The sequence below is a fragment of the Dysidea avara genome, chromosome 4, assembly GCF_963678975.1.
Source record: "Dysidea avara chromosome 4, odDysAvar1.4, whole genome shotgun sequence".
NCBI lineage: Eukaryota > Metazoa > Porifera > Demospongiae > Dictyoceratida > Dysideidae > Dysidea > Dysidea avara.
In genome coordinates this window covers 41,826,009-42,114,366 of record NC_089275.1, presented here as the reverse complement: position 1 = coordinate 42,114,366, position 288,358 = coordinate 41,826,009, and the positions used below count along the sequence as shown (strand labels likewise).

Sequence of the window (288,358 nt, the reverse complement as noted above, 5' to 3'; positions counted from 1 at the left end):
GCACTGTATGGCATGGTGTACTGCTCCTTTAATTATTATTACATGAACTATTTGTTTTATAACTAAAATTACAAATCAAATGGAATTAATTAAAACTACAACAATAGGTAAGTATCAGATACCACAATTTCCTGTTTGTGCTTTACAAAGTGGATCCTCGTGCACCGATATGGAATGCAGTACAGGTGCACTGATATAGAAATACCGTATGTTGGCTACAAAATCACTGATTTTGATGCTGATATTCTTAGAAGTGGGTTGCATCTGAATGTAAAAGGTTTTAAGTATAGATACTACAATAAAATTTAACACTAAAGAGGTGGTTGCCAAAATTAATGTTTTTTTGCAAACAAAAGGATAAAAAGACTTGTGAAGATGTTTTATTAGAGTAAATGAATACCGTAAGTTCTCTGAAAATTCGGAATATTTTTAAATCAAAATTTTTCGTCTCGCCGAATTTCGGCCTATAATTAGATGGTAATCACCACTAATTTTAGTTGATCGACCACTCATCATAGTATAATTTATATCGTCGATATTAAGACTAGGCAACTCTGACGTTCTCGTCACTATCAGCATCCATCGCAAAAATAGGAAACGTGCCGAATTTTTTATTAGAGGAAATTATTTCACTGTTGAATACGGGTGCTGAATAAATAGAGGGGCCGAATTTTTAGAGAACTTACGGTAGATAAGTTAATCTTCAGTTATACAAATACATTCACTTATCTGAACACTTTTGTTGGACTCTAGGAACAATGATGTTCTGATAACTGAGGATTAAAGGAGCACCTATATAAGTATCAATATTGGTAATATCATAAATCGGTAAAAAGTTGGCTTTTTACATAGCAGATATTTCTTTTAGTACTATAATTGCTCAGTTTTACTTATGATTGATCTTGTAGCTCTGTGGGTAAAACATGAGATAGGAGAATGGCGGATCCAGGATGGGGCATTTGGGAAATGCCCCCCCCCCCCCCCCCCCCCCCCCATCTCTTTGTGGAGGAGTCAGCTACTTCTTTTCAATAGTAAATCTTGTTAGGTCAAAATCAATAACTCATGAAAAATATGCATATTATTATTACCATTTATTGCAAACTCACTTGAAACCAAAGTCAAAGCAGTTGTCAAACTGTCACCCAGTACCTTCATGCATACTAAGCGCCTCTAAAAATAATTAGTGTTGCTGGTGTTTGAGAAATTCATAGCCTTTTAAACAGCTTTTAAGACTTCACACCTATCTACAAAGGCTATACAATGGCAAAAGTGAATAGTGAGACACTACTTAAAGGTGATTATTTACTGCAAGAAAATCTGCTCTCCCCAACCACCTACAACTTAGCCTGTTTGTGCCCCTCCCCTTTCCAGCTCCTGAATCCGCCCCTATAGGAAATGGTAATTGTTTCATAGTGGCCAAGGATTCACTTCCAAAATTAAGCTGATTTTTTTCTTTGCTCAAACCATTTTGTTGCACCTTGCATTTATGTAATAATTATTATGCAATGCACATTGACAAAATACTCTTAATTAAACTGTCGATTTAGTTATTCAGATAAACAAGGTGTTCAGATAACTGAGGTTCAGATAGTGAGGATCCACTGTATGCATCTTGATTCTTGCTCTGCAGCAAATTTGTTTCAAAAATTTGAAAATCCTTGTCATACGTATATGTACATTTGTATAATATAATACTGAAATGTGACAACAAAAACACTGAAACTTTACAGCAAAACTCTATTTTAGGACTCACTTTTTTCTGGTCAGACATATCCTCAGAGGGTTCTGTGTGTTTGTAGGATGACATATTTCCTCTCATTAGCACTGGCTGTTCTTCAGTCCGTCTCTTGTAGAACAACATGTAGGCAGCAGACGTCTGCAAGCATATCATAACTAATAAGTTTGATTAAATGAACAGATTATGTTTAGTAGAAACCAAAAAAATTTGTGATAAATCACAGCAAAATTCCAAAGCTCTTCTCTAAATGAAGTCTATAGGAACACTGACTTGGACACTAAATTGATTGTCAGGTTCTCATGGGCAGCTGCTCTTATGTATATCTAGAGTCTTAAATATTCCCATATTTATTGTACAATCTACATCCATATATAGCTGTTAATCCATATACTGTAACTACAAATGAGTTGACATGCTACTTTTAAGAGCCAGACACCCAGTTAGGCTTGCACCAATTATGCTAACATAATTTCAAACATAATAGGCTAGCAAAAGCATCAAGCATTATGCTAGCATTAGGACAATTTTCAAAATATTTAATTATATGTGTGATGCTCACGCCAAAATACAGCAAAACATGAACACACTACACATTATTACTGCATTTCATATCAAGAAAATGTGCAATGTTACTATTTGCATTGTTTCTTGGATAACTATTCACACTTCACAGAAATAAGATTGAAATACACTAATACAGCAGTCACTTACTCTAATACAGCAGTCAGGAAAAGCTGTTATACTCTAATAAAGTAGCCAACTCTAGAACATAATCTTGATTTTGAAAACATAATTTTGAGTATAATAGGCTGGATTTTTGAGCACTGCTAAAAAGCATAATAAGCTACTTTCAAAGCATAATTGGCTTAAGTCTACACCCAGTTAATACATCTTAAAAACAGGCAACTATGCACAAAACACAACACAGACCACACCACTATCTATTTCAGCAAATTTATTTTTATCTTCGTATGTAGCAGATTTACTTATTAAATGTTGTAACTCACCAATTATTTTGTAGTTCATCAACTATGCTGCTGGAGGAATTGTAACTTGATGCACAGAAGTATCTTCTCAACTGTTTGGTTTATTTATCATGTTTGCTTATGTAAATTCTCTAGACAAAGCCCTTGGTTGCTCTTTGTATTTGTTCAGCTGCAAACAAATCACCCAGTAGAAAGTTCAGCTATGAACAGATCACCCTGTTGAGAGTTCAGTTAGAAACAAGTCATCCTGTAGAGAGATCAACTAGAAGTATCACCTTGTAGAGAGTTCAGCTACAAACAAATCACCTGTAGAGAGTTCAGTTACAAACAAATCACCCTGTAGAGAGATCAGCTAGAAGAAGTCATCTTGTAGAGAGTTCAGCTATAAAGAAACCACCATGTAGAGAGTTCAGCTGCAAACAAATCACCTGTAGAGAGTTCAGCTAGAAACATGTCACCCTGTAGAGAGATCAGCTAGAAACAAGTCACCCTGTAGAGAGTTCAGCTAGAAGAAGTCACATTGTAGAGAGTTCAGCTACAAAGAAACTACCATGTAGAGAGGTCAGCTGTAAACAAATCACCCTGTTGAGAACTCAGCTACAAACAAATATGCCCTGTAAAAAGATCAGCTGAATAAGTTACCTTGTAGAGAGGTCAGCTACAAAGAAACCACCATGTAGAGAGTTCAGCTGCAAACAAATCACCCAGTAGAAAGTTCAGCTATGAACAGATCACCCTGTAGAAAGTTCAGTTAGAAACAAGTCATCCTGTAGAGAGATCAGCTATAAGTATCACCTTGTAGAGAGTTCAGCTACAAACAAATCACCTGTAGAGAGTTCAGCTGCAAACAAATCACCCTGTAGAGAACTCAGCTACAAACAAATCGCCCTGTAGAAAGATCAGCTAGAAGAAGTTACCTTGTAGGGAGTTCAGCTACGAACAGATCACCCTGTAGAGAGTTCAGCTACAAAGAAACCACCATGTAGAGAGTTCAGCTGCAAAAATATCAATCACTCTGTAGAGAGTTCAGCTAGAAGAAGTCACCTTGTAGAGAGTTCAGCTGCAAATAAATCACCCTGTAGAGAATTCAGCTACAAACAAATCACCCTGTAGAAAGATCAGCTAGAAGAAGTTACCTTGTAGAGAGTTCAGCTACAAAGAAACCACCATGTAGAGAGTTCAGCTGCGAACAAATCACTTGTAGAGAGTTCAGCTAGAAACAAGTCACCCTGTAGAGAGATCATCTAGAAACAAGTCACCCTGTAGAGAGTTCAGCTAGAAGAAGTCACATTGTAGAGAGTTCAGCTACAAAGAAACTGCCATGTAGAGAGTTCAGCTGCAAACAAACACCCTGTAGAGAACTCAGCTACAAACAAATCGCCCTGTAGAAAGATCAGCTAGAAGAAGTTACCTTGTAGGGAGTTCAGCTGCAAACAAATCACCCTGTAGAGAATTCAGCTACAAACAAATCGCCCTGTAGAGAGATCAGCTAGAAGAAGTCACCTTGTAGAGAGTTCAGCTATAAAGAATGTAGAGAGTTCAGCTGCAAACAAATCACCTGTAGAGAGTTCAGCTAGAAACAAGTGACCCTGTAGAGAGATCAGCTAGAAACAAGTCACCCTGTAGAGAGTTCAGCTAGAAGAAGTCACATTGTAGAGAGTTCAGCTACAAAGCAACCACCATGTAGAGTTCAGCTGCAAACAAATCACCCTGTAGAGAATTCAGCTACAAACAAATCGCCCTGTAGAGAGACCAGCTAGAAACAAGTCACCCTGTAGACAGATCAGCTAGAAGAAGTTACCTTGTAGAGAGTTCAGCTGTAAACAAATCACCCTGTAGAGAATTCAACTACAAACAGATAACCCTGCAGAGAGTTCAGCTAGAGTCAAGTCACCCTGTAGAGAGAATCCTGTAAAGAGTTCATCTACTTACAAGCAAATCACCCTGTAGAGAATTCAGCTACATTTCAAGTCACCCAGTAGAGAGAACAGCTGCAAATTATCCTGTGGGGATTAATTGACATGTAATAAATATATGCATTATATATATAATTTGTACATTTACTGATAAAATCAGAATGAGTTAAAGTGTTTCTAAAATCTGCTTCATCTTTTTCTTTTTCCTGTGGTAAAGAAAAAAATATAGGTTAAAAAGCCCCAAAGCTGGCCATAGGCCGGCTTTGGGGTATACAAATACAAAAAGAAGTGAAATCTAATCAAAAACAGCCAAGCTGTAAAAAAAAGTGTGCGGCCCTTGAAAAGGCTTTGGTGAAAAAAGATGTGAAATCCAAGGTGGCGGCCAAGAAATGGCTGTGATGGTAGGTTAATGGTAAAAATTTTAATAACGACAATTCAGGTGAATTTGGTGCCGCTTGGTCAATTGGCACAAAATTCACCTGAATTGTCGTTATTAAAATTTTTACCATTAACCTACCATCACAGCCATTTCTTGGCCGCCACCTTGGATTTCACACCTTTTTTCACCAAAGCCTTTTCAAGGGCCGCACACCTTTTTTTTACAGCTTGGCTGTTTTTGATTAGATACATAGTAACAGCAATAATTATGTGCAGAAATTGAGCAGGGTGGCTTTAAATACTGAAAATATAACGAGATATCATCAAATACATTACAAACATAAAAAAAAGCAGTTACCTAAAAGCTATAATGATTAAGTTGTCCTTCATGATAATTAAAACACACATTGTAACAAATCATAGTTTAACAAGTACTTCACTCATGGTGGGCCTGTCATCTTTATTCTCCCTTGTACATGACACGATCATTGACACATAGTGACGTTGTGGCTCTGGCCACACTGCAGCTGCTGAAGGCAACACCTCATTTCTGACTTGCAAGGAAGGAGATTGGCCTGAGCACATCTCATACACAAGAACACCAAAACTGTACACATCCATCTTCTCACTGTGGCTATGAGGGCTAAGCACTTCTGGTGCAGCATAGGTAGGGTTTCCCGGAGCTCTGGATTGGTCACTGGTGTGCCACAGGAAATTAGCCGATCCAAAATCTGACAGCTTTGCAATCCATTTAGATCCAACGGGTCCCTTTAGTAAAACATTGCTGGAAGATATGTCACGGTGAATTATTGGCTCAGGAGAAAGGCAGTGAAGGTAGTTTATAGCACTAGCAATATCCTGTAGCAGCAAAACAAACTGATGGTCTTTAAGCTCACATTGTCGAATTACATCATGCAAATTTGTCTGCATTAGTTCAGTCAATATTATCGGATCACCTTCAAGAGTGGCACAAAGAAATTTCAACAAGTTGGGATGATGACACTTGGCAGAAATTTGCATTTCTCGTACAAAATGTCTAATGTTGTATTCCGAAATGATCTGGTGATGAAGACACTTTGCAGCTACCTGCTCACCTCTGAAGGTAGCTTGTACTACTCTACCCCAACCACCATTACCAAGAATGTTCTGAGATAATGTAATTTCATGCCTTGCAACAAGCCATTGTGGTTTAACTGCATTAAACACTGTCTGCATGGTGGTCATCTGATTTGTAAGTCGCTCCATCCTTCGTTGCACATCTCTTTCAATTTGTTGTCTCATCTGTTGAAGTGCATTGTTGCAAAATGTCTGCATTTGAGTTGCTTGTGTTTGAAGTTGACCCTGTAGCTGAGCTACTTGTGTATGCTGCTGTGCCTCTTGAGTTTGTAGTTGGGTTTCTTGAGCTTGTAGCTGAGTTTCCTGAGCTTGTAGCTGAGCTTGTAGTTGGGTTTGCTGAGTCTGTATCTGGGTTTCTTGAGCTTGTAATCTTTCTGTCAGTGTAGCAATTTCCCCAGCAGACCCTGTCTCCCTTTGCTGAAAACTTTCTCTTAATGTTGCAATTTCATCTTCCTTGGTTTGTAATCTCTCCCTCAATTCTCTGTCTTTGATCTGTACACTTTCTCTTAACACTCCAATTTCTTGGTTGATAGCAGTTAATTCATCTTCTTTTACCTGAAGACTTTTCTTCAGTTCCACAATCTCTTGATTTGCAACTGTTAGTGCTTGATTCATTGCCCTCAACTGCTGATTCTTTGCTTCTGATTCTTCTTTACATTGCTGTGTCAATTCTGTTAGATTTTGTGAGATGATTGCAGTCTGACTTTCACTTTCTGATAACTTGTTTGACAAGGTAGCAATTTCTCTCTCCTTTTGATGAAATCTGTTTTGCAATGTCACAAGATCTTGAGATGAATTGTTCTCATTTTTCTGTATCTTTTCATCAAGATGAAAAATCTTTTCAAACTCAGTTTGGCACCTGCTCTCTATTTCAAATTTGATTGCTTGTTGCATTTCTGCTTTCAAAGTGGTAAATTCTTCACTGCTTGCAACCATCGTGACCTTTTTTGCTCCTGGTTTTACTTCTGAGCCAGAAGTTGGTAGCTTTGTAGAATCATTGACAGAAACTGGATCCAACAAATCACTGCTGGACTTTTGTAGTTTTATAGCTTCTGTATTTAGCTGATTTGTTTTAGTTTGCTGCTTGCAACTTGGTTGTTGATGTGCATTTGAACTTGGTTGTACAATGGCATCAAGAGCTGCAGTTTTAAACTGATTTTGGCACCTGTCTTCTATGTCAACATGATCTGTTTTCATTAGAACTGCGTTTTCTCTCTGGGTGTCTTCCTGGACTACTGAAACCTGAGACACTTCAGATACAGCAGCTTTTAACTTTGGATTGAAAGATGAGTGTGGTAGTTTTGATGAATAACTGGATGATAACTGATCTAACATTTCATCATCTGGTGGTTTTGATTTTGTTGCCTCAGTAACAGGTTTTGGTAATAGCAGGGGTTCTAATTTATTATCATCTTTGGGAGCTTTTGACTTTACAGCTGCTGTAGGTTTTCCTTCATGTTTTAATGTTGATTTGGAGTCTTTGCTATAATAAAACAAATGTCATAAGTAGTTTGTAATGTAAAATGTTGTCACACATTACACATATGCAAGGCTACATGTAAGCATGCGCACATATGGTATATCCATTATATTAACTACAACTTCTTTCAATTGAATTCGTCACCTTTGCCATCTGCTTTGTCTAGTTTGCAGTAGAGTCCATCGCTTTCGCGGTAGAATTTGTCCCATTTGCAATTGAATTAGTCGGTTTTGCAGTTGAATTCATCACTTTTGCATTAGAATTCATCTGTAACAAGATTGGCAGCTGCGGTAAACACGAAAACAAGATGTAACAGCTGTTTCATGATTTTGTTGAAGTACATGTACAACGGTTGTAAACAACTCATTATAAGGCAATAATTCTTCTGCTATAGCTTCTTAAACAACATTCGCAGTTGTGCTTTTCGTATCACAACTGTCAATGGGTGTGGTCACTCACAGACAAGCTAATTAACTCGAATGGCTTTGTATATAACCAGCTCCAGTTACCCTGCAGTGTCACAAGTGGTATTCTCCATGGCAAAAATGATCCACCTTGCGATGAGCGGCTGGTTTATTGCAGTCAATGTAATTATGACAAATTCTTGTGAAAACACAACAAATTCTAATGCAAAACCAATGAATTCAATTGCAAACAGGATGAATTCTACTGCAAAAGTGACGTCAATTGCAAAAACCTCCTCAGTTCTGATGTATGAAGAATATAGGATTTGTAGGTAACAATACATATAGAGCATGAACTACTATTTACAATGGGTCAAAAAATTTTGGAATAATGATAGGGCTAAAACGAATATACCGAATATTCGAATCCGTATTTGATTCGAATTCGTTCGAAGCAATTATTGTAATTCGAAACATCGAAATTACAGTAAAGATGGTGGACACTAGTAATGAGGAATCTTTGTCAGTCTCTACAAAACAACAGACACTGGACTAGAGATGTACCGACAATTGGATTGGTGATCGCGAGGGTAATCAGATTGGTTGCCGATATGCCTTCCATATTCAGTAATAAAGGGCATAAACGCTCTATGAATCGAGTGGTTTGCATGGCCAGCTATGAAAAGCTTTTTGCTCACTACAAACAAACAGAAAGCTTCTCTATACTATTTTATAAAATGCTAAGTTACGAGAAGCCATACAAATGCGCATGTGAGTACTGCTATTAGTGTTAAAATATTCTTACCCTGAACAGTAGCTGTTAGCTACACTTTAAGAATAAAAAACTGCACTACAGGAATACTAAAGTGATCACCTGTGTATAACAGCCATCTTGGTAACTAATCAAAACACGGAGTAATCCGGACAAGGGAGCATGTGTTTGTGGTGCCTAAATGTCTGGGTTGTGTAATAGAGGCCACACCACCATAGGTAATTGTGCAATACAGCAAAGTTACATCACTTCTCTTTTCTCAATGCCACAAATCATTCGAATATACATCATACAGTAGCTACACCTGTAGTGCTATTTGATTTACACTTTACAGAATATACAATAATTTAATCGGTATACAGTATCAGCTTTTAGGTACAAATTAATTGGATATTAATACAACTGAAAAATCCTTATCGGTACACCTCTAGTAGCTACCGGCATCATCAGACACTTTTACTTATTTCAAAAGCTGCCTACTGAGGTTTTAAGATGCCAAATTTTAATGATGTTTTACAATTGAATACAAATAATAAGAAATAACACATATACACTGTATTTCAGTATTACACTATATATAGAATATTCTATTATTCGTTCTTGACTAAAAATATTCGTTCTCTTTCATTTAGAATATTCGTTTTAGCCCTAAATAATGATACGTTTGAATACACATGTACTACAATATCATGACAGGGCTGTAACCAAGGACAGTTCTATACTTTGTCGTGGTAGATGATCACAGTACTGGGGGTCTGTGCCCCATGACGCTGACAACACCTCCATATTTCATTATGCCTGAGTGGCCACATTTTGAATGCACACACTAATGTCTCCAATGAGTTACTCTGTGTATTTGTGTGCATATGTGTGTGTGCGTGCGTGCGTGCGTGCGTGCGTGTGTGTGTGTGACTCTCAAACGTAATCACTTGAAATCTGACATACTTGAATAATAGTATAATTTAATTCACACTTATAAGAGGAGTGCTGGGATATTTATGTTAAAATAATTATCACAGTTATCCTTTCACAACGCTTGGCAGCATTGCAATAGCTGTATAGTCCTCTGCTCAAGAAAAAGCTGTTATAACTTTTTGTTATGCTAAGTACAGTGACATGCATTTACCATATTTACTTGATTTTTGCACCAGGGGTACTATTTTTTTTGCCTAAAGTAAGGATAAACCCTTCAAATAGTGCCGCACTGTGGTATTATTCGAGGCTGAGCTACTAATATTTTAAACCTGCCACTGCTATAGCTATTCTACATATAAAACAATCACAACACATTGTTACTTACAGTACTTCTTCTATACAATACCTTCCTTTCAGTCAAGTCCTTGTAGCACAACCATGTCACGCCTTGTGCTACGTGGTCAATTTACAAACTAATATCCAGAATTTTGATTATGTGACAGCAGTTTAAGCTTTACCAGGACAATGCCTTCCTTAAATCAAGATGAAGATTAATACTAAAGGTATGAGAGCACTAGTAAAGAGTAATTACAAAAGTATAGGGTGGTACTATTCGAGGGTGTGGTACAATTAAATTTATATTCAGAAACAATGATAAAGACTTTCAAATAGTATTGCACTGCAGTAATATTTGAGGGTGCGGCACAAATCAAGTAAATACGGTACGTTGGGCATTATACTTTAGGTCATGTGTGACTTCCGGTTATAGATTTGGATATTGTTGCTAAACTGATGTACAATGTTGTGGTTGATATCTTAGATTTGGTAGCTAGTGTTTCGAAAGTTTTGTAGACATATACTGCATATGCCAATAGTAACTACACTGGTCAGTGGAAGTGGACTCTGTAAACAAGATACAATAAGTGTCAGATAAACACTTTATAAACCATGGAGTTGAATGGGATAGCTGACAGAGTTTTCAGTGGAGACCATGCATATAGTATAATACAGTTGATTGTTCTATTAGAGCACTATCCGTGACTTTGGTATTGTTAAATATTTCTTCAGGTCTTTTGAAAACCACTAGTTGCTACACTTAAAGGGTAAAGAATAGTACTACATAATAAAGTAATATTCTGCATGTGTGATTTTGATAATTCAGCACTGTGCAAAGAAACCATGATGAGCTTTGTGGGAGTATACATTAAAAGTTTTATCGTTGTCTTATTGTCTGAACTGTGTAATAGAGGCCTATAGCTACTACTCAACTACTGTATAGTGGAAAATGTTGGCAGAGTAAGACTTTGGCAAATGATCAGTGAATTGAATTGGCGAATAAAATATTGCTGAATCTTATTACAATAGGAGATTTGCGTGAGAAAACATTGGAAAATCCAAACATGTATTTGCAGAAATTGTTGTCTAATCATTGCAAACTGGACAGTAAATCTTTGGAAATTATTCTGTAAACTGGTGTGCACTTTAAATAAGACATATTGCATGTCACAGCATAGCATCTCGTGTGGTGTTCAGGTTTACATTTGAGTCAATGATCCATGACTTTCATGAATATCAACTAATCTGCAGCTGGGGCAACTGCTGTTGGAGAAGAACTTAACTGCTGTTGCGAGCTGGGAAAAAGCCACGTCCCATATACTGTAGCTGTTAAGAAAGTGATTGGCGGACAAGAAGGGTTGTTGGACATGTGCCACACAGAATATGTGTGCCGATTTACTTCAAGGTGTTCTTGAAATACCAGCGAATTGACATTAACTGCAACCAGCAAAGAAGAAGACATGAAGGCTAAGATATTAATAGAATGTACTGTATGTATCGATGAAACACGAGATGTGACAGCCTCAGAGCTCTTAGAGGGAGTAAGTCAAGCACAAGGAATATGTTATGCCTCGCCTGCAATCAGCAAGTCTGTGTCAACTAGTGAAACTAAAGAAGTCATATATTTAACAGATCATGAGCTGGATGTTGAGTTGCACTGGTGAAAATGGCTAAGGTTATCACCCTGAAGAGGATCATAATGGGAGAACAGTTGACTGATGCAGGAATAAATTTCCACAGTCACTGCTAATGAACCAAACTTCGTAAGCTGAATGGTCTTGCCTATACATTATATCAGGAGAAGTATGAACTTAGTGAAGCTTTAGTGGACAATCACCCTTATTGTCATGCCTGAAACTATCAGAATTTTTGAAATTAGCATGGTGCTGTTACGCTTTTCAAATATTTCTAAAAATTTTCTTACAATTCACAGTATCTATGGTTTATATTCTACCCTTACACGGGTAGGAATTAACTTATAATGTTGTTTTTTGGAACTAAATGTTTAATGTGTTATAAGGTTGATTTTCCAAAATTCGGTCACATATTCCTTTAAACTCACACTGTACCGGTAGTACTGTTTAAGTGGGATCCCTGCAAAAATGATGCGCACCACCTAAAATGCTGCCTTTAAAAATCATCCTAGAGACATCTTACACCACGAAAATCACCTTTACGGAATAATATTTAGTCCATCTAACATGAAATACAGCATTAAAAACAAGAAAACACTTACCGGTGACCGGATATAGAATTTTTTTTACAATTTCCAAAACTTGAAATTTTGTCTCACTCACTCACTCACTCACTCACTGATCACAGTCGCAAGCCTAGAACCCAAACGAAGCAGCACACGGTCCCCATTATACGCCACAACAACAAACTCACAGGTGGGATGTGCCTTTTGGGGTTCTGACGAGTGTACACCCTGTGCACCTTGTCTTTCCTTTTATCTTCAATCAGGTTGGTTGTCTACTTCTTCAAGCATCAAAACCATACTGAGGTGTTAATTTTCCGTATCAACGCTTTTCTGTAGACATCACAAAATTATTTCAGAAAGCGCTTATGCTGCTGAAAAAGTGGGGCGCTTATAATTTCAAATGTTGCACATGAAACCTAATATTAAGGCCGCTGAGTTGTCACTTCGACTTTTGCCAATGCTCGGACTACAACTTAATAGACGGACTGATATTCAACGGCTTGTTCCTCTGAACACACTGACTCAGTCACTCAGTGCCATGGCCAGACAGTGAGATCAACAAGTGACTGGATAGTAGTCGAGTGGAAATTGTATTACTTCATCCTGTTAGTCAAGACTAAGCTCCAGACAACTGAAAGGGCCTGTTCGTTCGAACAACTTCCAGCCCGGGTGAATAGAACGTGGACCATTGTACTGAGACAGGTCATAGATCTGAGCGCCACTGCGGCCACTATGATCAAAGGTAAGCTATGCACACTACTACGGGCCTATGTGTTTCCAATTTTGGCACAGTACGTACTTTAATAAGCTGTACAGGAACTTAATAGCTAGCTCACAAGTTACACTGTAACTAGCTGTGCTACAACAAAAAACTAAACAAACTAGTATTTTAAAAAAATTGTCAATTTAAAAATGAAGTAGGGATCTAGCTATGCAATAAAAAGTAGTGAAACAAGAGATGAATGATGTTATTACAGCATAACTCAATGGGAAAGTTACTACTTTGGCACATTAGCTATAATGCCAAAGTAGGGGACTTTCCCACTGAACTATGCTGCAATACCATCATTCATCTTCTGTTTCACTACTTTTATTGCATAGATTCCTACTTCATTTTAAATTAACAATTTTTAAAAAAAATACTAGCTTGTATGACCATGGCAATTGTGCCCAGGCAGTTTCTTTCAAGGTATTTGGTGTCTTCATGAAGAATCTGCAGTTACATTAATGCTTTGCAATATAAATAAGATCAAGAAATGGAGTGCAAAAATTGTATGATAATTAATCTTGTAATGAATCCCAACTAATTATGGTGTGCACAACAGAATGGAATTGTCCATTTTTCAGTTGATTAGCTTCATACATAACAAAAGAATCGTGTGTCTGGAGATACTACTATGTAGCACAACACAATTTGCAAATATGTCTTAAAATGCAGTTTTCTCTTGGTACTTACTAGCGGACTTATTCTCCTTTCAACAAAACACTAGAAGGTTATTTGAGTTGAAGGAAGCATCCCAAGGTGATTTTTTAGTGTGCGTTCTATAAAGATCTTATTTGCAAAAAATATGAGTGATTCCTATTATGAACCCGCTATCATGGTTAATGACAAAACCAGTAAAGAGGTGCCAAGATGGTACCTTCTATATAATAATACATTGGTACAATACATTTCTTTTTATCTAAATATTTTTTATGACCAATTTGTTCATTAATAATCCTTTAATCCACAGTAACATACATATACCATGAGTGGAAGGAAAACAAGTTTCAAATCACAAATTGGATTTCAAAATTTTAAATCACGTACAGATTGCAAAGCCTCATTACATAATTGCCAGATTAAAATCTTTCCATATTAATATTAATATTTTAACCAAACAAGATCAAGCAAGAAGCAAGGTGCTGTATTGAGCAAGCTCATCAAGTATGATGATGTTGAGAAGATTGTCAAAACAGAAGTACAAGCAAGTGGAGTTTTATCAAATCTGATACCAATTAAAATACGTAGCTAGTGAGAGTGTGTAGCAAAATGGCTGGCTATAAATACCTTACCTTGTTACCACTTGGGACTCCACATGCATTTTGTCAAATTAAACATTAAACTCTAGCTAAATGCAATTTGTTAAGCAAATGTCTGGTCACCAAAATTTCTGGTTATACAGTATCTAATCCAAAACAGCCAAGCTGTAAAAAAGTGTGCGGCCCTCAGAAAGGCTATGGTGAAAAAAGATGTGAAATCCAAGGTGGCGGCCAAGAAATGGCTGTGATGGTAGGTTAATGGTAAAAATTTTAATAATGACAAGTCTTGGCACAAAAATTCACCTGAATTGTCATTATTAAAATTTTTACCATTAACCTACCATCACAGCCATTTCTTGGCCGCCACCTTGGATTTCACATCTTTTTTCACCATAGCCTATCTGAGGGCCGCACACTTTTTTTACAGCTTGGCTGTTTTGGATTAGATTTCATTTCTTTTTGTATTTGTATACCCCAAAGCCGGCCTATGGCCAGCTTTGGGACTTTTTTAACCTATGCTTTTTTTTCTTTACTACAGGAAGAAGAAAAGATGAAGTAGATGTACTTTAAGTATTTTATCAGTAAATGTACAAATTATATATATAATATATACATAATTTGATTACAGAAATCTCCATGGTGGTTTCTTTGTAACTGAACACTCTACAGGGTGAATTGTTTGTAGCTGAACGATCTACAAGGTAACTTCTTCTAGCTGATCTCTCTACAGGGTGATGTGTTTGTAGCTGAATTCTGTCCAGGTGATTTGTTTGCAGCTGAGCTCTTTACAGAATGGTTTCTTTGTAGCTGAACTTTCTAAAAGGTAACTTCTTCTAACTGATCTTTCTACAGGGCAATTTGTTTCTTGCAGAATTTTCTACAGGGTGATTTCTTTGCAGCTTAACTCTCTACATGGTGGTTTCTTTGTAGCTGAACTCTCTACAAGGTAATTTCTTCTAGCTGATCTCTCTACAGGGAGATTTGTTTGTAGCTGAACTATCTACAAGGTAATTTCTTCTAGCTGATCTCTTTACAGGGTGATTTGTTTGTAGCTGAATTCTGTACAGGTGATTTGTTTGCAGCTGAGCTCTTTACAGAATGGTTTCTTTGTAGCTGAACTCTCTACAAGGTAATTTCTTCTAGCTGATCTCTCTACAGGGAGATTTGTTTGTAGCTGAACTATCTACAAGGTAATATCTTCTAGCTGATCTCTCTACAGGGTGATTTGTTTGTAGCTGAATTCTGTACAGGTGATTTGTTTGCAGCTGAGCTCTTTACAGAATGGTTTCTTTGTAGCTGAACTCTCTACAAGGTAATTTCTTCTAGCTGATCTCTCTACAGGGAGATTTGTTTGTAGCTGAACTATCTACAAGGTAATATCTTCTAGCTGATCTCTCTACAGGGTGATTTGTTTGTAGCTGAATTCTGTACAGGTGATTTGTTTGCAGCTGAGCTCTTTACAGAATGGTTTCTTTGTAGCTGAACTTTCTAAAAGGTAACTTCTTCTAACTGATCTTTCTACAGGGCAATTTGTTTCTTGCAGAATTTTCTATAGGGTGATTTCTTTGCAGCTGAACTCTCTACATGGTGGTTTCTTTGTAGCTGAACTCTCTACAAGGTGATTTCTTTTAGCTGATCTCTCTACAGGGAGATTTGTTTGTAGCTGAACTATCTACAAGGTAATATCTTCTAGCTGATCTCTCTACAGGGTGATTTGTTTGTAGCTGAATTCTGTACAGGTGATTTGTTTGCAGCTGAGCTCTTTACAGAATGGTTTCTTTGTAGCTGAACTCTCTACAAGGTAATTTCTTCCAGCTGATCTCTCTACAGGGAGATTTGTTTGTAGCTGAACTATCTACAAGATAACTTCTTCTAGCTGATCTCTCTACAGGGTGATTTGTTTGTAGCTGAACTATCTACAAGGTAATTTCTTCTAGCTGATCTCTCTACAGGGATCTCTCTACAAGGTAATTTCTTCTAGCTGAACTCTCTACAAGGTAACTTCTTCTAGCTGATCTCTCTACAGGGTGATTTGTTCGTAGCTGAATTCTGTACAGGTGATTTGTTTGCAGCTGAGCTCTTTACAGAATGGTTTCTTTGTAGCTGAACTCTCTACAAGGTAACTTTTCTAGCTGATGTCTCTACAAGGTCACTAGTTTGTAGTTGAACTCTTTACATGGTGGTTTCTTTGTAACTGAACTTTCTACAAGGTGACTTCTTCTAGCTGATCTTTCTACAGGGTGATTTGTTTGTAGCTGAACTCTCTACAAGGTAACTTCTTTTAGCTGATCTCTCTACAGGGAGATTTGTTTGTAGCTGAACTCTCTACAGGTGATTTGTTTGAAGCTGAACTCTCTAAATGATGGTTTCTTTGTAGCTGAACTCTCTACAAGTTAACTTCTTCTAGCTGATCTCTCTACAGGGTAATTTGTTTGTAGCTGAACTATCTACAAGATAACTTCTTCTAGCTGATCTCTCTACATGGTGATTTGTTTGTAGCTGAATTCTGTATAGGTGATTTGTTTGCAGCTGAGCTCTTTAAATAATGGTTTCTTTGTAGCTGAACTCTCTACAAGGTAACTTCTTCTAGCTGATGTCTTTACAGGGTCACTAGTTTGTAGCTGAATTCTCTACATGGTGGTTTCTTTGTAACTGAACTCTCTACAAGGTAACTTTTTCTAGTTGATCTTTCTACAGGGTGATTTGTTTGTAGCTGAATTCTGTACAGGTGATTTGTTTGCAGCTGAGCTCTTTAAAGAATGTTTCTTTGTAGCTGAACTCTCTACAAGGTAACTTCTTCTAGCTGATGTCTCTACAAGGTCACTAGTTTGTAGCTGAGCTCTCTACATGGTGGTTTCTTTGTAACTGAACTCTCTACAAGGTGACCTCTTCTAGCTGATCTTTCTATAGGGTGATTTGTTTGAAGCTGAACTCTCTACAAGGTAACTTCTTCTAGCTGATCTCTCTACAGGGAGATTTGTTTGTAGCTGAACTCTCTACATGATGGTTTCTTTGTAGCTGAACTCTCTACAAGGTAACTTCTTCTAGCTATCTCTCTACAGGGAGATTTGTTTGTAGCTGAACTCTCTACATGATGGTTTCTTTGTAGCTGAACTCTCTGCAAGGTAACTTCTTCTATTGATCTCTCCACAGGGCGATTTCTTTGTAGCTGAACTCTACAAGGTGATTTCTTCTAGCTGAACTATCTCTTTCCATAGTTGCATGAACTCCCTACAAGGTAACTTTTTCTAGCTGATCTCTCTACAGGGTGACTTGTGTGTAGCTGATCTCTATACAGGTTTCTTGTTTCTAGCTGATCTCTTGAATTTTCTTCAGGGTGACTGCTCTATTAGGATGACTGCTCTATTAGAGTATCTCGATCTCACACTTGCTGCACCAAGTTGGATTTCGTGTTATAACTCCGTGGCTTTAAGTCTGATTTTTCTACACCATTGATGAGCCTTTCTAAGATGATTACTCCATCTGTACAACGATTTTCAAAGCATTACCCCAAGCGGTTTATCTGGTAGGCGTGGCAAGCAGTCGTTTTTTTTATTAGCTAATTTCGATTGCATAATTGTTACACACTGTTGGTTTTTTCGTTGTATTTCCCTGTTTTTTTAGCTCGATTTCTTTCAAACCACAAAAGGTTTGAGGTTCAATAGTTAACCTATTCACCCACCGATTTTCAGCTTCTTCCCATACGTGGTTTACCCTGTAGGCGTGACAACATATTGGTGTTATTTTTCGTGAATAATCGCTCATAACTCATTGCCTGTTTATCGTATTCCAGCCAAAGTTGGTACCGAGATGCACCTTTATATCCCCCTTCTGTGTGCCAAATTTCAAGGCAATTGGATGTGGCGTTCGCGTTTTATAACAGTTTTTGTAAGTGTGCGACAAGAAAAAGAAAAATAAGAAGAAAAAAAACGAAGAAACTGAGCCAATTTTTGAAGTCGCATATCTCGGGAACGCGTGAAGCGATTTCGCTCAAATTTGGAATGTCGAGTGCTGCAGTTGGAGGGCATGTCCACAGCAAAAATCGTCTTGTTTCATCAATGGAACACAGAGCTACGGAGGTGCGAAAATTGCGTTTTCTTTCTTCCTGTCAATATACTCACAGGTGTTATGCGCCGGCTTCTTGGGCCGCACGACACACTACTGTGTGTCTTGATATTATGTGTACTTAACAGATAATAATCAAGACACACGTTAGTGTGTCGTGCGGCCCAAGAAGCCAGCGCGCCACACCATGAGTATATTAACAGGAAGAAAGAAAACGCGATTTTCACACCTTTGTAGCTCCGTGATTCCTTATCTGATTGACACCAAAGTTGCTATAGAAGTGCCGGCTAGGTAGGGGAGTCCACATTCCAAATTTGAAGAAAATCGCTCCAGTCATTTCTGAGATACGAGCGGCCAAAATTTGGGTTGTTTTACTTTGTTCTTTTTCTTCTACTTCTTCTTTCTGCACACTTTGCAAAATCCGCCATAAAACACGAATTCGTACTCCAATCGGGCTGCAATTTTGCACACGTAAACAGCTCATTAAGGCGAATCTCAGTACCAAGTTTGGTAGGAATCTGATGAACATTCACGGAGTTATGACCACTTATTTGTGTAAAATAAGGTAGAAGGTCTGTCATGCCCACAGGGTAAACCACTTGAAGGAATGAGCTGAAAATTGCTACACCCTGTATGTAGATGGAGTAACTATCGTAGGAGTACCTTTTTGTGGTTTGAAAGGAATCCAGTTAAAGGCCACCGAGATATGACACAAAACCCAACCTGTGTCACAATTACGCGATCGATTTTTATGAATAAAAAAATTATTAGTTTTCACGCCTACCAGGCAAACTGCTTAGAGCAATGAGCTGAAAATCGGTGTGTAGCTGGAATAATTATCATAGAAAGTCCTTGCAGTAGTACAGAAGAATCGGAGTACAAACCACGGAGTTATGATTCCAAAGCCAACTACACGAGATCGAGATACTCTAATAGAACAGTCACCCTAATAGAGCATTCAGTTCGTTTATAACTTACTCCATTATAGAATTATATTACATTGCAAGTTATTCTGTAGGGAGTTCAGCTACAAAAAGTTAATCTTATAGACAATTCAGCTATAAGTAAGTCACCCTGTAGAGAGTTCAGCTACAAATATGTTGTTGTAGAGATTCAGAACATTATAAGTCGCACTGAAGAGAATTCAGCTATAAACAAGTCACCCTGTAGAGAGTTCAGCTACAACCAAGTTCACTCTGTAGAGAATTCAGTTACAAACAAGTCACTGTGTAGAGGGTTCAGCTACAAAAAAGCTACCCAGTAGAGAATTCATCTAGATCAGCTATAAACAAGTTACTTTATACAATGTTCAGCTACAAGTAAGTCACTCTGTAGAGAGTGCAGCTACAAACAAGTCACTCTATAGTACAAACAAGTCACCACGTAGCTGGAAATTTCAGCAACCAATCAAAAAAACCACTCTGTAAAGAGTTCAGCTATAGAAACATTTTATAACTCCTTAGACCCTTTTGGTGGTGAATTTGGTGGATTTTGGAGATGTCTAAGTTACTTAGACCCTTTTCATGTTTACTTAGACCCTTTCATGTTTACTTAGACCCTTTTCATGTTTATTACGCGCACCCGGACTGGTAGCGTTGGCAACGCATCGCCACCTGAAAATTAATTTTAAACCCGTGTAATGGCTTGTTTCTACTAATGAACGCTACATTTCTCTGTCACAAGCAGCTGTCAACAATGTTAAGGTACAACAACTACATAAAGGGTCTAAATAACTTAGACTTCAGACCACAGGGGTCTAAGTAATTTAGTAACCCTCAGGCCCTGTAGTAGCGCCTTCGCTTCGCTCAGGCGCCACGACACAGGGCCATCGGGTTACTAAATTACTTAGACCCCTGTGGTCTGAAGTCTAACTATTACATAGAGAAAGTTATAACTCTATAGAGAGATCAGCTAGAAACAAGTCATCCAGTAGAGAGATCAACTACAAGACATCACCTTATAGACAGGTCAGTTACAAAGAAACTACCATGTAGAGAGTTCAGCTGCAAACAAATCACCCTGTAGAGAGTTCAGCTATGAACAGATCACCCTGTAAAGAGTTCAGCTAGAAAAAGTCATCCTGTAGAGAGATCAGCTAGAAGGATCACCTTGTAGAGAGTTCAACTACAAACAAATCACTCTGCAGATAGTTCAGCTACGAACAGATCACCCTGTATAGAGATCAGCTAGAAGAAATCACCTTGTAGAGAGTTCAGCTACAAAGAAACCACCATGTAGAGAGTTCAGCTGCAAATAAATCATCTGTAGAGAGTTCAGCCAGAAACAAGTTCACCCTGTAGAGAGATCAGCTAGAAACAAGTCACCTCGTAGAGAGATCAGCTACAAAGAAACCATCCTGTAGAGAGTTTAATTACAAACAGATAACCCTACAGAGAGTTCAGCTAGAAACAAGTCACCCTGTAGAGAGTTCAGCTACAATCAAGTTACACTATAGAGAGATCAGCTAGAAACAAATCATCTTGTAGAGAGTTCAGTTGCAAACAAATCACTCTGTAGAGAGTTCAGCCACTCTGTAGAGAGTTCAGCTAGAACAAGTCACCTTGTAGAGAGTTCAGCTACAAAGAAACCACCATGTAGAGTTCAGCTGCAAACAAATCACCCTGTAGAGAGTTCAGCTAGAAACAAATCACCCTGAAAAGAGTTCAGCTACAAACAATGAGAGTTTCAGCTACAGTTCAGTTATGTAAGAAGTCACCTTATTAACTACAGTATGTGATAATCATCATTCAATGTTAAATATACAAATATTTCATCAGACAAAAGCTATACACACAATTACTTCCTTTGTTCCACAATTCCTGCAGTAAAGAAAAAAGGGAGCATCAAAGCCATATGGCCAGCTTTGTGGCTTGCAATACAAAAAGAAGTGATATTTAAACCAAAACAGCCAAGCTGTAAAAATAGTGTGGCCCCCCAAAAAGGCCAAGGTAAAAAAGATGTGAAATCCAAGGTGGCGGCCAAGAAATGGCTGTGATGGTAGGTCAATGGCAAAAATTTTAATTATGACAATTAAGGTGAATTTGGTGCCAGATCCTAGTGGAGGAGGCAACGCAAATCCACCTGAATTGTCGTAATTAAAAATTTTGCCATTAACCTACCATCACAGCCATTTCTTGGCCGTCACCTTGGATTTCACATCTTTTTTTTATCTTGGCCTTTTTGGGGGTTCACACTCTTTTTTTACAGCTTGGATGTTTTGGTTTAGATATGCTGTACAATGATGGTTTGTCAGTTGTACCAATATTTATCTGTACTTTAAAGAGCTAAGTGATGTTACTTTGACTATAAAGCATATCTGTACTTGGTTAACTACAGTACTAACAGTACTAGTTTATCTGTTAGAGTACAGTACCTATGGACATACATGTAGAAAATTAGGAATTTTACAGGGGTCACTATTATAACAATTAAGAGTGCATAAACAATATAATCAACTCCTAAAGTGTCTTCAGCGCAACCCGAGATGCTTTCAATAAGCCTATAAGTTGCTATAAAAATAAATTATAACTGGATTTTCTACTGAATGACACATTATAATCTGGACTGCACATGTATGTGTCTCACAAAGTACTTGTCATCTCACTTCACCAAGTTTGTTTAAAATACTTTCTAACTGCCATCCTTTTCTGTCTATACCACATTGAATGCAATGTGTAAAGTAAATCTCACTGGAAGTATTTGCATGGTGAATTACAGGTCAACACACTAGACACATGCCTTTATATATATAAGAAAAGTTCTACAATCCTTCAAATAAAACGACCAAGCTGCCAAACTGCTTTTCCTCTCCTCTTCTTCATCAGTAAGATGAAACCATACTATTCAAAGGAAAGGTGTTGATTATTACACGCTGATCGCTTACGGTTTTTGTACAGGAATGACTCCAGTTTCCAATCCCATGTAGGGAATAAATAATCTATGGTAACACATACTGGTTGTACCGGTTTGAGCAGGATAATTGTGCAATAATAAAATCAATAGTTGTTGTGCTTTGAAATGTGCCAGGCCTCTTCAAGGTAATAAGAAGTATGACAAGTCAGTGCCCTATTGTATTGTATGGTAGAACCAGCGGGTGATGTACTCACCTCTACCGGGATTTCTACCGAAGACAGGCAGAAGTACGCTTCTGTTGTGGGGAAATTTGCGACTACTTCAAAGTGTGTCCTAATGTTATACTGGAAAGAGCTAGATTCAACTGACGAAATCAGCTCCGGGTGAGTCTGCTGAACAATACATTACAACCCTATACAACCTAGTTGCAACATGTGAATATGGAGAACTCACAGATCAATTACTGTGCGACAGGCTAGTTGTGGGTATAAGGGACACTGCAATGTCTAAGTGCCTTCAAATGGATGCTGAATTGGACCTCGAAAGGCCAAGAAGATGATTCGTCAGAGAGAGGCGGTAAAAGACCACCATCAGCTACTACAGGATGGTAGGCGGAGTCACGTGGACGAAGTGAGAAAGAAACTAGTAAGTGGTAAGAAGACTGGCACCCACAACCCAGCCCAAGGTGGAGGCAAGACTCAACCTGATCGAAAACCCTGCAAATGGTGTGGCAAGCACCATAACTCTACTGATAAGTGTCCAGCATGCAATGCTACATGTTACAAGTGTCAACGCAAGGGCCACTTCAGCTCACAATGCTTGACGAAGTCTGCTCCAGCTGATGAACTGACTATTGAGACTGTTAATGTTGACCAGTTCCTAGGAGTAGTGAGCAGTAACACAGATTCAGCATGGCTTATTATAGTACAGTTAGAGGACAAGGGAGTCACATTTAAGCTGGACACAGGGGCTGAGGTTACGCCAATCCCTGAAGAAGTTTACAACTCCCTTAAAAGGATCACTTTACACCCACCTTCCAAGTCACTCTTTGGACCAACCCACAGTTTCAAGGCAAACTGCAAGTTGGAGACAGAACTTCAGCAGAAACAGTTTTTGTGATTCACGGTCTTAGAAATAATTTGCTGGGCCTACTAGCTATTAAGTCCCTTCAGTTTGTGTGCCGAGTTGACACAGTGTGTAGTGAGCAGGAGGTCCAACAGAGGTTTCCTAAAGTTTTCAGTGGGTTAGGCTACTGAGAGAACCCTATGTAATTAAGCTGAAAGTTGATGCTAAGCCATATGCCTTGCTTACTGCAAGGAACATCCCAATACCAATACATTATAAAGTACATGATGAGCTGGAGAGAATGGAAGTCATTGGGGGTAATTGCCAAGGTCATAGCACCAGCCCAGTGGTACGCAGGTATGGTAGTTGTACCAAAGAGTACAAGGGCAGTCAGAATATGTGTTGATCTCATACCTCTTAATGAGAATGTATTAAGAGAGCCCCACCCTGCTCCAACAGTAGATGAGACATTAGCTCAATTGTTGGGTGCTACCATATTTAGCAAAGTTGATGCAAATATTGGTTTCTGGAAGATTGTACTGTCAGAGGAATTACAGCATTACACCACCCTCATATCTCCCATTGGTCATTTTAGGAAGTTACCATTTGGGATTACTAGTGCACCTGAGTTGTTCCAGCAAAGTCCTACAAGGTCTAGATGGTGTCTTATGTCACATGAATGATGTGCTTACCTTTGGAGCCACTCATGCAGAGCATGACCACCATCTGTCAGCAGCTCTCAGCTGACTAGAGGAAGCTGGAATCTCTCAATCCTAGTAAGTGCAAATTTGGCTGTAGTTGTGTCAGTTTCCTAGGTCATATTGTTGACAAGTCCGGGATTTAAGCAGATCCCAGTAAGACGTCTGTTATTCTCCAGATGGAGCCTCCCAATAATGTGTCTGAGTTGAGAAGGTTCCTAGGCATGGCCAACCAGCTAGAAAGTTTTCCCCATGCTTAGCTGAGATTAGTCAGCCACTAAGAGAGTTGTTGAACACAAGACGGTCATGGACCTGGGGATCGGATCAGCAAGCAGCCTTCACACAAGTTCAGAAGGAATTGTCTCAGCCAACAGTGTTAGCCCTATATAATCCCAAGGCACCCACCAAAGTGTCTGCAGATGCATCATCTTTCAGACTAGGGGTAGTCTTTCTCCAGCAGTTTGATGACCAGTGGAAGCCAATAGCCTATATGTCTCAGTCAATGACAGAGACCGAATGCTTATACGCCCAAATTGAGAAAAAAGCATTGACTGCCACCTGGGCATGTGAAAGGTTCTCAAACTACATACTAGGAAGAGAGTTTCAAATTGAGTCCGATCATAAACCCTTTATTCCATTACTAATGTCCAAGACACTTGACAACTTGCCACCGAGAGTGTTAAGGTTTCGATTACGGCTGACAAGATCTGCTATTCATGTCCCAAGCAAACTTCTCTTTACAGCTGATGTCTGTTCCAGAGTACCAGTAACAGCAATTAGTGTTGACATTGATTCTATGGCACTACAACAAGAAGTAGAAACCTCTATAGAGAGTGTTACTTCAACTTTACCAGCAACTCAAAAGAGATTGGAAGAGTACAAACAGTCACAGACCCAAGATGCTACCTGTGCCCAAGTACTTAAGTACTGCCAAACTAATTGGCCAGAGAGAGGAAAAGTGTCAGGGAATCTGGTTCCATTTGGAAAGTCAAAGTTTCACTCTCAGTGTGCAACAATTAATTATTGTACAATGAACAGTGATTGTATTGTTGTTCCCCTCTCATTACAGAATGAGACACTGCAGCAACTTCATGAGGGACATCAGGGGATACAGCGGTGCAAGCTGAGAGCAGACATCTGGTGGTGGCCAGGTATCTCTAGACAAATAAAACAGATGATTCAGAATTGTCATACTTGTGCTAAAGAGGTGAACTATCGTAAGTAGCCAACTGAGTTACTTAAATTTCCCAGGCAAGTGGAAGGTTCTGATTTATTTGAGTTAAGAGGTGTTCACTACTTACTAATTGTCGACTATTTTTCATGCTTCCCAGAAGTAGTTAAGATGTCAATCACCACATCAACTGCCATCATAGCAGCCAATATTTGCAAGACATGGCTTCTCTGAAGTACTGTGTAGTGACAATGGCCCTCAGTATGCTTCATTGGAAATGGCTGGATTCCCCTCTACAAATAGTATTCAACATGTTACCAGTAGCCCCCATCACACCCAGAGTAATGGTATGGTGGAGAGGTTTGTACATACTGTAAAACAGCTACTGAAGTGTTCTGAAGACTTGAACCTAGCTCTACTCACTTTTCGGGCAATACCTTTACCTTGGTGTAACCGTAGTCCTGCCGAACTGTTGATGGGGAGATGTATCAGAACAAGCTTGCTCCAGACTGACAAACAGCTCACTCCACAATGGCCTTACCTTGAAGAGTTTCGAAAGAGTGACCAAGCACTCAAGAAGCGACAGAAGAAAGACTTTGACCATCATCACCGTGTACATGAACTGCCAGACATTCCTGACAATACTAAAGTGTGGGTCACCTCAGGAGAGACCCCAATACAAGCACAAGTACAGTCCTCAGCTGGTGCTCCGAGATCTTATGTTATAGAGACACCAACTGGCAATGTCAGACGGAATAGAAGTCAATTGAGAAATGTACCTGATGTACCACATCTCACAAGGACTGAGTCCACAACTCCAGAACTTAGTAGAGTCATGACTCGTACATGAACCGGTACACAGATTCATCCTCCTGATCGACTGAACCTGTGAGGGGAGATGTGGTATGAACAGACTTTATGCATACATGTTATTCCAATGATGTAATGTATGTTATGTAACAATACTAGTTGTACCGGTTTGAGTGGGATAATCGTGTGATAAAATCTAATCCAAAACAGCCAAGCTGAAAAAAAGAGTGCGGCCCTCAAAAAGGCTATGGTGAAAAAGATGTGAAATCCAACGTGGCGGCCAAGAAATGGCTGTGATGGTAGGTTAATGGTAAAAATTTTAATAACGACAATTCAGGTGAATTTTGTGCCAAGACCAAGCGGCACCAAAATTCACCTGAATTGTCGTTATTAAAATTTTTACCATTAACCTACCATCACAGCCATTTCTTGGCTGCCACCTTGGATTTCACCATAGCCTTTTTGAGGGCCGCACTCTTTTTTTACAGCTTGGCTGTTTTGGATTAGATTTCACTTCATTTTGTATTTGTATACCCCCATGGGGCTTTTTAAACCTATCTTTTTTTTTCTTTACCACAGGAAGAAGAAAAGATGAAGCAGATGTTAAATACTTTAAATATTTCTGATTTTATTAGTAAATGTACAAATTATATATATAATACATATATTTATTACAGAACTCTCTACATGATTGTTTCTTTGTACAAGGTGACTTCTTCTTGCTGATCTCTCTACAGGATGATTTGAATTCTGTACAGGTGATTTGTTTGCAGCTGAACTCTCTACATGATGGTTTCTTTGTAGCTGAACTCTCTACAAGGTAACTTCTTCTAGCTGATCTCTCTACAGGGTGATTTGTTTGTAGCTGAATTCTTTACAGGGTGATTTGTTTGCAGCTGAACTCTCTACATGGTGGTTTCTTTGTAGCTGAACTCTCTACAGGGTGACTTCTTCTAGCTGAACTCTCTACAGGATGATCTTTCCATTGCTGAACTCTCTACAGGTTATTTGTTTGCAGCTGAACTCTCTACATGGTGGTTTCTTTGTAACTGAACTTTCTACAAGGTGACATCTTCTAGCTGATCTCTCTATAGGGTGATTTGTTTGTAGCTGAACTCTCCACAAGGTAATTTCTTCTAGCTGATCTCTGTACAGGGTGAATTGTTTGTAGCTGAACTCTCTACAAGGTAACTTCTTCTAGCTGATCTCTGTACAGGGTAATTTGTTTGTAGCTGAACTCTCTACTGGTGATTTGTTTGCAGCTGAACTCTCTACATGATAGTTTCTTTGTAGCTGAACTCTCTACAAGGTACCTTCTTCTAGCTGATGTCTCTACAGGGTCACTTGTTTGTAGTTAAACTATCTACATAATGGTTTCTTTGTAGCTGAACTCTCTACAAGGTAACTTCTTCTAGCTGATGTCTCTACAGGGTCACTAGTTTGTAGCTGAACTCTCTACATGGTGGTTTCTTTGTAACTGAACTCTCTACAAGGTGACTTCTTCTAACTGATCTTTCTACAGGGTGATTTGTTTGTAGCTGAACTCTCTACAGGTGATCTTTTGCAGCTAAACTCTCTACATGGTGGTTTCTTTGTAACAGAACTCTCTACAAGGTGACTTCTTCTAGCTGAACTACGCAGTTGAACTCCCTACAAGGTAACTTCTTCTAGCTGATCTCTCTACAAGGTGATTTGTTTGTAGCTGAACTCTCTACAGAGCGATTTGTTTGTAGCTGATCTCTATACAGGTTCTTGTTTCTAGCTGATCTTTTGAATTCTTTTCAGGGTGACTGCTCTATTAGGTTGACTGCTCTATTAGAGTAGCTTGATCTAGCACTTTCTACACCAAGTTGGATTTCATGTTATAACTCTGTGGCTTTAAGTCTGATTCTTCTACACCATTGAAGAGCCTTTCTCTAAGATGATTACTCCATCTGTACAGCGAATTTCAAAGCATTACCCCAAGCGGTTTTCTGGTAGGCGTAGCAAGTAGTCGTTTTTTATTAGCTAATCTCGATTGTGTAATTGTTACACAGTGTTGGTTTTTTCGTTGTAGCTTCCTGGTTTTTAGCTAGATTTCTTTCAAACCACAAACGGTTTGAGGTTCAATAGTTAACCTATTCACCCACCAATTTTCAGCTTCTTCCCATAAGAGGTTTACCCTGTAGGCGTGACAAAATATTGGTGTTATTTTTCGTGAATAATTGCTAATAACTCTTTGCCTATTTATCGTATTCCAGCCAAAGTTGGTACAGAGATGCGCCTTTATACCCCCCTACTGTGTGCCAAATTTCAAGGCAATAGAATTAGGCATTCATGTTTTATAGCAGTTTTTGTAAGTGTGTGAAAAGAGGAAGAAAAAAAAGAAGAAAAAAACAAAGAAACTAAGCCAATTTTTGAAGTCACATATCTCAGGAACGCTTGAAGCGATTTCGCTCAAATTTGGAATGTGGAGTACTGAAGTTGGAGGGTGTGTCCACAGCAAAAATCGTCTTGTTTCATCAAGGCAGCACAGAGCTACGGAGGTGCGAAAATTGTGTTTTTGTTCTTCCTGTCAATATACTCATGGGTGTTGCGTGCCGGCTTCTTGGACCGCACGACACACTACCATGTGTCTTGATCAATAATTGTTGTATAATCTGACAGCAATTGAACTGGTGTCAAAGGCAATATAAGTTCTGTCTGATAAAGGCAGAAAAATTTTTATCAATTGGACTTATTGCAACCTGCACCACTGAAGAAACCTGACACTGAATACAGCGATGACAGTGATAAGGACAAGGGTGCCAAGGTGAAGTTAAAAAATTGCCTCGTAAGAAGACACGTTGGCTGTTGCTCATTGGGGAGAAGATAGATGCACAAGTGCCGCAACATGTCAAGGAAACATGGTTTAACCATTAACACCTCAGTGGTAATCATTGCTGGCTGGTTGATGGCCCATGATGCAAATCAGCTGCCTGATAATGGTGGAAAGATTGAACTGACAAATGAGTAGGGAAAAATGTGTTAAAACAAAATGGGTTATGTGAAGTGGAAGGCTTGTAGCATAGCAAAAGTTGATGCTGAACGTTTGAAAAGTTGAAAGAAGACTTTTTATGGGAGATTAAAAATATTGTTACCATTCATGAGATTCCTGATGAGCTTATCTTGAACTTTGCTCAGACAGCTTTGAAATATGTCCCAGTTACACCTTGGACCATGGCAGAAGAAGGAACTAAAGGGTAGACATAGTTGCTACAGATGATAAGAGACAAATAGCAGTGGTGTTTTGTGGTTCAATGACAGGAGATTTTTTTACCACTTCAATTGGTTTATGAAGGAAAGACTGATCGACCAGTATGATTTCCATTAATATGACATGTCACACATTCAGACAACTATTGGTCAAACAAAATAACAATGAAGTGATACCTTGAGAAGATTTTAATTCTCTATGTGAATGAAAAGAGAAATGAATTGAAGTTATCAAGTGACCACCCAGCTTTTATTGATCTTCAACAATTTTTTCAAGGCTCAAATGACATCCTCCATTCTCCAGCTACATATTGGATAGTCAAAATTAGATGTTGTTTTGCAATTGCATGGATTAGCTACAGCCCCTGGATGTGGCAGTATAAATAAGTCTGCTAAAGACTTTTTACATTTGCAGTTTCAGGACTGGTAGCCAAGATTTTTTTTTACATTCACCCCCCAAGTCTCCGAGGTGGTTCCAATTGATAAGAGATATAAAGCCATTAAGTGTCCAGTAGATGGAATTGATATTCTCCTATTTTAAGGGTTCGTATTTTAAGGGTAGGCCCAGTATTGTTTGTAATGGGTTCAAGGAAGTTGGCATTAAAAACTGCTTTTCTGCATAGTTACGCTGTAATACATTTTAGTTATGCAGTACCAGCTTAATGGCAAGATTGCTTCTTAGAAGAAGCAACCTTGCCATTAAGCTGGAAAGAAGCTACAATAACACCAATATTTAAAAAAGGTGACAAAAAGCTCCCAAACAATTATCGCCCTATTAGTCTAACTGCCATCTTCTGCAGACTTTTAGAAGCCATCATCAGAGACAAGATAATGTCATATTTTGCATCTAATGATTTCTTTAGTAATGAACAGTTTGGATTTAGAAGCAAAAGATCCTGTGAAACTCAATTGTTGAAAATTATAGAACATTGGAGTAGAGTTATTGAAGATGGTACAAGTATTGATGTAATCTATTTAGATTTTCAAAAAGCATTTGACAAGGTGCCACATAGATGTTTAATGACTAAATTGAAAGCTTATGGGATTCAAGGTAATGTGCTTAATTGGTTAGAAATTTTTTTGTCAAACAGAAAACAGAGAGTCTCAGTTCGTGGATCTTATTCTGACTGGACTAATGTAATTAGTGGCATTCCACAAGGTAGTGTTTTAGGACCTACCCTTTTCATCATATATGTTAATGACTTGCCAGATGCTTTACTAAGTTTCTCAGGTCTGTTTGCTGATGATACCAAACTATATCGTCCTATCATTTCACCTGTTGATACTGATCTGTTGCAACAGGATTGTGCTTGAGTGGTGTGGTACTTGGTTGTCATTTCTAAACTTCCCTAAGTGTAAGCATATGGGTATTGGCCCCAAATCTACATCCAGGCAGTATTACTTTTACATAAACAATGATGCACACCCTATTAGTACTGTTCAAGAGGAGAAAGATTTGGGTGTCACATTTGATGAAAATTTACATTTCAAGACACAAATAATACACAAAGCCAACAATGTGTTAGGCACCAGTAAACGAAACTTTAGTTCCAGAGATCCTGTTGTAATACGATTACTTTACACCACACTTGTAAGACCAATTGTAGACTATGCCTCTACCATATGGAATCCTCAGCATTTGGAACATATCTGTGAGCTGGAAAATATTCAAAGAAGAGCCACAAAGTTGATATCTATCCTTCAAAACTTACCCTATTCTGACAGACTACAAAGCCTCAATTTACCTAGTTTATCTTACCGTCGAAATCGTATGGACTTAATTATGACGTATAAAATTTTGAATGGAGCAGTATTAGTAGATAAAGAATATTGTTTTTACAATGAACACCAGTTACAGTACTAGATCTAATGGATTTAAGATTTATAAGAAATTTAATAAGACTTCAATACGACGCTTTGCCTTTTCACAGAGAATAATTAATAACTGGAATTTTTTACCCTATGAAATTGCCACTTCTCCCAATGTACTAAGTTTTAAGACTAATTTAGATCATTTTTTGTATAATCAACATTTTTCATTTGTATGATTTAATTGAGATTGGTTTTATAAGACTCTGTCTTCTTTTTGACCAATTATACATAATTATATAACCAAGTACTAAGAATAATACGAAACGCGGTTAAAATTACGTAATAAATAAATAAATAAATAATTAAATAAATAAATAATTAATTAATAATTAATGTTTGAGAAAACTACGAGGCCTAGAGACATGAACTAACCGGGGATAGATTCGCCTGTGAATGAAGGCACAAACGTATAATCGTCGCTCCTGTTTGTGCTGATGACTTGACCATACGTGTAATTCTATATAACGCCCAGTACCACACCCTTGCTTAATTACTTACATATTGCGCGAAGAAGATTAGTGATGCCCGTGCAGGAGAGCCAGAAGCCACTTGTGTAAACAAGAAGATTACAGAAGCCACTTGTGTAAACAAGAAGATTACAAGTAAGTTTTTATGTTTGTAACATCTCAAGTCTCCATGCCAGCTGCCAGTGGATTCACTGATTCATGTAAATAAACAATACAAGAAAACATTAAACTGACATATGCCACGCTCTTTACAATAAGCTTACAGTTACATATAAAATACAAGTAAACAATTTTGTCTTGTGCAGCTGGCATGGCGAACTTTCTTTGTGTTGGTGTCAGGCAATTCAATACGTGCTTAATCTTTTTTGCCTTCACCTGGCGTAGCTACTAGGCTCTAGTGGCTTGGCTGTCTTCCTTTATCTGGTTCATCTGGCTTGCATACGCCTACAGCATTGTGTAGCTATCTCCTGAAAGTTGTGTATGCATAACTATGGTGTGTCACCCATCACTGTGCCATTGCTACATCACTGATGAACCTTACTTAGCTCTAGTTGATGTTGATATGCATTGCTGTATATTGGCTAATAATTTTTATCTGCATGGTGATGTTGCCTATAATGTATTGCTGCATACAATACTGCAATAATGTATAGTTCTTTCCTGTATGTTTTGTATACATATACTTTGTACACATCACTGTGCCATTTATACCACACCAATGATGTACTGGCACTTAGCTACTGGTGGCCTTTAGTTACGATGCCACTATAGTGTTATATCTGTCACTACTGTGACATATTGAGTTGATTTGGGGATAATGCATTCACCACCTAATAGCCTCACCGGGGGGCTGTCACGTTGGTGTATGTACTTGGTTATATGTGACGCGGTCCTAGTAATAATAATAATAATAATAGTAGTTGTAAATTATGTACATGTCATCCAACACAATATGAAAACAATTTCAGATTACTGTCTGTATCCTACCTATACACTAACATTATGTTTACCAATAAATTTCCATTCCTGAGTATACAACAAAAAATTAATACTTATTTAGTACAACATATGTGGCAACAGTTATACTGATGGGAAGAGAGAAAAGTGGTCTGCATTAAGGCAGCATACTAAATGAACCCTCATATCTCCTAGTTGCTTCAATTTCAATTTACTTGGATAAAGTCTATGTGCAATGGCTGTCATAAATGCGAGGGCATAAACCCAACGATCACTATCACCTTTCTGCTTTTGAGAACGCGCGACCCTTTACTCTAACCTTCTTGGAGTCACACTGAAAAAGATTAATGATAACATCATTTGTCTCTTAAGTTTATTACAGCAATAAAAGTCCTACACTTTAACCTCTCCAAGAGTACAGTCTATAGTTGACCCAACAATCCAGTGATGCCTATGTGTAAGTTGCAGCTTGTTCATACCTATAAGATGATTCTACCACTTCAAAATTTCTCCAAGCACCACTCAACTAAAGCAGCAGAAAACGAAGCAGTTAGGGCTTGCCACTTACTATATACACAGCACCACCGTACATACTAAGAAGACCGGTACTAGTTTGACCAAATCATCTGCCAGCATGAATTACAATGATATATACAGTGGAACCTCAGTTATCCAAACCCCAGGGTAGTCCATAAGTCTGAAAAGTCTATATCTCTGAAACTGTGCGTAAATATCATAAAGAACATTTGTGACATAATTTTAGAAAACCATCGATATACACACATTTATTTTTATTGGTTCTTTGTTGTCTACAGGGACAGAGGAATGGACTGGCTATGTTTCAGCTTCATGAGTTAAGCAGTGTGGGAAATACAGCAGTAGACAGCCGGACAAATGAATACAGAAGACATCGAGAAAATAATCTACAGGCACTTATATAAACCATCATAACTTACTGATACAATGGCATACGGAGTTGAATCTTCGCTCATTGTTTTTGCCATGTATTTGTGGTATAGTTTTTGCCAAAGGTATTCCTCTGTGATCTGGACGGAAGGCAAATTCATTGAAGAAAGATCACCGTAAATTCTTTTGTCTAAACAAATGTCTGTAACTCAGAAACCCACCTGTGTATGAAGGATTTTTGAACTCCCTATGAATAGGGGAACCCAATGATGTCTAGGATTTATCCACTGGAATGTCAATTCACTAACCAGCAAGGCAATAAAAACTTGTGTAAATTCTTTCTGGAGCTTGCATTTTTTACCCATTGTTTTTAAATGCATTTTATTACAAAAGTACTATTGTGCATAGATCAATGGTTTTCTAAAATTAGGTCACATTTTAAAATTTAGTAATGTCAACTATCCTAATAGTACAGTCACTACTCTAATAGAGCAGTCATTTCTGTAGTTTGGTTAACCAAGAATCCGGATAAGTGGGGTCCGGATAACTGAGGTTCCATTGTATTTATTTTATTTATGACTGGTATAGTGAAGGCACTTTTAGTAACTATCCAATACTGCCAAGGCAGCATGAAAGTATTATGAAGCTGGTTTCTTTCCATATTGTCAATAATAGACTTTGGATTCAGAATTTACCTATGGAGCACCTGCCTCCTATAGCAAGCCAACCTTCTACTGTAGATAAACTACAGTTAGCAGTGGAATGTACATATAAGGTGAATGGAATGATTGTTCCTGTTCATGTGTGAAGTAGTGTATGGTCTATTAGAATATCGTTATGAGCTTCATTTATCCAAGTAATTTCACCAAATATTTCATGTAGTGCTTAGGTAATGAAGATTCACCTGTACTTACACAAATCACACTTTTATAATTGCTATACATAGCTACTTTACCTCTTAGGTACTATCTGATACTCACAAAACTGAGTGAAATCTTAATTCAAAAATAGCTTGACCATACAATAAGCATGCATCCATGCATGGAAGTAAAAGTAACTGGTAACTAAAAATGGGTTGATATCTTAGCTGCCTTTTTGTACTACTTTGTTTCTTGTTGTTACAGCATTTAAAATCAAATGTAGTACTGTTGGTGTTAGTTCGTATACACTAGGGTGTTATTTTTGGCATAAAAATGGTATTAATAGCATACTGAACTTTATCTAATCTGTTTCTTATGTTTTAGTGCATACTGAACCTTACACACAATGTTCAACACAGGCTGCAGTTATTCAGAAGGCTTTAATGATAGCTCTGCTGGAATAATCACCCTTCCCTGTGGATTAATGTTTGTTTACACATATATGGGTGAAAGTTACCACTGACATGACTCAAAATTCAAGTCCTTTGTACATAACTGTATGGATTAGGTAACCGTATGGATTAGTGGTTGTACAATTATAGCTGCTATGGATCATTTAAGTGGACAAAGAAGATGTAAAGACCTGCTGTGGTGCTTGGCTAGTGCCCACGAAAGTATATATAAAAGTGACTGATAATTAAAATAGTTGGTATCCAAGAATAAATTTTATTAAATTTTAACATTAGTGTTCTATAGTCTACATTCCATGTTAATTTGTTATAATTCTAATTGGCTAGTAATATTGCCACCTTGGTGAACAAATCAATAACCAAGTTTATAACTTACAGTTAAGGTAAAGTACTATAGTACCCAACCTCATGCTACCCTTTAAGTAGAGTAAAAGGATGTTAGCAGGGTTTGTGGAACAGTAAAAGTGCAATGTGAAGCAATTACACATTCACCACATACAAGTGCAAGCTATCTGTTGGTGCCTGGTTAGAAAGATATCACAAGGTAACAAACCCTAGATCTTTTTCTTTGCACGTGAGTAGGCATTTTATTACATGAACAGTTTGTGCTTTATAAAGTCTGCACCATGGCCTTCAACTCATTGTAGGGGATGAATGGAAGCATGCATGTGTATTATATGTATATGTGACCGGATCTGCAAGAACCCCATATATTAGCACATTTTCGAATTCCATTTTAATTACATTTTCTTTGTCTAGTTAGCCAAAGAATGGCCAACCGAAGTTTAGCTCTAGAAGCCAAGAACTTTCAAAGTTACAAATGCTACAAAGTGGCAACAGTAGAAAAATCAATTTGCACAGTGACGATATGGAAAATAAACAACAGGCTCTTAAATAAATGTTCATAACTTTTGAATGCAGCCCTCTACCAAGATGCAATTATCACCATCGGATTCTCCATTAATAGGCAAATCCATTGCTGGGTAAGTTTTGTCTTCCAGGCCTTTTCTACAAGCTGGGCGAAGGTAAAAACGTGAGAAAAAAAACAATGACGAACCGCTCGTCCAACGTATGGAAAACTAATGCTCATATCTTCTCTCACCTTTGGAGTACTGACAAGAAACAAAGATTTTCGAAAATCTCTTGCTTTGGGGATCACAATGCTACCATAGTATCTGCTGTTATCACCTTTATCGTGAAACAAGCGTTCAAAAAATTTACAGATGTTTTTTGATTTCATAATTGTTTCACCTATTGTGCTTATTGCATCCTACTGTAAAAGTAGGCTTGCGCTAACATATGGGATTCGGTCACATATAGTAGTGTAGATACACTCATGTACTGGCATGATAAATTGACAGATGGTCAGACAGACAGCATTTGTGACTGGACCAATGAAAAGAGGTCTTATAGCCTTTTCAATTGCATGTACCCGATAACCCATAACTTGACTTGTGAATAAGGTACCCGCTATAGAAATTTGGTCACTTTACACCTCAAACACAGCACTATTGTTTGGTGTAGTTTTAAGGTGATAGGTTAAAAACATTAGGAGTTATAACATGGATATTTGGTAAGGAACCCCTTTTCACAGATCCAGTCACATTTCAGCTTATACATGTACATCAAAACATCAGTATTTTAAAAAGTCAAGTATGGATCCATGCACTAATAGGTTCTGAAGTAAGAGACATGGCTCTAAGTAATAATTTTTAAAAACAAAAACTATGTAAGTTTTATAGAGCAGGGTCATTGCCTTGTATTATGTACCATGAAGCCAACTACAGTGGAATCTTGATTATCCAAACTAACTAGGGGGGAAAGATGTTCATATTAGGGGTAAAACGAATATACCGGATATTTGAATTTATATTCAATTTGAATTCGTTTGAGACAATTTTGCAATTCGAAACATCAAAGTTGCTAGTAAGGATGGCAGACACTAGTAATGAGGAATCTTCATCAGTCTCTACAAACGATCTGTGAACCGAGTAGTTTGCATGGCAAAATGAGTACCAGCAATGAAAAACCTTTTCGCTCACTACAAACAAATAGAAAGCCTCTTTATGCAATTCCATAAAATGCTAAGTTACGAGAAGCCATACAACTGCACATGTAAGTTGCTATGGACCTTATCTGAAATGACGTCATAATTGACAAAATGGCCGTGTTTAGTGTGGGCACTTCGTACGTAATCACTAAAATAAGCTTTGTTTGCTAATTTCACGACATGGAACTATTGGATAATAAAGGAAAAAGGCTAGTTAGCGTGATGTGGTAATGCAAAATAGTCCCATCAGACAAAACCAGACTCAAGTTTGCTATCGACGCAAAACCACGTGCATTTGTCTTGTAATTAAGTATGTATGTCTCACCTTGCCCCTTGCTGCAGTATGTAAACGTTAACCTAGCGAACGCCATCTCTCCCAATACCCTCTGTACAAAAGTTCCCACACTATTGGCCGCCATTTTGTGCTTTGACGTCATTGCGGATAAGGTCCATTAATGTTAAAATATTCTTACCCAGTCGAGTACCTAGTACACTTTAAGATAAGAACTTCACCACAGGAAAACTTTAAACTGATAATCTGTGTATAACGGCCATCTAATCAAAACACCGAATAATTTGGACAAGGGAGCATGTATTAAAATATTTGTGGTGCCTAATTGTCTGGGTTGCGTAATAGAGGCCATACCACCATGGGTAACCAGATACGTATGGTTGTGCTATATATGTAATAGTTGTAATACACCCATTCGGTTTGTATCTGATTTGTAAACACTCCACCCTCGGGCCACAGGCCCGAGGGTGGAGTGTTTACAAATCAGATACAAACCGAATGGGTGTATTCTCACTGATTTGTGGTATGGGGCGTACGCAGATCAAAAGGCGACCATTTGTAACGCAGAAGGAGCATGAACGCAAGGCTAATATTGGCTACCGCTGAGCACTGTGTACAAGGAACAATTTTACTCATTAATTACTGTCTTGATGGTTAGTTAATTCATTGTTAGCTAGTTTGAGAGCACGAGGCGCCATCATCGATGCCAATCACTCCAGTCATTGTACAGCTTCCAAATCATTTAGACAGGTGTAACTGAAGTGTCTGATATTCATTGTTGAGTGGTGCAGCGCTATAATAGTCTTGGTTAGCTTAATTTATTGGCGAACGAGCATGTGGTAGATTACCGGGCTCAGCCCAGTGGTTGTACTGCTTCCCATTCATTCAGACGAGTGCAGTGTTGTGTGTTCATTCGTTCCAGAGCGATTTACCTCCTTGTCAGTCCTGGACATTATTAGCCTTGCATTGTGACTTCCTGTGTTGGTCTGGTGTTTGGTTTCGTTTGAAGTCTTTGAACTAATTAGTGGCCAGACTGTGTGGCCAAAAGGAGGTACTTAGCCATGCTACAATTATTTGTAAATCGGTTTATAACTGATTTGTAACACTGGCTGCAGCCTTTGATTTGCCCACGCACCATACTACAAATAGCAAGTTACATCACTTCTGTTATCTAAATGTTAAGAATAATACATCATGCAGTAGCTACTGTAGCTAGTTTTATTTCACAGAATATACAATAATTGGACAGGTATAATCAGTATCAACTCTTTTAGGTACAGATTAATTGGATTTCAGTACAACTGAAAAATCCTTATTGGTACACCTCAGTAGCTAGCTACATCATCAGACACTTCTACTTCATTTCAAAAGCCATGCACCTACTGAAGATGTTTGGTATACAAATAATAAGAAATAGCACATGATTATACACTGTATTTCAGTATTATACTGTACAATAGAATATTCGATTATTCGTTCTTGACTAAAAACATCTGTTCTCTTTCATTTAGAATATTCGTTTTAGCCCTAGTTCATATAATCAGATAGTACATAAAATTAAACAACCATACACTCTAATAAAGCATACAATTGTTGACAAAATGCAGTCAATTGGGTGTTCAGATATTCAAGTGTTTGGTTAATGCTGCTCCTCCGCGCCAAAGGAGGGGGTCCCAACTCTACATATCAACAGGATTGGCCTCTGGTGCTGGTCGGCACTGGAAGTAAATACGTCACGATGATGGGCAGTAGTTAGTATATCTGGCATGCAATATCCTTACCCTGTGTCATGTACTGATGAATCACTCTATAGTACTAGCTATATCCTTGTTGGCTTGGGTGATGCCAAGCCCAATGGGGGGAACCCCCCCATCACCCAAGCCTGTGCGCCCCCCGCTCTTTGTGCTACCTAGCCACGACCCACGTACCGCATGTCGACACGCACGTCGTGTACGGACTTGATTAACCAACCATGCAACTGAATTGTTGTTCGACTTTCCAGACAAAATCCGATAATGAGTATGCCTACCAAACGCCCACTCGCCAAACTCTGTATTATTGATTAACTATCCAGTTAATATCAAAGAATGAACATGTCAACGTGACTATATCTCGGACTATACTGATCCATTATTATTTCTTTTTAATAATGAACGTTATAGCACTAATGTACCTATACAACAGCTAGCTACACAGCTACAGTATACAACAAATAGCTATACACAAGACCAGTAAAGGTTACATAGCTATGCCTCCATCACGTACGGAGTAATGTCCCAGCTACCACCTGAAGTGTACTCTGTGGCGTTCTAATGTAGAGAAGGTAAGCTGAACTCTCCCATCGTCCCAAAGTTCGGATCAGTGAGTCCTGAATTCTGACCTTTGCTGCTGTTGTAGCTGCGCCAATCCGAAAACTATGGCCAGCGTATGACGAAGCATCAACTCCCCCTGTGTTCAGAGCGACTCTTACTGCAGAGACAAAATGTTCCCGAGTCAAGCCCTTTCCATCGCTAAACTTGAAGAGGGGGCCCGGTCCTGCCCCTTGCAAGGCTAGGTAGTGCAGGATTGCGCTCACAGGGCATATATCCCTTGATGTTGCTCCGAGATACACCCTTACTCCTTGACGTAAAGGATCCATTTTGGATGCCTTGATGTTTACCTCCACATAGCTTGGCTTCACCCGGCTAACAACTCGGACGCCCTCCAGAGATAAATTAACTTGTGGGTCGTAGCTAGCATCTGATGATATTACAACCTCACCGCATCATAGGAAGCCGAAAAAGCACATGCACGCTGCAGCCCACAGCATTGCCCCATTCCTATCTGTCGAAGGAGACCATGACCTCCACATCACCTTCAATAGGTCCGGTGTTATCGGTAGCCTTGTTCTGGGTGGACCCCCAGTAACCCTATTGATACCCCTAATTATATATCCCAGCTGAGGCATATCGCTCATTCGTGGATCACGAAGTCCCATACTTATCTGGGCGTGCCTCACCGCTGCCATGCAGTTCTTGATTGTGCCCCCTTTCAGTCCTTCCTTAAACAAGTATGCTGCGAAAGGTGACAACAACTGTTCATTCACAGGAAACCGAAAGCTTACATGATACAAATTACAAAATGTTATAAAATGCTTACTCCCTGACTGATAGTTCCTGGATGTAGATGGGGCCAAACCGTTTATAAACAGCTGCTGAACCGTTGTGTCCAACTCACTGATCTCCAATCGATGTGTTGGTCCAGCAAGAGTGCTGCCAGACTCCTCGGAATGACAGTTTGACAGACTCTTCCAGCATTGCGGACCTGAGATAAGAACCAACTGATGTTATTTCTGGACATTGCATCTTCCCAAGTGTTCTGGACCCCCGATGTACTGTATGCACTGCTTGCAGTGTAAATTGAAAACGTGCCCTGGCAAAAAACAGGCATCTTAGCAGGTGCATCATCGGCGCTGCCTTGCTGTAGTCCGAGTTTACTACTGCGACTGTTCCCATGTTGTCACAATGTATGATCACATTTGACTCCTCCCAATGCCTTCCCCAGACAGCCGTTGCCAGTACAATCGGGAAGAGTTCCATCCACAGAATACTCTCCTCTACTGATTCTGCACCATCTGGGGTGCAGTTAGACCACCTCCACTGTAACCACTCCTCCTGCGATGGGGCTACAGCTCCACAGCCAAACGAACCTGACACGTCTATCCAGATGTGGTGCTCACGATGGCCCTGCTCAGTAGGGGTGATGATAGCTGTGCCATTCCAGGAACTCATAAACGTCATCCACCACATGAGGTCAGCCTTGAATTCCTCATTTAACCGGATGTGATAATATGACTTTCGAAAACCCGCTAAGAGTTCTATCAGGCAGCGGGTGAAGGTTTTCCCTGGCTTCACCACCTTGCTCGCATAGGCCAGTTGACCATGTAGACTTTCCAACTCCTTCTTTTGGCAGTCTGTTCTATCCAGACAACTGGCAACTGTCTGCTGTAACTCCCACAATTTTTCTTGGGGGAGCCTGAGCTCCAATGCTGCTGAGTCAATCTCAAGACCCAAAAAGGTTAAGCATGCCATGGGTCCCTCCAGTTTCTCCCATGCCACCGGAAGACCGAGGAAATCGAACATCTGGAGTAGTATGGCAAGAGCCACGGCACAATCATCGCACCCTGGGGGGCCAATTAGAAGAAAATCATCCAGGTAGTGAATGATAAACCTCACTCCCTGCTGTCGTATGATCCATGTCACCACATCTGCCACTGCTGTGAATGTCTTGGGGGCTGATCACAGCCCGAAGGGCAAGGCTGCATCTATGAAGAGTTTGCCATGCCAGATCATTCCCAGCAAATCACGGTCCGCTGGGTGCACTGGTATAGCCCTATATGCCTGGCGTATATCCACCTTAGCCATCAGCGAGCCTCTTCCCATAGCTGCCACCCCTTGGACAGCATCCTCCACACGAACATATACTAGAGAGCACCAAGGTATGCCAACCCCGTCATTAACACTTTTGCCCTCCAGAGAAGACAAATCCACAATTAGTCTCCACTTTCCCGGGGTGCTCTTTGGTACCACCCCAAATTGACTACGGTGAACATGGGAGAACTGACCTGGATCCAGAGGACCCAGTACCCTGCCTTCCCGACACTCTGACGCGAGGTACTCCGATATCACCTTCGGGTGTTCCTCCGCTGAAGGCATATTGAGCCTTGACGGGGCCTGCAGGGGTCTGCTCTGGTCGAAGCCCAGTCTGAAGCCATTTCTAATCCCATCAACCACATAGCTTCGGAACTGCTGATCTGGGTGCCGCCTTAGGAACCTGTCCCACTCCCACCAGTGTAAAGGAGTCACAACCCTGCACAGTTCCTGTGGAAGTCTCAATGGGCTCAACGGACGACAGGAGTCCAAGGCTTGTAAATCTTCCATGTACTGGTAGCCCTCTACGGAGACAATTAGGGGCTATTGACTCTATCCCATGCCCCAGTCTCTCACCAGACAACAGCCCACCAACTGCTCACTTGCTCTAACCTAAGCACATGCATTCAATGGATTAGCTACAGCATCAAATAACCAGGCTGGCAAACAACCACACTGGTAGCACAGTCCACAGTTGGATGAGGCCTCTTACCAGCTGGTGAGAGACTCCACTAGGTAATAATTCTGATTAAGCATTTAATAAAAACACACAGCGGTTGCTACATAGGAATAGAGCTGAGTTTGACCTGAATCACAACAAAATTATGACATAGTTCAATTAGACTGGAACCAACCACCTTGGTGGTGTGACCCTTGGCTGGCGGCCCGACAGAGTACTGCTGGGTGGTTTCCACCGCAGTTGCTGCATACATGTGTATGCCGACACTGCCGGAAATGACACTCCTGCCTGTTCCAGGCTCTGCACACTTGACCAGTTGGTTGTATCGGCTGGGAGGCCTGGGGGTGGCTAGCAGTCTGCCTTGACGACAGGGACTGAACCATTGCCTCCAAAGCCCGCAGATGACTCGAGCCCTCCTGCTCTGGATCTCCAAGCCCACAGTCTTCAGTTCTGTGTGTAGCTGCCAAGCACAGTTCGCAGCGATGGGCTTGCCTATGCAGACCATTGAAACAGATGTAGTGTAGGGTTCCATTGACCCTTGACCATGCTGTCACACCAGTCGCTGCTGCCTGCCTTCGGAACACTGTATCATAATTGACCCAACTTGTGCTACCAAAGTCCTGGCTAGCTCTAACAATCATGTACATATAGGCCATCAGTTCTGGTATCAGTGAAGGATCATGTGCTGCTCTGACACTCACATAGATTGTGAATGATTGCACCCAGGTAAAGACATCCAAAACCCTCCTGGGTCGCTGCCTCTCTGCCTGACTGTTCCATCTTCCTCTTTGGCTAGCCAATACTCAGGTATCAACTCGCATATCTCAATGAATTCCCCCGTCTGATTCATGCTGCAAGCGTCTCTGGTACTGGGGGAAAACCTTCTCCAACAGAAATCCCTCCGGCATATCCCATCGGCAACTCCCTGCTGAGGTTGCCCACTTGGCTACTACTGGCAAGGCCAGTAGCTGCATTGTTGTCTGGTGTCACGGTCACAATATCTCCAGCTTCTGACCCATTCCGGGGGTTGTTGACCAGCTGCACATGCTGAAGTGTAGACGGGGGCAGTACTCCTAAACAGAGACATGCGACAGTAGGAACCGGGTAGAACTTGACATATCAGCTGTACGACAGCTGTTGCACTCGGGCTAGTACACTTCTCCCTTGGAGAAACATCAGGCCTCGGGCCAAGTTATAAGGCAGGATCACCGAGGGGCACTACTAGTTGCTTGGCTGCTGGGGTACCTGCAGTTCACCAGGTGACCCCCGGGCCTCTAGTCATAAGGTAAGTACATAACGAAGTTGTACATAACGAAATGACAGGCCCCAGCTGCATGGTTGCAGTTGTACATAATCCCCACACCCTTCACCAGGGAGGACCCAAAAGCCTTGAGCCACCCCGTAGACGGCCAAACAAACTGATAGCAACCACGAACCCGCGGGTCTTCTTCGAATGCCCTTGAATGGGGGCCACGGCATAGCGTACCAGGCGAGTGATAACTACAGTGGTTAATGACGTCCCTCCCCGCTCACTGGGGCAGGGAGGGTTGAGTCATCCCGAAAGGGAGAAGGAAGGATATCTCACCTTGGGCAAGCAGTCCTGTTACTCCACCTCCTGATGACGGATGAAGGTTCCCCCACGCTTTCTTCATCAGCTCAGTAATGGTGTCTTGTAAATCGTCAACCCGCACTACATTCACCGCTTGAACACTACGTCCTTCCTGTGCCGGGTCCTGGGTGTGATCCTCAGGCCTTTCTGTGCCTTGCTTCTCCTGATTTGAACCGTTATCTGCCATCACACAAAACGCCAGTGAAAATCCTGCCTAAAACCACGAGGTAACTGATGCGCATGCACAAAAGCAGCTCCCCGTATACTATCATACCTGACGCCAACACCAGACTGTATCTAATCATCACGTGAGATAGTATAAACCGTCGCGTATTAACCTCGGTTAATCCTTTGTATTAACTGGCACTTAATCAGTGTTCAGATAATCAAGGTTCCACTGTAATTTCAAATGCAAATTGTAACATATCTTATACATTCTGGCTGGTTGTGGTACATTTAATGACACATTTTACATGTACCATAAATGTACATGTGGGAACAGTGCTTCCCATTTCTTTTAATGAAAATTGAGGCCAATATCAATATAGTGGGAGTTTAATGTTACCCACATTATGAAAAACACGCATCTAATTTTGCATCTTACAGCAATCAGATGGAAGCAATTTGTCACCTTTGCACCCTATGAGTTGAGTAGTGTTATAGTTAGGTTTAAGTCAAAAGTGCCTTTGGCCATGGTGCGACCTTAAATTATAAAAATAATTATGCAAGTTGTTACATAACTATTAATTTTTAATATAAAATAATTATTAATTTAGTGGCATTTTATACTGTCAACTAATTTATTCCTTCAGACAAGCAGAACTCAATAATGGCTACCACTGCACTTGATTTCTTTACTGTTAGATGATACTTTAGCCCAGAACATGTCTTTTGACACACTGCAGTAAGTTGAGCACTTTATAATTATGACAATGATCCCTACTAGGTTGTAAATTCCTAATGTTTCCTTACAATTGTAGTCACTGCAATACATACGTATGTACACCACCATGCAGTGCAATTACAGTACCCAGTGCTTACCTAATAGATGATTTTGATAGTAGTGACTTCTTGTGTTTCTTATTTTGTTTCTAATAGACAAACAAAATAATGACTAAATACAATCAGACGTGGGGCAAGCACTTAGCTCATACTTGGAGCACTTCGTCAAGCACCTGCGTAAGGGCTCAAGTACAAGAATAAGCACAAATATTTTAAAACAAAATAAAGCACTTATTGCTGAAACCATAATAATTTGAGTGAAACAAAAACTCTTATTATTTTCCATAAGTATTCAATCAATCCATTAAATTCGTATTAGTTAATGTTAATATGACTATCAGCCTGTATGGATTACTAATGTAGATACGTGCATTTCCATCTGTGAGCATCGTAATGTATTCTCAAGCACTTTATCAGTAGACTTCAACACGCTTATAAAAGCTTAAGACTACTTTCAAAGTAAGTATTTATGAGTACAAGTGTTTAAGTGCTTGCCCTATGTCTGAATAAAAATTGTATTCCGTACTTTAAAACTTAATATGGAAGAGCTGTAAGGAGCAACTCTTGGCCAAGGAGCAATTCTTGGCCAAGTACCATCTTCATCCTTCTGTTCTAAGAGTAATATCTGTTGGCACAATAACAATAATAACACAACACATGGATGTATGCCTGTACATATAAACTTGTATAGTTGTACAGTATATGATGTGGATAAAAGGGAATAGATAATATTTTCAGAATGCTAATTTATGCATAATTTCCTTTGATGTCTGGAGGCTTAATGAGGTTGCTATCTAGAATAGAAACCTGTGACAGATCACTAACTAATTAGTAAGTTGTTCACTACATTAAAATGGCAAGACCAATAATGAAATATCCTCACCATTAGCTTACTTTCTGTACTAGACAAGTGTCACTGGTGTTGATGCGCTAATGTCACAGTGTGGCACTGACACTATTGAAGGGTAAATCTTGATGCTAGCAGGAGCAGTTTGCAAATTTCTTTTAAACTTTCTTTATCTGCTTCACTCAGGAAAATTTTCTAAAACACTTACGTACGATGAGCCAACAAGGTTTGTACACAATTTAGAGCCCCTCAGACAATGTGGGCTTGACTATCCACACTATGTTTCCTTGGGTCTCTAAATAGCATGGAAACCGCCTTACTATAAGGCCAGGCAAAATACATTAGTAGTTTCTCACCAGCCACTTCCTCAATTTTGATGCAAGTGGGTAGCACATTTTACCACCTTTCTGAAACAGAAAGAAACATTTTCTGTATAGCTGAATGCTGATGCACGTAATCAGTTATAGCAGTAATGAAAGTAGAGGCGGCAGGGTGGATAGTGATGCGGGCAGGTGATGACAAACTATAAATCAACTTTACCTGGTCTAACATAGTTAAAATGTGCTGTCTATACTTTGTGGTAAAGTAATCATACAGTACGATACTACTGTATAGTAGAGACCACAAAGGTTTGGATGTGTCTCATGAAAAAACATCACCTAAAAACTTTTTTCTCCAAAAAACCAGCCTTACTGATGACAATGAGGCAGTATTGGTTAGGTAAAACAAAGCCCAAACAAGCTTTCACTTTCAACAAGTTGCTATGGAACATATATATTTTTTAATTATTAAACTGAATTTTCTAGTGACTGACTGACTGACTGACTGACTGACTGACTGACTGACTGACTGACTGACTGACTGACTGACTGACTGACTGACTGACTGACTGACTGACTGACAGGCGTAACTCGATAAAGACTAAGGCTAGCTACTATACGCACTTGATTTGACACATGCCTTTTTGGCATACCACAGTATGTACAATGCATTCTTCATGGACTTACCATGCAGTGTCCTCCTTTTGAGTCCCATTCATCTTTGCTGACAGCGAAAGGTGTTGACTAGGCAGTAGCGCATGTTGGCTTCTCTTCATAATGGAAATTATCTGTATTTTTCATAGTGGCTACTTTGCTTGCAGAAATGCTTTTTGAATAGTTCTTGATTTGTAATGCTGTGTAACGGGTTGAACATACATAGCTGACAACGAAGTATAAAGTATACTTCATTTTCAGACAATAATTGGTTGCTGGGGTGCGCGGTGCCATTTCTTTCTTTTGATGTGGTATGCATGGGTTCACCAGTCATAATAATTTTATTTTACAAAAAAAGTCCACAAACAATTACACAAAAAATTAGGAGTTGTTAACTAGAGTAGGGACCATACTATACATCCATAAAAAATACTGAAACAAGCTGGATAGTGCACGATATTAAATCACAGTAAAACAATAAGAAGTGTTATATCGCTACTGTGCATTTTCATTAAGCACAGTAGGGGTATAACATTTCTGACTGTTTTATTGTGATTTAACATCATGCACTACTCCAGCTTGTTTCAGTACTTTTATCAATACGCCATGGTGCCTATTCTAGTTGAACTTCCAAATTATTTGTGTACTTGTTATTTTATGGGAGACAAGATTGTTTGAAGGACTTTAAATTATCAGTCAACATGTCTTACAGTACCTTTCTATGAGGAGTAGCTATTATTGAACTAGTTGTGGGAGCAATAGTGTTCCACCTACAGTATCATATCAATGCCAGTGACATCAGTTTTGCACCAGAAAGTAAACTAGTAGAAGCTACTCATTTTTGGTGTTGCCCAGTTTCATTTGATCAATAGTAAACAACGACACACAAGATCATGGGTTATAACAAGTCAGTAGCTCTACTACAGGCTTCTGTCTTACACAGTAACTTGATATTAAAACTAGAGATCAACGGAAACATTTTAATGAAATTATCCAACAAAAATTATAAATGTCTGTCTGGCTCAGCATCAAAATTAGTACATGGCTCCTCTAACATTTTGATCAATATACATATATGTTACCAAACCTGAACCAGAGTCAAACAGTAATGCATGGGATTTTATATTCAAAATGCATGATATTGTAATAATTCCGTACACTCTACAACCAACAGTTACACCACATTACACTATTGACCCATACACATACACACACATTACACAAAACACACATATTACACACACATGCACACGCACACACTACACACAATAACACAGATACACTAAACCTCTAGCTTCACACCCACAATTAGATGACAGAGTTTAGTTTAGGATTTTGGAGTGTGTCATCTTGCAGTACTTCAGGTGTCTTATACAATCTTGATTGTAATTACAAAAATAAGTCGTTGTTGTTCTGGCTGATTCTGCATTTTGGGTCCCAAAAAGATTGGGCATCTCAAACAGTCAAAAAACTCAATAGCTAGCCTACACTTAATATTTTAGGAGATTCACCATCATTAGATTAAATGAACCAAGCTGGGAGAAATTGCCATATCAAACTCATGACCATTCATGCAATAGAAGAGTATCAAACCATCACCAGTAGCAATCTCTTAGGTGTTATGAATACTAACAGGCATATCCCTTTTACTAATTCTAACTCATGGCTGCAATTGTAGTGCTAGATCATCAGCAAACTGTGATTCCATTACTTATATACAACATTTAGCCAAAATTTGGTTCTCTGATCTCCAACTGATTTTCTCCTAATCTGAGATCTGAGACAATAAACATCAACATCAACACAGATAAACATTACAGCACTAAGGCCACATAAACTTAATTATTAGTTTCTCATCCCTCTGAACTCAAAATAGTAGTGCAAGAGGGCGGATTTTTATTTTATTTTTTACTAACTGAATAGCTGAATTAGCTAGCTAAAATGACCCAAAATGCAATTTTCTTAGACTGCGCTAGTAAAGGTACCAACTATAAAAGGTGCTAATTGGCCTCCCTTAGCCACCAGTGGTACAAACAATCCTTAATGAGGTAAGAAAAACAGTGATGCAGGCGCGGATGAGAAACTAATAATTTAGTTTATGTGGCCTAAAATAATGAATGTATAAACAGTTAAGGGTGCATCCTTGCTGCAGGAAACTTTTATTAATTAATTAATTTATTTATTATCATTTTTTTCAAAAGACTGGGTTTTACAAAAGGTCAAGCCTGCAAACGTACTCCCCACAAACACATAGATACAGTAGCACAAGACATTACAAAAACAATGAAACTACTTGGACTACTGTACAAGGACAAAACAACAGGATTGTACAAAACAAAATAAACACCTTAATACGAATACACAACAAAAAAAATCAGAAAAGAAAATGACAGAGGGTTTAACAGAATAAGTGTGACTTCTTAATCTGCAAAATGGCGTGAGGTATGGTGTTCCACAAAAATGGGCTGTTGACAAAGAAAGAATAGTGGAAAAACTTAATAAAAGAAGCAACAGGCTGAATAGATAGAAGGTGTGATCTTGTAGAAACTTGAGACAACTGAAAAAAGGTAACAAGATCCTGTGGTGAAGACTATTATGAATATAACAAATGGAGAAATAGCTATGACGTTGTTGGATAGAAAGCCAGTTCAACTTTTATCTAAAAGATTCAGACAAATGCACTATCAAACCCTAACTTCAGTCTGCATATCTTCATGAAAGGACCTAACAATCTTCAAGGAAGTTCTTCAAGATTTTCCACTACTAGTAAGCCTTTTGTAAATCAACAAAGAGGGTAAACAGCAGTTCTTATTGTTCTTATGTTTTTTCCCAAACTACAAAAAAAATCATCCCTACCTTCCAGCGAGACACTTTCTGCAATGCACTAAAGCCTTTTGCGGTTAACTTGAGCAATAAATTTTACCAACTACGTACATCCAACCAGCTGATACCACACAGTTTACTATCCCTCCAAAGTCTAAACTAACCTGCACCATACACAGGGCAACTACACAACTACTACTCTGAAAGAATAGTAATCTTTCCATCAGTCGTACACCTCTTCAACTATGACAATGCCACCTCTAAAATTCTTGTGGTATAGATAAAAGCAGGCATCTATTGGATCACTTTCTCATTAAAATTACTCCGCTGGTTCACTAGCTAAGTAAAGTTCTGATGCCATCATTGCAACACCACAGATGGTCCATCTGTCAATTCCTACATCATCTTTCATAGGTATTCTACCTGCTGCAACCTCTTGACACACGGCATTTTCATTTTTTACAGTTTCCTCTATTTCCCTAGCCACTCTCAGAATTCAATCCTCTTTGCTCTATTTACTGTACTTACTTCTCAACCCTCCATTGTGCCAGCTTAAATGTGTACTCTGTTTCGAATTTGAACCAAATCTTCAGTTGTGTGCTACATTCTTTGTACTAATTCAGACCACTCTTGATTGCCCTTGTTTCCCATGACCAATAGACTCTTCAACAGTCCCCACAAACCAATATACCTGCCGATTATCTTCATTACATATGCACAGACCAGACCTACATGATTTATCATGTAAGACATTCTCACATAAGCATCCTTGTTAACATACAATACCAGCTTGTAAACTAGTAAAGAGCTTTTGAGCACTACTATGGTTGCACAAGTGCATGGAAACACAAGACTCAGTTCAGCACTGACTAACTAACAATCTGTCCAACAATTAGTCTCTCCCAACATCTTTACAGTAAATTAACTGATTATCACTATCACATGGGGCACCACACTACACAACACACACACGTCACACGTCACACGTCACACGTCACACGTCACACACACACACACACACACACACACACACACACACACACACACACAGTCACACACACATACACACCTTGATGAATAGAACATTAATATTATATAGTGATGTATCCATTGAGGTGAACAGTGTAAAGTCATCATAAATTTCAGAATACCACACACGACACTCCTTCTCTTCAGGAATAGAAAATGTTTTCTTCATCATCTTCATAACATCAGCTGGAACAATACATTACACAATACATTGTATGTACATACACAGCCATAAAACCTGAGCTAGCACAACAAACACTACTGATCGAACACAATGGGGAAAACACTACTTATAATCTAGCACAAACAGAACTATTAGAGGATCTCTCATTATTAATGGAACAATCATGCTAAAAAAGAGTTCATTACACAGTCCAGGTCAAATAAAATTGGACACATCCTTGGTGCTGCTTAAGATGTAGTAGAAGGTACATAGATGTGTTATTTGATAGTAAAGGGTATTGATTTATGCAGCTGTGTACTGTACACGTCTTGCAGTGTGTCAGATAGCAATGAAAGAAATGACCAATTTTGCTCTTCCATGAATCCATTTGTTTATTATATACTGCAAATCTTTGCAATGACTAAGTGCAATGCATTTGTGTGTGCTTCTATCACACAAAATTTCAAACACCTGTAATATGTGATGCGACAACCGATGCACGAGATTAAGAGCTAATATGAAGTAACTTGGTTGAATCATACCAGTTGCATCATTCACCAATCACATTGGTAAAAGGCATAGAGGATCACATTTTTCATACAGGCGTGTTGCAAAGATTTGGAAATCTTCAGTCAAGCACAAGGAAGTACGTAAGCTTACCTCAATGTTAGCAATATTTACATACTGGAACAATGAAATAAACAAAACATCATGAGTATTTTGTTAATGGTTATGCAATACTTACTGTGCTTTCAATGCTTATATGTACATACAATACAAAGCTAAGTTGCTAGTCATGCTTTGTGCTTTTATCAATTGTATTGTCCTCCAATTGTTGTATATGCCAATACATGCCGTGATAAATAAATAATGTGAACTGGGTCACCAAAATTCCAGCTTTCATGCTCAAAAAATAAAAACCATAACTGGATTGCTGCATCACCAATTTTTATCCTCTCTTTTGTCTAGTACTGACAATCTGGTTTAAACTACAAGTGGAGTATAAAGGTCGATCATCCAACACTGATAAAATGGTGGAAATAGAGTTTGTGAAGCCATTAGAGGAGGTTGGTGATGAGTAAATACACTTCTAAGTAAATGTTGTTTTTCACACTATTACTGTATATTTACTTTGGGAACACCTTTAGTAGCTGTACAGTTTGTTTTTATGGTTACTGTAATTATAGCACACTTAGTCTTGTAAGTTTTCATGTATTAGGTAATTCTTTTCTTTGTACAGCTTCAGGTGTAAAGTGTTAATATAACTATTACCTTTTGTATTGTTTTATTGTGCTTTGTACAAGTTGTTTGCTGTTTGTTAAGAGTTAGTTGCTTTGTTTAAACTGGTACCAAATCCCAACAGGTTATGGGTAAAAATTGTTAATTTAAAAATGAAGTAGGGATCTATGCAATAAAAAAGTAGTGAAACAAGAGATGGTTTTACAGCATAGCTCAGTGGGAAAGTCCCTACTTTGGCATTGAGCAAAATAATTGTTATAGCTATTGTGCCAAAGTAGGGACTTTCCCACTGAGCTATGCTGTAATACGTACCATCATTCATCTCTTGTTTCACTACTTTTCATTGCATAGATCCCTACTTCATTTAAAAAATTTAAAATACTACTTTGTTTAATTTTTTGCTGCAGCACAGCTAGTTACGATGTAACTTGTGACTGCTGTTCTATTAGAATATCATACATGACTGTTGTATTACAGTGACTGTTGTATTAGAGTACCGTAAACTCTGGTTATTAGACGCATACGGTTATTAAGCACATATGGAATACTTGTGCTAAACGCTTCCTGTTAAGCACATATAGTTGAAATCGCTCCTGGCACATGTCTATGCCTCGCCAGGCATGTGTCTAGTAAATAGGGTTGGGCGATATACCGGTATGACAGTAACAAGGCGATATTACAGTTGGCAATAACCAATACCGCCTTGTTTTTGAAAAACCGCCATTTATTGCAATATCATAGTGAGAATACAGCTGCAACTACACACTTACATGTGTTAACAACGCCATATTGTACTTGTCAATCAGTATTACAGCCTCCTTGTACTAGCAAACAAGCCTAACCCATGCACTACTACACAAAACGACTACATGCAAGGCGAGGCACGTGCACTGGATACATCACTTGTGTGATTGTGGGATAAAAATTCTGGCTTAACATTAGTAAATTATCTGCTAGCTATATACATAGATAGAACCTCCTTCAAAATTTATATGCACTCCATGCTCTATAAGTTTTTCCAAACTCCTAGCTAGCTGGTAAACAAAGTTCACCCATGCATTATACTGTGTAAACAGTTTTGAGTGTAGCTACTTGCTGTAATTCATTTCAATACCGTGATATTTGCAATAATTGTGATAATAAGCTCCACAATAACCGTGGGAGGAAATTTTCAATATCGCCCAACCCTACTAGTAAATACAACCCCCTGTATTAGCGATAACTGCACTTGACTTTTCAGGACTGTTGTTTCCTTGACTGAAGTTAGCTATTTGACTGAACACTGGTAACTAAAGTGGTGGGCATGAGTAATACTCTCCTAACAGAAACCTGTTACAATCACTTGACAGTCATTTATTAAGCGCATGTGCTGAACAAGCATAGTGTGTTTCTCAAATAATTCCTCCAAAAATTATAAGCGCATGTGTTTAATAACCGGAGATTACGGTATTTCTCAAGTCAGCCAAGAGGTATGCCATTAGCTAGACCAATATGGGGTAAGGTCATCTTGTTTACTGTTAAGTTAACAGCTAGATTGTTAAGAGGTGTGGTCTCCGTACTCCATGTACAGTACTTAGCTACACATACAATTATAGGTAAAAGAAAAAGAAAGTTTTAATGTTCAAACATATTTTATCGCTATAGTCCACCTAGATCTTTAAAAGATGGGCATGATCGCGAACCTATCACGAACAGGATCCCAATTGTGAACTTGCAGATATCTAGCCAACATATCTTATAGTAGTGCCAGGACTGAAGCACTTCTGAAATCCAGCTCTGAAATAATTCTGTGGCATCTATATATATTGCTGAAAGTAAGTGTTGATACGGAAAATTAATGCCTTGGTATGGTTTTGTTGGATGAAGAAGAAGACAAGCAGCCTGATTAAAGATAAAAGAAAAGACAAGGTGCAGAAGGTGTACACTCGTTGAAACCTCAAAGGCACATCCCACTGGTGAGTTTGTTATTGCGGCGTAAAATGTGGCCGTGCGCTGCTTTGTTTGGCCACTAGCCTTGCGACTGTGGTCTGTGAGACAAGCAGTGAGGCAGTGAGACTAAAATTCAAGTTTCAACGATTTAAAAAAATTCTATATCTGGCTACTTGTAAGTGTTTTGTTATATTTAATGCTGTTTTATATATCTAGTATTGGTACCTACCCTACGTGCAGGACCATCTCCACATTAAACATTTTAATTCCAGACCAAGCATTAAACACCAGCACTGTTCATGTAGCTATGTAGTGTGCACAGTGATGTCACATTTTTAAAGATAGGGTCCCCAATGAAAAAAATCGACTTTCTCCAAACACTTTCTTTACTACTGCAGGATACTGAGCTTGTTGTACTGATATTTGAACCACTACAAATCAGAAGCCGCGAGTCTTTTAGAATGAGAAATCGGCACATCATATTTTCACATATTTCGTGATTTTGCAGTACAAAACATGGAATTGTAAGTGCAGCTTCTTGCAAAGGACCGAGTCGAACTTTCTTATTAGCTGTATGTTATCTTAAGTTGTTGTGCTGTGCAAACATGCATAGTAATAGGTAAACGTCTAGCTGGGTGGCTTACAATGGCTTGTTTTTGTGTCTGCAAAATCATGAAAAATGTGTTTGAGTTACTCTGGCTCCTACCATGAGAGAAGCCAGATCTTCCTCACAGCATGGTCATGCAACTGGATATTCCCTCAGTCTATAATGCAAGTTTGAAAAGAATCCTAAACTGTATGCTATCTGGCTGGTGACGACGAAATATTACGGTGATATTACGAAAATGATGCAGCCCACTGCTTGTGCAACTGAAACTACTTTACTAATTATGGGTTAATTGCAACACTAACCACTTGTACTTTAAATATATCAAACCGGATGGCACAAAGCTGCAGCTGCTTTGGTGGCAGAGATCGCTGACATCCCAAATTGGCGATAAAATATTTCAGCATCACTAGCCAGATAGCATACATCCTTGGATTCCTTCCATCTTTGCAGTAAAGACTAAGTAAGCATCCAACCATGTCACCATGTGGTGAGGAAGATCTGGCTTCTCTTGTCATATATGACAGTGTGCTCAAAACAATTTTTTACGGTGCTGTTTTGAAGAAAGCAATCTTATGCAAGCAATACAGCCAGACATTTGTCAATAACTATGCATGTTTGGAGAGCATAGCAAGCCTAGATAACACCTAGCAAATAAAAAAGCTCGAACTATTTCTTTGACAGTAGCTAGAAAGCGGAGCTAGAAACTGACCAAGCTAGGCCTAGGTCAGTTTCTAGCTACTGTCAAAGAAATGGTTTGAGCTTTTTTATAGTGGGCATAAGCTAGTGGGCTAGTGTGCATAAGTTGAAGTTCTCTGCACTGACAATAGTGGTGAATACACCTCTACTAAGTTTGAAGAATTTCTAAAATCACAAGGGGTATGACACGAGCATACAATACCTAAGACACCTGAGCAAAATGGTGTTGCTGAAAGGTATAACAGAACACCTGTAGAACTGGTTTGCTCAATGTTAATTGATTCAAAGTCTCCTCACAAGTTTTGGGCTGTAGCTCTTTCCACGGCTGCTTTTTTTTAAAGAAACATAGGCCCAACTAAAGCAGTTGAAGGGATGACTCCCTATGAAGCTTGGATGAAAAAGAAACCCCAAGTAAATCACTTATGTGTTTTTGGGTGCAATGCATATTCACACATACCAAAAGATGAAAGGAAAAAGCTTGATATCAAAGCAAGAAAGTGCATTTTTCTGGGGTATGGTCAGGTGACCAAGAGTTACTGCCTTTATGACCCAATCGCATGCAAAGTGTTTCATAGCCGTGATGTCAAGTTCAATGAAGATGAATGAGAAATTGATCCTGAAACAGACAGTAACAGTGAACCTGTCTATCGTTTGGTATTGGACATTCCTAATGACTGTGAAGCACCCAGTGTAGACAAACCTGTTGAACAGCTCAGTGCTGAGCCACCTCTTAGAAGATCGGAATGAGAAAGAAGACCTCCAGATTTTTATGGAAACAGAGTGAATCTTAGCATCCAGAAGTTAGAAGTACCCACCACCATGGAATAAGCCACTACCTGTCCTGACAGGTCAGAGTGGACAGCAGCAATGGAAGCTGAGATGAAATCACTCTTTGACAATAAAGTGTGGGATCTTGTTGAGCTACCTGAGGAAAGAAAAGCTGTTGGAAGTAAATGGGTGTATATATAAGAAGAAGGGTAGTGCAAATGGTCAAGTCAAGAATTACGAAGCTAGGCTAAGGTTTTTCACAGAAATATGGTGCTGACTATGATGAAACATTTTACATCTTCTCAGAAAGTTTGACATGCAAGATTGCAAGCCAGTTAGTACACCAGTTGATATTGGTATGAAGCTTGTAAAGGCATCTGACAGTGAAGATTGTACTGATCAACAATGCTATCAATCTGCTATTGGAAGTTTGCTGTACTTATCAGTAAGCACTAGGCCAGATATCGCTTATGCTGTGATCACTTCGGCTTAGTTCTCATCAAAACCAACAAAACAACATTGGACTGTTTTGAAGTGTGTTGTGGGCTCTCAGTTTCGATTAATTTATTAATCGATAGTTTCGATTAATTTATTAATCGATTAATCATCGATTACTAAATCTGTTAATCGGTTAATCTATATGTAGTGAACACCATGAATATAGCATCAGCCACACTTAATCAATACTGTACACAGTATAGTAGTGATAGTCTGCGCACCACCCAGAATAACAATGTAGTGGTAAAAGGAGAGTTGAAGGAATGGCAGCATTTGATAGTTAGCTACAATTAGTAGTTAGCTGGCAACACTAGCAATCTTTGTCAGCACTTAGAAGCTGCAATGTGGCGTGTTTATGAGCTCAGGATCTGTCTTGGATGTGGTGAGCCAACTATAGGTATACTAGTAATATTTTGTAGCATTGAGAAAACAGAAGTGATGTAACTTTTGCTATAAAGCACAACAATATCATGGATTGCGTGACCGTTGTCAATAAGTTTGTTAGGTTAATCATATCACGTGAAAAGCAACCAATCAAAAGCCATTATAGACTGAGTTTAAAATTATAAGTTGGCTGATTCATGCATTCAGTTACTCATGCCTGTATCCTATTCAGTAGACTTGAGGTGGCAAATTGTTTGGCAATACATCATGTTGGCAAAGCCTGCTGATGAGGTAGCGCATATGCTATTCATCAGTGAAAGAACCGTCCATTGGTATGCTGAGAGATTTCTTGTAACAGGGCATGTCCATCCATTTGAAAGGCGTAATGGTTGTTATTGCAAGTTAAGTGATGATGATCAGCTATTATTACTTGAGCTGATTTCGTGCCATCCTGGGATATACCTAAGGGAGCTACAGGCAGAGTTGCAGAGAGTGCATGGAATTGTAGTGGATGTATCAACTATATGTCATACAATTAGAGAGTTGGGTTTGAGTTGTCAATGGATTACTCACATTGCATTGCAGCAATCAGAAGTGAAATGAGTTGAATATGTGGCTGAGATGTCAGTATTTGACCCTTCAACGATAGTATGGATTGATGAAACTGGGTGCAACCGGAGAAATGCACTTCGTTGCTTTGGATATGGGATTAGAGGACTACCACTGACTACCAGCTGCAGCTGAGAGGTGTGTGATATTCTGCCATTGGAATATTGTCAATGGAAGGTATTCAGGATGTGTACATTACGGAGGGAACAGTAAATGGTGATGTTTTTCTGGAGCTCATATATACACAGTTGCTGCCTATCCTTAGACCTTTTAATGGAAGAAGCGTAAATTCCATGATGGTGATGAATAATGCATCAATTCATCATGTTGATGATGTTGTTGATGCCATCTGGCAGCATAGGAGCTTTAATTGGTAAGATTTCTCCTACCATACTCACCAGACTATAACCCCACAGAATGTGTCTTCGGTGAGGTGAAACAGTACATGCAGGCCAATGATTTGCTACTGGATACATCACTCTCCATACCCACCATGCTACTGATGGCATTCCAGTCTGTATCAGTTGAGAATTGTAGAAAATACATAACATACTCAGGGTACAAGTAGCCAGTACATACTGTGACACACTAAACTAACAAAACAATTTCAAAGTTTAAAATCATCATGTGTAAAATGTTTTTGCTGGCAGAAAGCACTAGGGCTTAAGCTTTGTCAACTGCTCCAATATTGGCTTTTTCTGCTCCAAGAATTCTGACTCATTCAGAGCACCACAGTCATAGAGACCATGCAAATACTTCAGCTATTGAAGATAACTGGCCCTCAAGTTCGCAATCATTACAGGAGACACTGTAGATGACCCTGGGGTATCAGTATCACTTGTTGGCAATGGTATCTGTGGTTTTGGTGCAAAACTCTTTGCCACTTCTGCCATTGCACTGCTTAGAGCTTGCACAGAACTTGACTGTTTGTGACGACCACAAAATACAGGTATCCTAGGTGGTTCTTCTAAAGACCTATAGAATATACAATGAACCATATTCAGTGACCACCTCAATAAGACAACCTTGTGACTATATATACTAGCCCCTAACACAATATACAAGTACTTGATAACCTTACCTCATTATTGAGGCCAAGACTTACTCTATAGCCTAAATATTTCAAAGGGCAAGTTTTTCAAGGTTGAGCAGTGTTACCTTTGTTCACAGATTTGCAAACATCCCAAAAATGTATTAGACTATAATTATGGAGGTCTAAATATTTCAAGGATAAAATTTTTGTTGGTACCCACCAAAATCACAAAAATCCCCCCCTCGAAATATTTTGGCTATATGGTACAGTCTCACATAGCTATATAGGTGGTCCTATGAAGAAGGTTTAACTGCAATTGTACACATTAAATACATAGCCTTATATTATACATCACATATGTACTTGTGAGTTTCCACATCTACCATTTTGGCCCACAACCTGGAAAGAATTTTGGTGAATGTGTCACCATGCTTTTCTCGAAGAGAAGATGCAAATTTTTCTACTCGTCTATTTTTTTCATCTAATGCACTTCTCTTTTGTTTCTTTCTCTGTTTTGGTACAACATCCTCATCACCGTCAGAACCAATTTCAATTCTGGTCTGCTTGGGTCCATTACACCAAAGTGTAACGTTCTCCCTTTTACAAGCACTTTTCCAAGCTTTTTCAATGTCTGCAGGAGAGCATAAACTCAGCTTACAACAACCCCTGTAATATCCAACTGCAAAGTCCTGAGCCGAAGACACTAAGCTTTCTCCAAACTGCTGTAGGAGTTCTTTACATAGTAAAGTTGGTGTAGTAATACAATCCTTAGACACCTCTCTCGGCATATATGTTTCAAATTCTTTCTTCTTAGTTGGATTAATTACCTTGACATTGAAATTCACTTTACAACTTGTAGCGACACTACATTTGTTTACATGGCTAGTAACCAAAGGATTATTGACACCTGCAAGTTGTGTGCTGGGGGAACTAGTACTAGACAGTTGAAATGTTGGTTGTGTCACTGCTGCTGAAGTACGTGCTGACACTGAAATAGGCTGACTGTTTCTTGAGACTTGGCAAAGTTGACTACTAATGCAGGGCCGGAGGAGGGAAAATTGAGTTGGTCAGGCCATTGACTATAATGTTGAAATTGCTACTATATACATGCCAATGAGAGAAGAGCTGTTGTGCAGTGTGCGAAGCACGAGCATCCTAAGGGGGTCTGGGGGCATGCCTCCACAGGAAATTTTTGAAAATTAGACACTCAGATATGTAATTTTAGTGATATTTCACTGCTAGCTAGCTATATATATATGCTCAAGCCTATCTGTTGTTCTTCAGACTTTCTATACTATGTATAATTGTAGACCTGACATACAGGGGACACAGCATGAAACTTGCTGTATGGTTCATTTAGTTATAGCTAGCAATTAGAAGTTCAAGGGGGGTCTGGGGGTGCAACCCCCAGGAGCTGCAGAATTTTTGCAATTTAAAGGCTTGAAAATGCCTTAAAATTTAAAATTGATGCTAAATTTTAAAGTAAAACTAGCTAGCAACTTGCAACTTTCCCCCAAAATTTCACAGCAGCATGGCCCCCTTTAGCTAGGATATAATTACCATACAGTGAATTCACACAGCTACAATAAAAAGCTACACAGCTACAAAAATACAGTATACTACTATACTGGTTTGTATGAAGTGAACGGATCATCACGTAAATATACTGGTGGACCGAGACCAATCAGTATTCGAAAATGGCGTGATGTGGGTGAGACTGAGAGTTTGCTCAGTATCTCGACAGGACGAGTGGGTAGTTGGAAGAGGAGTGATTTCTACTCAACATCTCATCCAGATGGCCACCATGTAATGTATGGGTGTACAGCTTCTTGCCGCGGAATGAGTCATCTGGTTTGTCACTGCCAGCCCTTCGCCCAGTAAAAGAAGCCAAGAGAGACAAGCCAAGGAATGCTAATGATTATTTTATGAAGATTGAATTGTGATATAAGTATGCTGGTTTAGAACCAAAGAAGGCACCTGCCTTACACGTGATAAATGCCAACTGTCAGCACACGTGATACTGTACGTAGAACCCACAATCATTTCTGTACAAAACGATAAGAATGCTATGCTGTACTGTAAGGTAATTGGAGGTACTATACGTGTAGTTCTGTGCTTTAGTCAGGCTGAGAAACTAGGTAACTAGTGCCATGCATTTTCAATAACATCTGTAAAATGTACGTAGCTACATGTAGATGTGATCATCAAAAGATTGCATGAGAGTAATTTAGTTCGAACTAGTCAGCTAGTTGGTTCAACTCCAGATTATTGGTCCGGCTCAGGCCTGACCAACCGGACCGTCTCCTCCGGCCTTGTAATGTATGACTGTAGTAATGCAAACAAACCTTCTTGGGAGAGAATTGGTGTCACAACACCACTGCTATCTGGCAGTAAGTTTCCACGAATTCCATTAGCCTGCATAGGAGTACTAGTGACAGATGAATTTGTAGAGGCAGCTGGTCTTGTATCTCCACTCACGGTAGTGACACTGTTCGAATGGTGATCCTGTTGCACTAGATTAGCAATCACTCTGTTTGGCTCAGTTGACACAGCAGTCCCGCTAAAAAAAGTCCCACTCTCAGACATTTTTGCCATGCTAGATCTTGTGATATGAGCGAATTTGATTGGCTATTGCTTCTATAAGAAAATCATAATGTGACAACGGTCATGCAATCTGCGATACCTGGTTACCTGTGGTGATGTGGCTTCTATTACACAACCCAGACAAGTAGGCACCACAAATATTTTAATACATGTTCCCTTGTCCGGCAGAGGAGGCTGGACACAGCACACATGAGCGCATATATTTGTATTGAAAGTATAACCAAGCCTTCAGCAAAGTTTTAACAAGTACCATTCAAAAGTGCACCTCAAGTTTAGTATTTTAGGGCAATCTATCCCATTCAACCCCACTAGTCCAAGCCCATAAATCGCTGTTGAAATCTTAAGGGATCACGTGCGTTGCAAGTTTCGTCAGTTGTCTACGGATAAATCGATAGGTAGAGCTATAAGGACACTTTAATGCTTGTAGTCGATCCGAATAAACATTGAAGAAAGTAATATGGATGCTGAAATTGCTTCCAAGTGAACTGAAAAAAGAAGCGGACGCCACCAGCCTGGCCTCACGGAGAATTGATTAGAGAATGGGAAACCTGAGCACTAGTGTTTCAGTAAGAATTCTGTTGTACATCACAAAAAACCGGATGTGTCTGTTGCTAATACCTTCTTTATTACTTAATCTTCGTCTTGGTATTGGAAGTGTGCAATTAACGGTAATAGTTTTTAGTAGCGTTTATATCGTGTCCAACCTCCTCTGCTTGTCCGGATTACTCCGTATTTTGATTAGTTATCAAGATGGCTGCTATACAAAGATTAAGTTTATTAGGTTCCTGTGATGCAGTTCTTTATTCTTAAAGTATAATAGCTACTGTTTCCAGAAGACCTGGGTAAGAATCTTTTAACACTAGTAGCAATACTTACGCGCTGAGTGATCAATCACCGCAGCCAATACGAGTTATGCCACTGGATTGCTTTTATAGACATACCTAAATGCTTCGATGATGAGTGGGAGAATGTAACGTTGCTGTTACATTTGTTAATGTAAACGGACAAGTCCTGGAGATATCACGGAAATACTTCACCATGTGACTCACAATAGAATCGATTGTGGGTTGCGAGCAAAACCTGCCAAGACACAATGAACGTCTACCATGCCAAACTATGGTGAACTACGCGTGAGTTACTTTGCTAAACTGGTTTGTGTGTGTTCAGGCTGCTAATAGTTCGTGCAATGCGTGCTAATTACGAGTTCTAGTGTATGGTGAAGCTACACGAGTACAAAGTTCCATAAATCATTTAAAGCATAGCCTTACTCGTGGTATATGAAAAATAAAGTACTTGGCGCTTGGCCTCGATGCTAATAAAGCACTCGGCTTTGCCTCATGCTTTATTAGCATCTCGGCCGAGCGCCTCGTACTTTATTTTTCATATAGCACTCGCGGCTATGCTTTAACATATACGTACAGAGAGGCTTTTATTTGTTGTAGTGAGCAAAGAGCTTGATGACATGTGTATACTACGTGATTAGTCAATTACAAAATTAAAAAAATAAATTGATTACAAACTAAAAAGACCGATTATATTTTTCATCAAATAGTTGATATTATTGATTAATCATGAAAGTCCTAGAACTACTAGCCATGGCATTGTGCACTCAAAGAATAGCACAAGCAAGTGTATTGGTTATTCTAATGCAGACTGGGCTGGAGACCTAGATGACAGAAAATCAACATCGGGTTATGTTTTTCAAATGAGTGGGGGTACAATTACATGGAGTAGTAAGAAACAAATGTGTGTTACGTAATCAACTGCCGAAGCAGAATATGTTGCACTTGCTAGTGCAACCCAGGAAGCTGTGTGGATTAGACAGTTAAGGTGGCGGTCTAGTGGTTACTTCTGGTTTAGAGCAACGTTAGAGCATATTTTTAAATTTCTACTCTAAACACGCATCAACTTAAACACGCATCAACTTAAACACTACAGTGGCACAGACCAACTCTTAATTGGTGTGCTGATTTATATAGTGGTTGAATGCTCAGGGGTGAAGTTACAAAGCTATTCGTAGAGGTATGCAAAAATCCTTCCCGCGTCAGTTTACACGGAAGTCTTAGCATTTACAAACCAAATTCTTGGCCAAATCTATTCTTTATTCACAAAAGTAGTGCCCAATAAATATAAATCAGCAGCATATCTACCAGGAGGAATAAGAAAATCCTGAGCAAATTTAAAATTGGGCATAACTTTAAGAGGCCATATGAAAATCGTTCTTTCTTGACACCTGGCCCTGCAACCACTGTCACATAATTATAATACGCGAACATAGAGGTCTTACTCACTAGTATTCAAGAAACAACTGATGCAGCAACTTGTACTAACATTCTTGTATGTCCTACCAAACCACACATTATGCAAAGTTTTGCACGAAACACAAATCCTTTTAAACACGGAGCAATCGCTACTCTACTTACTTTACCTTATGTTTTTCTTCACTATTAATCACTGAACAATAACAAATTCAATCTTGTTACAAAGCCATGCACAATGGCCATCTTATTATTATGTAAAACTAATTTGATGATGCAAGCAAATGAGTTTTTGTGGTGAGATATGGCTTCTCATTTTAAATGCTTCTAAAACCACTACTTCCACTAGACTGCCACCTTAACATCTCAACTAGGAATTTCTTTGGAAAAACTAACTATAATTTATGAAGACAACCAATCTGCTATCTCAATGACAAAAAAAATCCACAGTTTCATGGTAGGACAAAGCATATTACCTTACAGACCTTCAGCACTTGTGCTGTAAAGCCTTAATAAACTAATAAATATTGCAATTAAATATCGTTTTATTGAGAGCAAGTGAACATTAATACCATACAACTGAATATTGTCCCACAGAAGAGATGACAGCTGACTTGTTTACTAAAGGTCTTTAGACATGTTATCGTAAACTACGTGACATGGCTGGAGTAATCCAATTACCTGAACATTGCACTTGTAAGTGAAGAGGAATGTTGAGTAAATACACTTCTAAGTAAATGTTGTTTTTTGTACACTGTGTGACATCCAATTAATGTATATTTATTTAGGGAACACCTTTAGTAGCTGTACAGTTTGTTTTTATGGTTACTGTAATTATAGCACACTTAGTCTTGTAAGTTTTCATGCATTAGGTAATTCTTTTCTTTGTACAGCTTCAGGTGTGAAGTGTTAATAAAACTGTTACTTTTGTATTGTTCTATTGTGCTTTGTACAAGTTGTTTGCTATTTGTTAAGAGTTAGTTGTTTTGTATGAACTGGTACTAAATCCCAACAGTTGGATGCGCTCTAAGTAAATATATTAGCCTTAATTGCATTGTGTTCTTTGATATTTCACATGACCCTTAGTAGTCTGTACTATGGATAACACAAGTTGTTAGTTACTTCTGATTTACTCAGAAGCTGTGATTTTAAGATGTACAGAAGTATAAAAGTAAGCATTGTGGCAGTATTGGACTAGTATGTAAGCTTTAAGACAATGTACTTTGTTTTCTAACCAATGCTTGAGTTCTGGGTGTATCACTGCTGAGATTGACGTCCTTCAGCAAAACAAATCTTGCATAATTTGTTTTAGTGGTGTTTAAATTGTATCCAACCTCCTTTGTGAAGCCATGAATTCAGAGGGTTGGCTATCTCTATCAATTACAGCGATTGAGTGCCAGCAGAGTCAATGAGGACCCAAAATGTGCACCACGATATATGTAATACTGTAACATCTTATAGGGCATACAATGTACAGTGTATTTAGTACTATATGTGGGCATCAAATATAGTATCATGATAAAAAATTATAGTATTTACTACCCTAATATGGATGTACAACATTATTATGTTTTGTGCATGCACAAGCAACTTCTGCAATGTATACAATATTTGGTCATGGTGGTCATCTATGAATGTACTAGTTACCCACAAAGTACATCCACTAACCTACAGTGCATTTTCTGCTGAATTTCATTATCTGAGTAACGTGAACATTAGGATGTAGTGCCAGTTCAAACTCCTCAAGATACACCTCAACATAATTTGGTCTAGAATGATGCTTTCTAACCACAGGACGAGGGATGGGTTTTGATGACTCCTCTATTCCACACCAGGCCACAAATTTCTTCCATACTTCTTCTGGCACCAGTAAATAGTCCTTATTTTTCCTCAGGTCATCTTTTAGAATATCACGGTCTTTATCTGCAAATTATCAACTAATTTATATTAGAAAGCACACACATGTGCACACACTTATTAAGGGCTGAGATGAATATCTGAGCATTTGTCCACCCAAGCTTCAAACCTTCCATTTAATAAAATATTAATGTCGAAAATAATGTAGTGGTCTTTGTTGATATTCCAGTCACAGAAAAAACATTAAAACAATACAAATAACAAATGCAAATGTAACTGATGTTAAACTTTATGTTTCCCGTTGAACTACTGAAAGAGTGTTTAAGGTGGCGCTGAACCATTAATGTCCAGCTGCACAAAACAAATTTGTATCAACCCACGTACTTAATGAGCTATTTTAGGGTGGCCCAAAACTTTGCTAGTGTACAACTTAATCTACGCCTTAAAAACTGTTGTGATAGCCTGTGATACTTTAGTTTAGCATACCAAGTTCCGTGAAATAACACGCCTTCATTTTTCGCCTATAAAACTCAAGTTTTAACCCAATATTTTAAATCCAATCCAAAAACAGCTTATAGCGGTAAAAAAGTGCGCATCCAAGTAAAGCAGAGTTAACTGCGACAAAAAGTAATGATATCATAATGCGGCCATGTGCGAGGTATGCAAGTTGTAAAATTATATTAGCTAATCAGATAATACAATATTATTGTTAAAGTGTTAATGAGAACTATGTGATGCTGCTAGTTTTTAAGTGTGTGAGCATCTTCATAAATGCCACACAAATTTGATCCTCAATAAAGCAATGTGTATAGATTCTCTGAAGCAATAAATAGTTTGAGTTTGGCTGCCTTTCCTTAGTTCATAGCATTGCCGTATACAAGAAAGGTGGCCAAACTCAACTATTTATTGCTTCAGAGAATCTATACACATTGCTTTATTGAGAATCAAATTTGTGTGGCATTTATGAAGATGCTCACACACTTAAAAACTAGCAGCATCACATAGTTCTCATTAACACTTAACAATAACATTGTATTAGCTGATTAGCTAATATAATTTTACAACTTGCACACCTCGCACATGGCCGCATTATGATATCATTACTTTTGTTGCAGTTAACACTGCTTTACTTGGACATGCACTTTTTTACAGCTATAAGATGTTTTTGGATCGGATTTCAATACTTTTTGTTAGAATAAGCATACACTGTTGATAACAGTAGGTGAGTTTCCATGGTTTTGACAGAAACCCCAGATTACAGTGACAGAATATTAGAATATAACTGTAATTTTAGTGGCCAGGGCATTTTTCCCCCAGCCCCAGTCTGAAAGGGGTCCCGGGAGGCCCCCCTTGAATACCTGTTTAAAAGATCGATATACTCTAATAGTAGTGATGTCCTACAAAAAACCGACACCTCTCAATTAGCACATATGACACACCCCATATAAAGCACTACTAACATGCAACTTCTACTGAAAATTTCACTGTATTCTATATTGAAGTTACAGCTATTACAATATCATTAATAATTTGGCCCATTTTACATAGAGAAAATGGCACCGAAGGGAAATTTAGCTAGTGATTTCTACATTTTAAATAAAACTAGACTGACTCAAATTGTTCGTATAAGCCACTTAAACCATTCTTAACATATCTACAGGTAAGAAGCTGGACATAGTGCTTTCAACCATGTATCAAACTTACAACAGGGAAAATTGCTGCTTCTGCAACATTAGCTTAATTCTAGGGAAATGCCTTCAGTAATCCCATTTAGGCCAATAATTTCCATTAAAATCTATTGTATCATTTCAGCATATAGCCCTATCTTATCACACAGCTGTCCAATACCAATATTTCATCCATTCAATGACTCTACAAAGCACACAAACTGGATTGTGGAGCTAGTATGCACATTGCTCAGCTCAACTACGTTACAAATATATTAAAAACAACTTAATACACTCGACTAAAGTGCGTACATGAGAAAAATATAGCGTTATATTGCATACAGACAGTAAAACAGGTTATAAACGTCTGGTATACTAACCATACCTTGCATTTGTGGCTTGTATGCTTGTCAGATTTGAAATCAGCACTATTGAAAACCTACGAAACCATGAAGGCCCCTCAAATCCAGCTGTAATGTCGCGGAAACACCATCATACTGAAACAACTAGCTAGTGCCATGACTGTAATACATTTCGTCTCTAATTATCCGAAGCCTAAATTTTAATGTACTTTTGACTTTGAAATATGATACGTAACTTCGTAATTACAAAACGAAATAAGTTGAATTAAACTTTATTTAGAAGCGCAAGCATCCAGGAACGAAATTTCACTTAGTGATAGCTTATTGAAAGTAAGTATTGGTTGTTAAAGAAGATTATACAGCCCTGTACTAGGTTGGATATAACTACTAATAGAGCAGTCAGGATCTAGATACTCTAATAGAGCAGTCACAGTATTCTTCAGAGGAGCAGTGTAGCAAGTCATAATTAAGGAGATATGATTGGTGATGGAAACCTATTGTCATTGTCAGCATGTAATGACCTTTTTTTTTTTTTTTGGTCTTCGACTTACAGTTAGGCTGAAGTTGTGATTCATTCAGAGTGGAACCCTTCCTCACCCCTGGGCCCCTCTTTAACTCTTTGCCCTGAGCCCTCTAATTTCTCTGGGCGGCCCTGTTAGTGGCATGCAACTGCAGTCAACTAACACCCATTTTAACTAGTAAACCCTTAGTAACACTTTGCCTTTCATCTAGTACTGCATTAAAATGATCAAGATACTCTAATAGAGCAGTCACAAAACAGCTGTAACACAGCAATCAATATTTAGCATAGTTACAACTTCTGCCTAGCATGAGATTGTACAGTTTAAATTACTAGCTACTTACAGACTTTACAATATAAAAATACAGCACTTGTAGAAACGTGACTGTTCTATTAGAGTACTCGATCTACTTCAAGCATTGACTAATTCAAGCGGAGAAGCCACGCCCCTGCTCATATCAATAAGAGATCTTGTGAAATGAAATGAATAGTAGAGAAATGGCAAGTATGAACAGAGCCAATAGAGGGGCACGTAATTATGTCCTGTTGTAAATAAACACCTTTAAAATTTATAATAAGCGCACCAGAATAGGCTTTCGAGGCTGTTGTCTCATTGCTTGTCTTTTCGTGTTGAAGGGATTTAGTGCCACTGAGACACAATTGGTGAGCTTAACTATGCATGTATTTGTGTTGTAAAGCTTAATTGTAAAAAGGCGATTAGCACATACTGTTATTTGTACAGTCTCTCACGATTATTAGACATTGGACCAGGGTAAAAATTTCACTGCTATATTTAGAGGTTGTAGCGTTTGTATATCTCAGTATCTTAATAAATAATCCTCCATGATCAATAATCACTAATAGTACAGTGAAAACTGGTCATTATTCAGGAGGGACAAAATTTTCTAACCTAGCTTATTAAGGAGGTGGCTGCATTTTGCGGCCTTAAAAATGGTAAGAAGTATGCTGTTCTAACTGGCTATAGAGATGGATTTAGTGTGTGACAGCCAGTGTTGGGCAAGTTACATTTTAAAAGTAACTAGTTACATATTACTTGCAACTGAACTATTTAGTTACAGTTACATATTACCCATAAAATAAAGTAACTATAATAATATTACATACTATATTACTTTGTGTCCACAGCCTTAAGCTATCACGTGTGAAACTACCACTTTATCACGTGACATGATTGCGTTGTTGGACAATGTGCACATCTAGGTTATAAGTAAGAAGCTGGTGAATAAGCTTCATTCAGTAGGCTTCATTACTTCGTTGTGGCTAGGCATTATTCAATGGATTACTAACGAGATTAGTAACTTCATTACTTGTAGTAATAATATTATGTAATATTAGATTCGTTACAGTAACTGTATTACTTAGGTAACGCGTTACATTTGTAAGTAAAGTAACTTGACCTGTTTTTATAGTGTATTTCATCATATTACTTAGTTACCACAAAAAGTAATAATATTACGTAACGCATTACTCCCAACACTGGTGACAGCGTATGGGACAGTGAGTGCTGGCAGCAAGGAGGCAGCCAATCTGTTAGAGCACCAAAGGCACTGCTTCAGACGTAGGCAGTTGGCTGTCAGCCCAAAGTGTAAAAATCTTCACTTTTGGTCCTTATAAGCTCCTGATGAAGAAAGTGATGAAGTCATTATCCATAGGATATATATTTTTCTGAGTATCCATTTCAGTTCTACTATATAGTAGCCAAGCATAAGACGAACATAACACAGCATTCCAGTGGTTTAGCGGCAACCACAACACTGCCTGAGTTAAACTGTGGTGAGATTTGAGACCCTGGAATGCCTTCAACACATGAAATACCAAATATCTAATGCCTGGCTTTTATCCACAGTGACCTGTCTTGGTGGCCACTTGTACAGAAGGGAAACAGCGGCCACACAGTCTTGCAAGCAAAACAGTTGCCATGCCCCTTAATTATCAATTTTTTAAATCTTGAGCAAAATTGTGTGTGTGTGCGAGTGCGATGTTGTGCTTCGGCAGTGCTGTGTATATGGTTGCCATATCAGATACTGCCTAGCAGTGAAACATCATGAGTATTTAAGTCACAATGCGTTACTTTATCATCCATCTAAATACAATCTCTGAATGTGTCATTTTGTGTACAGAGCAAGGAGTGACCTGAGTAAGGTTTCAGTGTATATTGTTAACCATTAATATTGTTCACTATTGTTAACCGTATAATTATGTACAGTGAAACCTCACTTAGTGGCCACCTTTTTAATAAGACCACCTTGTTATATTGGCCACCTCTAGTAGGTACAAATATAGCTTAGCAGTACTTTATGACCTCATTAATAAGGCCACCTTGTTATTCAGGCCAAATTTTTTGGTCCCAGAGCTGGCCCTATTAATGAGGTTTCATTGTACTGATGTGAATTTTTATTTTTCGCAACTTTTCTTCTTCAGGTTACTGATGGGCACTATGAAACATTGTTGACTGGTCCGTGCATAATGTGGTGACTTGAAATGCTATAGCAGTACGTAGCATGTCTTGTATGTACATGTTGTAATGTGTCCACACATCCACACATCTTAGAAATAAATATAATTGTATTCTCTATAAATACTCAGTTCCATTGTGCCACTGGGTCATAAGTGGGTTGAGTATGGATCATCCAGGACATTTGGGTCACATTTTGTCGTCTTGGATCTCATCCACTGACAGAATATACAGAATCAGATCACATGTATAAATTACGGTGGAACTTGTTTTTTGCCACCTTCACTCAATAAGCAGGTGACAGTGTATAAATTCTCAATTTGGAATTGGCTTTTCAAGAGAGGTTGTCTTTCTATACTGGTGGCCATTAAGACAGGTTGTACTGATGGAGTGTACATACTAGAGATGCAACAATATCCTCCATTTAGTGTCATTTGATAGTGATGCAATGGAGACTATGTATTGTTGCATTTAAATACTATACTATTATATTGCAACTCTAGCACATATTTATAACAGGAATGTTTGTTAACTGCTTAGACATACTGGAGCCACACCCACTCATCTGAATTCTACAAATGGAGTTACACCAACTTATTGTCATTGTACTTGCTCGTTACTCCCATTGTGTTTGGATGAATATACATGCTGTCGTGTGAGACTTGCTACCATGGCGGGCCACTGGAGAAGATTTTCATAGCAGTTATATTACAGTCATTATTGTACAATTCTTACATTATTGTTGTGAAAACTGTTTGGTATTCATGTGTCCTCTGTATGTTGTAATTACATGTTACGTGTGTAATTTTGTGTGGGGATGCTATAAAATGCATGGTGACAATAGTAAATTATCAGGTGGTTTTGCACGCTTTCTTTTAGGCTAGCTACATGTGCTAATTACTCACAGCTTGTGTCAACAACTGGTAACCGCAGTTGTGCTCTGTGTCATTCTTTAAACCGCACCCTTAGAGGACAAATTACGTGGGGGCGACTAATTTCAAATCAAACGACGGTATGCAGCACCATAGATTATAGACTATAATCTATGGCAGCACACTAGTTCTTTGTGGCTACATGCACCGATTAACTACACAGAGCGCCAGTTCATCAATACCCAGTGATTACAGTTGTGCTCTGCGTCTTTCTTTAAATTCCGAGTTAAATTCTTACAGAGAGCAAATTACGTGGGGGTGACTAAATTCAAATTTCAAACTAGCCATTCTCGAAAACATATGTTTCAATCTCAACGGAACTTTTAGAACAGTTTAAAGACACATTGCCCTACATGCCAAGCGAGTATTGCGGAAAACAACAATATGGGTTTTGTATTTGGCCTCTAGGTCAACTGAGGACGACTGTGAACTTGGTTTGGTGCTGAAATTACGACTGTAGGATAATCATGTATGGTGAAATCGATGATGTGAATCTTGAGGTGATTGAGAGAATACTGAAGCGATAGCAGGGCAATCAATGTTCGGAATGCACAAAGGAACGCAAGGCATACACCTGCGGTTGCGTCTAACCGCATGTGGAAAAAAACAACAACAAAAAAAAAACAACCAAACATCCCCTTTGATGTTGGCAATCTCGATCACGAAACAATCGGCATGGATTTGCTTCACTGCTTGTTTGGTAGTTACTAGTGACACGATGAGTTCAACTCTAAGAGTTTCAGAGGGATAGCGTAAGTGACGGGTGAGTTACAGGAAGGCTGAATTTGACAACGTTCATTCCTGTAAAATCCTCACGTGTAGTGGTCGCATCATTTATTGTCTGCGGCACGCGTTTCTGCTTTACTGGCCGTGCGACTCACTACCGTGAGTCTTGATAACTTGGCCAATTAACAACCTAGTGTTAAGCCACTTTGGTTCCAACCATTTCTTACCTTGCAGAACAATTCTGTGCTTTCCTTTTCACTGATAACAACATGGAAAGTAGTGAAAATGCACACCTGTGGGCTACAACATTGGCTAACAACTCCCATAAAACCTTTGGAATCGCGAAAATCCAAAGCGTACTATTGTAGAGTATCACTTACCCAATGCCTATACCAAATTTTGATGGTCTGTGGTGCATATTTTTGAAGTTATTTAGTGAAAAAGGAGACGGTGTGGCTAATCAGGGCACGGTTCAACAAAAGTAGCTGGGCGGTCTGACAGCTTGTTCTGTTAGTCCACTGAGACATTGTATCAACAAAAGTAGCTGGGCAGTCTGACAGCTTGTTCTGTTAGTCCACTGAGACACTTTGCTATGGTCTATGAATTTCCGCATTTGTTCACGCATTACCACAAACATGCTGTGCAATTAACTTTGTGCAGCTGCCCTTAATCGGTAAATATTTACTGTCATTCGGCTACATAACTATACATATATAAAAAGGAGCAAACAATTTTTAACACTTGCCCCAGCCTTAAGGCCATACGTACCTATGTGTTTTGAAAAATTGTTGCTCGGGTTTATTTTACAACAAAATGAGTCAGTCTGTTGGCAAAAAAACCCCAGCTAGTTTGGGACATGTTTATGATTTCTGATCACAAGCCATATATTTCAAAACTAGATCAGTAGGTCAGATTGAAAAATTGCTTAAACTGGAATATATACCAGAGTTTCCAGGAGTTTCAGGAAACCCATTTGGATTTTACAAACTACTTGGAACATTGAGGAAGTGGTACTTTAGCAGAGGTATTTATACTATAATTTTTTCAGCAATGACCATACAAAGTGTCAGACAACTTTAATTTATGGCTTTATGGTTGATCTGACATGAGGACCAGACACTCAGCCAACAAAACTATTTGCCTAAAAAAAAATTTGTTTACATCATGCCTGGTTAGCTAGTCTCCTAGCAACAGAAAATTGCTATTAGAATAACAATGTAGGTGATAACCACACTCTACACCCTGATCTGACAAATGTCAGACCAAAGAAGGAAATGAGTGGCAATCTTGCTAATTTGTTAGTAAATGGCTGATGGATGATTGTTATAATCACTCCTGCTTTAGGTTTCCAAAACAGGACACTTCTAATTAATTTTTTTTAAATCTTAGTAATGTTAAGAAATAGGGTCTCACATAGTAGCAGTGTGTGAAACAACGTCCGGACACTGGACAATTTCCAGTCAATTACACCAGGTGTCAGGCCATCATTGAATTTGTCCGGAAATAGTGTCCTTTCAAAGTTTATAGTGTTAGCATTGGGCTAGGAGGAGGCCAGACATGATGGTATTGACATGTAAGTAAGTTACGTGTTTTTGGCTTGTACTGACCACAAAGGCATGCCCAAGTTACCCTCTGAGGTTAACAGTTTACTATGTTGTACCAGCCAACTTGTATCAGTCACCTGTACTGCAGTAGTAAAATGTATTTATAACCTGATTGCAATTAGTTGTGGTATTCATGATCACCTGTACAACCAGTTTTTAAGCTAGAATGAACAAGGCATCAGTACATCTATTCATATTAGGGATAGAGCCACTATATATTCTAAGCCCCATGGCAGCTGCCAGCATAAGCAAAGTTTGACCATATAGCTACATCATTCCAAGGCAAGTAGAAGGCCTTGACTGAAGTCCTTATCAGGGGTGTAGGAAACATAGTTAACTTATGGGTGCCCAGTGGTAAAGCTGAGAAGACCAAAAAAAAAAGGTCACAACTGCTTTATTAGAGTCATTGACTGCTCTATTAGAGTGTCTCAATCTTTTCAGTAATATGTAGTACAGTGTGATGACACCCATTAGTGATACAACTGGAAATATTTATGGATTCCCAAGCACCCATGGCACCCATGCTTCCTACACCCCTGCTTATGGCTCCTTTCCTACAAAGGCCCAATTGATTCTATACAAGCCCATTCATGTGGCCAGTAGCTATCTGTACTATCAGTATCAGTGAGTGGTTGATAAGTAATCAGCTCTACAGTACATTGGTGGTCCCAATGTTTGAAACAAACATCCCAAGTGGTAGAAACACAGGAAAGGACAAACAATAAAAGTTCAAATGTCCAGTCAAATTGCTTGATGTCCACTCAAGTTTTGCAAGGCCCTGACAGTATGACAGGACATGTCTGAAAAGTTATTTCGCACACTGTGTAGTAGCCATATCAGTTTAGTGCAGTGGTAATATTATAACAAATTTAGTGATAAAGATTGATACTCTAATGTAAGCGGTCAGGCAATGTTCACTACTCTAATAGAACAGTCACATAGCTGCAGTGGAACCTAAATATTTGTATACATCCTTGTGTACTGTATACAGGTATAGCAAACAACTCCCTAGTTACAAGCCACTTAACTATTACAGATGGATATAAACATAGCTAGTAGTTATGTTCATAGCTCAACGAGCTATAGACACTAGCTGTAGTCAACAGATACGTTACTTTTGAGGTTGAAATTTTACTAGAGGTGCACCAATATGGAAATTTTCCAATATACCGATAACCAATATATTGGCTACAAAAATTACTGATTCTGATATCAATACCAATATCTGAAAATAAAAGGTTTTCAGTATGGACACTACAGTAAATGTTAAAAAATGTGGCAAAAGCTTAAAAAAGTAGTCACTAAAACCTATGTAAAGAAAAAAACAAAGAATTGTGAAAAGGTGATGATAAAAAGGTGTACAAAAAAGAAAGAAAATGACCAATTTAGTATTTGAACCCAGGCCATCATGAAAACCTCTACAACTTGAACTCCACGCTTTAACCATTGTGCTACCAAGCCAACTATGTCAGGCTTTGGACAAATATAGTACTTATGTGTAATATCTGCTCATATCTGCTAAAAAGTCAACTTTTCACTGATACTGATATTGCGATATCAGTACCAATACCGATACCAATATCGGTGCACCTCTAAATTTTACCTAATAATTATTGTATTACAGTATCTCAATGATTTTGTAACAATTACAAATTAATTTTTATGTGTCCAACAATCCTATTTTTTTACTTTTCTCATGCAAAATTGAGTCAGTTGGGTCTGAGCAACAACTTTTAAAAATATGTATGGCCTAATGTACACTGAAAAGTTTATACCATTAAGCAGGGCTGAGGTGTCGACAGGTCCTGGGTGAAGAGGTTCAGCTCCTACGTCCAACTCATCACATCCAACATAATTCTTCCATTGCTTAAACCATCTTACATCTACCAAGTACCTGATGATGTAAAGTTCAAAAATAACATACATACAAATGTATCTAATAACAAAAGTAAAGATTTTACAAGCTAGCATAGTAGTGATCATTACAATCACAAGTAGATGCTAAAACAAGAGGATCATTACCAGAAGTGCAAATTTAATTCCTATACCTTCAAGCCATATAATTAGAGCATAGCTAAAGTAGGAATAAAATGTGAAGGGGTCAATGGTAAAGAGTACAAGTGCCATTTTAAAATTTAAGTGACCATGTGGTAGGCACTAAACAGAAATTTGGGATATAATTAAACTACTGTACTATTTGCTAAAATTATTTTGATACTGCCATGAACTTTTAAATTTTGTTGTTCACTTTGTGACAACATTTTTCCCATAAGGCTAAAACAAGCCATTCAACAAATCTAAAATGGCACATGTTCCCTTTTTCCACTTACCCCTTCATAGTACTTCAAGTGATCCCCATGTTTAAGCACTTTTAAATGACTCCTATTAGCTCATAAAATTCCTAATTTTTCCTTCTTTACAATTGTTTGTTAACTTTTTGTAACATTAATACACTTCTATAACACTGCACCGATGATTTTCAACATGGAGGCTACTGAAATTTGACACCTTGCACTGTAAGCGAAAAGAAATGACTGAGAAACACAAAGCAATACAAGAATAAGCCCATGATATGTGAGTTGTATGTACTACAAGTATAAGGAAAAATTAGGGATTTTAAGTTTGATTAGGGATTATAGAAAAAAAAAATTGGGAAACTAGGGAGGTTGTCTACACCTGCAGATATACGTACCAGTGGACATTTAATCCCTAATTTAGTCTATAACCATCACTGAATTAGGGATTAAAATGTTCACTATTTCTCTATGATCCCTAATCAAACCTAAAATCCCTAATACTTATTTGTTTACTTTATATTACAAGTATAATAAAAAATTTGGAATTTAAAATTAGATTAGGGACAGTGTATAATGCTGCAATAAAAAGTACTGAAACAAGCTGGATCGGAGTAGTACGTAATGTCCAAATACTGTAAAACAATATGAAGTGAATATCCCTACTGTGCTACACTCAATGCGCAGTAGGGATATTTACTTCTTATTGTTTTACAGTATTTGAACATTACGTACTACTCCGATCCAGCTTGTTAATGCACAGTAGGGATATTCACTTCATATTGTTTTACAGTATTTGGACATTACGTACTACTCCGATCCAGCTTGTTTCAGTACTTTTTATTGCAGCATTATACACTGTCCCTAATCTAATTTTAAATTCCAAATTTTTTCTTATACTTGTTTGTGAAGTTTTTTGCAAGCTCATGACCACTAAATATCTGCTGAGTTACTCACAGCACTATTATACTAGATTATGACTCATACAATAACAACTGATCAGTCTACATAAGCCTGCAGACAATAATGGATGTGGATTCGTGCATACCTACGGACTGATGAATGGGCGTGGCTACCATATGTCTACAGACAGTAATTTACGTAAGTGGGCGTGGATTCGTGCATACCTACACACTGATGAATGGACGTGGCTACCATGTCTACAAACTGTAATTTACGTAAGTGGGCGTGGCTCACGAAAGAAGCAGAACTACGCTATGACGTGTAGTAACATGTCCACATTTAATTTAGCACGTGGGGTCAGACCGGAATAATCTGTAAAGCAGGACCTGGATTATCCGATTCGGCTTAACATTGTTACTAAATAAACTATATCTATTGACTTACACATTACTATATAGTTCGCCGTGAGTTGCTCTCTCTGATCGATATCAACAGCGAGTCACGTACACGTGTGTTTTTGGTGCACGTGTATTCGAATAGTTTGATGCAATATACACTGGTATGGAAGCCGTACTGTAGTCTATTAACACTCAGCGGTAGAACCTTGACTGATGGCCATGGTAAAGAAGGATAAAAGGTAAGACAATAGCGCAAGCATTGTATGCTTATCAATATACCAAAGGTTTTTTCTTAAGCGAACTAGAAACGTTTCTGCAAAAACATTAGGGCTGTAGCTGTAGCCACTTTTCTGCTACGCTTGACTGAAGGCGCCAGGCAGGCAAGCAGGCAGGCAGGCAGGCAGGCAGTAGAAACTTCTGTTGAATTTTTTTTTTTCTAAATTCTGTAGCAACTTGACGCAAACGTTTCGGGTCGATCTGCACTTTTGGGCTTGGTTTTACCCAACCAATACTGTCATGTCGTTGTGAGGAAAATTCGTGGCAGGTTTTTGGGTTATATTATGTCACGGATCGCCCCCACACCTTCGATGTCCCTAATATACAGTACTATCATACTGTATGATGACTGGTGAACTCACGCATACCGCATCAAAAGATAGAATGACACCAGAGATTTTTTTTTTTTTTGTCTAAACACAGCTATCAAGTGAAGTGGCCATTACACTTTGCTTTCATCTACCAGTTACACAGCGTTGCAAATGAAGAACAGTATTAGAAGTGCCTCTGCAATCAATCCAGTCACCACGCAAAATATGGACGATTCTCATTTACAAACGTAGGGAAGCCATGCATCGCACTACCACGAATCGACACCTTGGGCTGTCAGCAAAGAAAAATGGGACAAAAAGGAGGACAAAGGTAAGTCCATGATGTGTGCATTGTACATACTGCGGTATGTCAAAAAGCAAGTCTAGGGACGAAGAGACATCGAAGAGTGAAAAAATCAAGCCCTTAGGCTTAGCGTTAATAAGTTACACTTGCCTAAAGGCATCAGTTAGTCAGTAGAAAATTCCATTGAAAAATTCTTTAAAACTTTGTAACAATCTATTGGCAGCATTTAGGGCCATAATGGAAGCACTTTTGAGCTGTAGCCAATACGTCCCAGGTGCCAGGATGGTTTTATGAAGCATAATTTTTTGGGTGGTATTTTTGGCCAGAAAAACCCAAACCTCCATGATTCCTAACATACAGTATTCTGTGAATGCCATCCCATTAGGGAACTGTGAGAAGGCACAAAGCCTGTGAATACAGGGAGTCAGAAACATGTAGCTAAAATGAGAAGAATGCAGAAAAAAATCCCAGACCAGTGGTGACTTGATCCCTCGCAACATGCAGTCTAGGCATGTGCCAAAGGAGCTACAACAGCTGGGATCTGAGATCTCTGCATTCAACCTGCACTTAAACATCGACTTCTCTACTGTACTGTATGATAGTATGCTAAAAATGGCACCGAAGACTCATCTAACAGTGTAAACACCTACATGTACACCAAGCTCATACCTTAGTCATTATTGAGTTAATTTTATGGAGGTGTCATTCAATCAGTCAGTCAGTAGAAAATTCCACTAAATAAAAAACTTCAAAATTTTTCAGCAGCAGTTCAGGTCACACTGAATGCACTTTTGGGCTTGGTTATACCTAACAAATACTGCCAAGACACCATGAAAGTATTGTGATTCTCAATATGTTTTTGCAAGAAAGTTTAAACCTCTAATACGTACGTAGTACTACTGTGCTTCTACCAGCCATGGGTAAAGCACTTCGTTTGTGCTTATAAGCACTTTAAGTAATTATTGTTAAAGTGCTTGAGAGTGCTTTCAAGCATTTGTTGTTTTGAAGCATTTGTGTTAATACTGGTACGGTACCGCTCAAGTGTAACGTCGTCTCACAAGAATGCGAGCAATTAAAAATCTTGTTAATTAAAGGGAATGGCACCCATTTCACTCGTGGGTATTCATTCCATTTTGTTTGGGATGAATACTCATGAGCAAAATGGGTGCCATAGCTTTTAATTAGCAAGCTTTTTAATTGCTTGCACTCTCACGAGACAACGTTACACTTGAGTGGTACCATACTTAAGCACCTTATGAAAAAGTGCTTATAGGAATTTTTAAAGTACAAAAGCTGCCAGCCCTTAATTTTAGCAGATGACATCAAAAATAAGCTAGCAGACAAATCATTTTTATTTCTTCTGATGTTCTGGCTTCTTGCATTATACCAATTAGAATCATTTCAGTAAGAACTATAATCAATTTCAGATAATGGCAGAAAAAATGTTGCTTCTGTACTTTTCCTAATCATGTGGATGGCTATTGTTTAAGGCCAAGTAAACACTGCCTTATCTGGATTGACAAGACTTACTTCAATAGAAAAAGCTGGACACTATAAAGGCCACATCAGAGTTAACAGCATTATGTAGAAGAACCTAATAGTATGGAGAAAGAAGAAAACTACATTGAAACCAGCGTCATATTTCAGTTAAGAGTGTGGGCAGGTAGATTCATACAGCATTGATTTGGTGACTAGTAAAATCAAACATAACTATATAATCAAGCAGAAACTTGGGCACATAATATCACTTTAGCTCGATCATTTCCATCCACCCAACATAGAAGAAAAGACGACAAAAAAACACCTACAGAAACTACACAGAAGGTGTACATATGCAGAAAATGAGTTATCCACTAAAGCAAACATGAACCGTGCTCTAATATACAGTAGCATCTTGTTTCAGAATAGCACTTTTACCATATATAGTATCAGAAGACAAGCAGCTAATATGTAAACTGGTAAGCTTCATGATCTACACCGTTTAATCATCCCCATAATTCTTTTCTGCATAAAAATCATCCATACACATGTGATTATAATAAGGTATTGTAAGTATTGTTCTTGTGTACATACATGAATCTTGTTGGAAGCCTCTATACTTTTCAAAGAGTCTCACGACATGTATGATTATGAAAATACAAACATTTGTGTACATTTTACCATTTCTTACCATGTGTCACCCAGTTGAAGTTTTTTCTTAAGTAGTAAACTAATTTCATCTTTTTGTTTTAAGAGATCTGGTACTTTTATCTGAGAACTTTCAGTATCATCACGACGAAGAGTCCATGCATTTAAAAATGACCATGAACTAGCCATATTATTTCAATTGGTACCTATTGATGTATGTATGTACATGTTATATCCTACACAATCAAATACTGTATGCATATGTGATTTGATTATACAGTAGGAACTATATGGGATTCCATGATGTACCACATTAGCTTGACATAGGGCTACTGTGGTGAGTACAAGCCAGTAGGTTACCCATTGATTAATGAGTTTATAATGTTGACAATTTTGGTAGGGATGTTAATTTGATGGACACCTCTAATAAATTCCTTGCCAATTAATGTATGGTACAATGAATTTTAACAATATGAAATTATTTTAGAGTAGACTCTTGGATTTGTCATACACATATATGTAACCCCTCCTCCCTAACCATGATTTATATACACAGCAAGTGTAAGGAAAAATTAGGGATCATAGGAGTATAAAGCAATGAAACAAAGGGAGATAATTTACAGTACACCTGCAGATATATTAGTGGACATTTATATATTACAAGTACACCAAAAAATTTGGATTTGGAATCTTCAACTAGCGCAAATAAAGAATGTTTCTGCTAATCAATTCAATCACAACGGAAATAAATTACAGATAATTCGCATGACAACCAGCTGCACTGAAGCCATCACATGTTACCCAAAATCAATACCTACATGATAGTGGAGAAATGTAGGGGACACAAAGGAGGACAAATTTAAGTCTAATATATGTTTGTACAGGAAGGGAAATGTAACATTTAATGTTTGCTGTTAAAGGAAACAGTAAATCATTGCATGCACCATTGGTGGTTTGATTTGTGTAGTTTAAGCATGTGTCTTGTTTAAAGAGCCTGTGGCAATTTATATAAACTTATAATGCTAATACTAAACACATGACAATGAAACCAAAAACATTGCATTTATCACTGCAGGCACCAAATTGATAATTATCTAACAGTACAGCAGTACTTTTTAAGTAGCTATAGGGGTCCCTCAAAAAATGACGTGCGCAGTTAAACTGCCACCTTTAAAAATCATCCTAAAAACATATTACACAATGAAAATCATCTTTATGGAATAATATTAGTCCATCTAACATCAATTATAGAACGTTGCGTGGGCGAGGAAAAAGTGTACTTTAAATTTCATAAAGTACACTCTCAGCCGACCAACAGTGCTTCATGACCACAAAGAGTGCTTTATTGCACCGCAAAGAGTGCTTTATTGAACGAATAAAGCGCTCTTTGTGGTACAATAAAGCACTGTTTGTGGGCAATAAAGCACAGTTGCCCACGTGCCTTAGTGCAGGCTAATAGCCTGTGGGGCTCGCGCCAGTACAACTAATCACCCATGCCGGTGAAGGCTGATAGCCTCGCCGCGCTGAGTGATCAATCACCCCAGCCAATACGAGTTTTACCACTGGATTGCTTTTATAGACATACCTAAATGCTTCGATGATGGGTGGGAGAAGGTAACGTTGCTGTTATGTTTGTTAATGTAAACGGACAAGTCCTGGAGATATCACGGAATTATTTCACTGTGACTCACAATAGAATCGATTGTGGGTTGCGAGCAAAACTTGCCAAAATACGCGATGAACGTCTACCATGCCAAACTATGGTGAAATACGTGTGAGTTACTTTGTTAAACTAGTTCGTGTGCATTCAGGCTGCTAATAGTTCGTGCAACGCGTGTTAATTACGAGTCCTAGTGTATGGTGAAGCTACACAACTAGATTCCATAAATCATTTAAAGCATAGCCTTGCTTGTGCTATATGAAAAATAAAGTACTCGGCGCACGGCCGAGTACTTTATTTTTCATATAGCACGAGCAAGGCTATGCTTTAACATATACATACAACATTAAAAACAAGAAAACACTTACAAGCGGTCAGATATAATTTTTTTAATCACCAAAACTTGAATTTTCATTTGCCTGCCCAGCTGACCACAGTCACAAGGCTGGAGCCCAAACAAAGTTTTCTTTCCTTTTATCTTCAATCAGGCTGGTCATCTTCTTCTTGATGCAATGAAACCATATTGAGGCATTAATTTTCCCTATCAACGCTTTCCTTGAGCAGCATATTAGATGCTGCTGTTGCAAACTTATTTAAACGCATATGCTTGGTCAGGAGCTTATGAGCTGCAGAAGGCAGCAAAGAAGCATGAAATTTACACTGCCTGCCAGGTGCCATCACAATCCAAATCAATCGCCGATTAGTTTCCATATAAGGAAAGTAAAATCTCGTTATTTGAAGCCGTATATGAAACTGCGCCTGAAAAGTGACACATGGTGATGGTAAAGTTGGCTGAGTTCCTCGAGGTCTTTCTCTTCTTCAATGGTGGCAAACTCATTTCTACTTCGTGTGGCTGGAGCGCCATTTGCACATGACGTAAAAGAAACACATGACATAATTTGGATTGTAATGGTCCTTAGTTACATGCTCTTTTGCTGCCTTTGGTGGCTCATAAGCTCCTGGCTTGGTAGATGCCTGTAACTTCACGATAGGCTCAATGCCACACCTATTAACACAGTCTTGGTTGATTAATAACGATCAAGCACTGATGCCAACTATCTATTACAATGACACACCCTGCTATTATTGGCCTAGCTGTATTCATGATGCTAGCACAACGAAAATATGAAATAGTGACACACTCACTAATAGGTGATCATGAAAAGCTGACTCGAGATAGCAGTCACCCTAATAGAACAGTCACACGTGTATAGCTGTAAGCTATAACAAAAAACCAAACAAACTATCATATTAATTTTAAAATGAAGTAGGAATCCTAGTGATAAAAAGGTAGTGAAACAATAGATGAATGATGGTAGCTCAGTGAGAAAATCTCTACTTTGGCATTGAAAAAAATGTTATAACATACCAATGTAGGGATTTTCCTGCTGAACTATGCTGTAATACCATCATTCATCTATTGTTTCACAACATTTTATCATATGCATATCTACTTCATTTTTCAATAAATGTATTTTTAATATACTAGTATTTATTTGTAGTTCTATAAATTTAATAGGTCTGGCATGGCTCCTTGGATTTCTAGAAAACGTGTAAGTAAAGGTGCATATAAGCAATGCGGACCTGGCCATAATTGATTTCAACACAAATATAACATGATAGTGTATTAGGGTACCTAAAGCTAATGTTGAATGGCTAGTGGTACTCCTTTGTGCAGCAAAGCAGGGGTAGATCTATGGGGGGTCAAGGGGGGCTCTTGACTCTCTCTAAAATTTTTATTATCCATGTCAATTATTGACCTGCATATGTCATGAAAATTGAATCCAGTGATGTTTTATCTTTCTATTTGTGACTGTTTCAGCTGCCTATATAATTTATACAAGTATGTATTTTGAGAAAACAAAAAGAAATGAAGATCATAAAATTAACCTGCTACAAAGAAAAAGTAATGTAAGTTTAATCATGCCATTACTCAGAGAAGCAATACTCAAATCTATTATACATCATCCCATTCACCTGCTCATGGAGAGTTTGAAAATCTTTTGTTCTGTGGTCCCAAAAGGAAAGTGGGTTGCATGGGTTTGTTTGCAATGCAGTAGACATAAACAAGATTGTTATTATTCCTTCAATTAAACCACCTTCATGTGTATAATAGGGTCAAAAACCCCAATTATGTGACCATCCTCTGGCTAACATGTTTTGATGGTGGAATTGAGTTCAAGAGACCTTTCCAAAAAAATTTATCCCTCAGGTCCCTTCCAAAAATGCCTGCATTTTTTGCCAGCGGGTAGAATTTAAAATGGCCGCCAGCAAAATAAAATTTTGATTTATGATAGCTAAAATCTTAAACACTTTTCTGAGCAAGTCAACCATCAGGATTCTGATGCTGACATCGTTTTGGTGCTATGATGTCATTAAAGCCTTAAAATTCAAGATGACTACCATCTAATAGTGCTGCAAAAGTAAAGTAAGGTTCCATGTTAAGCTTATACATCACCATAAATTTTTTCCTTGAATCACGTCATTAAGTTTCATCATCTTGGACATACATACTGGAAATAGTTGTGAGCTGGTTGCCCAATTAGAAACATGTGTCCAACTGCAAACCCACAATACAACTCTTCCAAACACATGGTACAGCTGGAAAGCACATGTGGATTAGCGCACAATGAACAAGGGCAGCAAAATGAAGTCTGGTTGGCTCTCTATAATCAGGCAGAAATGTGAAGCAAGTGGCCTGGATTAGACTGAGCTGCTCATAATTCCCTGGCAAATTGAAGGAAATTGAAGCATGCAGAATGTAGTTCAAGATGGATGCAAGAATACAAATAGTGTGTCCAATACCTCATTACTTGCTTGTCTGGCTTTAGCTCTTTCCTTTAATCCATCCTCACCTGCGTTTTGCACCCTACAGTGCTTCTGATTAACCCACTGCAGACTTTGGAGAGAAATCAACCAATTTTTTCTTAGTAAAAAAAATTCTCTCCATGAACATGTTCCTTCGAGTAAACACTTGACATTTGCCAATGAGCCATGCAATTAGAAACCTTGAGAGGATCTCAAAGTGAGAAGTTCTGAGATGGAGCAGACTGCAATGCTCTCCGGTTAGTTTTTAATTTGGTTTTGAAGTCAGTCAACAGAATTTCCCAGAGTTGCTGGAGCATTGTGTTATTAATGAGTGTCTAGCCTTATTTATTCAACTCTAATTGTATCTATAGAAAGACTCAGAAGAGCAAACTCATTCAAACACTCTCTCTTCAGCTAATAACTCTACAAGAACCATACAGTGCTCTCATAGACATGGGCATGATCTTGAGAATGGCCACTCCATTACCTGAAGATTGACAAATGCAAAATGGCTTTCCTTACAAGTAGTCAGATTATATCACGTATACAAAGTGACGTCTATCATTTTTGCTTGCCATAATAATGCCCATCATATTATCTGTGTGAATGACCCTTATACAGAAATCTCAACCAAAGATGATGAGCAAGACTTACAGATACAGGGTAAAGCACATACTCTAATAGTTACATGAAAACTAGATGATCCCTTTCCTTCTGCCAAAAGCATATATAAGATACTGCTTTGTGGCATCAGCAACAAAAGGCGATTGCAAAAATTAATAGGCAGCTATACCTGGCTAATCTTGCAAGGAATGTGGATGTTGAGGTTATTCACTTCATTGGATCATGCTGCACTAACTTGTCAACCCATGGATCAATACAGCTTTGACCAGTCCAAGGCTGACGCTGTTTTACGTGAGTCAGGCTATAGTGTCCCAGTTGTCATCGATGCCACTGATACAGACGTATTTGCTACAGCAGCTGAGCAGCATACACCTTTCATCAGCTTCCTCATATATGTGGTGTTAAGAGAAAGCAGGAAACTATCTTGTGTTGTAGTTTGGTGACTAAGGAGATGGCAAGCTGCATTGTACAGCTCCATTATATTACAGGATGTGAGGCTGACTCTAGTTTTTAGGCAGGGGTAAGTCTTCAGTATTTGACAAAGTGGCAAAGAGTGTTGTTGCTCAAAAGTTACTTTGATCTTTCAAAGTGTGGAGACAGTCTTGACTTCCAGGAGGGCATTGAACTCTTCAAGTTTAAATGAAATGTGATTTATCAAACGGTACAGTCATACTGTTTAAGTAGGGATAGCAGTGAATGTTTCATGCGCCGCCCAAAATTCCGCTTTTAAAAATCATCCTACACGTGGTGACTGCTCTATTAGAGTATCTTGATCCTGCGATTTCACACTTGCTTGGTTTTTGCTTTATAACTTTGTCACAGTACCTCTATTGCTATTCAAACTATCAAAAGGCACTGCTACGATGATCAGCCTATCTACACACCAATTTTCAAGTTATTTCTATACTTTGTTTACCCTGTAGCCGTGACAGAAGTTTTTACGAGAACAAATGCTCATAATCCTTGGATACTCAGCAAACTTGGTACGTGAATCCACCATTACACGCTCTTCATTTGTGCCAAAGATCAAGGCAATCGAGTTACACGTTTGCATTTTATAGCAATTTTTACAAAGTGTGCAAGTGTGCAAAAAGAAATCAAAGCCCCAAGCCCCCCCCCCCCGCATAAGAAAAAAAATATGAAGAAATTAAAATGAAACTTTGAATGCACATATCTCGCAAATGGCTGTTGCAAATTTAATCAAATTTGCTGTATGGTGTACCCTACCTGGGGGGCAGCTATAATGCAAAAATGGTGTGCTTTGGAGAAGGGGCCATGGAGCTATGCACGCATGAAAAGGCTGTTTTCTTTCTTCCTGTCAATACTCACGGTGTGGTCACCGACTTTCTTGGCTGCACGACACACTACCGTGTGTCTTGATACACAGTTTCAGAGATATGGACTTTTCAGACTTATGGACTACCCCTGGTTCCAAGGGGTTCAGATAACTGGTACTGTATCTAAATAGTATACTTTCATAAGTCAAAAATTGTTTTGTTGGGGGCCGTTTTAAATATTACTCCATGGCAAAATAATGCCAGCATTTTTGGGAGGGACCTGGGGGCTAACTTTTAAAGAAAAGGTCTCTAGAACTCAATATCACTATCAAAACATGTTAGCCAGAAGATGGTCACGGAATTGGCATTTTTGACCCTACTAGTAGGGCTAAAACTATATATATTTTCATTGATTTTCCAATCCATAATGAACTTTTTAACCAAATCCCAATGTTGTAGACTACACTGCGAACAGAATTTATGGTTGAGAATGTAAGCACCTGTAGTTTGTTTTCAGTATAATGACTGTCCAAATCAATTTCCTTACTTTTCCCACTGTCTAGCACTATAATTCCAAACCTACTTACCACAATAAGCGAAAACTTTGGTGATCCATTCCTTGGACACTGTAGATAACGTTGAGAAAATTAGTTGTGCAAACTAGGCGGATTTTGCTCATTTGTGACATTTATCTATATATACAAATATTACCAACCTCTATCATATAAATGCTATAGCTCAAATGGGAAGCCTACCTGCTAATTAAAACCCATAATTAAATACATCTGAGTGTTGCATATATTTATGCAAGTACACAGCTAATCAGACAAATGAATCTACATAATTTCTTTAACACATACAGTAAGGTTGACTATAGTCTAGATAGCTAGCTACACACCAAAATCTGTTAAATGTATAAACCGTTCAGTATGTGGGAGCAGCATGCTTAGATCATTTTTAACTATTACTATCGTATTTGAGTGCACATACATTGGTGTGTACTGTGCAGAACTATTGTAAAATAGTTCAGTAGGAATGTAGATAGTGCCAACTGGCCCTTAACAACTGAAGGGGTCAGTGGAAAAAGGGGGTAACTAACATTTGAAAAACAAAATTGGTGTATAGTGGGAATTAAATAGAATTTTCTAACATTTCTGAGTTGCCGTAGATTAATGTAAATTTAATTTTGATTGTGCCTTGAACATTTAAGTCCTGTTGTTAAACTTTGTGGAAACATTAGTTACATGCCTAACCAAGCAATTTTGTTTTTACAAAATGGCAAATCTCAAAACATGGGTTACCCCCTTTTTTCACTGACCTCTTCAATTATATACTACATAACTCAAGATCAATGTACTCTAATAGAACAGTTACCCAAATACAGCCATCTGGCAAATATTCAGTATAAAGATATCTACACTCAGTTACTGGAGAGACAGCAAGATACAAGAACCTGACATTAAACTTTACTGTACAAGGCACAGCCAATACTGTCTTATAGGGATATATTGTCCTGCATTCGTTGATACCATGCCCCATCCTGCTAATTTATTCATGGAGATTTGCATAGGGTTAACAGAGCATTACAGGAACAGAGCATGAGACCAAACATAGCATGCAGGAGTCATCGTAATACTACCATACAAAAATTAGTATTGACATAAGGCCATAATAAATTAATCTTATGTTTCACAGATGCAGCAGGTCAATGTTTTGGCAAACTCAAAAATACTGTAAATCATGTGATCTCTTAAAAAGAGTGCTAATATGGCTGTAGACTCTTTAATATTGTGCACACAGTAACAGGTGTAGTAGCAAAGGGGAAGGAAATGGAGCACCATCACTTTATTTTTACCTGTCAAGATTGAGATATTCTAATAGAGCAGTCATATAAACTCTAACAAACAGTCAGTTGCAGCTGCATTTTTATCATTTTTCGACCTGCTGGGTCACTACTAAAGAGCAAACAATCCATGAAACATACGATTAACTTGGTATGGCCCAACTAATAATTGGCAATTTGCTTAACAATTGCACTTGATGAGATTAATTGTTCACATCCTATAATTTCACTTGATAAATTAGCACTATGCTGTTGCACACGAGGTTGAACATTGTGTAAGCTGACAGAAGAGTAAAGCATGCATACTGTCTTGTGCTGACATACCTGCCTTGCGGATTAGCCATGATACTGTATGCAAGTAGGCTGGTTACCCACCTGGTGGTGACCCCTGAGTCGGGCCTGATCCAGGTGTTTGGTGACTCAATAAGTTTCCCTCCAGCTTCTTTCGGGAGCCACGCCTACTTGTTTCTGTCTGTAAACATATGTGGAGTCTAGCCCATTTTAACAAGTATGAATCCATGTCTGCAGTGGCATAGCTAAGGTGGGTACTGGTAGGGCACAGGCCCAACCAATCAGTTCCAGTGCCCTACCAACTCAGTTACTCACCATACGTAGCTAGCTATAGCTAAATAGTGCGTTATGAGGTGTAATATGAAGCCTCCTACAGCTACGAAACTAATAATTATTATTATGCAAACAAAACGTTCCTACAGCTAGTGTCCTACTAGAGACATAGGCGGCGGAAGAGGGGGTGCTGTGGAGCACCCCCCAACTATTTTACTGGGGATGCTGAGCACCCCCAACGTAAAGCTGTATTGTGCAATAGTCATCACATGAACTCCTCAGAAACTGGTCAATCACGATCGAGATACTCTAATAGAGCAGTCACCCTAAAACAACAGTTAAGCATGTATTAAAATAGATATCATTATTATTGACAGTTAAATCCACCAAAAATTTCTCCCAAATTCAATCTATTGATACCTAATTTTCAAAATTTTCCTGGGGGGGGGGGTATGCCCCCACACCCCCCTAGAATTCACACACGTAATTCTACCAACATAAATTTTGGCCACCCCCAACTCTAGCACCCTTCCGCCTCCTATGAGAGATGACAAATTTTAGCTGCAGAATGTCACCGAATTGAATCTCAACATGCAAAAATTTTCCTGGTGGGGCATGCCCCCAGACCCTCTTAGCTGATTGCTGTAGCTTGTACGTATACAATGGTTCCCAACCAATTCTTCTGGGCTAGCTACGCCACTGCATGTCTGCAAGCTTACTTGGAGCCACACCCACTGATCGAGTACAAGTTCTAGTCTAATCCTGTAGCAAGTAACTTTTGTCATAAGCTACACCCACTTTCATACATGGAACCACGATAACTTATCAGTTCACTGTTATCAAACAATGTATGAAAATAATAGACTATATTCGTGGTCTATTTATTCAACGAAAAATAATCACTTTGCATTGATTAGCAGCGTGCCTTAGAATTTTTGACGGTGAACGACTACCGCAAACCCCTTACAAAAGTTCGGGTAGCAAATGCGGCTCGAGTTATAACTCGCCACTAACACTACGAACTCAGGTCTTCTTTCTAGTACCATTCTATACAAGTAGAGGAATCTATCGATCTGGGAGAAGTGCTGGTAAGTGGTCTATTTTTTGAGATTCGCATTTTTCTACGTACTTTAGATCGAGGTCGTTCACCGTCGTGACGTATTAAAATGTAACGAAATTATCAGCAGTGCATATAGTCTATAGTAACGTATTAATTAAATAGCCCTCGATTTAGCCACCTCATCAGTAAGACATGTAGTTAGACTAATGCATGAAATATTAATTATCATTATAGCAAGCGTTACTCACTGCAATCCTTCACATGATCTGGTAACAGTTTCGAGGAAGTACAACTCGCTACTTGCACTAAAATATAAGTCACTATGTAAGTATTAGTGTGCAATAATTGGAAATAATTATAGAAAATAATTATAGGAAGCACAGATATGTTTTGTTCAGATTTACCATAGTAATTACATTCATTATTGGCCCTATAAGCTAATGTACCTCATGCAATGACATGACAACATTTAATGAGCAATACATCTAGTGACTACTGTAATTCACTAAGTGGGAATCATTCACTGGGTTGGTGTAGGCTTAAGTACAAGATGAAGTGTTGACTCTTTCTGAATATTATAGTCTGAAATTGTCTGGTCATCCTCCAACTGTCTTCCTGCAAATATCAGTTTCTGTTGACCAGCTGGAATACCTTCCTTATCTTGTATCCTTCCCTTGACATTTACTATAGTGTCTGTCTTCTCCACCTCCACAGTGATGGTCTTGCCAGTTAACTTCTTGACAAATATCTGCATACCTAAAAGAGACACCTTTTAAACAAAACCCACATCACCATGTCAAGTAGGTCCTAAATATAGCTAAGTTGACCTCATTAATAAGACCACCTCATTATAGTGGTGGGTAAAAATAAAAGTACACTAATTGGATTTGCACCCCCATATATATAGGAGTAATTTTGCGTACCCCTACACAAAATGTCTCCTATATATAGAGGAGTGCTTGTACTGAAATAGTGTACCCCTACGCCAAGCAGTATCCCTCTATACTATAGGAGAAACTTTGCATAGGGTATGCAAAATATCTCCCATATATTATAGGAGAAATTTTGTGCAGCCCACGCAAAATGTTTCCCATATATTATAGGAGAAATATTATGTAGGGTACACAAAATATCTCCTATATAATATAGGAGAAATTTTGCGTAGGGTACGCAAAATTTATTCAAAGTGTCCTCACATACAGTACTGTATACAGTGTTGGGATAGTTACTTTTAAAATGTAACTCGTTGCATATTACATATTATTTACGACTGAACTATTTAGTTACAGTTACATATTACCCATATAATAAAGTAACTATAATAATATTACATACTATATTACTTTGTGTCCACAGCCTTAAGCTGTCACGTGTGCTACTACCACCTTATCACGTGACATGATCGCGTTGTTGGACAATGTACAAATCTTGGTTATAAGCTAGAAGCTGGTGAATAAGCTTCATTCAGTAGGCTTGTTACTTTGTAGTGGCTAGGCGTTACTCAGTGGATCACTAACGAGATTAGTAACTTAGTTACCTAAATTAATAATATTAGACTCGTTACAGTAACTTTATTACTTACATTAAACGCATTACATTTGCAAGTAAAGTAACTTGAGTTATATTACCTGTTTTTATAGCATATTTCGTTATATTATTTCATCACCACAAAAAAGTAATATTATTATGCAACACGTTACCCCCAACACTGACTGTATAGTAGAGACCACAAAGGTGTGGATGTGTCCCATGAAAAAGCATCATCCAAAAACCAGCCTCCCTCTTTCCAGAGGACGATGAGGCAGTATTGCTTGCATGTGCACTCATATGGCTTCTTGCTGTATAGTGCTACATAAAGGATTTCTATTTGTATACTGAGCAAGAAGGCTTTTACATGTAAATTAATACTGCATTTCAAATAATAGTATTTTTGCCATACTAATTATTGGTAGTAATATCAGTTCGTAGAGCGTTGGTGCCGACTATCAATATGGTAGAAATTGCCATATCGACAGCTGATCTGATCAGCGAGCCGATTATCAGTGCATCTCTAAGCATAATGGATACTTCTCTATTCAGACGATAATTGATATAGCTGGGGCGCACGGCACCATTTTCTTTTGGAGTGGTATGTGTGGTGGGTTCACCAGTCATAATAATTATTATTTACAAAAAAGTTAATAAACAAGTACACAAAATTTTTTTGGAATTTAGGAACCATAGCACATCAATAAAAAGTACTGAAACAAGCTTGGTGACGTAACCATGTTTACCGTGTTAGACACACAGAGACAGACAGACAGACAGAGTGACAGAGACAAACACACAGAGAGAAACAGACACACACAAACAAGGAGACAGAAAGACACACAGACAGAGAGACAGAGTGACTCAGACAGGGACACACAGACAGAGAGACAGACAGAGACAGAGAGAATGGCAGCAGTAGATCATTTTATACAGGCTTATACAGTGTTAGATACTCTCCCTCCACTATTATTAACTCTTGGTGTAACAATTAAGTAGCCACCTCATTGTGGTGTGGAAATGATCCTGCCAGCAAGGTTGTATACAATCACTGGACTGGACTAGTGGACTGGACTGGTGGACTGGACTCAGATTTTTTTTGTTTGTTTTTCATTTTAGCACATATTTGGGCAACTGGTCGTAGCTATTGCTACATTGAATGTAAAATATGCAGATAAATCTGTCTACTTGGCACTGTCTGTTATCTTAGAATTGTGTGTAATTCTCTCTCTCTCTCTCTCTTGGCATAATCTCTATTGTACGACTACCATTTGTCTTATCATGAAGTACAAACCATGCATACAGTACATGTGTATGTAGTGTTGTAGTAACCATGCAAGTTATAGTCATGGAGTCAGCTAGATTAAGTGGCGACAGTTAACTGTCTTGCTATTCAATAGCTGATAAAAAAGGTTCTATAGTTCTTGCATGACGGCAATAACAAGTGAAATCACATGCACAAGATTTCAACCAATCAAATTGATTCATTTTGAACTTTAAACTATAATTACCGCATGTGACTTCTGTTTTAGATTTGTTGACAAACGAGAACTATTAGAACCTCTGTACATAGCGGGAGTTTGTAAAAGGCGGAACTAAGGAATAACGGAATAGCGGAATAACTCGAGTCACAACGAATGGGCGTTTTATATCAATATGGCTTCTTATGCAATGTTAATGTTAGGGTGATTGTACTGTTACAGCTGTGAACTCATCCGTCGTAGATATCCTTGCAATGTTAGGGCGATTGCGTGTACTGTTACAGTTGTGAACTACACTGCTTCGTCGCTCAACCGTCCTAGCGAAGTGATTACTATTATGCTCTTACTACTACTACTACTGTATGTAGCTAAGTATCATTGCACTAGCACAGCTAGAATATACAGTAGTTAGCTATTAGTTTCGTTTTAAGTCTTCATCCTTCCAGTGGAGGGATGAAACGAAACGGCTGTCACACCACATCTTTTGCTTGCGACATTGGTACCATACTTTACATACAGTAGTATAGCTAGTCAGAGCTATAATCAAATGTAATTTTGCACTTCGTAAGCGGGTACTGTATGTTAAGTATGGTACCAACGTCATGAGCAAAGGGGGCGTGGCAGTCGTTTTGTTTCATCCCTCCACTGGAAGGATGAAGACTCGAAAACGAAACTAATAGCTAACTACTGTATATTCTAGCTTAGCTACATACAGTAGTAGTAAGAGCGTATGATCATTTCGCTAGGACATCTATGAGTGACGAAGCAGTGTAGTTCACAGCTGTAACAGTACACGCAATCACCCTACATTGTAATAAATAAATAAAAATAAATAAGATATCTACGAGGGATGAGTTCACAGCTGTAACAGTACAATCACCCTAACATTGCATAAGCCATATAAATGCCCATTCGTTGTGATGCGAGTTATTCCGTTATTCCGCTATTCCTTATTCCGTCTTTTACAAACTCCCGTACATAGCTGAAGCTGGGCAATGTTGACAAGTCTGGCATGATCACAACTTTCTTTTGTTTGTGTGTGGGGGAGTGGTCTAACTACATGAGACTAACATACTTGCAACCAGTTGCCCAAATATTTGGGTAAAAAAGGGAAAATACCTAAGTCCAGTAGTCCAGTCCACCAGTCCAGTCCACTAGTCCGGTCCAGTGATTGTATACAACCTGCCAGCAAAGTGTGGAAGCAAAGTTTGATGTGGCAGCATATTTTAGAATGCTTTGAAACAGGCCAGATGACTTTGTTTCCTTTGGACATCCAAAGAGTAAAGAATTTGAAGAAATTAGGACATAACAGCGGGATATAAAGCACATTTACATATCACATCCACTGCAAATGCAGACAACGATACAAATCCAGGGATGTTATGAAGAATGTGTTTCATGCCAAAATGTGTGGGAATCCCTACACTGTTAAAATTTGGGTGTACTTGTAACAACCCTGTTTAACTGGAAAGGTAATAGGGTGTTGTGACTGCACTCTATGAAACCAAAACAGGGCTCCCACACTCATGGGTGCTGCCTATTGTATAACACCTCAAAATGATGTGTTGCAACATCCCTTCACCATGTGTCAGGGAGCTACAATTGCACCTCTTTAGTACCACCCCAAAAATGATGTATTGCGACACCCCTTTAGTTCTGCAGCACCTTATGTCAGGGAGCTATGATTACATCTATTCTATTACACTTAATGATGCATTGTAACACCACATTTTGCTCTGTAGGGCTGTGTGTCAAGGGGTTGTGACCACACTTTAAGGATTAGTTATTGCAAGAACACTTGCTGTAGTCAACACCACCAAATTAAAAGATCACAGCAGCAAAAGGTGATACAGCACCTCAGACTGATGCGACACTTTATGGTTTTTAACACCTTTATAGGCTGACAACACTCCGCACTTAATTCTGTAGTCCGTTAATGTCTATGGCAGCAAAACCTGCAGCAGCATATTCTTACGTTAGAGTCCTAACGGGATCCAGCATTGCTGCTACACTGTCAGTTATCAACAGTGTTGGGCAAGTTACTTTGTAAAAGTAACTAGTTACATATTACATATTACTTGCAACTGAACTATTTAGTTACAGTTACATATTACCCATAAAATAAAGTAACTATAATAATATTACATATTATATTACTCTGTGTTCACAGCCTTAAGCTGTCACGTGTGAAACTACCACTTTATCACGTGACTTGATTGCGCTGTTGGACAATGTGCAAATTTTGGTTATAAGTAAGAAGCTGATGAATAAGCTTCATTCAGTAGGCTTCGTTACTTTGTTGTGGCTAGGCGTTACTCAGAGGATAACTAACGAGATTAGTAACTTCGTTACTTATAGTAATAATATTATGTAATATTAGACTCGTTACAGTAACTATATTACTTAGGTAACGCGTTACATTTGTAAGTAAAGTAACTTGAGTTATATTACCCGTTTTTATAGCGTATTTCGTTATATTACTTAGTTACCACAAAAGTAATAATATTACGTAATGCGTTACTCCCGACACTGGTTATCAATATATTATGCCTCAAGTAGATGGACAACAAATCCCACAAATTGAGGCAGTATTGGTTAGGCAAAACTAAGCCCAAACAAACCTTCAGATCAACCCATGCTTTCAAGTTGCTACGGAATTTAAGTTGTGTAATAGGTTGAATATAGCTGACAACAGATAATTCACTTTTCAGATGTTAATTAACATAGCAGGGGCATGCAGTACCTTTTCAGATGCAGTATGCGTGGGTTCACCAGTCATAATAGTTATTACAAAAAAAAACAAGCAAGTACACAAAAATTGGAATTTTCAACTAGAGTAGGGACCATAGCAATCGAGAAAAAGTACTGAAACAAGCTGGGATATTAAATTACAGTAAAACAATAAGAAGTGTTATATCCCTACTGTGTATTTCCGTTATGGTATCTTGAACACAGTAGGGATAAAACACTTCTTATTGTTTTATTGTGATATAATGTTGCGCACTACTCCAGCTTGTTTCAATACTTTTTATCAATGTGCTATAGTCCCTACTCTAGTTGAAAATTCCAAAAAAAAATTGTGTACTTGTTCATCAAGGATTCCATTAAACGTTATCCCATCTCTGTACATTGAAGTATACGGGTATTGTACACGACCATTTATTTAGAGCCACTATAGTGGCATTCAGGATTAAAGGTTAATAGTCTTTAGCACTTTTCATTATACAATAAGCATTGCATTAGCATCACAGTTTTATATCAGCATTCTGTTTGTTTCTATCTTATTGTATCGCCAATAGCAGGGTACAAGGGATAGATAAATTTACAATGCGTGTACTATAGCTGTTGCGATTGGCGAAAGGCACGTTTCAGGCCAAAGCAAAATTGAATAGTGAGCCCATAGCATAATAATACCATTGGTCAACTTATGGCTGAAGGAATTAGCAAGTTAGCAAAAAAAAACAGTTGAATAAAAACAAAAAATTTCATATAGAAGTATCAGGAGTCAATTTGAAGACATACGTACTATAGGCTTGAATACTACTAACCAATACTGCCAAGGTGCCGTGAAGGTATTGTGAGGATGGTTTTCGGATGAGATTTGCCAGAAAACCCCCAAATCTTCATGATCCCTAATATACGGAGACAAGAGACATTTTTTGCATAAGGTGTGCAAAATTCCTCCTATAATATACAGGAGACATTTTGCGTACCCTACAGAACGTTTCTCCTATATTATATGGGAGACATTTTGCGTACCCTACGTAAAATTTCTCCTATAATATGTATGTGACCGGATCTGCGAAAACCAGACATAATCACACATTTTCAAACTCCATTTTATTTACTATTTATAATCTAGTTAGTCAAGTGTATGTTCTGGTGAAGTTTCAGTTTCATATGCCAAGAACTTTTGGAGATACAGCCCTGCAAAGTAGCAACAACCAAAAGATCGATTTGTACTGTAAGCATAGGGAAAATAAATTACAGGGGCTTACTAAAACGGTTGTAACTTACAAATGCAATGACGTACAGAGTTGAAACTTGCACCATCATGTTTGTTATGGACAGGGGAATCCACTACACTGGGTAAGTTTTTCCTTCTGTTACCTTTGTTCATTGCAAAGGAAGACAAAATCAGTGAAGAAAAATTGATCGCGAACTATCGCTTCAACGTGACATAAACAAACAGCCATAACTTAAATTTCGTTTAGCCTACTGCAATGAAACCAACCCCTCTTGAGTAGGCGAATACGGTGATATCAAGGTTTTTACCGTTATACTCTTTCTTCACAGAGAACAAGGCATTTAAAAAATTTACGGAATTTTTTTGATAATACGAATTATTTTACCAATTGTATTCAATGCTTTATACTGTAAATTTAGGCTTGTGCGATTATGTCCGGTTTTTGCAGATCCAGTCACATATATGGGAGACATTTTGTGTACCTTATGCAAAAATTTGGGTACAGAAAATGTCTCCTATAGTATAGAGGGATGCTGCTTGGTATAGGGGTACACTATTTCAGTACAAGTGCTTCTGTATATATAGGAGACATTTTGTGTAGGGGTATACAAAATTACTCCTATATATATGGGGTGTGAATCTAATTAGTGTAAACTTGTACATTACCGGACTTATAAAGGGCACAAACTGTGTGTATGTCTGTAGTACATGCAAACATGTTAAATGCTTCAGATAGGCATGTGCATTGTACATAAATGCGTATTGCACCTGAGCTGGGTCTTTAAAATCCTGCTAGCAGGTTCTTAAAATGGTTAGTAACCTGCTGGCAGAAAAGACCTCAAGCATCACAAATCTCACTTTCGATCATTCATTTGCAATATGCTCCCTCCACGCATAATCAGGCTGATAGCCTGCAGTGGGTGACCACTCACCCAGGCCAACATGTGGTCAACCACTCTATTCATTTTATAGGCATACCTAAAAGAATTCGATTATGGGAAGTACAATCTAACGTTGTACGTACATTTGTTGCGATGAATGGAGAAGTCCAAAAATATCACGGACAATTCTGTTTAGCGCCCATCTGTTTCTAGAGTGTTTATGGCTGTTTTCGTCATCTAGTAAACTATGGATGGACTTTACCAAGACCTAACTAGGTAAGCTTCCTTGTACAATGTTATTTTTCGCTACGTGTAATGTGGGTGTGGTCCATATAAGAAACCGTGCCTGTTCTTCATGCTACTGTGGTGCCACTGAAGGCACAACTTGTGACAACTTGTTCCCATCATATAAATCCACACAAGCTGCTTCTTAGACATACGTGTTCTTTACACTGCTATGACGCCATAGGCACTGGCTACCGCTAACCCAGCTCGACATTATCAATCACTGCCGTTTCCCAGCTGTGTCAGATCCAATTAGTCTAACTTGCGAAAGAAAGCGGTGTGAGCTTCGATTTTTTTCAACACTTCAACAAAAACATGTTCAGTCTTCCGTGATTATTTAATATTGCATGACGATTTCAGTACAACATATAACCCAATCCCACAATGACTCCACCTATATGCCCATATATACATAATGCATATATTTTCTGAGTCGGTTAGAGACCACACCCTCGGATCTTCGTGCTAGGTCTCTAACCTACACGTATAACAGCACGCATGCCTAATTTTGCATTTGAACATGCACCCCAACTATCAATTACTAGTGAAAGCAAAGTGCTATTATGCTTCGTTTTCAGCCTGTTACACAACATTACAAACGAACAACACTACGTGAAGGGTCTCTATAATTAATCCAGTCACAACGGAAAACTCAGACTAAGGTTACATAGGGAAGCCATCATGCTACGCTACCATGAATTGAAATCTTTCCCTGTCAGCAAAGATAAATGGGACACAAAGGAGGATACAGGTAAATCCATGAAGCATGCATTGTATGTACTGTGGTATACCAAAAAGTATCAGTCAGGCTGAAGCAACGTCTAACAGTGAAAAAAAAATCAGGGTCTATAGCCTTAGTGGCTGTCAAGTTATACTTGTCTAAAGGCATCAGACAGGCAATTAGTTATTCAGTCAGCATAAAATTCCACTAGATAAATTTTTTAAAATTCTGTAGCAACTTATCAGAAGCATTTTTGACTGTTCTGTAGACACTTTTGGACTTGCTTATACCTCACCAATAAAGCAAGTCCCCATGAAGGTATTGTGAAGCTGGTTTTGGTATGATATTTTTGGCTAGAAAAGCCCAAACATTCATGACCCAGTACTATCATACTGTATGAAAAAAACAACTCAACTGCTTTGCAATAATTACCTTGTCATCTCTTCCCTCGCTCTTTATATCCATGTCAACATATGGTTTCTTCAACACTTGATTCAGGTCTTCATGTAGACCATCCAATAAGAAAAGCTAACAGCTCTTGGGAGTCGTGCTGGAGGGGACAAAAGAAAATATCAGATAAAACAGTCACAACTGATTGTGGTTTTCAAAAAATCTAAGAAGTATATATATAAACTACATACTAACTAACTTTCGTTACAATTTGTCCCACATACAGACAGTAACAAAAACTATCTTGAAGTGTCAAACTTATCATACATATAGACACACATGTGCAGTATTGTTAACTTCATACACACATATCTCGCTGTGGCTCACCTGGGCATAGCCGACAAACTAAGGGGCAAACTTTCCAATTGTAGCCTACCAGAATAAGATAAAGCAAAAGTGTGTCAAACTACACATCATTATCTTCAAACCATGTACGTATCTAGCACAAAACATAACAAAACAAGTGTATAGCTGTACAAAGCCACCAAGCAATTCCATCACTGCAGCCGATTCACAAGAACTTTCTACAGTATGTGAATTACGTGTAGACTTGTACTAATGAATAACTGTAGTATGCATGCATTGAGCTGAACCCTCAAAAACATTCAGTAACTCATGGATACCATTACACGTGTTCTTGATTTATAGTACTGCTTGACCCGCTAAAAATATTCCATGTGCGTGATTCTAATTTATATGTTTGTTCATTGGAAGAGCAGCTGAATTTAGCACCACAATAACATGTAGCCATGTATAGCATGACATATACGTACATATGTACACACTTTAAGACATGCAAACACTGACCTTCAGGTTCCGAGGATGGATGTAGGAGGTCTTTCCACTCCACATTTCATGAAGAAGACTACCATAAGCTTTAGCCAAGTTCCCTCCCATCACCAAGGGGTTCTTCTCATTGATATGCTTACGGTATGCATCCTCTGTACAAGGCAAAGGGCACAAACTCAATAACAAAAGAGTATACATACACAAAAGTTAACCATTTAAACAATTAGCTACAGTACGTACAATATACAGTACATATGCACACAGCATCAGTATTAGGCTTGTGTAGCTAGTAAATTTTGTGCCTCTCATTTAAGGGTAAGAGATATAACAAACAGATAGCACATATACAAAAATCAGTTGAATAAAAGTACAAATCAAAATTAATAGAAAACTAAGCGACTGAATACAGTATGTTTATATACATGCAGTTACCAAATAAGTGTACAATTCAGTACTATGGTAATTGTGCAACATGGTACATACACATTATACAATATAAGTGACTTACTCAAAAAGTAATCCGTCAAAGTGTACGTATTGCTGAGACACTGAAATAGAAGCAATACATTTTTTTATTTAATTGGTATACATTACATGTCAAATCATATGTGCATTGTAGACATACAGTATAGGCACACACACACACACACATGCACTCACTCACCCACCCACACACACTCACACACACACACACACACGCGCGCACACACACGGACATGCACACACACATGCACTCACCCAACCCACACACACACACGTACGTACATACATACCTGGAGAGCAGAGTTCATAAAGCAGGTATTCCCAAGATTACTGAGACCACACACACCAGGTTCAGATGGTTGGTCATATCCCCAATAAGATGATGAGCTCATTCCACTAGTTGTGAACCTCATGGAAGAGCCAACTGTACTTGACCTGTAATGGACCACAACAGAATGATATGTAGTACATTATGTGTGTGGGTGAATGTACGTATATAGTACCCTGGTGCCACTTTCCACAAGGACCAGAACTAATAATAATTAAAAATGAATATTTATCAATTTCTAAAGCCAGATAATTTGAGCTTGATCCTCATGCACAATGAGGGTTCTAGTGAGGTTGCATTTTTGCTTTCAGCTGTGTCCACATTTTTCAATGCACTAAGCAGAAGTGTGGTGTCTTTAATGCAAACTACAAAAGAATCTTTATAAAAAGGAAGATATACTACAAAGAATCTTTATAAAAAGAAAGATATACTATCACACTGTTTAAAGTAACTGCAAAAATTTTTATAGTTGCATGTCCTAGTACTTGAGATGATGATACGCAAGTTTAATTTGTCCTCCATAACCATGGTCAGTACATGTAGCATAGCTAATTTCTAGTCCTTATCAGTGGCGTAGCCAGGAAAAAATTTTTACCGGGGCAAAGTTTATACATTGACCTAAGGTCTGCTTCTGACTCAACTGATTCACAAATACTTTCAAGTATGAGTGGTGCAGCATTTGGAGGTTGACTATCTGGTTGGATGGCAGAAAGTGTTTTAGAAGACTTAGCATTATTGTATGTGTCATAAGTTATGTTTCAGTTAATGCTACAGTTTACCATGCTACAATTATTTTAGACTAGTTTAATTGCACTTAACACAATTTACTCTGGAGATATTTTGAGTGGTCAGGACTGCAATGGAGGTCATAGTCATGCACACTATACCTTTTATTGATCTGATGTGATGTTAAAGTGAAAGATTATCTCTTTCATGTGATGCTCAACTGCATGTGCTAAGCATGTCAAGCTATAGACCACTTCCATGTAACACGGAGAAGCCGTATCATTTTTATAATCCGTATCACGGTAGGCAAATGACTGGCTCAGCTGGGCCGATGCTATGATGTGTTGAGTGAAATGGCGAATGTCTCCGAGAATACAATGAATAGTGAAGTGGAATCTTTGCTGTTTTGAGGACAATACTTGACAGACGATGAAATCGACTCGTTGAAACAGTCACTAGGCTCGATGAAGGTGGAGAACTTGAGAAATCTGTCGAAGCATTTGGGAGTACGGTTAACTGGCGCGGTGCGGAAGAGTGACATAACTGAAAGATTATTAGGAATGGCACGAATTGGAGCAATACAGCCAAGTAGAAGCAATGATACAACTCCCATTGCTCTGTCGTACTTGACAGATGAAGTGAAGAGGATCTTGAATTTATTACCATCATTCTCTAGTGTCACTCACTGGACCAAGACCTTAAGAGGTGTTTTAAACGACTTCACGTTTATGAATCTTATAATTTACTTAGTCTATGGTCATGATAAGACATTTGACATGGATTCTCTGAGAGCCTTCAAGTCTCTGAAGGCCTATAAGTATTTTTATGATGGATACGTAAAGAATGTGTGGTTGTACCAGTGCCCTGTCTTGCCTGAGTCCGCACTGAAAGCGCTTTATTTTCGAGCTTTTGTTTACCATTCATTTACGTACCTGTGATGAAGCACTGGAAGTGTTTGTCAGTGTGAATAGTGAAAATGGTGATGTCTACAGTGCTCAGTGTTCTTGTGTCTCTGGATGAGAATATAACTGTATTGCCCTGATCCTTATGTTATGTAGAGCACCATTAAATATATAAATAGTATCTAGTTCATTAATTGTACAGTTCCATAGTATTACATGTAGCTATACGTTTTCTCTTTTCACAGATTGGGCCAAGCATGCAATCACGTGGCAGCTCTGCTGTTTTTTGTGGAGCACCATGTACTGAGACAGAGTGATGAGTTTCCAACTGAAGTGTCCAAGACTTCTCAGGCAATGAAGTGGAATCAGCCACCCAAGAAATCGGTTCCACCTACCTGTGCGAATGACATGGTATTTGTGAAGCCTAGTCATGGTTGAGTGGAAGAAAAGCACATCCCACGAACCTCTTTTGATCCTCGCCGTCCTTGTCATCAGAAATTAGATGAAGAAGCTGCACAGAAGTTGCTTGAAAGAATAGAGAGAACTGTTCCTAGTACAGGGCTTGGTCAGTTTTGGAAATCTAGTGCTACTGCATTAGATGTGTCATCTTCAACACTGTGGAATCACATCTTGTTCAGCCGGGAGCATGCCACTACTCTCACTTGCGACAGTTTGTTTGACCCTACAACACAGCAGTGCTATGAGTACTTGGATAAAGCAAAGTTGGATATTGATGTAGTTGAAAGGATAGAGGGAGCAACAAGGGATCAAAGTGATTGCAAGTTAAGGCATGCACTAAGGAATGTAAGGCTGACTAGTTCCAGGTTTGGTGAAATCAGAAGCAGAAAACAGACAACAGATTCAAGACGATTAGTCAAGGATATTATGGGATATGGCAAACAGCTAACAGTGTTGCCACCCCAAATCCGTTGGGGTAGAGAAAATGAACAGAATGCTATTAGATGTTACATTGAAGATTGTCTTAGTGTAGGTGAAGAAATGACAGTCACCCACTCAGGGCTGCATTTAATGCCTAACAAGTCTTACCTTGGTGCTAGTTCAGATGGTATAGTACTATGTTCCAATGTTGATACTTCATGTCGAGGTTGTGTGGAAGTGAAGTGTCCGTATAGCATTGAGAAATGCATTACTGTTGAAATGACCCCCTCTGAAATAGCCAGCAAGTTTGGACAAAAACTTTTTATGCAGCAAGATACTGATGGTAGTTTACACTTACGACACAATAATCACTATTATGCACAAGTACAAGGTGAAATCGCCATCCTTGGAGTTGAGTGGTGCGATTTTGTTGTTACAGCAATAACACTGTTGTGGTTGACCGCATTCTGGCTAATTTAGAATATTGGAATCAACTGGAACAGTTGTTAGAAGACTTTTATATTTGTCATATCATTCCAGAAATACTATCCAGAAAAATATTTACACAATACTTTGGATCTATATAGATCTGTTGTATGTACATGATTTTGTAAAATATCATTACTATGTACAGTGTTTTGTTACAATAAATTAACCAACAACTAAAGGGTTGTCAAAGTTAGTAAGATACATGCATACACATTAATATCACTAACATACATATAATTAGAAAATTGACGGTTAAGGATTTTAAATCGCCGGCCTCCGCCAATAACTCTTTCTATGTGAATCCTGTACTCAGCAATCCGCCTGGTCTTTTCAACATCAAACGCTGACATCTGTTTTTGTGAACCAAGTTGAGGCGGTACATTTACAAGTATACCTTCAAAAAAATAGTATCCTATCAGTGAGTGATATTATATCAATTGTTCTATTTTAACAGCTTGGAATGCATTTTAAATACGTATCTAGTTCTGTGTGAATTTTCCAAGCCATAAAACTAGATCCTTAGGTAATACAGTATTTGTACCTTTACTTGCCACACTTTCTTGAATGTCAAATCCTCGGTCAGCCATAATCATGTCTCCCTTTTCAAGTAGGTCAATGAGACCATTCCTTTCTGTTATTTCCTTATCTGATATCCGTCCACCCCAAGCTTCAGATAGAAAACTGACAAGGCCAGATGGTGTACATCCAACAAGAAATTTCCATGTATTTCTACTTTTATACTGTGAGTATGTAGTTGATGAGTTTAACAAACTAGATGGACGTTGGCATTCAATTTCATAACAGTCTATTATTATTCTAGTATTTGGAAATTTTGACTTAAACCTTTTGGGCATATGTTGATCTATTTGTTGACGTGACGGAAATGGGAATAGCAATCTTAGTTCCTTTGATAAGAAACATATCCATGTTGAAAACAAACGACAATATGTAAATTCAGCAATCCCAAATCGTACAGACATATCAGTGAGAGGTAGTGCAAGTCGCAACCCCACCAAAACTGCAAATAGTTGATTTGCAATGCTCAGATCCAATGTTTTAGTTCGAGGAATATAATTAACACTCTACATCACTGGTATATTTTCCATTCCAGGTAATGAGACATTTAGCCTTAGGCTCTAGGTACTCCACCAATGCCATGAATGAATCAAAGGTTGGCATCCCAGTGTAATAACAAGTTAGTTTGTCGTCATCCGTAATAATCTCTATGTCAAATTGTGACCTTGGAGCAAACATTATTGTTTCAACTTGAATCTTGTCATCCCAAGGCAAATCAGTTTGACACTCTGGAACAATATAGAACACATATAATTATAGACATGAGCCTCGAAAAGAATGTATTTCATGGCATCCAAGGTACAGCTTCAAACATAGCTTTAATACCTACAGTTACATGTAGCTACAGTGGAACAAGAAGGACTAACCAACTTCAGCAGGAACAGTGGGGCTGGGCGAATGCTGATTGGCACTGCTGTTGCTGTTTGCCAAGTTGTCATTTTCATCCATGTCGTCATCCAGGCCAGGCTGCACTTGGGGTGGTGGAGATTTATTCTTGCAGTACAACCCGTGGTCATGTTTAAAAGCTTCGGATAGTGCCTGCCTTCGTGCTAAATTTGTTTTCCGCTCCAGTTCTACAGCCCTATGGACTTGCTTACTAACTTGACTGCATCGTTGAGCTCTTTCATATCGTGCCACAGAATCCTCTGGAGTTGTCGGTCACTTTGCTTTGGTGTTAATAGTTGGTATGTAGTCTGGATTTGTCGGAGTATCAGACTTTTTCTTGGATATAAAGTGATCCGAACAAAGGCGGTCATCATCCCCTGGTTGCCATGAAGTTCCATCCGGGTTTCGTCGGTCCACAAAAGCTATCCATTGTCTTCGTCGCTCTATGTCGGGTGGAAAATGATAGAAACTAATACCATAACCCTTCGAATACCGGTTATTACACCCATAAACCACACAAGTGGTTGGCATTGTGGTCTAAACAATACTCGAAAAAATTAGAATTGCCTACCAGAAAAAAAATGTTGTAATTTTTCGTGTAATTTACGTGTTACGTGGAAAAGGTCTATAAGGGGGTCTGGGGGCATGCTCCCTCAAGGAAAGTTTTAAAAACATAGCTATGCTTTGAAATGGCATGTGGAGGCTATTTTTGATTGAAACTGCTATTAATGCATGATATGCATGATATGCATAGCTCAATGCAATGCCATGCAGTTGACTCATTGACACTTTTGAAAAAACAATTAACATAAATGTAAATTATTTAGACCAAACAGTGTAATGAGAACAGTGACCATAATCTGTATACTGAATGCTCTATTAGAGTATCTCGATCATTTTACAAATTCAAGTAGCTGTGAGTCCAGGTACCGTGTCACCATGGGTTCTAGCCCTGCTTAGTACTACAGCCATAGATTCTATTATGTGTGGTACAGTAATGCTATCTAGTAACATTTAAGTAGAAAATCCGGGATGCCAAAACTCAGGCCTGCTCAGCCTGTTGTTGAGCATTTTTACCGAGGCAGCTGCCTTGGTTGCCTCAATGGTAGCTACGCCACTGCTTATTTGCTTGTAACACAAATGCAGTAAACTGCTGCAGGACTTATGAAACAACAAATATGCAATTTACTTAGGTCATTCGAATAGCATCTGTCACCTTAGACTTAGATCTTGTTTATGCAGAAACAGAGGCTCATATTGAGACGAAACAACTGACTAACATTTAAGGAGTAACGTGTATGATGACTGAGTTCATCAAAATTACGTAGGATGCATTGTAAACAGACATATACGTATGCGGAATTTGTGTTATAGGATGTGTAGATAGTGATCACAGTGGCATCGCAGTTTCTAGAGCAACGAGGTTATGATTACGATTTCTTCAACGGTTGACAAGTCTATCAAAGCCAGGATATGGAGCATTTATATTGCCTGTATAGAAGTTTGGGCTTATGCAGCATAGCCAAGAGGCTAGAGTATCAGACTGATAATCAAATGGTTCAAGGTTCAATGCTCAGTTACTGTTATTATTTCCTTGAGCAAGAAACTACTCGCATTGCTCCAGTCTACCAAGCTATATATTGGGGACCTGGTGGCCTGATACCAACTGGAGAAGCTATCCATATCTCACAATGGACAAAGGCGCAGGTAGGGCTTCAGGTGCACACACCTTCACCTGTGAGGCATAGTACAGCCTCCTGTAGGCTTGTAGTCCTGCCACAGGAGGATTTAACTCTTAGCACCTAAGCATCCCAGTGCTGGTTCACTGTGTAGGCATGACGATGCTAGCACGGTAGGCAAAGGGTTTGCTTTTTTGCTTTACGTGTGTGTGTGTGTGTGTGTGTGTGTGTGTGTGTGTGTGTGTGTGTGTGTGTGTGTGTGTTGTGTGTGAGCATAGCGAAGTGGCTAAAGCGTCAGCCTGATGGACACAGTGATGCCAAATTTGTATAGTTGCTTTTTGACAAGACATTCCCAGTGGCTGCCGATTGTAATACAGCGTCTATTGGAATGACACCCCCTTGGGGGTCTAAAATTAGCATTATTGTGACGTTAAAGTATTTTGGAGATAGCCCCTAATTGATTTTGCTGTTTAAATGGAACCTTGGTGGCCTGGTGTCAACTGGGGAAGCAGCATCCCACCCAGCTGCAACATCATTGGGTATCTGGTGTAAACTCCCATAGTGGGTGAAGGTCCAGGTGGGACTTTGCATACCCACATCATCACCTGTGAGACATGGCACACCCCTACCAGCCCCAGGGAGTTTGCCTGCGCTGACTCATAACACCTGAGTAGCATACAGGTATCACAGTGTTGGTTCACTTGGTAGGTGTGACTGTGCTAGTACTACAGCTGAAGTTTTGCTTTGTTTGTGCGTGCATGCGTGTGTGTCGAAAGTGTGTACTCACCCACTACTCATGGATGATGCTGTGCCATGCCCACTTGATCCTCCTCCAACATCACTGGGTCCTCCTCCAACATCACTAGATCGTACTGATGACATCTATGGACAAGCAAAATTATCCACTAACAATAAAGAATTGATACTTACATTAGTTCTGGTATAAGTAGTAGTCTCTCGAGGCCAAGTGCCATCGTCTTTCTTCTGCTCTAACAGCAGCAACTGAGAGAGAAATTTAAGGAAACAAAATAGAAGCACACATACATTTGGGCGCTTACATAATAAACAGACACAGACACACTACACACCTTTACTGCACACCCAACAGTCCCCCCAAGGTCCCCCATCTAGACTACCCATCGAGGTGAGGGATACTGAGTAACTCATTTATAAGACTGTTCATCAACTGAGCACGCTTGAGTGTAAACATGAAATTAAGCTTGTTGTTGGCTTGCAATGACAACATGAGGAAGCTGACCTTGGTCACCATCTGGCAGGTGTGCTAACTTTAGCTGTACCAGTATACAGGCCCACAATGAGGACATTGGTAGAGTATGCACATGCACATATGTATGTATATATCTATGTGTGTATATATATATATATTATATATATATACAAACTATACACATACACGTGCACACACATACACAAATATGCACACATATACAAACACATGCATGCACGTACGCACACACACCTGGTTAGTATACAGTCCAGCATCTTGTATGGAATTTGGACAACAGGTCATAAGTACTGAACATGTACTTGTGCCACACACGACACTCCTTCTCTTCAGGAACAGAAAACGTCTCCTTCATCACCTTCATAAAATCAGCTGGAATAACAAAGACACCATTTCTAACTTCAGTTAAAAGTGTACACCACCAACACAGGCACAATAAATATGGTACAGAAAACTTTTAGCAGCTTAAAATAAGGTTTACAGAACTATAAATCTATTCCCAAAAAGGTCATACAAGTATATGCCACTTGTTACACCTACGTAATTGACTGTATTTATTTACTACATGAATGCAGTACAAACTGCACTCACCTACAGTGTCTGCTCTACTGAATTTCTTGGTCTGAAAAGCATCCACATCTGGATGTAGCGCAAGCTTGAATTCTACGAGGTACACCTCAACTTTGCAATGTTTAACGTATAGTCCATGTTCCACTACTTTGCGAGGAATAGCTCGCGATGATTCCTCTATTCCACACCAGGCCACAAACTTCTTCCACACTTCTTCTGGCACCAGAGAATAGTCCAAATCTTCCATCAAGTGATCTTTTAGGGTATCTCTATCTCGATCTACACAAGCAACATCCCACATACATTAATGATGTACATATGTAAATTTTAGCATATAATGTGCCAACCAACTAAAGATTGAATCTGAGCTACATATATAGGTACACAAAACACAGCACTGATTATTTATTAATACATTTCAATGGCCGATTGTTAAATCTGGAACTGAAACATACACCACCAAATCACGTAAGAAAAAATTCAAACCCAATGTTTTTGCAAGTCAGCATTTTCGCACAAAATAAATATGCACAAGATATGTATCACTAAACAAGATAAAATAAAACAGCTAGAGTTTCTACAGAGATTAGAAGTACATAGTTATTGTAGGATCACTGCAACAGAGAAGGAATGGATCATTACATAGGCTAGTTGGCAAATCCGTTTTTTGAATCACTACTTAACACTTATGCTGGGATATACCACAATGCATTGTACACACATTTGCCAATTGTCTACACCCAGGGTAATAACATTTTAACACTCATACAGTCCAGACTTCACTACATACTGTATTGCATTACCTTTGAACAGTGCTGAGGTGTCCACAGGCCCTGGATGGGCAGAATCAGCTCCCATTTGTGCCTAGTCCCATGCCTCAAAGCCAACATATTTCTTCTACTGCTTAAACCATCTTACATCCAATAGGTACCTGAAAATAAGACACACCTTAACAAAACAGTTTTAGGGAGTCCATTATGGACAGCCGGTTATAAGGACATAGGGTATTGTTGTGAATCACAGCTTGACACTAGTAGAATAAACTAATGCGCACAAGAAATTTAAGGCCATTCTTTGAGATATTTTATTACCACTATCCTAATCAAATTTAAAATATCCTATACAGTATTGCGAATAGCGTCATTTAATGCTTCCATGGTCAACGTACCACTGGTCGCCTTTCTCCAGTCGCTTGTGTAGTTGCGGATTAATTTCATCCTTCTGTGCTGAACATCCTGGAGCCTTCTCTGTATCACCTTTCTCTTCATCATTAGTTGGAGGAAGATGCTTGTTAGAATCGTTGCCGGGAGGATTCGAGCCTTCCTCTGCTTCAACATTTTCGGGCATGGCAAAAGTAGTAGTATAAAATGTAACAAAACTTGAAAGAATTTTTACTGTAAATAGACTTTCTAGTGAGTATCGTCATAGATAATTAACGAGAGTAGAAATAACTCCTGAGAAAATTAAAACCCACAATTAATAACCTTGAGCGAAATAATACATTGTAATTGCACTTCCGGTTGAACTTCTAAAAGTCTCGAAATTTATCTCGGAAGTGATTAGTGGGTAACAGCATCAGTAGTTAATAAGTAAAAAGTAACACCGATCACGATTATGCGACTTTTACAGCAGCGAGTCTCGCCTGACGCCATAATGGTCTTGCCACTTAAGGTAGGGGCGGGAGTTTCCGGACAAAGTTTGTACATGTATTAGAAAATTGCGGTTTATTTCTCCTCAAGAGAAGAATGGATTCTAACATGCTTGGTGCCGAATTGTAGCCAATGAAATAGGCTATCAGTGGTATAAATCGTGAGTGGTAAAGTGTAGGGTACTAGGAGAAAGAACGGTCTAAATTTGCAATTTGAGAAAATGCAAAAGATTTATGAGGCTGGGGTTTCCGGACACCAGTAAAAGTAGGTGTACCTGGCATTGCTATGGGAATTGCTGTACTCCACTGAGTGCCGTGGCCCAGCAGAGACTGATAGCGTTCTGTTTGGCTGGTTACTTTGCTTATGGTAGCGATTTTTTTAGCAACAGATTAGATTAGATTATCAATTTTTGTCAAAAGACAAGGGTCACACAAAAGGCAAAGCCTGTAAACGTGCTCCCCTTACAAAGACATACATACATACAGTTACAAGACTTAGTACAAAATAAAACATACAGCAAAAACATGACACACGACAACTACATACCTATACAAAAAGAAAACAAAGAGAAAATTACAAAATCAGATTAGCTGAGCAGAAATCGACGAAGTGCCATCCGAAAAGGAATTGCTTTGGAAATTTGTAAAATTTCTACAGGTACTGAGTTCCAAAGAAATGGAGAATTTATAAAAAAAGAAAAACGGTATGCGTTAATGGTAGATGATGATGTGGTAAGTGAAAGTGAATGGGATCTAGTATTGGTGCTTGAAAACTTGAAATGTGAGTTGAATGGGATAGAAACTCTGTCATGTAAAATATCGTGTACTTGAGTGATAGTAAAATAGGACTGACGAGTATGGAGCGCAGGCCATCTTAGGTCCTGCAAACAAGAAGTAGAAGATTTGGACCAGTTATGTGAATGAGGATTCCATCTGCTACCACACACCCAGCGTGCAGCTCGTCTCTGAATTGCTTCTAGTCTATCAATGTCTCTGGCAGTGTGTAAATACCATACAGGTGAGGCATATTCTAGTAACCGGAGAGGAATAACCCAACAGAATTGCGTTATTCCTCTCCGGACCTTGCAGTTGTCTTGCAACGCTTTCAAAGATGCGACGTTTAATCTACTGCCTGGAAATCTGTACCAGCCCTTACCTGAACACAGAAACAGCATACTTTAGCAATGTGGCCCAGCGGATCCCTACTGCAGGCTTCTCCGGGCAGCTGGTTGTGTTGATTGCGCATTCAAGTGTAATTTTTTTTTTTTTTTACTTGGAATTCATTTATTATTAATGAACACGTTTTAACAACACATAAAAAACAATTGTTCTAATCAGTTAGAATACGGCTCTTCACTAGGCGCAGCTCAGTGGAAACAGTGGGGAGCTCGGTTGACTGCAGCTTTCTGCTCCCACGGATGGCCAGTACAGCGGAACGTAATAGGGAAAATGATAAAGCACAGCGCATCCAGGAGAGTGTCTGGTTGTAAGACGTATTGTGCTTCTGTGATAAAAGATCTGCCAAACGGTTGTAGAAAACAGTAGCCTCCTTGCCCAAACCACCAAAAGTTGAAAAAACTAGCGGGGTGAAAGATCCACAGTCAACACTGCGTATACGATCCCCATATTCTCGCTTCTTCTCGAGCTCATGTCGACGAAAAAGGGAAGCAACCCGGGTCTGACGATAACTTGGTGCGTTGGGATGGAAAACCCTGACGTCAAACAATGCACCTTGTCATCTGCCCCAGAAGCCCCTTACATGGATGTCAGCTCTTGCGGTATTACTGCAGTTAGCTGAAGATGGTGTAATTAGTTCCCCATTAAGTGGCAGTAATGGAGGTTCAACAGTAACATCATGACACACTTCTTGTAACCATTCTGCTGTTAAGTCTCGAAGTTCATTATGGCGGATGAAAGTCAAGCCACCATGTCGACAAATCATGGCATGATCAACACTAAATGAAGTTCCACAAACACAGTGACTTGGAATATTTGCTAGTTGCCAGCCATACCTCAGATATTCAAGTTGACACGACGCAGGTAATGGGCTTGGAATCCAGTTGTACTATCTCTAAACCATATATCCGTTCACTGTATAGTGTGATTGACAATTTGTGGTGCATATGGTCGCTTAGAATTACGAACGATGCCCTAAATCTACTGTATAGAAAGTTTTTTACACAAAAATATTCTACATGCGCAAACAAATCATGACGAATCTCAGTAATCCTTGAAGCTATAGAGATAAAACTTTGGTATTTTATAGCACACGAGTGGGGTACTTAGGTACTCAAACCATAGCCTGATTGGTCTCCATTCCATCCTTCAGTAGTGGATTATAAACGAATTGTCCGGAATACGCAGCTGTCCGGAAACCCCCTTACTTACCTTACCATTAGGGAGAGAAAGTGTCTTGCCTAGCCAGATTACGTTTCGTTTTTTATGTCATTGGGTCTGTGAACACTGTATTCCCGATCCAACGACAAAAGGAAAGTGGTCGACCAGCGTTAATGTTATACGATCGTTGTATGCGGACTAATTTTTACCGTTTGGTCACGTGATAAATAAAATTGAAATTTTGAATGATGTCGGAAACGAGGTCGGGAACAAGGCAGAGCAAAGTACGAGGCACAGATAAGCTTAATTCTAAAGTGAATGCATAGACTATACCGGAGCAAGCGCAGGGGTGCCAGATTGGTCAGTTCAAAAAAGCCAGTTCGCGTCACTTGAGAATTCGTTGACATGGTAGGTAGAAGAAACTGTATAGCTTAAATATTTCGAGGGGAAATGTCCATAATCTTTGTTGTTGTTGTTTTTTTTCTGTAGTTTTTTTTTTTTTTTCTGTAGTTGCTTTGTGTATTAAAATTGTGTTAACTTAATTGTTCTTATAGCTATGTGTTTTACATGTCTTTGTTACTCCAACAAGGAAGAATGGCTTTGCTGATTGTTGAGAGGTTAAAAATAAATAATATATATATTATGAGGTCAAGGATAAAATTTTCAAAATCAAAAATCCCCCCTTGTTAGATATTACCATAGATATAATATAATGATCAGTGCAATGAGCCATTCTGAAAAGACTTTTGTTGCAGCTGCCACTTTCAACCAGGTGCACCACAAAGTGCAGGCCTGCTGAATGGTTTTACTATAAAGCTACTGTACTGTGCTACAGCAATGAAGTGTAAAAGGACAATGTTTAGTAGAGGACAAGAGTCAAGTGGTTTTTCCAGAAAACCTATACATCATGCATCCAGTGTACAAAAGTAAATTGTCTTTACCGTTAGGTCAGGAGTTCATAAGCCCATAGGGCGAGGAGTATACAACGACCATACCGATAGTGCAAAATGCATAATCTAAATTAACGTAGGAGTAGTGGCATGGCAACGAGCTTTACTATAAATAAAATTGCCTTATATGGAATTGTTTCAACCGTATTTCACGTAACCCTTGGTCTCTTAGGAGTATCTATCTGAGAGGAGGGCCGTTTCACCTGAGAAGACGTACAGGGCTCTTTATCTGCCATTCTCACGCAAAGAAAACAAATATACCTGTATACGGTATATCAAATAAATAGATAGTTACTATTATTAGATACAGGGTTGCTATGACAGTGGATCGCCTACGTTAATTTAGATTTCGCTATTTGGTCGTTGTATACTCCTTGCCCTACGGGCTTATGAACTCCTGGTTAGGTACTGGAGGTGTTTGCCACAAGCAAAAGAACCTAAGTGAAAATGTACTTAAGTTAGGCCGTGCAAAGTTAATTACATGTTTCTGATCCTATATATAGTATGTTCATGTTGAGCTGAATCCTGAAAAACAGCTAAAAATTGAAAGTGGATGTTTTCTCAACAGAGTTAACATTTTAGCCAACCAGATAATTATTGGTAACAGCAAAGGTGTCAACAACAGACACGTACGGTTTGGCTTCATTACAAGTTCGAGAAAGGGCTGTAATGGACACTGCACTTATATGGCTTCCCCATAGGAAATGTATTGTGAAAATTTTGATTGGCCGTAAATATTATGTCAAACATTTGAACAACAAGATTTTGAAATATTTTTAGTGGGTCAAGCAGCACTACAAATGAGCCAAATTTCAAGATCGTGTGTAGTTGCATCCATGAGTTATTAAATGTTTTTGAGGATTCAGCTCAACGTGAACATACTATACCAATTCCCCAAAATCAACCAGGTGACCAGGGTTTTTCTTTTTCTGCTTGCAATTTTTTGATGTGATACGCAACATTTGACATAGCAGTACATAGGGAAAAACAAGTTTAATGTATAAAGTTAGTGCATCTTTGTAAGAAAAGCATGGTGTTTACAAGACACGAAAAAATTTCAACAGATTTAATATAAATTATTGTATGGTAACTGTGCAATTCGTTCAGCAAAAAAATGACCAGAAAGGGAACCAGAAACATTTAATTTACTTTTCTTGGCCTTAAATGGGACAAAAATCCATGACTCGATCTGCAGGCCACCCTGATACTGCACCACTTCATAAATATGATCATGTGTCTCAACATCTACATGTGCTAGGTTGGTAACCTCTCAAGTAAATTGTGCAATGCTCTATTATTAGGACCTCAAGACACATATGGAACTCACTGTTCACCCTATTTTGACAATCTTCAAAGATGTATACTTACCCCCACCCAGAAATTCTAATGGCATAGTACATCTTTATGGTGTTACCTGCTACCATTGTTTCAAGCCCATCTTGTCAACGCTTCACGACCACCTTCCCCTCAGTAATTACTATTAGTTTTGTACGTATGTTATAGCTTGGTGAGCTTTGTGTATTAAGGTATTTTTTTGTACGTGTGTGTTTTTGTAGCTGTACGTTTGTCTTTTGCTTTGTCTTATAATGTTTGCTCAAGAATGGTTTTTTGCCAAACAGCTTGAGGATAAATTAAAAGTCAATACCAGTCATGGTGGTCAAACCAGGGAGGCCAGCTAAGTAGGTAGTTTTTATCAATGGTCAAGACAAAAGTCAATGGTCAAAATTGAAAGCTTACAGATCAGTAGTACAGTAGCTATTGGAGTCAGTGGTACCACTAATACTAACAGTTGACTATTATATGCATGCAGGAGCCCATAAGCACCACAAGACCATGTGGAACTTATGGGCTCCTGGTGCATGTATTATAATTCCATACATGCACTCTGTCTTTGTAGTCCTGTGTTGTAAGTATTTGCATATATACAATAAAAATGCATCATGTGGTGTTTGTAGGTACCTGTTGAGTGTGAAATGGTTTAGAAAGTGGAAGGAATATGTAGGGTTTGATCCTTGGAATCAGCAAGAAGCAGGAGCCTACTTTGCCTATCCTGGACCCATTGACAACCTGATTTGTTTGCAGGTACCACAAATATTGTAGAATCTCTCAATGCACCAAAAAATGGCAAGTGCAGAAAATTTTTATTTCTCCTGCCTTGAAAAGTTGCTGCTCAACAGCTGCATTTAGGCACCAAAGTGCAGTAAGGGCAGCAGTGACATAGGTTGAACTCAATGCATATGTACATAGGAATGGGCTGTATTGCATTTTTGAACAACATAGGAAAAATACCTCGGTTTCACTAAATGCCTTGTATATTTTACATTCTTAAAAGCATGGGTAAGCTTATTTATACTCACATTGTGCTAGTAGTAAATGCTATCTCATTTTCAAGGAAGATATGAAATAACAGCTGTACCAGTTTGAAGCATCCCATAACAACCATGGTGGATGCTTTAACACACAAGTCTGCTTGTCCACAGTGTGGCCAGTCGGTGTGTGTCGTAATGATGATATGAGGCCAGATGGCATGTCATTGATTCCTTGGTCACGGGGCTTACCCTTGGCCTGGGACTTTAGGCCACTCCAAATAAATTCTGTTTCCCATCCACTGCCCACATCTGGTTATTGCCAGCTCTAAATATTCCATTATTCTGTATTCTTCCATTATTTTCCGGTTATTCTTGCATGCTGTTCTGTTTAGTGGACTGGACTACTGGACTAACATATTTTTGGTTTTTGTACATTCTATGGTTGGATTTATGGAGTCTTGTTAGTAAGTACCCTTAGAGCATCTACAGCCCATATCTAAATGCTGAAGACGAGCAGTGGAATATACGAAAACTGTATTCACGACCTATACAGCACTTACAGCATATTCCTTGCCCTGGTGTGTGGTACTGCTGCAGGCAGTGCAGGGAATGTAACAGAAATAGTTAACCAGTGATCAACTTGCCAGTGGACAATATCCGCCTTCCAAGATATCTTCAGAGTAAGCTTGAAAAGCAAGCTGTAGTATGTTCACGTTGAGCTGAATCCTGAAAAACAGCTAAAAATTAAAATTGGATTTTTTCTTAACAAAGTTAACATTTCAACCAACCAGATGATTATTGGTAACAGCAAAAGTGTCAACAACAGACATATACGGTTTGGCTTCATAACAAGTTCGGGAAAGGGCTGTAATGGACACTGTGCTTATATGGCTTCCCCATAGGAAATGTATTGTGAAAATTTTGATTGGCCGTAAATGTTATCTCAAACAAAAAGATTTTGAAGTATTTTTAGCGGGTCAAACAGTACTACAAATGAGCCAAATTTCAAAATCGTGTGTAATTGCATCCATGAGTTATTAGATGTTTTTGAGGATTCAGCTCAACGTGAACATACTATAGTCTTGCATACATGGTCAGACCTCTAGTATTCACAGCAAGATTCACAAGCTTTAGCCTTCTCACAGGTCTCTTGTGGGATAGCATTCACAGATAGTTCAGTGCAGGGGCTTGCCAATAAAGATTTTTCAGCACAGGCACTTATAGTCTTTAATTGCCAAGTCCCTGCACTGAAACAAAACTCTGGCAGCGAGGCTAGCTTGCTCCTCAAGCTTGCTCTAGGGGTATCTCGAAGGATTATTGTGACCTACTGGCGAGTTGATTACTGGTTAACTATTGCTGTAATGTTGCCTGTAACATTATTTAGTACACACCAGAGTAAGGAATAAGTGCTGTATAGTGGCATAATGAGCAGTAGTGAAATACAGTTTTCACATATTCCACAGCTCATCTTACGCATTTAGAAGTGAACTGAAGATTCCCTAAGGGTGCTTACTAGCAAGATTCCATAAATCAAACCATAGAATGTGTAAAAACCAAGAATATGTTAGTCCAGCGTTCCAGTCCAGTAGTACAGTCCACTGAATAGTAACCTCTATTGTATGGGGCTTGACGTCATGTGTGGAGACCACTAAACTACCAAAAAATTAATCGCTAAATTAAATTTGGTATTTTTGGAAAACCACATCGGTACCTGAAAAATACCTGTATTAACTACTAAATATCTTCCAATCCTAGTTTTACATACTGTACAATACACTGTACTGGACATATAATAACCATATAATTGTGCAGTAAATGTGATGAAGACAATGAAGGAAGTCTTCACTATTCCAGCAAAGAAAGAGTGTCATTTGTGGCACTCAGTTGGCTGCGGTGACACCTATGATTTAATCACTGACTTAGATAAATATGTCTTTGATGGTGAATTACTCAACGGCCAGGTTAGTAGTCTACAATTCAATTGAAGCTTTCAGTATAAAAGATTGCATACAGTATGGGTGTACTTGTACATGTGTACACATGCGCATGAATAATATACATAATGTAAATGCATGTGAAAGTACACACATGCTAATCCATCCCAACAGTAAGATGGACAGTTGGGATTAGCAAATGGGATAATTAGAATATTCTAATCCCATTTGTGTATTAATCCCATTTGTGTATTGATACATTTGAGATTCTAAAAATCCCATTTGACATGTGTTGGTACGTAGCACTGGACATGTGTAATGTACATATGTAAGTATACACGTCCTGGTGATTTCCACATTAATATCCAGATGGTAAAATTTTAATACGTAATTATGTCTGTGTAAGGAAACGAAGAGTTTATAATGTGTGGTGTTAGTTTTCTGAATTGTTACATTACTATCTTAGTGACCACCTCTCTAAAAAGACCAACTTTTAAAATCCCCAAGTGAGAAGTTTATTTGTATACACCTCAGTTCACCTGTATAAAGCAGCCACCTGCCTATTAAAGTTGATCAAGAAATCTTGTGACTGGCTGGCTTAGACAGGTTATTTCCACTGTATTATAGTACGTTTGTACAATCAACATGAAAGTACTTATTTCCCTTTTGCTATTTATATATGTATAGATTTTGTTGCTGGAGCAGAGAAATGACAATGGCACTTGGCCACAGGAGGTACTGAGTGTATGTGTCTGTGACTCTGTGTGCACCAGCCTGGTAATCAAAAGTTTCCAAGTTTGATTCTCGCTTATGCCAATTTGATGTTGTTTCTTTGAGCAAGAACTTTACTGACTTTGCTCCAGTAGTTCAGTCCACCCAGCTGCATATTTGGGACCTGGTAGCCAGGTGTCATCTGGGAACCCAGCTGTAACATCAATGGGTACCTGGTGTTTACTGGGGAAGCAAATGCCCAACTGTGTGGCAGTGTTGGGGTTGTGGAACTTTGGGTCACGACCTCTTTGTGAGACTTCTTCTGTGAGTAACTAGCCCTTCCCCAGGAGGATTTGCCTTCACAAGGCTCAAGTGCCTGAGTGGTGCACACACACATCCCAGTGCTGATTTGCTGAACAACAATGTCTGTGTTTTGCACAGCTGCCGTGGGCTTTTTGCTGTGTGCATGTACGTACATGCATGCATGATGTACATATATGGATAGTAACTGTAGTATATGTCCCTCTATTATCTGGCCATTGATTATCCAAACATTTCATTATATGAATTACGTAAATGTGGAAATGACTGTTCTATTAGAGTATTTTGACAAACATGTACATTCTATTAGAGTATTTGAATGGAGTTCTATATGGGTTTCTATTGTCCAAACTTTTTAAATCATCTGACTCACCCAGGGCCTAATGAGTTCAGATAATGGAGAAAGCAGTATATGTAGTTGTACTTGTGTCTTGTGTTGTGCACACACAACAGGTGTATACGCAATAATGGGTGCTTAATCAGGTGACAGTCAGCTGTTATTACAAGCAACAATGTATTTACATGCACACGCACACACATGCACACACTCCAGCCTAAGTGTGATACTGATACTGCAGTGGTGACCAAGATATTTGGGTTACGCATTTTCCTACATATACTTCTAGGTTGTATTATGATGCAGTTGTTATTTGTGTTTTGTGTTACTTGTTTCTTTTGTAAGGTTGTTGTGTTGTTTGTTTTTGTGTATGTTATACTGTATAGCTAGCTACGGTTTTCTGTTCTATTGTTTTGTGTACACTCCAGTATGTAGGAACGGCCAATAGCCAAGTATTTAGAGTATAAAACAGATCAATCAATCAATCATTCATCATGATGTTCCACACTTGTCTGCAAGTGAATATTACATACGTACGTACGTATGTACGTACGTATACATACATACATTCATCATGATGTTCCACACTTGTCTGCAAGTCAATATTACATACGTACGTACGTACGTATGTATGTACGTACATACGTACATATGTACGTACATACGTACGACATCTAGATGTTGCACTTCTAAGTGTGCCACATCACATTTGTAGCATAAAGAATTCCTTTGATCTGAGGTGTGAAGGTGTTACATGTATGTATGTATGTATGTATGTACGTACATACATACGTACGTACGTACGTACGCTGTACAGTTTGTGGAATGCAGTAATGAGTTGTCAGCACACTTTGTAGTGCGACATCACATTTGTAGCATAAAGAATTCCTTTGATCTGAGGTGTGAAAGTGTTACATGTATGTATGTACGTATGTACATACATACATACATACATGTAACACTTTCACACCTCAGATGTACATACATACATACATGTAACACTTTCACACCTCAGATCAAAGGAATTCTTTATGCTACAAATGTGATGTCGCACTACAAAGTGTGCTGACAACTCATTACTGCATTCCACAAACTGTACAGCTTTAATGCTTCTTACTATTGAATACTGTAGTAAAATGTATATGAAACCTATATGAGCAACATCCACTTTACATTGTGGGCTTCAGTGGCCTACAATTGAGCCCTCCTGTGGCTCTCAATTGAGACCAACCGAATCCCACAATCAAAACTGTCTCATGGTGATAAGGTTTCTTATACATTTTGAAAACCTTACATAGTAAGTACTAGTGTTATAGTAAGAGCTAATGTGAAGCTTTGATATATTCAACCACCACAGAGGATCCTGGACAAATGCCAGACCACATTAAAGGCACCCTCAACCACATCAAAGGCATTTAACTTAAAAGTGAATTTAGCAGCTTAAAACTACTGTAAAAGTAAACTGCATTACAACCATTACATACATACATACATACATACATATGGTTTGTTTTTTTTTGCTTTTCCATTTTTGATTGTTTATAAAATAAAGGACGCATATTTACAAGCACATGAAACAAATATAAAGTTAGTCAGGTGAAGCTGAGTCCAGCCTGCCTTCTGCATAAGCAAGGTCAATGACAGCTGTCTCGCCCGATCCACAGCGGTGGTAAGAGGACCTTGAACCTCTTAAACATTGAACAGCTGAACGGAGCAATGAAAATCCCAGCCTACATCGTAACCAGTACAATGTTTTGCTATATGATTGTCCATGCTTCTCAGCGAGTAGTGTGGCAATTCGTTTGTAAACAACGGTGGCCAAAGGTCCCATACCTCCAGTACATGAAAAAATCAATGGCGAAAATGACCCATGCTCAACTTCCCGGATTCTCTCCTCATATTTTCTCTTCTTCTCTAGCTCCGCACACCTGTAGCACTGTGATAAGGAAATTGAACAGTGCGTAGGAGCAAAAGGATTGAAGACTTTAACATCAAAATAAGCATTTTGCCCGCGTTCCCAGAAGCCATTAGCAACAACATCAAGACGTGCCCCATCTTCAGTATTGGCCGATCGCAACCGAAATGATTTCCCCGAAAGTGGTTGCAGGGATGGTTCAACTTCAACACCATGACACAGTTCGGTTAGCAATCCAGCAGTAATATCCCGAAGCTCATTATGACGGATAGTTGGGAGGCCGCCACACGGACAGCTGAAAGCATGTTCAACTGAAAACTGTTTTCCGCACACACAACTGGAAGGCAGCAGCGGTGGTCGCCATCCATATCTTAAACATAAGGAGTCACGAAAAGCACCCTTGTGCAAGCAAAAGCCATGGTCTAAAATAGGTAGAGCAGTCAACCAACCTGAGGAACCCTTTTCAGAAGACAACACAACCGATCTATACAATGATGGTGATAATGTAGGCATCAAAGCATCACGATAGTCAATAACAGACTGACGATGGGCACTCAATACTGCACGTCTTGCATCAATCTGAGCAGACAACACTTCAACAGGGTAGGTGTGAGATTGCTGTAAAATTAAGTGAACTAAGGGAGCAGTGACCTCAACAGAAGCTGCAAATTGGGACAATGAATAGCGAGCTGGGTCAATAACTCCAAGACCTCCCCAACGGGCAGGAAGAGCAGACAAATTCCGGTCAGTGTCACTAAAAGAAGGCTGACCAGTTAAACTAGGTAGAAACTTGAGTCTAATAGTATGTTCCAAAGGTGACAAGAGTGGTTGAATATTGGGGATGCACCTCATCAGATAGTTCCATTTGCCAATAAACCCATGTATAAGTGCAGCATAAGCAGCTTGGGGATGACCAGATAGGTGGGCGTACCTAGTTGAAAGGCCTAACTGACCCATGTACATTATACGTGTGTACTTACCAGGGCTGGAAGATTATCTAGATAGTAAAACCACCTAATGTAAATAAGATGGTGAACTTTTATTGAGGTAATGTACATGTGTTGCAAATCAACCACAGTCAGATAGAAAACTTGCTGTGGAAAGGTGTAAAATTACATGTAGCTTGAGAAGTGACAGAAATTCTGACTTAACAAGTGCTACATGACTTTATGTCAACAAATATGTAAAACTGTGTGTACAATACACTCCTATGATATCACATTATTATCAAGATAATATCGAATCATCGATTATCGAGATATGGGTTTTACTATTATCGCACAGCCTTAGTATTTACGCACTCTACATTTGCATGTAAATATACGTGTGTGTGTGTGTCAGTGTGTGTGTGTGTCTGCAGCATTCATCAAACTCATTTACTCATAGGTTAAATCAGTCCAATCAAGTGGCAGTTCCGTGATCTCAAATGGCTCAAATCGTATCAATTGGTATGTATATGTGTAAGCAGGTGTGCATGCATCGGGTGTGTGTCTGTGTGACTGGATTTGTAAAAAGGTTAACATGCGTGCATATACAGAGACTGAAACTTATGTATGATGTTATTGCCTTTTCTGTTATTGTCCTAGGGACAAACCTGGTGACACACTTACCATTTCCAAATGGCACATTGATGGGAAGAGCTTAATGGGAACGTCTAAGTTGAGTTACAAGAAACCTGCAAAATCTAAACAGCAAATCACAGCGGGAGGACAGAAAAATAAGAAAGCATGCCATCAGATAGATGTTCAGGTCGTAGCACCCAGGCTCACTAGTCAGCGCAAAGCAGAAACCCGTGTGGACAAAGTACAGGCAGGTCCTGCAAATGATTCTTGAGACCAAATAATGAGCTCCCCAAATTCATCATTTTTGTTTCAGACTACTTTGGAGAGCTGGAATGACGAGTCTCCAATTCTAAGAAACAGATAACTATCAAGATGAAAATGCATCAACACCACAAGCAAAAAAGGAAACAAAGAACACTCTTTATGTTGCCGAAGAGTTAGCCAAATTCACAAATGACACTAGACAGGAGATTGCAGCCCTATCCACAAGGCTACAAAGTACTGAAGCCAAATCAGCTCAAGAAATAGCAACCCTAGGAAAGAGAGTTCATCAAAATGACACTGATCTTACTGCATTATCAAAACGGCTACGTAACTCTGAAGATGAATCAGCTCAAAACCTTGCAGCACTGACACACAGCAGTTACAACAGAGAAAAGCTGAAACAGACCAGGAAATAGCAAAGTTGAGGGATGTTGTTCAGCAAGTAGACCAAGAAAAGGTCAGAGCACTAACAGACAGAGTGAAGCAAAATGAACAAGATATTAGTCAAGTGAGCACTGTGTTATCCCAAAAACTGAAGCAAAAAGAAGATGAGATAGGTCTGATGAATCAAGAATTGCCAGAAACTAGACACCAGCTAAAGCAACTAGAGAATGAGTTAGCTGTTGGTAACTATGAGGTAGCAACCTTGAGAGAAGGGTTGCAACAAAGTGAAAGGGATTCTCGTGAAGCTTGTGCTCTTTCAGAAAGGCTACAGGATGAAATTGGTATTGTTAATGTGGAGATGACTGCCCTAACAGAGAGGCTACAGCAGAGAGAGGCAGATACCCATCAAGAAATGGAACGGTTTACAGAAAGGTTGCAGGGCCAAGAAACACATCTGCAAGAATTCTGTAATAATGCTCTTCAGCAAATGAGACGGCAACTTGACACAACAGTACGCCAACAAACAGAGCAACTCACTCAACGTGTCACTGTCTTACAAAATTTATTCAATGCTGTGAAACCAGAATGGACGAGAAATCCACTTGGGTGAAATTACATTAGGAAACAGTGGCTGGGGTAGAGTGGTACAAGCTACTTTCAGAGGTGAGTAGGTGGCTGCAAAATGTCTTCATAATCAGATCATTTCTGATTACAGCATACAGCGTTTTGTCTGTGAGATGCAAATCTCCTCACAATGTCATCATCCTAACTTGTTGAAATTTCTTGGAGCCACTCTTGAAGGTGATCCAATCATATTAACTGAATTGATGCAGACCAATTTCATCAGACAACATGAGCTCAAAGACCATCAGTTGATTCCTCTGCTGCAGGATATTGCTAGTGGCATTAACTACCTTCACTGTTTGTCCCGAAAGCCAATAATTCATCGTGACATCTCCTCCAGCAATGTTTTACTGAGAGGCCCTGATGGATCTAAATGGATTGTCAAGCTGTCAGATTTTGGGTCAGCCAATTTTCTGTGGCACACAAATGAGCACTCCAGAGCTCCAGGAAACCCTACCTATGCTGCACCAGAAGTTATGAATCCCCATGAGCACAGTGAGAAGATGGATGTGTACAGCTTTGGCGTCCTTATGTTTGAGGTGTGCTCTGGTCAAGCTCCTTCTCTACAAGATAGAAATGAGATATTGCCAGCTGCATCCGCAGTATGGGGAGATCCACAGCGTCATTTTGTACCACTGATTGTGTCATGTACAATGGACAGCAAAGATGACAGGCCTACCATGAATGAAGTGCTCACTAAACTTGGTAGACTGTAACAATTTAGCACTTGTGATTAATACTTTGATATAGTAATGAAATGCATTTATTAACACTATTTTTTGTACTGTTGTAGTATTATTTTTGTAGCTGATATTTTTCAACAGTTTATATATATTTTTATTTAAAGTAGTTGTGAGCACTGCAACTGTATGTAGCTATACATTTGACCACAGTGTATGTACCATGTTCATACTGTACTTGTACTTATTTTTATTGTTAGAGTATATGTGACCCGGTCTGCGAAAAGGGCTCTTATAGCCTTTCCAATTGCATATATATGGTAACCCATAACTTGACTGGTGAATATGGTACAAGCCTACAATTTGGTCACTCAACAACCCTAACCTGGCAGTAGCTGTGGATGTAATTACATGGTGATAGCTTTAGTAGATTAGGAGTTATGATTAGCCAAACATGGATAATTGGAAAGGCTATAAGAGCCCTTTTCGCAGACCAGGTCACATATATAATTTTGTAGATGTGCACTATAATGGATTTTAAAATTTGTCATACGTGCAGTAGAATCTGTCTTAAATACCGTATAATATATTGTATAACACTGTAAATAACCTGTTTATAGAACAAAATTTATGAAGTCTATGTAGAACAGTTTCACATTTAATATGTTCACACATGGTAAAGTTACAGAGAATTTTTTGATTGCTGCTTTGATATGATTAATTTTTAAACGTGATTATGTTAAAAATAATGCATGTAGTGATAGAAGATCCTATCCAGGGGGGGGATCTAGGATTTATAAAAGGGGGGGTTAACTCAAGGTACTAATCTCTTGGGTAGAGGTGTGCAAAGCATGCTGGAACTAGGGGGGTCTGGGGGCATGCCCTCCCCCAGGAAAATTTCGAAAAATTGATGCTAAAATACTGCAATTTGGAGACATTTCCACATAAAATTCATACCTGTAGATATTTTATATACTGCCTTTAGATTATAGGTATGGCTCTCTGAAGCATTTTGTTAATGGAAAAGTTTGAGTAGGTACAGACAACCACGTACATGATGCACCCCTCTCACAATTGCACAACACTGAATAGGTGCTTGTTAGAATAATGATGTTGAAAGTGGAAAATTTTGAAATTTGAACAATACAAGATTGAATCTGAGAGCATTTTCAATAGAAATTGTGTACCTAAATTAAGTATTGCCATACATATTAACTACACAAGTAGATGCATGAATGAAGCCCTTTAAACAGACTAATGCATTTCATTGTATGTATAAGTGCAGGCAGATTTGGAAAAATTCCATAACAGAACCAACTACATGTTTCCAGTGAATGTTCTATTAGAGTAGTTAGCTGACTGCTCTATTAGAGTATCTCGATCTTGTACACCTCCAATGTTGAACCGGGTCCTTGTTGCATAGACTTTAGCATAAATCCACTGATAATACCTTGGAAAGATGTTTATAAGGTGGTTTTATGAGTATTTGTATTAATAGTGATCATATAATTATGCTAAGACAAAATTTCATTATAATACTCAGCATATTGATAAAGTAAAACCTAAATATGAAGGGGGGGGGCTTCAGCCCCCAAAGCCCCCCCCCTGGATCCGCCCCTGCTATCATTACTGTATCAGTTGAATTGGTATGGACCAAACTATCTAAGAGTGACATGGCACCAGTGTATATTATTGTACTTTTTATAGACCATCAAATTCTGATGTGGACCCTATTAATTTTTAATTCCTTGTTTGATAGTAAATCTACACAGTAAAAACGAACTAGTGAAGGTCAATGTCTGCCACAATACTCACTATTTTTGTGTAGTGACGTTCACTACTACATAGTGAGGGTCACTACAAAAAAGTAGTAAACGTCACTACAAAAAGTAGTGAGTATTGTGGCAGAAATTAGTAGTGACCTTCACTAGTTTGTTTTTACTGTGTATAGTGTTCCTTACAACAGGTAACTTCAATTTACCAGATATATACTTTGGATGGACACAGGAATACATATGGAGACCTCATAAACACCACAAAATTAGACGATTTTCACTTAGACTAACTGATTATGCAAACTTGTGGCATGCAACCATGTTTTAGATCTATTAATTACATTTCAACCATCTATTATCTCTGATATATCCACCCTTCCAGGAATGTCAGACCACAAGGCCATCACCTTCAAACTTACCACTGGCAACAAAAAAAAACATTCAGTTACAGTAAAGTGAAAAATTTATTTATATCATAATGCTAATTTAGATGAAGAATACAGAGTTTTTGTAATGTCTTTTTAAGGAACAACCCTTTTGAATAATCTGGAGGAGAAAATTGGACGGTGTAATATAAAACACTATTGATGGACTTGTTCCAACAAAACGCTTAAAAAACCACCAAAAGTTATCTTGGATAAACATAGATTTAAGGCACAAGATAAAGAAGAGGAAGAAGTTGTATGATCATTCCAAATTAACTAGAAACCCTATAGCTCATGGGCACAATATAAAAGGTCAAATATGAAATCATTACTAAACTGAGATCAGCACATGATGCTTACGTATACTGCTGTCATCTTTTTGATTCGAGTAACCACAAGAGATTTAATTTGCATGGTCATACATGAAAAAACTTTGGTGTGATAACTCAAATATTACTGCCCTTCTCATGTCAATGATACAAATTAATACTGACTTCATCAAATGCACAACAGTTTTCATCTGTTTTCACTCAAGAAAGCTCTGACATTCCTACTCTACCAATGAATCAATTAATTTCTTGAGGTTGATTTCTCTAGTAATTGAAATCTCTGTGGCACACAGTTTAAGATTTGGGTAGGGGTTGGACCAGCAAGTCTAATTTTTCTAAAATACATTTGATACCTCTCCTATACTCCAAATATTGTCTCAATCATTTAATGAAAGAATAGCTTCCTAGTAACTGTCTTTGAGATAATGCTATTTTATAAGAAGGTCAACAGAACTATACCAGCTAACTACAGGCCCATCTCACTACATCTGTGTTGTATATAAGGTTATGGAACATCTAATTTATTGTTCTATTATGTCACACTTAGCTCAGAACAACATACTTAACCCCTCCAACATGGTTTCAGGATGGGTCACTCATGCACTACCCAACTACTTTCTGTAATTGAGGAACTAACCAAAAGCATGGATGATCGTAAACGAGTTGATATGTACTGTTGTTTTTGGATTTTGCCAAAGCTTTTACACCATGCCCTACTAATTAACATTTGCTTAAATTTAAAGTTACAGTCCTATGGTATTATTGGTAAGAGTCTTCAACAGATATCACAATGGCTAACAAAACGGTCTCAGAGTAGTAATCAATGGAAATGAATCTGATTATTTTCCTGTTTTATTGGGAGTCCCCAAGGAACCATATTAGGTCCCCAGATGTTCTTGTATACATAAATGACATTAGTAAAAACGTTAATTTTCATCATCTATATACGTTTATTTGCAGATGACTGTGTTATAGTTATATCGCTGCCATTACTGATGGATCAGTATATACATCAGTAATGGCAGTGATACTATTTTATTGCAGAGAGATCTTGCTCCAACTGGGCTTATATGTGGCAGATGACATTAAACCTTAATGTTAGCATTGAAGTGTGCCTTACTAACACTGTGCAAAAAGTGGGATATAAGATGGTATTTCCAGTGGCTTATTGAATACAAATAAGCCTTAATATAAATCCTGTATTATACTCATTTTATACTTTAGTATAATCCATACTATACTATTGCATATATGGTTTCAGTTTATTTACCACATTACCTTAAATAGCTTATATCTAATATAATGTCCACACTATACCATCGCATATATGGTTTCAGTATATTTAACACATTAACTGAAGTCTTACAAGAGATTTTTAGTGTAATACAGGTTATACCAAGCTTTTTTGTATTCAATAAGCCACTGGAAATACCATCTTATATCCCTCTTTTTTCACAGTGTAACAGTTACAAGGTGTCATTCACCATTTACAAGTGTTCTATACACAGGCCATGTGTTTGCTGTTTAGAAAAATAAGGAATTTTTGCTGTTTAAGCTAGGCTACATATGTATACATGTATATGTTTACAGTTTTTTCTGAAATTATGTATAGCTACTGGACCAAAAAGCTTATTTAAAGTTAAAGTGATTTTACAAGAGAAATGATTAGTACTATTATGCAGCAAAGCAAAATCTATAGTTGATGTGTCACTTACATATAAATTTATCATGTTTTAACACATACATATCAGGGGCGGATCTAGGATTTATAAAAGGGGGGGGGGGCTAACTCAAGGTACTAATCTCTTGGGTAGAGATGTGTGAAGCATGCTGGAACTAGGGGGGTCTGGGAGCATGCCCCCCCAGGAAACATTTTGAAAATAGATGCTAAAATACTGCAATTTGGAGACATTTCCACATAAAATTCATAATATTTTCTGCCTGTAGATATTTTATATACTGCCTTTAGATTGTAGGTATGGCTCTCTGAAGCATTTTGCTAATGGAAAAGTTTGGGTAGGTTACAGACAACCAAGTACATGATGCACCCCTCTCACAATTGAACAACACTGAATAAGTGCATGTTAGAATAACAATGTTGAAAGTGGAAAATTTTGAAACATGAACAATACAAGATTGAATCTGAGAGCATTTTCAATGGAAATTGTGTACCTGAATTAAGTATTGCCATATATACAAACTGCACAAGTAGAAGCACTTTAAACAGACCAATGCACTTCATAGCTATAGGTGCAGGTAGATTTGGAAAAATTACATAACAGAACTAACTACATGTTTGCAGTGAACGTTCTATTAGAGTAGTTAGCTGACTGCTCTATTAGAGTATCTCGATCTTGTACACCTCCAATGCTGATCCAGGTCCTTGTTGCATAAACTTTAGCATAAATCCACTGATAATACCTTGGAAAGATGTTTATAAGGTGGTTTTATGAGTATTTGTATTATTAGTGATCATATAATTATGGTAAGACAAAATTTCATTATAATACTAAGCATATTGATCAAGTAAAACCTAAATATGAAGGGGGGGGGCTTCAGCCCCCCCCCCCTGGATCCGCCCCTGCATATACAGCATATAATCAAAGACATGTATTTGCCCAACCTCTGTCCACTGCATGTTATGGATAATATTTACAGTGGTAAGTAAAGTCTTCATATATATCACTGTACAATACCTGAGCTATATACTTGTTTCATACTTGTTATCATATAACAAATGCATGATGTTTTTGTATAACAATAAACAAATTCCATATCCAAAACAATTTTAAATCCACTAAATATAAATCCAAAATAATTATAAATCCACTAAAATAAGACAAGTATAAATCCAAAATAATCATAAATCCACTAAATAATTATAAATCCACTAAAATAAGACAAATTAAAGTATATTCAATGTGCTGCACTAAAAGACAGTTATACAAAAGCTATCAATACCATTTGATATAATACTGTGATATAGTACATAGTTACGTAAAAAAATAATCATGCATTTGCATTTGTGTATCAAGCTAGCTGTGTGTAGAATACTTGGTAAACCTTGCTTACAGTTCAGCAAGCACTTCACTCATGGATGGCCTGTCATCTTTATTCCTTCTTGTACATGACACAATCAATGGCACATAGTGACGTTGTGGATCTGGCCACACTGCAGATGCTGTAGGTAATACATCATTTCTGACTTGTAAGGAAGGAGCTTGACCTGAGCACATCTCAAACATGAGGACGCCAAAGCTGTACACGTCCATCTTCTCACTGTGCTCATGGGGATTTAGCACTTCTGGTGCAGCATAGGTAGGGTTTCCTGGAGCTGCAGACTGCATAGTGGTATGCCATAAGAAATTGGCCGATCCAAAATCTGACAGCTTTGCAATCCATTTGAACTTCACAGGACCCCTTAGTAAAACATTGCTAGAGGAGATGTCACGGTGAATTATTGGCTCTGGAGAAAGGCAGTGAAGGTAGTTTACTGCACCAGCAATGTTTTGCAGCACCTGATTAAGCTGATGATCTTTGAGTTCACGCCGTCGAATTACATCATGTAAATTTGTCTCCATTAGTTCTGTTAGTATAATTGGATCATGATCACCCTCAAGAGTGGCTCCAAGAAATCTTAACAGGTTAGGATGATGACAATTTGATGATACTTGCATTTCTCGAACAAAACGTCGAATGTTGTATTCAGAAATTATTTGGTTGTGAAGACGCTTTGCAGCTACTTCTTCACCTCTAAAAGTAGCTTGTACAACTCTACCATAACCACCATCACCAATGTTGCGTTGAGTTAACATAACTTCATTTCTTGCAACAAGCCATTGTGGTTTAACTGCATTAAAAAGTGTCTGCATGGTGGTCATCTGATTTGTGAGTTGCTCCATCCTTCGTTGCATTTCTCTTTCAATTTGTTGTCTCATCTGTTGAAGTGCATTGTTGCAAAACGTCTGCATTTGAGTTGCTTGTGTTTGAAGTTGACCCTGTAGCTGAGCTACTTGCGTATGCTGCTGTGCTTCTTGAGCTTGTAGCTGAGTTTCCTGACCTTGTATCAGGGTTTCTTGAACTTTTAATCTTTCTGTCAGTGTAGCAATTTCCTGAGCAGACCCTGTCTCCCTTTGCTGAAAATTTTCTCTTAATGTTGCAATTTCGTCTTCCTTGGTTTGTAATCTCTCCCTCAATTTTCTGTCTTTGATCTGCACACTTTCTCTCAACACTCCAATTTCTTGGTTGATAGCAGTTAATTCATCTTCTTTTACCTGAAGACTTTTCTTCAATTGCACAATCTCTTTATTTGCAACTGTTAGTGTTTGATTCATTGCCCTCAACTGTTGATTCTTAGCTTCTGATTCTTCTTTACATTGCTGTGTCAATTCTGTTAGATTTTGTGAGATGAGTGCAGTCTGGCTTTTACTCTGCGATAACTTGTTTGACAAGGTAGCAATTTCTCTCTCCTTTTGATGAAATCTGTTTTGCAGCATCACAAGATCTTGAGATGACTTGTTCTCAATTTTCTGTATCTTTTCATCAAGATAAAGAATCCTTTCGAATTCAGTTTGGGACCTGCTCTCTATTTCAAGTTTGATTGCTTGTTGCATTTCTGCTTTCAAAGTGGTAAATTCTTCACTGCTTGCAACCATCGTGACCTCCTTTGCTCCTGGTACAGAAGGCTTCACTTCTGAGGCAGAAGTTGGTAGCTTTGTAGAATCATTGACAGAAAATGGATGCAACAAATCACTGCTGGACTTTTGTAGTTTTATAGTTTCTGTATTTAGTTGATCTGTTCTAGTTTGCTGCTTGCAACTTGGTTGTTGATGTGTATTTGAACTTGGCTGTACAATGGTATCAAGAGCTACAGTTTTAAACTGATTTTGGCACCTGTCTTCTATTTCAACATGATCTGTTACCTGTATCATCAGAGCTGCGTTTTCTCTCTGAGTGTCTTCCTGGACTACTGAAACCTGGGACACTTCAGATACAGCAACTTTTAACTTTGGACAGTGTGGTAGTTTTGATGAATGACTGGCTGATGGCTTATCTAACATTTTATCATCTGGTGGTTTTGATTTTGTTGCCTCTGTATCTGTAACAGGTTTTGCCATTGATAAATCAGTGGGTAATAGCAGGGGTTCTAATTCATTATCACCATTGGGAGCTTTTGACTTTACAGCTGCTGTAGGTTCTCCTTCATGTTTTAACGTTGATTTGGAGGCTTCGCTATAAGAAAACAAATGTGGTAAGTAGTTTGTAATGTAAAATGTTGACACCCATTACACATATGCAAGGCTACATGTATGTGTGCCCATATATGGTACATACATCCGTTATATTAACTACAGCTTCTTTCAATTGAATTAGTCACCTTTGCAATTGAGTCTGTCATTTTTGCAGTAGAATTTGTTCCATTTGCAATTGAATTAGTCGGTTTGCAATTGAATCCATCACTTTTGCATTACAGTTCATCTGTAACAAGAATGGCAGCTGCGATAAACACGAAAACAAGATGTAGCAGCTGCTTCACGATCTTGTTGAAGTACAACTGTTGTAAACAACTCTTTATAAGGCAATAATTCTTCTGTTATAGTTTCTTAAACAACATTTACAATTGTGCTTTTCGCGTTGTGGTCACTCACAAACAAGCTAATAACTCGAATGGATTCGTGCATAACCAGCTCCAGTTACCCTGCAGTGTCTCAAGTGGTATTCTCCATGGCAAAAATGATCCACTGCGAAGAGCGGCTGGTTTATTGCAATTTTGACAAATTCTTGTGCAGAAACGCAACGAATTCTAATGCAAAACCAATGAATTCAATTACAAACAGGATGAATTCTACTGCAAAAGTGACGAACTCTACTGCAAACGGGGCAAAGTCAATTGCAAAGGTGATGAACTCGATTGCAAAAACCTCCTCAGTTCTGATGTATGAAGAATATACGATTTGTAGGTAACAATACATATATAGAGCATGGGTCAGAAAACTTTGGAATAATGATACCCTTGAATACGCATGTACTACAATATCATGACAGGGTTGTAACCAGGATTTCTCAAGGATAGCTCTATACTTTGTCATGATAGATGATCACAACACTGGGGGTCTGTGCCCCCTAACACTGACAACACCTCCATATTTCATTACTCCCAAGTAGCCTAACTTTGAATGTACACAGTAATGTTTCCAATGTGTGTGTGCGTGCGTGCATGCATGCATGTATTGCTGTGACTCTCAAACATAATCACTTGAAATCTGACATACTTGAATAATAGTATTAACTTAATTCACACTTATAGGAGGAGTGCTGGGATATTTACGCTAAAATAATTGTCACAGTTACCCTTTCACAATGCTTGGCAGCATTGTACAAGTAGCTGTATAGTCCTCTGCTCAAGAAAAAGCTGTTTTGTAATGCTAACTACAGTGACATGCTATTACCATATTTACTCAATTTGTGCCCCAGAAGTACTATTTTTTTTGCTCAAAAATAAGGATAAAACCCTTTGAATAGTGCCACACTGTGGTATTATTCGAGGGCGCGCTACTAATATTTTAAACCTGCCACTGCTATAGCTATTCTACATTATAGCTATACAAAACAATCACAACACGTTGCTACTTACTTCTATACAATACCTTTCTTTCAGTCAAGTCCTTGTAGCACATTTATGTCACGTCTCATGCTATGTGGTCAACTCTCTAACTAATATCCGGAATTTTGATTATGTGACAGTCGTTTGAGTTTAACTAGGACAATGCCTTCATTAAATTGATGGAGATTAATACTAAAGGTATGAGTAATTACAAAAGTGTGGTACTATTCAAGGGTGTGGTACAATAGAGAGCTTGCATACAAAATGTGTGTACAAAAATTGCTTGACAACTGTTGCTACTCAGCCATAATTGGGGGCAAATTTCAATGGGACTAATTGTGATGAATGTTCTTGGTTTGCCACCACAAGCTAAACACAACGAGTATCACTGCGAGACACTAGGATAAGGTTATAGATAATTGTCAAAACTAGGTTTAACATATACAAGCGTAATATTAATTTTTGGTAGATTTCTCATGAATTATAGTGCTTTGTGGGATTTTGACTACAGCTATCCCAGTTTATACAAGTGACTAACCTAATGAACATTTCCTGTACTTCGCCAAACCATTGAGAACAGCTGTAGCATGTATTTTGCCCCCAAACATGGCTGACCTAGCAACTGTTGTTAAGCCCACACTTCATATGTAAGCTCTCTATTAAACGTATTCTCAGCAACAATGATAAAGACCTCTTCAAATAGTACCACACTGCAGTACTACTTGAGGGTGCGGCACAAATCAAGTAAATACAGTACGTTGGGGATTATACTAGGCCATGTGTGACTTCCAGTTACAGATTTGGATATTGTTGCAAAACATTGTGGTTGAGATCTTAGATTTGGTAGCTAGCGTTTCTCAGGGCTAAGAAAGTTTTGTAGATTATGTCAAAAAGTCTGAATATATTCTTAATACAACGTCATTCAAAGACCACACCCACAAAAAAATTTTAAATCACGGAAAATGTATTGCTCCTATTGGGAAGGCCATAAAAAATAATTGCATTTTGTTAAAATACATCCCCATCTTAAAGTAAATTGCTTTATATCGCCCAGAAACTAAAAGTACATCATATAGCAAACCATTTTATCGACAATGCTGTAGCCTGACTGGCTTTCCAATATTCGCCTTTTGGCAATGAAGTGCGGGTTTCAGCAGAAGCGCCCAATACGCAATGTATTGTGGGATTCACTCAGAGGGGAAAAGGTTTGTTTGTAACACTACTGAGGGACGAATAACATAAATATCGGCCAGTAATATATTCTACAGTAATGTTTCGTTGTACTGACACTATAAACCGGCTGGGAAAAGCAGGCTAATACACTGCCAAAATTGCATTTCGATAAGAGTGCGTAACTAATGGTGATTTACCTTTCTTCGCAAGTCTTGACAGTCAGTTCAATGGTTACAACAAGCGCTACAAATGAAGTTCGTTCACTGGGTAAGTAACCACGTTTAATAAGTTGGAATTCCTACAACTTTATCTTGACTGAATTCATGTACAAATTTGTGGTTTGTGGTATATTCACTAATGACATTACACAGCTGGCATAAAATGGTACAACCAATAAAATAACACACTTGAGATATAAAAATCAGTTACCACACTTACACACCCACCCAAACACACATTTGCTCAGAGTGATATGCAAGGTCTTTTAGCTACTGACAATGTCACCAACAAACTGTGATGGAAGGGAAACAGCACACCAAATAGAAACATAGACGTAAGGCAAAGTGATATTGTTCTACGTGCTAGTATGCAACTAATTTAAAACACTGAAGGAAAAGGAGAACAATCACCAGATACACAACACTTTCAACACAAACAACAAAAATAATAGAAACCAAAACAATACACACACTGTCATACTGCCCAAGACTCTTGAGTGACCGCCAGAAGAGAACACAACACACACACACACATTCTTCAAAGTGCAAGGAACAGATTACAACATTACAGAATACGTACACATACAGTCTGTGTGTACATTTATTTCAATGACTATTTGCGTAGCTGCAACACAAATTCCACTGTGACGAAGTGCCATCAGTCTGAATAAACTTAAATACCAGTGGTTGGGCGGCACCAAAACAGTTCACCTTGACTGAGCCTTAGACTGAGAATCTGGTAGTCAGCAGTTGGTTTCTTAATAGTGCCTGGTTCAATATAATAAGAGTCTCAAGCCATGTTTAATCCTCTGAAATACATACCATTGTTCTCCGCCATGTTCAATCCTCTGCAATACATACCATTGTTTTCCACCATGTTCAATCCTCTGAAATACATACCACTGTTCTCCTAACATTGTCAGTGAAGACAAATATTGTCAGTGAAGGCAAACTATAAATTAGCTGCTTTGCACCGCCTCTGAACTTCAAGAGTAACAAAATTTTATCAACCTTGGCACTAGTACAGTACTCTCGACAGTGCTGCTGCCTTGATCCTTGACGACTGATGATTGGCAGCTGGGATATATCCAAAGATGGCGACCATTCATCATCGTTACTACTAGAAGTATCCTTTAGTAATTCTACAATCTTCCCGCTCCATTCTCACTGTTACCATCACTGAATGTATCCAACTTTCACAGGGTAACTCAGTTTCATCGTCCATTTCCAATATCCTCTAGCGGTATAGTGACAGCCTAGGCGACAGCATTCTGGCGAAGCAGAAGGATTAGTCCTTTATTACTACAAATTCTTTTAACTCCTACATCCACCAACTACTGATAAATCAATCAGCTACTTGAATGCCTCTGTCTCCCTACAATAAAAAAAACGTAAAATCGCCGTAATTGCACGTTTAGTATGCGGAAATATTTTAGTTTCGTTTCTGAGCCATATTTTTTGATATGATACACGGCATATGCAGATAGCAACTACACTGGTTAGCGGAAGTGGACTCTGAAAACAAGATACAATGAGTGTCAGATATACACCTTATAAACCAAGGATTTGATCTCAGCTGATATAGTTTTCAGTGGAGACCATACATATGGTATAATACGATTGATTGTCCTATTAGAGCACTATCCGTGACTTTGGTATTGTTAAATATTTCTTCAGGTCTTTTGAAAACCACTTGTTGCTACACTTAAAGGGTAAAGAATAGTACTACATAATAAACTAATATTCTGCGTGTGTGATCATGATAACTCAGCACTATGCAAAGTAACCATGATGAGTCTTGTGGGAGTATGCATTAAAAGTTTTATGATTGTCTTATTGTCTGAATTGTGTAGTAGAAGCCTATAGCTACTACTCAACTACTGTATAGTGGAAAATGTTGGCAGAGTAAAACTTTGGCAAACAATCAGTAAATTGAATTGGTGAATAAAATATTGGTGAATCTTATTACAATAGGAGATTTGTGAGAGAAAACATTGGTAAATCCAATCATGCATTTGCAGAAATTGTTGTCCAATCATTGCAAACTGGACAGTAAATCTTTGAAAATTATTCTGTAAACTTGTGCACTTTAGTATCTCGTGTGGTGTTCAGGTTTATATTTGAGTCAATGATGTATGATTTTCATGAATATCAACCGATCTGCAGCTGGGGCACCTCCTGTTGAAGGAGAATAACTTTACCTGCTGTTGTGAGTTGGGAAACAGCCACAACCCATATACTGTAGCTGTTAAGAAAGTGATTGGCAGACAAGAAGGGTTTTCGGACACGTGCCACACAGAATATGTATGCCAATTTACCTCAAGGTGTTCTTGAAATACCAGCGAATTGACATTAACTGCAACCAGCAAAGAAGAAGACATGAAGCCTAAGAAATTAATAGAATGCACTGTATGTATCAATGTAACACGAGATGTGACAGCCTCAGAGCTTTTAGAGTGAGTAAGTCAAGCACAAGGAATATGTTATGACTCGCCTGCAATCAGCAAACCTGCAGCTGTGTCAACTAGTAAAACTAAAGAAGTCATATATTAACAGATCATGAGCTGGATGTTCAGTTGCACTGGTGAAGGTTGTTAACCTGAAGAGGATCATTATGGAGAACAGTTGACTGATGCAGAAATAAATTGCAAAGTCACTGCTAAAAAACCAAACTTTGTAAGCTGAATGGTCTTGCCTATACATTATATCAGGAGAAGTCAGAACTTAGTGAAGCTTTAGTGGACAATCGCTCTTATTGTCATGCCTGAAACTATCAAAATTTTTGAAACTATACATGGTGTTGTTACACTTTTCAATATTTCTAAAACTTTTCTTGCAATTCACGGTATCTATGGTTTATTCTACCCTTACATGGGTAGGAATTTAACCTATAATTTTTTAAACTAAATATTTAATGTGTCATAAGGTTGATTTTCCACAATTCGGTGACATATTTCCTTTAAACTCACACTGTACATATCAAACAGTACCGTAACAGTAGTATTGTTTAAGTAGGGATCCCTGCAAAAATGATGTGTGCCGCCTAAATTTCCACCTTTAAAAATATCCTAGAAACATCTTACGCCACGAAAATCACCTTTACGGAATAATATTATTTCATCTAACATGAAATACAGCTTTAAAAACAAGAAAACTCTTACCAGCGACTGGATATAGAATATTTAAAAATCTCCAAAACTTGAAATTTCGTCTCGCTCATTCACTCACTGACCACAGTCGCAAGCCTAGAGCCCAAACGAAGCAGCACATGGTCTCCATTTTACGCCACAACAACAAACTCACCGGTGAGATGTGCCTTTTGGGTTCTGATGAGTGTACGCCCTCTGCGCCTTGTCTTTCCTTTTATCTTCAATCAGGTTGGTTGTTTTCTTCTTCAAGCATTGAAACCATACTGAGGCATTAATTTTCCATATCAACACTTTTCTGTGGACACCACAAAATTATTTCAGAAAGTGCTTACACTGCTGAAAGAGCAGGGCGCTTATAATTCAAGTGTTGCACATGAAACTTAATATTAAGGCTGCTGAGTTGTCACTTCGACTTTTGCCAACACCTGGACTGCAACATAATAGACAGACTGATATTCAACAGCTTGATCCTCTGAACACACTGACTCAGCCACTCAGTGCCATGGCCGGACAGCGAGATCAATGAGTGATTGGATAGCACTCGAGTGGAAATTGTATTACTTAATCCTGTTAGTCGAGACTAAGACCCAGATAACTGAAAGGGCCTGTTCGTTCGAACAACTTCCGGCCCGGGTGAATAGAATGCGGACCATCGTACTGAGACAGGTCATAGATCTGAGCACCAGTGCAGCTACAACGATCAAAGGTAAGCTATGAATACTACTACGGGCCTATGTGCTTCCAATTTTGGCACAGTACGTACTTTAATAAGCTGTACAGGAATTTAATAGCTAGCCCACAAGTTACACTGTAACCAGCTGTGCTGCAACAAAAACTAAACAAACTAGTATTTTAAAAAATTGCTAATTTAAAATGAAGTAGGGATCTAGCTATGCAATAAAAAGTAGTGAAACAAGAGATGAACGATGGTATTACAGCATAGCTTGATGGGAAAGTCCCTACTTTGGAACATTAGCTATAATTTTGCTCATTGCCAAAGTAGGGGACTTTCCCGCCGAGTTATGCTGTAATACCATCATTCATCTCTTGTTTCACTACTTTTATTGCATAGCTATACATCTCTACTTCATTTTTAAATTAACAATTTAAAAAATACTAGTTTGTATGACCATGGCAATTGTGCCTAGGCAGTTTCTTTCAAGGTATTTGGTGTCTTCATGAAGAATCTGTAGTTACACTAATGCTTGCAATATAAATTTTAAAAAATTGTTGGAATGCTAGAAGAGAGATCAAGAGATGGAGTGAAAAAATTATATGACAATTAATCTTGTAATGAATCCCAACTAATTATGGTACGTATGTACAATAGAATAGAATTGTCCATTTTTTAGTTGAGTAGCCTCATACGCAACAAAAGAATCGTGCGTCTGTATCTAGTATCAAATTGAAAGGTTGTCATACATCCATATGGTGAGGTGTTAATATGTAGTAAAAGTCACATGAATTGTGGTAAGGATTGAGAAACCATTGCTACATACATGTACATAATTCATTGTAGTGCTTGTTCATTTGCAGCATGTGCTTTTTACTTTCTTTGCCATGTGACTCAGTTTTGATGTCAAGATGATATTGCATGTGTCTGAAGATACTACTATGTAGCACAACACAATTTACAAAAAATGCAGTTTTCTCTTGGTACTCACTATCGGACTTATTCTCCTTTCAGCAAAATACTAGAAGGTCATTTGAGTTGAAGGAAGCATCTCAAGGTGGTTTTTTAAGTATGCATTCTACCGTATAGAGGGAAACTTTGGTGGGGGTAAACTTTGGTGGCGAATAGCAAGCTAAATCACATTTGGTGAAATAAACTTTGGCGAATTCAAGCTCAATCCATAGCTATAAAGATGCTAATCTCAGGTGCTATGAGCAATTGGCGAGTTAAACTTTGGCGAATTTGTAGCGAATCTCCAAATTCGCCAAAGTTTTCCCCTGCCAAAGTTTCCCTCTATACGGTATTAAGATCTTATTTGCAAAAAAAGGAGTGATTCCTATTATGAACCCACTACCATGGTTCATGGCAAAATCAGTAAAAAGGTACCAAGATGGTACCTTCTATATAATACAGTAATAGTATACATTTCCTTTTATCTAAAATGATTTTTTATGACCAATTTATTTATTAGTAATCCTTTAATCCACAGTAACATACATACGTATACCACGAGTGGAAGGAAACAAGTTTCAAATAATTACTGGTGCTTGTGTACAAGAGCTGTGGAAAATAGCTGGTATTGCAAAGTACAAACATGATGTTCTTGATTTGTCTTCAGCACATTTCCAGAGACAAATAGTCCATAAGGAAAAACTTCCGTCTAAGGAAATTGTGGTATGAACAGACTTCATACATACACGTGATTCCAATGATGTAATGTAGCTACTGTAGATTCCCTAAAAATTTGGCAGAAATAAATTAATTCTGTTCGTGTCTGGCTGAGCAATTAGGAAAAAATGTACTAACCCAGTGCTATTGTCAAATATTTAGGGATCTATCCCTAATACAGTCCACACGCTTTATGGCTATGTTATTTGTGATCCGTTTACTGCTTACTTTCTGGATTTCTTTCTACTGGGACCAACAGGAACGCCTTGAAGCGGAGCTGACAATATCACAACCCTCACTTGGCCGCAGTACTATATACTATGATTGCCTACATTATCAAGGAGGGATGGTCAATGCCATTACTACATCGTTTTTGACTACAATCACCCAGACGTAATATTAAGGATTTCAACAAGTAACAAAAAAATAGAAACCACAATCAATAAGTATCTCGTGATAAATCTCGCTAGCTACCAGATGCTGCATGAAGTGTTCCGTGGCTTAACAAAACGTTATCTGAGGGTGTATCATGTTACAAGGAGATGTGGGGCTAGGAGAGATTTCATTCTGTGAACAAAACGAATCGTGCGAAGCCATCGTTTTGCGAGGTAGCACTAATTTCACAATTACCGCTTGATGCCTTTTGTGACTAACAAAAAACAAAATGTGAAAATTCTGAACTTTATCCCGGGAAGTTCAGTAATGAATCAGAGCCATAACCACTGTATCACCGCTGCCAGCTGCCAGAATTCTGAATTTTAGACGTACTTGAATGCAAGAGCTGGTAGCCGTGATGTCACACGATGATGTCGTTGGGTACGTTTCCTGAACAATTTCACACTTTGTGTTTCATCCAGCATCAAGGTAGCAAATTGTGTGAGGTCACTGGGAATCCTCAGTACTCAAGAGACCTTCATCAACTAGTACTCTAAATGCCGAAAAAATAGCACGCTTATAATTAGAAACTTTCCTGTGCTTGCCAAATTTTAGAGCACATTGCGTTCAAAGCACGGGGAGTGCCGAATATTTAGAGATGCCAAATTTTAGGGAATCTACAGTATGTTATGTAACACATACTGGTTGTACCGGTTTGATCAGGATAATTGTGTGATAATAAAATCAATAGTTGATGTATAACCCAACATGGTGTCGGAAGTGTAACGAAACATGGTCTCATATCAATTTCCACCGCCTGAAAGTTATAACTTTCAACATCCAGATGAATGGTCAAAGCGGAAACGATGTTTGAATGATTTTGAAATGCGTCAGGCTTCATCAAGGAAAAGAAGCACGACAAGTCAGTGCCCTATTGTACTGTATGGGAGAACCAGAGGATGATGTACTCACCTCTACCAAGATTTCTACCAAAGACAGGCAGAAATATACTTCTGTTGTGGGAAAATTTGATGACTACTTCAAAGTGTTTTCTAATGTTATACTGAAAAGGGCTAGATTCAACTGACAAGATCAGCCCCTGGTGAGTCCGCTGAACAATACATCACAACCCTATGCAACCTAGTTGCATATGGAGAACTAATGGATCAATTACTGTGCAACAGGCTAGTCATGGGTATAAGGGACACTGCATTGTCTAAGCGCCTTCAAATGGATGCTGAATTGGACCTTGAAAAAGCCAAGAAGATGATTCGTCAGAGAGAGGCGGTAAAAAAGACCACCATCAGCTACTACAGGATGGTAGACAGAGTCACGTGGACAAAGTGAGTAAGTGGTAAGAAAACTGGCACCCACAACCCAGCACAAGGTGGAGGCAAGACTCAACCTGATTGACAACCCTGCAAACAGTGTGGCAAGCACCATAACTTTACTGATAAGTGTCCAACATGCAATGATACATGTTACAAGTGTCAATGCAAGGGCCACTTCATTTGACAAAGTCTGCTCCAGCTGATGAACTGACTACTGAGAGTGCTAATGTTGACCAGTTCCTGGGAGTACTGAGCAGTAATATAGATTTAGCGAGGTGGCTTATCACAGTGCAGTTAGAGGACAAGAGAGTCACTTTTATGTTAGACACATGGGCTGAGGTTACGGCAATCTTGAAAGGAGTTTATAACTCCCCCAAAAGAGTCACTTTACACCCAACTTCCGAGTCACTCTTTGGACCAACCCACAATGCCATACAAGTGTTGGGACAGTTTCAAGGAAAACTGGGAGTTGGATACAGAACTTCAACAGAAACAGTTTTTGTGATTCACAGTCTTGGAAATAATAATTTGCTGGGCCTACCAGCTATTAAGTTCCTTCAGCTTGTGTGTCGAGTTGACACAGTGTGTAGTGAACAGTAGATCTAACAGAGGTTTCCTAAAGTTTTCAGTGGGTTAGGGACACTGAAAAACCCCTATGTAATTAAGCTGAAAGTTGATGCTAAGCCATATGCCTTGTTTACTACAAGGAACATCCCAATACCTTTACATGATAAAGTACGCAATGAGCTGGAGAGCCATTGGGGTAATTGCCAAGGTCACAGCACCAACTCAGTGGTGCTCAGGTATGGTAGTTGTACCAAGGAGTACAGGGACAGTCAGAGTAAGGGTTGATCTTAGACCTCTTAATGAGAATGTAGTAAGAGAGCCCCACCCCACCCCAACAGTAGATGAGACATTAGCTCAATTGTCTGGTTCTACCATTTTTAGCAAAATTGACGGTTTCTGGCAGATTCCACTGTCAGAGGAATCACAATATTACACCACCTTCATATCTCCCATTGGTCATTATTGTTTTAGGAAGTTACCATTCAGGATTGCTAGTGCACCTGAGTTGTTCCAGCAAAGAATTAGCACAGTCCTACAAGGTCTAGATGGTGTCTTATGTCAGATGGATGACGTACTTATCTTTGGAGCCACTCATACAGAGCAGAACATGACCACTGTTTGACAGCAGCTCTCAGCTGACTAAAGGAAGCTGGAGTCACTCTCAATTCCGGTAAGTGCAAATTTGGCTGTAGTTGTGTCAGTTTCCTAGGTCACATTGTTGACAAGTCAGGGATTCGAGCAGATCCCAGCAAGATGTCTGCTATTCTCCAGATGGAGCCTCATAATTATGTGTCTGAGTTGAGAAGGTTCCTAGGCATGGCCAACCAGCTAGGAAAGTTTTCCCCATGCTTAACTGAGATTAGTAGAGAGTTGTCGAGTACAAGAGTGACGGTCATGGACTTGGGGACTGGATCAGCAAGCAGCCTTCACACAAGTTCAGAAGGAATTGTCTCAGCCAACAGTGTTAACCCTATATGATCCCAAGGCACCCACCGAAGTGTCTGCAGACGCATCGTCTTTCAGGCTAGGGGCAGTCCTCCTCCAGCAGTTTGATGACCAGTGGAAGCCATACCCTATGCATTTCGGTCAATGACAGAGACTGAATGCTGGTACGCTAAAATTGAGAAAAAGGCATTGGCTGCCATCTGGGCATGTGAAAGGTTCTCAAACTACATACTAGGAAGAGAGTTTCACTGATCATAAACCCATTATTCCATTACTAAAGTCCAAGGCACTTGACAACTTGTCACCGAGAGTGTTAAGGCTTTGATTACGGCTGGCAATATTTAACTACATGTGCCAGTCAAACTTCTCTTTACCCTTTCCAGAGCACCAGTAACAGCAACTAGTGGTGATATTGATTCTATGGCACTACAACAAGAAGTAGAAACCTTTATAGAAAGCGTCACTTCAACTTTACCAGTAACTCAAAAGAGACTGGAAGAATACAAACAGTCACAGACCCAAGATACTACCTGTTCCCAAGTACTTAAGTACTGCCTGGCCAGAGAGAGGAAAAGTGTCAGGAGATCTGGTTCCATTTTGAAAGTCAGAGCTTTACTCTCAGTGTGCAACAATTGATTACTGTACAATGACCGTATTGTTGTTGTTCCCCTCTCACTACAGAATGAGACACTGCAAAGGCTCCATGAGGGACATCAGGGGATATAGCGGTGCAAGCTGAGAACAAAGACATCTGTGTTTTGGCCAGGCATCTCTAGGCAAATGGAACAGATGGTTAAGAATTGTCACACCTGTGCTAAAGAGGTGAACTACTGTAAGGAACCCCTAATGCCAACCGAGTTACCTGAATTTCCGTGGAAAGTGGTAGGTTCTAATTTATTTGAGTTAAGAGATGTTCACTACTTATTAATTGTCGACTATTTTTCACGCTTCCAGAAGTAGTTAAGATGTCAACCACCACATTAACTGCCATCATAGCAGCAATGAAGCCAATATTTGCAAGACATGGCTTCCCTGAAGTACTGCATAGTGACAATGGCCCTCAGTATGCTTCATTGGAAATGGCTCGATTCCTCTCTACTAATAGTATTCAAAATGTTGCCAGTAGACTCCATTACCTCCAAAGTAATGTCATGGTGGAGAGGTTTTACAAACCGTAAAACAGCTGCTGAAACGTTTTGAAGACTTGAACCTAACTCTACTCACTTTTCGAGCAACACATTTATCTTGGTGTAACCATAGTCCTGCCAAACTGTTGATGGGGAGATGTATCAGTACAAGCTTGCCCCAGATTGACAAACAGCTCACTCTGCAATGACCTTACCTTGAAGAGTTTCAAAAGAGTGACCAACCATTCAAGAAGCAACAGAAGAAAGACTTTGACCATCATTACCATGTACATGAACTGCAAAACATTCCTGACAATACTAATGTGTGGGTCACCTCAGGAGAGACCCCAATACAAGGACAAGTGCAGTCCTCGGCTGATGCTCCAAGATCTTATATTGTGGAGACACCAACTGGCAGTGTCAGACGGAACAGAAATCAATTGAGAACTGTACCTGATGTACCACATCTCACAATGACAGTCTACAATTACAGAACCTAATAGAGTCATGACTTGTACATGAACCAGTACACAGTCTCATCCTCCTGATTGACTGAACCTGTGATGGGAGATGTGGTATGAACAGACTTCATGCATACATGTGATTCTAATGGTGTAATGTATGTTATGTAACACACACTAGTTGTACCAGTTTGAGTAGGATAATTGTGTGATAATAAAATCAATAGTTGTTGCATAATCCGACAACAATTGAACCGGTGTCTAAGGCAATTTAAGTTCCATCTGATAAGGCAGAAAAACTATTATCAGTTGGACTTATTGCAACCTGCGTCACCAAAGAAATGTAACACTGAAAACAGCGATGACAATGATAAGGACAAGGATGCTAAGGTTGTGGTCTCTACTATAGAGTTACTATCGTACTGTATGATACTCTAGTGCATAAAATTGAACAACTACATCTAATAAAGCATACAGTTGCTGACAAAATGCAGTCAATTGGGTGTTCAGATATTTGAGTCTGGTTAATCAGTGTTCAGACAATTGAGGTTCCACTGTAATTTCAAATGCAAATTATAACATATCTTATAAATCCTGCATGGCTAACCGTGGTACATTTAATGGCACATTTTACATGTACCATAAATGTACATGTGGGAACGGTACTGCCCATTTCTTTTTATGAAAATTGAGGTCAATATCAATATAGTGAGAGTTTATTGTTGCTCACATGATGAAAAACACGCATCTAATTTTGCATCCTACAGCAATCATATGTAAGCGATTTGTCACTCTTGTACCCTATGGGTTGAGAATCATACAGTACAATAGTACTGTATAGTAGGAATGATGAAGGTGTGGGCGTGGTCCACGAAGAAAAATCCACCAAAAATCATCTTCAGAAATCTTTCACAACCACTTCATAGTATTGGTCAGGTATAAACGTGTCTTCAGAGCGACCCGAAACGTTTCCGACGAGGTGCTAAGAAATTTTAAAAAATGTTATTTTAGCGAATTTTTTACTGCCTCACTGCCCGCCTGCCTGATGCATTCAGTAAAGCATAGCAGAAAACTGGCTACAGCTACAGCCTTGCTTCTTTGGTGGAAACGCTTCGAATTTTGTGGCAAAAACCTTTCACAATATTAAATACCTACGATGTGTGCGCTGCTGTCTTACTGTTTTATCTTTGATCCTTCTTTATCGTGGCCATCTCTCATGGGTACGGCTTCCACCAAAGCACACACACCACAGCACCCCAACATATTGAAATAAATGTGTAGCATAATTGTAGCGAGCACATGATTTTAATGTTGGGCTACACCTCGGGACATGCTGCTGCCTGTTCAACATTGCCGGTTGAGAAACTACATGTGTAAGGATTAGAGTGTTTGTTTTGGCTCGAAGGTGGTTTTTTTTCCGAGTTAAAAAACTAGGTGTATATAGCACCTCTCTACAGACTTTATGGGTAGCTTTCCCAGAGCACTTTTCAGGCATACTACAACTGAAAAACACTGTAGTAGGCCTCATAGGCTCGTGTATCTTGTCGTCTAGAAAGTGGGCGTGACCTGTACTTACGCAAACTAAAAGTAAGAGTAGCCCTGAGGCTTTGTTGAGAAAATTAGTGGAAAATAATACTGTAGACACACTATAAAACAGTTGAAAAGATACTTCTGTGGGTAATGTGTTGCTTAAAGCAGTTTGTTAAGAATACGCATTCTTAGGAACATTTAGCTGCGTATTTCGGGAACTGCAGGTTATTCATGAATTACTAAATACAGTTATTCAATAAAGTTTACAAAAAAAGTACACAAACAAGTGTGAGAAAAAATTAGGAATTTTCCATATGAGTAGGGACTGCAGCAATAAAAAGCACTGAAACAAGCCACTGAGACAAAACACAACTTAATGATTGCATTTTAATCTCTACTTTAGCCTGCTATGATGTATGGTTAAAGTAGGAATTAAAATGCAATCATTCAGTTGTGTTTTATCTCAGCGGCTTGTTTCAGTGCTTTTTATTGCTGCAGTCCCTACTCATATGGAAAATTCCTAATTTTTTCTTACACTTGTTGTTATAGTTATGTTTAAGCCAAAAGTACCTTTGGCCATGGTGTGACCTGGAATCATAAAAATTAACAACCGAGTTGTTACATAGCTATTAGTTTTTATAGTTTTAATACTATTTATTAATTTTTTTAAATAAAAGAATTTTCATTTTAGTGGAATTTTATACTGTCAATTAATTGATTCCTATCGAAACAGAACACAATAATGGCTGACACTACGCTTGATTTCTTTACTGTTAGATGATACTTTAGCCCAGAACATGTCTTTTGGCACACTGCAGTAAGTTGAGCACTTTATATGGCAATAATCCCTACTAGGTTGTAAAATTCCTAATGTTTCTTTACAATTGTAGTCACAATAAGACACTGCAATACATATTATGTACACCACCATGAAGTGCACATACAGTACCCAGTACTTACCTAATAGATGATATTGTAAATGATGGCATATACATGTATTTTCCCTAATAGACAACCAAAATAATGACTAAATACAACCATACATGGGGCAAGCACTTAGCTCATACTTGGAGCACTTTGTCAAGCACCTGCGTAAGGGCTCAAGTACAAGAATAAGCACAAATATTTTAAAACAAAATAAAGTACTTATTGCTGAGACCATAATAATTTGAGTGAAACAAAAACTTTTATTATTTTCCATAAGTTTGTAATCAATCAATTAAATGCATATTAATGCGTTTCCATCTGTGAGCATTGTAATGTATTCTCAAGCACTTTATCAGTAGACTTCAACACGCTTATAAAAGCTTGAGAGCACTAGTACTTATCAGTACAAGTGTTTAAGTGCTTGCCCCATGTTTGCATTCCGTACTCTTTTGAGTTTGCCAGATTTAGTAACTGTTGGCCAAAGAGCAACTCTTGGCCAAGTACCATCTTCATTCTTCTGTTCTAAGAGTAGTTTCTGTTGGCATAATAACAATAATTACACAACACATGGATGTATGCCTGTACATAAACCTGTATAGTTGTACAGTATATGATGTGGATAAAAGGGAATGGAGAATAACATTTTTTCAGAATGCTAATTTATGCATAATTTCCTTTGACGTCTGGAGGCTTATGAGGTTGCAATCTAGAATAGGAACCTGCGGCAGATTACTAATTACAGTAGGTAACTTTTACATATGGTTTTGTAAAAACCATTGTAATTTAATAGTTTTACTATTATCATTGTAATTGTAAAAACCAAACACATTGTAATTACAATAGGTTCATATGTTTACAACAAAACAAGTTTAATTGCCAGTTGTGTACACAACCACAATGAGAACAATTTAATTGGGTAAGGATGAATATTCAACATATTCAACAGGCTTGATAACAGCAGGGGGCAGTGAAATTTGTAACACTGCAGCTGCTATCATGTAGTAGTCAGTTAAGAAAACAATATTAACACAGTACTACAAGCTGTAAGCAATCGTAATTGTTATTGTAATTACTAAGGCAACCGTAAAAACTAATCGTAATTACTAATGGTATTACAATAGTTCTCTGTGAACCATATGTAAACTTTTTATAAAAAGTCTCCTACCGTAGTAAGTTGTTCACTACATTAAAATGGCAGGACCAAAAATGTTATATCCTCATCATTAGTTTACTTTTTGTACAAGACAAGTGTCAGTGGTGTTGATGTACTAATGTCACAGTGTGGCACTATTGAAGGGTAAATCTCAATGCTAGCAGGAACAGTTTACAACTTCCTTTTAAACTTTCTTTATCTGCTTCACTCAGGAAAATTTATAAAACACTTACATACAGTAAGCCAACAAGGTTTGTACATGATTTAGAGCCCCTCAGATGACGTGGGCTCAGCTACCCACATAATGCTTATAAGGCCAGGCAAAGTAGATTAGTAGTTTCTCATCAGCCACTTACTCAATTTTGATGCAAGTGGGTGGCACATTTTACCACCTTTCTGAAACAGAAAGAAATGTTTTCTGTATAGCTGAATGCTGATACATGTGATCAATTATAGCGGTAATGAAAGTAGAGGTGGCAGGGTGGAAGGTGATGCGGGCAGGTGATGACAAACTATAAATCAACTTCGCCTGGCCTAACATAGTTAAAAATGGGCGTGTCTCACGGAAAAAACATCCAGTCTCACTGACGACGATGAAGTAGTATTGGTTAGGCCCAAAATAAGCTTTCACTTTCAACAAGTTGCTACAGAATTAAAAAAAAATTTATGGAAGTTTCTAGTGATTGATTGACTGACTGACTGACTGACCGATGCCTTCAAACAAGCATAACTCAATAAAGACTAAGGCTACGCACTTGATTTTTTCACTGTTTAGCATTGCTTCAGCTGGACATGTACCTTTTTGACATACCACAGTATGTACACTGCATTCTCCATGGACTTACCAGTATTCTCCTTTGAGTCTCATTCATCTTTGCTGACAGCGAAAGGTGTTGATTAGGCAGTATTGCATGTTAGTTTCCCTTCGTAATGGAAATTGTTTGTATTTTTCATAGTGGCTACTTTGATTTCAGAGGTACTTTTCGAACAGTTCTTGATTCGTAATGCTGTGTAACAGGTTGAACATACATAGCTGACAACGAAGCGTAATGGATACTTTACTTTTCAAACAATAATTGATATAGCTGGGATGCGTGGTGCCATTTCTTTCTTTTGATGCGGTATGCGTGGTTCACCAGTCATACTAATTTTATTTTACAAAAAAGTTCACAAACAATTACACAAAAAAATAGGAGTTGTCAATTAGAGTAGGGACCATAGCATATTGATAAAAGTAAGCTGGATAATAAATCACATTAAAACAATAAGAAGTGTTAGCTAATATCCCTACTGTGAATTTCCATTATGGTATCTCGAGCACAGAAGGAATATAACACTTCTTACTGTCTTACTGTGATTTAACATTGCACTGCTCCAGCTTGTTTCAGTACTTTTATCAATATGTTACGGTGCCTACTCTAGTTGAACTCCCTAATGTTTACGTACTTGTTATTTTATGGGTAGACAAGATTATTTGAGGCACTTTAAATTATCAGTCAACATGTCTTACCTTTCTATGAGGAGTAGCTATCATTGAACTAGTTGTGGGAGCAATAGTGTTTCATCTACAGTATCATATCAATACCAGTGACATCAGTCTTGCACCAGAAAGCAAACTAGTAGAAGTTACTCATTTTTTGGTATTTCTCAGTTTCATTTGATCAATAGTAAACAACGATACACAAGATCATGGGTTATTAACTAGTCAGTAGCTCTACTACAGGCTTCTGTCTTACACAGTAACTTACTATTAAACCTCCAGAGATCAAAGGAAACATTTTAATGAAATTATCCAACAAAAATTATAAACGTAGCATCAATATTAATACATGGCTCCTCTAACATTTTGATTAATATACATTATGTTACCAAACCTGAACCAGAGTCAAACAGTAATGAATGGGAACTTATATTCAAAATGCATGGTATTGTAATAATTCTGTACACTCTACAACCAAAAGTTACATCATCACATTACACTATTGACCCATACACATATACACACATTACACATACACACACATTACACAAACACACATATTACACAAGCACACACACACGCACACAATAACACAGACACACTAAACCTCTAGCCTCACACCCACAATTAGATGACAGAGCTTAGTTTAGGATTTTGGAGTGTGTCGTCTTACAGCACTTTTGGTGTCTTATACGATCTTGATCGTAATTGTAAAAATAAGTTGTTGTTCTGGCTGATTTGGCATTTTGAGTCCCAAAAAGATCGGATGTCTCAAAGAGTCAAATATGATATCAATTACAAATCAAATGTGATATCAATTTCATCATGTTGTGTATAACATATAGATAATCTTGTTACATACAGAATAGCTGATCTTAATTTATTCACCTAGTTTTGAGTGATTCTAAATCCAGTTGGTCCAGTGGGATCACATGCAAGTTCATGTATGTGTTACAAAATGCGCTGCTTTGTGTTGGATCTGCTTTAGTTGAGATTCCATTGCAGGTCTGACTGGATAAATTGACATCATGCATATATCTTGGTCCAAATCAAGGTCTGGTGGCTATGAGTATGGTACATGCATATGAGGCTTAGAAAAAACTCAATAGCTAGCCTACACTTAATATTTCAGAGATTTCCCCATCATTAGATACAAATGAGCAAAGGTGGGAGAAATTGCCATATCAATCTCATTACCATCACCTGTAATACAAGAGTATCAAACTATCACCAGTAACAATCTCTTAGGTGTTAGGAATACCAACAGGTATATATATCCCTTTTACTAATTCTAACTTATGGCTGCAATTATAGTGTTAGATCATCAACAAACTGCGATTCCATTACCTATACAACATTTAGCCAAAATTTGGTTCTCTGATCTCCAACTAATTTTCTCCTAATCTGAGACTATACATCAACATTATCATGGTCATTCCTCGAGATAACATTACAGCACTAAAACAATGACTTTATAAGCAGTTATGAGGGTGCACCCCTGTTGCAGGCAACTTTTATTAATTAATTTATTTATTATCAAGTTTTTCAAAAAGACTGGGTTGTACAAATGGACAAGCCTGCAAACATACTCCCCACAAATGCATACATACAGTAGCACAAGACATAATTTTACAAAAACAATGAAACTACTTGGACTACAAGGACAAAACAACAGGACTGTACAAAAACAAAATAAACATCTTAATATCACAACAACAAAAAATCAGAAAAGAAAATGACAGAGGGTTTAACGGAATAAGTGTGACTTCTTAATCTGCAGAATGGCATGAGATATGGTGTTCCACAAAAATGGGCTGTTGACAAAGAAAGAATAACGGAAGGAATTAATAGAAGAAGCAATAGGCTGAATAAATAGAGGATGTGACCTTATAGGAATTTGAGACAACTGAAGCAAGTTGATGTTGTGCTACTTCTAAAAACCAGGCGCCATGCAGCTAGCTAACTCGTCTGGAATTAACCAATAGACTTTTGGCTTTGCAATAATACATAATTAACTTATTGTAATTCTTGGATTTTGTAATTCATGAAATTTTTGTAATTTTCAATTATGTTGCTATGCATTGCTAAGGAAACATTTGTTAAACAAACCGCTTTTAACAACATATTACACACAGAAGTATCTTCTTAGACTATGGTACACATAGTATGCTTTGAAGTTTGGTTGTTAATGAGGTATTTAAAATCTAATAGATACCCGCGGGTAGGTATCTAAACTGGTTAGATACCTGTGACAAAATTATTTATCACGTGCGCCACGTGTTTTACCGGATTCCAGTCACAACAGCCATCAGAAATCATCAATAGAGTGTGAAGAGTGAAAACATCGCTGGATAATAGAGATGATCGTATTCATCTAGGAAGCCTACCAGTGAGTTGTTTTAACATTAATTTGATCAGGAAGCCGCCATTATTGGCAGTGACCAGAGCCGCACGAGCCATATCTAAATTGGTTATTGCCCAAATCCACAGTATCTTTGCTATTTTAGGGACCTGAGGAATGGCTAAATAATCACCGAGGGCAAAGCCCTCGGTGATTATTGTGCCATTCCTCAGGTCTCTAAAATAGTGAAGATACCTGGATTTGTGCAATAACCTACACTTATAGTTTGATTATTGTGTTTTTAAGCCAGGCGCATGCTCACAGCTGGCCAAAGGCCGGCTGTGGGTACGCATTTGGTTTACTGAAATTTTTTTTGTAAAAGTGTGTGTGTGTGTGTACCTATCTACCTATTTTTGTCCGTATGCACCAACGTGAGCAAAATCGTTAAATAATGGTAATAGTTGAGTGGCATAACACCAAAAAATGGGCATTTTGTGCATTTTGTGATATAATTATGAAACTTTCCACACAAATTGTGCTCCTCATCACATATGTTTTTTGATATAGAGCCATCATGGGTTTAACTTTTAGTGACCTTTAGAGCCATTTTTCTTTGAAAATTAATCATTTTTGTCTTTAACTCCCTGAGGCATCATTTTACACTGTTAAAACATGGCATCAAATTAAAGATGTTGATCTAAGAACTATATTGACTTTTGTTTGAAGTTTGTATCTCATTCCACTACAAAGTTATGATCATTTTTGTAAGTCATGAAATTCTTTGCCCTTGGAGCATAAATTACTAATGGGCAAGTAATTCATACAATTAAATTTCATGGTTAATATAAATGATCATAACTTTGGAATGCTATCACCTATTGACTTCAAATAAAAGCCGAATAGTTCATTTTAGCAATACCTTTAATTTGAAACTGTGCAACAGGGAGATAAAGACAAAACAATGAATTTTCAATACAAAAGGTCACCAAAGGTCAAATATGTGATGGCTCTATATCCAAAAAAATTATGTCACAAGGGAGTACAACTTATATGGAAAGTTTCATAATTGTGTCAAAAATTGCACAACTATCACACTATGCCACTCTACATAAGAAGTAAAAGTGAAATGAATGCTATACTAAACTTCCGCATAGGTAAACTTTGCTCTGAGGTGGGGTTTTTTCGGCAGTCTGAAATACGAGTGTGGTGACTCTCCTCAGACTTTGTGAATTACCTTCCCTTCGGGTTTTACAGGCATTTAACAATTCAGTTGAGAAAGGGACGTATCCCCTACATGAAAATGAAGAGCAGCTCTAAGGCTTTGTGGTGAGAATCTGTGGGGAAAAACACAATAGTCAAACTATAAAACAGTTTGGAAGATACTTCTGTGCGTATTATGTTGTTAAAAGCAGTTTGTTTAACAAGTTCTTCCTTAGCAATGCATAGCAACATAATTGAAAAATTATGAAAATTTCACAAATTACAAAATCCAAGAATTACAAAAAGTTAATTGATGAGTTAGCTAGCTGCATGGCGCCTAGTTTTTAGAAGTAACACAACATCAACTTTTTTCCCACAAATTCTCTTGACAAAGCCTCAGAGCTGTTTTTCATTTTTGTTTGCGTACGTAGGGGATACACTCCCTTTCCAACTCGAAGGGATAGGCTATTCCTAGTAGTCTATGAGATTAGCACTGTTGTTTCTCAATTGATAATTCCTATAAAACCCAAAGGGAAGGTAATTCGCTTGGTCTGAGGAGAGTTGCTACACCCGTATTTCAGACCGCCAAAAAAAAACTCACTTCAGAGCAAAGTTTACCTGTGCAACAGTTTAGTACAGCCTTCATTCCACTTTTACTTCTTGCGTAAAAGCTGCTTTTACCATTATTTAACGATTTTGCTCACGTGGGTGTGTACAACACACACACACACACACACACACACACACACACACACACACCTCGATAATATACCGCCTTGCAACATCATATAGTAATGTGTCCATTGAGGTGAACAGTGTAAAGTCATCATCAGTACTGGAATGCCACACACGACACTCCTTCTCGTTAGGAATCCAAAATGTTTTCTTCATCACCTTCATAACATCACCTGGAACAGTACATTACACAATACATTGCATGTACATACACAGCCATAAAACCTGAGCTAGCACAACAAACACCACTGATTAAACACAACAGGGAAAACGCTAATTATAATCTAGCACAAAGAGAAATATTAGAGGATCTCTCATTATTAATGGAACAATCATGCTACAGAATTCATTACACAGTCCAAGTAAAATAAAATTGGACACATCCTTGGTGTTGCTTAAGATATAGTAGAAGGTGCTATTTGATAGTAAAAGGTATTCATTTATGTAGCTGTGTACTGTACACGTCTTGCAGTTTGTGGGATAGCAATAAAGGGAATGACCAATTTTTGCTCTTCCATGAATCCATTTGTTTATTACACACTGAGGATTTACAAATCTTTGCAACGACTAAGTGCAATGCATTTGTGTGTGCTTCTATTGCGTGAAATTTCAAACACCTGTAATATATGATGCGACAACCGATACATGAGTTTAAAAGCTAATATGAAATAACCTGGTTGAATCACACCAGTTGTATCATTCACCAATCACATCGGTAAAAGATATGAAGTGACATAGAGGATCACGTTTTTCATACAGACGTGTTGCAAAGATTTGGAAATCCTTAGTGCAAGTGCAAGGAAGTACGTAAGCTTACCTCAATGTTAGCAATATTTACACTGGAACAATAAAATAAACAAAACATCACGAGTATTTTGTTAATGGTCATGCAATACTTACTGTGCTTTTAATGTTGATATGTACATACAATACACAGCTACGTTGCTAGTCATGCTTTGCACTTTTATCAATTGCATTGTCTTCCAATTGTTGTATATGCCAATACACGCTGTGATAAATAAATAATGTGAACCGGGTCACAAAAATTCCAGCTTCCATGCTCAAAAAATCAAACCATAACTGGATTGCTGCATCACCAATTTTTATCCTCTCTTTTGTCTAGTACTGGGAGTCTGGTTTAAACTACAAGTAGAGTATAAAGATCAATCATCCAACACTGTGGAAATAGAATTGTGAAGCCATTAGAAGAATTTGGTGTTGAGTAAATACACTTCTAAGTAAATGTTGTTTTTTGTACATCGTGTGACACACTATTACTGTATATTTATTTTGGGAACACATTTAGTAGCTGTACAGTTTTTTTTGTTTACTGTAATTATAGCACACCCAGTCTTGTAAGTTTTCATGCATTAGGTAATTCTTTTCTTTGTACAGCTTCAGGTGTGAAGTGTTAACATAACTGTTACTTTTTGTATTGTTCTATTGTACTTTGTACAAGTTGTTTGCTGTTTGTTAAGAGATGTTTGAACTGGTAGTAAATCCCAACAAGTTATGGGCCCAGACTCCCCTGTCTCTGTTTAAAGCATGGCAGAGATTAAAACAGCTATATCTATATACACTGTATTATATTATTCCACTAGTAATTTAATTTAATAGGGATCTATGCAATAAAAAGTAGTGAAACAAGAGATGAATGATGGTATTACAGCATAGCTCAGTGGGAAAGTCCCTATTTTGGCATTGAGCAAAAATAATTGTTAATAGCTAATGTGCCAAAGTAGGAACTTTCCCACTGAGCTATGCTGTAATACCATCATTCACATCTTGTTTTACTACTTTTTATTGCATAGATCCCTACTTCATTTTTAAATAAGCCTTTTCCATAATGACGTCACATCGGTTTTCTATTTAGGGTACTCTTATTTTTTCGAGTATTGCATCCTATGACGACAAGTTTTCATAAACCATTCAGTTGTTAATAAAGGATGATAATGAAGCCAAGTTACCAGGTACGGTTACAACGTATATAAAGGAATGTTATTTGTACTCAACCTTCAAAACCAGCTGAAATTTTCAAAACCCACATAAACTATTTAATCCCACTGCGATATACCCATACCTGTTAGTTTTAGCTTGATATCTTCTTCCTAAATCACACAAACGATCGATCCTCATTTGTCGCCCAATATCACCTGTACTTTAAAACATTAGAGTCCCCCAAATAGAAGTTGCCATCTTTTGCTTTGACGTCATTATGGAAAAGGCATATTAACAATTTTTAAAATACTAGTTTGTTTGGTTTTTTGCTGTAGCACAGCTAGCTACAATATAACTTGTGACTGTTCCTTAGAATATCATACATGACTGTTGTATTAGAGTGGCGGTTGTATTGAGTATTTCTCGAGTCAGCCAAGAGGTACGTATGCAGCTAGCTAGACCAATAAGGGGTGAGGTCATGTTGTTAGTTAACAGCTAGATTGTTAAGAGGTGTGGTCTCCGTACTCCACGTACAGTACTTAGCTACACATACAATTACAAATAAAAGAAAGTTTTAATGCTCAAACGTACTCTATTGCTCACTATTAGTCCACTTACGTAGATCTTTAATTGATGGGCATGGTCACGAACCTATCGCAAACGGGATCCCAATTGCGAAGTTGCAGATATCTATCTAGTATATCTCTTATAGTGCCGGGACTGAAGCTCTTCTGAAATCCAGCTCTGAAATAATTCTGTGGCGTCTATATATGTTGCTGAAAGAAAGTGTTGATACAGAAAATTAATGCTTTGATATGGTTTTGTCGGATGAAGAAGACAAGCAGCCTGATAAAAGATAATAGAAAAGACAAGGCGCAGAGGGCATACACTTGTCGGAACCCCAAAAGGTACATCCCACTGGTGAGTTTGTTATTGTGGCATAAAAATGGTGGCCGTGCGCTGCTTCATTTGGCTTCTAGCCTTGCGACTGTGGTCAGTGAGGCAGGCAGTGAGGCAATGAGACTAAAATTCGAGTTTTGGAAATTTAAAAAATTTTATAACTGGCCACTTTTAAGTGTTTTGTTATATTTTATATATTATATGGACTAGTGCTATTCTGTAAAGGTGATTTTCGTCATGTAAAATGTCTCTAAGGTGATTTTTAAAGATGAAATTTTGGGCAGCACACGAAATTTTCTGGGCAATCCCTACTTAAACAGTACTATCATACCGTTTGATTAAACTGGGCTAACTATCCCACTTGGAAAATACAATGTTGAATGGCACTTACCAAAGAAGGCTTATGGGGCATTGTGGGAGGAACTGAAATAGCTCCTGCATAGGAAGATGCTGAAAAGCACGTGTACAAAATTTAAGGCAAGAAGAGATCGTGCACTAGCAATGATTGCATTGGCCATTCATTGCTTTATCTTATTGGAGAACCGGAAGATCCAATTGTTGTTTGGAAGAAATTTGCAGACCAGTTTCAGAAAAATACTTGGGCTAATAAACTTGGAACTGCGATGTAAGCTTTACTCTCTTTGTTTAAGGGAAGGAGGATCTGTACAAGGGCACATTAAAGCATTGACTGAAATATTTGATGCCCTAGCAGTAGTAGGAGATCCTGTGTCTGAGGAAGATCGTGTAGTACATTTACTGGCTAGCCTTCTGGATTCCTTTGATATGTTGGTTACTGCCCTAGAAGCAAATAAACAAGTGCCAAAGATGGAAAGTGTTACAGAGCACCTGTTGCATGAAGAACACAAACTGAAAGACAAAAAAGGGGATCATAACAAAGTAATAATTTCACAATCAAAATTTGTTCACAAAAAAGGGGAGTCACCATCATTTAATTGTCACTACTGTGGAAAGCCAGCCATTTAAAAAAATAGCTGTTGTAAGCTGGCTGCTGACAATGAGAAGAAATAGAAGCCTGATTTCAAAACCAAGAAAGGAGAAAACACACGTCTAACAAAGCCACAGTGGAACAAGGAAGTAGTGATGATGATGCATTGGTAGTCACTCATGCAACTGGATAATTGATTCTGGAGCCACCTGCAATGACCAAAGTTTATTTGAACACAATGACCTGTTCAAGAAGCCACAAGAAGTAACCTTAGGGGATGGTCATACCCTAGAAGCCATAAGCCAAGGAATTGTCATGTTACAAATGAAATTAATATACAATTTGCTAGGTGTAACCAAGGCCTTGCTGGCAAATCAATTTTGTTCAATGAAAATGTTTGCAGATTACTGAACAAAAAGGGGCAACCTATAGTAGCTAATAAACGGGATAGCTCATACTATTTAGATTGCAAACACTTTCAACACCAGCAACTGATCACCATAGACAAAGCAAGCAAAGAAAGGCTTTGGCACCATCTCTATGGGCACCTTGGTGAAAAGAGCCTTAAAAAGCTTTTTGAGAAACGGCTTGTATCCATATGATGTGACAAAGGAAGTAGATTTCTGTGAAACGTGTGTTGAAGGTATACACCACAAAACCCCATTTCGAAATCTGACCGGTACATGTTCAAATGAACTACTTGGTCTGGTTCACAGCAATGTTTGTGGTAAAATTGGCACAAAGTCAATTGGTGGAGCTGAATATTTCCTTACTTTTATTGATGACAAAACACGATATGTGTGGGTTTACACTCTGAAACACAAAGATGAAGTGTTTGAGCATTTTGTGTGGAAGGCTTTGGTTAAAAAATTTAGTGGGCATAAGTTGAAAGTTCTCTGGACTGACAATGGTGGTGAATACACCTCTACTAAGTTTGAAGAATTTCTAGAATCACAAGGGGTATGACACGAGCATACAATACCTAAGACACCTGAGCAAAGTGGTGTTGCTGAAAGGTATATACAAAAAAACGCTTGTAGAAATGGTTCGTTCAAAGTTATTGATTCAAAGTTTCCTCACAAGTTTAGGGCTGAAGCTCCTTCAAGGGCTGCTTATTTAAGAAACATAAGATCAACTAAAGCAGTTGAAGGGATGACTCCCTATGAAAAAGAACCCCCAAGTAAATCACTTATGTGTTTTTTTGGGGTGCAATGCATATACTCACACATACCAAAAGATGAAAGGCAAAAGCTTGATATCAAAGCAAGAAAGTGAATTTTTCTGGGGTATGGTTAGGTGACCAAGGGTTATCGCCTTTATGACCCAATCGCATGCAAAGTGTTTCATAGCCATGATGTCAAGTTCAATGAAGATGAACGAGAAATTGATCCTGAAACAGACAGTAATAGTGAACCTGTCTATCGTTTGGTATTGGACATTCCTAATAATTGTGAAGCACCCAGTGTAGACAAACTTGTTGAACAGCTCAGTGCTGAGCCACCTCTTAGAAGATCAGAACGAGAATGAAGACCTCCAGATTTTTATGGAAACAGAGTGAATCTTAGCACCCAGAAGTTAGAAGTACCCACAACCATCGAAGAAGCCACTACCTGTCCTGACAAGTCAGAGTGGACAGCAGCAATGAAAACTGAGATGAAATCACTCTTTGACAATAAAGTGTGGGATCTTGTTGAGCTGCCCGAGGAAAGAAAAGCTGTTGGAAGTAAATGGGTATACAAGAAGAAGAGTGGTGCAAATGGTAAAGTCGAGCGTTACAAAGCTAAGCTAATTGCACAAGGTTTTTCACAGAAATACGGTGCTGACTATGACAAAATATTTTTCCAGATTAGAGTCACTCTGTGTTTTAATAGCATTATCAGTTCAACATGGCTTTGAAATTACATCAAGAAGTTGTAACCACAGTTTTTTTTAAATGGTGAACGTCTACATGAAGCAGACCGAAGGCTTTATCACAGAGGGAAAAGAGCATCTGGTATGTAAACTTAAGGAAAAGGATTTATGGCCTCAAGCAGTCACCCCACTTCTGAAACACAGCATTAAATTGTCAACTATAGCAAATGGATATAACACTTCTTATTGTTTTACAGTGATTTAATATCATGGACTACTCCAACTTGTTTCAGTACTTTTTATCGATGTGCTATGGTCCCTACTCTAGTTGAAAATTCCAATTTTTTTGTATACTTGTTTATTAACTTTTTTTGTAAATAATTTTAATATGACTGGTGAACCCACGCATACCGCATCTGAAAAGGCAGCACGCGCCCCAGCTATATCAGTTATCATCTGAAAAGTGAAGTATCCATTACGCTTCGTTGTCAGCTATGTTCAACCCGTTACACAGCATTTCGAATCAAGAACTGTTCGAAAAGCACCTCTACAATCCACGCATACCAAAAGAAATTGTGCCGCGCACGCCAATCATATTAATTATCGTCTGAAAAGTGAAGTATCCATTACACTTTGCTGTAGGCTATATTCAGCCCGTTACACAGCAGTACGAATCAAGAACTGTTTGAAAATCACCTCTGCAATCAAAATAGCCACGATGAAAAATACGAATGATTTCCATTTTGAAGGGAAGCCATCACATGCTCGTGCCAAATCGACACCTTTCCCTGTCAGCAAAGATGAATGGGACACAAAGGAGGACACTGGTAAGTCCATGAAGAATGCATTGTACGTGCTGCGGTATGCCAAAAGGCACCTGTCGGGCTGAAGCGACGTCAAACAGTGAAAAAATCAAGCCCGTAGCCTTAGCTGTTATCGAGTTATGCTTGCCTAAAGGCATCATTCAGTTACTTACTTACTTACTCAGTCAGTCAGTAGAAAATTCTGTTGAATAAATTTTTTTTTAAATTCCGTAGCAACTTGTTGAAAGCGTTTCGGGTCGATCTGAATGCTTGTTTGAGCTCACCAATACTGCCTCATCGTCATAAGGGAAAATTGAGGCTGGTTTTTAGGTGATATTGTTTCGTGGGCCACGCCTACTCCTTTGTAGTCCCTACTATACAGTTACTATTGTACAGTATGATATTGGAGTCTATGTGGACGATATTATTCTAGCAGGACGAAGTGACAAGCAGATCAAACAGGTTAAGGATGCTCTCTTGTGAAAGTTTGACATAAAAGACATTGGAGAGCTACACTATTTCCTAGGAATAAGAGTTCTCCAAGACAAGAAGTTTGGAAATATTTGGATTGGCCAACCAATTTACAGTGACAATCTTCTCAGAAAGCTTCACATGCAAGATTGCAAGCCAGTCAGTACACCAGTTGGTACTGGTATGAAACTCGTAAAGGCATCTGACTGTGAAGATTGTACTGATCAACAATGCTATCAATCTGCTATTGGAAGTTTGCTGTACTTATCAGTAAGCACTAGGCCAGATATCACTTACGCTGTGAGTACTTTGGCTAAGTTCTCACAAAACAACATTGAACTACTTTGAAGTGTGATAAGAGATACCTGAAGGGAACTACTAGCCATGGCATTGTGTAGTCAAAGAATGGAACAAGCAAGTGCATTGGTTACTCTGATGCAGACTGGGCTGGAGACCTAGATGACAGAAAATCAACATCGGGTTATGTTTTTCAAATGAGTGGGGGTGCAATTACATGGAGTAGTAAGAAACAAACTTGTGTTGCATTATCAACTACCGAAATAGAATATGTCACACTTGCTAGTGCAGCCCAGGAAGCTGTGTGGATTAGACAGTTAACATCTGAACTAGGAATTTCTTTGGAAAATCCAACTATAATTTATGAAGACAACAAATCTGCTATCTCAATGACAAAAAATCCACAGTTTCATGATAGAACAAAGCATATTGCAATTAAATATGAACATTAATACCACACAACTCCCCATAGAAGAGATGACAGCTGACTTGTTTACTAAAGGTCTTCGTTGTGAACATTTTTGTAAACTACGTGACATGGCTGGAGTAATCCAAATACCTGAACATTACACTTAGTAGTGAGGAGGAGTGTTGAGTAAACACACTTCTAAGTAAATGTTGTTTTTTGTACATTGTGTGATACACTATTACTGTATATATATTTTGGGAACACCTTTAGTAGCTGTACAGTTTGTTTCTTTGGTTACTGAAATTATAGCACATATGCACCTAGTCTTGTAAGTTTTCATGCATTAGGTAATTCTTTTCTTTGTACAGTTTCAGGTGTGAGTATTAATATAACTGTTACTTTTTGTATTGTTCTATTGTGCTTTGTACAAGTTGTTTGCGTTTATTAAGAGTTATGTAGCTGCTCTGTTTGAACTGGTACCAAATCCCAACAGTTGGATGTGCTCTAAGCACCACATAAATATATTAGCCTTAATTGCACTGTGTTATTTCACATGACCCTCAGTAGTCGCAATACAAAAATGATGGGATTCACTGGGGTTCATTAGATATGTACGTAGATCGCATTTCACATAAGCTTCAAGGCAATATTATTACTTTGTTTTCTAAAAAATGCTTGAGTTCAGGGTAAAGTTAATAAGTCACAGTTGCAACTTCACCAGGCTTGTCACTTACGTATTCTATAAACAAAACTATGTTGTTTCACTGCTGAGATTGGTGTCCTTACTCAAAAAAAAAATCTTGCATAATTTGTTTTAGTGGTGCTTAAGTGTATCCAACCTCCTCTATGAAGCCATTAATTCAGAGGGTTGGCTAGTCTCTATCAATTACAGCAATTTAGTGCCAGCAGAGTCAATGAGGACCCAAAATTTGCACCACAATATATGTAATACTGTAACATCTTATAGGGCATACAATGTACAGTGTATTTATTAGTACAATATGTCCAATATTAGCAGGCATCAAATATAGTATCATAACATAAAATTATAATCCCATCCAAAAACAGCTTGTAGCTGTAAAAAAAGTGCGCGTCCAAGTAAAGTAGAGTTAACTGCAACAAAAAGTAATGATATCATAATGCGGCCATGTGCGAGGTGTGCAAGTTGTAAAAATTAATATTAGCTAATCAGATATTACAACATTATTGTTAAAGTGTTAATGAGAACTATGTGATGCTGCTAGTTTTTAAGTGTGTGAGCATCTTCATAAATGCCACACAAATTTGATTCTCAATAAAGCAATGTGTATAGATTCTCTTATAGCAATAAATAGTTTGAGTTTGCGCCTTTCCTTTGTTCATAGCATTACCGTATACAGGAAAGGCAGCCAAACTCAAACTATTTATTGCTATGAGAGAATCTATCCACATTGCTTTATTGAGAATCAAATTTGTGTGGCATTTATGAAGATGCTCATGCACTTACAAAAAACTAGCAGCATCACATAGTTCTCATTAACACTTAAACAATAATATTGTATTATCTGATTAGCTAATATTAATTTTACAACTTGCACACCTCATACATGGCCACATTATGATATCATTACTTTTTGTCACAGTTAACTCTGCTTTACTTGGATGCGCACTTTTTTACAGCTACAAGCTGTTTTTGGATGGGATTTCAATACTTTTTGTTAGAATAAGCATACACTGTTGATAACAGTAGGTGAGTTTCCATGGTTTTGACAGAAACCCCAGATTACAGTGACAGAATATTAAAACACAACTGTAATTTTAGTGGCATGCAACTGCAGTCAACTAGCACCCATTTTAACTAGTAAACCCTTAGTAACACTTTGCCTTTCATCTTGTACTGCATTAAAACGATCAAGATACTCTAATAGAGCAGTCACAAAACAGCTGTAACACAGCAATCAATATTACAACATAGTTACAACTTCCGCCTAGTATTGGATTGTATAGTTTAAATTACTAGCTACTTACAGACTTTACAATATAAAAAATACAGCATTTGTAGAAATGTGACTGTTCTATTAGAGTGATTGACCGCTCTATTAGAGTATCTCGATCTACTTCAAGCAATGAGTGGAGAAGCCACACCCTTGCCCATATCAATAGGAACGCTTGTGAAATGAAATGAGAATAATAGAGAAATGGCAAGTATGTACAGAGACAATAGAGGGGCGCGTAATTATGTCCTGTTGTAAATAAACGCCTTTAAAATTTATATTACTACTAAATAAGCGCACCAGAATAGGCTGTAGAGGCTGCTGTCTCAATGCTTGTCTTTTCGTGTTGAAGGGATTTAGTGCCATTGAGACACAATTGGTGAGTTTAACTATACATGTATTTGTGTTGTAAAACTTAATTGTAAAAAGGCGTTTAGCGCATACCATGATAAAACATGTGTTTGTACCTCGGTTTGTACAGTAGAGTCTCTCACGATTATTAGACATAGAGTGGTAACACCTGACATCACAGTTGTTACATAATCACTTCTGCGGGGCAGAAAATGTACGCATGCCATTGGGGCACGAGTTTACTTCGCCTGAGGTTTGCTGAGACTATGAAACCACGTTGTCAGGAACAAAGAAGAGAGTAGTATAACAGATATTTAAGTAGTGCAGGTTAGTTTGATCTGTGCTGGGCGAGTTATGGCTGATGATTGGCAAAAAAAAATGCATGGGCACAAGGATTTTGACACTTCTGAAAAGTGCGATAGAAGATTCCCACAATGTTTATAATGACAAATTGACATACAATGGTAGTCTCGCGTAGCCAGGCCCTTTTCTTTCTTTTGTGTGAGGGCGGGAAAAGAAAAGTGTCTGGTGAACATAGTATAGCATCGTCGTTGGCCTATCCCGAGATTGTACAACGATGATGCTATACTATGTTCACCAGACCCTTTTCTTTCCCGCCCCCACAAAAGAAAGAAAAGGATCTGGCTTAGCGAGACTAATACAATGGTTCATTACTGTTCATTCTTTCTTACTGAAGTGTTGTTTAGCGACAATGGCTTTCTCGAGTTGAGCCCAAAACAGCCGTTTTATCCCTCTAACCTGGGTAAAACCAACCTGACAATTCCTTCATCACAAGATTGGGCAGTTTGCCTCTGTGCCCACTGTTTGAGCATTTATTATTGATTTATATTATTATCAAAGCTAGCTAGCTACCTTTTAAACCAACCTGATGCCCAAGTGATGTTTTTCATCATGTTTCTCAACTTCTGTTCTATTTCCTGAGTAAGGTTCATGCCGAATGAACAAGTTGTAGCCTCTTGAAGGTTCCCCGCCATTGAATTTGCCCACTTCTTTCCCTGCGGAAGTTGCGGTTATGCAATTTTGTGACGTAAAAGTTATTGCCCTATTGGACCAGGGTAAAAATTTTACTGCTATATTTAGAGGTTGTAATGTTTGTATATCTTAGTATCTTAATAAATAATCCTCTATGATCACTAATCACCAATAGTACAGTGAAAACTGGCCATTATTCAGGTAGGGACAAAATTTTCTGTCCTAGCTTATTAAGGAGGTGGCTGTATTTTGTGGCCTTAAAATGGTAAGAAGCATGCTGCTCTAACTGGCTATAGAGATGGATTTAGTGTGTGACAGCGTGTGAGACAGTGAGTACTGGCAGCAAGGGGGAAGCCAATCTGTTAGAGCACCAAAGGCACTGCTTCAGACATAGGCAGTTGGCTGTCAGCCCAAAGTGTAAAATTTTCACTTTTGGTCCTTATAAGTTACTGATGAAGAAAATGATGAAGTCATTATCCATAGGATATTATATTTTTCGGAGTATCCCTTTCAGTTCTACAATATAGTAGCCAAGCATAAGACGAACATAACACAGCATTCCAGTGGTTTAGTAGTGACCACAACACTGCCTGAGTTAAACTGTGGTGAGATTTGAGACTACCAGAAGCCCTGGAATGCCTTCAACACACGAAATACCAAATATCTAGTGCTTGGCTTTCATCCACAGTGGACCTGTCTTGGTGGCCACTTGTACAGAAGGGAAACAGCTGCCACACAGTCCTGCAAGCGAAACAGTTGCCACGCCCCTTAATTATCAATTTTTAAAATCTTGAGCAAAATTGTACATGCAAGCGAGTGCGATGTTGTGCTTCAGCAGTGCCGTGTATATGGTAGCCATATCAGATACTGCCTAGCAGTGACACATCATGAGTATTTAAGTCATAATGCATTACTTTATCATCCATCTAAATACAATCTCTGAATGTGTCATTTTGTGTACAGAGCAATCTGCTACAAGAAGTGACCTGAGTAAGGTTTCAGTGTAAATTGTTAACCATTAATATTGTTCACCATTGTTAACCGTATGTACAGTGAAACCCCACTTAGTAGGGATATTACGCTCAAAATTTTACCTATTATTCTTTCCAGATTTTCCAAAAATTTCTCCAATTATTCTTTTTTTTATTCTTGTATCTAGCCTATTATTGCATAATAATGTTCATTTAGTTTCTGTGGCTAGTCGTTTAGTTTTCAAGATTCTGCTATAAGTAGTTTTGCCAGAATTAATAGCCAAAATGAAGCATTTTTCTAACCATTAATAGTTACAACAAACTTAGAATATCTGCAGTAATAATTCAAGTGTTTTCAATAATATTATTAGTGTATTAAAGCTGTAGCTATATGCTAAGTTACGTAGGTATACAATAATGATATCAATATGTTCAAAGACTTGAAGAAGATACACTGGTATAAGATGCACAAGTTTCAGAATAGCGCAGTTACATCCCTGATGCTGGCTGCAGATTGCTAGGATGAAACAATTTGACCGCTCTATTAGAGTATTTGAGAGTTCTATTAGAGTATATTGATCTTTTAGAGGTTTTTCAGCCAGCACTCATATAATAATGCCAACTATATATCATTCTTAGTAACTTTACTCTTTCTTCTAGCTATAGTATGTTCACGTTGAGCTGAATCCTGAAAAACAGCTAAAAATTAAAAGTGGATTTTTTTTTCCAACAGAGTCAACATTTCAGCCAACCAGATGATTATTGGTAACAGCAAAAGTGTCAACAACAGACATGTACAGTTTGGTTCCATTACAAGTTCAGGAAAGTGCTGTAATGGACAGTGTACTTATATGGCTTCCCCGTAGGAAATGTATTGTGGAAATTTTGATTGGCCGTTATTATTATGTCAAACATTTGAACAAATAGATTTTGAAAATATTTTTAGCGGGTCAAGCAGTACTACAAATGAGACAAATTTCAAGATTGCGTGTAATTGCATCCATGAGTTATTAAATGTTTTTGAGGATTCAGCTCAACGTGTATAATAAAGAATAGACACACCCCTTACTTCCACTGATTATTCCCGTGAACATCCGATAATTCTGCAATTCTGACACATAACAATATTTAGTGGAGTGCTAGAAAAACAGATATGTGTTGTGCATGTAATTGGAGTATTCATGTGTTGTATACATGAAGTTAAGTGTCTTTAATAACTGCTGGTAACTATCGTGATACTATTGTTATTGTGATATAAAAGTTACTATCAAATCGTGATAGTGATAGTTGTACTATTGCTCAGCTCTATAGCAGTGTATAAATTCTAAATTTGGAGTTGGCTTTTCAAGAGAGGTTGTCTGTCTATACTGGTGGCCATTAAGACAGGTTGTACTGATGAAGTGTACATACTAGAGATGTAAGAATATCCTCCGCTTAGTGTCGTTTGATAGTGATGCAATGGAGACTATGTATTGTTGTATTTAAATACTATACTATTATATTGCAATTCTAGCACATATTTATAACAGGAATGTTTGTTAACTGTTTATACATACTGGAGCCACACCCACTCATCTGGATTCTACAAATGGAGTCATACCAACTTGTCGTCATTGCACTTACTCGTTACTCCCATTGTGTTTGGATAAATGTACATGCCGTCGTGTGAAACTTGCTACTATGGCGGGCCACTGGAGAAGATTTTCATAGCAGTTACATCACAGTCATGTTGTACAATTCTTACATTATTGTTGTGAAAACTATTTGGTATTCATGTGTCCTCTGTATGTTGCAATTACATGTGTAATTTTGTGTGGGGGTGCTATAAAATGCATGGTGACAATTGTAAATTATCAGGTGGTTTTTCACACTTCTTTTTAGGCTAGCTACATATACTAATTACTCCCAGCTTGTGTTAACAACCGGTAACCGCAGTTGTGCTCTGTGTCATTCTTTAAGCCGCACCCTTAGAGAGCAAATTATGTGGGGGCGACTAAATTCAAATTTCAAATCGAACGATGGTATGCAGCACCATAGATTATAGACTATAATCTATGGCAGTACACTTCTTTGTGGCTACATGCACTGATTAACTACACACAGTGCCAGTTCATCAATAACCAGTGACCGCAGTTGTGCTCTGCGTCATTCTTTAAATTCCGAGTTAAATTCTTACAGAGAGCAAATTGCGTGGGGACGACTAAGTTCAAATTTCAAACTAGCCATTCTCAAAAACATGTTTCCATCTCAACGAAACTTTTAGAACAGTTTAAAGACACATTGCCCTACATGCAAAGCGAGTATTGTGGAAAACAACAATATGGGTTTGTATTTGGCCTCTAGGTCAACTGAGGATGACTGAAACTTCATTTGGTGCTGAAATTACGACTGTAGGGTAATGATGTATGGTGAAATCGATGATATGAATCTTGAGGCAATTGAGAGAGTACTGAAGCGATAGCAGGGCAATCAATGTTCGGAATGCACAATGGAATGCAAGGCATACACCTGTGGTTGCGTCTAACCGCATGCGATAAAAATTTTTTTTTTTTTTTTTTTAAATGAAACATCCTTACTGATGTCGGCAATCTCGATCACGAAACAATCGGCATGGATTTGCTTCACTGCTTGTGTGGTAGTTACTAGTGACACGATGAGTTTAACTCTAGAATTTCAGAGTGATAGCGTAAATGACGGGTGAGTTATAGACAAGCCAAATTTGACAACGTTTGTTCCTGTAAAATCCTCACGTGTAGTGGCCGCGTCATTTATTGTCTGCGGCGCACGTTTCTGCTTTACTGGCAGTACGACTCGCTACCGTGAGTCTTGATATTTACTGTCCTATTACGCATGTACAACATTATTATGTTTCGTGCATGCACAAGCAACTTCTGCAATGTATATAATATTTGGTCATGGTGGTCATCTATGAATGTAACACTTTCACACCTCAGATCAAAGGAGCCGCTTGGACTACATTTTGTATGTAGCCCAGCTAGTCAGGCTACATACGAAATGTAGCCAGTCTACAACTGGGCAGTGATTATATAGACATTGATGCTGAAATCGATTGTGGGGATCAATTAATACTCACATGATTAGCAGTGTTGGGCAAGTTACTTTGTAAAAGTAACTAGTTACATAATACATATTACTTGCAACTGAACCATTTAATTACAGTTACATATTACTCATAAAATAAAGTAACTATAATAATATTACATATTATATTACTTTGTGTCCACAGCCTTAAGCTGTCACGTGTGAAAGTACCACTTTATCACGTGACATGATTGCGTTGTGGGACAATGTGCAAATCTTGGTTTTAAGTAAGAAGCTGGTGAATAAATTTCATTTAGTAGGCTTCGTTGTGGCTATGCGTTACTCAGAGGATAACTAACGAAATTAGTAACTTCGTTACTTGTAGTAATAATATCACGTAATATTAGACTCGTTACAGTAACTATATTACTTAGGTAACGCGTTACATTTGTAAGTAAAGTAACTTGCGTTATATTACCCGTTTTTATAGCGTATTCCGTTATATTACTTAGTTGCCATAAAAGTAATAATATTATGTAACGCGTTACTTATGTAACGCGTTACTCCCAACACTGATGATTAGGATGCACGACTTCAATTTCACTATGAAAACCACTCAAACGGTGAGCATTTTGCTATCCTCGCCATCCTACGAGTTGAAAAACGTTGGGAAAAGGTGAAAACTAGTTCTATAGTTCATTCATTCGATTGTTTCTGCACGTTTTCGAATACGGACACGCCCCCATCACGAAGCTACCACTCTGTATGGAGTAACCACTCTACAAGCAAGCTTACCTGTCTAGGCCTTTAGTGAACTGCGTAGTTTTCCCATAAACGATTCAATAGCACTGATTAAAACATTAAACTCGCATAATGGAAATTCTTCGTGATATCTCTAGGATATGTCCGTTTATCATAACCGAACGTAACTAGCTGCTGACCATAATCGAATATTTTAGGTGTGCGTATATAATACATCCAGTGGCTGCACTCGTATTGGCTTGGGTGATTGATCGCCCTGTACAGGCTATCAGCCTAATAAGTGTTACATATTAGCTGTAACACAGGGCATTCAGGCTTTGCCTGATATGTATGCCTCTGCCTGAGGGCGACAGGCACTCGGGTATACATATCAGGCAAAGCTCTCATGCCCGTGTTACAACCATTACATGTACTAGTTACCCACAAAGTAATCCACTAACCTGCTGTGCATTTTCTGCTGAATTTCATGGTCTGAATATTATCAACATTAGGATGTAGTGCCAGTTTGAACTCCTCAAGATACACCTCAACATAACATGTCCCATAACGATGCCTGCTAACCACTGGCCGAGGAATGGGTTTTGATGACTCCTCTATTCCATACCAGGCCACAAATTTCTTCCACACTTCTTCTGGCACCAGTGAATAGTCCTTATTTATCCACAGATCATCTTTTAGAATATTTCGGTCTTTATCTGCAAATTATCAACTAATTTTTATTAGAAAGTACGTACACACATGTGCACACAATCAATAAGGCTGAGATGAACATCTGAGCATTTATCCACCCAAGCTTCAAACTTTCCATTTAATAAAATATTAATGTCAAAATGTAGTGGTCTTTGTTGATATTCCAGTCACAGAAAAAACATCAAAACAACACAAATAACAAATTAAACAAATGCAAATGCAACTGATTTTAAACTTTATGCTTCCCGTTGAACTACTGAAAGAGTGTTTAACACAAGAACACTAAATATTTACTGTCATTCGGTTACATAACTATACATATATAAAAAGGAGCAAACAAATTTTCAATACTTATTGCCCCAGCCTTAAGGCCATATGTACTTATGTGCTTTGAAAAGTTGTTGCTCGGATTTATTTTACAACAAAATGAGTCAGTCTGATGGCAAAACAAAACCAGCTGGTTTGAGACATGTTTATGATTTCTGATCACAAACCATATATTTCAAAACTAGATCAGTAGCTATGTCAGATTGAAAAATTGCTTAAACTAGGACATATACTAGGAATTTCCAGGGATTTCAGGAAACCCATTTGGATTTTACACACTACCCGGAACATTGAGGAAGTGGTACTTTAGCAGAGGTATTTATACTGTAATTTTTCAGCAATGACCATACAAAGTGTCAGACAACTTTAATTTATGGCTTTATAATTGATGGACCAGATACTCAGCCAACAACACTATTTGCCTTAAAAAAATTGTTTACACCATGCCTGGTTAGCTAGTCCCCTAGCAACAGAACACTGTCATTAGAATAACAATGCAGGTGATAACCACAGCCTACACCCTGACTTGACAAATGTCAGACCAAAGAAGGAAATGAGTGGCAATTTTGCTAATTTGTCAGTAAATGGCCGATGGCCGATTGTTATTATCGCCTCTGTTTTAGGTTTCCAAAACAGGACAAATTTTATCTCAGTAATGTTAAGAAATGGTGTCTCACACAGTAGCCATATCACTTTAGTACAGTGGTAATATTATAACAAGTTTAGTGAAAAAGATTTATAGTCTAATGTAACAAGCAGTCAGGCAATGATAACTACTCTAATAGAACAGTCACATAGCTGCAGTGGAAACTTTTTTCAAAGTTCTTGTATACACCCTTGTGTACAAATTACAAGCCACTTTACATCCATAGCTCAACAAGCTGTAGCCTCTACACTTTTGAGGTTGAAATTTTACCCAATAATATTATTATTCTATTAGAGTATCTCGATCATTTCACAACAATTACACATTAATTTCCATGCGTCAATGATCCTCTTTTTTTTCCTTTTCTTAATTAAACTCCATGTTCAGTTGGGTCAGAGCAACAACTTTTTACAGTAGGTCTGGCTTAATGTACACTGAAAAGTTAATACCATTAAGCAGGGCTGAGGTGTCGACAGGTCCTGGGTCGGGAGATTCAGCTCCCAAGTCCAACTCATCAAATCCAACATATTTCTTCCATTGGTCAAACCATCTTACATCCACCAAGTACCTGATGATGTAAAGTTAAATAATATACATACAATAGTAGTGATCATTACAATAACAAGTACATGCTAAACAAGAGGATGATTACCTGAAGTCCAAATTTAATTCCTATTCTTAAAGCCCTATAATTAGAGTAGGGATTAAACATGAAGGAGTCAGTGGCAAAGAGTACAAGTGTCATTTGAAAAATTAAGTGACCTTGTGGTAGACATTAAACAGAAATTTTGGACATAATTGAATTATTGTAATATTTGCTAAAATTATTTTGAAACTGCCATAAACTTTTAATTTTGTGTTTATTTAGTGACAACATTATTCCCATATGACTAAAACAAGCCATTCCAATTTTTAAGAAATGTAAAATCTAAAATGGCACATGTCCCCTTTTTCTACTTACATACCCCTTCATAGTACTTCAAGTGATCCCCATGTTTAAGCACTTTTAAATGACTCCTACTAGCTCATAAAATTCATAATTTTTCCTTCTTTACAATTGTTTGTTAACTTTTTTGTAACTTAATTGACATTAATACACTTCTATAACACTGCATCAAGATGAGACTTAATTGCATGACAAAACGTGTGCCCCTACAATATCATGACAATGTAGCTATTTTGCATTGTGCAACTATAAATATGTTCTGCCTGTTATACACCCTACATAATTATGAAGAGAAATATGTGAAGTTAGCCTACAACTAATCTGCTTACTTCAACCGTTGGAGGGGCAGTGTGAAAATTACAGATGATTTTCAACATGGAGGCTACTGAAATTTGACACCTTGCACTGTAAGCGAAAAGAAATGACTGAGAAATACAAAGCAAGACAAGAATAAGTCCATGATATGTGAGTTGTATGTACTACAACAAGTATAAGGAAAAATTAGGGGTTTTGTTTGATTAGGGATTATAGAAAAAAATTTGGGAAACTAGGGAGGTCTTCTACATCTGGAGATATACGTACCAGTGGACATTTAATCCCTAATTTAGTCTATAACCATCACTGAATTAGGGATTAAAATGTTCACTATTTCTCTATGATCCCTAATCAAACCTAAAATCCCTAATACTTGTTTGTTTACTTTATACTATGACTGGTGAACTCACGCATACTGCATCAAAAGATAGGATTGCACCAGAGTTTTTTTTTGTCTAAACACACACACCAGCTATCAAGTGAAGTGGCCATTACACTTTGCTTTCATCTATTTTCAGCCCGGTTACACAGCGTTGCAAATGAAGAACAGTATTATAGAAGTGCCTCTGCAATCATTCCAGTCACCACGTAAAATATGGAGGATTCTCATTTACAAATGTAGGGAAGCCATGCATCGCACTACCACGAATCGACACCTTGGGCTATCAGCAAAGAGAAATGAGACAAAAAGGAGGACAAGTCCATGATGCGTGCATTATACATACTGTGGTGTGTCAAAAAGCAAGTCTAGGGACGAAGAGACATTGAAGAGTGAAAAAATCAAGCCCGTAGCCTTAGCGTTAATAAGTTACACTTGCCTAAAGGCATCAGTTAGTCAGTAGAAAATTCCATTGAAACATTCTTTAAAACTTTGTAACAATTTATTGGCAGCGTTTAGGGAAGCACTTTTGAGCTTGTAGCCAATACTTCCCATTTTCCAGTATGGTATTATGAAACATGATTTTTTGGGTGATATTTTTGGCCAGAAAAACCCAAACCTCCATGATTCCTAACATACAGTATTCTGTGAATGCCATCCAACTAGGAACCTGTGAGAAGGCTTAAAGCCTGTGATACAGGGAGTCAGAACATGTAACTAAAATGAGAAGAATGCAGAAAAAAATTCCAGACCCAGTGGTGACTTGATCCCCAGCAACATGCAGTCTAGGCATGTGCCAAAGGAGCCACAACAACTGGGATCTGAGATCTCTGCATTCAACCTGCACTTAAACATCGACTTCTCTACCATGCTGTATGATAGTATGCTAAAAATGGCACCGAAAACTCATCTAACAGTGTAAACACCTACATGTACACCAAACTTAGTCATATTGAGTTATTTTCTGGAGGTTTCATTCAATTAGTCAGTCAGTAGAAAATTTCCCTAAAAAAAAAACTTCAAAAATTTTTAGCAGCAGTTCAGGTCACACTGAATGCACTTTTGGGCTTGGTTATACCTAACCAATACTGCCAAGACGCCATGAAAGTATTGTGATTCTCAATATGTTTTTGCAAGAAAGTTTAAACCTCTAATACGTATGTAGTAGTACTGTGTTTCTACCAGCCATGGGTCAAGCACTTCGTTTGTGCTTATAAGTACTTTAAGCAATTATTGTTAAAGTGCTTGAGAATGCTTTCAAGCATTTGCTGTTTTGAAGCATTTGTGCTAATACAGGTACAGTACCGCTCAAATGTAACGTCGTCTCGCAAGAATGCAAGCAATTTAAAAACTTGTTAGTTAAAGGACATGGCACCCGTTTCACTCGTGGGTATTCAGCCTGTTTTGTTTGGGATGAATACTTGTGAGCAAAATGGGTGCCACACCTTTTAATTAGCAAGCTTTTTAATTGCTTGCACTCTCACGAGATGACTTTACACTTGAGTGGTACCATACTTAAGCACCTTATGAAAAAGTGCTTATACTTTTAAAGTACAAAAGCTGCCAGTCCTTAATTTTAGCAGTTGACATCAAAAATAAGCTAGCAGACAAATCATTTTTACTTCTTCTGATGTTCTGGCTTCTTGCATTATACCAATTAGAATCATTTCACTAAGAACTATAATCAATATTAGATAATGGCAGAAAAGTTTTGCTTCAGTGCCTTTCCTAATCATGTGAATGACTGTTGTTTAAGGCCAAGTAAACACTGTCATATCTGGATTGACCAGACTTACATCAACAGAGAAAGCTGGGCACTACTGGCCACATCAGAGTTAACAGCATTTTGTAGAAGAACCTATGGAGAAAGAAGAAAACTACATTGAAACCAATGTCATGTTTCAGTTAAGAGTGTGGGCAGGTAGCATTAATTTGGTGACTAGTAAAATCAAACATGGGCACATAATATCACTTTAGCTCGATCATCCACATTCATCCAATGTAGAAGTAAAGACAACAAAAAACACCTACAGAAACTACACAGAAGGTGGACATATGCAGAAATTGAGTTATCCACTAAAGCAAACATGAGCCGTGCCTCTAATATACAGTGGAATTGAATTTTGTTTCAGAATAGCACTTTTGCCATATATGGTATCAAAAGAGAAGCAGCTAATAAACTGGTAAGCTTCATGATCTACACCATTTAATCATCCTCATAATTCTTTTCTGCATGAAAATCATCCATACAAATGTGATTATAATAAGGTATTGTAAGTATTGTTCTTGTGTACATTGTTGGAAGCCTCTATACTTTTCAAAGAGTCTCACAACATGTATGATTATGAAAATACAACCATATGTGTACAGTTTACCATTTCTTACCATGTGTCATCCAGTTGAAGTTTTTTCTTAAGTAGTAAACTAACTTCACCATTTTGTGTTAAGTGATCTAATGCTTCTATCTGAGAAACTTTATGACGAAGAGTCCGTGCATTTAAAAATGATGATGAACTAGCCATATTGTTTCAACCGGCACCTATTGATGTATGTATGTACATGTTATATCCTACACAATCAAATACTGTATATGTGATTTGATTATACAGTAGGAACTATATTTGGAGATTCCATGATGTACGACATTAGCTTAACATATAGGGCTACTATGGTGAGTACAAGCCAGTAGGTTACCCATTGATTAATGAGTTTATAGTGTTGACAATCTTGGTAGGGATGTTAATTTGAGACACCTCTAATAAATTCCTCGCCAATTAATGTATGGTACAATGAATTTTAACATTATGACATTATTTTAGTGTAGACTCTTGGATTTGTCATACACATGCATACGTATATGTAACCCCTCCTCCCCCCACATATATAACCATGACTTATATACACAGCAAGCATAAGGAAAAATTAGGGATCATAGAAATATAAAGCATTGAAAAAAGGGAGATCATTTACAGTACACCTGCAGATATATTTGTGGACATTTATATATTAAAAGTACACCAAAAAATTTGGATTTGGAATCTTCAACTAGCACAAATAAAGAAATGTTTCTGCTAATCAATTCAATCACAACGGAAATAAATTACAGATAATTCGCATGACAAGCAGCTGCACTGAAGCCATCACATATGTTACCCAAAATCAATACCAACATGATAGTGGAGAAATATAAGGGACACAAAGGAGGACAAATTTAAGTCTAATATATATTTGTATAGGTAAGGGAAATGTAACATTTAATGTTTGCTGTTAAAGGAAGCAGTAAATCATGATCATTGCATGCACCATTGGTGGTTTGATTTGTGTAGTTTAAGCATGTTTCTTGTTTAAAGAGCCTGTGGCAATTTATATAAACCTATAATGCTAATACTAAACACATGACAATGAACCCAAAAACATTGCATCTATAACTGCAGGCACCAAATTGATAATAATCAAACAGTGCGGCAGTACTTTTTAAGTAGCTATTGGAATCCCTCAAAAAATGATGTGCGCAGTTAAACTGCCACCTTAAAAATCATCCTAAAAACATATTACACAATGAAATCATCTTTAAGGAACAATATTAGTCCATCTAACATCAAATACAACATTAAAAACAAGAAAACACTTACAAGCGGTCAGATATAATATTTTTATTACCAAAACTTGAATTTTTATTTGCCTGCCCAGCTAACCACAGTCACAAGGCTGGAGGCCAAACAAAGTTTTCTTTGGGTAATTGGAAAAGGCGGATACGGTCAGATGCAGATACAGATGCAGACACGGACATTTTAAAAAAGGCTTTTACATTTATATAACAGTTATTTTACCTAACGCTATTTTTACAGCAGTCTTCGCTTCCAGACCCAGGCGTCGATCTTGCCATAGTGCTTATCCATATATAAGCGCATGTGCAAAGGATAGACTAGCACTCTAAAGACCATATAGTGTTGTATACGTGCTTTAGAAATCTAATTCAGAGTCACAGAGATTAATCTAGCATGTCCCAACCTAATCTCGTAGGCCAGGTCCTTGGAACCCTCAACACTCGGTATAAGCGCCTGCGCCTTATACTATAAGGCATAAGATTGTGGATTTGGCCTGCTAAGCTACGTTGCATGGGGCCATTAGGTATGAAAAATAACTGTTATATAAATGTAAAAGTACTTTTTGAAAATGTCCATGTCCGTGTCCGTGTCCCACCGTATCCGCCTTTTCCAACTACCCGTTTTCTTTCCTTTTAACTTCACTCAGGCTGGTTATCTTCTTCTTGATGCAATGAAACCATATTGAGGCATTAATTTTCCCATCAACACTTTCCTTGAGCAGCATATTAGATAATGCTATTGCAAACTTATTTAAACGCATATGCTTGGTGAGGAGCTATGAGCCTCAGAAGGCAGCAAAGGAACATGAAATTTACACTGCCTGCCAGGTGCCATCACAATCCAAATCAATCGCCAATTAGTTTCCATATAAGGAAAGTAAAAATCTCATTATTTGAAGCTGTATACAAAACTGCACCTGACCAGTAACATATTGCGATGGTAAAGTTTGCTGAGTTCCTTGAGGTCTTTCTTGTTTTCAATGGTGGCAAACTCGTTTCTTTGTGTGGCTGGAGCGCCATTTTCGCATGACGTAAAACAACAGTGACATAATTTGGATTGCCATGGAACTCAGTTTCATGCTCCTTTGCTGCCCTTGGCGGCTCATAAGCTCTTGGCTTGGTAGATATGTGTAACTTCACGATAGGCTCAATGCCATGCCTATTAACACAATCTTGGTTTATTAATAACGATCAAGCACTGATACCACCAATCTATTATGACGACACAGCCTGCTATTATTGGCCTAGCTGTATTCATGATGCTAGCACAATGAAAATATGAAATAGTGACACACTCCCTAATAGGTGATCATGAAAGGCTGACTCGAGATAGCAGTCACCCTAATAGAACAGTCACACGTGTATAGCTGTAAGCTATAACAAAAAACCATCATATTAATTTAAAAATGAAGTAGGAATCCTAGTGATAAAAAGTAGTGAAACAATAGATGAATGATGGTAGCTCAGTGAGAAAATCTCTACTGTGACATTGAACAAAATGTTATTTTCCCACCAAGCTATGCTGTAATACCATCATTCATCTCTTGTTTCACTACTTTTTATTGTAAGCATGCCTACTTCATTTTTCAACTAATAATTTTTTAATATACTAGTATTATTTATAGTTCTAAAAATTTACTAGGTCTGGCATGGCTTCTTGGATTTCTATGGTAAATTAGAAAATGTGTAAGTAAAGGTGCACGTAAGCAATGCGGATCTGGCCATAATATTTTGATTTAAATATAACATGATAGTGTATTAGGGTGCCTAAAGCCAATGTTGAATGGCTAGTGGTAATCCTTTGTACAGCAAAGCAGGGGTAGATCTATGGGGGGTCAATGGGGGCTCTTGACTCCCTCTAAAATTTTTATTATCCATGTCAATTATTGTCCTGTATATGCCATGAAAATTGAATCCAATGATGTTTTATCTTTCTATTTGTGACTGTTTCAGCTGTCTAATTCATACAAGCATGCGTTCTGAGAAAAACAAACAAAAAGAAAAGATCGTAAAATTAACCTACTACAAAGAAAAATATGCAAGTTTAATCATGCCTTTACTCAGAGAAGCAATACTCAAATAAATTAAATCTATACATCATCCCATTCACCCGCTCATGGAGAGTTTGAAAATCTCTTGTTTCTGTGGCCTCAAAGGAAAGTGGGTAGCATGTGTTTGTTTGCAATGCGGTAGACATAACAAGATTGTTATCATTCCTTCAATTAAACCACCTTCATATGTAGGGCTAAAACTTCGTTGATTTGTAAATCCATAATGAACATTTAACCAAATCCCAATGTTGTAGATTACATTGCGAACAGAAGTTACATGGCTGCGAATGAAAGCACCTGTAGTCTATTTTCAGTATACTGACTGTCCAAATTGATTTCCTTGCTTTTCCCACTGTCTAGCACTATAATTCCAAAACTACTTACCACAATAAGCAGAAACTTTAATTCGGTGATCCCATTCCTTGGACACTGTAGATAACATTGAGAAAATAAGTCGTGCAAACTAGGCAGATTTTTGCTCAGACAGTCACATTTGTCACACTTAGCTATACAAATATTACCAACCTCTATCATATAAATGCTATAGCTCAAACGGGAAGCCTACCTGCTAATTAAAACCCATAAATAATACATATGAGTGTTGCATATTCATGCAAATACACAGCTAATCAAACAAACGAATCTACATAATTTCTTTAACACAAATAGTAACTTTTCTTTGATTGTGGTCTAGATAGCTAGCTACACATCAAAATCTGTTAAATGTATAAACCTTTCGGTATGTTGGAGCAGCATAGTTAGATTATGTTGAGCTATTACTATCATATTTGAGTACACATACGTTGGTGTGTACTGTGCAGAACTATTGTATAGGCTGTATAAAATAGTTCAGCAGGAGGGTAGATAGTGCCAACTGGCCCTTAACAATTGTACACTACATAAACTCAAGATCAAGGTACTCTAATAGAACAGTTACCCTAATAGGCATCAGGCAAACATTCAGTATAAAAAAAGATATTTACACTCAGCTACTGGAGAGACAGTAAGATGCAAGAACCTGACATTAAACTTTACTGTACAAGGCACAGCCAATACTGTACTATAGGAATATAGTTGTCCTGCATTCGTTGATACTATACTGCCATACCTAATTTATTCATGGAGATGGCATTTACTTAAAGCTTATTTACATAGTGTTAACAGAGCATTACAGGAACAGAGCATGAGACCAAACATAGCATACAGGGGTCATCGTAATAACACCATATAAAAAATTAATATTGGCATAAGGGCATAATAAATTAATCTTACATTTCATGGATGCAGCAGGTCAACGTTCTGGCAAAACCAAAAGTAATTGTAAATCACGTGATCTCTTAAAAACAGTGCTAATATGGCTGTAGACTCTTTAACATTGTGACGGGTGTAGTAGCAAAGGGGGAGGAAATGGGGCTCCATCACTTTATTGTTTAGCTTATGCACCTGTCAAGATTGAGATATATTAGACTACAACAAGTTTGATACTGAAATTTGATTGGCTGAAAACGTGGTCTCTAAATCTCGTAGAGCCACGCTCATGCCCAATAGAGACCACGCTCTGAGGCGATACGAAACACGATAATTACGCGCCTATAACATTGGCAACGCATGGGCGTTTAAATGGCTGGTAACAGCCGTACTGAATTAGATGGAGGTTTAGTGGGCTTGTTTGTACTAGTCAACACTACATTACATGCTTACAAGCAGCTGTCAAGGCACAACAACAGCAACAATCCAGTCGCTCGAGTCCAGTACTTCGAAACATAGCACGTGCCTGTAACATTGGCAACGCATGGGCGTTTAAACGGGTAGCAACAGCCACGCTGAGGTCCCGCCATGTAGGGAGATGTAGAGGGCTTGTTTCTAGTAATTAGCCATACATTTCTCGTTTACAAGCAGCTGTCAACTCAAGGTACAATAACGAGTTGTAGTCTAAATAAGTTAGACGTCAAGAACCACTGGGTTCTACGGGATTTAGAAAACCCTCAGGCCCTTAGTAGCGCCCTCGCTGCGCTCGGGTGCTACAGCCCAGGGCCTTCGAGTTTTCTAAATCCCGTAGAACCCTGGTTCTTGATGTCTAACTATTATATAGAGCAGTCATATAAACTCTTTACATTTTTATCATTTTTTGACCTGCTGGGTCACTACTAAAGAGCAAACAATTCGTGAAACATACAATTAATTTGGTATGACCTAACTACTATTTGGCAATTTGCTTAATTGCAGTTGATGATATTAATTGCTCACATCCTATAATTCCACTTGATAAATTAGTACTATGCTGTTGCACACGAGGTGCAAAGGATCTATAGTAGAACATTGTGTAAGCTGACAGAAGAACGAAGCATGCATACTGTACAATCTTTCTTGTGCTGAAATACCTGCCTTGTGGATTTAGCCATGCAGTTACTGTATGCAAGTAGGCTGAATACCCGTCTGGGGGCGAGACTAGTGGTGACCCCCGAGTCGGGTTCGACCTGACCTGATCCAGGTGTTTGGTGACTCGACAAGTTGCCCTCCCGCTTCTTTCGTGAGCCACGCCTACTTGTTTCTGCCAGTAAGCATACGTGGAGTCTAGCCCGTTTTAACAATGGGCGTGCATGAATCCATGTCTGCAAGTTTACTTGGAGCCACACCCACTGACCGAGTACGAGTTGTAGTCTAATCTTGCAGCAAGCAACTTTTGTCATAAGCTACATCCGCTTTCATACGTGGAACCACGATAATTTATCGGTTTATTGCTATCAAACATATAAATAGTAACGCATTTTAGACAAATTTTATTAAACAACCCTCGGTTTAGCCACATCATCAGCAAGACGTGTAGTTAGACTACTGCATGAAATATTAATCATCATTATAGCGAGCGTTACTTACTGCAATCCTTATGATCCGGTAGCAATTTCAAGGAAGTAAACAAATGCGCAACTTGCACTAAAATATAGGAGTCACTATGTAAGTATTAGTGTGCAGTAATTGGAAATAGTTCACTTATCCATTGTTGGTCATCATTTCAGTAATAGGAAGCACAGACCATGGTACTTTATTTTGTTTATAATACTACTCAGATGTACCTTGTGATCATTATAGTGGTTACATTCAGTATTGCCCTATAAGCTAGTGTACCTCATGCAATGACTAGACAATGGGACCATATTTTAATGAGCAATACATCTAGTGACTACTGTAATTCACTAAGTGGGAATCATTCACTGGGTTGGTGTAGGCTTAAGTACAAGATGAAGTGTTGACTCTTTCTGAATGTTATAGTCTGAAATTGTCTGGTCATCCTCCAATTGTCTTCCTGCAAATATCAGTTTCTGTTGACCAGCTGGAATACCTTCCTTATCTTGTATCCTTCCCTTGACATTTACTATTCTGTCTGTCTTCTCCACCTCCACAGTGATGGTCTTGCCAGTTAACGTCTTGACAAATATCTGCATACCTACAAGAGACACCTTTTTAACAAGACCCACCTCACCATGCCAAGTAGGTCCCAAATATAGCTAAGGTGTACTTCATGACCTCATTAATAAGACCACCTCATTATAGTGGCCATGTCAAGCAAGTCCCAAACATAGCTAAAGTGTACTTCATGACCTCATAAATAAGACCACCTCATTATAGTGACCATGTCAAGTGGGTCCCAAACACAGCTAAGGTGTACTTCATGACCTCATTAACAAGACCACCTCATTATAGTGACCATGTAGTCTCACATGGATGGTTTATGAGGGGCGGCAAATAAACCATCTGGTTACTGTTGGATAGCATTGGGCAACATTGAGAAAATGTGCATCACGATATATCATGGAAGATAATCGATACAGTTTTACCACTCTGTTTGTTGGGAGGTCCCAAACAATAGCTATAAAGTGTATAGATCATGGAACCAATGAACAGAGAAATAGTTACAAGGGAATATACTCAAGTATGTCAAATCACAGGGAGACCTTAAGTTTTATACTTTGAGCTTGTAACTCTGGTGATTTAATGACCAAGTAAATTGCAGCAAGATTGTATACCTGCTCAAAAAAATTACATAGATGATAAACTCAGAAACTTTATATTATTGTGAAGCTTGCTAAGGCTCACCCAAATTTTTCTTGGTACACTGTACCACAGGACCATGGTCCAAGAAAGAGGTAACACCATGAGATTGATGTACTTCTGAAAATACCTATATGCTGAATGAAGAAAATATGACCCAGACCATTTAAATACATGTATTTTAATCTTGCAACCACTTTCCGTGAAAGGTATTACAACACAACACTACGCAAATTTCAATCTTTTTTTTTTTTTTGTAGTAGTAGTAGTAGTAGTAGTAGTTGTAGTATGAAGCATGCATGCATTGCTTTATTTGAGTGCCACATTGGGTGTTATTTTACACTGGGACCTAAGATAGATACACCTACAGTAGTTGGTGGTGGGCATCATTTAGTATAGTCAACCAACACAAATCTGCGAGTTTGAATCACACGCATCAATCAATACTCAGTCAAGTACGCAAACAAAGTACTGTGGCCCATCTGGTGATCAAGTTTGAATGATTTGGGTTCCATCTCATAGCTACAACTCAGAAGAGGTTTGTGACTTGTCATCAATCTCAAAGAAGTATTGAACTACTTTAATTCAACATTTGACACCTCATATTGATGTCAAATATTCCATAGGATGCCCATGCCAAATGTGCCTAAGGGTCCTTAAAAATCTCAGCACAAAATGTTGCCTTCCTAACTTTTAACAAGTCTTAATGCCTTGCACAGTATAACTGTACATCACGTTATGACCAACCACCTCTGGATATTTGAGGGATCCCAGAATGTCTGTTATACATGCTAGAGAGCCACCACTCTTCTTAGAAAATAAACACACACTCAGATTGCAAAAAATATCTTAATTAAGTTACACAATCAATAACAAAGTAATGACCCATACAATTCAGTGAATATCCAGGGGAAAAACCTTCTCAATCTTATTAAGCAGCTGATTTGCATTAGACAAGCCATCTTGGTATAACACAAATACTATTTTTTTGGAATTCAGGTTGGTTAGGTGACCTTATTACACAGTGACCTTGTTAAACAGGTGGCTACATTAAGCAGGTCACTTTGTACACTATTGACACATTTGGGGATTTCCAAGTAGGCAGGTGACACAGTAATTCAGGTTTCATTGTATTTAACACACCACACACTAACTTGGCCTCAATTTCAGCACCAGATGAAGTGTTGACTCTCTCTGTATATCGTAGTCAGTCAACTTGCTATGGTTCTCAAGTTGCATCCCTTTGAAGATCAACTTCTGATCATCCATCGGGATACCCTTCTTGTACTGGATCTCTGACTTGATGTCTTCGACAGTACCAGACCCCTCCACTTGTAGTGTAATGGTCTTGCCAGTAAGTGTCTTGATGAATATCTGAATACCTGCACAGTATGTATATAGAGACTGTGGTCCTCTACTAAAAGTGCAACTATATGTTATGTACAGATGAAAAGATGCAGTATAAAACTAGTTACATGAAAACTTTTAGTCTTATAGTATTTTCTGGTTTACAAGTTAGCGAAGTTACAATAGAGTTGGATTATTCTCCAGACCAATCCTGTTTACTCTAAAATTAAATTTATACAGTTTAGCAAGAGTAAATCATTGTATCTCATGAAAAGAACATTAAAAGTGACTAATGTTGGTATAAGTACGTAGATGTACATACATGTGACATTCTTCTGGTAACTATTGACTACTAAACCATCACATAAAGTTCTAGAAAGTTGAAGTTACCACAAAGTGGCTAAACAGATGCATACACAAAGTCACTAACAGAGTCTGTATAGTAGATATCAATCAAAAATATTATTGTAAGTCACCACCTCCCTAAATCTCACTCAATCAGCACTTATATCATAAGCATGAATTTACTATAATATCCAGAAAGACTTGTGGCTGTCATTTTTGATGGCCCTTGTACAGAACAACTATTTTACCATCTGCACCAAACTGGAACTACATGTGAAGGATGATGATACTCAACATCAACATTATGATGCTGACATGATATTACATGACATGATGCAGTAGAACTACTCAAAGAGACCCCTGACACCTTGACGGCCAGGACACTTGTCCACTGTCTTACACATTTAGACCTCTGATACTAATTAAAAAGACTTCTTCACCAAGATTAATATAAGGTGTGCAGAATAGAGGGGTTCCACGTGCACTTTAGCACATCCAACTATTAAATCACATAAAGCATGTTCTATTTATCCACAATGACATCACGAATACAAGATGGCCACATTATTTTGGGGGGGGGGGGGGGGGATAATTAATGTACAGGCGACTATGGAGATATTGTTTTGATCGATCATGTTTCAGCCAGGGAAGAAGATATCGAGCACTAAGCAACAGGTACGATTACAAGACTAGGTACGGTTACAAGACAATAAACAATTCTTGTTGTCTGTCCCTATAACTCCAAAAAGCTCTTACCACATAAGGTTGCAACTTTAACAGCACATTGGTTTTCCATCTAGACAACAAAAAAGTCAAAATGAAGTTCGAGGAAATCACAAACAAGTCGGGTTTTCACTTTGCGGGTCACATAATTATTGTATCACATGCTGGGTTGGATAATTTTGAGATAACGCTAGTTTGCAATGCTTTTTTTTTGGTTAGATTATACTCATACCTGTTGTCAGTATCTTGCTTCGCAAGAGAAACATGATTGATCAAAACAATTTCTTCATAGGCACCTGGACATTAGTCTCTCAAATAATGTGACCATCTTGTGCTCATGACATCATTGCGGATAAAGTCTATAAGCCACACGATATCTCTGCTCACCTGATTTTGGTTTTACTCCTAGAAAGATTGTGGAGTCTTTTGTAATGCTATAGTGTGACAGTGTTTCTGCATCATCAAGATATCTCTCTCCAAACACTAATTGTTGGTCATCTGGTGAAATGCCTTCCTTGTGCTCGATCCTAGCCTTCACATCTTCAATGGTGTCTTCTGAATCTACCTCCAGAACAAAAGTTTTTCGATCAGATGTCGTAATATAAATTCGCATACCTAAAGGAAATTGTGATAGGTGACATATTGTGTAGCAACAGTAAGTTATCAAGGTGGTAGCACAACAAAATATCTTTACTTTGATCTTTGTCACTTTTAGAATATAAGTGTGAACATAATTTTACACAAACATAGAAGCCGCGAAAGAGATTTTATCACAACTGCTATTATGTAAGAAGGGTACAGTTTCTTAAAGCCTGTCAACACAAGGAGACCTGTATTCATAGCGCGCCCTCCTATTCGAACCATTACTTCGATAGCAGGTTCGTGCAATACGCTACCATTTCTGAAGGGAGGGAAAAGTTAATGGTTGATTACTTATTTTAACACATTGAGACTTAAGTAAATAATTTAGGTCAACACATATGTCAACGTACCGTCTAGTGAAACAACCCCAGTGAAGGGGAATCAACTTCTAGTTGCAAGAGCAGAACATGAGAAAAACGAACCCACAATCGATCACAATCACTTAATCGATTGATCCCGTACTATGTATACAGTGAGAACTTCGACCCAGTGCATGCCAGGCGTTGCAATCGACCCCTTTAAAGGAGAACGGAAGTTAAGGAATAAATTTGTGATAGTCTACTCGCGAAATTTACATGATATGCACTGTGGTGGCTGTCGCCCTCGTTGCGGGAAAATGAGTTGGTGTGCTGTACCACAGATCATAGATATTCGAGCCGGAAAAGTTGGTATGCTGTACCATAGATCATAAATACTCTAATATCTATGCATAGATAGTATATACTATATACATAGTCAGGAGTTCACAAGCCCGTAACATAGTATATAATATCTGGCTGTACGTATTATATTATGAACATTTGCTGCAATGTACTAGACTTGGCTGTACTACTGCACTTCAGCCTATTTTGAGCATAGCTTCTTGCATGCCGTGTCAGTTTTGTCAGGGTTGGATCTGGGGCCAGTGGGGAAAGGAAGACTACTGAGTACACCTTTTGATGCAAGAGCTTGATCTGTGCGTGGCAGTGGCAATGAATAGCCTACTAAGATTTGGCTTATCAAATATCAACTGAATGCAGTCTATAATACTCTATAGCTATACACACATTATATACTTATCAGTACTAACTACTGGTATCATTACATTGATGCCTCTACTTAGGATCTCAGACTGCATGGCGGCGGCACCCCTTCAATTGTAAAAAGTGGTCACTACAGCTCTACCATTCAAAATTTGTAGCATGCTACAGAAAACAGGTAACACCGCGCAATACATTGATAATTACTAAATTTTTGTGACATATATGTTTTGGAGTTATACCTCAACTGTTATTGTAGAATGGTTTGAAGTCTTGTGTAGATGCACTATGACTAAAGCTGCTTGTAGTCGACAGAAGGGTATTCTGTAAAAGAATAAAAGATGGAGGTATATAGTAAAGGGCCTTGTAGTTGTCTAACCAATACTGAAAGTATCTTTGGTTGCGTTAACAGCTGTTTGTTGCATAATTTCTAGATGTCACTATTATTGTGATCTTCGCATTATTTAATTATGACATTCCATAGTTACAACTCTGTAATGTTAGAGTGATCAGATCCTTCCTCTTTTTGTGGAGGGCAGGTACCATCAGACTACATAAGAGTATGGTAGCTGTTCTTGTAATGAGCTGTGAGTGTGCATGAGCAGTCCATCAACCTATTCAAGCCATCAGTACACAGCAGCATGAGATAGGATAGAGTGAATGGTTTGGCATTGCTTATCGTGATGTTCTTACCCAGAATAGGTAGTAGAAAAGTTTTTAATTAGTCAGCCACAACACATGGTATTATTAAATCCATTCAGTAATTTGAATTTATGATTTTTTAAATTAAAAAATCTGTCTTCAGTGAATTTCTGGATCAGTGATGATGTAAATAGCAGTATAAAGCATTGTAATGACAAGCAACACAGTTGTTATACAGGCTAAATTCTGCATGTAAAGCTACTCCAACTGACAGTGTTTTTCATTTCAAGTAGGCAGGAGGCTTTGTCAATATTCATCACAAATATGTTGTAACAGCTGCTCTTGGAGAAATGTGACTGTTCTATTAGAATATTTCAACGTGCCACTTTAATTGTGAACCAATCACAGTATTAAATTGCAAACTTTCACAGAAAGTCTTCAAATACTTTTTGAATAATGATCATCAATATGGGTGCTCAGACATGATGCGGGAAGGGGACAAGAAACTACATCCTATAATGTATGATATTGCACATCCCACTGAAATATGTATGACACAGACATGTTTCATCAGTATTGCAATTTTTATCTCCAGAAAATATTATGTCTATACTAAACTTAAAATAGTGTTTGATTGGAGGGTGTGAACTAGAGGTGCACCGATATGACATTTAGCCGATATCAAGCTGATTGATCTGATGTGGTAGTGTAAATCTTTTCTCTACAATTTTTACCCTAAATTTAGTGATAAAGTGACAGAGCGGGACTGTAATAAACATCCAACATTGAGTTTCTAGGATATTACGAGAGCACGAGCACCCATAAATAGATGTTTATGTGTATCTACTACTTGTTTACATGCGTTATCGATCCAATATGCGAAAAACAAGGCCAATACAGCCGATATCCTATCCGATTATCGGTGTACCTCTAGTGTGAACACTGGATGAATATCTATGGACAGCTCGACTGGACCTCAACATATTATAGGTATTTCCTATTGTATTTCCTGCGTAGTTGTGATAACCAATTGTGTCTAACTATATGAAATATCGATATCACCTATCTTACAACAAAGAAGGTATACAAAATGTCCAACATGATTCTATTCTGTATACAGCATAGAGGAACCATAACCTTATCCAAATTATTCGCACATGTGAATTAGTTTGTGTTGCATTTTAATGCGTATAGTGCATGCACAAGTGCAGTATGCAACTAGTGATGAGAAAAATAATAATATGTACAGATTGCACAAGAGAATGTTACAATACCTGGAGACCAAAATAACTGTGCATGACTTCATTTGACATCACTGAGAATCTCCCACAAACAACTGTAGTCACATGAGGTGAGAATGTATGCCAGAAAACTTGTATCCCGTGTTAAGATGTTCTAATTGTGGTGATTAATAGATGTTTCAAAGAAACAAAACCTTCCTACAAACTCACCCAACCAAGCAATACATCCGTCTACATAAATGATCTGGATATGACGCTGTAGTCCAAACACAAAAGGACCCTACGCTTGTAAGTTTATAAAACTCAGCAATAATAGAGTGATATAAACATGTAATGTTTATATAGACGAAAAAATAAAGGCTTTTTAGCTGCCATAGCTATATACACAATCATGCTTATAATATATACCCAGTGAAACACTGCTGAGTCATTACTGCCAAATCTTTTGGAGACTGGACAATACTTCCCCCTCAGGGAGCCATATCATGTATTCAGGGTAGAGGTGTGTGCACCAATTGTATCTCACCCATTATCCTATGTATATGTACATGCAGATTTAGTATTTACTTACCTATAGCCGTAACACCAGATATCCATGGGTGGGCTGCTTCTTCATACAGGTCATTATTTAATAAACAGCTGGAGTAATATGAGTAAACAGTAAACTGGCATTACCAAGCATCAAATTGGAACCTTGCAATTATCAGACTATAGTGTTCTAACAACTTGGCAACAGTTATCTTTATACCAGATGTGTACATAATTCCTGACTAGTAAGTGCATGTTGTCACTTGTTAGTTAATACGATTTCCAGTCCCTTTTAAGCAAAACCATCTGTCATGTATCATCCATATGGTTTCTATAATTGCATACAATTTGTGTAGGTAGCTAGTCTGTTTATATTTTCCCTGAAGGGAAAACCACCTCACAACTAAATCCTTTCAAGTGAGTATATATGCATAGCTATAAAGCCAAGATCAGTTGTACCTCACTATCACTGTACTGTAAGTTTGGCGGTGTGAAATTTTGATGATAATGTCCAATCTTATTTCACTATTTTGTATTGTCTTGTTGATATTAGATGATATCTGTTCAGTATGGAGTGTTGAAGTGATCAATAATGCACAGGCAGAATTGTTACATCAACCAGATTATTGTTATATTAATGATTCCACTGTCAGAAGGAACCTTGATGGCACAGAGCTAACTATTGTTAATGATACTGGAGATTGGCTAGTGGTTAGCAGCAATGGTAGTGAACTATTCTTATTACCTACAAATGGATCAGATTGTGAAGATGATATCTATAATCCTGACATTGTTGTGTATGCTGTACAGACCACTATCAACTGTGTTACACTTCTCTTAGCTGCCGGAACTATTTCCCTACACTTGTACTTCAGAAAACTACAAACTATGTTTGGAATACTAGTTACAATTTTGTGCTTTTTTGTGGTTACAGGATATGTAGTTATATTTGTCCACAATAGATACCAGTATACACACAAGGTCAATGACAGTAATGGAGTCTGTGCTATGCTAGTATACATCAGAGGTACTTTAATTTTTCTCTACCACTCTACAGTTGTAACTGTCTTTTTTCACTTTACAAATCTCATGTACAATACTTACAAAATGAGATCAGTTCCTTGTAAATTTGATGTGAGGTTGTTGTTTAAGTATGTCACATTTATTATATCACTGACCAGTCTGTGTGGACTACTTATTTTACCATACGATCTGTCAGTCACCAGAAATGCTTTTGCTACTGCAGATGGATATTGTGAAATTGAGTTTGAAGATCATATCACCGAATCATTTTACATGTATATTGCACTCCTTTCACTAGTTATTGCTGCACAAATGATAACTTTTAGTCTTGGAATGATATTGTACTTTTTAAGTAACAAAAACTTTTGTGAATTTAAAACAATCAATATTCGAGTGTGTTTAGCATTGATATCCACATCAGGATTGAACACTGTCTTGTTCTTAGTGTCTTATTCTTTGAGTGGGTCTACTAGTATCCCCATCTTACTTAGTTCAATTGCAACACTAACAGAACAGTTTGTGTTGTTGATGATATTTTCAACCTCAGCGAGGGTCAAGAATGCTGTGACATCTAACTCTGTGTAGTAGCTAACAAGACTTGTAAAATTAATTTTGTTATGTAATAATTATCATGTGACATGTGTACATCTGACTGGCTGTGAGAGCAGTATTATACATTAATTTTATTAAACATCAGCAATAATTCATGATCAGTATTGCAATGGTACAGTATAACTTATTAACAATTTTTGTCAACAAAATTAAAATCAAGATAAAAAATTATACAATGGGTTTCAAAAATCTGTATTATGGACATGTGACCCCACAAGCACTGCTAACTGCATGCCTTGTGCTACTTTTGGCTATGGGCTCCTATAGTAGTTGCAACAGCATTTGACTGTATTATAGTTCTACCCCAAATACACCTCACAAGTTGGTATAGCTAACATTTTCAGCTGTGACACATGTTTTGTGGTTGTGTGCATTCATGCTATAAACACGTACATACATGCATTAATAGGGATCCAATTTGAGGGACATAACTATACAATGACAGTGTATACAGTTTTTGAGAAGTGATAGTTATGTGTACAGGTACACGAGTATTGGTATTGCCACAAATGTACAAAGGAAACACTCATGTCTTGCAACAGTGAAATTCAAAGCCTTACAAAGCTACTAAGTGCAGTAATTCAACAATTAGACTGAATTATACATTATAACAGAATTATTATAAATACAAAACATCAATTAGTTGGCTGCACAGCCCCAGGTGCAGGACGATAGTACCAATGATTTTCTTTCAAAGTGACAGCAGTAGAAACTCTTATATTTCTAAAGTCAGTTATGTAGGTGAAGAAGAAACAGAATATGACAATCATGATGAACCATTCAGAGCCTGTGGAGATCAGATGAGCTGTATACCCCTACAAGTGGTATCACATGATGGTCCACATGTTGGTATCACATGATCATCACCTTATCAGAGGGGCTCCAGTGAAATCGACCATGTTTGTTCTTGTCATGATCGTCATCATATTGGAGGTTAGCTATGAATGTGGCCACCAGCTCTAGAGGAGGGGATTTATAAGTAATGTACGTGCATGTGTGTGCGTCGCGCATGTGTGTGCGTCGCGCATGCGTACGCATGAGTAGTGTGTGAGTGCGAGTGTGTGTGTGTGTGTGTGTGTGTGTGTGTGCGTGCCGTATGTATGAATACGTATGTGTGAGTATGTATATGATGTATATGTAAGTATGCATGCGTGCATGTGTGTGCGAGTGGCAGCATCCCTCACGATAGCCTTGCAAGTCAACAAATGGGCTCTATGAACAATGCAGAAAGCTCCGGGTAAGGCCATCCACCCCGGGGACAGATCCAGGAGCTGGTGAAGAGAGGGCATACCCAGTCATAGATGCGGTATTACAGTGATTATTATTGTATACTGAATTTTAATTTAGACATTTAACACTGATATTGAATTTTACCACACAGTCAAGATATTTGAAGAATGCCTTTGAATATTTGGATACCTCCCTGGGGTAGGAATGGTACTAACTTGAAGATTTCCAATAAAAAGCAACAAAGAAGGTTGAAGAAGATATGGATGTACATCATGGACATGCACACGTGTGTGCGTGCATGTGTGTATGTACTGTGGTATTGGGGATGTAACTTACGAGTGATAATTCCACCCAACACACACAAGCACAGTGTTGCCCTAATCACAGTCTTCATCAGCTTCACCTTGATGATGAAATGACTCATCAATGTGACACAACTACAGTATATTAAACTTCCACCAAACAACATGACAGCCCCCGTGTAGTGAAGGAATGACAAGGATGTCCTGTTCTGTATGACACAAGGAGACATTAAACACAACTTCAAATCTGGTTACCTGGAAACTGCCAATCAGAAACAGTCCACACCCAGCCAGACAACCAATAAAAAAGGTGATACAATTGAATACTCTCCACAAACCACTATCAACTAACAACTTGATGTGTTTGAAATGGACGAGCACTATCATGATGACTATATGGGAACAACAGCATTGGTAATAATGGACTAACACACATACAGACACATAAGAGCAACATGCATACCATATTGCCACAAATTATAGTCTGGAATTTTTTCGTTCACCAAAAAAAGACCAGAAAGGGTGGCGTTATATACAAGATCAGTATTCAAGTTTTCTTTGGAATCAACTTCATACCTACGAGTTATATTCTCCTCAAGGGGTGAACTAACCATAATTCAAAATAAGGTACACTACACACACAGAGGACAAAAAAAAACACACACATGAACACACACACACACACATGCACACACAGAGAACAAAAAAAACACACACATGAACACACAGAGGACAAACAAACACATAAACACACAGTCTCTAACCTATTGGGCCACTCACACAACACATCAAAGAGAAGACAAATCTTTCAGGAGCATGGTCACCAGTGTCACTGTTATAACAATGATAATTATTCTGAAAGCACTTCTTATCAGCGTACCTGATATAAGGCCATGCGGCTCTTACATGGTCATGTGATACTGCAATACTGTACCTGAGGGATTACAATCACATAATCACCACATGATTCATCATGCATGAACGCACACACAACACCTGGTAGCCGTGTGAAACACAGCTCAGCAAATCAGCACTGGTATGCCTACAAATGTACCACTCAGGCACTCGAGTCTGTGCAGGCAAATCTTCCTGGGTCAGGAGGGCTACATATTTAAGTCACAAATAAAGGCCACAGAACCAAAGTTCTACAATGACCCCAACACCACTAAGAGAGACAAGGACAGTTGGGCATTTGCTTTCCCAGTTGACATCAGGCCACTAGGTCCACATTATACAGATAGATGGACTGAGTATAGTTTCTTGCTCAAGGAATCAACAAAGCTGGGCATCACAGAGAATCAAGCTTAGAGCCTTACAATTACCGGGCCGGTGCTCTAACTACGCGGTCATGCTGCTGCACTCACTCACACATGTACACATACATACACATGCACACCACACACATATCATATGATCCACACTCACGTAGCCACAATCCCAGATGACATAACCACCACCAGTAACACTAACAACACCTCAGCACCACATGGACATGATATATCCATCACTGGCACAAGTCACCTGAGGGTACCGACAACATGTGTAATGCACATGTGAAGTGCTCCCACTATTAGCACTGTAGTGTCTCATACAATTTGCATAATGATCAAAAGTATAACTACTTTTGTATAAATATGAAGACACAATGTATTATCTATGCTAATATCAATGTTGAACAGTCAACATGGGATAAACATGTTGAACATGTAATCACATTTGCAAACTGAATAACATAAATGCATGGAGACACTGCTGTCGACACCCTTGCAATGTCAGCAAGAAGAAATGAGATGCAAAGAAGGACAAAGGTATGTCCATGATGCGTACATTGTATGTACTGCGGTATGCCAAAGGTAACTGTTGGGTTGAAGTGACATCTAACAGTGAAAAAATCATGCCCATAACGTTAGTTGTTTCAAGTTACGCTTGTCCAGAGACATTAGGCTAGTTAATCACTAGAAAATTGTGTTAAATAAACATTTAAAACCCCTTAGAAAGTTATCAGTATTCTGGCTACTCTAAAGACACTTTTAGGCTTGATTTTACCTAACCAATACTGCCAAGGCACAATGAAGATAATATTTTTTGTGAGAAAGTACAAACCTCCACAGTGGCGGAGGAAGTAGTTGATGTGAAGGGGGGGGGCGCTGACCAGAGAACAGAATCTGTGGCAGCAGGTGATCTGTGGGAGGCACAGCCCCCCAGAAGCTGTAGCCATTTTTGGTTATACAATGTCTCTAAAAACCAACTTTTTAAGTCAAAGTTTTTAAAACAGGCTATTTAATAAACCTCTTGGTATTAATATTGACTACAAGGTTAATAGACATACAGCATTTATAAGCAGTTCAAAATAGGTTTAGGCACCTGGAAAGAATTGGACAGTGAAAAAACACCAACTCTCAAGTAAGAGGTTGGTGGTTCAAATTCCACTGTAGGCAATTTTTTTGTTTTATAGAAACACGTTTTTATGAAACATTTTGACTGCTCTGACTATTACGTATTTGAGTGTTCTATTAGAGTATATTAATCTTTTCACAGTTTTCAGCCCCCTGAGAAGGATAATTTCAGTGTGATATCATTCTGAGGGGAGTTTATTCCCCCTCCACCGACCAAGGGGGGCCTCAGCTAGCCCCTCACCCCCTTTCCGCCACCTATGAACCTCCATGATCTAATACTACCATACTGTATGATGTCTGTACAGATCTGCTGTTTTGTCTCATGGTAATGATCAGATGCTGATACAAAAAATAAAAGCTTTTCAGTACTCAATCTGATTATTGATGCAGACTATATACAGGCTACTAGATTACTGGTCATCTGAGATAAAACATGAAATGTTAGCTAAAATTGTATGTACACCATTGATGACGACTATAATTTGTAAAAAATCTGTGTCTATTATGTGGTCATGTCTTGGTCCAAAATATCACTTTTTGGTGATATAGTGGTGTCTCCCTCAAAAAAAAAATCTCTGCCCTCAAAAAATGTCTCCCACTTTTTGGTCTGCTCTACCACCCCCGGTTAAGTCTATAAACATATTGAATCTGTTATTTTGAGGGCAGAGATTTTTGAACAACTGTGAATACAGTAAAAGAATTCCCCTCAAAAATTTCTAACCAATGGTATATAACACTGAGGACTCAGGAAGTCATGAAATCTGGAGAATACCCTCTGCACCCACACCTAGCTACACACATGGTCAGTTAGCAACTCCGGTCTATGTTGGTACGGTAATACAGTGAGACCTATCCATTACCTTACAATGTCAGGCCCAAAGACACATCAGGGATCTACACAAACAAGTACCCTTATAAAGTATGGACTGACTAGAACAGGTTTAAATGTAAATGCTTTCCAATTGACAATCTGAATAGTACAATTGTGGATGTGATGCGTCTGCAGTCTACAGTGCAGTGATAAACACATTGGATGGTTGTTGACTTGGGTAAGATAAATTGGAAGTGATTTTAGGACCTTCATGATTAACAGTTCACACACAAAATTTACAAAGTGTCTAGCTATAGGGGAGGCAGGTAGTATCCAGCTTTAAGGCTAGGATACTATCCTTTGTGCTGCTACCTAGTATCTACCCTCATAAATGCGAATCAAAAAGTAACCTGAGATAAAGATCAAAAGAAAAAAATGAACTCGACGCTATACCGACTCTATCTTAACCTGAGACAGTCCATACTGTAAGTTTAATAAGAGCTTGAGGTAAGCTAGGGTTTGGCAAGACAAGTACTTTGTGTCCTTCATCCCTAGCTTGCCTAACAAACGTACCTACATACATATGCCCAGTGCATTTGATAGTTCAGTAAACTGGTCAACTGTGAATATCTGCAGCATAAAAATACACTCTTGTGTTTTCTAATTAATATGTGTCGTGTGGAGAGAGTTCTGGTCACATGAAGCTAACAATTGAAGGGACACTGAAAGGCCGAGTGTCAGTGCATAGTATTTCTACAGCTGTACAGCCAAGGGATTTCTCTCCACACCAATCTTATGTCCCATTTGAATAATCAAATACCAACCTCTTGTATCTCTACGCATGTACTATTTATCATCACAATGTAGATAATTGGTATAATGATTACAGCAATATATAGGGAGTTACTAAAATTGCTATTACCTATAATTCATAACCCTCAGCCTGGGGAAAAAAGTATCCCCAGTACAGGTTAAAGAGGAGATTTACAAACAAAATATCCCCCAGGTCTAGAGTATTTACCACTGCAATAAGTTTATCTTTTCATTGTGGCAATGGTTTCGTGTCACTTTACAGGTAGCAACAGCATTCCAGCAGGGGACACACAGTGGGTTCATGCAATTGTCAAATCCCACTTGATCTCCACCCTGCCTGTACTGGGGAGTAGAGGGGGAAAAAGGTGCACAAATAAAGGGAGTCACAGCTTCACATCAACACTATGAAGTTGGCTTAGGCTAGGGAAGCGAAACAAACAAGGAATAAAGGTACTGGTGGCCTTAGATCTGGGTCCTTCACGACAGCAGGCCTTGCCCAGATCATTCTTTAATAACAATAAAATTCCGTCCATTTAACATGCTGTACCAATCAGTCTCACATGCAATCACACAATAAATTACCAGTATATCATCTGTGATGTAGCCTCTCTGCGTTGTTTAACGTGATTTCACGTCGCGTAAACAGGATTTTCCCCAATGATTCTCCACTAGTTCGAAAATCACTCCTATGTTTAAGGCGCATGAGCTTGCAACTAGATTTTAAGGCGCGTACGTAGCGGAGTACGCGCCTCCAAAAATGCAACTTAACTAATACGGTCGAGTACGGTGGCTGGGGTAGGAATCTATGGTGTAGAGGAACTGCTGAAGTTGGACTGAAGTGAACCAATTGGTCTGGCAGTGCTGTGAGTGGCGGGCGCCGCTAAGCCAGGGTGTCAAAGTCAAGAATGGATACAGAGGAATAACACATGATTAGCTACTACCATAGATTATATACTCCCTACCCAGTAGGGAATATATAATCTATGCTACTACCAGGGCAACTCCAAAATTTTGGTGGCAGGTTTCCATTTAAGTCTAGGGGATCTGGGGGCATACGCAAATGTTTGAATTTTATTCTGGTAAATCATGTTAAATATTGAAAGCTGACATTCGAAACATGTATGAGCTCGCTTGCTTCTGCTGGCATTGTGGCTAAAGATTTAAGTGGTGGCGTTAAGTGCAGTTTGAAGCAGACGTACAACAAACATGGATGCATATGCCATTCTGAGGGTCAGGGTCCCCCAGAAAAAAATTGCAGGTTTAAACACTTTGAGATATGATAACTTTTGGACTATTTTTACTGTGTTGGTAGAGAAACTAGGTAATACAAAATGTGACTGTTCTATTAGGGTAGTTTACTGTTCTATTAAGAGTATTTCTATCTGAACCTTTTGATACCTTAGCAATTTCAAAATCAATTTTAATTGCCTGAATAAACTTGACCAGTTTATGGAAACTTCAGAACCCCCCTGGATCTGCCCCTCTACTAGTCTTGTATAGTATAGCAGGGAGTTGAAATCACACACAGTTTAGGGACACTTTGACCCCCCAGGAGGCTGACACCAACTGGAAGTCTAAAGTGGAATTGGCAATTACAAGGTCATTTGAAGCATGAAGTGATCAAATACCAAGAATCCACAAGATGTGTGGTTTTTTTTTGTCACCCATATAAAAAAATTATGACATCACTCTGCAGTTATTTGGGTACACTATAGTAGTTATTACAATGTGATGTAATAGTTGGCTAGAGGTATGTAGATCACTGTAACAACTGTTACAACTATTTGTTCCAGGTCAAAAATCAGTCTGGCATGACCAATTTTAATCTGTGCCAGTTAACTAAACTTGGGCCAGTGGTTAACTACTTGGTCATGGTTATATATCACTGACTTTGGGTTAGCATACATGTAACTGAACATGCTCCCCTCACTCTTCTAGATGCACCACTGCTCCATCACCTGTGTAGTTTCTCAGTGGTGTTGCTATTGGCTATTAAGAAGGCACTTATAGTCTGGCTGCCTGTAGTAAATTGACATTCGATACTCTGTGTTGCGAGCAGTCGGATAAAGCAATCATTAATGCCTAATCTATTTTGGCTTCATATATTTTATTATAGCTATGCAGAAGATGTTAAATTTTATATAACTGATTATCACCAGTAACTAACTGGCTAGTTGATTTATTACATTGTAGCTATGCACAAACATGCATAATGTGCATGGATTCTATTACGATTAATCTTATCTGTGGGCCATATTTATACTTATTGGAGTTAAACAAGTGAGACATTGGGTACTAACATAGTCCACTGATGAATGAATGCTGACAGCAGCCCTACTAGCTAATAGTTCACTGCATGACATGCATCCAGGCCATCTTTTAGTTGTCAATATACACTGTAGTATACCGTAATTTGCTTTTTTTTGTTTTTCATTGAAGGATAACATGCAAAGGTTCTGGGTTCAAGGAAAATAACTATAGACCAGTCTACGGCGGTTAAATTTTTGAAGTCCGCCATTTGTACAGAGTTGCTTAACTTGAAAATGTTTTTTTTTCATGAAACAAGCTACTGACATTTTATCAGTTGCAAGGTATCCAGAATGTTCCACCAAATAGCATTGCTAGGCTGTAAAGTAATTAAAAGTATTTGAAACCTTGTGCAGTTTATTGCTACACAAATGAGTGAAATTACCAAATGAAATGTTAAACATGAGTGCATGCAATTTGCTAGCACCACTAAAACATCTAGACTAATGTTAGTCTGGCTATGCAGGGTTATCAGCATTTGGTCCAGGTGGATCAAATACAGTTACCAGAAACAATCCAGTCAGACCATTACTTTTATCTGGACAGTAAGTTTTCCATGACAGCACGTATTAATTACCCGGTATTTGTAGTAGCTAAACTATACAAGACACAATCATAAATCCTTTTAGTTTTTGCACTGAAGATACTGCACCATATGGAATTAAACCTATAGTATAAATTTGTCAGGTTGTATGCTATGACACCAAACATGCATGTACCTATACTTGCCAGATATAATAACATCTGGACAGTCCCTCAAATTATATCTATAGTCAAAAGTGGCCTATTCTTGCAAATCACCTATATCCTGTATATATGGAAGTTGAGACAGTTGCTTGTTATATTTGATCAGTTATCAGGTATCAATTTCCAATCTGGCCTGGCAGATTTGCCTAAAAACGGTGAATAACGAAGCCTGATGGTCCATTAAGAAACGGTCACATTTATTCTTTTTTGCATTGCTGGTTAAAAGCGTCATGGACATCACCAGTTGCTATATACCATTAGCTGTAATCACTTATAGTGGTACATATAGCTTATTATAACCGTCTCATTATTATTTGGTTGGTGCTGGATGGCAGAAGCAGTCATCTTTACCGCTAGTCCCTTGTAGGGTGGTGAGCATGCATTGATTTACTTGGTATTCAGGAATCAATGCCATAAAACAAATCTAATGGCTGTCCAAATGGTCAGTTTTGATTATGTAAGAAATTAATTTAGTTGCATTGTGGATGCAATTGCAGCTGTTGACCAGATTTTTACTACAAGTTGAACTCTGTATAGTGCAGCTGGCTTCAGTCCACAAATTGCGTATATACAATTCAATCCTTGTAGTTTATTTCACAGTAACTATATTGATATTATTATGTGTTAAATGTAATTAGTCATTCACATGCACTATACCTGTATGTGTGGTGCGCATGTACTAGACTTAATTCCTGTTGCTAACCACTGTATAGCGCGCGTGTTGTGACTGCTGAGCCATAAATTGAATGAGACTGTAGTCAAATGGTTTATTCCCAAATTTTAATTTGTGTATGCCTTTTATGGCTATTATTTCTTAGGTGAATAGAGTACTTATAACGGTACATTACAATTATGGTACCCATATCATTTGCAGCCGAGCCATCATGCAGAACAGGTGATTATGCATTTATCATGCAGAAATTTAACTATCATATAATGCAGTTACTTGTATACATACATTATTGTGGTAGTTGATGATCACTAAGAGTTGAATACCAAAAACTTTATATCACTTTTAGAATGGTACCACATGTAGGGTAGTGATCTGACGGTGCAAGCTAGCTATAGAGCTGGGTATTGCCAGAATTCACATCTGACTCTCAAGTTATCTACATTCACTGTACTGCAGGCTTTCTTGTATTTCAAGGTTGTAAAAGTATTTTGCATTGCTATTGCTGAACATATTGAGGATTGAGGAACATATAAATACATTGCTTTGAAAGTGAATGCTAACACATTGTAATACACTTAACCCACAAAACACAACCCAAGCTTGTGAATATCTTATCTATCCCATGCATGCACTTGTAAAATCTCTGCAGGTGCTTTTTCTATTGTTGTCTTACCTATCAGTGGGGTATTTATAATTATCCTTTTATTGCAATATCCTCCTTATTATGCACAGGGAAAATTTCACTGCATGACATAATACTGCAAGGAATTGATCTGAATTTGACATAACAATATTGACACTCACTGGAAGCCTACAAGCCTGCAAGCCATTGAGTAGCCATTATGCATGTTATTACTAATAAAATAATTACAGAGTTGAATACAGGATATGCATCGTATACAAATATGGTGTTGTGGTTTTGTAGTGCAGGAGGGGAAAATGACTACATTGACTTGACAATGTACTATAATATAGCAAAATTAAGCATATAGCTGTTGTAGGACATAATAAATCACAGCGAAATTATTAAGACAGCTATAGCATACTCCACTGCTCATATTCAGCATTTAGTAGTGGGCTGTAGGTTCCCTCACTATGACATAATTCTGCATTGTTTTATGCATGACATTATTTTTGTGTAATGATGATATTCAGCCAAATGATACACATACATGTACAGGACTGATTGTATATGAAAATTTGAACTGTCCACCAATATGGAATAGATTAGATGATAGAATGGAATAGATTAGATGATGAGATTATTGAGACTGACTGTGTTGAAGAATTTAAGCAAAAATTATCCCCTTCCATGTATATAGTTAAGTAACTTATCGTAATTATATATATTTTTATAGTTTATTATCGTAATTGTACATATGTATATAATTAAGTAACTTGTCGTAATTGTACATACTTATATAGTTAAGTAACTAATTGAAATTGTACACATGTAATTGCACATCAGCATTATACCCCTGGAGGGTCCTGCTGATTAACAATAAATAATAATAATAATAATTTACTCTGCATGTTGTCAGCACAAAAGATTTAGGATGACAAAGCTAGGGACTGTATCCTTTGATAGTTTAAGTTAATTGTTTACCTCAAGTTTGCTGCGTAATGCTACCCCTATAAGTTTGTGAATACAATGAATAACATGGTGTTTACCAACATTGAACTGGGTCACTACTGCTGACCCGGATGACCCACTGACCCGGATGTGACCCGGATTAATTAAAGCCGAGACGTGTTTCGGCTAGTCTCGAGCGAGCGAACGAGTCTACATTTTGAGTAAATATTGCAACTTCAGCCTAGTTGTAGGTTGAAGACCAAAAAAAAAAAAAAAAAAAAAAAAAGGTCTTCACCTACTGACAATAGCTACCCTCGCGTATGTTGGTAATGCGATAAGTGGGAGTTACGCGATAGCGTTTATAAGTTTCCACGTCGTCAAACGGACAATTTCGTTTCTCACGTGATCCAATCCGGGTCAGACCCGGATGACCCGGATGACCCGGATGACCCGACCCGGTTTCAACGCTGGTGTTTACCCTTACTCTTATTATGCATATGTAGTGATATAGGGAAATTTTATGGGTGGTAGTCGGGGATCATATTTTGGTGAATGTTTTGGTATAAAGGATCTATGGTTTTACAAAAGACTGCAGCTGCAATACTCCCACTCAGTCATGAGCGAATTCAAACGTTTAACACTGCAATTACCGAGTCTTGACACCAACATAACTGAACGTAAAGGTAGCCTGCAGGTGTGGTGTAGGTCATTTTGGTAACATGTTATTGCGTGGTTGTCAGGAGCTGACTAAGCATTAAGATGTTGTCTCAATGGCTGACAGGAGTACAAATGAATATTGTTATAGTACAATTCCAAAGCTGTTTATCAAAAGTTCCATACAATGTTTGGTGCAACGTATAGCAAACAACATGTTTGTGGCAGTACTATACCGCTAGGTAAAGAACATGTCTTCACCTTTTTGATAGCACCGGTGGCAACACTACCGTACTATTATTAGTTTTAGCCTCAGCCGCTTAGTACGTACTTTGGTTAATAGATTTCAAATGATAGTGTTGTAATAAGTGTCCTGTAGAGAATTGAAAAATTGGCTTAGACAAACAGAGTACAATTGATTTCATAGACTTTATATAATTATTATCTCTGTACCAACTGATCGACCATGCACAACCATCAGATAGTTATTCATATCTTAATGGTTGCTATTCTTCTGCAAAATACCACCTGGCATCAGTAGTTATGATTTGTGGTTCTATGACATCATGCAGGGGTATATACCTAAATCCTTCCAAGTGAGGTGCTGGTGCGTCATATAACTAACTAACGATGATAAATTGCATCAGTTTGTTAACAGACTACACAGCTGAAAGATGTTGAAGTGTCTTGTAGTAGCCTGCACGTATTTGTTGATGTTGTATAATGACATCTCATTAGTGTGCGGTATTGAAGTCACTACTGATAATGTTACAGAAAAGGAGTCATTGATGCAGTCAGAACATTGTATTGTTAATGAGTCAACTGTCAGAAGAAAATCTGATAACAGAGATCTAACTATTGTTAATGATACTGGAGAATGGCTAGTAGCTAGTGATGGTAATGACTTTTTCATCCTTACTACAAATGGATCACGTTGTGAAGATGATAATTACAATCCTAACATCATCATTTATGCTGTAAAGACTGTTATGAATTGTATTATCTTCATATCAGCTGCTTGCACTATTGCCCTACACTTGTATTTAAGAAACTTACGAACTGAGTTTGGTGTACTGGTTATCATAGTTTGCTTCTTTGTGCTTGTGTTATATGTGGCAACATTCATCCACAACAGGTATCAGTTTACACACGAAGTCAATGACAATGGAAGCATCTGTGCTGTGTTTGTTTATGTGAAAGGAATTTTGGTATTCTTCTACCATTCAACAGTAATAACTATCTTTTTCCACTTTACATACTTGATGTATAGCACTTTAAAACTAAGATCAAAGAAACCTAACTTTGATATACACTTGACATGCAAATACATTGCAGTCATCATTTCTCTAACAACTGTTTGTGCATTAATAATTATGCCATATGACATAGTGGTCAGTAGAAATGCTTTTGCTACCAAAAATGGATACTGTGCAATTGACTTTGAAGATAACAGTGAAGGATCATTGTTCATCCTTGTTATACTACTGTCCCTAGCAATTGCTGTACAGTTAGTATTGTTTGCCTTTGGAATGATATTGTACCTTTTGGTGACTAGAAACTCTTGTGAATTCAAAACAATCGATTTTAAAGTATGCCTAGCATTGATATCCACATCAGGATTGAACACGGTCTTGTTTTTAACATCGTACTTCTTGGTTCAATCTACAGGCATTCCATTTCTACTTAGTTCTGTTGGTACACTGGTGGAACAATTGATTTTGTTGATAATATCATCTGTGAAAGTCACAAGAGCTGTGACTTCAAACAGTACTCAATAGAAATTAAAATTGCAAGCACACACTTGTGAGCATTATAATTATACTGTGTATATAATTATGTTAATTCAAAATAATTATGTTAATTCAAAATAATTAATACATATTCAAAATTGAGGGTATAGCTAACCACATACGCTATATACGTAGCTACAGGTTCCAAAACATGCATCCACATACAGTATTCAGTTTTACTAAACTAAAGGCTAACATGGAACACTTTTTAGTAGAATAAATATTCATAGTTTTGCAGCTGTAGGTCTTCTCTGTGCTGATTGTGACACACTTCAAAACTGTAAAATGGCGTATGATTTACTTTATATGCCAATTACATATTATGCAGCTACAGTATGTAAACCATACAAATGGTACAGTACATAGCCAATGCTTTATAGAGAGATGGAATGTTCTTTTTGATTTGAGTACCATATACACTAGTTGCGTATACAAGGCACACATTCTAACCTCAAATTTCGTTTATATATGTTCTTAGTTTGGCCTCACTTGGAAAATCACACAAACATGAAATGTGTGTACAGGGGCACATCTAGATTATTTCAAGGTGGTTTCTAGATTTGCTAGTGGGTAATAAATACAGGGGTCTGGTGGGGTACATCCCCCAGCTGCTGACAGAATATTTGAACATTAAAATTCTATAAATTCATGCATGATTTCATGGTGTAAGCTATTTTCAATTATAGTGAATATACATTTCCAAATGAAATTTGAAAGAAAAACAAGCTACTAAATCATTCTTTAAATTTCAATTACATTTTTATGTTACTCATTTTAATAATTATTGTATCACGTTATGAATGCTCTATTAGAGTAGTTTTGACTGTTATATTGATGCTCTATTAGAGAATCTTTATCTTTAAAAAAAGCTTTTCTACAAACCTCAATCCACTTTAAAGGAACCAATGTAACTGTAGCTATGCTGCCCTGCCCTGTTCTCATTTATTAAACTAAGATAGTTTGATGTTCCTTCTGCAAGTTCACAGGTTAAAATTTCAAAAGGGGTTTCCGGAATCTCAGGAAAACCCCTAAATACACCTGGTGTATTTTGTACTATTGTATAGTGGATCCCGAGCTCCTATATAAGTTGCTGTGGAGCTTGCCATTATACTACACTTGTATTCTTTGAATGCTAGAAAACTCCCATCCGGTGACTCTATACCACCATCTTTCCCCATGTTAATATATTATGTGACTGAATATTGGAAAATCACCCATATGGGAACACTTGACATGTAAATATTTAATGATTAAGTAATACGCTTCTTGGTGTAAATCTGCTTTTAAACAATTCTCAATTCCTTAAATTACAAGAAAGGTTTTGAAATATTTTTAAAGTGGACCCTGCACTAAACAACATCACCCTAAGCAATAAAATTCTTGGTTGACAATATGGGTGATTTTCAAAATTCGGTCATGTTGTAATACGGCAACACTTATATGAAAAACGCTATCTAAAATGGCTAGACTTGAGTCAATTATGTTTTGAAAATAACCTACAGTGAAACCTGTCTAATCAGGTCACTGCTTAAAGAGCTCACCTGCCTAAACTGGCCATTATAAAAATCCCCACATGTGCCAACTGTGTACAAAAAGACCTGCGTAATGCAGCCACTTCCTTAATGAGGTCAGAAATTTTTGGACCTTATGATGACCAGAATAGACAGGTTTCACTGTATTATGCTTTTGAGCAGTGCTCAGCCTATTATGCTCAAGAATATGCTCTAGAGTTGGCTGTTTTATTAGCTGCTGTATTAAAGTGACTGCTCTATTAGAATATTATTGATCTTATTTTTGCAAAGTGTGAATAATCAATAAAAATAATAGCATTACACATTTTCTTGGTATGAAATGCAGTACCAAGGTGTAGTGTGTTCATGTTTTGCTGTATTTTTGGCACACGCATTGTACATTTTAATTGCAAACCTTGAAAATTGTCCTATAATGCTGGCATAGTGCTTGATGCTTTTGCAATACTTGAAATTATACCGGCATAGTTGGCGCAAGCCTAAAAATGACATTAAATTGACCAGGCTACTTCTTGAACTCTGAATGCACTGAATGCATGGCCATAAATGATGTGATTCTATCTTTAAAGCTATGAATACATACTGAGTTATTGTAATTTAAAACATATGACTCAATCAGGTCACTCGTGCTATGGTGCAGCTACAAAATGTTCCACCAAGTCATAGACAATGATCAAATATACATACTATACATGTAGCTGACAACACAATAATTCTGTTAATACTTATATGAGATCTGTTGTTGAAATATGCATAAAGACAATTTTAAATTTAATTTTTGTGTGCATGCTTACATTAATTTTGTATTATGGCAGTGTTAAACATTATTCATGGTTGCTTCTCTACATAGAACAGAATGTAGTCAGCTGAGATCTGTGGATATGAACCGTATAATACAAAATTTACAAATTTCTCTTTACATGAAGTATATTATGGGATGTAGCTACTTTGATAAATGCAATGAGAAAGGCCAATGCAAAATTTGTAAGTATATACAACTATTATATTAAAGAAGAATACTATACACATGAACACACTGTTAAGCTGATACAACAAAACAGTTCACAGGCTTAAGAACATGTCACCCATTGAGTCCCAACTAGCTATAAATCTGTTTTTGAAATAAAAGTCATATTGACTTAATATACATTGGTAAAAATGCACGCTAGAAAAATAACCTTATAAACATTTTAATTGCTTCAGTAAACAGTGAAACAAAACTTGAATCAATAACTTATAGATGTATCATTGGATTTGCCACTTCATGGAGTAAGAATAGTCTTGTGTCATTTCTGTACCATAAAGCAAACATTATTACATGCAGTAATATAAAATATGACTTCGTTGTTGCTATTTCTAAGCCTAAACAGCCTTCTTGCTTGAAGCAAAGTGGATATATAGGCCAAAAACTATATACCTTGATGAATTCCCTGGTTCACAGTGAAAAAGTCCCAACTATAGCTGGCTATCCCATAATACTTGTGACTTATGATCAATTAAATGTGTACCTGTAATTTACTGACTGTACAATTGATTGTGTTTTGTTCCTCTCACTGTCAATCACTATAAGTCCATGCACCATTGACTATAAGTCCATTATATTCACCAGACAAGGTTTATACAAGTGTATAATATAAAAAGAAAAAAAAATTGTATTTGAATAGGGATCACAGATAGAATTGCATGGTTTCTAACTTTGAGATAGAAAAACAGTTATTTTACCAATCAGGGTTGGGGTTCGTCTTGAGGTATTGTTAATGTAGTCTATTTAGTAGCTATTATGAATAAATTAAAGTCACCCTGACATATGGTTTCACAGTTGAATCTTACCAATCATACATATGGATTTGATACCTTAAATTATCGAACAGTTGCAGAAATAAGATACATAGCTGAAATGATATTCAATTTTAGAGGTGCTTAACATGCTTCAAGACACGGAAGAAGTTTACATAATTTCATGGCAGAGATAAGCAATTTAAGTAATTTGGTCACTAAAAAGTTAGAAATAAAAACTTGAATTTAGGGGTTTTTAAAAGCTGTGTTTGCCTGCAGCTATACTAGCTTATTTATTATTTAATGCTTTACAGTAATACTATGATACAAACACGGGGTTGGATAAGGCTGACAATAATTCCTACTTCAGCCTATCAGTAGTATAGCTAAGACTGAAGTGAGGGATAAATATCAACTAGTATAGCTGCAGGTGTAGATGACCTCCTTTTTTTGCTATACTGCTTTAATCTGTGATTCCTATAAAATTTCAAATTTTTTCCTTACACTTGTTTGTTTATTTTATTGCAGTAACACGATTTATTAACCGCATGAAAGGAAAGAATGGCACCAGGAACATTAATCCCCAGCTAGGCCTGCGCCTATTATGCCGGCATAATCTTGAGAATAATAGGTCACCAATTTCATGAGAATAATTCCGGAATAATAGGATAGTTATAGGCATAATTTTAGAATAATCGGACGACCATGGGAATAATCGGTGGAATTAGGGGGCGTATCTCTTCTTGATTACCTAGAAGAAAGAGTTAAGCTACTACAAATTATATAAAGCTGACAGGAGTGCTGGCTGAAAGGAGCTGAAAAGCCTCTAAAAGATCGATATACTCTAATAGAACGCTCAAATACTCTAATAGAGCAGTCAGATCATTTTATGTTAATAATCGGCAGCCAGCATCAGGGATTTAACTGCATGATTATCTGAAATTCTGAAACTTGTACATCTTATACCAGTGTATCTTCTTCAAGTCTTTGAGCATTATTATCTACCTAACTTAGTAGCTATAAAGTAGATACAGCATATTATTATAATACACTAATAATTAAATACACTTCAATTATTACTGTAGATAGCTATTCTAAGTCTGCTGTAACTATTATCTAATCCAAAACAGCCAAGCTGTAAAAAAAGTGTGCGGCCCTCAGAAAGGCTATGGTGAAAAAAGATGTGAAATCCAAGGTGGCGGCCAAGAAATGGCTGTGATGGTAGGTTAATGGTAAAAATTTTAATAACAACAATTCAGGTGAATTTGGTGCCGCTTGGTCTTGGCACAAAAATTCCAATCTCGTTATGTACAGACTTGCTCAACCACAAAGTTACGTAATACAGGAAACTGGTTAATCACGTGATCACCGCACATTGCTATTGTGGTCAACCACGTTTTCTGCGTAACAATGACGAGTGAGTGACTTTATAAAGGAGATAAACTGGTGACTGTTATGAATATGGAAAGCACCTTGATGGAAGGTACGGTAACTCACAACTAAATTTGCAGTGACTTGTGTATTCACACATTCATAGTGATGAGGCGAGTGAATCACTATTAATTTTTGTCTCGAGCTTGTAACTTATACTGAACATAATGTATGGCATTGCTATCAGGTGGTTACCAATGCGCCTGACAATGTCATGCATATTTAAACTGTAAGCTCACTGGTTATGTACTCGTGGGGCAAGGTCGAGGACAAGGTTGAGATTTGAACTATGATAAGCACGACTGAATCTCTGCTTTGTGCTGTTGCAGTTTCACCGTAAATTCTTACCGGTGAAACAACATAACCAAATGGTTAGGACAGTGGCTTGTATGCCCCATGATGCTGGCCGGTTCATGCTGTTGCAGTTTCTTGCACTACTTACCATGACTATAACTGGTTATTATGGAACTTTGAGACAGTTTCTATCCGTGTTAACCTCCTGCAAGTTACTAGTCTTGTCCAAGGTGGATTTGCCCGCACATACTCAAGTGCTTAGGACACTTTCCCCAGCAGATTCAAGCCTAATAGAGCTCTATATGACATGCTTAATATAATGCTGCAAAAATGTTCATTTGATATCATTTCTCTTGTAATGCTGTGTACCCCCGGACACTAAACAAGACTATGGGACCGGCCATAATTGACGTAGTAAGATACATGAATTATAGTTTAGCTTTTTTCATTGTACCAGTGATAGACATGATGTCATGCACTCATCCAGTATTTTCTATAACACAAACTGAGTATGTATGCAACAAAATTTAATATTTTATCTTCAAATGTTTAGTAAAACACTTGTTCGTATTCTTCCTATTGTGTTGTGCATATTGTCCAATCTTATATCAATTGCTTTATTTTACAGATTATTAAAACAAGATGCCACAGAACTTGCCAGCTTGAGCAATCTTAGTGTAAGTGTATTTTGTTTGTGATCTTACAATAGACCATATGCAATCTTGGGGGCATGGCTTTGTAGTATTGATCGTGTGCAATCTGTAACCAGAATATCTTGAAAGAATACTATAGTAACTTCTCGGATGTTCCTTTCATCAAGAGTATGAGCATTTAAAATTTTTCCGGTATAGAATTTCTTGCTCTCAGGAATATATGAGACTATGCTCTAGATTGCACATAGTCTATAACAACAAATACAGTGTCCTCAGTAAGGAGATTGATTTAAGCCCCCTACCCCACCACCAACATACATTCACATTTGTACCACCCTTTAAGCAAGGCCTAAACTGTTGGTCATCACAATCCTAGAGGGGAAGGTCTGAAAGCTACCGTACAGTAGATAACTTAGGCAGTGTAAAACGTAGGTGAATTTGGCAAATAGTCCAAGTTTTTTTCCTTGCCTATAGCCATTGTTAGCTATGTCACTGTGTAGAGATATGTTACAAAACACACCGGGGTGTAGCTAGCTTTCTGAATTACCTGGGCACAAGATCTGGCTGTCCCCTTTAACAAGCAATGCGAGCCCATCTCTGTGGACTCTTCATTACAGATTTGCTTTAAAAGAAGTTATGCCTAGCTAGCTACTACACTGCTGTTTGTACAGCAACCCGCATAATCCAGAAAACTGGATTTACACTTAATAAATACACATGCTTTGCACAAAGCGCTGTAACTTTCGAAGCTTTCGTCCCTCCTATGGCTATGCAATTTATATCATTCTACTCATGATGTAGCAAGGATCAAAATGATACCTAGGGTTTTACCCTAACACTAAAATTAATGGTGAAGCCAAAACTAGTCGTGAAAATAACTTTTCAGTAAGGAAACACACAAACCCTTTACATACCTTTATAAAATGGTTGATAACTCGATGGTAGTTGATCCTATCGCTTTGCAACAACTTTCATTCCACTCTTCGTGAAATTCACTTTCATAATTTATTGTGTTGATTTTTAGTTAAGACCAGCAACTGTTGTCACAAGTGATGAATGTTCCTCTTATAATAGGTGCTAGTGGCACACAAATGTTTATTCATTGGAGTCATGTGCATACTGCTGAGGTAAGTCTATTGTCAGCTGTGTATATACTGTACCATATGGATATCAAATCATCAGTCGAGCATTGTCATTTGCTTAGTTCATTCAGTGCTATTGTAAGAATGATGTAGATTGTCGCTTTTCTGCCTTACAATGTCACTGGAAAATTAGCGTGGTTTCAGAGTGACCTAAAATGCTTCTGGGAAGTTCTGCAATAGTGTTGATTTGGCTAGTGAGACTTTGGATTCATTTGCTGATTTGATTTTCCAATTTCTGTAATGTGTTTAGAGGTCTTTTATTTCTATGATTATTAGCAATTGTCATCTTGATATATAGGTGTTCTGGAGATTATGGGAAAACACCACACACGATGCAATTGGTTTATAATAGTGTGTATTCTAACTTATTCTGTAACTAAGTTTTGTTTGTCATATCGATTGAGTTGTGTATATTTTTATCACTTGTTCAGACCTGTTGCATATTACAAGTTTAATCGAAGGTTAACTTGAAGGTGGCCATAATAACATTAATAGATGGGAACTAACGTTGAACACTATACACTATTCAGTAAATATCTAAACGGTAAGGTTAGCTTGATCACTATGCATTGTGGTATTCATTAGAAGGTATCAACAGGTTTGGGGTAGTACCATATGTAGCAGCCTGCCTGTTCTAGATCATTCTATGATATAGCAGGGCAGTAAAGGAGCAGCATTATCACTAATTGTTTGCAGTGCTGGAAACTTTTTATCCCACCAAAGGTCCATAGTACCAAACTACGGCTGGTTAGTAGGATATGGGCTGCATTGTAGCATATCAGTTAGGAGGGATCATATAGGGCATCTGGTGTTGGGTAAATTGGCATACCACCAAATGTACCAGCCAGAGCTTTATCATAAATGTTGGGGTACACATTTACCATGACCCAATCTCGGAGGGTCATGTGATCTCACATGACAGATTAAGGGTCAGGTCACAAGGCTACAGCGCTCCAGCCCATTCTCCCAATCTCGATGTCTTGTTGTATTATGGCCATTGCCACACACTGGTATACAGAATGTTTGTTTCAGCTCTATAGTCAACATCATCTTCATAACACTCACTGCCGTGATGCAATGGTTCTTTCAAAATGATGCACTTGCAATAATCAAGGCTTGCAACACAATAAATGAAATAGTGGTGAGACAAGCATATCAAATGTACTATCAGTACATGTACATCAACCAGATGTGTAAGCTTCATACTTGGAGCACAAAACTTTTGACTGTGTAAATATTATTGCAACATTCAAGTGTGTGTTGCAAATGACGATTGCAAGTCCCTAGATGGCTCCACAAACACTTCTGTACAATACAAGTGAAGAATAATACCAACATATAAATGGACACTTCATTATGTTTTTTCACTCCTTGCATTGTATCATTACAGTACATTATACATAAACATATTATGTATTACACACTTAGATATGCTACAAAGGAATTGTCAGTTTCATGTCGTAATTGGCTAATTCATAATTAAGTCACCAATTGCTGCAGATTGATTGCCGTCTTAAGCTTCTTGGTATAAGGACATCTACAGATCATCTAAGGCTCTTCATCATAATATAGGCAGGGGGCTTATCAGTGCTGAAGCGAGTGGACTGACTAATAGGCCATCATCTATCACACAGACTTCTCACTTCCTGGAATATAAATGCTAACAATAAATTAAACAATAATAATTATTATTGTGATATGTAATGTGTAAATAATATGAGGTGGTATAAGCAGTGGACCTGGAAATGAAGAACTCAATTGGTACTTCACATTCATGCCTGTTACCTCTACAAGTCACAGCATCCCATCTTGCATGGCCAGATCACTTATTCTATATCATGGTACCTCACACAATCCCTAGCATTTAATGCCTGCACTGAAAGAGGGTTTGGACTGCTTAGCATAGGCCATTCTGATGAGTGCTCATTTTCACACCTCCAGGTACCATACGCACCATTAATATTAATAAATACTAGAAGTTTAACTTCTCATGCACCACATGAAGCACACAAGGCTATTATAATTTTGTCAAACTGCTTGTGTAACCAGCAGCTCTTGCCAGCAGTCACCCTTTCACTGAAAATGTTTCCTGGAAAAATTGTTACACAAAATTTCTCCAGTTAAGCAATACTAGTGTACTTGTCATACAGAAAGCCAGCTGTAACTAGTGAGCAGCCAGTCCAGACCTGACGATAGACGTCATGTGATGCATGGTGCAGAAGTGCTATGACTATGTAAGATGAGACACTGTGACTTGCAGAGGCATCTAATACAATAGAATGCATAAACACTAGGAAACATATAAAATTTCTGGATCCCTGCAGGTCTTTGGTCCTGGGTTTATTAATTCCTGGGGTAGGGAATTATATTAGTACTAACTTGTGTACAATAATCTGTATGTGTAGCTATAAAATACCTTAAGAGAACATCTGAGAAGTTTGACTAGTATTCTAGGGATGGGAGGGTATTGACATTTCTGTCGTACGATTATTGTCATGAGCCATTATCACAATTATTGTACATTTAACCACTGTACTGTAACAAAAACCCTAAAATATTCAACTAAATGGCAAAAATATTTAAGATGATCGATTATTATATGATAATTGCCAATTTTAATTATCACTAGTTAATGAAAATTAGACGATTGCCTACTAAATAATTATGATAATTGGATAATTGCCCATCTCTATAATATTCTTGCATCAATACTACAAAGCCATGCCCCCAAGATTGCATATGGTCTATTGTAAGATCACAAACAAAATACACTTACATTAAGATTGCTCAAGCTGGCAAGTTCTGTGGCATCTTGTTTTAATAATCTGTAAAATAAAGCAATTGATATAAGATTGGACAATACGCACAACACAATAGGAAGAATACAAACAAGTGTTTTACTAAACATTTGAAGATAAAATATTAAATTTTGTTGCATACATACTCAGTTTGTGTTATAGAAAATACTGGATGAGTGCATGACATCATGTCTATCACTGGTACAATGAAAAAAGCTAAACTATAATTCATGTATCTTACTACGTCAATTATGGCCGGTCCCATAGTCTTGTTTAGTGTCCGGGGGTACACAGCATTACAAGAGAAATGATATCAAATGAACATTTCTGCAGCATTATATTAAGCATGTCATATAGAGCTCTATTAGGCTTGAATCTGCTGGGGAAAGTGTCCTAAGCACTTGAGTATGTGTGGGCAAATCCACCTTGGACAAGACTAGTAACTTGCAGGAGGTTAACACGGATAGAAACTGTCTCAAAGTTCCATAATAACCAGTTATAGTCATGGTAAGTAGTGCAAGAAACTGCAACAGCATGAACCGGCCAGCATCATGGGGCATACAAGCCACTGTCCTAACCATTTGGTTATGTTGTTTCACCAGTAAGAATTTACGGTGAAACTGCAACAGCACAAAGCAGAGATTCAATCGTGCTCATCATAGTTCAAATCTCAACCTTGTCCTCGACCTTGCCCCATGTGTACATAACCAGTGAGCTTACAGTTTAAATATGCATGACATTGTCAGGCGCATTGGTAACCACCTGATAGCAATGCCATACATTATGTTCAGTATAAGTTACAAGCTTGAGGCAAAATAGTGATTCACTTGCTCATCACTTAGTCTGGCGGCACCCGCCCTTACTCTATGCGATGGGGTGGGCGCCGCCAGACTACTCATCACTATGAATGTGTCCAAGGGCATCGGAACCGGGGGCCAGGCCCCCACACTATTTTCAAAAGCATGTTTTGGCCCCCCACTTTTTGGGCCAAGTACTAGTAGCCAATCAGCCAAAGTTATATACACACAGAAATGCATACCTCCATACGAGAAGCCATACAACCATCACGCAAAAGCACTCTGGGTTGTGGCATCACCAGTCCACCGCAGAGGTGAATCCAGACTTATAGAAAGGGGGGTCAAAAATGAACTGAGGCACTACATTGTCTCTGGTTTGATAAGGTGAGACCAAAAATAATAAAAAAAGACCACAACCAGCTGACAATAGCTGCCCACCTCACCAACCACGCATTTATAGCTGATAAAGTACATAAAAATCCTTAAATAGCTCACTACACACTGTTCTAATACTGTGACTGCTTTATTAGAGTGACTGCTCTATTAGAGTATCTCGATCTTGGTATATTAAAAATTTTTAGAGGGGGGTCAAGAGGCCCCTTTGACCCCCCCCCCCCCCCCCCTGTATCTGCCCCTGGTCCACCCCATTCATTGTACTGTACGAGGCACTGTATTAAACACAAAAGCACCTGTAATTTTATTTCTGTTCTGCTTGCACACGATACCTGTTGTTGAAATATTTCCTGGATCCCGTGCAGTGAGAAGTTTGAACAGTAGAAAGAGTGTCATGTCCGTGATGTGGGAAAGATTGAACTCAAATTGAGGGTGGTAACAGATCTAAGTCTAAGAGGGCAGTCACACTGTAGTGCACGAGTGTATGGGAGTTGCTGACTACCAACGATTAAACCAGACATTATTAAGATTTTGTGGTGAAGTTGATTTATGAAGAGAAACAAACAAGGATGTGGAATATCAAAGTGGCCAACCATGAATGCAGTGTAGTATTCACCTGATCTACACTCAGTTTGGGAACACCTACTAGAACAGATATCCCAGCTTATAGTTCCTTAAAGGTAACGATGCTTCACTTTGCTGATAACAACTATTAATGCTGTAATCCTTGTAGTGTGAAGTACGTAAAGCTCGCATAAAGAAAAGACCTTGATGTGACCATGATTTCTCATGTGATACATACATGCATTAAGCACATGCAGTAGGTGTAGAGGAGCATAGCGGCGGGTGTAGGGAGTGAAGAGATAGCTATGCAGTATAGGTGTAGGGCTGTTAGCTAGTGATAACACACCCCACAACACCTTTATATAAACGTACGTATGAACTGGGTACAGAGGAGCTGTATCAATGGGACCCTGTGTGTCTGAATGGGTTTATGGTTAACTGGTCATGGCTATCTTTGGCCCCCCCACCCTGAAAATCGTTCCTAGGGAGTGAAGAGATAGCTATGCAGTATAGGTGTAGGGCTGTTAGCTAGTGATAACACACCCCACAACACCTTTATATAAATGTACGTATGAACTGGGTACAGAGGAGCTGTATCAATGGGACCCTGTGTGTCTGAATGGGTTTATGGTTAACTGGTCATGGCTATCTTTGGTCCCCCCACCCTGAAAATCGTTCCTACGCCTTTGAATGTGTGCATACGCAAGTCACTGCAAATTTAGTTTAACACAGGGGTGAGTTACCGTACCTTCCATCAAGGTGCTTTCCATATTCATAACAGTCACCAGTTTATCTCCTTTATAAAGTCACTCACTCGTCATTGTTACGCAGAAAACGTGTTTGACCACAACAGCAATGTGCGATGATCACGTGATTAATCAGTTTCCTGTATTACGTAACTTTGTGGTTGAGCAAGTCTGTACATAACGAGATTGCAAAAATTCACCTGAATTGTCGTTATTAAAATTTTTACCATTAACCTATCATCACAGCCATTTCTTGGCCGCCACCTTGGATTTCACATCTTTTTTCACCATAGCCTTTCTGAGGGCCACACACTTTTTTTACAGCTTGGCTGTTTTGGATTAGATTTCATTTCTTTTTGTATTTGTATACCCCAAAGCCGGCCTATGGCCAGCTTTGGGACTTTTTTAACCTATGTTTTTTTCTTTACTACAGGAAGAAGAAAAGATGAAGTAGATGTACTTTAAATATTTTATCAGTAAATGTACAAATTATATATACTATATAATACATATGTGACCGGATTTGCGAAAAGGGGTCTTCCACACACATCCAATTTGCCAATTTTGACAATTGATAACTTCAGATTGGAAAGAGCTATTGCCTTGATATTTGGGCAGTGGTGAGCACCACTATAGCTGAATACATGGTGACATTTTCAGGTTAATATGTTACTTGAACACTGAGTTATGGTCTCCAACGTTTACGGAATTGGATGTGTGTGGAAGACCCCTTTTCGCAAATCCGGTCACATATATTGATTACAGAAATCTCCATGGTAGTTTCTTTGTAACTGAACACTCTACAAGGTGACTTCTTCTAATTGCTCTCTCTACAGGGTGATTTGTTTGTAGCTGAACTATCTACATGGTGGTTTCTTTGTAGCTGAACTCTCTACAAGGTAATTTCTTCTAGCTGATCTCTCTACAGGGAGATTTGTTTGTAGCTGAACTATCTACAAGGTAACTTCTTATAGCTGATCTCTCTACAGGGTGATTTGTTCGTAGTTGAATTCTGTACAGGTGATTTGTTTGCAGCTGAGCTCTTTACAAAATGGTTTCTTTGTAGCTGAATTTTCTCCAAGGTAACTTCTTCTAACTGATCTTTCTACAGGGTGATTTGTTTGTAGCTGAACTATCTACAAGGTAATTTCTTCTAGCTGATCTCTCTACAGGGTGATTTGTTTGTAGCTGAATTCTGTACAAGTGATTTGTTTGCAACTGAGCTCTTTACAGAATGGTTTCTTTGTAGCTGAACTCTCTACAGGGTGATTTGTTTGTAGCTGAAATTCCTACAAGGTAACTTCTTCTAGCTGATCTCTCTACAGGGTGATTTGTTTGTAGCTGAACTCTCTACAGGTGATTTGTTTGTAGCTGAACTCTCTACAAGGCGATACTTCTAGGTGATCTCTCTACAGGATTCCTTGTTTCTAACTGAACTCTCAACAGGGTGATCTGTTCATAGCTGAACTTTCTACTGGGTGATTTGTTTGCAGCTGAACTCTCTAAATGGTGGTTTCTTTGTAGATGAACTCTCTACAATGTGACTTCTTCTAGCTGAACTCTCTACAAGGTGACTTGTTTCTAGCTGATCTCTCTACAGGGTGACTTGTTTCTAGCTGAACTCTCTACAGGGTGATTTGTTTGCAGCTGAACTCTCTACATGGGAGTTTCATTGTAGCTGAACTCTCTACAATGTGACTTCTTCTAGCTGAACTCTCTACAGGGTGACTTGTTTCTAGCTGAACTCTCTACAGGTGATTTGTTTGCAGCTGAACTCTCTACATGGTGGTTTCTTTGTAGCTGAACTCTCTACAAGGTAACTTCTTCTAGCCGATCTTTCTACAAGGTGATTGAGTTTTTTGCAGCTGAACTCTTTGCATGGTGGTTGCTTTGTAGCTGAACTCTCTAAAAGGTGACTTCTTCTAGCTGAACTCTCTACAGGATGATTTGTTTGCAGCTGAACTCTCTACGTGGTAGTTTCTTTGTAGCTGAACTCTCTACAATGTGACTTCTTCTAGCTGAACTCTCTACAGGGTGACTTGTTTTTAGCTGATCTCTCTACATGGTGACTTGTTTCTAGCTGAACTCTCTACAGGTGATTTGTTTGCAGCTGAACTCTCTACATGGTGGTTTCTTTGTAGCTGAACTCTCTACAAGGTAACTTCTTCTAGCTGATTTTTCTACAGGGTGATTTGTTTGTAGCTGAATTCTCTACAGGGTGATTTATTTGCAGCTTAACTCTCTACAAGGTGACTTCTTCTAGCTGAACTCTCTACAGAGTGATTGATTTTTTTTGCAGCTGAACTCTCTACATGGTGGTTTCTTTGTAACTTAACTCTCTACAGGGTGATTTGTTTGTAGCTGAACTCTCTACAGGGTGATCTGTTCATAGCTGAACTCCCTATAAGGTAACTTCTTCTAGCTAATCTTTCTACAGGGCGATTTGTTTGTAGCTGAGTTCTCTACAGGGTGATTTGTTTGCAGCTGAACTCTACATGGTAGTTTCTTTGTAGCTCTACAATGTGACTTCTTCTAGCTGAACTCTCTACAAGGTGACTTGTTTCTAGCTGATCTCTCTACAGGGTGACTTGTTTCTAGCTGAACTCTCTACAGGTGATTTGTTTGCAGCTGAACTCTCTACATGGTTTATTTCTTTGTAACTGAACTCCCTGCAAGGTGACTTCTTCTAGCTGATCTCTCTACAGGGAGATTTGTTTGTAGCTTAACTCTCTACAGGTGATTTGTTTGCAGCTGAACTCTCTACATGATGGTTTCTTTGTAGCTGAACTCTCTACAAGGTAATTTCTTCTAGCTGATCTCTCTACAGGCCGATTTGTTTGTAGCTGAACTCTCTACATGATGGTTTCTTTGTAGCTGAACTCTCTACAAGGTAACTTCTTCTAGCTGATCTCTTTACAGGGTGAATTGTTTGTAGCTGAACGATCTACAAGGTAACTTCTTCTCTACAGGGTGATTTGTTTGTAGCTGAACTTTCTACAAGGAAACATCTTTTAACTGAGCTCTGTACAGGGTGAATTGTTTGTAGCTGAACTATCTACAAGGTAACTTCTTCTAGCTGATCTCTCTACAGGGTGATTTGTTTGTAGCTGAATTCTGTATAGGTGATTTGTTTGCAGCTGAGCTCTTTACAGAATGGTTTCTTTGTAGCTGAACTCTCTACAAGGTAACTTCTTCTAGCTGATGTATCTACAGGGTCACTAGTTTGTAGCTGAATTCTCTACATGGTGGTTTCTTTGTAACTGAACTATCTACAAGGTGACATCTTCTAGCTGATCTTTCAACAGGGTGATTTGTTTGTAACTGAACTCTCTACAAGAAAACGTCTTCTAACTGATGTCTGAACAGGGTGAATTGTTTGTAGCTGAACTCTCTACAGGGTGATTTGTTTGTAGCTGATCTCTATACAGGTTACTTATTTCTAACTGATCTCTTGAATTCTGTTCAGGGTGACTGCTCTATTAGGATGACTGCTCTATTAGAGTATCTCGATCTCGCACTTGCTACACCAAGTTGGATTTCGTGTTATAACTCCGTGGCTTGAAGTCTGATTCTTCTACACCATTGAAGAGCCTTTCTAAGATGATAACTCCATCTGTACAGTGATTTTCAAAGCATTACCCCAAGTGGTTTATCTGGTAGGCGTGACAAGCATAATAATAATAATAATAAAATATAAAAAATAGCTAATCTCGATTGCGAAATTGTTACACACTGTTGATTTTTTCGCTGTATCTTCCTGGTTTTTAGCTCGATTTCTTTCAAACCACAAAAGGTTTGAGGTTCAATAGTTAACCTATTCACCCACCGATTTTCAGCTTCTTCCCATACGCGGTTTACCTTGTAGGCTTGACAACATATTGGTGTTATTTTTCGTGCATAATCGCTCATAACTCTTTGCCTGTTTATGGTATTCCAGCCAAAGTTGGTACCGAGATGCGCCTTTATATCCCCCTTCTGTGTGCCAAATTTCAAGGCAATCGGATAACGCGTTCGCGTTTTATAGCAGTTTTTGTAAGTGTGCGAAAAGAGGAAGAAAAATAAGAAGAAAAAAAACGAAGAAACTAAGCCAATTTTTGAAGTCGCATATCTCAGGAATGCCTGAAGCGATTTCGCTCAAATTTGGAATGTGGAGTACTGAAGTTCGAGGGAATGTACACAGCAAAATTTGTCTTGTTTCATCAAGGCAGCACAGAGCTACGGAGGTGCGAAAATTGCGTTTTCTTTCTTCCAGTCAATATACTCACGGGGTTGCGCGCCGGCTTCTTGGGCCGCACGACACACTACCGTGTGTCTTGATAGATAGAAAAATGATGTGTAAGGTGGAATGCTTCATATATGGCTATTAATAATTTGGACAAAACTACTTATAGCAGCATCTTGAAAACTAAGTGACTAGCCACAGATATATCTGAATGAGAATAATTATGGGATAATAGGCTGGATACAAGAATAACAAAAGGAATAATAGGAGAATTTTTTGGGAAATTCTAGAAAGAATAATAGGTAAATTTTTGAGCATAATAGGCTCAGGCCTATCCCCAGCCCCAATTTTCAATGACTGAAATGTGAAGTCAATCTTTTTCAGCTACGTATGTTCCATCCATTATACAGTGTTACAAACAAAGAACAGTATGAGAAGTGCCTCTGCAATCAGTCCAGTTACACTATGCAAAATAAAGCACTGAAGCCATGCCACAAGTTATCACCAATCAACACCTATGTGGTAGCAGAGAAAGAATGGGACACAAAGGAGGACAAAAGGGTCCATGATGTGTGTGTTGTAGTTGCTGCAGTTGGCAAAAAGGGCAAGTCTCGGGTTGAAGCAATGCCAAACAGTGAAGTAATTAAGCCCGTAGCCTTAAAATATTCTTGGTTGGAGGCATCAGTCAGTCAGTTAGCAGTTAAATTAAGTTTTCATAGTGGGAGACTCTTTTCATAGTGGGAGACTCTGAAGACATTTGTGGGCTTGGCTATGCCTAACTAATACTACCAAGCTGTTGTGAAGGAGAAGTGAGGGTTTTAGGTGATATTCTTGGGCAAGAAAGCTCTACTATACAGTACATCAGTTTTGTACATTCGCAACTCTTATACTACTGCCAGGTCTGGAGACCTTGCTTAGTCAAATGTATATACACCCTTGAAAGAAAACAAGGGAGAGCAACTAAATTCTGTTTGTCGTAAATTGGTGTTTTGTCATTCTTGTACAATGGCTAGAGGGACAGTGGCATATATGAACATTGTTGTTGCCAAACTCTTGCAAAAATAGGTTTCCACATAATTATAGACATGTAACTCATGTTTGACATTTCCTGTTTGTAGGGTTAAATCCACAATGGGTAGAGAGTTCCATAGGTGGGGTATATACACTGTGAAATAAGTTTTGATCAAGCACCTTCTTTGTGGAAGTACCAAATCTGGTGATAGAAGTACTGAACTGCTGTACTTAGTGATATCAAAATAATTATGATGTTGGTGTCTTGTATGACTTGATAAAGAAGATTTTATTGTTAATTTCATGTATGTAGATCAGACGTAGCATCTTAAGGCCAAGGGTAACTAAGCGAGACCCGTATGATGAGTGGAAATCATTAAGAATGACATAACTAGTCCCCTCAATAGAATTTATTCATTTTCCCTCATTTTTTAAAATAAATAATTATAACCTGTAATACTATTTAGTCACTGGCAGAACTTGCCTATGGCTTTCAGTGTATTTTTGTACTGTATATAACATGTTTTAATAATCAGGTGTACTTTAAAATCAAGGACGTCAGAGTAGGTGCGACCAGAGCCTCACCACTTTTTGGCTGAAATTTAAAATAATAATCTTGATAAAACCAAAACTAAAAAGTACAGTAGCTAGTGAAGATGCAGTACATATTTTCCTTGGAGAACATGATACTTCCAGACCAGCTGCCTTAGTTTGGCAACAGTAAAATACTCTGATGCCCCAAAACACAAACTCCAATAACAAAATACAAACTGAATGGCTTCTGAAAACAATCTTTACAAAGCCATAACTATTATAAGGTCATCACTTACAGCTAACAACAACAGATGCAGTGAACTAAGTCAATAAGCAATGCAACATGTCTGATTGGTACTAGACTGTTTCATAATGTGCTGGACATGGATAGTTTATCATTATTAATTTGCTTCTGTAGCAAGAGTTCACAATATCAAATTTAAGGCATTTAAACCAGTGTTTATTCTAGGATTTCTCCTTTGGGGGGGTGGGTGGGGGAATCAGGAATTTGGGGGTGACCAGGTGAAAGTCTACATAATTATAGTCACAGCTATGTAAAAGTTGTCAAACTTGTTAGTCATTTAAGGCTGTGTCATGAGTGTTGATTTTGATATTTGTGATTGTGCGAAGACTAATCCTATGGTTGGTAGAGCTTGATGCATGAATGTTGTAATGATGACATAATGATGTAATATCTAGGTACCTCATGTATGCATTTATTCTATTAGTAGTGCACTGCGTTTGTTGAATCTGGTGAATAAACAATTTGTGTGATATCACTAAGATATTGTGTGGACTGTTACTGTATAATACCACAAAGCACTAGCAAATTAAAAGACTGCATGGGTGGATGTCTTCCAGGAAACTTAGGCTATTTCAAATTATATCATGGTCATGGATTTTTTTAAAATAATCAGGCTTGCAGTATATTTGCTGGCTGTGCATGTCATTTTGGCTTAGAAGTTTTTACAAAATTATACTTTCTGAGAAGACATTTTTGATAGTTAAGCATGCTATTTAGAAAACAATTAAGACTTGGGCTCTCAGATATTGAATAGCCAACACTATAATTTTTGTTAGTTGTAAATGTACCCTAGGAGATTTTTAAATATTAAATGATCTGATACTGAATCTGAGAGCATTTTAAGGCTGCGTTTGCAATTTTTAATGTCTTACATAATAAACACTCTTGAGATTGAATCTGAGAGCATTTTAAATTTTTGCATGCCATTTCAAAAGCAAACTTAACCTAAGTATAGTGTAGTAATTTTAGGGGGTGAGTCTGAGATCCCGCCCCCACACACATACACACACCCACTCATACCTCCCCTGACATCCCTAGAATAAACACTGATTTCAACCACATGCTACCTGTTTGCCATGCTGTCACTTTTTAAGAGTTATAAATGATTGGAATGGACTTCCAGATAATTCAATAAATTAAAAAGATTTATGATATTTCAATTGGTGCAGGCAGGGGATGAGAAACCACTATACTCATTGGAGTGGCCTAAAGCTAATCAATGTCTCACATACAATGTCTCACATACAAATCAAGTAGCTAGCTGTTAGAGGTAGCATAGCTACTTGTTGTTTACATAAGTATGATCATATTTCTGAGTTGTTAGAGGTAGCTACTTGTTGTTTATTGATCACAGTTCTGACAGTCACATTACATAAACTACAACTCTAACCACTCACATATTTCTGTGGGTGACTGTCAGAAATATGATATACTTACATTACGTAAATGAATGTCAGAACTATGATCATTCTTATGTAAACAACAAGTAGCTACCTCTAACAACTCATAAATATAATTTCATCATGATACGTACATTGCCAGTATACGATTGTTATTTCGAGCCACCAATTCAATTGAGCTTGGATCAAATTATTTCAATACACAACCACACTTTTGTTGTATCTTTCACAAGACTGTTTTGGCCAGTGTTCTTTCTACTCTAAAGCAACCAAGTGGTGGAACAGTTTACCTTCTGTATTATGTACAACAATTTCATGGCAATGTGTCCAGTATAATTAATATATAGCTACAAAGCAGTATAATAACATTACACAAGAAACAACACATAATCAACTACTGTAGCTGCATAACAAAATGTAGCTTTATGTTAGTACAGCAATGAAAGTCAATCCATGTTCTGATACTGTAGTAGGTATATACATTGGAATATCTTTGTTCAAGCACGTTTACACAGATATGTGTTCCATGTTGGCAACTTCTCATCAGTACTTGTGAATATGTACCGTAAACAACATTTGCTGTTGTGCACATTTAGTAAAGGATCTGAGTATCAGTTGCAGACTTTGTGGCTCTGCAAAGAGTATAAATACTATGAATATTATTATTATTATTATGGTTGGCAAAAGAAGTGAACATGTATGATAGAGCCTTTACCAACCTGTTCTTGCATGCTTGCATTAAGAGCATTTTAAAGTAGTTCTAGAGGCACATAGAGCATACTAGTATGAACCTGACAAAGCATTACACACTCCAAGCTCCATATTGAATTTGAATATTTTTAAAGGAAAAACCTAAAGAAAATCTTACTAGAGTATACAAATTGTGGGTATCCTATTTACCGAGCTGTACTCACTGAGAGAGTCCATATGACAAACACTAAATATTGTAATCATTGTGTCTGAAATGATTAAGGATCATGTATCCATTGCTTGTAGGATCCATCAATGCAAACTTAGCATAAGTTAATACCTGTCCAATTATTTGTAGTGATGGTTGCTATGATATAATTGTTTACATTGTGCCACTAAATATCTGTAATTGAATTAGGTAATTCTCTCCAACTACAACATCTCTTATAGTCATAAAATGACTAGCACATGATAAAGTTGCTCCATTTATGGTTTTATGGTAGTGTTTTAATAGCACTGCACAGATTGGAATTTAGATGTCCATTTGTCACCTGTGTGGTACCTATTCCATATAAACACATCACACCTAGCTACATCCTGAATGTGTACTAACTTCCTGTTATGCTATAATACTGATGATACATAAATGGGAAATACACAATTACGCTCAAATATATGAATACTATTATAGAACTGTAACTAGGTATATAAGAGTAGTGCTGGCCATGCTTGTAATATAATTGCAGTTTAGCAGGATTGAAATGTTAAAACTGTATCTCATAGCCTATATGAGTATAGGCTTATTATTTGATGGCATATTAGTCTGGAGTTATGAGACAAGGAACAACTCAGTTTCAGAACAGCCAGATGAGTCAGAGTATTGCTTTGTTAATGAATCTGTTGTCAGAAAAAAACTTGATGGTACACAGTTCTGGATTGTTGATGATACTGGATATTGGCTAGTGGTTAGCAATGGTACTGATTTGCTCTTGTTATCTGTAAACATATCAGACTGTGAAGATACCTACAATCCTGATATTGCTATATATATTTTGAAAACTTTGGTCAATTGCTTTAATGTTTTATTAGCCACTTGCATTATTGTCCTACATCTGTGTATCAAAGAGCTACGAACTCAGCCTGGTATACTCATCTCAATATTATACTCTTTAACGCTGGTACTACATGTGGCAATATTTCTCCATAACAGATATCAGTATACACACAAAGTCAATGACCATAAAGGAGTCTGTGGTATGTTTATATATGTGAGAGCAATTGTAACTTTTTCCCGTAATGCTACAACAATCATCGTCTTTTTTCATTTCGTATACCTCATGTATGAAAATTACAGACTGAGATCAAATTCTAACTTTGATACAAAGCTAATGTGCAATTATGTCACATTCATTGTTTCTTTGACAACCATCTATGCACTGGTCAGTGTACCATATGACATTGCTACAAACAGAATTGCCTTTGCCACAGTTGGTGGATATTGTGCTACTAACTTTGCAGCGGACCACATGACAACATCCTTTGTCATCTTTACCATATTAGTTTCATCTACCATTGTAATACAAGTAGTACTGTTTTGTATTGGGATGGCATTGTACTTTATGACAACAAAAAACTGCTGTGGAAACAAAATAATCAATGTCCGAGTATGTTTTGCATTGGTATCCACATCTGGATTGAATTCTATTATGTATTTCATTTCTTTCTCCTTTATACGGTCTACTGAGATCCCTTTTTTGCTTAGCAGTGCTGGAACACTATTAGAAATGCTGGTTTTGTTGATAATCTTCTTAACGTCGACAAAGGTCAGGAGTTCATTAGTGCAATCATTTCAGACACCAAGTAACAAGGACACTGACATAAATATCAACATATAATATAATGTAGTGCATTATTAACATATTTAATCATATCAAGCAATTGGGAAAAAACTTCATTACATGTTTACACATTTGAGCTGAACATATTGAGGATTGAGGAACATATAAACACACTGTTTTAAAAGTGCATTGTAATACACCACACTTTTAAAAACTGCTATGGAAACACAACCCACAAAACACAACCCAAGCTTGTGAATATCTTATCTATCCCATGCATGCACCTGTAAAATCTCTGCAGGTACTTTTTCTATTGTTGTCTTACCTATCAGTGGGATATTTATAATTATCCTTTTATTGCAATATCCTCCTTATTATGCACAGGGAAAATTATACTGCAAGGAATTGAATTTGACATAACAATATTGTCATTACTTGCATGCCTGCAACCCAATGAGTAGTCATTATGCATGTTATTACTAATAAAATAATAACAGAGTTGAATACAGGATATACATCATATACAAATATGGTGTTGTGGTTTTATAGTGCAGAATAGCAAACTGACTACATTAACTTGACAATGTAGTATATAGTAAAATTAAGCATGTATGACATATTTCTTCATTGTTTAGAAAGACTGACATTATTTTTATGTAGTGATGATATTCAGCCAAATGATATACATACATGTACAAGACTGATATATTGTATATGAAAATTGAACTGTCCACCATTTTAACAATTGAAGTGTACCAGTCCCTAAACTTCTGTTGTCAGCACAAGAGATTTAGGATGATAAAGCTAGGGACTGTGCCCTTTGGTAGTTTAAGTTAATTGTTTACCTCAAGTTTGCTACCTCTATAAGGTTGTGAATACAATAATATGGTGTTTACCCTTACTCTTATCTTATGCCACATACAGTGGTATAGGGAAATTCTATGGGTGCTAATCAGGGGATCATATTTTGGTGAATGTTTTGCAACTGCAATACACCCACTCAGTCATGAGCGAATTCAAACACTGCCAAGACTTACAGAGTCTTGACACCAACATGACTGAATGTAAAGGGAGCCTGTAGGTGTATAGTGTAGGTCATTTTGGTAACATGTTCTTGAGTGGTTGTCAGGAGCTAACTAAGCATTGGATGTTGTCTCAATGGCTGACAGGAGTACAAATGAATATTGTTATAGTACAATTCCAAAGCTGTTTATCAAAAGTTCCCATACAATGTTTGGTGCAAACTTATAGCAAACAACATGTTTGTGGCAGTACTGTACGGACACGTCTTCACCTTTTTGATAGCACTGGTGGCAACACTACCATACTATTATTGGTTTTAGCCTCAGCCACTTAGTACTTTGGTTAATGAATTTCAAATGATAGTGTTGTAATAAGTGTCTTGCAGAGCATTGAAAAATTGGCTCAGACAAACAGAGTACAATTGATTTCATAGACTTTATATAATTATTATCTCTGTACCAACTGATCGACCATGCACAACCATCAGATAGTTATTCATATCTTACTGGTTGCTATTCTTGTGCAAAATACCACCTGGCATCAGTGGTTATGATTTGTGGTTCTATGACATCATGCAGGAGTATATACCTAAATTCTTCCAAGTGAGGTGCTGGTGCGTCATATAACTAACTAACGATGATAAATTGCATTAGTTTGTTAACAGACTGCACAGCTGAAAGATGTTGAAGTGTCTTGTAGTAGCCTACATGTATTTGTTGATGTTGTATAATGACATCTCATTAGTGTGTAGTATTGAAGTCACTAGTGATAATGTTACAGAAAAAGAGTCACTACTAATGCAGTCAGAGTATTGCATTGTTAATGAGTCAACTGTTAGAAGAAAATCTGATAATAGAGATCTAACTATTGTTAATGATACTGGAGATTGGCTAGTAGCTAGTGATGGTAATGACTTCTTCATCCTCACTACAAATGGACATGTTGTGAAGATGATAACTACAATCCTAACATCGTCATTTACGCTGTAAAGACTGTTATGAATTGTATTATCTTCATATCAGCTGCTTGCACTATTGCCCTACACTTGTATCTAAGAAACTTACAAACTGAGTTTGCAATTGGTAAACTGGTTGTCATAGTTTGCTTCTTTGTGCTTGTGTTATATGTGGCAACATTCATCCACAACAGGTACCAGTTTACACACAAAGTCAACAACAGTGGAAGCATCTGTGCTGTGTTTGTCTATGTGAGAGGAACTTTGGTATTCTTCTATCATTCAACAGTAATAACTATCTTTTTCCACTTTACATACCTGATGTATAGCACTTTAAAACTAAGATCAAAGAAATCTAACTTTGATATACACTTGACATGCAAATACATCACAGTCATCATTTCTCTAACAACTGTTTGTGCATTAATAATTATGTCATATGACATAGCAGTCAGTAGAAATGCTTTTGCTACCAAAAATGGATACTGTGCATTTGAAGATAACAGTAAAGGATTATTGTTCATCCTTGTTATACTACTGTCCCTAGCAATTGCTGTACAGTTAGTATTGTTTGCCTTTGGAATGATATTATACCTTTTGGTGACTAGAAACTCTTGTGAATTCAAAACAATCGATTTTAAAGTATGCCTAGCGTTGATATCCACATCAGGATTGAACACAGTCTTGTTTTTAACATCGTACTTCTTGGTTCAATCTACAGGCATTCCATTTCTACTTAGTTCTGTTGGCACACTGGTGGAACAATTAGTTTTGTTGATAATATCATCTGTGAAAGTTACAAGAGCTGTGACTTCAAACAGTACTGAACAGCAATTAAAATTGCAAGCACACACTTGTAAGCATTATTGTGTATTATACTGTGTGTAATTGCATATATAATAAAGTAATTAATGTTAATTCAAATTTTGTGTTGTTATGCATGTTCAAAATTTAAGGTACAGCTAACCACATATGCTATATAGCTACGGGTTCCAAAACTTGTATCCGGATGTGGCTTTTCAGTTTTATAAACTAAAGGCAAATATGGGACATTCTTTAGTAAAATTAAGTATTCATTTTTGCAACTGTATTCTCTGTACTGATTGTGACACAATTCAAAACTGTAGTATTGTGTATATGATTTACTTTATATGCCAATTGAAATACAGGGTATGTTATGCAGCATTTACACTACCAGAACTATGTGCATACAAACGGTACAGTACATAACATAACATCTAATGCTTTATAGAGGGATGGAATGTTCTTCGATATATTATGTACACTAGTTGTGTATACAAGGCACATAATTGGCCTCTTGCAAAATTGCACAAACATGAAATGTGTGTACAGGGGCATATCCAGGAGGTGGTTTCCAGATTTACAAATGCAGGGGTTGGGGGCACATCGCCCAGCCACTGACATTAAAATGCTTTAGATTTTTATGCATGATTACATGAATGGTATAAGCTTTCAATATGTTTAAATTTCATTTGGAGATGTATATTCACTATAATACTTGACCAGCCATGAACCATAGCTAATCGACATTTAGCATTTAAAGGGAACTAAGCATAACAAGCTACTGAATCATTCTTTAATTTATATTACTCATATTCCATTATGAATGCTCTATTAGAGTGGTTTTGACTGGAATTCATTTGACTGCTCTATTATTGCCTTTCTATCTTTTCAATACAGACCTCAATCTACTTTTAAGGAATCAATGTAAGTTTTTATTATTATCAATACTGGGAAAAAGGCATAAAACCTGTGAGTCTTGCTCATTACAACAAGGAATAATTAAAATTATCTAATCTAATTTAAAGTCACTTACAGAGTTCATCAACACTGACTTTATTTGGTAATCGGTTCTCATTCATTGATAGATCTTATAGCAAAAAAGTTTCTGTGGACAGCCTTTGGTGCATGTGACTTAAATATCTTGTAACTGTGCCCCCTTGCCACACTGGGAAATTGATGGAAAATTGATCTGGTTGTATATTAACATTTCCATGGAAATCATTGACATATCAGCTCGATAATGGCAGTAGGAAAACAAAGGGATGTTGAGACACCTTAAGCAATCTTCATATTGTAAGTTAGATATAGTTCTGCAATGTACTTAGTAACTCTTCTTTGTACAGATTCTAACATCTGATAATCACCAACATATATAGCTTGGCCCCCAGACAACATTAGCATATTCTAATGTGATCTTAATAAAGATTTGCAGAGCAAAGTAAGAGTTGTACTATTCAATGATATTAGCCGTGTTTGCAGTTGCAGCTGTTTGGTTGTGAAACCTGAGGTTGAAATCTATCAGTATACCTAAATTTTTGTGTTCGGACACAACATGCAATGGATGTTCACTCATGTAGTGGATTAGCGTTTCCCAGACATTATGAATAATTTTACTATGTTGTAGGAATGAGGCTATTATGCTCCAAAAATTGAGCATTATGCTTTTGAGCAGTGCTCAAAACATCACCTATTATGCTTTTGAGAATTGCTCATTATTCCCAAAATTATGCCACCATAATTGGCTAATAATGCCAGTTTAATGCTGTATCAGACCATTTTCATTGATGTTTAAGCTTCAAATAGTCTTGAATTCTTTAGTTGGTTGCTGTATTTCATTTCAATGTGACTGCTTCATAGAGTAAATAATATTCAGTGACTGTTCTATTAGAGTTTCTGACTGCTCTATTAGAGTATCTCTATTTTTAAATGGAATTGTGCAATCTGTAGATTTTCCTACTGTTACAGCTTTATAATCACCTCAAAATGCTAGTATAATTCCTGATCCCACACATACCTATTATGCCTGAAATTATGCTGGCATAATCGCCGCATCCCTACTATGTTAAACTTTAGAAGCCATTTTCTTGACTATTTTTCTAAGGTTAACGAGTCTTGTTGGAGTTGCTGTACACTTTCATGGTTAACAATGGGACAGTAAAGCTTGACATCATTTTTCCTACTACACTGTAGCTATACTGCATGCTCTGCCCTGTTCCCATTTATTATGTATATATAGTTTGGTTATTGTATAGTGAACCCTGAGCTCCATAAAGATAGATAAGTTGCTATGGAGCTTGCCATTATACTACACCTGTATTTTTTGAATGCTAGCTAATGCCCACCCCAGTGACCCTATACCACCATCCTTCCCCATGTTAATATATGGCAACACTTATATGAAAATGCTATCTAAGTGGCTAGGCTTGAGCCAATTATGCTTTGAAATCTGAAAATAACTTATTATGTTTTTGAGCAGTGCTCAGCCTATTATGCTCAAAATTATGCTCTTAAAATCAAGATTATGCTCTAGAATTGGCTAATTTATTAGAGTATATCAACCTTTCCTGACTGGTGTATTAAAGTGACTGCGCATGCAGTATTAGAATATCTTGATCTTATTTCTGTGAAGTGTGAATATCAGCCAAGAAAAGCATTACATATTTTCTTGATATGCATAGAATGCAGTATTAAGGTGTAGTGTGTTCATGTTTTGCTGTATTATTGGCATGCACATTGTGCATTTTAATTAAAAATCTTGAAAATTGTCCTATAATGCTGGCATAATGCTTGATACTTTTGCTAGCTTATTATGCTTGAAATTATGCCGGCATAGTTGGTGCAAACTTATAAATGGCACTAAATTGACAAGGCTACTTCTTGAACTCTGAATGCACTGAATTGTCTTAAATGATGTTCAACTACGTACTGAGTTTTGCCATTTAAAACATACGACCTATAATCAATTATCTACGAGTATACATTGATTGTGTTTAATAGGATAATAGGGTCACATGTACATGCTATGGTGCAGCCACAAAATGTCCTATCATGATCAAGTCAATGAAGTCATAGACACTGAGCAAATATATACTGCACACAGCTATGTAGCTAACAATACACTTAAGATCTGTTGATACTGTTTCAAAAATGCATAAAGACAAATTTAAAATTTGTGTGCATATTTACATCAATTTTGTATTATGGCAGTGTTATTCATGGTCGCTTTTTCTCTACAGGCTTGTACATAGAACAGGATGTAGGCAGCTGAGTTCTGTGGATATGAAGTTATGAACTGTTTAATAGATATTTTATAAAACTTCTCTTTACATGAAGTGTATATTATGGGAAGTACTTTCAAAAATGCAATGAAAAAAGCCAATGCAAAATTTGTATGTGCATACATGTATTAAAGAAGAATATTATAACACATGAACACTCTGTTAATCACATGTGACCCACTGAGTGAAAATTCAATTAGTTTGCATAAATCTGTTTTTAAAATAGATCATATTGAAATAATTATACTGTATACATTGGTAAAAATATGTATGCTACAAATTTAAAATAACTTTATGCACATTTTAATTGCTTCAGTAAACAATGAAACAAAACTTGAGTCATTATAACTTATAGATGTACCACTGGATCTGCCTCTTCATGGAGAGTATAAGAATTTCATTTCTGTGCCATAAAGCAAAATTATACGTATGCATGTTGCAGTAATATAAAAATGTAACTTTACTGTTGCTATTTCTAAACTCAAACAGACTTCTTGCTTGAAAGCATAGCGGACCGCTATGCTTTCAAGTATAGTTTATTCCACTATCAACATATACAAGTACACAAAAAATTGGAATTTTCAACTAGAGTAGGGACCAAAGCATATCGATAAAAAGTACTGACACAAGTTTAGTAGTGCACGATATTAAATCACAGTAGAAGTGTTATATCCCTACTATGCTCAAGATACCATAATGGGAATGCACAGTAGGAATATAGTTTAGTTTACTATATAGTTTACTATATAAAGCATAGCGAATTGATCAAGGGTATACTTTACTAAACTATACCCTTGATGAATTCCTAGTTCTCAGTACACAAGTCTCAAATAGCTTACTATCCCATAATTACTTGTGACTTACAATCAATTAAATGAGTGCTTGTAATTTATACTTATGGAATATGTATGTAGCCACTCGTCTGTACAATTGATTGTTTTGCTCTTCCCACTGTCTATCACTGTAAGTCCATGCACCATTCACTATAAGTCAGCTATATTCACCAGATAAAGTTTATACAAGTGTATAAGGAAAATTAGTACTGTAGTTTAACATTTGAGTATATAATAGGATCACAGATAAAAAAACAACAACAATGAAACAGGGGAAGTCATCTACACCTGCAGCTAGGGGTGGTTCTAGAAAATGTGCTGACTGGTTTCTAACTCTGAGGTAGAAAAACAGTTACTTTGCCCATTAGGGTTAGGTTCATCTTGAGATGTTGTTATTGTAGTTTATTTAGCTATAGCTGTGAGTAGTCACCCTGGCAAGTGTTTTCACAGTTGAATCTTACCATTCATGCAGATAGATTTGATACCTTAAATTGTAGAGCAGTTACATAAATTAAGATACATAGTTGAAATGATAATCATTTTTAGAGGTGCTTAAGCATGCTTCAAGACACAGAAAAGCTTAGATAATTTTATGGCAGAAATATGCAATTTAGGTAATTTGAATGCTAAAAAATTTAGTAATAAAAACTTGGTTTTAGACTTAAACTGAATATTTAAAAGCTGTGCTTGTCTGCAAGCAGCTATACTAGTTGACATTAATTCCTACTTCAGCCTGTCAGTATAGTATGAAGTGAGGACTAAATTAATGTCAACTAGAATAGCTGTAGATGTGGATGACCTCCTTTGTTAAACTGCTATTTTTACCTGTGGTTCCTATTCAAATGTAAAATTTCTCTTTAACACTTGCAATTGTTTGATGTTTATTTTTTTGCAGTAACACAATTCGTTAACCACATTAAAGGAAAAATGGTGCCATGCAGGCACATTAATCCCCAGCCCCAATTTTCAATGACTGAAATTTGAAGTCACCATTCAACTTCTTTTTCAACTATGTTCCACCTGTTATACTCAGTTACAAACAAAGAACAGTACGAGAAGCACCTCTGCAGTCAATGCACTCACACTATGGAAAATAAAATGCTGAAGCCATGCTATGAGTTACCACCAATCAACACCTATGCAGTAGTGGAGAAAGAATGGAACACAAAGGAGGACAAAGGAGTGAGTATTGTAGTTGCTGCAGATGGTAAAAAAGGCATGACTCTCGGGTTGAAGTGATGTCAATGAAGGAATCAAGCCTGTGGCCTTAAATACACTTCACTGGAGGAATCAGTCAGTCATTCAGTCATTCAGTCAGTTAGCAGTTAAAGTTTCATAGAAATTTGTTGGAAAGCTCTGAAAACATTTGCATATGCCTAACAATACTGCTAGGCTGTTGAAGGAAAAGTGAGTGTTTTGAAAGTCCAAACCTCCATGATCCTTACTATACAGTACATCAGTCTTGTACATTCACAACTCTTATACTCAGTGCTCCCATGTCTGAAGACCTTCAAACATATATACACCCTTGAAAGAAAACAAAGGAGAGCAACTAAATTCTTTCTTAACAATTTCCACTCATTATACAGGTCTTGCTTAGCTACTCTTAAGATGCTACCTCTGTTGTACAATATGAAATTAATGATGTAATCTTCTTTATAAAGTCATACAAGACACCAACATCATATTTGATATCACTAAGTACATACAGTTCAGTACTTCCACATCACTAGATTTGGTACTTCCACATCACTAGATTTGGTACTTCCACAAAGATGATTCACCCCAGGTGCTCTTCAAACTTAGCTCAAAACTTCTATTTTCACCGTTTACCCTGCCTATGGAACTCTCTACCCATTAATTGTGGATTTGACCCTACAAACAGAAGCTATCAAACACAAGTTACATCCCTATAATGTGGAAACTTTTTTGCAAGCGTTTGATGACAACAATGTTCATATACTTTCCATTACCACTGTCCCTGTAGCCACTGTAAAAGAATGACAAAAATGCCAATTTACGACAAACTGACATAACTAGTCCCCTCAAAGTAATTTAGTTATTTTCCCCTTGTTGTTGTAAATAAATTCATAATCTGTAATACTATTAATTTATTGGCAGAACTTACCCATGGCTTTCAGTGTATTTTTGTACTGTAAAACGTTAATAATAATAATACAAGTGTATTTTAAAATCAACGGTGTTAGAGTAGATGCGATCGACCAGAGCCTCGCCACTTTTTGGGTGAAATTAAAAAATCTTGAAAACCAAAAAAGTAGCTAGTGAACATGCAGTGCTTATTTTCCTTGGAGCAGACCCCCCACACTACTGTAGCTGCCTTTGGCAGTGGTAAAGTACTCTGATGCCCCAAAACACAAACGCCAACAATAAAACACAAACTGAATGGCAAACTTTACAAAGCCATAACTATTGTAAGGTTAGCAATAACTGACCAGCAGTGAAAGTAAGTCAATAAGCAATGCAATATGTCTCAATAAGTGCAATGGGCACTAGACTGTTTCACAATAAAAAGTTATACTGGACATGGATAGTTTATCCTTCTGTAATAAGAGGTCACAATTTTAAGGCATATAAACCACCCTTTTCCATGCTGCCACTTTTTCAATAAGAGCTATAAATGATTGGAATGGACTTCCATATGAATGTCAATTCAATAGATTTATGGTACTTCAATTGGTGTGGGCAGGGGACAAGAAACCGGTATACCCATTGGAGTTAATCAATGTCTCACTTCTTGGGGTAGCACGTGTTGTTTACATAACTATGATGATACTTCTGAGTTGTTAGCTAGAGGTAACTACTTGTTGTTTACATAAGTATGATCATATTTCTGACAGTCATAGGGTGAATTTCAGAAATATAATCATACTTACATTACGTAAACAAGTAGCTACGTATATACGTACCTCTAATAACTCAGAAATATGTGAATGTCAGAAATATGATCATACTTATGTAAACAACAAGTAGCAACTCAGAAATATGATCATACTTATGGCATAAGTGGGAGCCTACTGGATTGGATGCAAAACTTCCTCTTTGGTAGAAAGCAGATAGTTGTCCTTAACGATGACCACTCTTGTTTTCAGTAGAGTACCGAGGGGCCTGCTGTTCTTGTTATATTATGTCAATGATATTCCATTATCTGTGGACAACCCAACCTTACTATTTGCTAATGATGCCAAGATCTTTTGTTCAATTGGATGCGAAGCTGATTACTTGCAACTTCAACATGATATTGCTAAACTATATGAATGGTTAACAACCTGGTTGCTCAATTTCAATATTAGCAAGTATTACCTTTTGCAATTAACACTTTTACAGTATTGTATTAATGTTAGTGAAATCGCACCTACTGAATCGGTCAAAGATTTAGGAATTATTGTTGACTCCTCTCTTAAGTTTCATATGCACACTAGTACAGTAGCTGCTAAAGCCAATCGAGTACTAGCTATAATCAACAAGTGATTTGAGTACTTAGACACTAACATGCTTGTCCGCCCTGTACTAGAGTATGGAATTACTACTGTTTGTACTTGACCAACAGTGTATTGAAAAGATTCAAAGAAGAGTCACTAAGTTAGTGAGAGGAATTAAAGAATTGCCATATTTTGACAAATTATGTAGTCTTAACTTACCATCCCTTAGATATCAACATATTAGAGGTGACTTAATTTACACTTATAAATCGATTCACAATTCGTCGACCCTACATCACTTTTACCTTTCGGTCATCCTCCATCACCAGAGGCCATTGTTTCAAAATATTCAAACCACATGCTACATGTCTACCGCACAGCCATTTCTTAGTCATGTAGAGTCGTTAATGACTGGAATGGCCTCTCAGATACTACAGTTAATGATTCAACTTACTTGTTTAAATTTTTATGTTAATAGGTGTGTGTGCGTGTGCGTGCGTGTGTGTATGCATGTGTGTGTGTGTGTGTGGTGTAATATTTGCTACTGTCTTGCTTTGTGTTTATATATGCATGATGTATGTTTAGTTTGTTGTTGTTTTTTGTATTACTACAACAGGTAGGAACGGCATTGTGCTGATTGTTATATATTATAATAAAGCAATGAATCAATCAATCTTATTGTGACTACTAGTATGATATTTTTGTATGTTTAGATCAGATTTTTACAAGCTACCTCCAATAACTGCTAAATTTTCCGATTGCTGTAAGCGAGACATTATTTTAGGGAAATCAAGTAGTTGTTAAAGAGGTAGCTACTTGTTGTTTACATAAGTATGATCATATTTCTGACAGTCATGTGCACCATTATGTAAACAACAAGTACTCTAAAGATGTGATTGGTCATGTTGGCTGTAATATCAATCGTCTCTTTATTCCCAGTGTGTCTACCATTGTTAAGAAAAGGTCCTTTTATTATCATGGGTTTGTTCTTTGGAATAATCTACAATCAACTGTTTTGGAGGCTACTACTCTTGTCATTCAAAAAATTGTATTGGCATTAATATTAATTCTTTGTGTTTGTTATATGTGTATGTGTGTATACTATATGTATGTTTATTTTTGGCATTGTATCTATATGTGTTTTGCATGTACACTCTTTTGCTCACAGGGTTCCACTTAAAATCAATATTTGGTTACTGAGTAGACACCCTGTTTAATTAAAAAAATTAGCTCTAACAACTACTCGACCTCCCAAACATTGTGAGACATTAATTAGCTTTATATAAGATCCACCTAATATGCTAGCATTATGCTGGTTAGCCTATTATACTGGCATATAATGACATTAGGTATGTGTCATATTGCCAGGATAATAAAAGTATAATAGGCTAGAGTGTTATCATAATGCTAGTATATTAGGTGGATGTTTCAAACTATGTAACTTAATTCCATGAAAATATACTATTACTCCCTAATAGAGCAGTCAGTGGAAACTGCAAATTACAATAGAGCACTTTGCATTGTACATAGTTCCTTAGATTGGTATTCTCTAATAGCCAGAAGTCACTTTGTAGTGAAATACTCTAATAGAGCATTCAATGATTGAAATATTAAAATTTCTGACAGCAAAACTTCAGTATATTTGACTCAGGTCTAGTCACCATCATCTTGGATAGTTACCGTGATTCGCTTTATTTTCATGCAAAAATTTTTCGTGATAAAGGTTTTCGTGTAAAAATATTTTCGTATGATTCACGTAAATGACTGCTCTATTAGAGTAGTTCGATCTTTGATTAAAAATTTCGTGCAAGAAATTTTCGTACAAACTTTGCATATATACGAAAATTATTTTACAATGAAAAAATGTAAATTACGGTACCATTTTACCTGCTACTGGTTGCTAGTGTAATACAGAGCACTCAATCACGATGCATTGCCAGTATACAAATTGTAATTTTTGAGCCACCAATTCAATTGAGTTTGGATTGAATTATTTCCGTACACCACCACACTTTTGTGCATCTTTCACAAAATGGATTTTTGGCCAGTGTTCTTCTACTCTAGTGGTGGATACCTTCTGTATTATTTACCCAATCTGGTGACCATTGCATACTTTATGGACATTTACTTGAGTATTTTTTTTTGTTTGTTCATTTTTCTTTTGTTGTAAGTTTGTGTTAGTTATATCACTGTGCATGTGTATCAAGTGTAATTGTTATTGTGTATGCAATTGTATGGTGTACCGGTACCATTGTACTGTATGTGAATCTCTCTGCCAAGAAGGAATGGATGACTGATTGGTGGAGTTTAAATCAGTCATCATCATCATCGATCATCATGTTTTAGAAATACAGGTGCAATAGAAGAACCTCCATATTATAGTATAAGGACAAAATAATTTGGCCTTATAATAGGTCTGACTCTGTACATTTTAAGTGAAGGAAACCAACCAAAAATACTGTGGACTTAAGCCAAAGTTTATTATAGAGATGTTCCTCTGTATCGAAAATCATTAAAGATGATGTAAACATGCAGCAGACTAACATATGAATATAGAATAGTTACAAAGTTGAAAGTACAATAAACCATTGACGATGTTGATAAAGACATTATAGTATTAAAGCAGGTATTTGAATTTTTCACTGTAAGCTGACATGCTGTAGTCTTATCATTAGCTATTCTACAGTGAATGTTTTGCTAATTAATAGTTGATTAAAGTTATAGTGTATCATTAAAATATTGCAAATAATAGTGCAAATGTTGAATCTTGATTGATCAATTAACTTTCCATTAGTGCAGATGTGTAATCTTGATTGATCAATTGACTTTCCATTGATTGGTTTACCAGTTGTTGTTTTTTTTTAAATCTTACAATGATTTCATGGCAATGTGTCCAGTATAATATAGCTATACAAAGCAATTTAATAACATTACACATGAAACAACACATAATCAGCTAGCTGCATAACAAAATTTGGCTTTTTGTCCAGCAGTGAAATTCAATCCAAGTTCCTAATAGTAGAGTGTACATTTGAGTATCTTTATTCAAGCATGTATACACAGAAATGTATCTCATGTTACTAACATCTTATCAGTATGCACTGCAAACAACTTTTGCTGTTGTGCACATTTAGTAAAGGATCTGACTCAGGCTAAGTATCACTTTGCGGAATTCGTGGCTCTGAGGAATGCATAAATACTAACTATTATTATTATATATATGGTTAGCAAAAGAAGTGAAAATGTAGGATACAGTCATCACCAACCTGTTCTTTTATGCTTGCATTTTAAAAGTAGTTTCTAGAGGTATATAGAGTATACTGGTATGAAACATTCCAGGTTCCATTTTGAATTTGAATACTTTAATGAGTTTAAGAAGATACAGTTATCCTATTTACTGAACTGCACTCACTGAGAGAGATCATAATGATATGCAGTAAATATTGTAATCATTAATGTCTGAAATGATTTATAGATCATGTATCCATTGTTTGTAGGATCCATCAATTCAAACTTAATACCTGTCCAATTATTTGTACTCGTGGTTGCAATGATATAATTGTTTACATTGTGTGACCAGTTTCTATAATCAGAAAATAGGCAATACTCTCCAACTATATACAACATCTGTTGTTAAACATAAAATGACTAGCGCATGATAAAGTTGCTTCATTTATGGTTTTATGGAGGTAATTTAATAGCACTACACAGATTGGAATTTATATGGGCGCCCATTTGTCACCTGTGTGGAACCTAATCCATGTAATAACATCACACCAGTGGTTACATGTGGAAAGTCTATACTATAGCTTCCTGCTATAATACTGATCCATAAATGACAAATGCACACATGTATGAATACTTTTATGGAACTGTAACTATGTGTATAAGAATAGTTCTGGCCGTGCTTGTAACGCAATCGCAGTTTAGCAGGATTGAAATGTTAAAACTGTATCTCATAGCCTATATAAGTATAGGCTTATTATTTGATGGCATATTAGTGTGGAGTTATGAGACAAGGAACAACTCAGTTACAGAACAGCCAGATGAGTCAAAATATTGTTTTATTAATGATTCTGTTGTCAGAAAAAAACTTGATGGTACGTACACAGCTCCATATTATTGATGATACTGGAGATTGGCTAGTGGTTAGCAATGGTACTGATTGCTCTTGTTATCTTTAAACATATCAGACTGTGAAGATTCCTACAATCCTGACATTGCTATATATATTTTGAAAACTTTGGTCAATTGCTTTAATGTTTTATTAGCCACCTGCATTATTGTCCTACATCTGTGTATCAAAGAACTATGAACTCAGCCTGGTATACTCATCTCAATATTATACTTTTTAACGCTAGTACTACATGTGGTAATATTTCTCCATAACAGATATCAGTATGCGCACAAAGTCAATGACCATAGAGGAGTATGTGGTACGTTTATATACATGAGAGCAATTATAACTTTTTCCCGTAATGCTATAACAATATTGTTTTTTTTTTTCATTTCGTATACCTTAAGTATGAAAATTACAGACTGAGATCAAATTCTAACTTTAATACAAAGCTAATGTGCAATTATGTCACATTCATTGTTTCTTTGACAACCATCTATGCACTGGTCAATGTACCATATGACATTGGTACAAACAGAATTGCCTTTGCCACAGTTGGTGGATATTGTGCTACTAACTTTGCAGCGGACAGCATGACATCATCCTTCATTATCTTTACCACATTAGTTTCATCTACCATTGTAATACAAGTAGTACTGTTTTGTATTGGGATGGCATTGTACTTTATGACAACAAAAAACTGCTGTGGAAACAAAACAATCGATGTCTGAGTATGTTTTGCATTGCTTACTCATTTATACGTTCTACTGAAATCCCTTTATTGCTTAGCAGTGCTGGAACACTATTAGAAATGCTGGTTTTGTTGATAATCTTTTTAACATCGAAAAATGTCAAGAGTTCATTAGTGCAATCATTTCAGACACTAAGTAGCAAGGACACATAAATATGAACATATAATATAATGTAGTGCATTGTTAACATAATGAATTATATTAAGAAAAGAAATTTAAATAGCATATGTTTACACGATTGATGATATCGGGTTACTATATAATGGGTTTACTCTCTTCAACATGTTAGTGCATACGTATATATACCACAATAGAGTCAGTTGTTGTATTTGGATAGAATGAGTTAGTTGATACATAGTACTAAACCAATTATGTAAAGCCCTATAATGCCCATTAATAGCATAGGTGGTCAATCATCTGTAAACAACACGCACACACAATGCTATGAACTATTACAAAGTGCTTCAATAGGCTAAAAGAATATAGGGAGATTCAAAATGCTATAAAATTATTTTGGTGGGTGTTGGACCCCTCTACTATAACTACCATAGTAGTCTAAGACTAGTTCAGCTGGTTTGTTTATATCAACATTCACTGCTTTAACATTTAAGATTTATAAAGCCTCCATTCAGTTTTCCTCATAAACTATGGTTTTGTTACAGTAACTATAACAACAGGTAATATCAAAAATTACACTAGACTGCATGTTGCTGAGGATCAAGTCACCACTGGGTCTGGGATTTTTTCTGCATTCTTCACATTTCAGTTACATGTTTCTGACTCCCTGTATCACAGGCTTTTTAGCCTTCTCACAGGTCCCTAGTGGGATAGTATTTACAGAACATCCAGTGTTGGGCATAACGCATTACGTAGCATTATTACTTAAAGCAGTAACAAAGTAATAATATTATAATGCACTACATTTCTTATGCTAGTAATATCTAGCGGATAATTACTTTACATAAGTAGGGTCCGTAAACCAAAATATCAACTTTTACAAATTGTTCCCCCTACCAATGTGGGATGTTCATTGTAGTATACCATTGCTAGATCCACCATGAAACCGGATACAAGATTGTTGTCTTCACAAAAATATCGCCTTTTGTATCTCACGAAATGCAAAATTTCTTTTTATAATTTCATGCTCCACACACAGGACCAGATAAAACTTGCTACTTATCTATCCTAGAGATGTTGTAGTTTAAAAATACGCACAGCAGTAAACAAATGATTCACTAAATTTGCAGTACAGGGCTGCTTTCTTTTAAAAATTACAAAACAAAAGACAAACTTTCGAATTCAAGCTGCCCTACCAACCAAGACAAGAAAAGCCAAATCTTCTTCACAGTATTGTGATAAGGTTAGGTGCATAGTCTGTCTATGTTGTAAATCTGGAAAGGATCTGAGACTTCTCACTATCTGGGTGACGAGCGTCAAAATTTTCTGCAACATTTGGAAATTATATCGTGCCTTCTAGCCATTTCCAACACTTCTGCAGCCACATGCAATACCCATCAATTACGGACTGTAATGATGACAAAGATGTCCCTGGACAAATGGTACCAATGATTGTCAATTATTATTTCATTGATACCCCCAATGCGTTGTTCAAAGCTCTAGAACATGCACTGGAGGCAGCTAAATCGTCCAAAAATAACTTCACCCTTCATGCTCCACAGTGGCTTCAAATCTTTACTAGATCGCCCTACATCATGTTGCAAAATATACTGAATAAAGCATGAAATCTTTCATTTTTGAATTGAGCTAGGTGGGGCTCCTGGAAAGCTACATTATATGAAATCACAGAAATAACGACTGCTACTACTGCCAAACACTTTGGTCCATCTTTTATCATCATTCTAAACAAAATTAGGTGATCAGTGCAGCATCATAAGTGCTGGAAGGGACTTCAGCGTCATTGAGAGAATCCCGTGAAATGAAGCATGAAATTATTGACATTTGTCACCCAGATGATCTCATTAATAAGACTACCTCATTATAGTGGCCATGTCAAGCAAGTCCCAAACATAGCTAAGGTGCACTTCATGGCCTCAATAACAAGACCGCCTCATCAACAAGACCACCTCATTATAGTGACCATGTAGTCTCACATGGATGGTTTATGAGGGGGCAGAAAATAAACCATCCGGTTACTGCTGCATAGCGTTGGGAAACACTGAGAAAATGTGTATCACGATATATCATGGAAGATAATCGATACAGTTTTACCACTCTATTTGTTGGGGAAAGCTCTGTAGGTCCCAAACAATAGCTATAAAGTGTATAGATCATGGAACCAATGAACAGAGAAATAGGGATTTGCTGAATATACTCGAATACGCCAAATCACAGGAAGACCTTAAGATTTATACTTTGGGCTTGTAACTATGGTGATTTAATAACCCAGTAAACTGCAGCAAGAATGTATACCTGTTCAAATAAAAATTACATAGATGATAAACTCAAAAACATTTTATTATTGTGAAGCTTGCTAAGGTTCACTCAAATTATTTTTGGTCACTGTACTACCACAGGACCATGATATAGCTATGGTCCAAGAGGGAGGCAACACCATGAGATTGATGTACTTCTGAAAATACCTGTATGTTTAATGGAGAAAATATGACCCAGACCATTTAAACACCTGAGACTACATGTATTTTAATCTTGCAACCACTTTCCATGAAAGGTATTATAACACAACACTACACAAATTTCAATCATTTTTTTGTGGAACGAAGCATGCATGCATTGCTTTATTCGAGTGTCACATTGAGTGTTATTTTACACTGGGACCTAAGATAGATACACCTACAGCAGTTGGTGGTTGGCATCATTCAGTATAGTCAACCAACACAAATCACACAATACTCAGTCAAGCACTCAAACACAGTACTGTGGCCCATCTGGTGATCAAGTTTGAATGATTGAGGTTCCATTTCAAATCTACAACTCAAAAGAGGCTTGTGGCTTGTCATTGATCTCAAAGAAGTATTCAACCACTGTAATTCAACATTTGACACCTCACATTGATGCCAAACATTCTATTGGATACCCATGTCAAATGTGCCTAAGGGTCCTTAAAATCCCAGCACAAAATGTTGCCTACCTAACTTTAAACAAGTCTTAACACCTGGCACAATGTAACTGTACATCATGTTGTGACCAATCACCTCTGGATATTTGAGGGGTCCCAAAATGTCTGTTATACATATAAAATGGGAAACAGGGAAATAGCTAGAGAGCCACCACTCTTCTGAGAGAATAAACACACACTCAGATTGCGAAAATATCTTAATTAAGTTACACAATCAATAACAAAGTAATGAACCATACAATTCAGTGAATATCCAGGGGAAAAACCTTCTCAATCTTATTAGGCAGCTGGTTTACATTAGGCAAGCCATCTAATAACACAAATACTATTTTTTGGAATTCAGGTTGGTTAGGTTACCTTATTACACAGTGACCTCATTAAGCAGGTGGCTACATTAAGCAGGTGGCTACATTAAGCAGGTGGCTACATTAAGCAGGTCACTTTGTACACTATTGCAACATTTGGGGATTTCCAAGTAGGCAGGTGACACAGTAATTCAGGTTTCATTGTATGTAACACACCACACACTAACTTGGCCTCAATTTTAGCACCAGATGAAGTGTTGACTCTCTCTGTATATCATATTCAGTCTACTTGCTGTGGTTCTCAAGTTGCATCCGTTTGAAGATCAACTTCTGACCATCCATCGGGATACCCTTCTTGTACTGGATCTCTGACTTGATGTCTTCGACAGTACCACACCCCTCCACTTGTAGTGTAATGGTCTTGCCAGTAAGTGTCTTGATGAATATCTGAATACCTGCACAGTATGTATATAGAGACTGTGGTCCTCTACTAAAAGTGCAACTATATGTTATGTACAGATGAAAAGATGCAGTATAAAACTAGTTACATGAAAACTTTTAGTCTTATAGTATTTTCTGCAATTGTGACTGGACCTGCGAAATAGGTCATGTGGGCACATGTTTTTGCATACATTTTCAAACTTTCATCACTCATAACTTTTTGTACCATTATGTTATGGCAATGCAATTTTTAGCTCTTGGTAAGCATTTAATTGGCTTTATGATACAAGAATGCAAATGTTCTGTTCCAGTACTGATATATAATCTGTAGTGTTACAGGGTGTAGTTTGTGCCCGCATGCCCTGTTTTCGCAGGCCTGGTCAAATATTTAGGTTTACAAGTTAGTGAAGTTACAATAGAGTTGGATTATTTTCCAGACCAATCCTGTTTACTAAAAAATTAAATAAATACATTTTAGCAAGAGTAAATCATTGTATCTTATGAAAAGAAGATTATAAGTCACTAACGTTGGTATAAGTATATGTACATGTACATACGTGTGACGTTCTTCGGGTAACTATTGACTACTAAACCATGAAGTTTCCAGAAAGTTGAATTTACCACAAAGTGGCTTAAACAGATGCATACACAAGTCACTAACAGAGTTTGTATGATTGATATGAATCAAAAATGTCACCACCTCTCTAAAGCTCACTCAATCAGCACTTATATCATAAGCATGAATTTACTATAATATCCAGAAAGGCTTGTGGCTGGCATTTTTGATGGCCCTTGTACAGAACAACTATTTTAACATCTGCACCAAAACTGGAACTACATATGAAGGATGATGATACTCAACATCAACGTTATGATGCTGAAATGACATCACATGACCTACTCAAGAGACCCTGACACCTTGATGGCCAGGACACTTGTCCACTGTACTACACATTTAGACCTCTGATACTAATTAGGTTTTAAAAAGACTTCTTCACCAAGAGTAATCTGAGGTGTGCAGAATAGAGGGGTTCCACATGCACTTTAGCACATCCAACCATTAAATCACACAAAGCATGTTCTATTTATCCACAATGACATGACGAGAACGACATTACGAGCACAAGATGACTGCATTATTTTTTTGGGGGGCGGGGAGCTAATGTACAGGCGCCTATGGAAATATTGTTTTGATCGATCATGTTTCAGCCAGGGAGGAATATATCGAGTGCTAAGCAACAGTTACGATTACAAGACCAGGCACGGTTACAAGACAATAAAACAATTCTTGTTGTCCATCGCTATAACTCCAAAAAGCTCTTACCACATAAGGTTACAACTTTAACAGCACATTGGTTTTCCCTCTAGACAACAAAAAAGTCAAAATGAAGTACGAGGAAATCGCAAACAAGTCAGATTTTCACTTTGCAGGTCACACAATTATTGTATTGCATGCTAGATAATTTTGAGATAATGCTAGTTTACAATGGTTTTTTTTTGTTACATTATACCCATACCTGTTGTCAGTATCTTGCTTCGCGAGTGAAACATGATTGATCAAAACAATTTTTTCATAGGTACCTGGACATTAGTCTCTCAAATATTGTGACCATATGCATCTTGTGCTCGTGACATCATTGTGGATAAAGTCTATAAGCCACACAATACCTCTGCTCGCCTGATTTTGGTTTTACCCCTAGAAAGATTGTGGAGTCTTTTATAATGTTATAGTGTGACAGTGCTTCTGCATCATCGAGATATCTCTCTCCAAACACTAATTGTTGGTCATCAGGTGGAATGCCTTCCTTGTGCTCGATCCTAGCCTTCACATCTTCAATGGTGTCTTCTAAATCTACCTCCAGAACAAAAGTTTTTCGATCAGATGTAATATAAATTCGCATACCTAAAGGAAATTTTAATAGGTGACATATTGGGTAGCAACAGTAAGTTATCAAGGTGGTGGCACAACAATAAATCTTTACTTTGATCTTTGTCACTTTTAGAATAAAAGTGTGAGCATAATTTTACACAAAACATAGAAGCCGCGAAAGAGATTTTATGACAACTGCTATTATGTAAGAAGGCAGGCCCGTAGCCAGGGGGGGTTCGGGGGGTTCGGAAGAACCGCCCTCTTGGGAAAAAGGTCCACAATTTCAGTAAAAAGGTCCACAATTTTAGCAAAAAGGTCCACATTTTTAGTATACAAGTCCAAATTTTCAGTAGCAAAAGTCCATTAGCTCCAGTTTAATAAACACCACTAATAAGAAGCTAAATTAAGTGCTCCGAGTAGCTGGCTCATTCAGTGCTTGTAATGCACTGCAAGATCGAGATACTCTAATAGAGCAGTCAACCACCCTAATAGAACAATCACTCTAATAGAACGGTCACAATTATGTTTTCTTCTAAAATCTGTATGTAATTACTTAATTTATTTACAAAACCATGTTTGTTGCCTTAACTAGAACTTTCATAATATAAAAATTTTGGTGGGCAAGCCCCCCCATGCAGAGCCCATAAATAGCATCCATGCTTCAATGCACGATCCAACAGAGCGTTCAATCTTTCCCATTCTTATTCACTGTGACATTCCAATATATTATAGACACAGATGGTATAATTACAGTAGTATAGTAGAGATATTTCCCAGATGTCATCCAAATAGCTGGTCTTAAGCCTACCTAAAAATTGTTATTTTTATTGACTGAAATGCCACTAAATTCAACCTTTTAGTGTCTATTTTCAAGAAATTTCCTGGGGGGGGCATGCCCCCAGACCCCCCTAGTTTCAGCATGCTTCGCATGCTGGGTGTGCTTCACATGCTGGGTGTGCTTCACATGCTGGGTGTGCTTCGCATGCTGGGTGTGCTTCACATGCTGGGTGTGCTTTGCATGCTGGGTGTGCTTCACATGCTGGGTGTGCTTCGCATGCTGGGTGTGCTTCACATGCTGGGTGTGCTTCGCATGCTGGGTGTGCTTCACATGCTGGGTGTGCTTCACATGCTGGGTGTGCTTCACACACCATAATGTAATCCATATAAAAAGGGCCTCAAAAAAGGTCCACTTTTCTTCTAAAAGAACCTACCCAGATAAAAGTCTGGCTACGGCCCTGTCTTTTGGTACAGTTTCTCAAAGCCTGTCAACACAAGGAAACCTGTATTCATAGCGCGCCCTCCTATTCGAACCACTACTTCGATAGCAGGCTCGTGCAATACGCTACCATTTCTAAAGGGCGGGAAAAGTAATTGGTTGTTTACTTATTTAATTAACACTTTGAGACTTAAGTAAATAATTTAGGTCATCAGTAAAGCTAATAAGAGAAACACATATGTCAACGTACCGTCTAGTGAAACAACCCCGGTGAAGGGGAACCAACTTCTAATCGCAAGAGCAGCACATGAGAAAAACGAACCCACAAGCGATCACAATCACTTAATCGATTCCCGTACTATGTAGACAGTGAGAACTTCGACCCAGTGCATGCCAGGCGTTGCAATCGACCCCTTTCTTTTAGAAAGTTAAGGAATACATTTGTGATAGTCTACTCGCGAAATTTACATGATATGCACTGTAGGGTAAGGCGTGTCGTCCTCGGGCGTAGTTGAAAAGTTGGTATGCTGCCGTACGTATCAAGACACACGGTAGTGTGTCGTGCGGCCCAAGAAGCCGGCGTGCAACATCCTTGACAGGAAGTAAAAAACGCAATTTTCGCACCTCCGTAGCTCTGTGCTGCCTTGATGAAACAAGACGATTTTTGCTGTGGACACTCCCTCAAACTTCAGTACTCCACATTCCAGATTTGAGCGAAATCGCGTCAGGCGTTCCCGAGATATGCGACTTCAAAAATTGGCTTAGTTTCTTCGTTTGTTTTCCTTCTTGTTTTTCTTCCTCTTTTCGCACACTTACAAAAAGTGCTATAAAACGCGAACGCCTTATCCGATTGCCTTGGAATTTGGCACACAGAAGGGGGTATAAAGACGCATCTCTGTACCAACTTTGGATGGAATACCATAAACAGGCAAAGAGTTATGAGCAATTATTCACGAAAAATAACACCAATATGTTGTCACGCCTACAGGGTAAACCGCGTATGGAAAGAAGCTGAAAATCGGTGGGTGAATAGGTTAACTATTGAACCTCAAACCTTTTGTGGTTTGAAAGAAATCGAGCTTAAAACCAGGAAGATACAACGAAAAAACCAACAGTGTGTAACAATTACGCAACCGAGATTAGCTAATAAAAAACGACTACTTGCCATGCAAGCCTACCAGATAAACCGCTTGGGGTAATGCTTTGAAATTCGCTGTACAGATGGAGTAATCATCTTAGAAAGGCTATTCAATGGTGTAGAAGAATCAGACTTAAAGCCACGGAGTTATAACACGAAATCCAACTTGGTGCAGCAAGTGCGAGATCGAGATACTCTAATAGAGCAGTCATCCTAATAGAGCAGTCACCCTGAACAGAATTCAAGAGATCAGTTAGAAACAAGTAACCTGTATAGAGATCAGCTACAAACAAATCAACCTTGGAGAGTTCAGCTACAAACAATTTACCCTGTAGAGAGATCAGCTAGAAGAAGTTACCTTGTAGGGAGTTCAACTACGGAAAGAGATAGTTCAGCTAGAAGAAATCACCTTGTAGAGTTCAGCTACAAAGAAACCACCATATAGAGAGTTCAGCTACAAACAAATCGCCCTGTAGAGAGATCAGCTAGAAGAAGTTACCTTGTAGAGAGTTCAGCTACAAAGAAACCATTATGTAGAGAATTCAGCCACAAACAAATCACCTGTAGAGAGTTCAGCTACAAACAAATCTCCCTGTAGAGAGATCAGCTAGAAGAAGTTTCCTTGTAGAGAGTTCAGCTACAAACAAATCACTCTGTAGAAAGATCAGCTAGAAGAAATCACCTTGTAGAGAGTTCAGCTTCAAAGAAACAATCATGTGAGAGTTCAGCTACAAACAAATCGCCCTGTAGAGAGATCAGCTAGAAGAAGTTACCTTGTAGAGAGTTCAGCTACAAAGAAACCATTATGTAGAGAATTCAGCCACAAACAAATCACCTGTAGAGAGTTCAGCTACAAACAAATCTCCCTGTAGAGAGATCAGCTAGAAGAAGTTTCCTTGTAGAGAGTTCAGCTACAAACAAATCACTCTGTAGAAAGATCAGCTAGAAGAAATCACCTTGTAGAGAGTTCAGTTTCAAAGAAACAATCATGTGAGAGTTCAGCTACAAACAAATTGCCCTGTAGAGAGATCAGCTAGAAGAAGTTACCTTGTAGAGAGTTCAGCTACAAAGAAACCATTATGTAGAGAGTTCAGCTACAAAAATATCACCCTGTAGAAAGATCAGCTATAGAAGAAATCACCTTGTAGAGAGTTCAGCTACAAAGAAACCATCATGTAGAGAGTTCAGCTACAAACAAATCGTCCTGTAGAGAGATCAGCTAGAAGAAGTTTCCTTGTAGAGAGTTCAGCTACAAACAAATCACTCTGTAGAAAGATCAGCTAGAAGAAATCACCTTGTAGAGAGTTCAGCTTCAAAGAAACAATCATGTGAGAGTTCAGCTACAAACAAATTGCCCTGTAGAGAGATCAGCTAGAAGAAGTTACCTTGTAGAGAGTTCAGCTACAAAGAAACTATCATGTAGATAGTTCAGCTACAAACAAATTGACCTGTAGAGAGATCAGCTAGAAGAAGTCACCTTGTACAGAGTTCAGCTACAAAGAAACCACCATGTGGAGAGTTCAGTTACAAACAAATTGCCCTGTAGAGGGATCAGCTAGAAGAAGTTACCCTGTACAGAGTTCAGCTACAAAGAAACCATCATGTAGAGAGTTTAGCTACAATCAAATTACCCTGTAGAAAGATCAGCTAGAAGAAGTTTCCTTGTAGAGGGTTCAGCTACAAACAAATCACCCTGTAGAAAGATCAGCTAGAAGAAATCACCTTGTAGAGAGTTCAGCTTCAAAGAAACAATCATGTGAGAGTTCAGCTACAAACAAATTGTCCTGTAGAGAGATCAGCTAGAAGAAGTCACCTTGTACAGAGTTCAGCTACAAAGAAACCACCATGTGGAGAGTTCAGCTACAAACAAATCGCCCTGTAGAGGGATCAGCTAGAGAAGTTACCCTGTACAGAGTTCAGCTACAAAGAAACCATCATGTAGAGAGTTTAGCTACAAACAAATTACCCTGTAGAAAGATCAGCTAGAAGAAGTCACCTTGTAGAGAGATCGCTACTAACTAGTGATCCTGTAGAGACATCAGCTATACTTAGAAGAAGTTACCTTGTAGATAGTTCAGTTACAAACAGTTCACCCTGTAGAGAGATCAACTAGAAGGACTCACCTTGTAGAATGTTCAGTTGCAAAGAAACCATGTACTACGTAGAATTTAATATATGTATTATATATAATAATTCGTACATTTATTGATAAAATCAGAAATATTTAAAGTATTCATCTACTTCATCTTCTCTTATTCCTGTGGAAAAGAAAAAAAGAGATTAGTTAAAAGAACCTCAAAGCCGGCCTATTTGGGGTGTAAAAATACAAAAAGAAGTGAAATCTAATCCAAAACAGCCAAGCTGTAAAAAAGAGTGCGGCCCCCAAAAAGGCTATGGTGAAAAAAGATGTGAAATCCAAGGTGGCGGCCAAGAAATGGCTGTGATGGTAGGTTAATGGCAAAAATTTTAATAACAACAATTCAGATGAATTTTGTGCCAAGACCAAGCGGCACCAAAATTCACCTCAATTGTTGTTCAGTATTAAAATTTTTACCATTAACCTACCATCACAGCCATTTCTTGGCCGCCACCTTGGATTTCACATCTTTTTTCACCATAGCCTTTTGGGGGGCCGCACTCTTTTTTTGCAGCTTGGCTGTTTTGGATTACCGTAGATTCCCTAAAAATTCGGCAGAAATAAATTAATTCCGTTCGTGTCTGGCCGAACAATTAGGAAAATAATATACCGACCTGGTGCTATTGTCGAATTTTTAGGGATCTATCCCTAATACAGTCTGCACGCTTCATGGCTATGTTAGCTATTTGCGATCCGTTTACTGCTTACTTTCTACAGGAACCAACAGGAACGCCTTGAGGCGGAGCTGACGATTCCACAACACTCACTTGACCACAGCGCTATATACTATGATTGCCTACATTATCCAGGAGGGATGGTCAATGTCATTACTACATCGCTTTTGAATACAATCACCCAGACGTAATATTAATTAATAAAAATAGAAACCACAATCAGTAATATTATTAAACTATCTCGTGATAAATCTTGCTACCAGGTGCTGCATGAAGTGCTCCATGGCTTAACAAAACATTATCTGAGGGTATATCATGTTATACAAGGAGATGTGAGGCCAGGAGAGATTTTATTCTGTGAATAGAAACGATCGTTTTGCGGTAGCTCATGATGTCACAGGATGATATCGTTGGGTACGTTCCCTGAACAATTTCACACTTGGTGCGTTTCATCCAGCATCGAGGTAGAATATTGTGTGAGGTCACTGGGAATCCTCAGTACTCAAGAGACCTTCGTCAACTAGTATTCCAAGTGCCGAAAAATTAGCGCTTTTAACTAGAAACTTTCCTATGCTTGCCGAAATTTAGAGCACATTGCGTTCAAAGCACGGGGAGTGCCGAATATTTAGAGATGCCGAAATTTTAGGGAATCTACGGTAGATTATATTATGAACATTTGCTGCAATGTACTAGACTTGGCTGTACTACTGCACTTCAGTCTATTTTGGGCTTAGCTACTTGCACGCCGTGTTTTGTCAGGGTTGGCCAGTTCTGGGGCCAGTGGGGAAAGCCAGGGGAAGACACACCTTTTCGGATGTAAGAGCTTGATCTGTGCGTGGCAGTGGCAATAAACAGCCTACTAAGATTTGGCTTATCAAATATCAATACAGTCTATATACACATTATACAGACCAGTATCATTAAATTGATGCCTCTACTTAGGCCCGGATCTCAGTCTGCATGGTGGCACCGCCCCTTTGGCAGGCAAAAAAAAGTGTTCACTCTACAGCTCTATAGCATTCAAAATTTGTAGCGTGTTACAGAAAATAGGTAACACCAATACATTGATAATTACTAAATTTTTGTGACATTTGTTTTTTGTTATTGTAGAATAGTTTGTCACGAAGTCTTGTGAAGACTGATGCATGTAACTAAAGCTGCTTGTAGTTGATAATTATACATACAGATTGCACAAGAGAATATTACAGTACCCGGAGACCACAATAACTCAGTGTGCATGACTTCATTTTGACATCGCTGGGAATCTCCCACAAACTACTGCCGTAGTCACATGAGGGTGAGAATGTATACACCAGAAAACTTGCATCCTGTGTTAAGATGTTCTAATTGTGGTGATTAATAGATGTTTCAAAGAAACAAAACCTTCCTGCAAACTCACTCAACCAAGCAATACATCTGTCTACATAAATGATCTTGATACACATGCACTGTAGTCCAAATACAAAAGGACTCTAAGCATGTAAGTATAGAAAACTCAGCAATAATAGAGTGATGTAAACACATAGTGTCTATAAACGAGAAAAAAATGAAGACTTTGGCTGCTATAGCTGCATACACAATCATGCTTATAATATATGCTGACTGAGTCATTGCTGCCAAATCTTTTTGGAGACTGGACTATAATTCCCCCTCAGGGAGCCATATCATGTATTCAGGGTAGAGGTGTGTGCACTAATTGAATCTCACCCATTATCCTATAATATGTGTATATGCAGATTTACAGTAGTAGTTACTTGCCTATATAGTAACACCAGGTATCCATGGGTGGGCTGCTTCTTCATACAGGTCATTATTTAAACAGCTGGAGTAATATGAGTAAACAGTAAACTGGCATTACCAAGCATCAAATTGGAACCTTGCAATCGCCAGTCTAGCGTTCAAACAACTTGGCAACAGTTATCTTACCAGATGTGTACATAATTCCTGACTAGTAAGCAGTGTTGGGAGTAACGCGTTACGTAATATTATTACTTTTGTGGTAACAAAGTAATATAACGAAATACGCTATAAAAGCAGGTAATATAACGCAAGTTACTTTACTTACGAATGTAACACGTTACCTAAGTAATATAGTTACTGTAACGAGTCTAATATTACGTAATATTATTACTCCAAGTAACGAAGTTACTAATCTCGTTAGTTATCCTCTGAGTAACACCTAGCCACAACGAAGTAACGAGACCTACTGAATAAAGCTTATTCACCCGCTTCTTACTTATAACCAAGATTTGCACATTGTCCAACAACGCAGTCAAAGTTTCACACGTGACAGCTTAAGGCTGTGAACACAAAGTAATATAATATGTAATATTATTACAGTTACTATATTTTATGGGTAATATGTAACTGTAACTAAATAGTTCAGTTGCAAGTAATATGTAATATGCAACTAGTTACTTTTACAAAGTAACTTGCCCAACACTGCTAGTAAGTGCATGTTGTCACTTGTTAGCTAATACGATTTCCAGTCCCTTTTAAGCAAAACCATCTGTCATGTATCATCTGGTTCTATAATTGCATACAATTTGTGTAGGTAGCTAGTCTGTTTATGTTTTGCCAGAAGGGAAAACCATCTTACAACAATTTGTGTAGGTAGATAGTCTGTTTATGTTTTCCCAGAAGGGAAAACCATCTTACAACTACATCCTTTCAAGTGAGTATATATGCATAGCTATAAAGCCAAGATCAGTTGTACCTCACTATCACTGTAGTGTAAGTTTGGCGGTGTGAAATTTTGATGATAATGTCCAATCTTATTTCACTATTTTGTATTGTTTTGTTGATATTAGATGATATCTGTTCAGTATGGAGTGTTGAAGTGACCAATTGCAATGATACACAGACAGAATTGTTAGATCGACCAGATTACGGTTATGTTAACAATTCCACTGTTAGAAGGAACCTTGATGGCACAGAGCTAACTACAAATGGATCAGATTGTGAAGATGATATCTATAATCCTGACATTGTTGTGTATGCTGTAAAGACTACTATCAACTGTGTTACACTTCTCTTAGCTGCCGGAACAATTTCCCTACACTTGTACTTCAGAAATCTACAAACTGTGTTTGGAATACTAGTTACAATTCTGTGCTTTTTTTTGGTTACAGGATATGTAGTTATGTTTGTCCACAATAGATACCAGTATACACACAAGGTCAATGACAGTAATGGAGTTTGTGCTATGCTAGTATACGTCAGAATTACTTTAAATCTTCTCTACCACTCTACAGTTGTAACTGTCTATTTTCACTTTACAAATCTCATGTACAATACTTACAAAGTGAGATCAGTTCCTAGTAAATTTGATGTGAGGTTGTTATTTAAGTATGTCACATTTATTATATCACTGACCAGTCTGTGTGGACTACTCATTCTACCATACGATCTGTCAGTCACCAGAAATGCTTTTGCTACTGTAAATGGATATTGTGAAATTGAGTTTGAAGGTCATATCATTGAATCATTTTACATTTATATTGCACTCCTTTCACTAGTTATTGCTGCACAAATGATAACTTTTAGTCTTGGAATGATATTGTACTTTTTAATTAACAAAAACTTTTGTGAATTTAAGACAACCAATATTCGAGTGTGTTTAGCATTGATATCCACATCAGGATTGAACACTGTCTTGTTCTTAGTGTCTTATCCTTTGAGTGGGTCTACTAATATCCCCATCTTACTAAGTTCAATTGCAACACTAACAGAACAGTTTGTGTTGTTGATGATATTTTCAACCTCAGCAAAGGTCAAGAATGCTGTGACATCTAATTCTGTGTAATAGCTAACAAGGACTTGTAATTAATATCATTTGACACATGTGTACATCTGACTGGCTGTGTGAGAGCAATATTGTACATGTATTTAGCTATACAATTAACACATCAGCAATAATATTATTCAGTATATATTGCAATGGTATATCAAGGCACACGGTAGTGTGTCGTGCGACCCAAGAAGCCGGCGCGCAACACCCGTGAGTATATTGACAGGAAGAAAGAAAGCGCAATTTTCACACCTCCGTAGCTCTGTGCTTCCTAGATGAAACAAGACGATTTTTGCTGTGGACACTCCCTCAAACTTCAGTACTCCACATTCCAAATTTGAGCGAAATCGTTTCAGGCGTTCCCGAGATATGCGACTTCACAAATTGGCTTAGTTTCTTCATTTTTTTTCTTCTTATTTTTCTTCCTCTTTTCGCACACTTACAAAAACTGCTATAAAACGCGAACGCCTTATCCGATTGCCTTGAAGTTTGGCACACAGAAGGGGGTATAAAGGCGCATCTCGGTACCAACGTTGGCTGGAATACCATAAACAGGCAAAGAGTTATGAGCGATTATTCACGAAAAATAACACCAATATGTTGTCACGCCTACAGGGTAAACCGTGTATGGGAAGAAGCTGAAAATCGGTGGGTGAATAGGTTAACTATTGAACCTCAAACCTTTTGTGGTTTGAAAGAAATCGAACTAAAAACCAGGAAGATACAACGAAACCAACAGTGTGTAACAATTACGCAACCGAGATTAGCTAATAAAAAAACGACTACTTGCCAAGCCTACCAGATAAACCGCTTGGGGTAATGCTTTGAAATTCGCTGTACAGATGGAGTAATCATCTTAGAAAGGCTCTTCAATGGTGTAGAAGAATCACACTTAAAGCAACGGAGTTATAACACGAAATCCAACTTGGTGTAGCAAGTGCGAGATCGAGATACTGTAATAGAGCAGTCATCCTAATACAGCAGTCACCCTGAACAGAATTCAAGAGATCAGTTAGAAACAAGCAACCTGTATAGAGATCAGCTACAAACAAATCACCCTGTAGAGAGTTCAGCTACAAACAATTTACCATGTAGAGAGATCAGCTAGAAGAAGTTACCTTGTAGGGAGTTCAACTATGGAAAGAGATAGTTCAGTTAGAAGAAATCACCTCGTAGAGTTCAGCTACAAAGAAACCACCATGTAGAGAGTTCAGCTACAAGCAAATTGCCCTGTAGAGAGATCAGCTAGAAGAAGTTACCTTGTAGAGAGTTCAGCTACAAAGAAACCATCATGTAGAGAATTCAGCCACAAACAAATCACCTGTAGAGAGTTCAGCTACAAACAAATCTCCCTGTAGAGAGATCAGCTAGAAGAAGTTTCCTTGTAGAGAGTTCAGCTACAAACAATCACCCTGTAGAAAGATCAGCTAGAAGAAATCACCTTGTAGAGAGTTCAGCTTCAAAGAAACAATCATGTGAGAGTTCAGCTACAAACAAATTGCCCTGTAGAGAGATCAGCTAAAAGATGTTACCTTGTAGAGAGTTCAGCTATAAAGAAACCACCATGTAAGAGAGTTCAGCTGCAAACAAATCACCTGTAAAGAGTTCAGCTAGAAAGAAGTAACCCTGTAGAGAGATCAGCTAGAAACAAGTCAACCTGTAGGGAGTTCAGCTAGAAGAATTACATTGTAGAGAGTTCAGCTACAAAGAAACTACCATGTAGAGAGTTCAGCTGCAAACAAATCCCCCTGTAGAGAATTAAGCTACAGACAAATCACCCTGTAGAAAGATCAGCTAGAAGGAGTTACCTTGTAGATAGTTCAGCTACAAACAAGTCATCCGGTAGAAAGATCAGCTAGAAGGATCACCTTGTAGAGAGTTCAGCTACAAAGAAATCACCCTGCTTCATCTTTTCTTCTTCCTGTGGTAAACAAAAAATGATATGTTAAAAAGCCCTAAAGCTGGCCATAGGCCGGCTTTGGGGTATACAAATACAAAAAAAGTGAAATCTAATCCAAAACAGCCAAGCTGTAAAAAAAGAGTGCGGCCCTCAGAAAGGCTATGGTGAAAAAGATGTGAAATCCAAAGTGGCGGCCAAGAAATGGCTGTGATGCACTGTGAAAAATGAGGGATATAAGATGGTATTTCCAGTGGCTTATTGAATACAAAAAAAGCTTGATATAACCTATAGTATACTAACAATCACATGTAAGGCTTTAGTTAATGTGTTAAACATACTGAAACCACATATGTGATGGTATAGTGTGGGCATTATATATAAGCTATTTCAGGTAATGTGGTAAATAAACTGAAACCATATATACAATAGTATAGTATGGATTATACTAAAGCATAAGATGAGTATAATACAGGATTTGTATTAAGGCTTATTTGTATTCAATAAGCCACTGGAAATACCATATTATACCCCACCTTTTTCACAGTGATGGTAGGTTAATGGTAAAAATTTTAACAACGACAATTCAGGTGAATTTTGTGCCAAGACATTCACCTGAATTGTTATTAAAATTTTTACCATTAACCTACCATCACAGCCATTTCTTGGCCGCCACCTTGGATTTCACTTTTTTTTTCACCATAGCCTTTCTGAGGGCCACACTCTTTTTTTAAAGCTTGGCTGTTTTAGACTAGATCTCGGACTAGATATTTACTAACAACAATTTTAATCAACAAATATATAATGGGTTTCAAAAATCTATATAACTATATGTGACCCCATAAGCACTGCAAAGTGCCGCCTTATGGTATGTACCTTTGGCCATGGTCTCCTGCAACAACATTTGACTGTATTATAGTTCTACCCCAAATACACCTCACAAGTTGGTATAGCTAACAGATATAGCTATGACACATATTTTGTGCATTTATGCTATAAACACGTACGTGCATTAATAGGGTTTCAATTTGAGGGACATATCTATACAATGACAGTGTATACAGTTTTTAAGAAGTGATAGTTAGGTGTATGGGTACATGAGTATTGGTATATTGCCTTAGACTCTATTTAGGCTGTTTTGGGTGGGTAATAAATCTCATATACTCCACCTTGTTTTCTAATATACTCCACGTCTTCAGGCACAATAATATAACATATGGCGGCCATATGTTATATTGTGCCGAGGGCGCTACTAAGGGCCTGAGGGTTTATAAATTTCATAGACTCCACATTGTGCCCGTATAACTGCTTTAGACTCTATTTCACATTACACTCAGATTACTTACCTCATCCACGGCTGTTTCTGCTGTAGGCTCGGCAAAAGCGTTATCATATGCTCAAAATCTAGGTTTATCCAATCGCTATGCATTGTTCACGTGCAGTAATTTAACGAGCGCCTATTATTTTGTCACGTGAGGACGCATAGTTGCCATGGCGCTAGTATTATCGCAAGAAAACAAGCCGCTTTTTCCGAATAATAGGCACTCGACGCCTAGCTAGTATTTTACTTATTGTTACATACTGAACAATGTCTGAACAATGTCTGTTCACAGACATTGTTCACACAGACTGTTCTATAGATTTATGTTTACTGTGGCATTCATTTATACTATTTACTAAAGGTGGATCGATACCGATACCAGTATCGGTATCGATGCCGATACCAGTGGTATCGGTATCGGTAATACAAGGTACAGATATACCACAGTAGACACTCACCACTTTTGTTAAACCATCTCTAGCTATGTTTCCAGTAGCTAATAACTCACGTGACCAGGAGAGTTGCAACAGAAATCGTCGTCTTTCACTGGCCGCGGTACTCGTAATTCTACCCTTAAACGCTGTTGTACCGTGGCACTTTTAACGGTACCACTAAAGGCGAGCGTAATTACCATTGTTACAGTCGTTTGTAGCTTTTTTCGTAATATAGGTGGGCACTAACTGGAAATGCCGTTCAAGAGACCAAGATCACCCAATACTACGCCAGAGCAATCATCAGATAAGTCGGCTAAAGTAGATGTATGTGTTAAATGTAATGAAACGGTGGTTGAAGATTGTATTTCCTGTGATTGGTGCTCTGAATGGGAGCATAGATCCTGTGCCTCGATTCAAGAAAGGGACTTTGAGCTATGTAATTATGAAAATGTTGCATTTTTTTGCTATCGTTGCTTGCCAGATGTCTCAAAAGCCCTCTCACTTTACAACACCTATTCCAAACTTGATGCTGAGTTCGAAAAGAGATTTCAGTCTATGGAAGATAAGTTTCACAAAGGAATCGGTCACCATCTTACTAAATGCTTTGAAGCAGCTAATTTAGCAGCCTTGGAGGACACTTGTAAAAAGCTACAAACATCAGTTAAAGACTTATCAACAAAAATTAATGACCTGTCCACCTCTAGCAGTAACCTTCAGATGGAAATTGAAAGTACCTTAGTATCTTTAAACCCAACCCAATCTAGTTCTGCAGCTGCTCCCCCAGCCGGCTCTGCTTTAAGTATAATTGATGAACTTGCTGACCGTGACAGAAGAAAAAAGAACATGATTGTTTATAACCTACCTGAACCTGCTCCAAACAAAAGTGATAGTGATTCATTTACTGCTATGTGTTCTTCTGTTTTCAATGGTCCATATGCTATCACAAAATCAGTACGATTGGGAAAAAAGCTGCCTAACAAACACAGGCCTCTGTTATTGTGCTTAGAACATGAAGAAGACAAACTTACGTTGCTTTCTCGCTCTTACCTTCTACGCCATAATGATTCCTACAAGAACGTGTTCATAGCCCCGGACAGAACCAGGTTTGAGAGAGAAAAACATAAGAAACTGCTTTCTGAACTTAAACACAGACGCTCACAAGGTGAGGTTGACCTAATAATCCGTAATGGAGCTATAATCACCAAACCTGCTAGAGGTAACACAGCTACTCACAACTCTGTAGCTACTCACAACTCTGTACCTACTACAAACCAACATTCCTGACAACTTTCAAAATGGCCTGAGTAACTGTTCCATGTCTTATACATCAGATTTAAACTATAGCAGCCAATTTGATTCTTCCCCTGGCCCCTGCACTTTTGATAACTCTGATTCCCCTGAAATTAGTCTTAAACTACCACGGCTTGCCATTGCTAATTTTTGTAGTGTTAGAAACAAACAAGCTGAATTGGAATTGTTTCTAGATAATCAAGATATTCACTTATTAATAGGAACTGAATCGCACTTAAACGATACAATTTTTGATTCAGAAGTTTTCCCCAGAAACTATTCTGTATTCAGGAAGGATAGAAATATTCATGGAGGAGGAGTATTTATCCTAGTTGAAAAATCCATACCATCATCAATTCTAGAGATAGACTCAACTTGTGAAGTTATCTGGGTCCTTTTACATCTCCAACATTCTCATGACATCATCCTGGGAGCATTCTATGCTCCTCCAAATTCTCCATCATCTGTATGGGATGAGCTTTCTGAAAGCTTAACACAAGTAAGGCAAAAATTTCCAACCACAATGATCGTATTGGGAGGTGACTTTAATTGTCCTGGGGTGGATTGGTCGTCTGGTTCACTTATGGACCCTTACGTAACATTAACTTTCCGAGAATCCTTGATAACACTAGCTCATGATTTTATGTTGGAGCAAACTGTTAATTTGCCAACCAGAGGTAATAACATTTTAGATTTGTGCTTTACCACCCACCCTGACTATATCCATCAATGTATAACAGTATCAGGCTTCAGTGACCATGAGACAGTTATTGTAGAACTGGCCAATCTTCAGGTTGGCCACAAGAATGTTCAGAAGAAAATATACCTTTATAATAGAGCAAACTGGGATATAATTAGGGAAAAGGTCTCTACAGTTTCAGACATGTATTTAACTTTGAATGAAAATAGCTCTAGAACTGTGGAACAAAATTGGAACTTTATTCATGAAAACATTCTACAAATCGTTAAAGACCATATTCCAGCTAAGCAAATATCTACATTAAGTCGCTTACCATGGATGACCTCTCAACTCAAAAGGCTGATTAAAAGAAAACAACGTTTGTATAAGCGAGCTAAAAGATTTAAACGCCCTTCTGATTGGAAAGCATATAAAGACATGCAATCCCAAGTACGATCTGCTTTAAAGCAACAGCGCCTTAAATATCTTACTAGTAGTCTAAACTCAGATTGTGACAATAGCAGAAGAAAAACATTTTGGAGGTTTATAAAGTCTCAAAAGCAGGATACAACTGGCATTAGCACATTACAGACACCTACTGATCAAGTAACTACACCCAAAGAAATTGCAGAAACTTTAAATAACCAGTTTAAATCGGTCTTTACAGTAGAGGACTTGGAAAGCATCCCTGAAATGCCAGCATCCTCATATCCATCTATAAACAACATTGATATATCACCAAATGGGGTTTTCAAAATACTATCTGAGTTGGATCCCTATAAATCCCCTGGCCCTGATGCTATCTCTGGACATTTAGTAAAACAAACTGCTGCTGAAATTACTCCGATGCTGACCCATCTCTTTCAACAATCTTTGTCCGCTGGTGTGGTCCCTAGACAATGGAAACTAGCACATGTCACTCCCATTTTCAAATCTGGCAAAAGAACTGTCCCACAAAACTACCGACCAGTATCTCTGACATCAATCATTTGCAAAGCAATGGAACATATACTCACAAGTCAAATTATGAAACACTTGGAAGCTCATGATATCTTAGTCCCCTGTCAATTCGGCTTTAGATCAAGGCATTCCTGTGAATCGCAGTTGCTTACTGTTACTGATGACTTTGCAAAAGCATTGAATAATAAACTCCAAGTAGATGTTGGTATACTAGACCTGTCCAAAGCATTTGATAAAGTTCCACATAAAAGACTGCTAAGCAAAATTGAATTCTATGGCATTAGAGGCAAGATTTTACAATGGCTAGAGTCTTTCTTGAGCAATCGCTACCAACAAGTTGTCGTAGATGGTTCCTTTTCTAATTATTGTAAAGTCACATCGGGAGTACCACAAGGCTCAGTTTTGGGTCCTACCTTGTTCTTACTGTACATAAATGATATAACTGAGGGTATTAGTAGCCAAATGAAACTCTTTGCAGATGATTGCTTAATATACAAAGTTATTCACAGTTCAACAGACCATCAAACACTCCAACAAGACTTGACAATACTGTCAAAGTGGGCAGATAAATGGCAAATGGCTTTTAACATCAGCAAATGTAAGATAATGCAAATTTCTAATCACCATAGCAAAAGTTTATTTTCGTATGTAATGAATGGCACCTCACTGGCAGTTACAGAACAACATTTGTATCTTGGAGTAAAGATACATCACAGACTTTCATGGAAGCCACATATAGATTACATCTGCAATAAGGCAAACAGAGCTGTTGGTTTTTTGCGACGAAATCTACAGCATTGTCCTAGCCATCTACGTGAGCTAGCATATAAACAATTTGTCTTGCCTATTTTAGAGTATTGTTCCCCAATATGGGATCCATATCACCAAACCAACATAAATCAAGTAGAGATGGTCCAACATAAATCATGTAGAGATGGTCCAACATAGAGCTGCTCGTTTTGTCACAGGTCAACCATGGAGACGAAATAATAGAGACAGCATCACTAACATCCTTGAAAACTTGCAATGGCCTACACTACAAGAACGTCGCAAATCAGCTAGACTAGTTTTACTATATAAAGTACTACATGATTTATTAATTATACCGAACTGTTATCTCCCATTTAAATCTACTGTATTACGGACCCGACACTCACACAACTTTAAACTAGTACCTTACCAACCAAGAATTGATGTATATAAATATTCCTTCCTCCCAAGAACTGTACCAGAATGGAATAGATTAGATGCTGAGATTATTGAGACTGACTGTGTTGAAGAATTTAAGCAAAAATTAGCCCCTTTTATGTATATGGTTAAGTAACTTATCGTAATTGTATATATTTTTATAGTTTATTATTGTAATTGTACATATGTATATAATCAAGTAACTTGTCGTAATTGTACATACTTATATAGTTAAGTAACTAATTGAAATTGTACACATGTAATTGCACATCAGCATTATACCCCTGGAGGGTCCTGCTGATTAACAATAAATAATAACTTAGTTGAGCTAATCAGTAATTTAGTTGAGCTAACAAAGTAGCGAAACAAAGCCTTTGTTACCCTTTTCCAAGTATTGCTGCAACTGCTCCGTGTGTATTCTAATATATTAGAGCACGTGAATCCTTTGTAATTAAATGGTAATGCAGTTGTTCCTCAAGAAATAAGTTTATGACTTTTTCATGAAAAGGTTTGGTTGAAAAGCTGCAACAAACATTGTACAATTATCGGCCTCCCACGCAATTAATTGCCTTATCAATAAGCGTACAAGAAAACTACCTCAAATCAAGAAATTAGTAATCTACAATGATGTTTTTATCATGTTTAGCTGTTATACAATGAATATTTTAAAACTTGATTGAACTGAGATCAATCAATTATTGTGATATTTTAATAGCTATAGCTATGTATCACAACAATGAAATTTCTATAATAAACTTGTCTAGGCTTCAATGTATAGTATCGGTATCGGTATCGGCAAATAATTTCAGTACAAATACTGGTATCGGAAATATCGGTAAAAAGTGGTATCGGTCCATCTCTACTATTTACAACATCTCATATCTGTGGTAAATGCTTTAGATTATGCTCATAATTAGCAAGTGCCTAATTAGTTCACAATTACTACACTATGCATCTCCTTGTCTCAATAACCATATCATCATCATTATATTTAGATCAACTATTGTAACTGGATTGACAAGGTGTACAGATTTTTTAGTCATATAAAATCAATAAAGGGGGATCAGTAAAGAGGATGGAGGGAAACTAACAAGATATCAGATAATTGAACAATAATTATAGGTGGAACAGTCAAAATGCAATTAAATAAAACATCTCAATTAATATTCAAAACTCTTTGCTGATACAATAACCATGAACTCTACTCTGATTGTTATGAGCTGTACGCGTATTTTGCCCCGTACGCGTATGGGGCATCCCAGACTGAACTGAAATATTAATAAATTGTTGCAAAAAATTCGATACGCTTCAAAGTTACTGTACAGTACATGATGCAAACTCATGGCGGTGTCACAGTGATGTGTGTTTCGAGTTTTGTGTTTCCCGTGCACAGATCACGAGGGATCCGTGTTTCCCCGTACACATATCACTAAATGGCTAGCGATCTACAAGTCACAGTGATATATGTTTCTCCGGGTATTATTAATGGTTCTGAAAAAGACCATATAACCATATGCATATATTACAATTAAATTACATAATTATAAATCTACTGTCTCTCCAATAAATGTCTAGTATAATGTCTTAAAAGAAATTGCGTCCAAAGCATTTACTATATCAGTTGGAAGGCTGTTCCAGTCATTGATTATTCTGTTAGTAAAACTTTAATCTAGTGTTGGTGTTGGCCCTTTCCTTATACCTTATATAACTTCAAACCATTAGATCTTGTGGTGTCACAACTTATGGTAAAAATATCTTGATGTGGTACCTCAACTAAGCTCCTGATAATTCAGATTACAAGTTTTAAACTTACCTGGTAAGTTTAAAACTTATAATTTTTCCTCGCAAGTCAACCTACTCAAATCTGGAATCATCTTGGTAGCACGTCTGTGCACTGCTTCTAATGTTCTAATGTCCTTCAATAGGTAAGGATTCCAGATTATGGATGCATAATCCAAGTGGGGTCTAACAAGGCTGATGTACAATATACGAAATACTGTTGGGGTGAGGTGAAGAAAGGTGCACTTGATTATTCCAACCATTCTGTTTTCCTTCATGATGGAAAGGTTGTTATGCTTTGATTATGTTTCCTAGGTAAGGTGTTCCCCACACACATATCCCTAGGGATGCGTGTTTCTCTACGTTTAGTTTCGAAGTGCACTGATGTATACTGTTTCTGCTTTTGCTACTTCTACTACTGCTACTAGTCTATATAGCCACTGCTGCTTCTTTTCCTGCTGATACTACCTGTCTATTAGCTGCGCCAGTTACTGTATGCAGGATCTGATTCCTTTTGCTGCTCTACTTACTACTTATTGCTGCTACTGCTTATACTGCTCCTATACTACTATACTTGCTGCTACCACTATAGCTATACTACTTGCTACTATATGTACCAGCTCTATATTTGCTGCTACTATACTTGCTGCTATACTATAACTACTTGCTAGTACAGCTATACCGTACTTGCTACTATACTTGCTGCTACTACTTTAATAGCAACCATACTTGCTACTACCACTAGCTACCTCATGCATGATTTTTTGCTATTTCTACTACTCTGCAGCTAAACTGAACCCTCTAGTGCTAACTAACTATTGAGCCAAAGAACATGCATGTTTAACTGAGAACATGCAGCTGCAGATACATAAAGCTATCTGCTGTGTTACAGTCATGCAAGATGCAAAAAAATTTTTCATTAGCTAGTAAGTGAAGACAAATATGTATGAGAATGGAAATAGAGAACTAACACATATACAATAATAAAATTTAAGTTAGCTAGTATATAGTACTATGCTGTAAAGTGTCTAATGCTATAGTTTAATGGCATTTTATAAACAGTATAGAATTTGGCTTCAGCTATTTCCAAATAGCATGCTTGCCCATGCCTTACTTCTGTCACATTTCACCTGTGAAGCGAAATCAATAACAACATAACTACTGCTAAATCCATCACTCACATTATGCTTACATACCCAATCATAATAGTATGGATGACTTAAACTTTCATCTCCTTCATGCTCTACACACATTATCTTATCCAGATATCTTGCGATAGATTCGTACCTGTATGGTACATAACTGACTCTCAAGCAGTTTGAGTAACTAAATAAATACTTGGAAAGTCTCACTGTCATTATCAGTCGAAAGTAAAATATCTCTTGAGTTGTCCAAAATCACTCAAGGAAACTCAATTTATATAAGCACCCTAGTAGTGCAAAACCTGTCTGGTGAAAATCTCTTAAGTATATAGTTAAATGTGACTGGGTCTGCAAAAACAGGGCATGTGGGCACAAACTACACCCTATCACACTAGAGGTCATATCTCAGTACTGGAACAGAATATTTGCATTCAGTAACTTGCATCATACAGCCAATGACATGCTTACTAAATGCTAAAAGTTTCAATGCCATAGCATTGTGGTATAAAATGTTATGAGTCAAGGAAGTTTGAAAAGGTAGGCAAAAATCATGTGCCCACATGCCCTATTTTTGCAGGTCCAGTCACAAATATTACTCGAGTATGAACTTATATAATAGTATAATTAGCTATGTGTATGCTAGTATTAGCTCAATGTAAATGATGCACACAAGAGATATATAGCAATATAGCTATTCTAGATCTGCTGCTGATATACTATATAGCCATAGTATATCAGCAGCAGAAAGGCATATAAACACTGGTGTTGGACGTGTGTGGGGAAACACGGATCCCTAGTGATATGTGTCTGGAGAAACATGATACTTGGGAAACACATATCACTGTGAAAGCGGATCTAAGATTTTTGAAAGGGGTTTCTGAAATAATAATGGAAATAAATATAACAAAAGTTCTGAAGAAACTCAGAAAATTTTGATATTCTAGAAAGTTTTGAGATTCTAGAAAATTTTAGGCTACCTTAACTACTGAGCACTTAACTAATCTATAGCAATGGTTCAAATCTTACTTAAAGTATATACCAATCTCAGTGTGTCAAAATGCTATGCAATGTTCTCTCAGGAGTACTACAAGGTAGTGTCCATTGGTCACCATTTTTATATTCACTCTTCATGCAATTCCTTTTCTGTTTGCTGATGATACTAAATGACTGCTGATTATCAATTCATATGACATAAACCAACTTCCAGAGGACATTAACATCACCTCATTCCGGAGCTGCAACACTACTATTCTTTTCAACAAAGCTGAATTTAGCTAATCATCTATACAATTCTGGCCAAGAGCTTCAACTCTCCAAACAAAACATTGCACAAAGGCCTTGGTATTACTTTTACTGACAACCCCCATGCAATGGTCAGGGAACTAGCTTTAAAATCATTGCAGGAAAAGCCTAACAAATCCTGGGACATCTCCATCATACTTTAGGGACAAACACTATCCTAGTGAAAAACAATTATATATTTCCTTAGTCAGATCTCAGATGCTCTATAGTTTTCAGCTATGGAGTCCACAGTTAATCAAGGGAAAAATTCATATTAAATCATTTATAACACAACATAATTTATACAAAAATACTGACTGTATTTATTCCATCTATGTTTTGGTGTTGCATGGAATTAATAATTCAAATATTTTACATAAGCTCAACTCCTGGTTCAACCAAAAGCAGACCACAGCCTACAATAGTAAATAACATTAGAGTCATTTATAGATTTGAGGTCTACTTTGTCTTGTTATAAGGAGTATTTTGAAATAGTTGTTTCAATTCTGACTAAAGATGGGATTCATATAGGTAGTATTGGAGCGCTATTGTTGCTTGGTCCATTTTATTCAGTGAATACTCAATTAGAGTATTTCAATACAAAGTGACTGTTTTATCGTATGGTGCTATGCTTTCCACTGACTGCTCTATTTAGGGAGTATCAATTTATTTTCAATTAAGCCCCATAGTTTGAAATATCCACCTAATGTGCTAGAATTATGCTGGCATAGCACTTCAGCCTATTACGCTATTTATTATGCTGGCATATTTGACGCAGGCCAAATAACATGATTTCCATGGGCAATTGCAAACTCATTAATAATGTATTTAAAGCATTACAGTGGAACCTCTCTATACCGGACACTTTGAGATCACCCAGAATTATATGCCTATTTTGTGATCAGGACTGCATGTGGGCAAATAACTAGTTTTTCAAAATTTAATGACTGATAATTTTTACAGTGCACACCAATATGGGACTTACCAATATACCAATAATTGATATCTCCGATACTGATACCTTTTTAGTGTTTGATTGCATCTGAACATAAAAGGTTTTTAATATTGACACTACAAAACATTAAGACAAAAATGCTGAAAAGGCGGTTGCCAGAAAACACAATGAAAAGGTCTGAGCAAAAAAATAACAGCTTAACTTTGGAATTGAACCCTTGGCTTGTAAACAGCTAGCAATTGTAGCTCTATGTGTATACTGACAGTGTTACAAGATCACGCATAGAGTAAACTGAACTTAAATGATTAATTAGAGTCAACTTTTTACCAATACTGATATAGTGATATTGAAATATCAGTACTGATACCGATATTTATATTGGTGTACCTCTAACTTTTTACACCATTAATAAAAAATTATGCTATGGCCACACTATTTTCTAAACATATACCATAAATCATTGGTTATATACCACACCTTCAATAGTACAGTCCTTTAGCTGTGCTTGAGTGGTGCCACAATTGATTTCAAAAATAAAAGCTTAAACATCAATTTTCAGTATTGAGTGTTGGCCAATTTTAAAAGTCACCACATTAAATTTGGAACTATAGTATTAAATGCTGTGGCATTTAACCAAGTAAATATGATTTGCTTTATAATGAGTGCAGGTACTCTATAACAGTATTAATATATGGTTTGTTTCCTGTTTTTGTAGGCCTGACCACATTTGTAATAATGACAGAGGTTTTCTTTTAAGTAAAAAATTATAGAGTCAGACCTACCGTTATGGAATCTTTGTACTTAATATGAAGTTTTTCTCTATTGTGTCCTCAATTTGGAGAGTTTGCTAAGAGAGGTTATTGGCTTAATGTACATTTTATACCAGACATCAAGACACACGGTAGTGTGTCGTGCGGCCCAAGAAGCCGGCGCGCAACCCCGTGAGTATATTGACAGGAAGAAAGAAAGCGCAATTTTCGCACCTCCGTAGCTCTGTGCTGCCTTGATGAAACAAGACAAATTTTGCTGTGTACATTCCCTCCAACTTCAGTACTCCACATTCCAAATTTGAGCGAAATCGCTTCAGGCATTCCTGAGATATGCGACTTCAAAAATTGGCTTAGTTTCTTCGTTTTTTTTTCTTCTTATTTTTGTTCCTCTTTTTGCACACTTACAAAAACTGCTATAAAACGCGAACGCGTTATCCGATTGCCTTGAAATTTGGCACACAGAAGGGGGGTATAAAGGCGCATCTCGGTACCACCTTTGGCTGGAATACCATAAACAGGCAAAGAGTTATGAGCGATTATGCACAAAAAATAATACCAATATGTTGTCACGCCTACAGGGTAAACCGCGTACGGGAAGAAGCTGAAAATCGGTGGGTGAATAGGTTAACTATTGAACCTCAAACCTTTTGTGGTTTGAAAGAAATCGAGCTAAAAACCAGGAAGATACAGCGAAAAAATCAACAGTGTGTAACAATTACGCAATCGAGATTAGCTAATTTTTTATTATTATTATTATTATTACTAGGACCGGGTCACACATAACCAAGTAAATTTGTTAACGTGTAAAACAATTTGTATTTGCTTTGTCTAACTGTGATGTATAATATATAGTTATACAACGGCCACGAGTGCTCTGCCTGATATAAACGCACGAGCCTGAGGGCCGTTAGGCCCGAAGGCAAGTGTGTTTATACAGGCAGAGCACGAGTGCACGTTGTATAACTGTTATGTACCACTCACCTAATACGTGGGAAGAGTCGCACAAGACAGCTGTAACACTTATAAAGGCCAGGTTTCTAACATCGATTGTGGGTAACCAAGCCTGACGTTGCGATGACGTTCCCCCTGCAGTACTGCTGCCACCTGAGATATTGAAAGCTAGTACGCTATGGGATAATTATATCACTAACCTGCATTCGATGTTCGACTCTCATCATGTAGTGCTCAGCATGCCAGCGTGATCACTCAATTGCCATATAGACTAAGCGCCAGACTAATCGCCATAGTGATTCTCTCGAGCAAAAAAAAGTAGCTAAATAGACGTTTTAAGTAAACAAAACCTAACTACTAAACGATGCTAGTCTAATTCTTACTATTCACACTGGCTAAACTCGAATCAGGTGGCATGACAAAACTGGTTACCACAATCGAACGTAAAGGTTAGTATTATTTAGAACTATGATATATTTGTTTTATTGAGTCATTGTCGAAGTGGGCTACAGTTTAATCTGGGCTAAGATGGCACCAGACTAGTAAGGTGTATAAGTATGTTTATATATATGTAGACTAGAGTTGTGGCCACCCGCGTTGGATTTTTCGATCGCCATTGGCTGCTTGTAAACATTATACATATTGGTGACGTTATGGCCCACAATCGACCTTTACATGTCAGGCTATAAAAGAATTCGAGTGATCTGTGAAGTGTCTTTCCACCTATTAGGTGAGGTGTCGTAGTGGTCTTCGCCACCGGCACTTGTGCTATGCTGCACAAAACCGCAGCCAGTGCAATATCTGTATATTGCACTGCGGTCGGTGCATTATAACTTATAATGCACTCGTTGTGGTCTAAAAAACCGCAACCAGTGCGTTATAAGTTATAATGCACTCGCTGTGGTCTGCAGCAGTGCAATATACAAATTATGGCACTGGCGGTGCCTTTGAACTGCCCACGCAGAGTGGTACATTAAATATAGTAGGACCTCCACTATCTGAACATCTGTTTCAATTCAATCTTAAAAGTGTTCAGTTAAGTGCATTTGTTCAAATAAATGAAGCCCATTTGTTTATAATAGAGTTACGTTCAACTACTCTAATAGAACATACACTTACTATAATACAATGTTCATGTAATAACAAAATACTCTAATAGGTCACACATACCCTAGTACAGTGGTCCCTTTAATGTTCAGTTATCGATACACAAATGCTCTATTATTCAAACTAAAGTGACAGTTCTATTAGATTATTTTGTTTAAGTGTGTATGTTCTATTAGAGCATTTGAATGGAATTCTGATAAATCAATGGGTTTTAACTTTCCAGTTTAAATGATAACAAGGGGAAAGCCATGTGCACAGTATACATACACAAAATACATGGTAATATTATAAAGCTGATGTCACCAGTACCAACCAATACAAAGACATGAAAGCTCAGTACAACTTCCTAACAATGTTAAAGTATGCTATCAAAATTATAGGGCAACAGATGGACCAGCCAACACAGAGAAGAACTATCATAGAATGAGTAAGAGTTATCCATCACTTAATTTCATTGTACGTGTGCACAACAGTCACACATTGTAAGCTAATAATACAATAAAATGGATATTATACCAATTTATTAAACAGTGGATCCTCAATAATCTGAACAGCTCTGTTCTCAATTTAGTGAAATTGTTCAGAATAATGGCTATATACAGAACCCTATTCAAATACTCTAATAGAACAAACACTTGTTCACAAAATACCCTAATAGAACAGTCTTTTCTACTGTTGGGATTAGCAAGTGTTCATATTATTGGAGTTTGGATTAGCAAGGATCTATACTGTTCGCATACATTATAAGCTATATGCCAATGGTTTATGACAGAATCTTAGTATGCACACTACTAACATGGCTACCCACTCCCAAAATGACTAGCTCATTACATTTATATTAGCACTGCTATTGTAGTCATCAGTACTCTGATTTAATTATAAAGTGCTTGGTTTAATTGCTACAGTTGCTATAAGCCATGTATATACACACAAATTTCATTCTACGAGGTGTACAGAAGTGTACCTACAATAGATTTGTCTTAACCAGTAGTCACACATCCAAACTGCTGCAAGGTATGGAGAAAGTGATCTTTAAATAAGATGCTCAATACTATACTATTATTCTCTGACATGTGTGTCTATATGCACCAAATGGATAGTACTGATATGTCTAGGGAAGCTGTATACATAAAACACGAACAAGTCTTATCTATAAGAACAACTGCTCATATCAGTGATTCTATGCACTAACTAGCAAATTCGCTCTAATTATAAGACTCTGCTTGTGCTCATTTATCAATTAGAGTATTACAGTCTGCATGAATCTTATGTTTGATGCTGTCTGTAAGCTTACATGGAGCCAAGCCCACTAGCGAGAGTTCATAATATAAAAAGAGAGGAGAGTGTCCTACTTCGGTATAGCCTGTACAAATGCATATCTCCAAGTTATGATGCGATACCTATAGTCACTTGCAATGTGTTAGTTGGTCAGGTCTCTACTCAGTAGTAAGTTTCAATGACCCTTGTAGATTGGCTTCAATAAACAGTCCACTGATGACATTGTCAACACTCCTTAACACTGTATATGTAACTTGACATGACATCCTAAAGAAATCAAAGGTTTACTGTATTACTTAGATACATGATCATGATAAGTAGTTGTGGCTCACAAAAAAACTAGGTTGTGGCAGGACTAGGTTAAAACACTTCAACGTGAACTAATTGATCCATTGTACACGTGATCCAATCCAGGTCAGACTCAGATATTTGATCACGCGTCGGATGATCTAACCCTGTGAAAGCTATCAGTGGACAGCCTACTGTGACTGAGCACTAAATTTACAATGCAGACATTTCAGCACAAGAAACGTTCAGGATACAAATTCATCCTTCTGTCAGCCTACAACATGTGCAACAGTGTAGTGCCAATTTATCAGTAAATTTAATAAAAATTAAATAGTGCGTATGTCGCCAAATTAAAATTTTGCCAACTACAAATTTCCTAAATATTATTTTGTTGTTACACGACATTTACACATGCTTTGAGGTTATGCTATGACATTATCACTTGTCAGCAGAAGTTTACCAAGTGAGTGGGAAAAAGACAATACCAGTTATAATCAGTTTTTCCATACCAGTTTACAACACTACTATACAGATAACAAGCGTCAACCCTGCACAGTGTACAAACATAATAATATTATATGGTCAACTTATATAAAGCTAATGTCCCCATTACCATGTGTGACACTGAATAGGACCATCATCAACCCCATCTACTTTATTCTCAGTACAACTTTGTAACAATGCTACAGTATGCTATAAAAATTATAGAATTACAGATGGACCAGCCAACACAACACAGAAGCAGCAATATTAAAGAAAGATTGAGAGTTATCCATTACTTGATTTCACTGAATGTATATACAATAGTCACATATGTGACTATCTCAGCGAAAACCCATCTAGTTCGCACAACCTCTGAATATCCTTTTAATTTCTCAGCATTATCTGCATTGTCCAAGGAATGATTCACCAAAGTTTCAGCTTTCTGTGGTGAGTAGTTTTGGAATTACAGTGCTAGAAAGTAGGAAGAACAAGGAAATCGATTTGTACAGTGACTACTAAAAATAAACTACAGGCGCTTGCATTCGTAGCCATAACTTCCGTTTGGATTAGTCTACAAAGTTGAAATTTGGCTTACAATGTTCATCATGGATTGGCAGATCAACCAAGATATAGTTTTAGCCTTGCATTCATTTTTGTGTAGGCGTATGAAGGCGACTTTGTTGAAGAATAGCAATAATTTTGTTTGCGTCTACCGCTTCGTAAACAAACTCACGTGACACGCAAACCATTGGGGCTACAGAAATGAAACAAAGGTTTTTGAACTCTCCATGAGTAAGATGGTGTATAGCTTAATCGATTTAAATTTTCCTTCTTCGTGTACTGGCCCGATAAAAACTTGCATATTTTTCTTGTAGCATGCATAATGTAACGAAAAATATTTTTTTAAGTTTCAATTTTCTCAATGCACATGCTTGTGCAAACTAGACAGGTTTTCGCTGAGACAGTCACATATTGTAAGTTATCATACATACGCACTGTACACAGTCATACATTACAAGCTATATGCAACAACAGACATTTAACCAGAACATAACTATATTAGTATCCTATAGCATACTGTATGTATGCGATATATAGACTAGTGTTACGTGAGTAGTTAGTAACAAGTTTATAGTTGTTTGCAAGTGAATCTTTGGGATAGTTTCGAGACGTGAACAGGCAGCACTGTTATAAGACAGAATCTTAGTACATACTCCACTAACACTGCTACCATCCACAAATTGAATAGCTTACATTTGCACTGCTATTGTAATCATTATTACTCAGTGTTAACAGTATTACAGTGCTTGGTTTGATTGCTATAATAGCTATAAGCCATGTTATGTACAATAGTTGCACATCCAGTGCTGCAAAGGTATGGTAAAAGCAAATGTTCAAAGCATATTATTTATCTTATGACACATGTGACTGCATCATTAGTGTACAATATGCACAGTACTGACATGTCTACAGAACATGAAACACAAACAAGTCTTATGAGAACAACTGCTCTATAATAAACTATTTCTTGGTGCCCCTTACTCAATCCTGAGCACAGTAAACAGAGTCTTTTACCATAGAAATTTTGTTTTGCTACCTTTTAGCTAAACAATGCTTGTACAGTAGCAATAAATAGTAAGTCGCCACTTATGGACTAGTCACTAAATAACAGACCACACAGCGTAGTATCAGTGGACAATAGCACAGACTTGTAAATATGGTCCAATAATAAGACTTGCCTCTACCAAAGATAATAGACACCCCTACATATGGGGTGTCTATTATCTATGCCTCTACTGACTATAGGCTAAAATCTCGTAAGTGTATTCTAATGCTTTTGCGCATTTTAATACTCAAATGGAATACCCTAAAAACTATCTGCAGTAAAGTAATAGTTGGAGTACATTACACAGAACTAACCTCCAAGTAAGAAAACATCGTTGTTTCCACCAATAATAGTTCTTTCCCTCATAGGAGACAAGTTCCTGGTTTAACGCGCAGGCGGCGCAGCGCATTTAAATTGGTTGCTATGAGCTACAAACCGGCTTTACTAGTTACTGGGGCACGCTAACAAGTTTTACGGGTGGTAACTAACGAGCTACTGGTAGAAGAAAGGCACTATTTAGAAAAGTGTCCTGCTTAACGAAGGCACCGGAGAAAAAACGCTCACTTCAATTTGACGTTCGGGTTTCGTCTAACTCAATTCCGGTGAGTGTTCTTGTGTGCACTACGCAGTTTCGTCTGGACATTAATTAATTAATTAATTATTTATGACGTCACGTTCTTATTATTATTATTACTTGGTTATGTAATTATTATTTTATTATTATTATTATTATTATTATTATGCTTGCCACGCCTACCAGATAAACCACTTGGGGTAATGCTTTGAAAATCGCTGTACAGATGGAGTTATCATCTTAGAAAGGCTCTTCAATGGTGTAGAAGAATCAGACTTAAAGCCACGGAGTTATAACACGAAATCCAACTTGGTGTAGCAAGTGCGAGATCGAGATACTCTAATAGAGCAGTCATCCTAATAGAGCAGTCACACTGAACAGAATTCAAGAGATCAGTTAGAAATAAGTAACCTGTATAGAGATCAGCTACAAACAAATCACCCTGTAGAGAGTTCAGCTACAAACAATTCACCCTGTACAGAGCTCAGGTAAAAGAGGTTTCCTTGTAGAGAGTTCAGCTACAAACAAATCACCTTGTAGAGAGATCAGTTAGAAGAAGTTACCTTGCAGATCGTTCAGCTACAAACAATTCACCCTGTAAAGAGATCAGCTAGAAGTTACCTTGTAGAGAGTTCAGCTACAAAGAAACCATCATGTAGAGAATTCAGCCACAAACAAATCATGTGTAGAGAGTTCAGCTACAAACAAATCTCCCTGTAGAGAGATCAGCTAGAAGAAGTTTCCTTGTAGAGAGTTCTGCTACAAACAAATCACCCTGTAGAAAGATCAGCTAGAAGAAATCACCTTGTAGAGAGTTCAGCTTCAAAGAAACAATCATGTGAGAGTTCAGGTACAAACAAATTGTCCTGTAGAGAGATCAGCTAGAAGAAGTTACCTTGTAGAGAGTTCAGCTACAAAGAAACCATCATGTAGATAGTTCAGGTACAAACATATCACCCTGTAGAAAGATCAGCTATAGAAGAAATCACCTTGTAGAGAGTTCAGCTACAAAGAAACTATCATGTAGAGAGTTCAACTACAAACAAATCACCCTGTAGAAAGATCAGCTATAGAAGAAATCACCTTGTAGAGAGTTCAGCTACAAAGAAACCATCATGTAGAGAGTTCAGCTACAAACAAATCGGCCTGTAGAGAGATCAGCTAGAAGAAATTACCTTGTAGAGAGTTCAGCTACAAAGAAACCATCATATAGAGAGTTCAGCTGCAAACAAATCACCTGTAGAGAGTTAAGCCACAAACAAATCTCCCTGTAGAGAGATCAGCTAGAAGAATTCACCTTGCAGGGAGTTCAGTTACAAAGAAATAAACCATGTAGAGAGTTCAGCTGCAAACAAATCACCTGTAGAGAGTTCAGCTAGAAAGAAGTCACCCTGTAGAGAGATCAGCTAGAAACAAGTCACCTTGTAGAGAGTTCAGCTAGAAGAAGTCACATTGTAGAGCTACAAAGAAACTACCATGTAGAGGTCAGCTGCAAACAAATCACCCTGTAGAGAACTCAGCTACAAACAAATCGCCCTGTAGAAAGATTAGCTAGAAGAAGTTACCTTATAGGGAGTTCAGCTACGAACAGATCACCCTGTAGAGAGTTCAGCTACAAACAAATCACCCTGTAGAGAGTTCAGTTGCAAAGAAACCACCATGTAGAGAGTTCAGCTGCAAACAAAATCAATCACTCTGTAGAGAGTTCAGCTAGAAGAAGTCACCTTGTAGAGAGTTAAGCTGCAAATAAATCACCCTGTAGAGAATTCAGCTACAAACAAATCACCCTGTAGAAAGATCAGCTAGAAGAAGTTACCTTGTAGAGAGTTCAGCTACAAAGAAACCACCATGTAGAGAGTTCAGCTGCAAACAAATCACCTGTAGAGAGTTCAGCTAGAAACAAGTCACCCTGTAGAGAGATCAGCTAAAAACAAGTCACCCTGTAGAGAGTTCAGCTAGAAGAAGTCACATTGTAGAGAGTTCAGCTACAAAGAAACTACCACGTAGAGAGTACAGCTGCAAACCAATCATCCTGTAGAGAGTTCAGCTAGAAGAAGTCACCTTTTAGAGAGTTCAGCTACAAAGCAACCACCATGTAAAGAGTTCAGCTGCAAAAAACTCAATCACCTTGTAGAAAGATCGGCTAGAAGAAGTTACCTTGTAGAGAGTTCAGCTACAAAGAAACCACCATGTAGAGAGTTCAGCTGCAAACAAATCACCTGTAGAGAGTTCAGCTAGAAACAAGTCACCCTGTAGAGAGTTCAGCTAGAAGAAGTCACATTGTAGAGAGTTCAGCTACAATGAAACTCCCATGTAGAGAGTTCAGCTGCAAACAAATCACCCTATAGAGAACTCAGCTACAAACAAATATGCAGTGTAAAAAGATCAGCTAGAAGAAGTTACCTTGTAGAGAGTTCAGCTACAACGAAACCACCATGTAGAGAGTTCAGCTACAAACAAATCACCTGTAGAGAGTTCAGCTAGAAACAAATCACCCTGTAGAGAGATCAGCTAGAAACAAGTCACCTTGTAGAGAGTTCAGCTAGAAGAAGTCACATTGTAGAGAGTTCAGCTACAAAGAAACCACCATTTAGAGAGTTCAGCTGCAAACAAATCACCCAGTAGAAAGTTCAGCTACGAACAGATCACCCTGTTGAGAGTTCAGTTAGAAACAAGGAATCCTGTAGAGAGATCACCTAGAAGTATCGCCTTGTAGAGAGTTCAGCTACAAACAAATCACCTGTAGAGAGTTCAGCTACAAACAAATCACCCTGTAGAGAGATCAGCTAGAAGAAGTCACCTTGTAGAGAGTTCAGCTACAAAGAAACCATTCTGTAAAGAGCTCAGCTGTAAACAAATCACCTGTACAGAATTCAGCTACAAACAAATCACCCTGTAGAGAGATCAGCTAGAAGAAATTACCTTGTAGATAGTTCAGCTACAAACAAATCACCCTGTAGAAAGATCAGTTAGAAGAAGTTACCTTGGAGAAAGTTCAGCTACAAAGAAACCATTTTGTAAAGAGCTCAGCTGCAAACAAATCACCTGTACAGAATTCAACTACGAACAAATCACCCTGTAGAGAGATCAGCTATAAGAAGTTACCTTGTAGATAGTTCAGCTACAAACAAATCTCCCTGTAGAGAGATCAGCTAGAAGAAATTACCTTGTAGAGAGTTCAGCTACAGAGAAACCACCATGTAGAGAGTTCAGCTGCAAAGAAATCACCCTGTAGAAAATTCTGCCAGAAACAAATTGCCCTGTAGAAAGATCAGTTAGAAGAAGTTACCTTTTAGAGAGTTCAGCTACAAAGAAACCATTCTGTAAAGAGCTCAGCTGCAAACAAATCACCTATACAGAATTCAGCTACAAACACATCACCCTGTAGAGAGATCAGCTAGAAGAAATTACCTTGTAGATCGTTCAGCTACAAACAATTCACCCTGTAGAGAGAGCAATTAGAAGAAGTCACCTTGTAGAGTGTTCAGTTACAAAGAAACCACCATAGAGATTTCTGTAATCAATATATTTGACCGGATTTGCGAAAAGGGGTCTTCCACACACATCCAATTCCGTAAACGTTGGAGACCATAACTCAGTGTTCAAGTAACATATTAACCTGAAAATTTCACCATGTATTCAGCTATAGTGGTGCTCACCACTGCCCAACTTTCAAGGCAATAGCTCTTTCCAATCTGAAGTTATCAATTGTCAAAGTTGGCAAATTGGATGTGTGTGGAAGACCCCTTTTCGCAAATCCGGTCACATATGTATTATATATATAATTTGTACATTTACTGATAAAATATTTAAAGTACATCTACTTCATCTTTTCTTCTTCCTGTAGTAAAGAAAAAAAACATAGGTTAAAAAAGTCCCAAAGCTGGCCATATGCCGGCTTTGGGGTATACAAATACAAAAAGAAATGAAATCTAATCCAAAACAGCCAAGCTGTAAAAAAAGTGTGCGGCCCTCAGAAAGGCTATGGTGAAAAAAGATGTGAAATCCAAGGTGGCGGCCAAGAAATGGCTGTGATGGTAGGTTAATGGTAAAAATTTTAATAATGACAATTTAGGTAAATTTTGTGAAGCGGCACAAAAATTCACCTGAATTGTCGTTATTAAAATTTTTACCATTAACCTACCATCACAGCCATTTCTTGGCCGCCACCTTGGATTTCACATCTTTTTTCACCATAGCCTTTCTGAGGGCCACACACTTTTTTTACAGCTTGGCTGTTTTGGATTAGATTATATTTTACACACACACACACACACACACACACACACACACACACACACACACACACACACACACACACACACACACACACACACACACACACACACACACACACACACACACACACACACACATATAATTATATGCAAATGTGTACATACACCTGTACTCACACTCTGCTATAGACTGGAATCAATAGTAACCAAGTCAGGATTCTGAGCACTTGTAGTTGGTAGTTCATAGCTTTGAAAAAAATTAGATAATTATTACCAAATCAACTATACTATGGTTGTGTAATATAAAAACTCTATAAAGGTAGAAGCCGTATGCATATATACATACAGTACATATCTATTACTAAATAAAATACTTGAAAACAATATTATGCATAATTATTGGATGTTTGTATGTACATACGTTAAATACAAAAAATTATGTAATATCACCTCATTAACCATAGTCCATAAGTGGTGGAAACGGGGGACCATGATATGGCCTTCAACTTTTGAGAATGCTTGCAAGACAAGATAGAGATACTCTAATAGAACAGTAAACTACTCTAATAGAACAGTAACCTGCAAGTAAATTTTTAATAGTTCAAAATAGGCTTTCATGGCTTCTGAAGTACTGGAGGCAAGCACCCATGCAGACCCCCAAGAATAACAACCATTATATGCTTCAATTTCTACTGTATATATTTTACTCTCTAAGTTGGCTCTCTCACTTTGTGACTTGCTCCATCACCCATGAACTATACTGTGGTTGTGTAATTGTTTTATAGTTGTAGTAAGCCACAAGTATCTAGTACTTAAAGATATAACAACAACAATAATATTATAACATGCACATTAGATGGTACTGTACAAATACACACTACGTATCTATCTACTACACTAACCAACCAACCAGTAAATAATTATTATCTCTATCTGTAAAAATCAAATACGTATTTCTGTAACTTGAAATATTCTTGCAAATTGATATCTGCAGACATTTATTACTATCATCTATGTAAATGACAGGGAGAATTGCAGGTTTCATATATATTATAGATGAATAAAAAACCACAAATCCCTATTTTGACTCATTTCAAATTGACAGAGCATGTAAAACATTTATGACAGAGAGTCAAAATAGGGATTTGTGGTTTACCATACCATCCCAGTGATCCCTTCCTGTTTCATGGCTTTTTTTTCAGCAATCCCTACTCTCCTTCTTAAAATTTTATCGGATAAGGGATCACAGAGCTACATATGTATTTGCACTCACGGTGTGGAGCGCCGGCTTTTTGGGTCGCACGACACACTACCATGTGTCTTGATAATGAGTCACAGATCAGTGACACACATGCCAAAAAGATTTTTGAAAATTAGAGTGGTTCTTCAAACTTAGATCTATGATAAGACATAATATTGGTTACACTGTAAAGTAATTATCTTGCAAGTTAGAATTGCTCTTTATTAGAATTCATTCGGGATGCAATCAAACTATGAAACAACTGATCTCCTAGCATCATATTTAATGCCTTTATGCTGATAAATGATTTTTTGCACTGTGTGCAGAACACTTTCAAGACCTTACAAAATGTCTTTAAAAAACATACAGAAACATTGTTTATGAAGCATTTAAAACTATTATACAGTTATTGCTCAGGAAGAGTATATAATAGCTGTTCAACAAGTGTTTAAGAAATTTGTGGTCATAGTTTTAAGCTAATAATGAACTACTTATCATCAGTTTAGTAATTAAGCTTGCCATGCACTCTGTTGCTATAACCTGGTGACTAATGATTGTATATGTGCAATTTTTATGCTCCAGTAGCTAAGCAGATTGGAAGATAGCATATTACATGAACACCAGTACTGATATGTAATTATATATGTAGCATACAAGGAAAGCATGCATACAGGAAGTACAGCATACAGGAAGTACAGCATACAGGAAGTACAGCATACAGGAAGTACAGCATACAGGAAGTACAGCATACAGGAAGTACAGCAGCCATATATGTTTGTATGGCTTCCATCCTATTCAATCCTTGGAAGTGCAGTGCTAGTGTTCTCTATAAAGCTGATGGTCATGACACATTTGTTTTATTTCCATTAGCTAATAGCTATATACTCAGTGTAAAAGTTTGATTATGTTAAGATATTTCCTTATAGCAGTCTGCATAGGTTGGTTAGGTGTTGATGGCATCTCTTCAGTGTGGAGTATTGAAATGATGGACATCAATACTACAGAAACAGTATTAGTAAATTCTTCAGACTGTTGCTTTGTTAACAGTTATACTGTCAGAAGGAAAACTGATAATGTGCAGTTTACTATTGTTAAGGATACTGATGATTGCTTAGTGGCTACTGATGGCACTGATTTATTCAGGATTCCTAACAATGTAATGGACTGCACAAATTATATCTGTAGTCCCAAACTTGTTATATATGCTGTACAGACAACTATGAATTGTATTATTGTGCTATCAGCTACTTGCACAGTTGCTTTACACTTGTGCTTTAAAGTATTACGAACTGAGTTTGGTATTCTAGTTATCATATTTTGCTCCGATTTACTTGTTGCATATGCAGTATCATTTTTTCACCACACATTTCAGTTTACACACAAAGTCAATGACAGTGGCACTGTGTGTGCTGTATTAGTATATGTGAGAGTAACTCTTACCTTCGTCTACCATTCTACTGTAATAACTATATTCTTTCACTTCACATATCTCATGTATAACACATACAAGTTGAGATCAGTTGGACCTAACCTTGATACAAACTTGATATGTAAATACATCACATTCATTGTATCACTGACCACTATCTATATGTTACTACTTGTACCTTATGATGTAATGGTGAGCAGGACTGCTTTTACCACTACACATGGATACTGTGCTACTGAGTTTGAAGACAAAACAAAGGGATCCTGGCTGGCCCTCATTGTATTACTATTAATAATTATTGTAGTGCAGATGGTTATGTTTGGACTTGGAGTGGCGCTGTATTTTCTGGCTAGTAGAAACCTTTGTGAATTTAGAACAATTGATGTTGGAGTGTGCCTAATGTTGGTGTCTACGTCTGGACTGGGTGCTGTAATGTTTGTAATGTCCTACTTTTTCGCTACAAATGATTCTACGTGTATCCCTTTTCTGCTGACTTCTGTTGGAACACTTGTGCAACAATTGATCTTGCTGATAATGCTATTAAAAAAAAGTTGTGCAGGTTTCAAGTTATGCAGAAATTAACAGTTGCAAGAACTCATATATGTATGGGTGTACACATGTACAGTATGAACTAAATTTATTGCAAAGAATATGGATTTCTAAATGTGTAATTATATTATAAGAATTATAATGTAAATATTTAGTACATATGCACAATACAACCTGTGTATCTCCTTTATTTATATAGTGACTTTTTGTACCAAAGCCACTTTTCCATACAGGGTGCAACGTTCCTATGCCATTGTATCAACCAAAATTTACATGATAGGTAATGTCACAAGAAGAACTACACCTGCAATTCGGGCAATGCACAGTAATTTATATACATATGTATAATGAACTTAGCAATGGTACCTGTCCCAGTTAGCACTTGATGGTAGGGGTGACAATTATGCAGTTTGCACAAATAAAGCCAGTTGACATATATTGCAGTGCTTGAAAGAATCAAATTATAACTTGAAAAAATAGAGCATGTGGGCACACACAATATGTGACTGAATATGCGAAAAGGGGTCTTATAGCCTTTCCAATTGCATGTACTTGACAATCCATAACTTGACTTGTTGTGTATGGTGCCTGCCTGGAATTTGGTATCCTTATACTCCTAACATAGCACTATTCCTGGATGTAACTTTAAGACAGTGGGTTAAACACATGATGAGTTATGACTCGTCAAACTTGGAAATTTGGAAAGGCTATATAAGACTCCTTTTTGCAGATCCAGTTTCAAACTTCCATGACTAATAACTACTATGCCATCGTGCTATGGTCATATCCTTTATATTGGCTTTATAATATAAGATATTGTATTCTGCTAATCTGTTGTGTGATGACATGTGGCCAGTTACAATGTTTGCATTCACTGCACAAGTACAAAGAAGTAACCATGTTTTTACTCTGTATCCAATAGTTTTGTTGGAATGTACGTTTAATACTAAGTTATCATCTTCCAAGTACATAGAATTGGATGTGTGTGGAAGACCCGTTTCATTCACTAAATATTTTATGCTACATTTTCCTACACTCTTTTGCACTATAGCTGTATCACTAGATACTTTGAGCTCCAAAACTCATGTTCTTGCTTGTAGCTATTAAAGTGCTTTTTGTCAACCATTGCATGGTCAAGACATCCACAGCACTACTACTGTATGTAAATGCTTTGGAGATGGCCTGTGTATTGAGTGAAGCTTGGAAAGGTACATAATTAATTAAGAAATTACAACTGAAGCTGTTTAGGTGAAGACTTCTTAGTTAGTAAGGAATGTAACTGGATACAATCCTAGAAATTAGTGATGAATGTGCAGTAGTTGAGCTAGTAGTATACTGATTACACAAACTTTAAGGTTATCTACATCACATAAGGCTTCAGTCTACATGTACATGTACTTCTACTTACATTACTTCAATTCTATAGACTGTTGTTTGGCTTTAACTATTCTATCCGAGTACAATTTGGACGACAATATAATATAGAGCAAACGGTCAACAAATAAATCCAATACTGCCATGGTGATAGCTTGTAACCAGCGTATGTCATTGAATTTGAAGTCCCAAATCTAACATGGAATGGTACGGTGGACCCAAATTCTATCTGGCTGATACCTGAATAATGATCTAGAAACAATTTCATGAGCCTAAATATTACAGATATATGACACTAACAAAATCCAGTGTTGATTGAAGAATACTATCAATGTGTCAGTGTGTCAATGCTGAGGGTATCTATGGTGAGGGGTAGCTATTGTCAGTAGGTGATGACCTTTTTTTTTTTTTTTTTTTTTTTTGGTCTTCAACCTACAGCTAGGCTAAAGTTGCAATATTTACTGAACACTAATCGAACGCTCAAAACGTAGTCTCGCTCGCTCGCTCGAGACTAGCCAAAACATAGCTCTTATCGCACGCCTCGGCTTTAATTAATCCGGGTCAGTGGGTCATCCGGGTCAGCAGTAGTGACCCGGTTTCAATGCTGATACACGAGGCTATGCTTGATGCACACATATACTGCATGCGCCAGTGACATAAACTCTCTCATAAACCAGTTATGCACCCTCATATTGAAGCTATCAAGCCAGCTCAGTGGCTATCTGGTAACTTTGTTGATCTCATAAAACAGATATCGTCTTGCTGTGATGTGTTAGACTAAATACCCGTCCTGGCCATCACAGGTACAGTTACAGTAGAATAATACACACAATTCTACAATATGTTCGGATCCAGGATGGGGCATTTGGGGCAAATGCCTCCCCCCCTTGTGGAGGAGCCAGCTATACTTCTGATTAAATTATTACATGTTGTCAGGCCAATAAATCACATGAAAATATGCATTTTAGTTAGTACAAATTAACTTGAAACTAAAGCAAACCAAATTCAAACTAGCTGTGAAATTGACACCTAACACCTTCGTCCGCACTAAGCGCCTCTAAAATAATTATCGTGTTGCTGTTGTTTCAGACATTCAGAGCCTTTTAAACAGCCATCTGCAAAGCCAAAATGACAAAATCAATAGTGAGACTTGCTGCTTCAAAAATGCAGCAACTAACGAGAGAATCTGGCTCTCCCCAACCACCTACAACTTAGCCTGTTTGTGCCCCTCCCCTTTCCAGCTCCTGAATCCGCCCCTGTTTAGCTGTTCTGTAAAATTAACGCCAAATTGAACAAACTATAATAACAGGGCATAATTCTTCTATTTATTTATTTATTTATTTGTACTGAGCAGTCAGCCCTGCTGGTATGCTCAGGAAAAAAAACAACAACAAAAAACAGTTCTAACTTAACATACAGTAAACCAATTGTTCGACTAATTATAAGCTAGTACTAGTGTGGTAATATGATTGTAAAAGTGATGTGAACGAATCTGGATCAGACGTTTCAATGATGTTAACAGGCAAGGTGTTCCATTCTTTAACAGTTCTTGAGAAGTAGCTGCTCTGATATGATCTGGTGGATGATGATGGAATTATGAGATGCAATGGATGGTATGATCTAGTTTCTCTCGTTGGTGGTAGGTAATATGATGGTATGCAGATGGCAAGCTGGTGATGGAGTGCCTTGTGCAGGACTTGTAATCTAGATATCTTGCGACGAGTCTCAAGAGATGGCAGGGATAATTCATTTAACATTGCTGAAACTGAGCTAAATCTACTATAGTCATTATAAATCCATCTGGCTGCACGACGTTGTACCTTCTCTAATTGCTGAATTTGTGAATTGTAGTATGGATCCCACACAGCTGATGCATATTCCATTTGTGGCCTCACCATTGTGATGTATGCAGATTTCTTAACTCTTTGTGAGCAACTACTAAGGTTACGTTTCAAAAAGTTAAGGGTTTTTGTCGCCTTTGCTGCTATGGTAGATATGTGTGAAGACCAGGATAATGACTTGTTAATTAAGATGCCCAGATAAGAGTGTTGCTCAGATGTTTCTAATATATGGCCGTTCAGTATGTAATTATGTGTGATGGGTGAAGTATTCCTTGTGCATTGCACTACAGCACATTTGATGACATTAAAGTTCAGTTGCCAGGTGTTAGCCCATTCAGATAACTTGTTCAGATCTTGTTGGAGCTGGATGGTGTCTTCTTTGCTATTGATTATTCTGTAAAGTAGACAATCATCTTCTGCTATAGTCTGTTCAATTTAGCAATAATTCTACAGAGCAATAAACCTATTGTAGAATTTTTATGCATGATTTCATTGTGCCTTTTCCTGTGCATGGTTACAACATAGTCACCAAAAGGTCACTCGTAATGTTTTGTTATGCGGAGAAACACGGTTGACCATGAGGTACTCAACCCAGGGCGCGCCCATGTCTGCACATAACGAGAAGCAATATGTGACCGGGCCTGCGAAAACAGGGCATGTGGGCACAAACTACACCCCGTCATTCTACAGGTCATATCTCAGTACTGGAATAGTATTTCTGCATTCTGTAACTTGCATCATGATGTAGGCACCGGCCTATTA

At 37.8% G+C, this 288,358-nt stretch overlaps 11 protein-coding genes and 3 long non-coding RNA genes across 19 annotated transcripts; 6 read left to right on the top strand and 8 right to left on the bottom strand.

The window, feature by feature from the left end:
* Positions 1-5,374: 5,374 nt before the first annotated feature.
* On the bottom strand, positions 5,375-44,866 carry LOC136252200 (uncharacterized). Its single transcript, XM_066044591.1, has 2 exons — positions 44,771-44,866; positions 5,375-7,617 (listed from the first exon to the last, which is right to left on the bottom strand). Exon 2 carries the CDS (start codon positions 7,467-7,469, stop codon positions 5,436-5,438), a length of 2,034 nt encoding a protein of 677 aa, XP_065900663.1. The 5' UTR covers positions 7,470-7,617; positions 44,771-44,866; the 3' UTR covers positions 5,375-5,435.
* LOC136253869 (uncharacterized) lies at positions 25,392-25,964 on the top strand. Its single transcript, XM_066046529.1, has one exon. It carries the CDS (start codon positions 25,392-25,394, stop codon positions 25,962-25,964), a length of 573 nt encoding a protein of 190 aa, XP_065902601.1.
* A 55,017-nt stretch (positions 44,867-99,883) lies between the features above and the next one.
* Positions 99,884-100,802, bottom strand: LOC136252208 (ubiquitin carboxyl-terminal hydrolase 4-like). Its single transcript, XM_066044602.1, has 3 exons — positions 100,663-100,802; positions 100,398-100,437; positions 99,884-100,041 (listed from the first exon to the last, which is right to left on the bottom strand). The coding sequence occupies exons 1-3, from the start codon at positions 100,783-100,785 to the stop codon at positions 99,887-99,889; spliced, it is 318 nt and encodes a 105-aa protein (XP_065900674.1). The 5' UTR covers positions 100,786-100,802; the 3' UTR covers positions 99,884-99,886.
* Positions 100,803-107,642: 6,840 nt separating this feature from the next.
* Positions 107,643-108,927, bottom strand: LOC136252212 (uncharacterized). Its single transcript, XR_010699416.1, has 3 exons — positions 108,317-108,927; positions 107,767-107,838; positions 107,643-107,718 (listed from the first exon to the last, which is right to left on the bottom strand). It is a non-coding gene; the product is annotated as an uncharacterized lncRNA (long non-coding RNA).
* A 15,134-nt stretch (positions 108,928-124,061) lies between these two features.
* LOC136253868 (dual specificity protein kinase shkD-like) lies at positions 124,062-124,664 on the top strand. Its single transcript, XM_066046528.1, has one exon. It carries the CDS (start codon positions 124,062-124,064, stop codon positions 124,662-124,664), a length of 603 nt encoding a protein of 200 aa, XP_065902600.1.
* A 5,110-nt stretch (positions 124,665-129,774) lies between these two features.
* On the bottom strand, positions 129,775-176,346 carry LOC136253867 (uncharacterized). The gene is made up of 7 exons (XM_066046527.1): positions 176,210-176,346; positions 172,634-172,752; positions 170,962-171,216; positions 154,839-154,987; positions 148,351-148,440; positions 147,939-147,982; positions 129,775-132,389 (listed from the first exon to the last, which is right to left on the bottom strand). The coding sequence occupies exons 1-7, from the start codon at positions 176,344-176,346 to the stop codon at positions 130,226-130,228; spliced, it is 2,958 nt and encodes a 985-aa protein (XP_065902599.1). The 3' UTR covers positions 129,775-130,225.
* A 6,279-nt stretch (positions 176,347-182,625) lies between these two features.
* Positions 182,626-187,090, bottom strand: LOC136252206 (uncharacterized). Its single transcript, XM_066044600.1, has 4 exons — positions 186,940-187,090; positions 186,335-186,562; positions 184,687-184,914; positions 182,626-182,927 (listed from the first exon to the last, which is right to left on the bottom strand). The coding sequence occupies exons 2-4, from the start codon at positions 186,558-186,560 to the stop codon at positions 182,692-182,694; spliced, it is 690 nt and encodes a 229-aa protein (XP_065900672.1). The 5' UTR covers positions 186,561-186,562; positions 186,940-187,090; the 3' UTR covers positions 182,626-182,691.
* LOC136252203 (uncharacterized) lies at positions 187,031-191,808 on the top strand. Of its 5 annotated transcripts, XM_066044595.1 has the most exons (5): positions 187,031-187,257; positions 187,692-187,786; positions 189,500-189,601; positions 189,666-189,779; positions 189,837-191,794. In XM_066044595.1, exon 5 carries the CDS (start codon positions 190,521-190,523, stop codon positions 191,625-191,627), a length of 1,107 nt encoding a protein of 368 aa, XP_065900667.1. In that variant the 5' UTR covers positions 187,031-187,257; positions 187,692-187,786; positions 189,500-189,601; positions 189,666-189,779; positions 189,837-190,520; the 3' UTR covers positions 191,628-191,794. The 5 variants fall into 5 exon arrangements, 4 of the variants coding, with proteins under 4 accessions (XP_065900667.1, XP_065900666.1, XP_065900668.1 ...); XM_066044594.1 differs by having other exon boundaries at positions 189,500-189,779; XM_066044596.1 differs by lacking the exons at positions 189,500-189,601; positions 189,666-189,779 and having other exon boundaries at positions 190,573-191,795.
* A 388-nt stretch (positions 191,809-192,196) lies between these two features.
* On the bottom strand, positions 192,197-197,926 carry LOC136252205 (DNA damage-regulated autophagy modulator protein 2-like). The gene is made up of 8 exons (XM_066044599.1): positions 197,789-197,926; positions 194,612-194,707; positions 194,067-194,120; positions 193,951-194,018; positions 193,442-193,578; positions 193,221-193,395; positions 192,522-192,613; positions 192,197-192,469 (listed from the first exon to the last, which is right to left on the bottom strand). The coding sequence occupies exons 2-8, from the start codon at positions 194,689-194,691 to the stop codon at positions 192,290-192,292; spliced, it is 786 nt and encodes a 261-aa protein (XP_065900671.1). The 5' UTR covers positions 194,692-194,707; positions 197,789-197,926; the 3' UTR covers positions 192,197-192,289.
* An 11,678-nt stretch (positions 197,927-209,604) lies between these two features.
* Positions 209,605-213,510, top strand: LOC136252209 (uncharacterized). The gene is made up of 5 exons (XR_010699414.1): positions 209,605-209,738; positions 210,609-210,657; positions 211,708-211,760; positions 212,074-212,916; positions 212,965-213,510. It is a non-coding gene; the product is annotated as an uncharacterized lncRNA (long non-coding RNA).
* On the bottom strand, positions 213,115-217,200 carry LOC136252210 (uncharacterized). The gene is made up of 3 exons (XR_010699415.1): positions 217,076-217,200; positions 214,552-214,600; positions 213,115-213,421 (listed from the first exon to the last, which is right to left on the bottom strand). It is a non-coding gene; the product is annotated as an uncharacterized lncRNA (long non-coding RNA).
* Positions 217,201-225,990: 8,790 nt separating this feature from the next.
* LOC136252204 (uncharacterized) lies at positions 225,991-231,049 on the top strand. Its single transcript, XM_066044598.1, has 4 exons — positions 225,991-227,057; positions 227,733-229,906; positions 230,752-230,778; positions 230,940-231,049. The coding sequence occupies exons 1-2, from the start codon at positions 225,996-225,998 to the stop codon at positions 227,733-227,735; spliced, it is 1,065 nt and encodes a 354-aa protein (XP_065900670.1). The 5' UTR covers positions 225,991-225,995; the 3' UTR covers positions 227,736-229,906; positions 230,752-230,778; positions 230,940-231,049.
* Positions 231,050-242,261: 11,212 nt separating this feature from the next.
* On the bottom strand, positions 242,262-249,697 carry LOC136252207 (polyubiquitin-like). Of its 2 annotated transcripts, none has more exons than XR_010699413.1 (4): positions 249,454-249,693; positions 247,786-248,020; positions 245,904-246,131; positions 242,262-242,405 (listed from the first exon to the last, which is right to left on the bottom strand). XR_010699413.1 is itself a non-coding variant. In XM_066044601.1 (4 exons), the coding sequence occupies exons 2-3, from the start codon at positions 248,016-248,018 to the stop codon at positions 245,962-245,964; spliced, it is 393 nt and encodes a 130-aa protein (XP_065900673.1). In that variant the 5' UTR covers positions 248,019-248,020; positions 249,454-249,697; the 3' UTR covers positions 242,262-242,405; positions 245,904-245,961. The 2 variants fall into 2 exon arrangements, 1 of the variants encoding a protein (XP_065900673.1); XM_066044601.1 differs by having other exon boundaries at positions 247,796-248,020; positions 249,454-249,697.
* Positions 249,698-253,356: 3,659 nt separating this feature from the next.
* On the top strand, positions 253,357-257,074 carry LOC136254073 (uncharacterized). Its single transcript, XM_066046731.1, has 2 exons — positions 253,357-253,566; positions 255,963-257,074. The coding sequence occupies exons 1-2, from the start codon at positions 253,554-253,556 to the stop codon at positions 256,955-256,957; spliced, it is 1,008 nt and encodes a 335-aa protein (XP_065902803.1). The 5' UTR covers positions 253,357-253,553; the 3' UTR covers positions 256,958-257,074.
* The last annotated feature ends 31,284 nt before the right edge of the window (positions 257,075-288,358 follow it).

What these genes read in the sequence shown, in the direction of transcription:
- LOC136252200 (XM_066044591.1), bottom strand. Translation starts at nt 7,469, where the DNA reads ATGTTAGATCAGTTATCATCCAGTTATTCATCAAAACTACCACACTCA.
- LOC136253869 (XM_066046529.1), top strand. Translation starts at nt 25,392, where the DNA reads ATGGCTGGATTCCCCTCTACAAATAGTATTCAACATGTTACCAGTAGC.
- LOC136252208 (XM_066044602.1), bottom strand. Translation starts at nt 100,785, where the DNA reads ATGAGGTTCACAACTAGTGGAATGAGCTCATCATCTTATTGGGGATAT. An exon ending in TTATGAACTCTGCTCTCCAG is followed by an intron (nt 100,438 to 100,662) that starts GTATGTATGTAC and finishes CTTCTATTTCAG; the next exon opens with TGTCTCAGCAATACGTACAC. An exon ending in TTTGACGGATTACTTTTTGA is followed by an intron (nt 100,042 to 100,397) that starts GTAAGTCACTTA and finishes TGCCTTGTACAG; the next exon opens with AGGATGCATACCGTAAGCAT.
- LOC136253868 (XM_066046528.1), top strand. Translation starts at nt 124,062, where the DNA reads ATGCAAATCTCCTCACAATGTCATCATCCTAACTTGTTGAAATTTCTT.
- LOC136253867 (XM_066046527.1), bottom strand. Translation starts at nt 176,346, where the DNA reads ATGGCTAGTTCATCATCATTTTTAAATGCACGGACTCTTCGTCATAAA. An exon ending in CTTCAACTGGATGACACATG is followed by an intron (nt 172,753 to 176,209) that starts GTAAGAAATGGT and finishes TTACATCATCAG; the next exon opens with GTACTTGGTGGATGTAAGAT. An exon ending in TTTACAATATCATCTATTAG is followed by an intron (nt 132,390 to 147,938) that starts GTAAGTACTGGG and finishes GTTTTCTTATAG; the next exon opens with CGAAGCCTCCAAATCAACGT.
- LOC136252206 (XM_066044600.1), bottom strand. Translation starts at nt 186,560, where the DNA reads ATGCGAATTTATATTACGACATCTGATCGAAAAACTTTTGTTCTGGAG. An exon ending in AGGAGTAAAACCAAAATCAG is followed by an intron (nt 184,915 to 186,334) that starts GTGAGCAGAGAT and finishes CATACTGTGCAG; the next exon opens with GTATTCAGATATTCATCAAG. An exon ending in GGTGCTGAAATTGAGGCCAA is followed by an intron (nt 182,928 to 184,686) that starts GTTAGTGTGTGG and finishes TGTCTCTTGTAG; the next exon opens with GTATGCAGATATTTGTCAAG.
- LOC136252203 (XM_066044595.1), top strand. Translation starts at nt 190,521, where the DNA reads ATGATAATGTCCAATCTTATTTCACTATTTTGTATTGTCTTGTTGATA.
- LOC136252205 (XM_066044599.1), bottom strand. Translation starts at nt 194,691, where the DNA reads ATGGATATATCATGTCCATGTGGTGCTGAGGTGTTGTTAGTGTTACTG. An exon ending in GCCGCATGGCCTTATATCAG is followed by an intron (nt 194,019 to 194,066) that starts GTACGCTGATAA and finishes TTGTTATAACAG; the next exon opens with TGACACTGGTGACCATGCTC. An exon ending in ACTGGAGCCCCTCTGATAAG is followed by an intron (nt 192,470 to 192,521) that starts GTGATGATCATG and finishes TACCACTTGTAG; the next exon opens with GGGTATACAGCTCATCTGAT.
- LOC136252204 (XM_066044598.1), top strand. Translation starts at nt 225,996, where the DNA reads ATGTTAAAACTGTATCTCATAGCCTATATGAGTATAGGCTTATTATTT.
- LOC136252207 (XM_066044601.1), bottom strand. Translation starts at nt 248,018, where the DNA reads ATGCGAATTTATATTACATCTGATCGAAAAACTTTTGTTCTGGAGGTA. An exon ending in AGGGGTAAAACCAAAATCAG is followed by an intron (nt 246,132 to 247,795) that starts GCGAGCAGAGGT and finishes CATACTGTGCAG; the next exon opens with GTATTCAGATATTCATCAAG.